At 46.7% G+C, this 253,309-nt stretch overlaps 10 protein-coding genes across 15 annotated transcripts in view; 5 read left to right on the top strand and 5 right to left on the bottom strand.

Moving 5' to 3' along the window:
• The window catches only part of XPA (XPA, DNA damage recognition and repair factor), a 6,915-nt gene extending 1,225 nt beyond the window's left edge, over positions 1 to 5,690 (bottom strand). Inside the window, exons 1-5 of the mRNA XM_063179711.1 lie at positions 5,501 to 5,690; positions 5,003 to 5,131; positions 2,832 to 2,937; positions 1,116 to 1,281; positions 364 to 481 (exon numbers count right to left, since the gene is read on the bottom strand). Of these exons, the coding sequence (XP_063035781.1) occupies positions 364 to 481; positions 1,116 to 1,281; positions 2,832 to 2,937; positions 5,003 to 5,131; positions 5,501 to 5,672 (691 nt within the window). The 5' untranslated portion in view covers positions 5,673 to 5,690. The remainder of the gene's footprint in view (positions 1 to 363; positions 482 to 1,115; positions 1,282 to 2,831; positions 2,938 to 5,002; positions 5,132 to 5,500) is intronic.
• A 55,269-nt stretch (positions 5,691 to 60,959) lies between these two features.
• On the top strand, positions 60,960 to 66,036 carry FOXE1 (forkhead box E1). Its single transcript, XM_063180629.1, has one exon. It carries the CDS (start codon positions 60,960 to 60,962, stop codon positions 61,842 to 61,844), a length of 885 nt encoding a protein of 294 aa, XP_063036699.1. The 3' UTR covers positions 61,845 to 66,036.
• A 7,123-nt stretch (positions 66,037 to 73,159) lies between these two features.
• HEMGN (hemogen) lies at positions 73,160 to 78,286 on the bottom strand. The gene is made up of 4 exons (XM_063179948.1): positions 78,013 to 78,286; positions 75,584 to 75,677; positions 74,885 to 75,171; positions 73,160 to 73,766 (listed from the first exon to the last, which is right to left on the bottom strand). Exons 1-4 carry the CDS (start codon positions 78,092 to 78,094, stop codon positions 73,657 to 73,659), a joined length of 573 nt encoding a protein of 190 aa, XP_063036018.1. The 5' UTR covers positions 78,095 to 78,286; the 3' UTR covers positions 73,160 to 73,656.
• Positions 78,287 to 84,774: 6,488 nt separating this feature from the next.
• On the bottom strand, positions 84,775 to 87,465 carry SPINK4 (serine peptidase inhibitor Kazal type 4). Of its 2 annotated transcripts, XM_063180169.1 has the most exons (5): positions 87,365 to 87,465; positions 86,363 to 86,397; positions 85,943 to 86,055; positions 85,141 to 85,228; positions 84,775 to 85,047 (listed from the first exon to the last, which is right to left on the bottom strand). In XM_063180169.1, the coding sequence occupies exons 1-4, from the start codon at positions 87,429 to 87,431 to the stop codon at positions 85,174 to 85,176; spliced, it is 270 nt and encodes an 89-aa protein (XP_063036239.1). In that variant the 5' UTR covers positions 87,432 to 87,465; the 3' UTR covers positions 84,775 to 85,047; positions 85,141 to 85,173. The 2 variants fall into 2 exon arrangements, with proteins under 2 accessions (XP_063036239.1, XP_063036238.1); XM_063180168.1 differs by lacking the exon at positions 84,775 to 85,047 and having other exon boundaries at positions 85,065 to 85,228.
• Positions 87,466 to 100,692: 13,227 nt separating this feature from the next.
• On the top strand, positions 100,693 to 127,885 carry B4GALT1 (beta-1,4-galactosyltransferase 1). Its single transcript, XM_063181542.1, has 6 exons — positions 100,693 to 100,963; positions 113,440 to 113,675; positions 120,659 to 120,846; positions 122,269 to 122,391; positions 123,882 to 123,986; positions 124,565 to 127,885. The coding sequence occupies exons 1-6, from the start codon at positions 100,693 to 100,695 to the stop codon at positions 124,698 to 124,700; spliced, it is 1,059 nt and encodes a 352-aa protein (XP_063037612.1). The 3' UTR covers positions 124,701 to 127,885.
• A 27,108-nt stretch (positions 127,886 to 154,993) lies between these two features.
• On the top strand, positions 154,994 to 162,750 carry SMU1 (SMU1 DNA replication regulator and spliceosomal factor). The gene is made up of 12 exons (XM_063180186.1): positions 154,994 to 155,131; positions 155,351 to 155,561; positions 155,669 to 155,821; positions 156,451 to 156,561; positions 156,926 to 157,054; positions 158,026 to 158,145; positions 158,537 to 158,653; positions 158,846 to 158,973; positions 159,698 to 159,824; positions 160,201 to 160,368; positions 160,634 to 160,786; positions 161,422 to 162,750. Exons 1-12 carry the CDS (start codon positions 155,106 to 155,108, stop codon positions 161,518 to 161,520), a joined length of 1,542 nt encoding a protein of 513 aa, XP_063036256.1. The 5' UTR covers positions 154,994 to 155,105; the 3' UTR covers positions 161,521 to 162,750.
• A 7,732-nt stretch (positions 162,751 to 170,482) lies between these two features.
• DNAJA1 (DnaJ heat shock protein family (Hsp40) member A1) lies at positions 170,483 to 178,014 on the bottom strand. The gene is made up of 8 exons (XM_063181315.1): positions 177,765 to 178,014; positions 177,496 to 177,673; positions 176,335 to 176,439; positions 176,009 to 176,236; positions 174,532 to 174,646; positions 172,534 to 172,649; positions 171,869 to 171,969; positions 170,483 to 171,081 (listed from the first exon to the last, which is right to left on the bottom strand). Exons 1-8 carry the CDS (start codon positions 177,894 to 177,896, stop codon positions 170,863 to 170,865), a joined length of 1,194 nt encoding a protein of 397 aa, XP_063037385.1. The 5' UTR covers positions 177,897 to 178,014; the 3' UTR covers positions 170,483 to 170,862.
• A 199-nt stretch (positions 178,015 to 178,213) lies between these two features.
• Positions 178,214 to 188,782, top strand: APTX (aprataxin). Of its 2 annotated transcripts, none has more exons than XM_063180291.1 (8): positions 178,214 to 178,520; positions 179,701 to 179,837; positions 180,566 to 180,612; positions 182,287 to 182,598; positions 183,992 to 184,051; positions 186,977 to 187,203; positions 188,004 to 188,107; positions 188,402 to 188,782. In XM_063180291.1, the coding sequence occupies exons 2-8, from the start codon at positions 179,708 to 179,710 to the stop codon at positions 188,554 to 188,556; spliced, it is 1,035 nt and encodes a 344-aa protein (XP_063036361.1). In that variant the 5' UTR covers positions 178,214 to 178,520; positions 179,701 to 179,707; the 3' UTR covers positions 188,557 to 188,782. The 2 variants fall into 2 exon arrangements, with proteins under 2 accessions (XP_063036361.1, XP_063036360.1); XM_063180290.1 differs by lacking the exon at positions 178,214 to 178,520 and adding an exon at positions 179,033 to 179,203.
• A 2,753-nt stretch (positions 188,783 to 191,535) lies between these two features.
• ELP1 (elongator acetyltransferase complex subunit 1) lies at positions 191,536 to 224,720 on the bottom strand. The gene is made up of 36 exons (XM_063180289.1): positions 224,584 to 224,720; positions 223,403 to 223,555; positions 221,577 to 221,658; positions 219,591 to 219,671; positions 218,818 to 218,903; positions 218,135 to 218,234; positions 217,122 to 217,212; positions 216,502 to 216,625; positions 215,810 to 215,900; positions 214,497 to 214,727; positions 214,049 to 214,219; positions 213,342 to 213,441; positions 212,613 to 212,795; positions 211,709 to 211,815; positions 211,116 to 211,219; positions 210,232 to 210,285; positions 210,029 to 210,134; positions 209,273 to 209,388; positions 208,479 to 208,552; positions 207,772 to 207,850; positions 207,428 to 207,507; positions 206,450 to 206,590; positions 205,267 to 205,352; positions 204,028 to 204,176; positions 203,065 to 203,188; positions 202,549 to 202,646; positions 201,113 to 201,314; positions 200,121 to 200,182; positions 199,516 to 199,578; positions 199,340 to 199,400; positions 198,648 to 198,761; positions 197,888 to 197,999; positions 196,671 to 196,798; positions 196,125 to 196,279; positions 195,049 to 195,127; positions 191,536 to 194,075 (listed from the first exon to the last, which is right to left on the bottom strand). The coding sequence occupies exons 3-36, from the start codon at positions 221,617 to 221,619 to the stop codon at positions 194,008 to 194,010; spliced, it is 3,663 nt and encodes a 1,220-aa protein (XP_063036359.1). The 5' UTR covers positions 221,620 to 221,658; positions 223,403 to 223,555; positions 224,584 to 224,720; the 3' UTR covers positions 191,536 to 194,007.
• A 2,906-nt stretch (positions 224,721 to 227,626) lies between these two features.
• TBC1D2 (TBC1 domain family member 2) lies at positions 227,627 to 249,247 on the top strand. 4 transcript variants are annotated; one of them, XM_063180429.1, is made up of 14 exons: positions 227,627 to 227,902; positions 229,655 to 230,142; positions 230,782 to 230,914; positions 231,805 to 231,946; positions 234,189 to 234,313; positions 234,900 to 235,084; positions 236,781 to 237,167; positions 237,996 to 238,106; positions 240,795 to 240,982; positions 242,216 to 242,686; positions 243,822 to 243,942; positions 245,896 to 246,081; positions 246,715 to 246,836; positions 247,504 to 249,247. In XM_063180429.1, the coding sequence occupies exons 2-14, from the start codon at positions 229,735 to 229,737 to the stop codon at positions 247,703 to 247,705; spliced, it is 2,781 nt and encodes a 926-aa protein (XP_063036499.1). In that variant the 5' UTR covers positions 227,627 to 227,902; positions 229,655 to 229,734; the 3' UTR covers positions 247,706 to 249,247. The 4 variants fall into 4 exon arrangements, with proteins under 4 accessions (XP_063036499.1, XP_063036500.1, XP_063036501.1 ...); XM_063180430.1 differs by having other exon boundaries at positions 229,733 to 230,142; XM_063180431.1 differs by having other exon boundaries at positions 227,639 to 227,708.
• Positions 249,248 to 253,309: the final 4,062 nt, after the last annotated feature.

The following is a 253,309-nucleotide window of genomic DNA, read 5'->3' on the forward strand; positions in this document are numbered from 1 at the left end:
GCTACAAAAATTAGTGTCTTCCACTAGGCAAAAGTATCAGAAGCAATCCATGGCACATTCCGGGTCATACCCAAACATTTGGAAAACATTATAATGAACCATTGTAATAGATTTCTGTCACATAACGTCCACAGGGCAACAGGGGAATAAAAGTTGGAAGGGACCTCAAGCCCTGCAGTCCAACACTGCCCAAAATAGTAATCTATGAGGTCACACCAGACTGCTCAGGCTCACCCCCAGTCCTGAAAACCTCCATTCTACCATACTGAGTATTTTCTCAATAATTTATTCAGATGCAGACACAGGTTTAAACAGAACTATACTTCCCTTCAGATACTGAAGTATGTAATTTTAATGCTTTACCTTTAACTTTCTTGTCAAACTTCTTCTGTTTCATCTTCTCTCTGCTATCACGGCGGAGCTCCTTTGCTTCTTGCAAGGCTTCTTCACTACCCCAGACTTCAAGTGAACGCTTGATTACCTACAGGATGGACATAAAAGCCTTTTTTGTTTCCTGAAACGATAAAAGTAAACTATTCTAACTTACAAATTTAATTTTTCCCTACACACACATAAACCAACCAATCCTGCTCTGCCTCCCACTTGTCTCTGCTTGTCTCACAAAAGACTGCACTCCTTCCACCAAAGAGGCGACACTGGTCTTTAGTATCAGCTGAATGTAACTTAGGAAAGCTTAAACCCAGCTCTAGTTTTGTCCATATTTTACTAAAGCAGTATGATGGCTATGAAGTACCAAACAAGAAATGCCAAGAGCCCTGGGAAATCCACTCGCCTTTCCTGCCGCCTCTGCAGGCAAAGCTGTGAACGCAGCTACAAAGGGCCACAGACAGCTGCAGCTGCCCCTGCACTTCAGAGTAAAACTGAAGGGCCGTGTGCTTTGTGACTTGTAATTGTGCAACCCACTACAGTTCTGCTCAATGAACATCTTTAAAATGCTCTCAAAACCAGACATTTCCACAACTTGGACTGCAACCATTTAACATTAACAAGCTATACATAACACACTTAGCTTTGACAAAACCATTCAGGTACTAAGTGACAACCAAAGCTGTATGAAGGTTAAAAAATGTCTGAAACACACTCAGTTTCTATACCTGCAGTTTTAAATAAAGTTTCATTTCACCCCATCGTGAATTATGAGGGTTTTTCTTCACAATGAATCTGAGTACTGGTTCCCTCTTGTCTAAGTCACAGTCTTTAAGCAGATACTCTTCTTTTGCTTCTGTCCTTGTTATAAGCTTATGTTTATCTTCAACATCTCTGCAAGATGTAAAATAATGATGAGAAAGCTACACCCTAAAACCACAGGTTATTAACATCTAAGTCCCCATCCTTCTAACATTCCTGAAATACAGGTAGCCCTAATACCCTCAGTTTTATATGCATGCAAATAGCTTTGGATTCCAACTGCTTAGCTAAACTCCAGACTAGATTTACTGAAATTAAGTGTTTAAAAATTCCCATTTCAGCAAACATACACTGAAAAGCCTGCTCTTCTAGAAAGGCTTTTCTTCTATTTTCTTACAATGAAACTTAAAATGAATAATTTCAGGTATTCATCTAACTCAGATGCAATCCAAGAGGACAGACGCATGAGCCTCACATGGTCAAGAAAGAAAGAATGTGTAATGTGAGACAGGTCAGATAACCTGAGAATATACACACTCCATATGGTTCTAGATCCCAGAAACTGATTAGCAACACAGAGCATTTTCTATAACGCAGGACAGTAGGCAGAGAAACCATTAAAAAAGGCTTTAAAGACAGTAGCCTTTACCAGATAATGAAAAACTCTGTAACCACAGCAGCTTTTATGAGTTAATGGAAAAAATTACATTTACGCAATCCTGACTGAAGTACAACTTGAATCGTTGGAGCCAAAAGATCTGCCAAACACTAAGTGCTAACAACGGTCATCAAGGAAGTACTGCTGTAAATGCAGCTGTACTAGAATTCAAAGTTCACAGTTACAGCTAATGCACCAAGGACACTCCAGCCATCAGCTACAAGAGCTCAGACCAAAGACTCCACAAGCTCCAAGCTCCTTTCCCTGCCTACTGTAACTGCTGAAACAGAACTTTGCCTCCAATATGACTGCGAATTGCCGACACCACGTGCACAACCCTAACCACTCCCTGCAGTAAATGGGAAGGCGCCCAGAAGAAGCTTTTTTTTTTTCATTCACCCAATTCATTCTCACACACATGGGCAGCTGGCTGCTGCAGTTGGTTTCATTGCCCTGGTTATCTTGATGGCTTTAGGAGCGTTTTCTGTGTTAAAAGATAAGAGCTTGCTCTCCTCTCAAGGTCAAACTCCTGCTTACCTCGCAGGCCAACCAGTAACCTCCCATGGGAGCTCTGCCCTTTGGCTGCTGTGCTTCCAGCACGCCCATGCTGACCAAAGTACCAACTGCACTTCAGTTAAAACACTGGGACCACACTCTCCTAATCCCTGCTCCACTTCAGAGTGGGTATCTATGTTGCATCAGGTTTTCAAATGGCTCCAGTCTGCAGCCAGACATAAATTTTCACACTGACAAACACACCAACTGCTCTCATGACATCCCATTACCATAATGTTGCATGAAAATCCACTGATGTCCCCTATCCTAAGGCAGGCTTATGAGACAATTTGTGAATTAATTCCATAATGGAACTTAAACAGGGTATCAAATTAAATTTACATTTTTTTAAAGTTACTGAAATATGTCTCTCTTGCTGACAGTCTCTTAAAACGACTGTAACTCACTGAATTATAGCCAGCAATCTTTATGTAAAATAGTGTTTTTCTCTCCTGATTATTTGTAATACCTGCAATTATCACATGTTGCCCAATCAAAGTGCTGCATAAGGTAGGAGTCCATGAATTCTTTGCCACAGTCTCCACAGATGAGATAGTCAAATTCTAGCACGGGTGCTAATGGAAAGAAATATTTTTTTAAAGGGACTACAATGATAAAAACAAGCATCTAGACTTGGTATTACAGGCAATTTTACTAGAATTCACATAAGCATATTACAAACTAGTTTCACTCTGTCCAAGTTTTTTAGAACAGTACAGTACACATTCAAACCCATTACCACACAATTTAATGTCTGATGGAATGTTTTCTCCCAAGTTAAGCATTAAGTACTTAACTTCAACATTTAAATGTATATTTAACTTAAGCCATTGTTAAAAAAATTCTCCACACTTCTCTCACAAAGTGCATCAAATCCTCTCCTGCCACTTCCTCTGTTCTGACCCTCCTAAAATATGCCCTGATTTACAGAGGACATGCGGGCAGAAACGGGAGGAAGCAGAGAAGGGATTCAGTTTGAAGAGGGTGGCTAGAGCAGGAAACTACAGGAGCCGCGCTGGCATCATAGTTCTCTCAGCTCTGCTCCAGTTTTTTTCCTAGCTCAGCCACACCTGCCTCTCCCTAAACGAGCTCAGTGGAAGCCTGGGGCAGTTGGCAAGGTTCTTGTCCGTTCCAGCTGGCAGAAACGGAGGTGGATGGCCAGAGAGCTGCTAGGAGTGGAATGGGGATGGAGCTCCACTACAATCCTCTCCCCAAGCCCTCTCAGCACTGCTCCAAGCCCAGACACATCTCAGCGCCAGCCACTGCTTCTGGCCGCATCCTCAACGGGTGGATCACCTCCAGCGTCATCACCATCTGCTTTTATGTTCCACAGGACACCAAGAAACACCGATTCGGGCAACAACAGCTATAAGGAACATTCCTTAAACAGTAACATCGGAATTCTATCAGAAAATTAACATTTTCTATACAGTTTTGAAATCTGAAAGCGAGGTAGCACAGTGAAATTTTAGGAACACCTGGAGCAGAAGATTAATGGTTAACATGCAGCACCATATATTTTAATTGCGTTTGCATTTATAGCAGATCCGATCCAGCAAAGACGACATTTTATGTAAATTCAGTCCTACTAGCGACAGCCGGATGCTCAGTACTTCACAGTCATTTCATACTCTTACATCACATTCCATCATTTAAGGCAGTGCTCCCGAACACGAAGACATTTTATTAAGACAATGACGTTATGAATTACACAGCAAAAAATACGCCCAGTGTAAAGGCATCCCAGATCCACTTAAATTTATTGTTAAACATTAGCCCATCTAAAGAAGCAGGGCTGCTAATTGTTTACACCGTTAATGAAATCTGGTGCTGATTTCTAACAAAGAGATACACTGCACCAACAGCTCCGCAGCTGATACAAGCAGAACAAAGCAAGACAAAGACAATCCCAGAGAAGAAAGTCGATCTATTTTGGGACCCTTACTTCTCCCATTTGCTTTTTTTGGGGGGGAGAATATCGCAAGGCAATGTGCTGAAATCCTCCACCGAACGATCAGTAACTTGGCGCCAGCACGTTTTATAACGATAAAAGCTGGCACTGCAGCAGCGCTCCGGTCTTGGCACAAACCACATAAATCCCAAAATTCCCAAAACCAACGAAGCCGCGAAAATTTACGCTTATGTCGGTCTTAAAACTTAAATTCCCCGAAAGAAATAATGGATGTAACATTTATGGGGGAGAAAAAAAAATTAAAATGTGCTATACCCAAGGGCACTGGTTGTGTCCCACTTCCGCGGCTTAAAATTCTTCATTTTTAATTACCCCGCATTTGCTATAGCCGATTTAATGCTGAAAAGAATCGGACGCGCCACTAATCGAGCACATCCAGAAAAACGTGTGAAGGAGGAAAAGGGATATCAGCAATTAAAATAAAAGAAAAAAAAAAAAAAAGGGGGAAAAAAGAAAGAAAAAGAGGGTAAGAAAGGAGAGTAAAAAAAGCCCGGGAAAAAAAAAAAGGCGCCCATCCATCCCGCCCCGCTGGCGCGGCCGGAGCCGGCTCACTGTCGCCCCCGCGCCTTCCTGCCCTCCCCCGCCAGCCCCGCGCACGCGGCGCCGCCTCCTCCCGCCGCCTCCCCGCCAAACCCCCGCCGCTCCCTACACGTTTTTTTCCTAATTACCGGGTGGGTGCACGATCTTCTCGACGGCGCCGCGCTCTTCCTTCTGCTCGCTTTCCTCCTCCTCCTCCAGGAAGAATCCCCCTCCCGTGTCCACGACCTTGGGGAGGGCCCGCGCCCGCGCGCCGCCGCCTGCAGGAGCACAAACGAGGCGGGCGCTGCGTTAAAGCGCCGCCGCCGGCAGGGGGCGCGCGCGGCCGCCCCCACCGCGCTGCGCGCGCGAGGCGGGGGGCCGCGCGGAGAGCGCGCGCGTGCAAGAGCCCCCCCCTCCCCCACACATGTGGGGGGAGGGGGGGCCCCTCGCGCGCCGCGGCGGATTCTCCCCCCCAACCCCCACCCCGCTCCAGCCACCCTACCGCACCCCCCCCCCCGCCGCCCCCACCGCCCCACGGCCGGCGGAGCCACCCTTTCCCCACATCTTTCCCCTCTCGAAACCTCCCCCCTAGAAAAGAGAAAAAAGGGCGCGGGGACTCGCCCGTTCCGCCGCCGCCGCCATCCGACCTGCGGCAGGGTAGGGCCGGGCCGCCAGCCGCGCCTGCCGCAGTGCCAGCGCCCGCTGCCGGTTCCGCTCGATCTTCGCCAACGCCGCCGCTGAGAGGTGCGGCCGCTCGCCCGCCGCGGTCGAAATCTTCTGCTCGTGGTCTTGCTCGTGGGCCGGGGCCGCGCCCGCCATGGCGGCGGCGGGAGCGACGGAGCCCCGTGGTCCCCCCCGCTCCGGCTGCCGCTCTCGCCCTTCCCCTCGCCGAGCCGCCGCCGCACTGCGCCTGCGCAGGGCGGGGGGCGGGGGTGGCCACAGAAGGGGCGAGGCCGCCCGCGCAGGCGCGCAGCTACCGCCCCGCCCCTCCTCGCGAGCCGCCAGGGCGGGGGCTCCGCCCCGCCGCCGCCGCGCGGGGCGCGCCGGGAGGGCGCGCGAGGGGGGAGGGGAAGGGGGGGCGCGCGCGGCCAGGCGGCGGGGCGGGGCCCGCGGCCCGCGTGGCGCGCGAGGGTGGGGGGCGGGGGGCGCGCGCGGGCCGGGGGGGGGGCCGGTGTCGGCCCGGGGGGGGCGGCTGTGCCGGGATCGGGACCGGCACCGGCACCGCGGGACCGGGGAGGGGACGGGCTGGGGGAGGGGAGCCGATGATGACCCTGCGCTTTCTGCACCGTCCCCCGCCTCGGGCCCGAGCGGCCCCGTGGAAAAAAAAGCCATAAATCCCGCCCCGCCCGGCAGGAATTCCTCAGCAGCGTCACCCAGCAATGCCCCTTTTGTCCGCCCGGCCCGGCCCCGCCACGGCCCTGCGCGAGGCTGGTTCTCGGCCGGAAACGGCCCCGGCCACGTTTTTTGCCCTGAAAACTCTGCAGGAGCACTCTCCCCACTCCCTGCTGCTCCTGTTCGCGGCCCGCCGTGTCCCAGCCTCGCTCGGCACGGGCAATAAGCGCTTTCTTAACAAAATCCCCGTCCTGCCCTTAATGGTTTCGCGTGTTCTGTGCAAGGGAGGACGAATGGAGGCTGCAGCCTCCCTTACTGACGAGGGACGCGCAAATGGCTTTGTCATGCAAATGTGGCTCTAAGCCACTTTCATATAAAGCTACTTAATGCCGAGCAGCCAGTGATCCTCGCCCGCCCGTCAGGCAGTGCCTGCCCTGTCCTTGAAGGAGCGGAAATGGAGGCACTGGCACAGATGCGTGCTCCCTGCCTCCATGCTGAAACGGGATGACCTCAGCACAGGGAGAAGCCTTCCTTCCCTCCCCCCCATACAGCGTCCCCGTCCCCCCCCAAAAAAAAGAAAAGAAAAGAAAAAAGCTCGCTCTCTTTCGTGAAACTAAACTAGTTTCCTGCCAACCCTCCCTTGCTGCTCCCAGAATACGTCCCTTGTGCCTCTCCGTTCAAATGCCCGCGGTAATTACCTGCATGGATTGTGTTTCTCCTGTGTCCTAAAACATTTTATTTCTTTTTAGCTTGTCGTCCTCGCTTGGCATTAACTTTCGACAACAGCCAGCAGAGTGTGCTATGAACGCTGAGAAAAGAACATCCTGCTTCTGGGAAATTTATATATATATCTCCATATATATATATACACATATATATATACATACGTACAGAAATGCAGATGAAGACATTTTAAGTGGTTCTAATACTTGCATGAGTGGTAGGTAGCTCCTCCCGTCAATTAAAATACTTCTCTTGTCGCAGATCACAGAACCTCTTCCTTAAAAATTAATAACCAAGTCATACTAAACCGTCTGCTTTCAGCGAGATTGCTTTCCAGTGTTTGTATAAAGTTGGAAAAGTGCCACAGTGGAGATGTCCAAATACGTTTCACAGGCAGAGAGAAGGATCTAGAACGCAAGGTACTTAATAGATGAAAATGCAAATCGTAACCCCAGCGTACAGGAAGCAGCTTATGCAATTATACAGTATGAGCATACGTTTCTCCAACCTCATTACTCCCTTTTTTGGACTGACTTACTGACAGTGGAGTTCCAAAGAGAGCAATAAACATAGTAGAAACAAGTGAAATAAAAAAAAAGATAGAAGAAAAGTGTTTACTAGATGTCTTGGAAATGGAAATGTTTGCTTGAAAAGCAAACACACGTATGTTTGGATTCCTTATGCTGTTCTGGTGTCTCTTCTTCCTTGTTTTGTAGGAGCAGACATTTAGGGAGGAGTGAACTGAGTTGTACTTGTGGGGTAGCAAATAGTTCCGTATCATTCGTAAACCAAAACTGCCTCAAACCAAAGCCAAGTTTGAGACCCTGTGTAAGGGTTTTAAGGGCAAAAGGACATTATTATTATGCAACCAAACTGGAATTAGGATTAAAAGGAAATCAGAATACACAAACAAAAGCAAATTCAGAGTCAAGGCGTTCAAATAAAATTGGCTGTGGGCCGCAACTATCTATGCAAGTGTTAATTATTGAGTAAAACTGTTTTAGAAATATATACTAGAGATGTTTGGCTTTTTCTTTTTCTCAGGGGCAGTCTGACTGCGCAATCAAAGCAGAGTATTCTCCCCAGCTCTGCTTCTGACCAGAATGAATCAAACACAATACTCCTAATTTTCATGGCCAAGAGAAGGTAATAAAACTAACAGTTTTGTATTAGCAAGGAGTTACAAACTATCTCATATGCATTGCTCTGGCCATGCAATAATATTTGTGCTTAGTATTAAATACATGTGCCTTAATGCGTGCACATGAGATGATAATTATAATGGTATCTGTGTTTTAAGCAGTTTTTCAGGTTCTGTATGCCAAGTAGTATCAAGCATTCCTTGTATTAGTAGGTAGGCTGTCATTAATTGTCAAGAACAGATGTGCATTGTTTCATAGCCAGAGAGACCATCATCAGTGAGGAGCTGAGCGCAAGGAGGCAGCTGAGCAGTGCTTCACAATTCATCACTCCCATGGAGGAAACAGTGAGTGGCAAGACAAGAATGTTTGCTGACTGTGCAAAACCTTTTTGAGTTAGCAGGGGGTGAGGGTCATCCGTAAAGAATTGTGGGTGATTAGGCAGTAAAAAGGTAGATTAAATACAGAGTAGATAAATGCAAGGTGATGTCATAACTACTCGTAACTTTACATAAAAGGTAGGAATACCTGAATTAGTGCTGCCACTCAATAGTGACACTGAAGTGTGTAGGCCCTGCATGAATGCCATCTTTATGTTTGGAAAAGCAAGGCACATTTCAAGGAAAGGGACAGAAAAAAACCAGGAACACATTTATGGCACTCCAGAAATCTGTGGTGAATTTGCACCATGCGTACTGTTCCCTATTGCGTTTCCTTAGAAAGCAAATGCTGGAACTAGAAAAGAATAACAAGGATGCTAGGCTGTCTGACTTTGTGTCCCTTGAAAGGGACAATTGAGATTTGGAGTTCTCACCAAAGAGGGAGGATGCATGAGGCCTGTCACATCCTGTGTAACTTGTGGATGCCAGCTGACTTTCTGAGTTCAACACCATCAGATTTGCAGTAGCAGGAGCTCGAGTCTAAACAGGCAGGAGGAGATGGTTCTTCATTCAGTGCCTTTCTGAATGGCGTGCTGAGTACAGGCTGTTTCTCTAGGGTGGAGGGAAGATAGGCCAAGTATTTGGAAGAGGACTGTGTTGAGAGTTAATGAATGAACACCCCCTCACACTCAGGAAATTCCCTGAGCTGAAAGCAGTTGGTAGCTGTGGGAGTGTTGCAGAGAAGATATCATATATTTGCCTTGCTTTTCCTCTTCCTTTGACGTTTGCTGAGGCCTTTGGTGGAAACAGGATGTTGGACTGAATGGGTTCTTCATCCGAGGCAGTACAGCTCTTCCTCTGTATTCATGGAGGATCACACTGAGCCACATGATAGCAATGAGCCTGTGCAATGGGGTCTTTCCAACCAAATTCACTATTCAGCTGGGACCAGGAGTTACTTACGGAGCAGCTGCTGACCATGTATTTCTATTTTGCCTCATGATAAACTTCTTTCTCTGTGTTCTCAAAATCTTAGTAGCGATATGCATACAGCTGCATTGCAGTTGCATACCTACAACCAAACCATCCTTTTTTCCTTATTCAGTAGCAAATAATCGTTCTGTGAGAAACAGACCTAAGTCTTACTTTTTCAATGAGTTTGTCTTTTGAAGGGGCAGCTGTGGACAAAAATCTCTTTACTCCTCTCCCCACCCCTCCCACCTATCTCTCTCCCCCTGTTTGATGGCTCATGTGGTGGCATCAATTTTAGCCACATTCGAATCCAGTAGCCAGCAGCTGACTGGCCAATATACACAGGGTGTTGGGCTGCTGCCTCTGAGCATGACTAAGGCATTGGATTTTGTCCAGCGATTTCAAATGATTTTTGAATGGGAGAGAGCAGTTCAATTGCATCCTTAGGAACGTAGGGCAAAAAATACCATGCCCTTTGTGATTTTGTTTCCATCCTGTTTTAGCTTGGTGCACCTATTTCTTATGTTACCTTTAATAAATAAATAGAGAAATATTGTTGGCAGCTTGGTGAAAAAGCAGCATGTGACCTGTGAAAAGCAAAGTGAACTTGTTAAAACCAGATAGTGTACCTGCTTGGATTTGTATGTTTTCTTTCTGAATTCACCTATGCCATAGCTCATAGATCAGGGATACACAGGGAATCATCCTGTCGGACAGAATGGGACATGCAGAGTAAATTAGGTTTGTCATCTCTCTGAGATTTTCTCCTTTGCTCACTACCTGTAGGAGAGGATTTTCATAGTGATGTGGCCTGTCTTCACGCTCCATTTATCGTACTCCAATTGATGTATGCAATCTTGGTTGAACAGATAGGTAATGGAGTAAACATATAACGTGTTGAATGCCTAAGCAACACATCTGAAACAAACAAGTAGGCAAGAATCAAAGTGCAATGTTTAGAGACAAAAATTGGCATTGTTGTCTGACAGGAGATCTTAATGCAAGTTTGTTATCATTTTCTCATTACAGGAGATGACAGAATTTGAAATTACAATGTAAATATATTTTATTTGCTAGCTTTTAGTACAAGTAGTACTAAAAGCTAGCAAATAGTACTAGTACAAGTACTAGCAAATAGCTAGCTAGTACAAGACTTTTCTGTTTTATTCCTGAATAGGACTTTAATATGTTATGTTGATGGCCACATGATGAAAAAATGCTGTTTACTGTTTCAGAGATTACAAAGCTGACTGGACACTTTTGCTATTGATTGGCAATCCAGAAAGAGAAATCCTCTTCCAGTATTTTACCAGAAAAAGCCATCATTCTCTTTGATGCACATAAAGAGTGGGAAACTGCAGCAAAAACAGCAGACAAGTTATGTAACTGTGGTATGGCAACCTTTGGTGATTTGCTAACTTCAATACAAAGGTCAAAAAATACTGAAGATAAACATGTAATTTTTTCTGAAACTAAGACACTAGGATATTTTTCTTACCCCACCAGTGGCTGGAAGAGGAAATTTTATAGAAATGGGTTTGAGGACTTCTCTGAGCTGTTCTAAAGTTGAGCTATTCAGGTTTTGGGGCCTTTTTCCCAAGTGTGCAAGGAATAGCCACAAATGATGTAAAAGGGATCTCTGTATTGACAGATTTATTCTCCCTCCTAGTGTTTCCATATGGACAGTTATTTAATACATGCAAGAATCTTTCCTGTAGCAACTTAGAAACATCAAGAAACTTTGGTAAGTGCTTTAGCACTTTTTTGTTCAATTAAGAGCATCTCACGCATTTCTGAGACAGAAAATAGGTACATCATCTACTATAATAGTCTCAAAGACATGAGCTTTAGTAGTATTGATGGTGAAAGGCTGAGTGTTCTGGAGAGAAGTTCAAAAATCAGGCCTTGCTGTATTTAAGTATTTAAGGACATGGGGAATGTAAGTATTTAAAATTCTTCAAGTTTCCACTTTATATTGTGCAGTATGTTATACTTTTTTTTTTTCTGAGCCATAATATAAAGAGATTTTTTTACTATTGTTCCAAGTCAGCCTGACTTGTTCCCGTGTGCAGAGGACCTGGAATGGGAGACCATAAAACAGCTGACTAATTCTGCTGTAGCAAAAAAAGTCATGTCCCAGTTACCAGTGTTTAAGCAGATGTGTCTCTTCTGGTCCTTGCACATCTCTGCAAAACCTGTGGTGTCGTTGTCCACAGGTTTGATCAGTTCTCTCTCTCCAGTTGGTTTTCCCAATGTTAGCTACTGTGCTGTCCATATGTGCCTTCAGGCCCAGTCCTGCTTTTCAGGACAGACACTACAGGAGCTGTGAGCATTTCAGCTCATTGAAGCATGAGAGGAGAAGGATAATGTGGAATTGATCTTAGTGACTGTGCATTCTAGGTTCAGACCAACCTATCTGTGAGAGAAATGTGGAGCCAACACATGGCTTAAGCCCTCTAGGAGTGCAGGCCTAGTGGGAGGTGCTTCTGAGGGACTGTGCCATCCACAGAATTTGAATCTTTAACGTAATCTGAATGTATCTTCTCAACATTATCAGAAAATAGTTTCTGATCAGGGTCTTGCTACCTAGGTTACTTCAGTAGGCTGATTTTGTTGTCTTAGTTTTGATTGCTTTTTCCCCCCCTCAGTGTGAAAACTTGGCTTTGCCTTGCCAGAAAGAACAGTGACCATAGCAATTTAACATGTGATGTTAACTGATTTCTCTCTTGGTACAGGGAAGAATGGATTCCAAAGGTTTTAGTACCTCTGATTCAATTGAAACTGTTTATGAGTGAAAGAATATATAAAGAATTCATGATGCCACTCACTCCTTTCTTACAGGTTTGGCATATACTACATTCCTGTGTTACTTCCACTTCATCCACATCCATGTTTCTGACTAAGTTGTGCAAATCAAACTTTTTTAAAATTTGTTCTGTTTGTAGCATAGGTACACTGAGCTTTGCCATTTACCATAACCCTCTTTTTTATTTTCTTTAAAGACCATGATATGCTTAGAGCATGGGAAGTAGTTTGTGACAAAAAATAAGAGAGGGGGAAAAAAAAGAGGTTCTTCTCTTCCTGACTATATCTGGAATCCAGTTAAGTGATTTTGGAATGTAGTTAATGATCTAGTGAGATGATCCTTCTGTTGCCAGAGACTGCACTTTTTTGATTTTTGCTCAGTGAGAGTTTTCTTTACATCAGTGGTCACAGTTCACAGTTTTCAGTTTTCAGCATCCTCTTTGAATTTGGAGGCAATGAAATTCTTCACTGCTGAGTGGAAGCATCCTCACCTGTCTGGGAAAGCATCATGTCTAGCACCCGACTATTCCCTGACTGAAGACTTGACACTCTCAGCTGCCAGCCACTGCAACTGATGTACCACCAGAACCGTCCCATGCCAGGAGGGATATGTTACTTTTTCATGAGTCTGCAGGTGCTCTAGGTCTCTCTGTGGTGTGCCAGCCTGGTTAAACTCAACCAGTGTGGATTTTCATCTGTCGAGGTTTGGATCTTCCTCAAGTCCCATTTTTTAACTTCTTTTTTTACTGGTTTTGGGGGTGCATTTTTTCTTCTGAATGTTGCATATTTTCCTAGTTTATGTTTGAAATATTTTTATTAGTTTCAACTTTTTTTTTTTTTGTTCCTTCACTTTTCTAAGAAAGCAAGAAAAGCAGAGTTGATGAAGTCTCAGCAGCATTTCATAGATTCATTAACTTTTACCTTCTACCAAGATCTGAAAGTGCCTGGACAAATCACCCCAAACGTCCATGGTCTCGGACTGTTTGTCTGTGCTAGCCGCCTCGTCTCTTCTCTGAGCAATGTAACTTCTCATGGTACTTTCAAAAGTATTGGGACGGGCAATGCCTTTATTTTCTGAGTGCATGCCTCCTGCTGTCCACAGAATTGGTCTTCTTGGAAGAAAATGGAACATTTTAGTGCTATGTAGCACAACCTCTGTTTCTTCTCTAATACACTAATAATTTGAATACTTTCTTTGTTTGTTTCATCATTCCATTAATTGACTTCATACTGTGAAACTTGCTTCCTTGCTCTTTCTTACTTTCTCCGAAGTGATTGCTCAAAACTGCACACTGCAGTAATCCCCTATTACAACATAAAATTGTCTTAACTGAGGCAGAATCCTGGTTGCAGATTTCCTCATATGGTACATCAGTTCTCTTGACTCATACGTTTATGTGGCAAATCCCAGAGGACTCACTCAGTAAATAGTATGCTGTCATGGTAGCAGGTAGCAAGAACTTTAGTTACTAACTTAATTGTGCAACATAATGATTAAACGAAGACCAGTACAATACCAATATTATACAGCAAATTCTTGAGATGTATTCCATGTCCAGGGAGTGTGCTTGGAAATTAAGTACAGATGAAGCATGCTTGCTGGCTACTTAGGATTCAAGGTACTCTTCCTAATCTGCTTCTGTAGAGACTATTTCCATCTGTCCCTTACCTTTGACAGTTTGTTATGCCATAGCTCTCATATAGTCTAACCAAAGCTAACTTGACTGGAGCTGCCATAATGTGCTCAAATATTCCCACCTAGTTCTTTCATTCTGACTGTGTTTAATGTTTAATGACCATCAGACATTAATTTCTGTATTAGAGTAAATTCCATATTTAGGCATCTTGAGACAAGTTATGATTAAATGGAAAGTCTACATGTTCCATGATTGCTTCAGAGAACTGCAACAGTTCTGTAAAGATCAATTAATCATGACTCACTTTTACAGTAGCCACATTGCTTCCTTCTCAAGAAATTGTCTTCATGCAGCTGTACATTAATTCCATCCTCTGTTATACTTTGTGCTAAATTCTCTGGAATGGAGACCAAACTTACTGCTCTATCATTTTTTGTATCTTTTCTGAGAGTTTCCTTGCCAATTTTGAAAATCGCAAATAAAGGAATGACTGTGCTCTAAGCTGCATGAAATGTTGAAATATTTTTATTAAAAAACATGCAACTTTTGGTGAATAAGCAAGATAAAACCTTGCAGTTGTGTCTCTTGGGTGGATATAGAACAAATTATGTACAGCACATTCATGTGCATATTTTAATAAACTTTCTGGGTACTGTATTGGCATGAGAGAGCAGATGCATTAACAGCTTACCATAAAAGGTTTAATTAACATCCATAATAATGACCACAAGAGGGTGCTCTTAATTACTGTTCCGTGAATGCTGTTGGACTTCAATTCTCAGAGCCAATGGGACGACTAATTTTAACACTTACAAAAAATCAAGTGAATTAGTCATAAGTGGAATCTACCTAAGTTATTTGAAACCAGCCATAATGCTTGGTCATATAATCCCCACCCAAATACACTTTCTTCTAAACTGAAGCTAAATCAGACAGGATCTTAAGCCTCCCTTTCATGTGTGTTTTTTGCATTAACACTGCTGTAAGAATAGCAAGAATTTTTGTTTACTTTCATTACAACTCTCACACCTACAAAGTACATAGCAAAACGTTTTGTGTTTGATACAAAAGTCAGTTTCCAAATGAAAACACATTTTCGTGATGTCCAGTTGTTTTCCAAAAAAGAGAAGTAATTTTTGTGTTTGGTACTGCAAGTACTTCCGCCGGGTTTGTGCACTGAACGACCTATTGAAAAAGGGCTTGATTTGGATTTACATCTTGTTAGTAATTTAATCATTAAAGGTGGACAATTAACTTGCTGCTCCGTCTTGAAAGACATCTCGTTTTCCACTCACAGAATATATCATTTTTTGTGAGCTTTATGCATCTGTTTCTGTGTGTGAGAAATGAGAGCGTATTCATCTCAGTTTTAAAATGCCACTTAAATTCCTGATAGAGAGTGGATGCGATGTTAGAGTGCCACTTCCGATGAAGTGGCGCTTCCCACTTGACGGCCAGTTAGTGGAGTACTCGTGTTAAACATCATTCAATACACAGGTAAGCACTGCGCTTCACATGCGGCCATCAGACTGCTGTATTTACGCACACATCACTAATCTTTTGTGGCAGTTTGTGCTGAAACCGTAACAACTTCCAAGCAGACCACCCACCTTGCAGTGCAGGAATGCATTTTGCACAATTGACAGACCTTTGAGTTGTTTCCTTTCTTTTTTTTTTCCTTCTTTCTTTTTTTTTTCTTTTTAAAACCTGTTCCTCTGAATCTGCCGTTCAAAGAACAATAGACTCAAATAATCGCAGCAACGTTGTGTTTTCTGTGTGTTCATGCTGCTGACAAAAGATCAAGACTAAAATAAGAGATTTTTGCCTCTGTAGAAGTTGAAACTGATGAGGCTTACTCCCGCTGTAAGTCACACTGTGCAGTTTTGAATGAGACAGCCAGCTTCTGGCTGGTTTTTTCCTCTATTTCTATAAAACTGAAAGGAGGCAGCCCTGAGAGAACAGCAACTGAGGAGAAAGCTGTTGCACTGCTGAATTAACCCAAATCATAGCTATGTCGCTCTGGAGTCAGACGTCCATGGCTTCTGCGTGCTTTAGAGCTGCCACCCAGCATGGCAATGCAGTGCAGGCTCTGTCCCATCCTTACCAGGGCCTCCAGCAGCATCGGGCTACCTGGGCTGGGACCTGTGCTGTGCTTATGGCTGTAGCTGGGCTAGGGATAGCCAGCACAGAGTCACTCTGCCACATTAGAGATGGCTCTGCTGGCCTGATGCTGCTCCAAAATGTCCATTCATTCATCCAGATCAGTACTTTATGTCTATTTTGGCTCTTGTTTGTTGAAGCATGTTTCTCAGACCTTCCTACTGACATTTAAAAAGGTTAGCAAACAGATAAGCAAAATGCATCCTTTCTGTGCGTGCTACAGGGCAAACAGTGTAATTTTTCTGTAAAAAACTTAGTAAGGTGTATCCTTCTGTAACTTTAGCAGCACAGAAGAACTCCAGAAGTCATGGGCTCATACTTTGGTGTTCTCCAGCTGCCAGTGATATCTATCTCTTCAGTGACCTCTGTGTTGGGAGTGTCTGACACCACCAGTGAAGACAGCTGCTGGCAAGATGGTACAAGACCATACAAAAGATTAAAGGCACAGTTCTAGTAAAAATCTCTGGATACCTTACAGAAGCAAGGAACCAATCAGTTAAGCAGAGCCTCAACTGGGTGTCTTCTTGCTGGTTTACAGGACCCTAAAGCACTTGAAATCCTTACATTAAAATGACAGAATCACAGAATGGGTCAGGTTGCAAGAGATCAACCTTGACTGGTCAAACATCCCTGCTCAGGCAGGGTCATCCTAGAACACCTGGCAAAGGATTGTATTCCCATAGTTCTTGAGTATCTCTGGTGAGGGAGACACCACAACCTTCTATTATCTTCTATAGAAAATGGCTTCATGGTGGAGTGTCATGCATATATTTTCTCTATGTTTTCTCTCTTCATACAGCAGCTCGGCTGATTAGCAGCATATAGTCCAGCTTATGAGAAGACATAGACAACCACCCGTGATGAGTTTAATGTAAGTTTAAAGGGTAGCCTTTCTTAAATTTTGGAGACCTCATTATATGGAGAATGTCTATAGAACCAGGATCACTGATCAAGACTCCCTTTCCCACGTAGAAATTTTGTGCAGGCCAAAAACCAGAATTTGGGCTGTTTTTTCAAAAACCAGTATTTGTGAGTGTCCAGTAGACTGTTGGAAGAGTAATGCTGTGTAATGCAGCAATAACCTCTGAAGGCACAGTCAATATGCATGCATCCTGAAAGGCAGCCACGATGTGTGCAAACCTATTTTTTCTTGTACAACCAGTGAATCCAAAGTGACCTAGAAGCTGCAAAACATTGCTTCATGACTCCTGTAGGTCGGCTGCTTTTGCTCAGACAGTCCTGTGTGTTCTTGGCGCATGTGTAAAATCCTCCTGTATGTGCTCAGTAAACCCAGGGTGTGTATGTGGTGCTCACTGTGGAACTGCTGCACAACACAAATCTGTTGAGACATTATCTGGTAGAAATACGGCAGCCATATAAAAAAGTGTTAGTGATTATTATGTTATTACTCCTAACTCAGAGTCTGACTGAGGATGAAAAAATCCTGTGTCAGATTTATGCTTGAGGCATTTTGTCTCCAGCCACAACTATGTTAAGAATCTTTCACAAGATAACATTTGACCACCATTGTGAGGCTGCAGTCTACACATTGCTAGATCAGTTTGAATTACTTCTGGGCCCTCCAGCTGCACAGGAAGAGCATGTGATTTGAGTTTCTTTATTGCAAAAGGATACAGCAAATATACCTTAGTGTGCCTGCTTGAGTAGTTAGATCTGGCCCCTCTCAGTATATTAATTGCTAAAGAATTGTGAATTTGTTTAATAAATACCTGAGATGTGCCAGAAACTGGGGAAATAAAAAAGTAGAAAAAGAGGGGCATGCTTTGAATTGCTTTCATGCTTACACTTTTCAGTTGGTAAAGAAGCACATGGATGGCATCTCCACATTCCTCAAAGCCCTGTCAGAGGTCTGCTCTGCTTCCTAAGGTTTACTGGTAGTGACAGAAGATGCTGTTCAGGACTTGTCAGTGTTGCAATAATTTACACTTCCTTTCCCTTCCACCAAGAAGAGCAAATTACAGACAGAAGGGGGAGAAAGAGAGATGGAAAAGTAATATCGTTGTTATTACTGAGAAGGTAGAGCAGATTTTTTGAAGGGATTCAGCTAAGCTGCAGATCTGAATCCCATGTGCATACCATGCCTCTTTTGTTAGCTCCGAGAAGTGAGAAGTGTCTCTCTAAAGTGATTCATTTTCTCACTTCTTGAAGCCATGCAAAAATCCAGACTTCTCATCAAAGCTGGTATTTTAAATGTCCATGAGATTGTTACATAGAGTCCATGGGAGACTGCTACAAATTATTTGGATTTGTGTCTTAGGAAGGGCTGAATCACAGGAGTTGTCTGTTTTTCTCCCTTAAGGGTAAACTGAGCCACTTTCCACTGTCCACCTGATTCCATGTAGGACAACAGGCAAATTGCCTGTTTTCTGGGCCAAGTTCCACAGGGCAGTGGAAATGGTGCTGTACAATCTGGTGTACCTGTTCCCCGCATAATGTGTCACTGAGCTTGGGGAGAACTGGTAGAGATGCTTTTGTTTAATTAGACACAAGAGGGATGGCTTCTGTTTTGTTCAAAACTTTAAAGTATTCCCCAGAGGCCACCACATGAAGGCTGCTGCATGCAGTATTCCAAGGATGATTTTTGATGGCTTCCTGCCCTTACCATGGACAAGGCAACAACTGCGACATTTGTGGGAATCACTGCTACACACAGTTCTTCAATGAGACAGTCAGAAAAGTGGCTAAAGGTGCTTCAGCATATGTGCCAGGTACAGCTGCTCCCTTGTGCAGATCCTGCAGGGCAGGCAGCAGCGCAGAGGTGCTCTGTGAGTCACGCAGGGGATGGCCGAGCTCTGAACCACCCATGAAGTCTGTGAGGTGCTGTCATGATCACACATGGAGGACGTTGTTCCCCTGTCATTAGCACTTATGTTTTTGATTAAGCGTGGATGATCAATTCTGTCTTGCAAGGCTGGTCATGCTGGATGGAATATGTTTCCCAAAATCTGACAGAGATTTGTGTCAGGAGACATCTTGACATCTTCTGGAAGTATTCAATACAAGCCTGAGTGCCCAGCAGGGCCCACTACAGGGCTTACACTAGGACAGGGGCTCAGGCCCTCATCTGCTCGAGTGCTTGCTACTTTCAAGCACAGAGATTCCCACCACCTTTCTGCAGCTTGTCCCAGGGCTGTACTGCTCTCAAGGAAAGTTTTCTCCTCACATCCAAATCCTTTTGCAACTTGTGCCCCTTCTGCAGGACCTTCTACGCTGTGACTGGTCACCCCGGCAAAGAGTCTGCATTTACCCTCCCTGTAATGCCCTACAGGCAGTGGGAGGCTGTAATTACGCCCCTCCTCAGATGTCTCCTTTCCATGCTAAGCAGAGTAAGTTTTGCAGAATGGACTGAGTTGAGAACATCTCTTCAACACAATCAAGAGTAAGGTAGCCTCCAGTCAGGAGCTGTCAGCAGGTAATGTGAAGGACAGGGCACATATTCCTTAGAAGGCACAAGGCAATGTGCTGATTGGAAGTTGCCATTGCCCGTTTTCAGTGATGGAGCAATTAATAATGCACAGGGATAAAGTGGGGCAACAAGAATAAAGAGGAAACAAATGAAACTAGCAGACTAGCTAGATACACAGTTCAGCTGAGTCCAATTCTCAGTGAATTGTTCACCGTGGCTGGCTGCCCCAGGAGAGGGTCTCATGTTCTTCCTTAGTGTTTTCTGGATCCTCCTTATCACTGCAATATTTGTTTTGGTGGATTTTGTCTTTTCCTGTTAATTTGTCCATCTCTTTCTGTGAATTTATCTTGTGGGTTTTAAATCCAGGCAAGACCACTGGGTCTGCTATAACTAGCAATAATCACACAGCTGGATTGTGTGTGGTAAGAAGAAATTAATCCTCTGGCTGAATGTGAAGCTGCCATCTGCTGGTTTCATTTGTTGCCTCTTTACTCTTGTACTGAGAGACACACAAGTACTTATTGCCTGTTGACCTTCTCCTTGCCTCTCAGTGCTGAGGGGATCTGCTTTCATGCTAGTCATCTCTTTTCTAGACCAGCATGTCTTGATATAGTTGGCTATTACTTACTTCTCATTATCCTCCCAATATATTTCTGTCCTTTTCCAGTTCTTCTATCTCCTTTCTGAGCCAGGGAGATAAAGGTTAAATATTACTCAGTTGGCATTGTGAGAGGCATGTGAAAGAGGAGATTTAAAAGTGTGTTTGGATAAGTTTAGCAAGGAGGAGAGAACTGGATCTTTGCTGATTGTTTATGTAATGTTTTTTCTGGTTGTCTGAGGGCTTCTCAGTGATGTAGACAAAAATGCTGACCTGGCAAAGACTTAACCAGCACCACTGTCAGCTTATCTTTTGTCCAGGCCTTGGTCCTTTAGGCATCTTCAGTGAAGGTCCCAGTGATGTTGTGACCATTTACATGTTGCCTGATTTTCTGCCTGCACTTGGAAACAGAGACAGTCCCTCCCCCTGCCCCCTGCCCCAAGGAGGACAATTGTATTATGAGAGCACTTTTGAAGAAAAACTGCACCTTTTATTTAATTTCCCTCTTTTCTTTCCTGCTTACAATGGTCAAGAGGTGCTGTTGCAGGTGGCATCTGAAAACTCAGTAATTTACTACAGGGAAGGGAGATTATTCAGGGCATTTCAGTGGTGGCCTCTAAAGGCAGGGGCACCTATGAGAGCTACTCTACAGTGGGACTAGGAAGACTGGAAAGTAGAAGAGGCCCTTTAGAGGTGATGTGACCCATGAAGTGAAGGCTGCTGCAGAAACATCTGGCAGGAGAAGAGAGTTCTTGCAGCAGCTTGCAATGGACCCTGGAGGCCCCACAGCAGTTAACAAACACTGGAGTCATTCCCCCTGCAAGCAGTTTCATGTGAGGGTCACAGCAGAATCCTCAAGCCCTGAAAGCAATTCAGGTCAAGGTAATACCACAGTTATTAAAGCAGCTGAATCTGTCAGTTTTACTGTAAGAAAATGGCTTCTCAGACATCCCTGAAAGAAATGGAGCTACTGTATTTTCTGATTTGCCTTCTGCAAAGGAAATCGCTGAGCAGGGACGCAGTGTTTGGTGAAAAGAGTGTTAAAATTCAGCTCAGGCTGAAAAGCACTCAGCTTTTAGATGGGTAAAGGCTGGCAGGATTTTCTATCTGCTTTCAGCATTTCTTAAATATTTGTAAATACACAGTTTTGGACTTGGCCTAGGACTCAGCCCCCATTTTTGCTGGCACTGCCCAGAATTCAGAAGCTTATTATGTGAGGCTTGTGGCACCCAAGGCAAGAGCTGCTCTTTGTGCCGACATGTCTGTCCCAAAGTAAGCCATGGGCACTCAGGGGGGCAGGGGGAGAACAGATGAAGCAGTAGTCTGTTATTTTCTACTAGGAATGTTATGCTAGTAAGATGTCCTGTGCTTTTTACAGAATTATACTCTCTTGCTGTAAGAATAATTTCTCCTTCAAAGTCATAAAATACTGCTGGCAAGGAAAAACTCTGCTTTAAGAACAACCCAGAAATCAGCACACAGCAAATTTTTATGTAAACCATTTTCTCAAACCATTTTCTATGGTGTCTTTGCCCGGGAGCTACCCCCACAATTCAAAGTACAGCCATTATGGTGACACTTTGGGTACACATACAACAATAGGGCAGCTCTGCAGTGAAATGAGATATGCATCACCTTTGATAAGAGAAGACTTGCAGGTATGCAGCTTTGGCCTTAAATCCTCAATACCTGTCCTTTCCCATCCCCCACTTTTGCTTCATGACCAAAAACTTCACCTAAATACAAGCTCTGTTCTTTCCTTTAACTCTCCCCCAGTCCTGCAGGGGATCCTCTACTTATAAGAGCTTCTTTCAGTGGCTGCATATCAAAGGAAATGTTTTAACAAACACAAAGGACAGACAAAGGTTTTGTGCCCCCTTGTTATTCCTTGCAGCAAATGCATGACTACTGGGGGGATCAAGTTGTTTTCTTGATCAAGGAGTCATTAGAGATTAACGTTCTCTCAAAGTCCTGGCAGGACAAAGCTCCTTCTCCTGGCAGCAATTGAAACACATGCCATGAGATGAAACACTGGGGTAGGTGGCACCCAGACTCTCAGGGCTGGAGGAAAGCTGGCTGGTGCAGGGAGACATTGTTGGTGCAACCTCTGCAACTGTCCGACTATCTATCTGAGCATTCTGGCAGTAGCTGTGCCACCTCTTTTCAGTCTGGGGAGATTGCTGAGGTGGAATCAGCCCCACTTGGCAGGGTATGGGCGTTTTACAGTGTGGCAGGACCTGGGTTCTGGCCTGACTATACCACCACCATTACTTCAGTGTGGTGTCCCTCTCTGTGCTTGCCACTGCTTTTGTTCAGACACTCCCAAACAATACCCAGCCCTGGGAGCACCTTTGGGAAACTCCTGGAACAATCCTCACCTATATCCCTTCAAAATCAGACCCATTTCAATCACACAGAAGGTCCCAATCACACAGGTGTTCCACCAGACTACCTGAATTCCTAGCCCTTGGGCACTGCCCTTCCTTCCAGTGACTGAACCCTTCCCCTAAGTAGCAACAGCTGTCAAAAAATGTGGTGTGTGTCTATACATATTCAGGTGAGAGGTTGTTAGGAGGGGTACCCCAAAGCCAGCATCACACAGCAGCTAGGACATGTTCCTGCCAGGCTGTGGGGAACCGACCTACACCAGTGTGTTGGTGACACTGGAACACCATGGCGTGCTGGGGTGCATCTTCCAGGGCTATCCTGGAGCTGGCTGAGAGTCTCTACCCCTGCTAGCCCCCAGTCTGCTTTCCATCACAGGGGCTTTAACCACCAAAGGGAAAGAAGTCTGGAGGCTTCATGCCCTTGCCCAGGTAAGGACAGCTGTGGTGCCTTCTGTAGATGTAAGACCTGCCATGCAGACCATCCAGCTCCCAGACAGCTTCAGCTCTTCTGCTGGGGAGCCCAGCTCTTGGGAATATGCAGGAAATCTAAGAGTAAGTTATTGATTGTGAAAACAGGCCAGTCTGCTGGTAGCCCCAAAACCCCTTTAGATTTAAGGAATGGCACTGTGCAGGACTGGTCTATGGTGGGCTGCTTGGGAAGGCACAGATCCTTGTTAGCTGTGTCCAGCAAAGAGAATGGAGCTGGAAACTAAATAGAAAGGGAATTTGGGTCAGCAAGGAAGAAAAAGGGCAAAGGAGGGTGTTTATTTCTTTGATATTCTGCTCTTTGCTCTTTCTGAGAAAAACGTTCACGAGAGTCCTTCTGCCGCACTGATGCAGCCAGGTCTTCATCACAGCATCCGTGAAGGAGGAGCAGACAATTCCCAACCTGTTTGATTGCTGCTGTGGGCACAGTTTGTACTTGCTTCATTTTTGCCTCTCTCATTGTTTCATGGTTCATTTGGCTGGACTCTTCATACGAAATAACATGTTAGACAGGCTCAGTACTGGGAGTATTGTGGGAAGGCAGGAGCTGTCTGTGGAAGGGATGGGCAAAGGGATTCTGCTTTCAGCATCCATACCAACTGTCGACAAAGCAATTGTGCATGTTTGCCTTGTCAAACCATTTACAGTATAATAATAATGTTTCACATCAAAGAAACACACCTATGAAACCAAATCTTTCTGGCCAGTGGCTCTGCCCACAAGCTTTCTGCACTGTGTCCTACCAGCTTATTCCAACACTTTGCTTCTTGTTAAACAAGGAAGAGTGAGATTAGCATGTGCCTGATGTTTTAGTTAGAAAAGTTTAGTTACAAATGAGTGGAAGAGATATTTCCCATTCATTTTTGGTCCCCTTTCTGCAGTGCACATGTAACAAACCAAAAGATGAGCAACTTCTTTTTGAAAAGAGCACAGGCAAGTGCCTCAGCTGCAACAGGGCACTGAAATGTGTTAGTGGGGTTGAGGGAAGGGAAAGGGTAAGGCCTGGGCAGAGGCTGGACCAAGAGATAAAGCAGAGATAAGGTCTCTGCAGCTTTCCTCTCCCAACACTGTTACTCCCTGGGCAGCCCAGTGGCTCCAAAGGTTCATAGCGGCCCCCTTGCAGTGAGGGGACTGTAGAGGGGCCAGGGGAGAATGGCACTGCCCCACACCACTGTGGTGCATCTCCATCCTGCCCTGCTACTGAACATCTGGGACGGGGGACACTGGGGTGGGAGGCAGCCTTGGGATCTGCATCCCTGTCTTGGCTGAGCCTGCTGCCAGAGAGGATCAGGACAGGCTCTTCTGGGTGTGATGGCAGACCACAGAAAGTAGGGACTGGAGCTAGCAAAAGAAAAGCAAAGGGCAAACAACTTAGGTTTTTTTTTTTCAGTGGAAAAAGTGGGCTGGGGTCTTTTAAACTTGTATCTCATGTCCAAAATTTCATTAAGTTCTGGCTCTAAAAGCCTCACAGCAGACAGGGGTAGTGGCTGAGTGAGAGGATGCTCAGACCCCTGCTGAGTTCACAGACATGCAAAATAGGCCCTCTTTCAGTTACTCCAAAGGCTATGAAGCTCAGAAATGCTTTGTCCCCAAATCAAACAACTGTAAAATCCACACCTGAGGGTCATAAAAAGAGTGGAAAAATTTAGATTAGAAGAGGATCATAATGAGGTCCCCAGTCCCACCCCCTGATCAAAGCATGACTGACTAAAGTGAGGTCAGGTTGCCTTGTCAACTCTAGAATATCTCCCCAGATAGAGGTCCCATCACCTCTTATCTGGGCCTTGTCTGCATCAATGATGCAAAGAATTTTTTGCTTATATCCAGTTAGAAGTTCCCCTGTTGCAGCTCATGCCTATTGTCTCCTCTCCTCATGCACTTCAGAGAAGAGGTGCCTCTTGCTTAAGTGGCTGACTCTTGCTCAATGGCTGACTAAAAATTGTAGCCCACTGTAGCCTTTTCCTCAGGTGGAAGATAGTTTCCTCCACTTCTCCCCATAATGTCCTGCACTCCCATCCCTGGGACATCTGCGTGTTCGAACTCCTCAGTTTATCAATATCTCCCATTTCTTGGGGAACCCAAAACTTTTCTTTGAAATTCCAGATGCGCTGAGCAGAGGGGCACAGCAGGGTTTGGGTATGCTTTGTGCTAGGCAGCCTCTAAGGCGTGTGCTGATGTCGTCTTTGGCTGCTGGGTCTGGGAGCTGTGCGGGAAGTGATGGCACATGTTCGCAGTGCATGCCTTCTGCTGCTGAAAGCTGTCTAGGGCACACAGGAGCACTGGAGCATGCTCCTATACGGTGGCAGGACACTGCCTCAGAGCTCTTGTTGTTTGCTCTATGAATTTTGAGAGTTCTCTATGAATGTCTAGCTGCACAAGGCTATGTTTCTTGCGCAATTCGTATATTCTGTCTTACACTCATACATGAACTAATACTGTTTTTTAGAAATCCTCTGTGCAAGTCCAATATGCCTGACATACTGCCATTCTCTCTGTGTTTAGAAACATTTCTTAAAGACTTTGTATTATTTGATGTGTACATTGTTTCACTCTATGTTTTTGCATTTGCTAACTGGCATTTATTTACAGAACAGAACAGAAGTACTTTTAACAAGCACATTTAGTGACTGGTTTCAGAAAGATGAGGCAGGGCTCGCCTTATAGACATTTTTAGACCTGTTTAGGAAAGGTTGTGGGGAACAAATAGCTGCACCTACATTTTTCTGTTTCCCACTGGTTTTATTGGTTTATTAAATTTGACTGACTCTTAATAGGCACAGGAGCACACTGGAGTCTGCTCCCAGCTTTCAGTCGGTCTTCCTCAGAGAAATACAGCTTGAGGCGGCTGGCATGAGGAGCAGCAGGAGCAGTGGTGTAGTCGGCCCTCTGTTTAAACAACAGGTGCTGTACCAGAGTCAGGGATTTTGTTTATGGCACAGGTTTTACACCAGCATAGGTGCCTCTTCAACTTATGTGCAGGAAAGATGGTTTTCTTGCTTCATTCCATTGTGACAGCCCGGTTGTTGGAGGAGGTTAAAACAGCGTTCAGATGAGAGACTTGCCTTCTTATACAGCTTTCAGTTCACCTGAAAAAAAAATATATGCAGCTTTATACATTTTTCTTTATATATACAATAGTTCACCTGTTGCCTGTTTATGCAGTGGTATCTGGCATGGAAGACACAAGGTTCCAGAAGATTCATCTGTCTCTGAGAAGCAAGATCTTCTTACCATGAGTAAAATAAAAAATAAACCCAAAAAGGATCAAATTCCTTACTTCTCTCCATCGACCATAAGATTTTTTTTTCTTTAATGCAGAAAAGAATTTCTTTTCTAACAGAAATAACAAAGAGATTTGACTCATCACTCTAAAACCAGAAAGTGCTCCTGTAAGCTGCTATCTGACTAAGTTCTGTATACTGCAAAGCAAGCTTGCATTTCCCCAAAGGTGATTGGAAGTGATCTTGCTGAGTTCTTTAGTATTGATGCATCTTTTCTTGCATCCAAGTTTTTTTCGGGATTGCACAAAGGAGGCAGAGTTTAAGAGCAGCTTTATTTTAACCTTTTGGAAATCAATTACTTCTTAGTTATTTTCAAGCTTTTGAGTAGTCAGAATAGGAGATCACCCATCAATTCTCACTAAATAGATTTTCAGGAATGGCTGAAATCCCAGGACCTTATCTACTGAACATTTGTAACAAGTTGATTCTTTTTCTTCCTTGTTCTTTGGCCACGCCTTATATCTCTGAATGCCAGGAATACATTAGATGCCCTGAAGACGGTCATGTCAAGCTGTGTTTGTGTGTTTGGGGTAGTTCGTTCTTGTATAAGCAGGCTTCACAAATAAAGAAAAGGCATCTAGGGTGAACTCCACAAAAATGCAGCTTCCCAGAAGAGTGAGCACTTACGTGTAATTGCTTGTAGTTAAATTAGATGGGTGTCTTCCCTTTGTAATGTAATACATGCACAGCCATATCTGATTGTGACATTATGCCCCATATTTCCTTCTGTGAAACAGTAGCAAATTGAAAGGCAAGGTATTATCTTGTAATAGTGAATTTTTAATAAATAATCACAGAATCATAGAATGGTTTAGGTTGGAAGGGACTTTAAAGATCATCTAGTTTTAATCCCCCTGTCATGGTCAAGAACACCTTCCACTAAACCAAGTTGCTCAGAGCTTCTTGCAACCTGGTCTTGAACACTTCTAGGGATGAGGCACCCGTAACTTCTGTGGGTAACCTGTTGCCTCACCACCATCATAGCAAAGGATTTCTCACTAAAAACTAATCTAAATCTCTCTCTCAGTTTGAAGCCATTATCCCTTGTCCTGTCACTAGATGTCCTTGTAAAAAGTCCCTCTCCAGCTCTCACATAGGCTCCTCAGGTACTGGAAGGCTGCAATGAGGTCACTGCAAAGTCTTTTCTTTTCTAGACTGAGTAAACTCTATTCTCTCAGTCATTCCCCATAGGAGAGGTGCTTCAGCTGATTATCTTGGTGTCCCTCCTCTGGACTCACTCCAGCAGTTCCATGTCCTCCCTGTGCTGGGAGCCCAGAGCTGGATGCAGGTTCCAGGTGGGCTCTCCCCAGAGCAGAGCAGAGGGGCAGAATCCCCTCCCTGCCCTGCTGCCCACGCTGCTCTGGATGCAGCCCAGGACACGTTTGGCTCTCTGGGCTGGGAGTGCCCATGGCTGGGTCATGTCCAGCCTCTCACCCACCAGCACCCCCAAGCCCTTCTCACAGGGCTGCTCTGCATCTGCTCATGCCCAGCCTGTCCCCTGGTACTGGGGGTTGTCCTGGCCCAGGTGCAGCACCGTGAACTTGGCCTTGTTGATCCTGATGGGATTCCTGTGGGCCCCTTCTTGAGCTTGTGCAGATCCCTGTGGACAGCATCCTGTCCTTTAGGAATGTCATCTGCACCACACAGCTTGGTGTCATCTGCAGACTTGATGAGGGCGCACTCGACCCCTTTGTCTGTGTCATTAATGAAGGTATTAAATAACACTGGTCCCAGTACAGACTCTTGAGGACACCACCTGTCACCCTGAATTCCATTGGGACTCTGAGGTCTTGGCCAATGTTCTCTGGATGTGATGGTCTAACCACTTTCTTAAGTGTCTAGCAGTCCACCCATTAAAACCATATCTCTCCAATTTAAAGATAAAGATGTTGTGGAGAACCATGTCAAAGATTTTATAGAAGTTCTGATAAATGTTATCTATTGCCCTCCCCTTGTCCACTGACAGAGTCAATGGAATCACTCTATCATGGAATGCCACCAGGTGTTCAAGACAGGACCTGAAGTTTAAATTCATTTTCCTCCAAATCTTTGGGTTCAAATATCATGTTTTCCCTACCACAAGTTGAAAGCTGAAATCCTTATGTACTCCTATGTCCATGGAACCATGGCTTTTAGAAAAGTATAGAGCACTATAAGACTCCAAGAAATCCATCAGAGCTCATGGCAGCACACCCTGCATGTGCTGGCTTCCACAACACTGGAGCACATCTTGGTTTATGGATGCCTAATTGGATCAAGCCCCACTGAGAGTTACTCAGCTCATGAGATGTGCACTAGCATCAGCAGGGGGACATGTGGGAAAGCATGCTTTTCAAGTGATCCTGACTGCAGTCAGGCTCCAGGTGTAACCATCAAGGTCATCCCTGTCCTTCCTGAGGTGCAGACATGCCACTGGGGAGAGAGTGGAAATGCACTGGTGATAACCCAGTGCAAAAGGTTCACAAGTGTCCAGCAGAAAGGGGCTGACCTGCAACCCTGATCTCTTGCTGCAAAATCACGAACTGTCCTTTGGTACTTCTTGCTCTGACTTTTGCATATTGGATTCTGCGCATCAAGGAAAATTTTACTGCTGTTTGGATGGACTTTCCAGATCAACATCAAAAATCTGTAAGAATTTTTCCCGAAGATTATGTTGGCTGCACAGCGAAGAAATATCTTTTGTCATGCCTTTTAGCCATACTTGTGTTATGGTAATAACCTGATGATAATTAGATGGACCTTGTGGGCTCTTCAGGACCTGAAGATAACTTCTCAATCCAAGAATGTGCCTCTGTCTCTGGTCTAGCAATATTATTGGCATGTTCTGAGAAAAAATTTCCCATGGGTTTTGAATTAAAATTTGCCTTTATATAGAGAGGAAGGTAATGCTTATCTCCCGACTTTAATAATTCCATAATCACACCAATCACACCAGTCTTTATGACTTTTTGCATCTCAGCCTAATTTCATTGTTGTGAAAATGCTCACATTTACATGCCTGAGGAGATAACTAGGCAGGCAAAACCCAAATTCCAGGTGTTTGGTTGCAACTCTTTACCTCCTGGAGTTAAAGCCCAACTGGCTGTTTTGCATTGTGGTTACAAAACTGAGAAAGGATTGAATTCCCTGGTGCTTGAGATCCTCAGTGTGTATGTACCCCAAACAGGCTTTCCAGAAGTGCTCAGCCTCAAAGCTCTGAAGCCATTGTAAGTAATGGTCTGCCATACACCGAAATAAAACATTACTCTGGCAGAAAAAAAACATGGAATAGTAAAACTTCTGGGCTCACAAACCAGACCAGCATACTGTCCTGAAGATGGTCAAGGGAAAATACCATTTCAGCTTGAATTTTGAAATTTACATAAAGAATGGGTGGGTTTAGGTACTCTAAGGTAATGTTGTGAGTTTTTTAAAATACATATCCAACTAAGGTATCTGTTATTTTATGCATTTTTAGCTTTATGGGAGGATTGGTTTATATGAACACCAGAAAGGTACTAACACTTTTTCCATCAGTGTTAATCCTGTTACACAGAAAGATGGGTTGGCTACCTGCTACGTTGGCCTTGCCAGGAGTGCAGAGCAAATTCTAAGTGCCTTTCTAAGTAATCCTCTCTGTGTTCATAATGTGATTGATATGTTCTGGACTGTTTTGTTTATGAGACACATATAGTATCAGAAATACAAAAGACTGTCAGAGGGAGTGGTAAAATTACCCTGGAATTACAGTCCTTCAAAATTCTAATAGTAAATGTGACTGCTCATTGCTTCGGAAATCGTTGGGCGTGATAAAGCTTTATGTGAACATTTTAAGTGCGCATAAAAGAATCTAAATGAGGGGGAAAGGGTGCAGCTCCCTAATTTTTTGGCTCAGAGTGTCCAGGACAGGATAGGGCATGTCCTGCTATTTTTCTGTACGAATAGATGTGGACTTGAAACTTAGGTCTTCAAAATTAAGGGGAGGGTGGGGCGAGAGGAGGAGGCATGCTTCCAGAGATAAACAGAAGACATATTTCCAGTGCAACAATTAAGCCTGTTGCATGTGATAAATTCAATGTAACCCCAAAAGTTATCAAAGTCCACGTGCAGACGCCGATCTGCGAGGCCAATAACTGAACGAGTCGTTACATCCCTCCTTGGCCAGGACAGCTGATGGTGTCCCTGTTAGAGGGAGCTTGCAGGGAGTCTTGGTGAAGCAGCCGCTGCTTCTCCCCATTTACCCTCCCACTTCTCCCTTTGCACGGCTCAGCGCTGTCTCCAGGTACTGCCAGCAGTGCCAAGCTATGCTGCAGTTGCCAAACACAGGCACAGGGATGAGCTTGGGGGCCAGAACGGAGAAACAAGTAAAAGCTTAATCCGGGTGTGATACACGGGATGTTGGTCCGTTCCTGGAAGGCAGGGATAAACCCTCTCTGCTTTGCAGCTGAGAGCTGCATTTGCAGCTGCGGCTCTCTCCAGGCAAAGGAGCTGTGTTTCTTATTCCTGAAGGGCTAAGTAGCGTTGAGTAGCAGGGATTCTTTTTTTCTTCCTACTGCCCAGCAGACTGCCGCCACAGCTTTTACATGCAGACGCTGCTTTTCATCAGCAGGGCAGTTATCACCGGGAGATGCAGCATGACAGCCACTCCACAGGAGCTCCACCTTAAATCGCCCCGAAAGCTGAAGCTGGGGCAGGATATGGCAGCTCCGTGCTAAGCTGGGTATTTTCCGCATGCAAATGGCATGCTTCTGGTTTCAGGGTGGAGTTCCAAAGGTGGCTTCTGATCAGTAAAGCCTCTGTACCCTGTTGTCACTGATCTACTAAATAAGTATTCAACAGAGAGGTCTTTTGGTTTAGCAGGGGTATGCCACTCAAGATGTGTCTGCTGATGACCCTCAGCTTTGCACCTCTCTCACCTCATTGCAGCTGGACCAGCAGAACTCAAATCTGTGACCCCAAAAGCAGAATTCAAAATTTTTGTACTCCTGAGAGGAGGGAGGAAAGCAAGTCAGGGAGGCTCATTGTGATGGCAGGTGCAATGTTCCTGCCTCATCCTTTTCACCGAAACGTTCTGCACTGTGATAGCATATACACTTGATTGATCTGCTAGCTAAAAAGGACTCAGTTTAAAATATGGGCCTGAACACTCTGGAAAGCCACCTCTTTCCGTCTCTCCTACACAAACCAGTAAGTAAATGAGCCAAATAAATCCAGGTCCTGCCATTCCAAGCAGTGGAAGAAGCAGAAATCAAAAGTTGATCCTGCACTAACATTACTTTTTTTTTCTCTTCTGAGAACAATTGTAGAAAAAAACTTCCCTTTTGCTATCTAATGGGTTTGAAATCTATTGTACCCATGCAGTGACTGAGCCAATTGTTTAATGTAATTAACCTGTGAACACTTTTACAAAAATCTTCTTCCTTTCTCAGCTGCAAAACTGGTAGGATACTGTGTCTAAGGTGACATAACTAAGAAAGTTCTCAAAGAAAAGTGCTTGTTTTTGTTGTTTAGTTTGCAATGGAGTAATTCTAGATACAATTACATGTGTTTGTCTTTTTTAAATAGGTGAAACCCACAGCCTTTATTTACTAGCAGAGATTCGAAGCTATTCAGGCAGATCACACAGTGCTCACAGCTAGTTAAGGAAATAAAGGTGATTGAAGTGAGAAGCTGATAGAAAAAGCCTAGCTGAACGACCCCCTTCAGGGGGAAGGTGATGATGGGTGTTTTCAGAAACTTCTGTAAAGGATCCTTTGAAATACTGATTGAGAGGATAAGTATTGCTTCCTGCTCAGTAAGCACCAGAATGAACACAATAATGATTTACAGAAAAGGCCAAATACAGAGGTATTGTCTTCTCTTTTATTCAGCTTTTATTGTGGTGTAAAAACAATTCCAGATATATTTCCTGGAAAGTAAAAATAAAAATTTTCATATATACAGTTTGTAAAAGGGGTTTATTGGTTCAGATCAGTTCAGAATATTGTTCACTAGTTATGTGAGCTATTCACAGTATTCATAGGATTTGTCAGTAAAATGTGGTTTTTTTTTTTTTTGTACAAAAACAGGTGAGGTTTTAGGGAAGCATGCAAAGAAACAATGTCTAAGCTTCTCACGTAATAATTCATCATAGCAAAGCAAACTTCGAAATGCATGGAGGTGTGGGGTCATCCTGAGAAAAGTTTTAGTTCTGAAATAGTGAATTGCAAGTGTTCTGGGAGTTTAAGCATGTTCCATTACCAGAGAGCTTTAGCAGTCGTGCGTTTTCCGCTGTGTGTGGGAGCTCCACACCTGTGGTAATCTGAAAGGAAGCATCATCTCCTCCCTGCTGTAGCAAACAGATGCACAGGCGATGTGGTGCCCGAGGGATTAGCGTCCTGCTATTCATTTGGGCCTTTTCTGAGTGACAGGTAGACTCTGTGCTTTGGCACTAGAGCTTTGGCAGACATACTCTAGGTATTACTCACCATACAGCATTGTTAGGATGTCAGATTAAAGCACACCCAACCTGCAGATAAAGCCATGTTTCTTTGTTGCCTGTAACTCCTTCCAGTAGCTCACTTTTTGTCCCAAGATAATAAAAGCATCAATGCTGCTTTTTTTCCTAATTAGTAAAACTGTGTTTACAGGGCACTGTCAGTCTCTTTTCTTCAGATACCTATTTTATTGTCTGATCAATAATACATGAACTTTCTAACTCTAGGAGTTTACAAAAGATGGATTTCCCTGTTAATTTTCACATATGAAAAACTCCTTTTGCTGGTGCCAGTATTAAATGATGAGTGGGTGTAGTTTATCACAATAATAGGGTGTTCAGATGGTGGACACAAAACCAATGTGCTGATCCCTAGGCTGGGCCTGCACCAAAGGATCAAACTGTCAAAAACAAAGTTTCTGTCTGCACATGATGATGTTTTAGGAACGGAAATCTTCTGGCAAAAGTTCTTTTGGAATTTTTGATCGCTACTTTAGAAGTTAAACAGATGAAATTATGGATTTCATAGGTGAACTGTAAAATGAGTGAAAAGCTGAATGGGCTGTCAGTTAAAGGACAGGGGTCTATCAGTAAGAGTAGCTGGGAGACAGCTACATATACAAGTTCTCAGGGTTTAATACCAGGCCAATATTTTTAACATCTTGAGGAGCAACATGGAAGAGGGGATGGAGGGCACTGGGGGTTGTTTCACACTGGGAGAGGAACACAGCCCTTCAGAGGGGCCTCAACAGGCTGCAGAAATGGGGTGCCAGGAAGCCCCTGGAGCACAGCCTGAGCAAAGGAGGTGTCCTGCCCATGGCTCTGAGAAGCCCAGCAGTGAATGAGGCCCTCAGTCCGGACAGAAGGGCTGCAGTCCTGGTGGAGAGCAAGGCATGTCAGCTGCGAACTTGGGCTGAGCAGGGCCTGGGTGGTCCAGGAAGCCAGTGGAGCCGTCCACGGCTTGATGGCTCTGATCAGCCAGCATCCCAAATTAGATTCAATCCAAGAGAGTTTTTGAGAAAACAGAGATGAAATCATCACACATCATCGTCCAGTTCTTGGGCATCGTCCAGAGAGATGGTGGGATCTCCATCACTGGAGATAATCTGATTTAGCTTTGTGGCCAGCCATGCTTGGAGCAGATTGTTAGAACAGGGACCTCCAAAGATGGCTTCCAATCTGAACTTTTCTGAGTTCCATTAATTGTGTTTCACAGGACTCTTTAGCTGGCCTAAAGTTGAAATGGAGACTTTCTTTTGACTGAATGCACTTTCTTGTGCCATGCCCAGGAGGCCTCTGCTGAGATGAGGTGGTGATTTACACACAAGAGCTCTCACAACAGGAGAGTGGCAACCAGGGCCCAGAACACACTTCTGTCCTGCCTCTTTCTGATACTTCATGAGACCAAAACACAGGAGAAATGATGATGAAAGAAAACAGAGTGCTGAGGCAAGACTGTCCCTCTGTAGCAACACCTGCATCCTGGAGAGTACACAAGACCTGCTTAAAAACCAGCTTAGCAAGAGGTGCCTCCAAAAGGGGGCTCCAGGAGTCTAATGAAAAACTTCATACCTGGTGTCCCTCATCCACTGCGCCATCCCCAGTGATCCTGAACAGATTTCCTGGGCATAGAGCTCTCTGTGCCTGTGAACACCTGTGTGAGAGTGGGTAAGGGAAAATCTGTGAATGCATAAGAATGAGAAAACTAGCTTGCTTAAAATTAAAGTGGCTTTCCTGGTCCGTAAAAGCTGAGACAGATAAGCTGGTTGCAGATGTGCTGAGGACACCCAGTCACAAGAAATCACTAAGCACCAATAAAGGTGACCTAGGGATTCCTGTCTGTGCATACAAACATTTTGATAACAGATATCAACATTGAGTCAATGATGTAAAATCAGATTTGTAGCACTTCTCTAACCTGACATGAAACAAACCTGAAACACACATGGAAAGTAGACCTGACCTTCCTTCCTACCAGGAACACATGGAAAATTCTTCTAGGTAGGTATGCAATATGTTGCAGAAAATGCTGTATCAGAGCAACTTCTGAAAGGAATGAATGGAAAGCCCACATGCCAATTTGACAGACACCGCTGCAGACTGAGTAATCCCGTTGGGCTGCTGATGTATATTTAGCTCTTCAATTAAATGCCAGTCCTGCACTTGGTACTCACATAAGTGAGCCCCAGGGTCACGTAAATAATCCTCAAGATTACTCAGAAATTATTTTTTAAGGCATGATTAACACATGACTGGGAGCTGCAGGCTGTGCACATAGAATCATGGAAACATTCAGGTGGGGAGGCACATCTGAAGGTCTTTATTCCCATTCCCTTTTCTAAGCTCAACTGCCTTCAAAACAAAGTCAGCTTGGTCAGCACCTTGACCAGCCAAATTTTGAACATGTCCAGCTGTGGACATCCCACCACCTCTTTTGGCCCTGTCCCAGGGCTGCACCACTGTTGTTTCACTCCTTATGTGCAAACAGAATTTCCTATGCTGCAGTGTGTCCCTTTTTGTCCTTTATGACAAAGGTGAAAACAAGACTTTTTAAAACAAGACATCCCTGTGAACTTCCGAGAGAAGGTTGGTAGCTGTCTGTAAGTCACTGGACATCTGCAGTTAAGGCTTCCCTTTGACATCCCTTCTCCATGCCAACAAAGCCTGATTCCTTCCATCCTTCCTCTCCACCAGGTGCACCAAACCTACCCACCATATCCGTGGCCTTGCACTGATCTCTCTTCAGTCTGCCAACAAATGATGTCTGCTCCCACCCCTGATGTGTACACAAGAATTGTGGCCACCCTGAGAACCAAAGGTTTTTCTGAAGATACTCTAATGCTTCTATGGCTGTATGCACTGGTCTGTTCATACAGACTAGAATTGGTGCCTGCAATGATGGCTCATGTCCTCTCTCATGTGAAAGAGGGAACAGCAGGGGCCCACACGGGAAGCAGGTGCTGTTTGCCATGCAAGGCATTAAGCAGCAGGAGTGTGGGCAGTCCAGGACCTTGTGGTGGACACTAGTGATGGACGTCTGGACTCTGGACAGGTTAGAGAATGATACTTGGAGGCAGGATTTCATCCTGGCACTTTGGCAGCACCCCCGTCCCCGTCAGCACTGAACAAATGTGTAAATAAAGCATGCTACTTCTCTGTTGCAGGTCCCATTCTCTCCTTTATTAGTTTGGCTTCATCTCTCTCCACCCCCATCCTTTATTTTCTTTTTACTGACAAAATGCTCTTGCATGGATTTCTTCAATAGGCATTGACCATGGAAGTCATGACGCTGTGGCTCCAAGTACTGATCAGCTGCACAGAAACCTGTCTGGCTTAGGCAAATGACTATTTGCTTGCAGTGTTGCCATTTGCTTTCCAATATAGGTACAAGATGCAGACGTTAACTGTTGAGCAATGCTGCAAAATCTGTAGGCCAGATCTTTCCCAAGGACTACTCCAGAAGTATACACGGGCTCTCTCTGTGATGCTCTGAAATATGTCAGTATAACTTAATATCTGAGGAATGAAATACACTGAATTGCTGAGAGAGAAACAATTGGATTTCAGTTTTTGAAATTTCACTGAAACTGTTAACACAGCATGCTCACTGCTCACAGGTTCACTAGTTGTGGTGTGGGTGGTTTTAGCCTATTGCACTGATTTCAGGTGCATGCAATATTTTAAATATTCTCATCACACTGCAGTCATGTCCTCCACCCAACACAATACAAAGTTATTTATTCCTGCTGAATGCAGCGTCTTTCAGCCTGGGGGATGGTGACCAGACTTCTGTGGAACACTGTGGGGTTGTGCTCCTTCCAGTGAAGCTCTGACAGGAGCAGTCCAGGCTGCAGCGGAAATGGCTTGCCCTTCATGGTCACCTTTGCAACTTCCAGCTTAGCCCCATGGCCTCTCAGAGACTGGCAGCTCAAGTTCAAGATCTAAAATGCCTGCTTCCCTAGGCAGGGCAGCCCACAGTCTGACCGTGGGTTAAAAAGTAGTTTTTTGCAGATGTCAGCTGTACTTCATGTGAGAGAACAAGCCTGAAGCAAGGTGTAAGCAAGTAAGGTCAAGTGCACATAAAAAATATACAAGCATTTCTGATATCTCTGTGTGGTGCTGAGGAGTATGCAGGTATTGCTGGTTAACCTGGAGTTTATAGGAATCATACAGAAATTAATGTCAGAAACCCAGAACTAGCCTGGCTGAACCCCGAGGAATGCTCCAGCATTTGTTCCTCGGCTGTACTTGTTTAGGCAAACCAGACAAAAAGTACCTGATTTAGTCTGAAGAGGGAAGCTGGAGTACAAGGTAAACATGTATGGGCAGCACTCCAGAGCAGCTTGACTTTCAAGTTTTCTGAGAGCAGTCATGCCCACAGAGCCAGTAATGAGAAGGAATTTGTTTGCTGAAAGATCTCTGAAGCTCTGTAACTCTTTTCCAGGTAGGGGCATTCAGACGATGAATGAAGCATTTTCTGTCTGGGACAGTAAATATTTAACAGGAAAGTTTAGAAAGATCCATGTTTCTGAGTTTAAAAGACCTTCTCAAAGGAAGTTTCTTTCCTGCAGTTACAAAATGAAAAAAACCACAAAAAAGATGATGGAGCCTAGGAAACAGAGCAGCCAGAAGAGCTTTGTCCCTCTGTAATGCATTGTAGTCCTGCATTACCTTCTCTGCAGCATGTGCAAGAAACTTGCAGCAACTGCCTCTGACATCCACAACATGCTGCAGAGCATGTCTGCCTCCCTATTCAATTTTATTCAGGCACTCCCCAAATCCTATTTTTCACATTAGATCTACTCACTGAATGCTCTGTGCCTTTCCTTCCTTGGACAATCAAGCAACATAAAATGTGGCCTGCACAAAAAAGTTATGAGAGAGGCAAGATTTTTACACGAAAATGTCTTTCTCAGGTTTTCCCACTGATTTGTCTGACAGCTTTTGGACATGAGACTGGCATCAGCAACTACCTGGAATTTTCTGGCATGCAGTCTTTAGCAGTCTGGTGTCTAGCCTGCTAGGATGCATCAGGACAGTTTGTTATAGTACCTTAGTGTGAAGAACCATGGCCTTTGGAGCCCTGATCCATGTGGCAGTGAGAGTTTCCAGTGATTTCAGCACAAACTAGTTACTCCCAAGCACTGAAACCAGCTAAATCCTTCTATTCACTAACTAGGGTATGCTTCATGGCTCATCCTGGAGAAGTAGCTGCAGATAAACAGTCTTATCAGTCCTTCTCTGGTTCAGGAAAGGCTGTGTCTTACATTATATCTAGTGTGTTACAGACAACAGCTGTGTGATTAGGGCCACAGCACATTTTGTAGTCAAGCACAGTGGGAAACAGAAGTCCCCGAGGTCTGCATGTTCCCCCACTCCAGCCAACTCAAGAGCCTTCACCTCTCCGGCAGGATGCACCCGGTGTCGCCAGGGAAATGCCTGCCTAGCCAGCTATGACAAGGAGGCTTGAATCCACACTTAACCACTCAACAGCTCACGCAAGTGGAGACTGGAGAGAGGATCTGCTGGAGACAGAGTGTTCTTAGGATGGTAATGCAGCCTGTTCTGCTCACACAGAGAGCAGTGTGTCTCTTCAGAGCTAAGCACCAGAAAGAGGAGTATGAGAAGGACAGAAATAAGAGACCAAAAAAATCTACAGGGAGTTTAAGTGGGCTTTTTCAGGGGATTACCACTTCTCTGCAGTACATTTCCATTGATATTGATGGTGGGATGTTGGCTGGGTGTCTGGGCTGCTTCTTCAGGGTGGTTCACTTTCTTGTTGAAAGTGGTCAGAAGCAATCCTTTTTGCATTTGAGTGACCCATGATGGAAGAGAAGGGTGCTGGGCTTGTTCAGCCTGGAGAGGAGAAGGTTAAGACGGTACTGCTGTCATCCAGTCCACTGTCCCACAGGGTTACATGGGAGAGAGAGACATGGACTATTGTTAAGGTCCATGGGGAAAAGACAAGAGACCATAGGCACTGGCTGCAACAGAGAAAATTCTTGTTGGACATATGGAAAAAAACCTCTTTTTATGAGAGTAGTGCAGGTCTGGGATAGGCACCAGAGAGGTGGCGAGATCTCTGTCCTTGGAGATTCCCCAGACAGACAGGATAAGGCCTGGGCAGCATGACCTAGCTTTTGTCAGCACTGCTTTGATCAGGTAGTTGGGATTAAGACCACCAGCTGTAAACTCTTCTGCAATTCTTCAAGGATCCCCACAGCGATCCTTCTGAAGCTGATCTTTCCATCCTACAAGCAACAACAATATGTGGCACAGGATCCTGTAAGAGGCTTGGGGAGATGTGGGGATGTAGAGAGAAGTGCCACACACTCCTCCTTTGCTGTCCTTCCTGTCATCCCCCTGATGGCTGATACAAAGGCCTCAGAAAGAAAAGTTAAACCTTTCACCACAGGTGCCTCATGTTAAAAATGTTAAAAAATTTTGTTATGCATGCTAGTGGTGTTTGATTTCTATATAGCAAGCCTGTCACATCACTGATCTTTGGAGGAACAGTCATGATGCAGCAGCGAAAACAGCCTCAGATCTCAGCTGCTGGTGATTTCTCCATGTTCTGTGCAGGTGAGAAGAGGCATGAAGAGCACAGAGAAACAAGGGCTTCTGCAGAGCAGGAAAGGCAGCAGTGAAGTTGCCGAGCACGGCTCAGCTGGAAGTTTCCATTGACTTGGAAATGATCCGCTGAGCTTGCAGCAGGATGCTGCATTACAGGCTGCATGTGGAATGAAAATCAGGAAACCTAGGCAGGTTTTCTCTGCTGCAGAGAGCACAGGTAGAAGCTGCTGTCAAAGCTAACTGGCTGAATATGAAACCTTGTGGTAGGCGTGTGATTCTCTTCCTCTACTATTTAATAAGGCCTTGAGCCCAGAGGCTGCTTCAGAGCAGAGATGGCCTTCTCCTGGGCTTATGTGGTGTGAGAGACACTAGCAGAGGGGCCTGGCTTTCCTTGCCTCTGCAAGAAGGAACTGGGTACAATCCTTTTTCCTGGAAGAGAAACCCAGATGGGAAAAAGATAAGGCTTTAGCCAGTGATGGCATTGCTGTACGCCTCTGGAAGGATGGAGGTGAACAGACAAGTGAGAGATCAGGCATGGCTGGGATAATCTAGGTAGGCTCTAGAGCCCTACAGACACGGTCTGGAGATAAAGAGGGCTGTCACCGGCAGCATATTTCTCAATTTTGTGTTTCATGCCTGTGAGTCACCAGCAAGCTGGAGGAACAGCTCAGGCAAGGATCCCCCCACGCAGAATTGTGTGTGAGCCATCCCAGTGAAACTGCAGAGCACAGCACCATTGGGGTATCATCTGGCAGTACCTAGTTGCAGCTAGCTCAGTCCACTGGGAATGGCTCTCCATGAGTGTGGAAGGCTGAGTTTGAGCTTCACTGGAAGACCTCTTTTTTTATTTTAATTAGTCTTTAAACATTTGTTTTACAACTGTAAATGGTTTTTAACAAATTCTGCACAAAACTTCTCAACTAGTTTTAACAAAAAAACCCACACCTTAAGTTTATCACTTTTTAACAAAGGATTTGCCATTTTTGAGAGGAACTTCCCTCTCAAAAAAGGGATGGATTGCTCCCCCTCTGCCTGAATGTTTCCTCGACCTCTCTAAATGTCTGTTCCACACCTTTTCCTTGGGAGAGAAGCCAGCAAAGTTGCAGGACGTTAAGTTGAAACATGTTCTAATCTCAGCCCCATGAGACAGAAACTGGAGGGAAGGAGTTTGAGGATCATTTTGTGGTTTCCTGGGGGCAGCAGACATAGGTGATACAACACTGGAGGAGAACAGGCATCTGAAGAACTTGCCAGGGAGGCTCACAACATGCTCTCTTGAAGCAGAGTCTGTCCTAGCCCAGTGCCTTGCTAGGGAGTCTGGAGCACTCAGCAGCTGGCATCTCTTGCTTGCAACAACACCGACAAAAATAAAATTTTAGGACTGTTGATGTTATCCTGGCTTCAGTCTCAGGGATATTAAACTCAAGTCTTTATGGTGCCATGTCCTACAAGAGACAAAGGAAGTGGACAACAGAGAGACAGGACACAATGAGTAACAAGTCCTCTCCTGAAGTGTAGTAAGTCCAAGCTCTCCTCACCTGTTTCCCCAGAGTCCTTGGGCTGGATGCTGTCTTATCCCAGGCTGCTGCTCTGGCTGGTCACTGCAGATTTGCTGCCAGTTTCTTTTTGTCGGCTCTCCCGGCACAGTGGCACACACACACAGAGTAATCCTTGCTGCTACAAAATGCGTATCAAACAGATGGTTTCGCTTTTTCAGATTTTTAAATTTAGGGAGTTTGCACCCACGGCATATTTAGGGGTGATGACCCACCTACAGTACATTAGCTGTCTTTCACTTTTGTCTGGTATCACAAACACAAGCTGCCTTCCGCTCCGCAGGATTTCTCCCCTCACAACCAAAACACATCAGAAATTATGATGACCAGCTAAATATACTGCATGTGTTTGAGGCCTGCCCACAAGCTCCTTTCTCTGCTCTCCAGCAAATGTCATCTGAGCTTTTGGGCCTCTCTCCTTCTAGAGCCCAGAGAGCCTTTGCCAACCATCCTTATGTAAATGGAAAATTTATGCACACACCCCCATGCATGTGCAGTCATCCCTTCTGCTTGCTGATATTCTCTCTGTCAGACATCTCAGTTTTTCCAGTCAAGGCCCCTGTTTCTAAATACAAATTTTTCTGGACAAATTTTGAGGACTCTTGTGCCTATCTATTAAATCCAGGGCTAACAAAGTGGAGCTTGGCACCAGTCTTGTGCCATTCTCCTAAGTGCCATATGCCCACTGATTTTAGGACCCCCCTCTCAAACAGAACTCCCGTTACTGTTCACCCTTAGGACAGCAGCACGGGGACTGTGTCCATGCACTGCAACCCAATCTCCTTTCAAATAAAACTGTCTTAGCATTAAAGAAACTGTAAGCTATATCTAGGTATCAGTACCACACTTTTCATCTCATCCCCTGACATTATTGTCAAAGTGGACTAACTCTGTTAAGAAGATTCTATTTTATATCTCTTCCTTCACAAGGCATGGCATTTTACTCACATAAACTGGGCCAAGCAACTGCTCTCTGAGCTTATCCCCCACAGCATACTCCTCAGAGGGGCATGGGTTCCCCATCCTTTGACAAGAAACTGCAGGAACCACAGACAGTGCAGTGAAGGTGGCCAGGAGATCACATATGAACACCTACAACAACCCCAATGACATATGGACCTTCCCAAAAGTGCTGAAACATCTTGACTGTGCAAGAGACCTTGGGCTGGAGGAAGCAACACTAAGTTTAATCTCTCTTCCACTTGGCTTCCATCTGAAATCTGTAGCAGCCACGCAGAAATCAGGGAAATATGACTAATACTAACTTACACCCATGAGTGATCCTGGTTTCTCATCAGTCCTGCCCAAATTTCAGCTAAAGGTGCAATGTAAGCAGGAGGAAGATAATTGCAGCAGCCAATTGGCTTTGCCAGTCCACTTAATCTCATTTTAGGTGCCTAATAAGTATCCCTTGAATATCTGTGATCTACTTGTCACATGGATTAAAAAGCAAGTAACAGATAAAAAAATAACTCTGTGGAAAGTTCTTTTTCTGACTATTCCTGACACAGATCCAGCTGACATTGTTCTTGGTGCATTGCTCTGAAGTAAAGTAGCCAAAGATCTAGGTAGGAGAAGATGCTGTTTCTGGTGAAGTTTGCAGCTGATGGAAGCACAAGTGGACTGGCACCTACGCAAACACACGGTGTTGTGCTACACTTCCCACACATGGAGGATGCACTACTGTCAGCAATTTTTGGAGAGTGGGGACTCACTGAAATGCATAAGAAGGACTCAAACCACTTCAGCCCACAGGCGAGCCATGGGAGTGGGTATTCCCCTCTGAGCAGCTCTAAATTGCCATGGGTGGGCTCTTCTTTACAGATAGAGCAGCCCACTTGTTACAGCAGTACAATGGTGGTGGGATTATGATCAGAAACTGCATCCCTCCACACTTGAAGGAACTGGCAATTAAAAAGTTTTTAGAGAACAATTTTTAGAATGGTCCACCAGAGAAATGGTGCACCCATCTCACCCTGCTTCTCCTGAACTCTCTTCTTCCTGTGAACACTGATTTTCAGCATGCAAATGTCTAGGGAGGGCAAGTTACTGACTGTGCATGGCAGCAAGTGAGCCAGACTACTTATTTCACTTCACCTGGACCAAAAGGAAACCGTCCTCTTCCTTTCAGAGGGTTGTGGGTTTTTTCACTAATTGAAAAAAGAAGAAAAAAAAAAAGAAAACAGCTCAGGGTCAGTTTCAAACTGAAAGCTTCTCTTGAAACAAGAAAGCAAAGGAATTCTTTGGAAAATGTCAAAATGTGTTGTTTCCACGTTCAGGAACTTTTACTCCTCTCTTTTCAATTAAAACCATTTGTCAGTTTGGATCAAATTCAAGAAATAATTTGGTTAGCCACCAAAGCATACCTTTACAGTCTGAAGTGTGCATCTAGAAACTCCAGCAGCGGCGTGGACCCTGCTTGTCTGGCATGATAGTGCTCCTGTGTGCAGTGAGGGGGCTGGTTTCGAGTATCACATTATGTGGAGCTAAATGGACCAGTTTCAGCTGTGGTACAGGATTACCAAACCCACCTGCTTCAACTAGAGCATACCTCTCAAAAAGAGGCAGTCTGAATCTTAAGGCTACATAATTAAATTACTGATGAACTAAGATCCATAGTCTGAGTGCTTGCTGACGGACTTCTGTTTCAAAAATGTAGGGAATCCCTAAATAAACAGTGCAGAGCTGTTATCATATTTGGAAATGTGTAACTTTGAAATTTAGGAGGAATTGTTTTGCTTGTGTGCAAAGGCTGTAACAAGTCACTTAAGCCTCAAGTGCCACACCCAAATCTGGGTACCACTTACCAACAAAGTGAAGGTCCCACCAACACTGGCATTTGTTTGACATGGTAATTTCCCTCCAAATATTCCAGGCTACAGATCCTTTAACCATCTCACAGGACAGGAGTGTGAGGACACCAGAAGCATGCCCCACGCCTGCCCAGTGGTTCCTGGACAGGGACTGCACAGGAGCCCAGCCAGGTCCCAGGGATGTCACTGACACTCATTTTTTTGATGGTTGGTGTCCAGGGCTTGTGCTCACCTCGGGCACATGAAATTAAAAACCCCTGTCTCCAGGATCCATTATGAAGTCTGTTGAGCTGTGAGCACGGATTCCAATAGCTGGGCATCCCCTATGTGCATCATTTCCCTTGTGCTCACAGACCTGGAAAGATGCTCTGTTCCACTGAAGACTGTTTAATACAAATACCAGACTCATTACTAGGATTTTCTCCATTCCCAGACCGAAAAAAAACCACAAAACCCCAACCTATTTTCCTTTGATGGCCGAATCACAGATAAGTGGAAAGGACACGACAATCAGTAGCTTTTTGAAATACAGCAGGGGGAAAGAACAACTCACTTTCCCTACTAAGGCCTTGTTTCACTTTTAATTTGGTATATTCAACTCCTGTATATATATATATATTGACAATACTGATGACACTTGTGATTAATTATTAATACAACCCTTAAGAGGCTGAGCTGTGAGATGAGACACACTATCCAGGGTACAAACACAGAACATAAATGTGGGGCAAGCACAAAGCACAAGGAGCTGGAAAGACAGGAGCAAGATAGCTTTGGTAAGTCTAAATAACTGTCTGCTCTTTTTCACAGGTACTTCAGAAAGGAAAGCTTTAAAGAGAAAAATCGGGAGAAATTTAAAGGAGAAAATTGAGAAACACAGTGATAACCTGCAAATAAAGCATTGAGAAAGGGAAATTATGTTTAACCAGTGGAATGGATGGAGATATTGAAAATGTTTGTTTCTTCCTATCAAATGCAACTCCTAACAGGAAACCTTATTTCAGGTAAATGCAGTCAGACATTTTAAGAATCAGTACAGGAAAACTACAGTCACAGTTGTGGGCATGTCTGTGGGAAGATCCTGCAAGGTTGGCTGGTTTGCTTTTAAGGGGTAGGACTTTAATTTTATACCTTGCAAAAATCACGAAGTTGATTGAAGCCAAAATTCACAGATGGGAGGGAAAGAGACAGCAGTCTGCTCTTGAGGGAGGATTATTCTGTCACACAGGACACAATAGAGATCTCTTCTTTACTACTTTAACAAGTTTTGCTTCATGCTGGCATTCCTGCTTCAGAAAGGCACTGTCATGGGAAACGGATTCTGCCTGGAGACCAGACATTGTTCAGGATATCCCTTCCACCTCCGCGTGCTATTCAGCATTAACACAGCCGTAAGCAAAGCCCTGAGACTATTGAAATTTCTTTCTTCATCTCCCCCTTTCTCCTTCACAAATGTGTGACAAGGATGCAATTGTTTGAAAGCCCAGTGATGGAGAAAACAGAGAGCGAAGCCTTCAGACGTGCCTCAGTGATTTAGAAGCCTTCCCCCAAGACTTGTGAAAAAGGTCACGGGAGGTCTTCCATAGGGTTCAGCTTCCCAGCAGGGCTCTGGATGCCAATGTAAAGGCACTTAAATTCCTTTAACAGCTGACCCCTTTGAGGATGTTCCCACCTAGGATTATCCTGGCTCTTGGGCTGAAGAATAGCCTGTAGCCAACTAATGGATCTCAGGCCCTTCCCTTTGAATATCCGCAGTTCGTGTTGGGTAATCGCCCATCCAGCCGGCAGGAAGTTGTTCCTTCATTTAAATGACAAAAGCTTTTGAATGATGAAGATAAGAGTTCTTCTGATGAATCATGGGCAGGGCTGGTTTGGGAAATATTGTTTCACGCTACCCAGAAGTTACTCAGCATCTTGCTGGTAATGTAGCCTGAGCACAGGGGATGGAGCTCAGGCGCTGATCTGTGCATACATTCCCCTGTCAAAGCCCAGCCCAGCCCCAAACCAGGCATTTTCCCCTGCAGCAGCTGGGGCACATGGTGCCTGAGGGGCTCTGGTGTGAGCAGACATGCGGACCCAGCTTCTGCTGGGCAATGGAGAACTCCAGGAACGTGTCTGCAGTGGAAATTTCATGGACACCAACCCGCTCCCCAGGGTACTCCTGCTCTGCCTCCCAAAGGGAGAAAACTCTCCTTCCCAAACCCCATGCACTGGGCCCCCCATGCCAACTCCTTCTTTGCCCATGGACAACCCTTTCCCACCTTGCCCCCCTTTTACAGAGCAATACTTGCTCCTCCAGGCTACATGTTGCCCTCTTAGTGGGAGGGCATAAGGAGGTGGTGTCAGACCCTTCCATTAAGGCTAAGCTATCGAAAGATCAGTCGGCCAGAAAGAGGGACCAAGGGTCAGCGTCACTGCTCAGAGGAGTATTTACATATTTCATGCACTGGCGGTTTCATTTACAGAACTCCAGAAGTGCTTTGAGCAAGCCAGGCACAATGGGTCTCTTCTGGCAGGGGCAGCTGTGGCTGCCAGGAGACCCCCCAGAGCCCGGTGCTATTCCGGCTGTGACTGAAGGTCCTGCCAGAAACAGGCAGGAGCTCCTCCAGGCCCAGAGCAGCACACAGGGCAGCCCATGGTGGGGTCCCAGCCACTCACAAGGCCAGAAGCCCTGGCAGCTCAAGTGTCCTCCTGTCCTTGTTCCTGCGGGTGTCGGGGGAGATGCCTGCGGGCTGCAGGGGCCAGGCACCCCAGTGAATTTGCTCTGAGCACTGGGGACACGTGCTCTTTCCCACCTCAGCCCCAGGATTTCACACAGTGGTAATGTGCTTTCCATCTGCCCAAGACCTGCCCTGTACCATAATACAGGGTATAGCTGCCTGGGAGAAGCTTTCTGTGCTTCCATCACTGGACCAAGACAATTATTTGAGCAGTAGACATATATCCCAAGTCCTTCCATAAACTTCTGCTCCAAACCTCCTACCCTGACTCAGAAGAAAACCAGAGAGAAATGTCTGCCTTTCTGTGGCCTCTTTCCCTAAGTGACCTCTCCTGAAAGCCCTCTAGGCTTCCAAAACAGATGAAGGGAAAAAAAAAAATCAAAGAAATGGAATATGATGAACACCAAAAAAACAGAGAAGAACCTCAGGCACCATTTAGGAAAGTACTGTGTCTTCCTCCGGCACTGTGCCATCTTAGGCTTAATGCCTAGAAGGCTGGGAAAGGTTCTGGGAGAAAAGTCCATGGTGCGGGAACATTTTAAGGGCCTGAGTGGTAATGAGTCAGTGGTGAGGTCTGGATGCAGATGTTTCCTACCTAGTACCTGCCCAATGTGCCCAATGTGTCTTTCCAGGGGAAAGACAAGGGAAGCCATTATCACTGGTTCACAGAAAGGAAACAGGAGCTGAACAGATGGAACATGTGCTCAGGATAATGCCAGGAACTGGCTGAGGGTTTTGGGTGAAAACCTGCAGGTTTCAGGCTCTTTGGGACATAAGATGCGGGAGATGGAAAACTGTTCATTGCAACCCCACAGCCATTGCTACTCTGCTGGTTTGCAGGGGAGAGAAGATAGGGTGAAAAGGGAAGGTGATGCCTTGCTTTTGATCCAGAACATTTTCTTAATAGTAAAGGAATGAGGGTAGAGCAAAAGAACAATGATCTGCCCTGGAAGACATGTCTGAGGCCTCTGGGGGCCATCCTGTTCTATTGCTTCAGCCTCTCTGTGGCTGTGCCCCCAGCCCTATCAGGCTTTGCTCTGCTCGTCACTATGAGTCAGCCTCTGCTTCTCTTTGGCAGTGCTCAGGGTGCCTGGGGCCACGGATGTAAGGGGGCAGCTCAGTGCTGCTGCTCCTGTCACCAGCAGGGCCACCTGTGCTGGTTGGTACTCCATAGTCACAGAGTCAGGTTGGAAGTCTCAGTGGGTCACATGGTCCAGCCTCACTGCTCAAGGGGCAGGGTCATCCCCGAGCACATGGGGCCCTGTGCAACAGCTTTTGTCTGTATTTCAAGGAAGGGAGATCCACACTTCTATCTACTCACGACAGAAATGGCACTTCCTGAGTCTGCTGTGGATTTTCTGTGGTGCCCTCAGAGCTTCCTTCCTTCTATCCCTTCCTACCTCCTTCTGCAGGTTTACCTGTCCCCAGGTCTTTGTAGTGCAAAAGGACTGCAGATGGGCTTACACAAATCATGGGCCAACAGTGCAGTTTTCTATCTCCAGGGTCTCTAAACTATTAGCTGGGCTTTTGCCTTGGTTTAGCTTCCCAGACAGGAGCTGGGCAGCTGAGAGATCTATGGCTACATCAAACAGGAGTACAAGGAAGCGCTGAACTTCAGGGTCCCAGCATATTTAATGCTGAACTAGTTCCTAAGTCTCTGCTTCATGCAGCAGGACTATTAAGCTATCTGCCGAGTTAGCCACAGGAAAAGCTAGGCGCTGCCAGGAATGTGCCCATAAGAGAAGAGCATCCCCAGTCATCACATAGGGGTCTGGCAGCCCCTCCAGATAAGGGGAGGGAAAAAACCCCAAAGCAGCAGCTGCCAGAAGAGATATTGCTGTGTAGCTGCATGAGGCCAAATGCCTTCACCTAGCACACACAGCTCCTGCCTGGACAAGGAGGTTGAGCAATAACCTGGCAGGAATTTGATCAGGAGTTAAGTCCCAGTTTCCAAATGCAGGTTGCATGGGGCCAGCATGTGGGTGCAAACCCTCTTTACGCTCCGTTTGCCCCGGTTCTGGCGCTGACCCTGCCATGAGCTCATTGGAAAACAGCTTTGTGCACAGCAGCTGCACGAGATATGAGACATCCACACCCAGCCCTGGCCCTGGAGACTCGTGCTGTGCTGAAACACCCCTCACTTGGCAGAGAGGTGAGGCAGCACCTCTGCTGTGCAAGCTGTGTGACACCTGGTACTAGAGGAAGGCTTGGGACCAGAAAAGCAACTGTGGTCTGTCTCTGAAGCAAGCAATGTGGGGAGAGGCTGAGCTCTATGAAGGAATCAATTGGGATGAGCATCATCTGTGGACTGAGTTTTATTTTGGATTTGCCAGATGGCTTTAGAACAGTAACATCATCTAGCATGGCTTTCCTGGCCGGTTACACCCTCTTTGCTCAAGGGTGTTGTAGGAAAGGGCACACAGCAGCACACACCTCCTGATGCCACACTGATAAGAGCACTGGTGGCTATAGAGCTGGGTCAGCATCTACACTGACAGCTGTGCCAAGCAGCTGGGTGTAAGAGGGAGAGTAAAGAACCCTCAAGGCCCAGAGTGTTGAAGAAAAACCCATTTCCCCATAACCACTGCCTAGCTTGCTCTGTAGGGGCAGAGGTGCCACAGAAAGTGGCAGAATGTACTGGGAGACGAGTCCAAGCCTGCCAACAGTGCCCTCACTTGAGGTCCTTTGCTCTTGGGGGAGCTGCTTGCTCCCCAGCCATGCAGCATGCGAGGCCACTGCTCCAGTCCGGGTTCTAACACCCGAAATCATTTCCCACGGCCCCCAGCCGCGGAGCCAAGGGGTCACGGCGCTGCCGAGCTGCCACTACCCACCCTGTTTTTCAGGCTGTACCAGACCGAGGGTTTCAGGTTGCACCGGGAGGACATTCCTCCGGCCCCACATTCCTTGCCGGGCTAATCCTCGGGAGAATGCGCCGGCATGCACAGCAGCCCCAAGCTGCACCAGCCCCGCCGAGCAGGCACAGCTGAGCTGCCCTGGCCCAGCCCCACCGGGCCCTGGGTGGGCTGACAGCTCCAGCAAGCCTTGAGATCCCATTTGCTGCTTCCAGAGATCCCGTGTGCTACTTCCAGAGACCCCTCTGCAGCTCAGACCTGCCCACAGCGAAGTCTAAAGAGCAGCAAGACACAAGCTGTTGCTGCCACAGCTGTGCTACAGGGACTCCAGCATTTCACTGCCTGCCAGGCATAAGCACCCAGGGGTCCAGCAGGTCTCAGCTGGTCTGCCCATAAAGATCAGCTGGTTTTCTCTCACCCTGGCTTGTAGATCAGGACCTCCCTCTACTGAAAGGCTGCCACACTTCTGCTAATGTTCTGGGCATTTCAGAAATATCTTCCTTTAAAACTTAGTCTTTACTTTCATCTAAGTGCACTTCTCCTGCAAGTGTCATATCTCTACTAACAAGTGGGAGAAGCTGTGTTATAGATTGATTCTTACAGCTGGGATGGGAAAGTGTCCTCTGTGGCTCCCTGATGCTTTAGCTTTTTGCTGTAACCACACCAACGTTTTTATTTTACAAGGTGAAATGTTTTAAATAATAATGGAATAATTACTTTCTCTAATCTGCGCTCTGGAGGTGTGCTCTCTTGAGCTACTGGTCTGCAATCTGGTGGATGTGTCTGCAAAGATACCAGGTGAAGAAAGCAAGCTAAAGTAGTTAAAAGCAAGCTAAAGTAATTAAAAGACTTGTGAAAGGACACAGGAGAAAAATATTCCTATATCTATTATACCTTCTAGAAACCGAAGCTTCCTTCCTGGGCCCAGATATTTTGGCTAGGCTTGTGCTTTCACCCCAACTACTCTAGTGTCCTTGCCAGAGAAATCTGTTTGAAAATTACCTTAAAACTTTGTCAAAATTCCAGTGTTTCTCTGTTTGGACTTGGCCAGGGTAATCCTGGCTAAAAAGTGCAGAAAATATTTCAAAGTCCAACTTTAAAAGGATGGCCATTGCTTTATTTATGTTTAATTAAAAATAATGATGAAATAATAGTAACTGTTTTCCAGACCCATGGTAATTAGCAATCCAACTTACAGGTCCCATGGGAAAGAGCCTCAGTTTCTGCAACTAGTGCGCTTGAATATTGACTTGCTGTAGACATTGCCAAGGTTTTGAGTTCAGCAATTTGTTGGGAGGGGGTTTCCAACTTTGACTTTGTAGCAGTTTAACTGTCGTTATCCAAACCACAGAGTTTTACTACAGCCTCCATTTCCCTTTGTATTACCTGAACTTCTCATCTTGCTTTGCAAATCCTATGCCAGAATGAGTCATTCCCGCAGGATTAGCTCCGATTTTTCAACTCCTCTCTCAGTGTTGCCCAGACTAGTTCTGAGGAGAAAAAACTGACATGCCCCATTCAGGATGTGTAAGAAGCGAATGAAAGAAATTACCTTCAGTGTTCAGCTATTTGCACTGAACCAGCAAGAGCCACCCCATTCCTCCAGCAGAGCTGAGCCCTCAGCATGGCACAGCATTGCTGACAGCACTGGGCTGGCAGCTCCAGCCAAGGGGATGCACCAATGCCCCCTCCTTTGGGTTATTCCCCCTCGCTGCTGTGGTCCATGCAGGGATGTTGGTTTGTTCCACTTCCCAGAGGCGGTGTCCCCTGAACGACCTGCGAGGGCCCCCAGGAAGGAATGGGGCACCATGCGCTGCCCATGAGGTGCACTGCCCTGGTTTTCTCTCCGGGCTCAGGGAGGCCGCACTGAGCCCGGCTGTGATCTCCTGCCTTTAGTGGGGAGGTACCTTGCGGAGGCCCCCTCTTTCTGCTGGCTGCAGAGGTCAGGGCTGCCCCTCTGTGTTCAGCACCTTGCCCACACCAGAGAGTCCTCTGCTCGCTTACTGTAAGCAGATCTTAGCCCATCCCTGCCCTCAGACCTTTTCTAGTGTTCACGTGTAAATAAACACTTCTTACAGGAAGAAACGGTATTTTAAAAAATTATTTTCACATTTAAATTTCCACCTCTCCCTTGTTCTCTGTTTTTTAAAGTACTAAAGACACTCTCTGTTGTGGATTGACCCCAGCCTGCAACCGAGTCCTCTGCAGCTGCTCACTCACTCCCCCCGGTGGGATAGGGGGGAGGACTGGAAGAGCCACACCAAGAAAACTGAGATAGAGACTGTTTAATAGGTAAAGCAAAAGCCACACACACAAGCAAAGCAAAGCAAGGAATTCATTCCCGTTTCCCACGGGCAGGCAGGTGTTGCCATCTCCAGGACAGCAGGGCCCCATGGCGCCTCACGGGGCCTTGGGCAGACAAACGCCATTGCTCCTAACCTCCCCCACCTCCTCCTTCTTCCCCCCAGCTTTTTACGCTAAGCATGACACCATACGCTGCGGGATATCCCTTGGGTCAGCTGGGATCAGATATCCAGGCTACATCCCCTCCCAACCCGGTGTGCACCCCCAGCCCCCGCTCCGGTCCGGTGGCTGACAAGCAGCAAAGGCTTGGGCTCTGTGTAGGCCCTGCTCAGCAGAAACAAAAACATTCCTGTGTTACCAACACTTATTTCAGCACAAATCCAAAACATAGCCCCATACTAGCCGCCATTGAGGAAATTAACTCGATCCCAACCAAAATCAGGCCACGCTCACAGAGGAAATATTGCATTGTCTCACAGCAGAGTGAAGGAAAGGGAATCTCAAAAGTCTCAAAATGCTCCCTCTCTGCTTCCCTTTCCAGGTCCGAAACATTAAGTGATCCTGGAAGTGATTGTTAAATCACTTGGAAGATCCGTTTTCTGATAATGGTCCAGCACGGTCGGCAAATCTGTGATTTGCACATGAATACCCAAACTGCCTAAGCAAAATTGTCAGAGCCAGCCGGAAGAAAGAAAACCTCTCAGGCACCTGGCATTCTGAGAAGTCCTTCGCTTGTGTTCTCAAAGCACTTTTCTGTATCATTGATAAGATTTGAGCTGATTTGACAGAAACCCCTGGAAATCGTGTTTTTACCACACGAACAGAGAGAACTGCAGAAATGACAAAGCTTCTTCTCCAACAAAAATTTCAAGTATGGTTATACCCGAAGTTAGATCAGCTTGTTCAGGCCAAGACTAAAATTTTTAAAAGTCCGGCAGACAGAGATCTCACCATCTCTTTGGGAAACCTGTCCCGTGGCACAGGCTTCACGACTGAAATACGGACTGGTCATAGAACAAGCAAGACCAGACTGTCCAAAGTCAGAAAGAGATTTCTGAAACTTTTTGCTGTCCCCGGAAATACATGCAGTGCCTTGCCTATTTTTATTAGCAGCACAAAACTTAAAAACACTTCTTCAGATTACCACGACCTACGCACTTTTGGTTAGAGGTATTGCCGCAGGCAAACTCTGGGCAGATGCTTATCTAATGTAAATCCCCACAGATCTGTTAACTTCACCAGGATGCCAGCTATTCACTGCCTTTTCAGTCTTGTTTAAAAAAAAAAAAAAAAAAAAAAAAAAAAAAAAAAAAAAAAAAGCTTGAATTTGAGAAATAATCCATTTTCTTGTCTGGGGAGAGACATTTTTGTTACAGGCTCAAGCAAAACTCCAGCAGATTTCGGAAGGTACTTGTAAATAGGGCATTACTTGGTAATTACCATGGTGATTGCTGAAGGGTCAGAGAGTGGCAATGAGAACAAAGGGGCCTAGGGGGAAAAAACAGGGGCTCTTTGTAGAAGTATTCAGATTTTGTCTGCCAGCGCCAATAAACTCGAACTATCCCCACTTTACACTTTGTTTTCTAAATAAAGACTATTTACATGCCTCAGGCATGGAATTACAGCCGGGTAGCACTGAGTCCTACCGATCCCCATCCCCAGCATCAGCCCCCGCGAGCTGAATGCGTCCGTGGCAGCAGCGGCGCTCACAGCTCGCCCCACTGCCAGGCGTGGTTTCACGTCCAGCGGTGCGCTCCGCACGGCGCGGGCACACGCACGCACACAATGCTGCAGTTCTCTGGCCTTTTTAAGTACAATTTTTCTTTCCTCGGTCAGTGCTTGACACACACACACACACACACACACACACACACACACACACACACACACACACACTCTCCAGCCTGGGCCCAAGGCCAGGAAAGAGCCCAGAGAGGCTCCTCAGCTTTAACTGGGAGCTATTTCCAAGCTGGGGGCTTTGCCTCCAGCCGCAGAGCCACGCCGTGGCTGTGCCTTTGTCTCTGCCTGCGCTCCCTGCTGCAGGCTCTGACCCGAAGTCTTTGCCGCCCAGCTCTGCCTCTGACCTGTTCTGTCGCTAAGGGCTTCCCCAGAAAGCCCCGAAGATGAGTCACAAACTTGGCACACAATGTCTCCAAAAGGGCTGGGTGCCTGAACCCACCTACTGAAACAGCTTATTTTTGTTATCAAGTAGAGTCACGCAAAGCGTGCTAAAAGCTGCCGTATCCAGGGAAGGGCAACAAGTGTTTTGTTTAATAATGCTCAGTAATACAGGTTATTCAGCGATTTATCTTAGTTTAAAGAAAAAAGTAAGGAACAAAAAAGCATCTTTCCGTTGTCTGTGTAGACCAGTCCTAGAAAGATGTGACATTACTTTTCATGTTTTTTTGCTTGCACTAAAGTGATGCTGAGAGCATTTGATTCCAGCCCAAGACCCAGAGAAGACAAAACTTAGGTGAGCTTTTTTCCATCTACCAGTACAAGACTCTCCACAAAACAAACCTCCCAACTAGTGTTCTGTCAAAGGCTCTTCAAATCCTTCCAGCTCCACCCCCAACCCTTTCTCTCCACATTCCTTTTCCACGGTACTTCTCCTTCCCCTCCTTCATGTGCTCCCAGTCTTAACCCACTGCTCCCATCTACCAGCGCCTTTCTGCCCTTTATCTTCCTCCTTGGCTGATGCACGGTCTGTGACCACGAGCGAGTGTTCTGCAAGAACCACAGCGCAGAGCATGTTTTGGGATGAGGAATTGGTTAGTAAATTACAGGGCATTGACTCTGCAATTTGTTACCGTTTAAGTACCCATATTTGGGTGAAACAACATAAAGAACACTGCCAACAAAGAGCACTGAGAAATTTCTCTCACCTGCACCGGGAAATTTACCTCTTAACTCTACAGTTTGGCCAAAATGACCTGTCCCCTCCCTATCCCATGCGTAAGTGTGAGTTAGAAAAAGCCATTTTCCAGGACAATATGGCTCTGTCTGCAACAAAGAAAAAAAAAAAAAAAAAGAAATAATACTTCTTTCCACATGGCTTATTGAAGTAAAGCAGGATATTTGCCATAGATTTTGTTCACAACATGGCAATTAATTAAATAATTATACTTAAATAATTAATTCCCAGCTTCCAAAGCAAGCAACTAATAATTTCCTGTAAACTGCTGTAATGATATCAAGCATCAGGTTTCACTAGTAGTTGTGAAGAGGACTGAATTACTACTCTGGCTAATAGTAATTGTCTTAAAAACATTTGTCATCAGGTAACACTTCCTGTGCACAAGCCTCAGGGTCTTTCTGACCCTGTGGGCCCTCAGCAGGAGCTTCTTTCTGTCAGATGCCAGTGGCACCTGTTGGGAGCCAGCAGAGCAGACTGGTCCCACCACAGTACCTGGGAAATACTGAGTAGGAGATGTTCACCCCGCCAGAGATTCAGCCTCTCAAAACTGTTGAATGACTGCCCAAATAGGGCATTTGATAGGCAAAATAGAGCTTATTTCCATGCCAGCAGTGTCTGACGGCTATTCAAAGATACCCATCCGGATGATTTTCATGAGGTGCTGAAATTCACAGACTTCAGGGGAGCAAGCGCCATGCAAACTTCCTAAAAAAAAAAAAAAAAAAAAACCCCCAAAAAACCCACCACCACCCAAAAAGCATAGCAAGTGATTTTCAGCTTATAGAAGAGCCTGACTCTGCTTTGCATGTTTCCAAAAAAAGCCAGCTCCTCCTTTTTGAAGCATCTGACAGATCTGCACTACTCCCAGTGATATCTTGGTGATGCAAAGGCAAGAATGGGCAGCTTATTCTCTTGGAAACCAACTCTAAATTCTCCTTCATCAGGAGAACAAATTAATGTGTCACGGCCCATCCAGCTCAGGCTGCATCCTCACCATTCCTTGCTGCCCACATCACATGTGGTGTTTTCTATCCCTTCATTTTGTGGCTCCATGTCTTGGCTGAACAAGGCTCTCGCTGCCAGTGTGCACAGCAAGTTTCCATGTTTAACCGTTCAGGAGTGCTGGCACAGACCTCAGTTTGCCTGGCAGGCTGTGCTCCTCAGGAAACCCAGTAGGGGAGCGCACCTCACTTGCTGCAAGAGTCACTCCTGGCCGGTGTCCAGCCCCATGCACAGCATTCCCCGGAGTCTGGGACCAGCACACAGGACACTGCTGCCCCAGGGCAGCACTCGCATCTCTCCTTTGCTGGGCTTCCCAGGCTTTCCATTCGTGCTTCTATTTGTGGTGAGGGGCCTTGCCTCTCAGGCTGGGGTCCTTAAGTCCCTCTAGGCTGGGGCCTTGCCTCTCCCTGTGTCAGCCACTCCCTCTAGTTCAGCACCACCATCACCCCAGAGCACCAATCCTGCACGTCTTCCATGCTCTATGGCCAATCCTGCCATCACGCTGCTCACACCGAATTCCCGAGTGGGGCAGCATCCTGAGGGAATGCTCAGAAGTGGCATTCTGCTCTGAGAGAGCCTGCCCTGCCCACCTGCACCTGCCCCTGTGGCAGCTCACCTGCTGCAGGTCCTGTTTCCCCGCAAGAGCCAGGGGAGCTGCTGGGCTGTCAGGCAAGCATGCTGGCTGCCCTGCCTCAATGGAACCATGCTGGAATGGAGACTCAGGCTGCCCATGGCTCTTGCCCCAATTTCTGGCCTGAGACACGGCCTATTTTAAAGCCACCACGACGTTTTGGTTTTGTCTACAGAAGAATGACCTCAACAGCTAACTTAAGTCTCCCACAGGACACTGGCAATATCCATGTGATTCTCTCAGCAAGAAATTCTTTCCCCCCTGCAGCCACAAGTTCCCATTTAAAACTCAACAAAGGGATGAGAAGCTGCAGTAATTTGGAAAAACAGCACTAAACAACCAGGCCACTGACGGAGAGTGAAACTAGACAAGGCAAGTGAAAAGCTGGTGAAAATATGCAGTATCCTTGTATGTTGGGGAAGATGAAACAGGAAAGCCTTATAAATATGATTTCTGGCAAAAGATTTTGAGAATATAGAAACTATAAGTGAGATTGAAATGAAAGCAAGATTTGAGATCCCTTAGTTACTGAACAACTGGAAAACAATGGTGTGGCTGGCTAGAAGTAATCCCCTTTTGATGGAACAAGACCCTCTGCTTGCAGACAGGTCCAAGGGTCCGAGCAGACCCTGCCAGCTTGGCAGAAGGGGTCCAACGAGTAATTTTTAGGGTTTAAAATGTAACACAGTATGGTAATGTAGTGATTCTTATAGGTGGTATGGAAATGCTGTAGGATTTGTATATTGTACTAGATTGGTTAGTGAGAATTAGAATATTCAACACAGAAGATGATTTATTGTATTGTAACGGGAACTTTGCTCTCTTAGCTCTTGTCTCTTCGCTGTTGCCTTTTACGCTCTTACCCCTTTTACTCTCTTCTGCTTTTACTCTCTTACCCTCTCATCCTCTCTACCCCTCTCTTCTCTCGGGCGTGCTCTGAGCTGTGGCTGGCAGCTCCCAGCAGGGCCAAGCACCCACACCCTCTGCAATAAACCCCAAGTTCCACGACCTGGCTGCAGAGATCTCTCGTCTCCGTCTGTCCCAACCGTCCTACCCCTGTCAATCCTACGCTTGTAGAATGTTGTTTTCCAGCCTCTCTTCTGCCACATGGTCATACTCCATGTCCAGCTGCACATCAGTTCTCCCTCAGAGGTTTCACCTTGGTACCCACACCACAATCTAGCCACAAAGTCTTTCCAAAATCCATGCAATCACCTCTTTGTCCTTGTCTCCCATGAACTCCAGTTAGGTGCAAAGTATCTTAAGCTCAGTCACTCTGGATACTTCTTTGTGAAATGTGCTCTGAAAGTGCATGAATGATGTCATGCCATCAGCTGTCTTATTCCAAAAGGTTCAGGTTTATAGCCCCCTCTCAGATCTTAACCACAAACTGCAGGTAGGGCGAAGCACCTTGTCACAAAGTGTCATCACTGGCTGTGATGCTCTCCACACTTCCAACTGCAAGGTGCTGGCACCAAACACACAGCCAATAAAAACCCCAAACGTGCCATTCCATGACAGATACAGCTGAGCTTGGGGTGGAGGCTGTGCCATGGGTATGTGCTCTCACTTCATTTGCATTCAGCCAATATGATCTGGGATTTTGATTTTACCACAGCCTTAACTTGGAGCACATTAAATACAGCCCTGTAGGTCCTGGGACACAGAGGCAAAACTTTTCCTCACCTCAGAGAGGAATTCTGATGTAGAAACAAAACTATCAATGTGCATGAAGGGGCTGTCCACACCATTTAGTGTCCACTTCCCTTGTTTGGCTGCATTGGAAAGAGCATAGGACTAAGGAAGAGCATGGTGTTCCTGTAGTCTCCCCCTGAGGGAGCTCAGAGGTGTGGTTTGTAACAGGGCAACTGTGTGGGGAGTGAACTGGATTTTTTTCCGTGGGTGGAAATTGCTCTTGGAGATGCAAGCAGGTGGGATTTTGGTTGGGGTAATCGTCTGGCAGCTACCAATACTAACAAACTCCACTCTTGAGAGGCCAAGGCACAGAGCCCTTGTGCAGGGAACAACTCTGCAGTGCTGTGGTCTCACAATCAATGACCTTAGTGTCAGCAGGATCTGAGCTGAAAACTTTAGACAGAAAAAATGATAACTCTAAACTTTGTCTAAGAGATAAAAAGAAAGTTCAAGTGATAGATTTTGTATGGGTAATATTATGTAGATATCATGCATTTTTTATTGTATTATGAACTTCATTATGGTGTTTTCTATGTTACTTACTCTTGTCCCTCCTGCAACATGATGGAATCAAAAGAAAAAGCAATGCTTCACAAACACAAACACCAACACCAACTGTTCTGCTCCAGCAACAGGCACCACTTGACTTACAGATGGAGGAAATTTGCAGTCTAAGACCCAAGAGGGTTAGTTGGAGTTTCATGTTCTCCATAGCTCCCTCCCCATGGGAACTGGTACTCAAAAGAGACACCAATGGTCAACACAAGACATACTCCTGCTCCCAGAGTAGAGGCTTGAAAGTGTTTTTAAACTTTAAAGTGTTTTATGATAATGTCAGACTGAGAGTAGCCTCCAGGGCACTATGTTATACAACTAACACTTCACTCCCAAATATTGGCACGACAGTTTAAGCTGTGTGATGTGGAAAGGAGAAGGGACAAGAGCCAGCACATGCTGTTTGGGTATCCATTTCAGTTTGCTTTGGGCTCTGCCAAGGAAAGTGCTTACTTGGGAAAGGATTTTCAACACCAGCAGGGAGGGCAAAAGCAGCTGTTCAGCACACCATCCGTCCTCAGCACACACCTCTTTCATTCCCCATCCTCTGCAAGTGCAAAGCGAAGCACGATCTGACTTTGCCCTCTGGAGGCATGGAATTGGCATGGCACAGAGAGACACAGTCCCAGAGGTGACTGAACTACAGCGCTGCCTTTTGGAACATCTGATACGAAAATCTATTCCCAGCTGCAGCTTCCCACAAGCCAGAAGGCAGAGCATTACTGATAAGGCAGCTTCATACCAAAGGAGATGGGTTTTGGTTTGTACAGGGTAATACTACCCTCGTCTGCTGTGCAATTCAAGAACTTGGGTGTTGGTATAGGATGGTTGGTTTTTTTTTCTCTTGACACAAACTCTGCAGCATGTGATTTGAAATTCTGCCCAGCGTCTGCATCCAGCTACTGTACACGCTACACGCACATGTGGGTCCACAGCAAGTGCCACTGCATGGTTTATTCTGCTAGCTCCATAGGACTTTTTGCTATCTCCCAGATTATTGGGAAGCTGCAGAGATAAGCAGGTGGTCAGTGACTCCTGGGCCCCTCATTTAGCTGGAAAGTAGGGCTGGGGTTTGTTTGCTGCATGGAAATGGATATTCTCTCTCACACACACACATACACACACAGAGACCACACACCAGATTTTTCTCCAAGCAGATAAACAGCTCAACAACTCTGTTGGACACCTCCAAGCAAGCTGCGTTTCACTAGGATAAACAGCTCTAACCTCCCCTTTCTCTCTTAAAAATAATTTGTGTAATGCCCAAGAGGGCTTTGGTAAAGCTTTTCCTACAAAGATAGGTTCAGCAGGGCACTCAGGTTCTGGAAGAACTGGCAGGAGACACCAAGACATGATCAGGATCAGGTGTATACAGCCGTGCACAGCACCTGCACACCTGTGCATATCCACCTCTCTGCACACACATCTGCCTATATCTGCTTCTTGCCTACATGCCCACATGTAAGCCTCGGGTCCAACCACAAACCTGCGTGTCCTGGCATTTTTTTGTCCACACACTCACCTGTCACAAACTTGACCCAAACTTGACACAAACTTGACCCAAACTTGACTAGTGGCACACCCAGAAGCTCTCACTCACATCCTCACCCCCACTCCAGTGCCCTTGCACACCCATGTACCCATGCACGTGCACCCTGCCATGCACACAGGTGCCTGCACACCTGCACACACTTTCCTTCTCACCTTTAGGATATCCTGCCATCTCCTTTATTTTCTGGCTTGCAAGGAACATCACACCAGCAGGTGAGGAGGCTGTGCTGTCCCCATGCCTGAGGGCATGTGTCACAGGGGTTCAAGTCCTGGGCAAGCATTCCTCACCAGCTGGCACACTCGGCTGGGCTTTGACCCTCAGCCCCAAGTATCTGAGCAAACATGAGGGAGCTGGCAGGTATGTCCCAGCACTAGCTTGTGGAGAGCATGGCATCCTTCCTGGTTGGATCTTGGTCCTGTGGCATAAGCCTCAGGGACAAGCAGGTCAGCTCAGGGGCACGGGAGCCTAGCCCTGGGCCAAATCGCTGCAGGGTGCCAGCTAGGAGGGCTCTAACCTGAGTGCATTATTCTACTTAGGACTCGGCAAGCAGACCGCGTAGCCTAAGCCCGCACTTACTATCTCTCCGCACGCAGATCTGTCACCGGTTGGTTTTTTTTTCCAGCCTAATTTGTTTCGACAGCTTGATTTCCGCAAAGAAGCGTTGGATTCCCTGGGCTAAGTTCCCCGGGGACGACTGTCCGGCGCGCACCGGCAGCATTCCCTCCCGGCAGCGGCGGCCGCTCATCGCTGCCACCTCTCCCCGCCCGCCGGCCCCGACGGCGGCGAGCCCTGCGGGGAGGCGCGTTAAATGCCGTGCCCGGACACCCGCACCGCGATCCCGGAGACATCCAGCTTCGCTCGGTGCTCCGGAGCTGTACGCTCCCGACGGCGGCGGCTCCGCGGCGCCGCGACGGTGCTGGGGACCGGGACCAGCGGCGAGGGGCGGGAGGGGGGTGCGGGCAGGGCGCTGCTCCGGCCCGCGGCGGCAGCGGCGGCACGCCCGGCCCTGCCCGCGCCTCCCGGGCGGCGGGGCGTAGCAGGGGGAGTGCCGGCCGCCCGGGCGCGGAGCCGCCGGACACCGCCGCATAAAAGCCGCGGTCGTGCCGCGCTGCGCTCCCTCGGCTCGGTCCGGGGCGGAGCCGCTCCGACGGCCACATGACAGCCGAGAGCCGGCTGCCGCCGGGCCCCCCGCCGCCGCCCCCGCCGCTGAAGGCGGACGCGGTGCCGCCGGGAGAGGAGGCGGCGGCGGCGGCGGCGGCGGCGGCGGCGCGGGGCGGGCGGCGGCGCCGCAAGCGTCCGGCGGAGCGGGGCAAGCCGCCCTACAGCTACATCGCCCTCATCGCCATGGCCATCGGGCAGGCGCCCGAGCGGCGACTGACGCTCGGCGGCATCTACCGCTTCATCACCGAGCGCTTCCCCTTCTACCGCGACAGCCCCCGCAAGTGGCAGAACAGCATCCGCCACAACCTCACCCTCAATGACTGCTTTGTCAAGGTGCCCCGGGAGCCCGGCCGCCCCGGCAAGGGCAACTACTGGACGCTGGACCCTCACGCCCGCGACATGTTCGAGAGCGGGTCCTTCCTCCGCCGCAGAAAGCGTTTCAAGCGCAGCGATCTCTCCACCTACCCGGCCTTCCTCGCCGAGCGCCCCGCCGCTCCGTGCCGCCTCCTCCCGCTGCCCGCCCCGCCGCCCCCCGCCGACCTGGCCCCGGCACCCGCCGCCGCCTCCTGCGCCTTCGCCGCCGCCTTCCCCGCGCAGGGCTGCGCCTCCGCCGCCCTGCCCCACGCCTACGGCCCGCTGCCCGCCGCTCCCGGGCCCTACGCGCCCGCGGGCCCCGGGCCGCTGTACGCGCCGTCGGGGCGCATCGTGCTGCCCGCCTCTCCGCCCGGCCCGGCCCCGCTCTACGGGCGCCGCTCCCCCGCGCCATACCCGGCGCTGCCCCCCGCCTACGGCGCCGCAGGGCAGCTGGGTGCCGCCGAGCCTGCACCGCGGCACGGCACCTACCCTGGAGGCCCCGACAGGTTCGTCCCGGCGCTCTGACCTGTCCCGGAGAGGGCCGACAGAGCGGACCGGAGCCCGAGAGACGGCGGAGTGCGGGGGTGACCCGGCACGGCTGCTCCCGGCGCTGCCCGGGAAGATGCTGAAGAACCTTGGGCTGCACCTACGTATTCTGCCATCTGCCCAGGCTTCCTGGCGAGGAGTGTCTCAGTCAGCCCTGGGGACTTGGGGTGCCCTGTCCAGCCCTGTCCGCTCTAGGCAGTAAAGTCCTAGGGACTGACAAGTGCTTGGATGGGGCAAGCAGTCTCTTCTTTTTCTACAGCCTTTCCTGGAGCAGGTGCTCAAAGCTTGCTGCCAGGCTCCCACCCTCCCGGCACACCCAACCGGGCCCCTTCTGGTCTACCCAGGAAGATTTCACGTTTAAAAGTCTCTCCGCTGTTCATGATTCTTTTAAAAGAGAATTAAATCTCTGTTGGTGAGGTGAAGGAGGGAGGCAGGAGGAATCATTCCCTGGCCTGGTGCAGGCAAAGCTGTAAAAGCAGAATGCACGGGCACTGATGGGGTGGCATGTCCCTGATGGGGTGGCATGTCCCTGATGGCTATTGCTTTAGCCCCAGGCTTTGCACCAGCGGTGTGGCCAAGTCTGGAGAAGGTTTGGATGCCAGGGCTGCAGAAAAACACATCAAGTGACATCCTTGGAGGTGCTGTGCTCTGTGCCTCAGGGGTGGGATTGGAACTACAAAAATTTTACCATGAGCATGCCCAGCTGCTGGAAGAGGGACACAGGGAGGCTGTGGGACCTCTGCCCTTGGAGACCTTTCCAGCCTGATTGGATGGAGCCTGACCTGCCTCTGAAGTCATAGCCAACATACTTGTTTTGAGTGGAGACCTGGTCCTGAGCTCTGCAGAGGTACTTACAGCCTAAATTATTTTGATGCCAAGATCAACCCAGCTCCGTCTGTAGCCTAGAGAAATTGGCATATATAGGAGAAAACTTCTGTTTCTGGAACACAAGAGGCAGGATACAGTGCCTTTTCATCTTCAGTTGCTCCACTTTCAAACTTTCCGGGGATGGAAAAGAGTCTGAAGAAAGATATGGAGAGGGAACAACTATTAGGAATGTCTGTGAGACAAAAGCTTGAAACTAGATCTGTGGGGAAACTCAGGCATACCCCTCCCAACAGATCCTACCACCTTGGAAAGGGACCTGGAGCAGGAGTGTGTACCCAGGGCTGTGCTTGGGGCTGTGGGTATAGAGGGAGCCGACACAGCCCTGCTCCCTGGTCTTCTTATACAGCTTCTTTTTCCCATGGAGTGGGGAACTTGTGTATCCAGGGCCAGGAGGAGGCTGGTGAGAAGATCCTGCAGTGTGGTGAGGCCTTGTATGGGGAGAGGAAACGAGAAAGTGCAGCCAGAACCTCAGCAGGAGTTTTGGAAGAATAGACCGGAGTCTTCCTTACCAGAGAAGGGTATAGAACTACATAGTATAACTCAGGTTGGAAAAGATATTGGGAAATTTCTGTTCCAATCTGCTACCCAAATCAGGGTCAGCTATGGCTCAGACAGTAGGCTCAGCCCTATGTTTTTGAGTCTCCATCACGTCCAAGGATGGAGATAGCACAGTCTCTTTGGGCAACCTCGCTGTCCTTGTGGGGGAGAAGTTTCTCCTTGTACCCTCCATTTAGTACTTCTCTAGTCCCATCTCCTGTTTACTGTCTCTTGTCCTTCTGCTGTGCTTTGCTGCCAAGAGGCTTTGATCCCATGAAGACACCTGTATCTTCTCCTCTGCATATTTCAGATGAGGTCCTCAGCAGGATGAAATCTGTGTAGAGGCAGCTTTCTTGCTTTCCGTGGGTGCTGCGGTCCACATATCCAGGTGGGACATGAGAGAAGAAATGGAGGGGAACAGGAAGGTGGTTGGGTGTCCTCACAGCACAGCTTGGTGTGGAGAAGAGTAAAGCCCTCTGCAGTAGGTGGGCAGGAGAAGCTGTACATCTGCCTTCCGCGGGGCTGTGAGGTAGGAGATGAGTTTTGGACTCAAGAGTTCAGACTGCCAGGGATGGCATGTGGTGAGGGTGAGAGTGACCTGAGAACACTGCCCTGTGTCCGTGTAGACCTGTCTGTGGCAGTGCAGGAAGCTGTTGCCCATACACAGACCTAGGGAGGCTGCTCCATGTGTGAAGCCAGTGCGGGGCAAGCACAGACAGCAGGTGTAAGCACCACTCAACTCTTTGCTGTGCTGAGCTCAGTCAGATTTTTGCCTTCCTGCCTTTCTGAAGAGGTACGTTGTATCTTCCTTGTTCTTCCTGGTCCTGGCACATCCAGAAGCTGCTGCCATCCTGGAGAGAGCTGTCCCAGCCAGGGGCAGGTCTCCTGAGCCGCTGTGCTAACACCTCTCCCAACTCTCTTTTCACCATCTAGAAGAGGATCTGTACACCTAGCTGTGCTAGCTCCTAGCGTTTTTGATAGCTGCTGGCTCTGCTTTCATTGCCTGCAAAGACTGGACTGTGTCACTTTGACAACAAGCCATGCCAACCTCTTGCTCATTTTAGGGTAGCTGGGAGAAGAGCTGTCCTGCCTTTTAATGCCTTTCTTTCCTTCCTGTAGAAGCAGTTATCAATGTGGACCAGATAATTTTCATAGAACCATAGCAGTGCTGGGTTGGAAGGGACTTATCAGGATCATCAAGCCCAGCCCCTGTACCTGTGCAGGACACCCCAAGAACCACACCACGTGCCTGAGAGTATTGTCCAAATGCTTCTTGATCTCTGTCAGGCTTGGTGCTTGCTCCCTGGAGAGCCTGTTCCAGTGCTCAGCCACCGTCTGGGGTGATATCCAACGTAAACCTCCCTCCGTGCCTCCATGAATCTTGTCATTGGTCACGAGAGTGAAGAGCTTTGACCTCCTCTGGCCCTTGTTCCTCTCATTTTGTTCTCTGCTTCAACCCTCATGCCACTTTAGAGTTCAGTCTAAAAAAAGGTCACCAATGATTATGATACAGGTTTTGATGAAGATGCTTCTGAACTCAGCATCTGTAGGCAGTTTTGGGGAGCAAAACTCAATGTCTGAAGAACAAGCCTGACAGATCTTGGTGACTTGGAAAACACAGACTGGGTAGGTTCAGTTGTGTGTTGTTTGCAGAGAAGGTCTAGATGCTTGTTCTTGTTGCTCTCCAGATCTTTTACACCTACAAACTAGGGAAACTGGGCATTATCTAGATGGTGATTTTTTTTGCAGCAGGTACAGCGATGAACTAGCTGCCTTAAGAACCTGAAACATGATCAAAAACTGCTTAAACTTTGGTCACAAACAGCTAGAAACCCTGGTCAGAACTGTGAAGAGCTACTGGGACCATTCAGGGGACTCTATATCTGTGTGGGGTCTGTGCTTTGAGCTTTTTTAGGCAAAGCCAGCCTTTGCTAGTGCTGGCAGTGCTCCAACCTCCCGCCTGGAGACTCCAGCAATCCCTTCCCACCAGCACTGCTGTGGTTTTGTGGCTATTCCAACCTCCCTGAGCTGTCGTGTAGGCTCAGCTGCCAAGGGCGTGGGTCTGTCCAGGCTGTGCCTTGTGGCACTGAGATGTGCTGCCCCTGTGCCCACATGTGACACGGGACTGCCTGGCCACTGACAGAGGAAGATATGCTTGTTGTGTCCTTGGGGAGCCATGGGCTTGGGTCTCTCTGTGAGGATATGGGGATATGCCAAGGGGATGTGTTAGACAGCTGGATCTCAGTGTATACTTGTGCCATGGGGATATGGTAAACATGTGGATCTCAGTGTGTTTTGGTCTGGGACGTTGCTTGCAATTCTCAGGCAGCACCGAGAAAAAAATTTGATTTCTGTAAAATTTTTGATTTATTGTAAATATCTAAGAGCCTTCCTATTAGCAAAGCTAGTCTAAGTTTCAAATTACTCTTTTGATTTCTGTCAGAAGAGTCCAATAAATCTGGATTGTAAACCTGTAGGAAACTCTTAAGTGTGAGCACTGATAGAAGAGAGAGGGGCCTTGAAAATGTTCATTCCTCAAAGGACAGAGCCTCTCAGTTCCTCTTCTGCCCAAGTTCTGGTGTAGTCAGGCCCTGAGTGGACTTTGAGAAAGAAGTGGACTGTACAGCCTAGCAGAACATTATATTCTGTATATGAGAGTTTTTGGGTTTGTTGTTTTTTTTTTTTTTTTTTGTATTTACTCTTCTACTTCACTTGAAATGGAAATAAATCTTTGCATTGTTTGCAATGAAGTGTCTCTGAGTTTACTCTTTCAAGCCTTCCCTGTTCTCCTGAGACTGGGAGACGTACAGAGACATGCGTGACATGTGCTGCTCATTGCTTTTTACCCTGTTTTACCTTGTTTTTTTTTGGTCTGCTGGGTTGCTGAAGACATCAGAGAAAGGAGGAGGGATGGCTCAGCAGGGCCAGGCCACAGGTGGTGTACCAAACCTCCACAACCCCTTGAGCCACCAGTCTGCTTTGAGGGTGTCCTGTTAGGCCATAAGCATGCCCAATATATCAATGCATGAAGCTCCATCCCAGCCCTGTGTCTCTGCTAGAAAACGGGTCAGGCAGGGAAGGCTGCTACCTGTGAGAGGAACAGGAGCTCAGAGATGGGCACGGGCATTGTGGCTGGCATTAATTACTCTCTGATGCTCCAGCATGGAGCTAGGCCAGCTAGAGGAGATGTTACTGCTGGAAACATTATGTTGCCTGTCCTGTGGCAGCAGCACCAGAAATGCTTGGTCTTGCCTCCTGCACCCCAGGCCAGTTAATTTTTTTTGGCTGCAGAGATGGAGCTCCCGCAGCCGCCAGCTGACACTATGCTCACCTTGTGCAACAGCAACATCTGTGGGAGCGATTCAATGGCTAATGGGAGTGTAACAGGCCTTCAGGGGCAACTCCACACTCCAGGATGATGAACTGGCTTGCACATGGGCAAGATGATGGCAGATGTTGCCCCTTCTCCTGCTGAGAGGGCGGTGACTGGCTTCCTAAGGGTGTTTGGGGATAGTGAATTCTGCAGTTGTTGCCCTGCCAACAGCCCAGGCTGCTTGGACGGCAATGACTGAGATAGGAACAGGTAGTTTAATCTGCCAAGTTACCAAAGAGCAGATAGGAAAGTGTTCTTCAATAGCTTTGGGATTCTCAACTATGATTTATCTGCCTTTGAAAGTGACAAGAAGTGGATCAAATCTGTGAGAAAGAGTAGGCAGGGGAGGCCCCTGCCATTTTGCCAGCAGGGAGTACCTTGGAGGGAGTCCAGAGCTCTGTGAGTTGTAACTGGAGAGCAGTCTGTGTAGGTGGAGTTGGTCTTTAGCTGTATCCATTACCTAGAGCTGCCATGTCAGTGACCAGAGAGGGCATCCCACTCATGTGGGACCTGGAAGTGAGCTAATGTGAGCATAGGAAGTCTGATGGGGGTCTGACTTTACAGAGTCTGGTGTACAAGAATACAGGGCCCCATGCTGGCACAAAGAACAACTTCACAACCTTGTTTTGGTGTAATCTTGAAGCCCTGATTTGTTGGAAGCCCTCTCTAGACAGCAGAGCTGGTTTCTTAACTCAGTCCAGTTGAAATGTATGTCTTCTCCTGTCCAAGGTCAAGAAGTCAAGGTAAGAGATGGTGGCATGTGCTACACCTGGAAGTTGGTGTTATTTTTGGGAGTTACTTTTGGATGTGGTGCAGTTATCCAACCCCTCTTTGCACGGGCAAACTGAGGGGCAGGGAAGCCCAGCTTGGGGCTGCCAGACTGAACTCTCACCTCTTCTGCACAGGGTGCAGCTGGCCAATGAAGTACTCTGGCCGCACTGCTTGAGCTAAGAGGAAAAGAGGCTGTATCCTAGCCTCCTCTGATGGCAGGAAGTCAGCAGGGCTGCTGTACGCTCTGGCTGAAAATGGCTGTGGGGAGGAGGCAGGGATATTGACTGTGGACAGTGTGCACAGGAGAGCTTACTGAGTGCACTGCTATCCCTTCTCCGATGCCAGGGAGCTAAGATTCATCAGCCATCGAAGAATTTGGAAAGCTGTTGTCTGGATGTGAGCTATGCAAAGAGATCCTAATTGATTAAGGAACAGATTTTCACCTTTTTTGTTCAGTGTCAATGCCAGAGCTCCTGGTCTGATCACTGAGACCCAGCTAGCTTGGTGCATGAACCACTCTGTGGCTGGCTCTTGCAAGGACACCATCTGCATCTCATGTTGACCTCTTCCACTTGGGAAAAGGTGCTCATGAATCCAGGTTGTCAACTTCTGGGCTTACCAAACGTTGTCTGAGGCCTCGTATCACTTCTGCAGCCATATGTTTGTACACATAGCCTGTCTTCAGGCTCACTGGAGTGCTGGCCCTAGAACTGGCCAATTAAATAGTGACTCCCAAGCCACTCTTCCTGTGTGCTCAGGTTTGTGGCTGCAAAAATAGAGGGGGAGCAAGACTTACAGAGTATCAGCATGGCGATGTCTGCAACGGGCAGACCACGATGTTCTCAGAGGTTTCCTTCCCTTCATCAGGAGGTGCATACTGATGGCGATGATTTCTTCCTTCTCCATCTTTGGGTACACTTGAGTTTATTGCTGTACGTGTATTCTTTTTCAGTAGTTCTCAAATTGTTTTGGTGGTTTGGGGTTTTTTTGGTTTGTTTTTTTTTTTTTGTACTTCTTGTTTTCTCAAAAATTGCCTTTACTTGAATAAAATGTGCTTGCATTTCTGCAGCAATGAGTAACTGACTACTGCAATAGACTTGGACCCTGATGTTGCCCTGGAGTTACAGACAGATCAGGCCACACAGAATAAATGCCTAAGTGAGAAGTGCCACTCTGTCATGGTGTGAGAGGCCATGCCTGGGTATTATTGTTGATGTTGGTGGATTTTTCATGGAGGAAGCAGGGGATGATTCAGAGTTTCAACCTTTATGCAGGAAACATTTGTTTAAAAAAATATTTTCCTTCTTGGGTAATTTCTTTTACATTTTGTTTCCATGGAGGTTTTCTCCACCATTCCCTTCTGGAGAAAAGGCAAAAGAAAAATTCTCTTGCAGTAACCAGGGAAAATGGTTTCATGCCTTCCCACTTAAGTGGATATAAGATATAGTACCTCTCTGCCACAACAGGAACTGAACTTGAATCCAGGAAGACCTCGGGGAGACCTCATAGCACTTTCCACTATCTAAAGGAGGCCTACAGGAAAACTGGAGAGGAACTTTTGACAAGAGCCATGTGCTGGGACAAAGGACAATGACTAAAGTGAAGAAAATACCTGATCTAAGTGGATTTAGATCAGGTATTTGGAAGAAATTCCTGTGAAGGTGGTGAGGCACAGGCACAGGCTGCCCAGAGAAGCTGTGGACGCTCCATCCCTGGGCGTGCCCCAAGCCGGGCGGGATGGGTCTGTGAGCAATCCGGGGGCCGAAGGGATGCCCTTTGAGGGCCTTGTGGACGCCGGCTCTGCGGTGCTGCCGCTAGGGGGCACTGCCGGCCGCGCCGGGCGCTCGGAGCGGGGCGGGCGCCGCTGGCAGCGCGGATCGCGGGCGGCGCCGGGCCGGGCCGGGCCAGCCCCAGAGGCACCCGCGAGAGCTGCCCCTGCGGCCGCCGTCCGAGCCTGAGCAAGCGGCCGTGCCCGCGGGCATGTGGTTCGTACTGCGCCCAAGCTCCATTTTAGCGCTTTCGTGAGCTCCCAGGGAGAGGTCCGTAGCGGAGAGAGTTGATAAAAGCATCATTATAAGGGCTGCAAAGCACAGATCACACTGTTTTCCACGCAAGCTATATCCTGGTTTCTTCATGTTTTTTGTGTCCTGTCAGTGAAAACCTCAGGCTGTCTGAGGGAGACAGTCACAGCTTATGCTCTGCACGCCAAGTCTCTCTGGATACACTGAATTTCAGGCTTGGACAAGTGGCCATTCCCCGTGCCTTATGTGAGCCCACAGCAGGAATACTGGATCCAGTGCAAGAAAGTCATTCTTCTACTGGAGCTCAGCTGAGGACATCAAGGAAGGGAGCAGGACACAGGAGATAGGCTGAAGGAATCAGGATTGTTCTCAGGGAGAGCAGGTGAGCATGGGGTCTAACTTGCAGTCTGAAAGAGGGTTACAGAGAAGATGGAACTGGGATCTTCTCTGAAGGGTACTAAGACAGAGTTAGTTACAGTTACATGATTTCCTGGCAGACCAGGAGAGTCAGGCCAGGTGGTGGAGCACTGATGAGCCTGGCTGGACACACAGCTCCGGTCTGTGGCGGCCCTGGCAGCATTATAAAAGTATTTATTTAAATAGTGAACACAGGATGGGAAGGAGCAGAGCTAACAAGCCCTGAGCAGGAAGTGGTGGCCAGAGAGGGAGTGGGTATTTGCTGTCTCCAGGATTTACTGTTTAAAGTCAATATTAGTGAATTAATTAGCAAATTTTTCTTATCATGTAAGACCAGGCACTTATGGGGTGGAATGGCTTTCACTGACTTGTGGTGGCTTCTGGCTCTAAGTTGCTTGCCAACTTCTTTCTGCTGAGGCTTAGCTACAACTTCACTTCTCCTAAGGACAGGAAGATCTTTCTGGTTCAAAACATCACCCATGAGCAACAGCCTGCCACAGATCACCCCCGACTTTCAGCAAATGTGGGGGGCTCCATATATGAAGAGTAATTTGAGCAGTGGAAAGCCAGGATGCACAGACTAAACTTCCCTTATCCCACAGACCTGGAAGCATATTTCCTGAAAGGATACTGAAAGGTAACCAGCATGTACAGAGGAGAGTCTGTATGATGTTAGGTTTCCTCTCCTTAGCCCTTGTGTCATGGCTGTCAGCACTCAGGATGGCCTCCCGTGCTCTGCAGGAGGGGGGGTCAGGACCTGCAGCCCTGAGAAAAGCTCACAGGAGCGTGCTCAGTGCAGCCCAGTTGACTTTAACCAATGTCCTGCTGAATCTAACTAGCGAGGAGAAACTACAGTGCTCGTGTCCACCATGTACCACAACACCCCTTCATCGGTGTGCCACAAGGAACAGGTCAGAGCAACCTGGAGGAGCCTCAGGCAGCCCTGCCAGTTTACAGCACAGCAAAGATCACTGTGTCAGGCACTTACCTGGCTCCCTGTGCTGGCCCCATAGTTCAGAGGCTATTTCCCTGCACCCATATCATTCTCTTTGCCAGTAAGGAGGCTGCAGTCAGTTAAAGGTCTCTGCCCTCCCCCCTTCATGATTTCCCCTTCATGTCAGACCCAGACCATAGCTGTCATCAGTTTTCACCCAGAGCATGAAAATTTACTTTACTGGACTCTCTGCCAAGGCCCTGGGTAAAGGCATCAGTCTTGGACTCAGGAAAGAGGGAAGAGAGGGAGAAGGTGACTTGTTGCACCTGCAAAACAGCAGCCTCCCTGTCCCAGATACAGCTGTCCTTGCCAGCCTGTCCCCAGCTCCATTCAGGCAGCAGAGCCTACCTCAGGGGTGCACATGGACCACCTCAAGTCCAGTCTCATGCCTGAACCCCGTCTGTATAAGCAAGAGCTCTGTTATCTGTCCTCTCAACAGAGAAAGAACCAATGCATTACCAGTGAAAGTGTTGATAAGGAGGGCTTTATCTTTCTCTTGTTCAGTTTGTGATAAGATTTTTCTTGTTTGCATAGGCACACCTTTTTTACTGTCTGCCAAAGAAGACAAAGTAAGAGCAGCTCTAAGAGAGAGTGTGCAGTACCTGGAATGACTCCAGGACTTCCTAGCCACCAAAGGCATCTCCAAAGGGATGAACAGAGGTGCTTGCTCTGGTTCCTGCGCATCTCTGCTCTCAGGGAGCTCTCCCAGCCCTCCCAGTGCAAGGGTAAGCACTGCTGCCCGCGTGTGTTTCAAGAGTGAATGTTGTCCCATGTTCATGGACACCTCACTCTGCCAGGTCTTCACCGCCTCCTACAGCTCCACTTCACAATGGAGAAGGTGGAATGTGGTTGTGCTGTGCCCTCCTTGATTGATGTAAGCTGTAATATGAGTCTGAAACCCCTTAGAAGTTTCTTCTCCTCAAAATCTAAAGGGCTTTGGAAGCCAGGAAAATCTAAATGTCTGCAGATGTGGAGTGGGCAGCATGGCTGATTCCTGCTCCCTGTCAGCACTGCAGAGGGTTAGAGAGCAGGGAAGGGCACTGGAGAGCAGGGAAGGGCCACAGGGTCTCTGCCATGGCACATGTGGGGCTGCAGCAGCTGGAAGGGTCTCCTGGCCTGCCTGGCAGCAGCCGCTGCCCAGCCTTTCGGCAGCACGGTGTGGGCACCACACTTGCAGGAGGGCCCCAGCACAAGTGTTGTGATGTTGCTCCTCCACAACATGACCTCCAGCCTCTGGCTCCACTTCAGGCCAGTGCCGCCTCAGCTGCCTTCCCCCAGTGCCTTGGTTTAAGAGCAAACCTCACAGACAGAAGTTCCTTCCATGCTGCAGGGTTTCCACAAAGCCCTCTTGTTGTACCTTAGATATTTGGGGTTGTGGGTGAGGTTTGAGTAGTTCATGGCAGAAGCTGAGAGATCTTGTTCAGCTGCCACTGGTATCAGTGGCTCAAGGGGAGAGCAAAACCTTGAGTTAGCGGATATGCCTATGGAGAACGAAACAGTGTCAGGATATCTGACAAGGGAAACCCATCCCTCCAGGAGCTGCCCTGGAGGGGGGAAAGGAGCTGGATTTGCTTTGGTATGGTGCTGCTGAATGCTTTCTGCTTCTGCACCCACCAGGTGCTTTAGAGCTTCCGGCAGTGTAACTGTGGGGGTCAGAACTTCAGCACAGGGAGGCTGTGGAAGAGCTGGCAAGCACTTGCTCCTCATGTGATGTCCCTGGCACCAAAGCAGGGATGGGACGTCAAGGGTGTCCATTGTGTCACTGGAGACTCTTACACAAGCTGTGACACAGAGCCTCGAGGGCTCTGGGACAGCAGCAGCAACGTGTCCAGAGCCATAAGAGAATCCCCCAAATCAGGGGTGCCTGCAGGGTCTGGCCAGCCTTGTGCTCTGGGAGACAGGCCCTTGGGAAGTCAGACAATGGCAATATGACCTCCCCTCCTCCTCAAGAGGAGAAGGATCCCTTGTGTCAGGATATTACAGGAATGTAAGAGAGCCTCTTCCCTTGCTGTGCACAGGAACAAGGATCGCAAGACCCAAAACAAGGGCAGATACCCAGGGCACCCCTTTACCTCCTGGCTTCAGGAAAAATCCTGCGTGAAACTGGGGAGTCAGGGAGACAATGACTGTGCAGGGTGTCTCCTGTCTTTGTCCCAGATGGCATTTTCCTGACAAAAGTGTATAATTCAGCCAAGTTCCAGCCCAATGCACTCAGCTGTTTTCAACCTCTTTTGTTTGTCTTACAAGGCAGAGTGAAGCTGCCCAGAAATTAAAACCAAAAAACATATCCAGCTTTAGGAAAGCAAGATGTTTATTGCAGATGAAAACAGGCTATGAGAAAAACTTTCAGACTAAAAATAATAGCACAAAAGGTGGTGGGGTTTGTGGGGTGCAGTAAAAAGCCCAAGCTGGGCTTCTCCAGCCAGCTAAAATCACAGTGAGTGTTAGCTTTGCAGTGCCACTCACATTTATGCAAATAAGAAATTACTTTCAGAAATACAGGTGGATGCTGGACTGTATGACTGAAGTGTAGTGTGGCAGAGCACTGTGAAGCCTTCCATGGGCCCAAGCAAAACAGCCTGTTTGCAGAGAGAGCAGGAGGCTCATAAGCCACAGGCAACTCCCTAGGGGCTGCCTCTCTAGCCTGGAAGAAGCATAGAAAGCAGAGTGACAAGGAGAGTATGGGCTTTATGGTTCCCAAGAAAGCAGCTGCTCAAAATCACTGTGCCATACTTATCAAGTTTGTGAGGTGAGAGTAAAAATAAAAAATATCCCCAAACAATCAGAAAGTTAATACAGAATATGCGGAATGTATTCGTTATCCTGGTGGTCATTTTCCAGAGGAGTATTGAACTCTTCTAGTATATCTGCTTCTGCTGGTTTCAGCACATCCTCTTCACCTGCAAGGCATGTAAGAGACAGATCATTTCGTACTGGGGGGCTCCCCTGTTACCCCCTGTCCCATGTTAAAGCCTCCCTGGCCAGTCTCCTGCAATTGCCCAGAGAAGGCATTAGGTGGATTGCCTGCTTTCCAAGGGCACTCCCTGTTGTGGAGGGGAGTTGGAGAAGGTAAGGCACTGGTGGGTTTAAAGCCAGAGGCAATAACCACAACCCTGATGGCTGCCCATTTCAAGACCTCAGGGCTGGAGGCTGGACACCCACCCCAGAGCCCAGGATGCAGAATAGCTGCTTTCCATGGCGTGATGGCACCACATGCCTTGCATCAACAGGCCTTTTCTTCCCCCCTGCAGAGACATTGCTGGAAATACCACAGTTGAGGGTCAGAGGATTGTCACCTCCTCTGAAGCAGAACGTTAGTTTTCCTGCTTTTGAAGCAAGCTGCATGCTTGACCCAATGACTGCTAAAGTGAATGTACTCTACTCTTCCCATGACAGATCTGGGAGCAAATCCTGCTGCAGTAGCTATAAATGCATTTTCTGAGCCCAGACACCAGCCTGCCATTCTGACCAGCTTAGTGCCCTCCATGCCTCAGTCCTGGCAGGTTTCAAAGATGTAGCTGCCTGCAGGCTCCCACTCTTTGTCCCAGTGCCCACTTTGCTCTCCCGCCATCCCAGTGTCGTCCCTGAAACTGGATAGACAGAGCATGTCTTGACTTTGGCTCCCCCAACCAGCTCTGACCACAAAAACCCTCATCTTCTCTCCACAGAGAAGAGATCTTCACAGAAATATATCCCTCTGTGCTAATATGGCTCTTGGCAGAGCCACAGAAGTGTTCTTAGGACAAGGAGTTAGAAAGAACCAGGTCCACAACCCCATCCCAATGACTGACTAGCTTGTCATCACTCCCCTGGACTCGAAGAGAGCTGTCTGTCCCTGCAGTCCCACCATCCCCCCACCCGTTCTCAGCTACCCCAGTTTTGTGGGGTAGGACCCATGCCCTGGGGATGCGGCAGGGTTGTTGTTGGTAAGGCGGGCGCCCTTGGCTGGCAGTCCTCAGGCGGCAGCGCTGCGCTGCCCCCAGGCCAGCACGGGGCCAGCAGCTCTGCGGCAACTCACCAGCAGGGTCCGAGCTCCTGTCTGCCAGCTCCCCTTCCACTGCCACCGCCGGCAGCCCACCGACCATGTTCTGGATGGGCAGCATGGGTGGCTGCTGTTGAAAGCCTGCTTCAGGCTGCGCTGGCTCCGAGGGCTCTGGCTCCGAGGGCACTGGCTCCCCCTTCTCCTCTGGGTCGGGCTGGGGCTCCACTGCTGGCTCTGACTCCAGGACAGCCTTGACCACTGTCTGACAGCCCCGTCCTCTTTTGGCTCTTCTGGCTCTCCTTTGCTGTTGGTTCTTATAGTCTCTGCCAGGGGATTTCACAGGGATGAATAGCACAAAGGACTTTCCCTTCTGCCTAAGGCAGTTTGTTGGGTCCCCTGTTGTGATTGTGACCCAGCTCATCCTGCAGAAGCTGCAATTCTTCAGCCCCCCTCCCGAGCCCTGCACAGCAGCCTTCTGCAGCTGCACCAGTGGGCAGGAGCTTGGGCAACAAATTCTTCCTCAGCCTCACATTATGATTGAGGTTTGCTTGCTATCCCTCACCCATCCCTCCCCCCAGTGCCTGTGCAGACCTTGAGCAGCTACTGGCTGCATGTCACCTTTCCTCATTGAGGACTGATGGCTCTGTCCTTGGGTGAAGATCGAGAGACTGGGCCATGTCTGGGCTCAGATTAAGTGCACCACAAAAGCACTATGACAGAAAAAGCAAGATTTACCTCATAACCCACTGAGCTGAATCTTTCTCCAGGGCTTCTGCTTTTCTTTTCCTGAGCAACTCCCGGTCTCTCAAGCGACGGGTTATGATGACATCTACGAGGATAAAGCGAGTGCCAACGTGACGTTCTGATCCCTCCCTGCCTGGCACTAGAGCACTGAGGCAAGAGGCCATGCCTTTTTTTTTGTCCCAAAGGCATCTTAATATGAAACTCCTTGAGCACTGTACTTCCAGCACAGCCTCAGTGGGGAGGATTTGATGACACCGCACCCATAACTCCCAGGCTTCTAGCCTGACAATTACTGTAGATTTCCAGGTACAATTCCTTGGGGTGACCCATGTCCAACCTATTCCCATACTGAAGAGACCTGGGGCGTGGTGCCTTTGATCAGGCATCAGTACAGACTGCAAGATAATTCTTCATGTTTTCTCCATTGTTACACTTTTTTCCAGACAGCTGGAACTGGCCACCACAGAAATTAAGATGTTTATCTAAAAACCTAGAAGAAAGCCTTGACCCACAGAACAGACAATCCTTCAAAACAGGAGCAGCTCTGTGGGGGCAAGGATGAGCCAGAGGGCACAACCTTACCCACACAGATGCTCCCGTGCATTGGGCTGAGACCTCGTGGGGAGATGGTGATGCAACCAGAGACCAAGACAGGGCTAGTATACCCTGCTGGGGTTGAGAAAACTGGTCCAAACACCACACAAACAGCCCCAAGCTGGTCTGCAGCTGTGAGGAAGACCATGGCAGGGCCTAAGAAAGACCAACTGATTTGAGAAAGCTCCAATGCTGGCTTTATTATTTGGGCAGGATATGCAGGTTGCATACAGCCAGTAGCAGAGAGGAGCACTCCCCAGATCCCAGATCACCACACCTTCCTTGGCCGAGGTAAGCAGTGTCCATTTCACTAGTTGCAAAGGGCTCCAAATGGCTTCCTGAGGCAAAGACCAGCCTAAAAAATGGTCTGAAATTCACTTCTCCATGTCTTTTTGTCCTAAAAGACAGCAATCCCTGATGATTTCTAGTGTAGACTCTAAGCTGTGGTAGTAAAAACTTGTCTCCAATCAAGCAGCATGCTACCCAATTCCAGGAGGCACAGGGAGCAACACTAGTGCCCTGAGGCCTTGAGAGAGAGGGAATTCTTCCCAAAGGTACACTGAAGAGATCACAAAAGAAATGATTATCATAGTTTCAACAAAACCCACACAAGTGGAAAAGCAAGACTATGACCTCCTCCTTCCAGATGTAATCGGATCCAGTTCCTTTAACAAAAAGCCTTGGCTCACACTAAAGTAGTGAAATCAGTGAAAAATTGTCATTTTGTCATTCTCTTGATCAGATGGTAAAATTGTCAAGGTGAGGAAGACTTCTGAGGCTGAGCTGGGAATACAGGTCTTTTATTAAATACCAAGTATTTATTAAATGCCAGTAAAACTGGCATTGCATTGTCCTGTCCTGTAGTCCAGGACAGGACAATGCAAAACTGACAGCAGGAGCCAGTCTCTGCCCAAAGTAGGTTTTTACACAAGACACATCTGATAATTAATAATAATCTTACAGAAATTTATCTTGGAGAGTATTTATGTTGGTCTATGCTTCAATGTCCTCACCAAAGCAGCGTCAGCTTTAAAATTACATCTGACTGCCCAGAACACTGTCCAGGGAAGCTGAGAATAACTCCAAGACAAGTGGGAGGTTGTTCCCTGATATGAGGCAGTAACAGAGACAGTAGGGCTCAGCCAGCAGGAGATGACTCTGCCATCCACTTAGAAGAAGGCAGTAAACTCCCTGGGAAGATGAGGTTACAAGTTGCAGTAGCAGGATCTGCACAGGGCCTCGGTTCAGCTACTGAAGTACATAATCCCTTGCACATCCCATCTGCAGCCAAGGTAATTTTATTTTCCTTTCAAAATGTCTTGTGAGCTGTAAAAGCAATTTCAGCTGCTTGCATTCCGTCTCCTTCCCAGTCCATTCTAAGAAAACATCCCTAATTCACTTCTAACTGGTCCAAGAAAGCACTCCCACAACAGCTCCAAAGCTGTCACCTTCCAGCACTAAGTAGGGGAGACCACAGTAAAACATATGCATCCTGATGAAAAAATATTTACTAGAGGGCACAAAGAAACAGAAATTAAATGAAAAGAGAAAAGAAAATCAAGCTATAAAAACAATGAGGCCGTACTGCCAGTCTGCAAAGAGACAATCTACTGATGCTCTCTGAAGGACTTTAGTTGAAAAGCCTTTATATGTGCTTTGGGATCTGGAACATAACATGTAAAAAGACACGCATTTGCAGTTAAATGTGCATCCTCTACCCCCAAGCATAGACTAATAATTATTAGTTCCTTTCTGAGAAACACTCGGTAACAAAAATCATGCTCTCCTCTCTCCAAAATCTCAAGTTAGGAATGTTGTCATCTTACCTGGCACAGCATACTCCTCACAGGCTGCAGAGGGTGGCAGGGAAGAGTCCGAAGAAGCGTGGTCTTTGCCTAAACTCTCCATCGTTCTTTGCAGTTTTAATTAGAAAGCAGCTTAGTTCCCTGGAAACAGCATCTGGAGATACTGATGCAGCATAATGAGAGCTTGAAAAAAATGCAGACTGCCCGCCCCAAACCTCTTATCTGGCTAGGCCACTAGGAGGGTAATAATATTCTCCTTATCAGAGTGGAAAGGTGTGTGAGTCTCTGTCCAGGATCTACTGTGTGGATTGCAAAATATGTTAGTGCTTTTATACTGCAAATTATTCCACGTCAGATAGGAAGTTTGCTGCTGCTGAACTGTGACTCAAAAGCTCTCCTTTGTAGTGGACATGGCAGGGCAGGATGTGGCACTGCCTCAGTGCTGCTTTCCAGAGTGAGATGCAGGGATCTGTTGTTAGTCCTTAAGGACCCCTTGAGAAATGGGATACATGCTGTCTGAAGGTGTTTGCATAGGATGCTTGCAGTGCTGGTAGGAAGGCACATCCTCCAGCTCCCCTCACAGCAGGACTGGCAGCTTCACAAGGTCAGGATGGCTGTGTTGCCATATTCTTTGGAAACCCCTAAGGATGGAGACTGTCACAGTCATGTTAACTGCCCAAGAGCTGCACCAGCTTCCTGGGATCCAGACAGAATAATAAATCCATGCCAGCCTGGCTGTGCATGTTGAGGGCTTCCTAATGATTGTTTGGTCCAGTCCCTGGTGGATCAGGACTATGAACAAAGCACTTCACTGATGAAGCAAGAATGGCAATGGGCAGTCCCAGTAAAACCAGTGGGAAAGTGGGAAGACCCAGCTGTTCCCTTGCCCCCACAGGATGATTTCCTTAAGTGGCTGTTCTTAGCTGCTGGTAGCCCCTTGCAGCCCCAGCCCCGCCTGGCCTGCAGGCTCCTGCGAGGTCATCTGCAGGGCCAGCATCCCTGCAAAGGGGAGGCTGCTGCCTGGTACAATGGCTTCAATGCTGAGAACCTGTTCCTTGCTCTGCGGGAATGGCCAGGCTCCTAGATCAGTGCATGTGAGATGAGGGGGTTATCTTTGCCTCTCCTGAAAACTGCCCTCATAGTTTCTTATGCCAGGATAGCACAGAAAAGCTCAAGCTTATATTGTGTGTAACAGCTCTGATGGAGCAGAGGTACCTCTTTAGCCAGTTTCTAGTGCACTCCGCTGCTATCAGCACTTTTTTCCATGAGACACTCAACCACTTACACACTGGTTAGGTGCTAGTGCCCCTAACCCTTTCCCTCCCTGCCCACCATGAATTCAGAAGTGGTTCAAAGGTTGGTAAAGGACTCGATAGCGTGTCTACCCCCAGGTCCTCTGCAACCCAGCTACCTTACAAGGCAGGGATGATCCTACCTCCTCAAGCAGCCTGAGGACTTGCCCTGAGTAAAGCAGCTCCTCAGGGATGAGCAGATCTGGCTGCCTCCAATCTTTGCCAGCCTTTTTTATTTTTAGTGTACATCCTGTACTCTCAACAGGATCTCTCTCTAGGTCCCTGGAAGCTCCAGAGCTTGAAACTTCATGCATATAGATTTCTTAAGATCTAAACTTGGAGATCCGTGGCCATCTCTGCTGCCATTCTTCTTATCCCCTGAGTTACCACTTTACTCTAGGGCTCGTGCCCTGTGTCCACTGCAGATTACACAGTACCTCCAGAGAGGTGGGGTAGGTCTAACAGCCCCAAAAGGAGCAACAGGGTGGTGGCAGCAGAGGAGATATGGGAAGGCTCTGATATGGGAGGGTGGGCCAGGAGCATGGATGGCATAAAGAGATGTGAGGCTACCAAGTCATTCACAGAATAGCTTCTTGTAGCTCAGTCACAAATGAAGACAAGGTGTGCCAAGCTGGTGAGGGTGTCCATGTTCCAGCACTGTCTGAAGATGCAAAGCACTAGAGACACCCTGGTCATGCAAACATCTGGGAACTGTACCCTGGCAGGATACTTCACTGTGCAAAGGCATTGCTTTTGGAGGGGCAAACATATCAGGCCTTGAGCACTGTTTCTGTTTTTGTGTCCCTCATTACAAAAAAGACATTATTACAGAACCACACAATGTGCTAAGCTGGAAAGGACACAGCAGGATCATTGAGTACAACTCTTGTTCCTGCTCAGAACACCACAAAATCACACCATGTGCCTGAGAGCATTGTCCAAATGCTTCTTGAACTCTGACACACTTGGTGCTCTGACCACTTTCTTGGGGTGCCCATTTCAGTGCCCAAACACACTCTGGGTGAAGAACCTTTTCCTGATATCCAGCCTAAACCTCCCCTGACTCAGCTTCAGGCAATTCCATCAGATCCTGGCCACAAGAGTGAAGAGGTCAGTGCCTGCTGCTCCTCTTCCCCTCACACGGAAGGTGTAACTGCAGTGAGGTCTCCCCTCAGTCTTCTCCAGGCTGAACAGACCAAGTGACCTCAGCCGCTCCTCATATGGCTTCACTTCAAGGCCTTTCACCATCTTTGTTGCCCTCCTTTGAAACTTTCTAAGAGCTCAGTGTCTTTCTTATACCCAAAACTGCACCAAGAACTGCCCCAGCACTGGAGGTGAGGCTGCCCCAGAGCAGAGCAGAGCAGAGCAGAGCAGGACAATCCCCTCCCTTGCCTGGCTGTGATGCTGTGCCTGATGCACCCCACCACAGGTGCACACCCCTTCTGGCTGCCAGGGCACTGCTGGCTCACGTTCAACTTGCCACTGACCCGGTCCTTTTCCGCAGAGCTGCTCTCTAGCCTCTCATTCCCCAGTCTATACACACATCCAGGGCTGCCCCATCCCAGGTGGAGAAACTGAAGTGCTTGGAGCATGTTCAAAGAAGAGCAAAGAAGCTGGCAAAGAGTCTAGAAAACAAGTCCTCTGAGGAGTGACTGAGGGAGTGAGGGTATTGAGCTTGAAGAAAAGGAACCTGAGGAGACACTTTATTGTTCTCTACAGCTTCCTGATAGGAGATTGTAGATTGCTGGAGTCCATCTCTTCTCCCACGTAACAAGCAATAGGATGAGAGGAAATTACCTCAAATTGCTCTGGGGTAGGTTTAGGTTGGATGTCAGGCTGCCCAGGGCAGTGGTGGAGTCACTGTTCCTGGAGGTATTTGAAAGATGTGTAGGTATGGTGCTCAGGGACATGGTTTCCTGCAGGACATGGCAGTTAATGGTCAAATTCCATGGTCTTAAATGATTCTATGACTCTATATTCTGGGCTGCCTGCAGGTGGTGTGAAGCATGGAAGGAAGGGTGGAAATCCCTGTGTGTTTCAGTGCTCCACAGGAGCTGGGCATGCTCAGGCTGTGGCTAACTCAGCTTCTCACACCAACCATCTACGTAGTCACCCCAAAGCCTGGTGAGGGCTGATAAGTGACTCTTGACTCAGCAAAACTTTGCCATAAGGCACTGCAGAGCCAGTCCTGGTGACTGTTCCTCCATTTTGTCTCTCCATTTTTTGAAGGGAGCATTTGTGAAAGAAAGAGTCACTGTGCCCCAAGGTTCTTTGGAGGTGTTTAATGGAATAGATGGACTTCAAAATCTTACAGAGCTGGCACTTGCATCTCTCAGGAGGGAAATCTCTAGAAGACACTTGTCCCTCAAGTGTAAATTGCTTTAAATGCCAAGGGAGCAATTTCCCTTGGCAAATTTTTTCTGGATCTCACGGAAAACTTTGGTAATGGTTAGCAATGAGGAAATTACAGGCTCCATCACCTACTTTCAAGTTGTTTGTGCTCTGAAGTAGAGGGGCTGAGCTGTGGCCAAAGCTGCACTCCCTTTGCTGCAGAGATATTTGTGCAAGTGGGTTGCATTTTGTGGCCAGTCTTGGCTACATGAACTGCTGCAGTAGACGCTTTACAGTGTGCCAAGTGCTTCTTCCCTCCCCTTTCTCTCCACATTTCAGTTCAGCTAGCCCTGGGACATTTTCGCTGATGTGTCCAGCCTCCTCAGTTCCTGAGGCTCTCCCTGCAAGACATCAGCTGAGTGTTCAGCAACCTGAGCATGTCCAGTGTCACAGACTCCTCAAATGCCATTGGAGCTGCTCAGTAGGGGAACATCACCAACCCTGGGTACATCTCACCATGCCACCACACAGCTTTCAGCACACAAATGTCCTGGGAAAGTTTTGTCCAAGGGACTCCTAGGGCTGGATCCTGCCATTGGCTGGACTTCTTTCACCGTAGACACCACACCAGGCTTTGGATCTATGTGTAGGTCAAAGGTCTTCGTGAGCCTCAAGGGTATCTGTTCCCCCTATCTGGCAAGGCTACTGCCAAGGACTGTCCAGAGACCTACATAGCCCTCCCTGCAGTCACGGATGCAGCCCTGATCAACATGGGCAGCTGGGGGAGCTGTGCTGCTGCCACTCTTACAGGGTGTCAGGGCACTTCTTCCAGTTTTGTCTCGCAGGACAATGACAGAGAAGCAGGCTTGTCCTTCACTCCCTGACTTGAGGAAACTTGCCTGTTTGCAACACTGCTCTGGGAGCACTGTGTGCTACTCATTGCTCTGTGTGACAAACTATGGTGCCTGTGAAAGAAGATAATCCCTTTCTTTCCCTGCCTTGACTGAAACATGAGAAGATGAGAAACAGATAGATAAATTGAATGGGAAAAGTGTATGCAAAAGTGCAAATTCATATGCACACTCTCTGGCACAGCTCAGGGCATTGCTGGCATCTTGCTGCCCACCAGCTGCCTCCTGAGTCTCACCTGGCCTTGGCAGGCAAAGATCTGTTGGGCTTTAGAGTCAGGCTCTCTGCACCAGGCTGGTTTTGCACAGGCCCTGAGGTCTGTGGCAGTGTTCAAGCACTGCCTTCACCTTTCCCTTGGTCTGCCACTTGCTTTTGAGCCATGTGAAATAAACAGCCAAATCCACAAGCCCCTGGGGAGGACGAGTACCTCTGAATTTGCTGTGTGTAGAGTCAACACTGACCCCATCCTGTGGCTGCCCATGTTCTGACCCTGCAGGTCTGGCCTATTAGTCTGTACTTTAGTTCTGCAATTTCTGAATAAACACTCCACTTTGTGCTGGAGGCATGTGGTTTCCCTCTTCAGAAGAGCTTCTGGATGGTCTATGTTGTTTTTTCCTAGCCTCTGCACATAAATAGTCGTGGCTCTCAGGGCATACACAGCACACACGCTCTTGGGCTGCAGCCACTCTGCGGGTGCAGATCAAGCCACGGCACGGAGCTGAGACCCTGGTGAACACTTACCCACCCCAGGGGAGAATGAGCCCCAGTTATGCTAAGCTGGGCATAACCTTCCCTCAGCCCTGGCAGAAAACTGGCATAGAGTTGCCCAAATAAATCCTACCTGTGGCTGAGTTGGCAGTTGCAGGAGCAGAAAACCTCAGGACAGAAGTGAGCGATAGATTTGTGCTGCTCACTGTGGATGTGTTTTGGCCCTACCAAAGCCTTTCCCTAGGGTGCAGAGGGGACAGACAGCAAGATCTGCAGAGAAGAATTGGCAACACAGAGAGGAGTACACAGCCAGACCACCTCTTCCATGTTATTTGGGGACTGGAAGGGGACAAACAGCCTTGCAGAGCCTTGGGACAAATGACCAGGTAATAGCACCAGCCATGGACACGTGTCCCCTTCTCTGCAGAAATAGAAAGGATTCAGGAAAGGAAAACAGGGAAAATCAAAGCTCTGGACAACCCTGAACAATTAGTGAGGCTAGAACTTTTCAGCCTGGGAGAGAACTTTCTAAGGAGAATAAAGATTTTGATGACAGCAGCTGCCTCTGGGACAGAAAATAGTGGATACCATCCATCTGACTGAGCACAGCTGGTTTATGCTCCTCAATACTATTTCCGGCTGCAGCATTAAATCTGTCAGCAATGGCTTTGTTGTGCGTTGTGGTGCTTTGGGTGTCCCACCTGGTGGCTCCAGCAAGGTGCAGAACTGGGTGAGAGGGTGAATTCCAGCTGACCAAGCACAATAGTCATAGCAGACACTGGCACATCTCCCAGATTCCAAGGATGGCCACTGATTTTGGGGAGCTCACTTTACCACAGGGTAGACCTCAGACTCCTATTAGATGCCTGCAAATGAGAACTGTATGGGATACTAGTATAGCAGCAAGTCAGAGCAACAAGACCTCCTGTGAGTGAGCACCGACCTGTCCTTGGAAGGTTTCAACTCACGCTGAAGCACTCTTCAAAGCTGGTCAAAAATCTCAGCTGGTAATTCTGTACAAACACAACATCTTGTGCGGGACTGAAATGACCTCAGGAGGCAAGCCCTGCATCAGCCCTCTGATCTCTGCCACTGTGAGCAAAGGGGGCCCTTGCCTGCCCAAGTTGTATGGCCTTGTTGCAGGTGTTGTGTGTGCCCATGTGCTAGAAGTGGGAGATGAAAGAGCAGAGGAGGCCCCAAGGCCTGCTGATTCACACTGACACTATTACCTTGGTGGGACTGAGCCCTGCCACAACCTCAAAGATGATAGCTCTGACACCAGGAGCTACCTGCAACTGAAAATTCTTCAGTTTGGGGTTTTTCTCAAGTGCTGGAGCAGATGTCTGGGATCCCTGGTGTTCACCATCTCTGCTCAGTCTCTTTCCATGCTTCCATGCATTATCTGAGCTGAATGCTCTATGAAAGGCCTTAGATAAAAAGCAGAATAACATCTAATATGAGAAGTGCAGATGTTACTATTTTCAATTTACATCAGCTCTGGAACCAGTGAAACAGTTTACTAGGGAGCCACGGAGTCATCTTCTCCCATGCCAGAGAAACTTTATTTTCCCTTCACTAAATTGACTCCTACAGAGAAAACACTGTGCTTGTTCAGCATCTTCTTCATCAGGACAGCTGCATTTCTTGCTTCTCCCCCATGGCCTTTCTTGCAGGAGTGTGGGTGAGATAATACTCTGTGCAGAGCATCCCAATTTGTTATGTGGATTTGAAATTATTGTTTAGACTGTGCACTTTTGGTAGCTCTTGGTGGGAACTGGCTTATGCTGTTTTCCTCCAGCCATGCATAAAAAAAGTGCTGTTGAAATAAGATTGTGCATGTGATTTTATTATTCACCATAGCTAGCTTAAGTGTGCAATTCACACAGAGCACACAGGATCAATTAATCACCTGTTTTTAGGCTCAGAAAAGTTATCAGAAAGCTCAGGTATCTTGACATTGCCCATCTTTCAAAATCTGGATGTCTTGCCTGGTTTTCCTAGAGTAATATATGAAAAAAGAGTAAGAGATCAAAATAAAACACCATTCCATGAGTCATACTTTGGCTGCATTCCATCAAATGGAATGGAGCTGACTATTACAAAATTGACCTACTCATTTTCCTGTCTAAAGAGCTGAGATGACTGCAACATCCTGGCTCATGAATGTGCCCTCCCAGGGCCTGTGGTACTGGTGCTGCATCTGCAGCTTGACCTGCTCACAGCAGGGCTGTCCCTAGCACGAGGTTGTCGTGGCCATGGCTCTATCTGAGCACCAACCACCATCCCCAAGAATGGAGACCCCCCATCACACCCCTGTAGTGCACCACCAATTGGACCTGGTGCCTGTGTCAAATTTTCACCCTCTTGGTGCTGCTGTTTGTGGCTGTTGTCTCCTGTTTTACTGCCTGCACCAAGACAACTGAGGCCCCATCCCATCTGCGACTGTAGGCTGCTGCTGGATCCCCCCAGCCATTCCCTTCCTCAGCCTGGCTGGGTACAGCTCCTCTGCTCTTCCTTGCAGCTTCGCTTGACGAGCTGGCCAACCCTCCCCTCCTGCGGCCCAGCACACGGTTTGTTATTTGCCACGCAAGTGCAGCCTGCCATGGCTTTTCCCAGGCTCTGGGGAGCCTGAATGGCTGTACTTCACAAGCACCTAGTTTCAGGCAGCCAAAATTAGACCCAGGAGGTCCCTGCCAAGGGCATGAGCTTACATTTTTTCCACGCAGAGCTGGCATTCATTGGCATAGGTATTACCATCGGTCCCACAGATGGGCAAGTACAGGAGGGGGCAGGCCTGCAGGTTACCCAGGTCTTCACACACTGGCTGGAAAGGAGAAAACACAGCACACATTTCAGTGCCAGCAGCACCCATTTCTTCCCCCCAGAACACTCAGGCAGGACCAAGTGCCACTGGCAAACTGGTTCCCTCTGTCAGAGTAGTGCGTGCCCACAGAGGAGCAGCGGCTGCTGAATCCCTCAGTGGGACCCTTGGCCTGGGCTTTGGTGTGGGTTTGGTGCTGGAACACCAGTTGCCATGAAGCTGGGGATGATCTCTGGGAACAGTCTTTCTCCCAGGCACACCAAGTATGCCCAGCTCAAGCCATGAACAAAGAAAACCAGAAGCCTCTTACCCTTCTCAGGCCAGCCCCTTCATTCAGCTCTGCCCCTGAAAGAGAGCAGAGACCCATGAGCGTGGCATTTACCCATGCCTGATGGCAGAAGCACAAGAGATTGACAGAGGATCACATCCCAACCAAAGGGATTGTGCAGAGCCCATTCAGGACTGAATCAGTTCTGTGGGTTTCATGAGAGGGAATCACTTTGCTGCTGCATGCCACTCCCACCCCCCCCTGACAGCAGCACAGTACACTGCCTCCATCCACAGCTGAGCTGGCTGGGACAAAGCTGTGAATGGCTGTTCCCACCCCCTAAACCCTCTCCCAACAGCCCTCTCTCCCAGTTTCTGGGTCAGAACCTCCAAGGAGCATCCAACACAGCTCAGGAAATGGGAAACCATGCAATGCAGCATGTGGCATGGGGTATCCTCAGAGGGATGAGGCTTGGTGATATTGCACAGTTGGACAACTGCCGCCTCTAGGGAGAGCAGTATTTGGTGGGTTCCTTTTTGGTGGGCAAACAGAGCAGTAGCAACAGTTCACAGCCCACCTGTGCAGTGTACAAATGTCCTGGGAGCATGAAGGCTCACACACAGGCAGCTCCAGCACCAGCTCTACCTGCACATAGGTAGCAAAGGCTTCCCAGTGCCTATAAACAGGTGCTTCCCTCGTAAATATGCTGAGCACATACTGTTCTTGCAGAGCCTTGCCAGTTTGCATGGAGGCAGGAACTGCAGCAGCTGTGGACTCTCCCAGGTCACTCCCAAGTCCAATACATTTGATGAACCAGCCTGTAACCCTTGACACAAACTGCTAAAAACGAAGGCACGGCATATTCGCTCCAATCCCTCTTCCTCACCATGCTGCCACTGTTTGTTTGCCCTAACCTCACCTCCTCTCCAAACCAGAATTTCTGGGTCTTTCTGCCCTATCATGCATTCCCCTCCGTCCCATTATCCATCTGTCATTCCCACCCCACGGCCCATGAGCCAGCCTCCAGCAGCAGAGCAGATTTACCTCCGGCAGCGACCAGAGTCACCATTGCTGCCGCCAGCAGCAGCAGCAGCAGCTCTCTCCCAGACATGGCCAGTTCAGGCAGGACCTGCTCACGCACCTCGCTCTGCTCGTGGCTGCCTTTATAGAGGAGGGCACAGCCTTATCTCAGGAACACTGGGAAAAGCACTGTTTTGTTCCTGCTGGGAGCAGCTGGACTGTACACCCTAAGGGATCACTTAGGCACTCTCACACATAAGATAAGCTGTCCCCTGAAGCTTCCTACTCATCAGCTTCAGGTGGCAGGATCGGAGGCTGCTTTACAATCCCTTTTTACTGTAGTCAGGTGCTGTGGTTTGACACTGGCCCAACGCCAGGCAGCCACAGAAATCACTCACTCACCCTTCCCTGCTGCAGCCAGAGGAGAGAAAAATTTCATGAAGGCTTCATGAGTTGAAATAAGGATGGCAGAAAACACTCCAAGGGCAAAAGAGGCTTGCCTTAGAGGTACAAAGTGAATTTATTACTAACAAAATCAAGAAGAAAAGAGAAGTAAAATAAGCCCTTAAAAAAACCTTTCTTTATCCACAACTCTTCCCTCCTTCCCACTGACAGTGAGGGAGACAGGGCACAGGGGTTTTGGTCAGTTCATCACCTGAGGTCTTCTGCTGCACAGGGAGAGGAGCCCATCCCCTGTGAGACTGTGGGGTCCCTTCCCATGGAAGATAGTTCTCTATGAACTTCTCCAGCATGGCTCCAGTCTCACAAGAAGCAGTCCCCCCAAAACTGCTGCAATGTGAGTCCCTCCCACAGACAGAGAGTGCTCCCAAAACTGCTGCAACGTTGGTCACTCTTCCACGGGGTGCAGCCCTCCAAGGACAGGCTGCTCCAGCCTGGGGCCAGGGCCCCTCTCTCCACGGGTCTCCCACAGGATCACAGCCCCCCCCAGGCATCACCTGCTCCAGCACGGGCACCTCCATGGGCTGTGTGTGGATCTCTGCATCCCTGTGAATCCCCATGGGCTGCAGGGACACAGCTGCCTCACCATGGGCTGCACCACGGCCTGCAGGGGAATCTCAGCTCCAGTGCCTGGAGCAGCTCCTGCCCCTCCTTCTCCACTGACCCTGGTGTCTGCATGCTGCTTCCCTCACAGGTTCTCACCTCCCTTCTTCTCTGGCTGGAATTAACACTGCATGCCCCACTTTGTTTTGATTTTCTTATTAAATCTGTAATCACAGAGGCATTACCAACCTCTCTAGTTGGTCCAGCCTTGGCCAATGTCCAGTGGCATGTCCATCCTCAGAGCCATCAGGGATTGGCTTTGCTGGACATGATGGAAGTTTCCAGGCCCTTCTCACAGAAGCCACCCCTGTGGTCCTCCACTATCAAAAACCAGGCCGTGCAAAACCAACACATCAGGGTTGGGCAATGCTGCTCTTCTCTGCTTATCCCAGCCAGCTACTTCTGATTGCACCTCATCTAAAGCATCCCTTCACCCTTGCAGCTGCTGTTCTTCGTACGGGACGGGTATCTGCCCTTGAGTTGTGAGACTAGACATAGAAAAGCCAGGAAATTCAGGCTGATTAGAGTGGTGGCACTGTGTCATTGTCTCATGAGACCCAGCCAGGTGGATACTCAGCTGCCTGATGCGCTGGTCAGGATCCCAAACACAATGAGAGGCCTGTCACTGTGCTGCAGCAAGCCCACACAGTCACTGGGTGGGATGGGATGGGATGGGATGGGATGGGATGGGATGGGATGGGATGGGATGGGATGGGATGGGATGGGATGGGATGGGATGGGATGGGATGGGACAGGCTGGGGGTGCAGAGGGTCTGGAGGGTACAAAATTCAGCTCCCTGGGGGCAGGAAGCTGCAGGTGCAGTCACTGCCTATGCTCAGGAGCCACATAATCAGAGGTGGTTTAATCTAACCTTACTCCACTCACCACCTTGGCTGGAGCCAACATTGCCAGAACAAAATTATCTTTATCATAAGATTCAGTGTGTTGGAAGGGGACAGTGGGCATGGATATCCAGATTAAATACACAGAGGTGGCATACAGAGCAGGGAGAGGACAGGGAGGATGGACACGATCCTCAGTGGCAAGTAACACTGTCTTTTCAACAAGAAACATGACCCTAGAATATTCCAGCTGCTTTGCCTGCAAGACTGGATGCTTTATGTCAGGGTGAGCATTCTTATCTTCTCTTTCTCAGAAGCTTTATTTTCTACATCTGTCCCCACTTTCCTTAGGTTAAACAAAAATCAGTTTGTGAAGGGTGAAGGATGGAAAAGAGGACAACTGGTCATAAAGTCAGTGCAAGACCAATGTTGACTAAAAACTCCTTCAGGTCAGATTTGCTGAAATGAGATCTGGGCCAGAAGGGACAGAGAGTGGCCTTCCCCATGGGAGCAGATGGGATGCATCATGTGTGCAAGGGGTGAGCAGGGGGCAGGTGCCCTACAGAAACCACCAGCAGGCTGGGAGAGATCCACGTGCATGGAGCACACACATTTGCACTTGCCGAGGATCTGACTACGACTGTGCTTGGGATGTTTTTTCCCCAGAGGAAGATACTGCCGGCCCTCTCTGTCTGAGTCAAAAGGGGACAGCTTGAGCATCCCTTGAGGCCAGAGAGCTATGGGCCCTGCCAGAAGCTGCTGGCATCCTTCTACTGGAGGTCTGTTCGTGCAACTCAGCAGGGCTGTGACCAGGACTTGGGAAGTGGCAACGTCACCAGCTCAGGGTTCCCACTGCACAGTCATTCCTCCACTCTGCCAAGGCAGCTGCACACATGTTTTATATTCCCTCTTCACAGAGTTTACACAGTTCAATTACCTTTGGCTTTCATTATTATTCCACTTTGGAAATCCCTCAACTAAAGTAAATATTTAACTGCATTAGCAGTTGTTCCCAAGGCACATGGGGTCCTGTTAGTCTTGTTTAGTCTAGTACAAGGGAGGCCAAGGGGGATCTGATAGCTGCCTACAACTGCTGGAAGGGAAGCTGATGTAGCCAATCTCTTTTTGGTGGTGCCAGATGACAGAATAAAAAGCAATTGCCACAAACTGCAGCCTAGAGATGATCAGGTCAGGAGTCAGGAAAGAAGCCTTACCCCAAAGGCTGTACAAGCCAAACCAGCAGAGACGTGGGACATGTCCATCTCAGCAGAGCAGGTACCTGACCAAGCCTCACTTGGTGCACGAGGTTTGTTGGGTGAGCCCTGAAAGACCCTGCCACCAGCAGGTTGGGTCCATGGGACAAGCAGCTGTTGGTCTCCAGCACACATGGATGTATGCCCTTAGATTCACATCTAGCCAACACTCAACAATGTGTACAACCCAGAGCCCCCTCCTGCAAACTGCTCACCCACCAACATACTTCATGGCTCCAGGTGAGGGCTATCTTGGGCCTTTAAAGTCTTCTCCAAAGTTTTTACTACCAAGAAAAACATCCAAATGCTGATTGTAATGCCTCTGGTGCCACCTCCACTGCCTCTGATTCCAAGCATGGCCTGGTTCTCTGGTCATGCCAGCAGCAGCACAGGAGCAGCAGGCTGGGGCTGTGCTGCTGGGACACGTTGTGTGCTCCAGATCTCTCCCCTTGGATAGAGGGTGACAGGAAATATCTACTTCCCCTCTGTGCTGGAGGCACCAAGGTCAGTTGGCTGATACAAGGCTTGATCTTCCTCCACCTCATTACTCAGTGGCATTCAAATTCTAGTGCCTTCACAAAGCAGATTAAAATGATATGCTAAGAGATGACAAAGGATAAATGACCTCTTGCAAACTGTCTTGTCCTTTCAAGCTTTTCTGCCAAGCACAAGCTTGCAACTCCTAATGAAAGTCCCTGCCTACTATGCCTTGAAGAAGAGGCGGGGAAATTCTTCCTCAGGTGGGGCAGGAGGTTTTCTGGTGGGTGCTTCCCTCACATTGGAATTGGCTGTGGAGCTCCAGCTGGCTCTGCATTTTCTCCCTGTATTTACACCAGCAAGGTGGTGATATGGAAGGCTTCAAGACATATGACGGGGAGATGTGAAGGCTCTGGGTTTGCCTGAGGAGCTGGAGACCTAGTGTCACCACCAGCAAGACGCAGAAACTCTGCTGGAGACAGCGGCAACAAGCAAGGAGACCTTTGATTCTGAAACCAATCTTAGGCCTGCTCCCTTGCAGCGCTGCCCCTGCCGCTGCACTTGTGCCCCACCAGTGGTGCCCACATCCATGCGCTCCTCCCGGATTGCTCATCACCCCATAAACCGTTATCGCACCTGTGCGCTCCGAGGGGGCTGCAGCTGTGTTTGCAGCCTCCCCGTGGGTGGGCTCAGGTGGCGGCCGGCCAGGCCGCATTGCGTCACAGCGCTCTTGCCCCACACCTGCCTGCGGCCTTATCGCCGCGTGGCCTTGGTGTCATCACCGCTCCACCCCGCACCTGCCGTTTCCTTGTTGTTATCTGTTGGCTTTCCTGGATTTCATGGTTGTTCTCGGCCTTCCCACGTTCTGCACCCATACTGATATTTTAACTCCTGCTCTGCTGCTCCTCCCAGGGCTCTGGCATACGGGCGGACAGCGGGGTCCCACAAGTACTGCAGTGCTCTGAGAGAAGAGGGCTGCCTTGCTTATGCAGCCCAAACCAGAGCCCACCATCCACCCTCCGGCTGCACATATGGGCCAAGGCAAAAAGAGGAGGGCAAGTGCCATGCTCATTTTCATCTTTAGCTCACTCCCTGCATCTAGATGGGCTTTTATAGAGAGAATAACAGTCTCTGTTCTGTTCTTCTGACCACTCTGAGGTCTCCAGACAAGTAGGAGAGAGAAGGAGCAATTTGCTCTCTTTTGTATGAAAAAAAATTAAAAAAAAAAAACCCAAACAAAAAACCCCAAAAAACTCCACCAAACAAACCAACCAACCAACCAAAACCCAAACAAACCAAATCAAAACCCAAACCCAAAATTAGCACCAGAGGTGCAAGTGACCACCAGAGGTTTGCCCTTGGATATACTGTGGATCCAAAACTCGACACCTGAAATCTCAGTCTGTAACTGAGGAAGGGACCAGCCATCATCACTTCCCAGCAATTTTGCCAGACTTCCAGGATGCAGAATACATCTTTGGCCACCTTCTTCCTTTTTATTACTGTGAATAAATACTGTGGTATGTCAGGCAGGTACGTCAGTAGTGTTCATTATTTTTTTTATGAAAGCAGCATTACCCTGTGACACTCTCAGCTGGGAAAACACAAGATTGAGTACACAGACCAATCCTTACTGCTGGCACTCTCACCAGATGCAGTGTGAACCATAAATCTGACATCAATCTGGAGAAGACTAGAGCTTCCTGCCAGGCAAGGCTGTTAGAGTGGACCCCAGAAGTGCAACAGCCTAAGGGAGTATCCATTGCACACTTTTTTTCCCCTGTTGCAGCTTACAGCTGTAGCTGTGCAGAAGTTGCTGCAACTTGCCCTGATCCATGGGCACCCCCTTCTCTTCTCCCTTGTGTTGACCACTGCCTGTTCAGATCTCTGTTCTGCAAGACATGCTCTGAATGCACCCACAGTCTGCAAATGTTCTGCAGCTCCTTGGCAGCTTAAGGATGGCCTTGACCTGCATTTTTCCACATGCTTGCACTTGAGGGCTGAGTGACCAAATTCCAAGTGCAGCAGATAAAACAGCAGAAAGCCACAGATTTCCTTCTTGGCCAGTAAATGCTTGGCCCGAGGCCCGGCAAGCCCCAGTGCTGGTGTCAGGGATGGGATGAGGCTGTGTGACTGGGCAGGCCAGGCAGGGCTCCCTTGCTGCTGCAGTGCTGCCCCTCCTGCTCTGAGCTGACACACATAACCTGGTTGCTGGCAGCAGCGGTAGGTGTGCTGTCCCCACCATACTGATGTTCAGTCCTGTTTATTTGTTTATCTGGGAACTCACACCCACTGTAATTTAAGGAAAAAAAAAAAAAAAAACAAACAAAAAAAAAACCCAAAAAAACAAAAAACCAAAAAACAACAAACCCAAAAAAAACCCCAAATTAAATTTCTCAGTCTCTTTTCCCCCAGAGTTTGTTTCTGAATGAATAAATCCATACTGGGCCCCAGATTTTTATACTTTCTAAGAACAGTGTTGCTAATTCCATTTTGTGTGGGACGGAATGCTGTCATCAGCCTGCATTTAGCACCATGCTGGAGAAAAAGGGGTAGTACATATGCCAGCTCCCCCCTTCAAAGTGACAGCTGCCTTGCTGAGTTTCTGTGGCCCCTTGACTTCTGTGAGAGAGACCTGGTCTTCCCAGCCTGCCAGTTGCTGAAGTCCCTGAAGATACCCCAGAGAGAATCGATGTAATAAGGGACCCAACAAGGATGCATTAGTGTAAGAGAATTGGCGAAGTCTTTCTTTTTCTCCTTGCCTTTTGAAGGGATCCTGTTCTGTGATGCTGCATTTGCATAGATCTTCAACAGCAGGGTCACCCAGCCATGCCTGGCCACCTTTTCACAATGCCTCTGGTTGACAGTCATATGTCTCCACTCTCTCCTACACATCTGCAGGCACAGCATCCTTCTGAAGAAAAAACAGGGAATAAAATCCTCTCTAGTGTTCTGCTTATCCAGTGAATGTGCAGGCACACAAACTGCTCAGCACTTCCCCATTAGTTAAGTTGCCAGAGAAGGAAGATGCAGGTTTGCACATCAACATTAAGAGCAAAAATGTGTCCTTGATGTTGCCTGCTACTTCTGACTTCAGAGCCCACCTACTGTGCAGGTGTAATTTTTTCCAAATGACCTATTCACTACTTGGATATAAATGAATTAACACCAGGAGCGAGCCACAACAAATACCACTGAGCAGAAGGGCACCAGTCACCCTTGGTGAAAGCCATCCTGTTTCTTGGAACACATTCCTGCAACATTTGCTTTCATTTCTCTCAAAAGCTGCAGACAGAACTTGGTAGTCTCTGAGATATCTCATTTGCATTGAGACAGCAATATCCTCTGTTAACTCATGGAAGCTCTGTTTTTTACTGCAACACTGTGATTATCTAGAAGTGTACTGGCAGATCAGAGCAGAACTAGAAATACTGAAAGTAGCTTACTCTTAAGTAGCCAGATGCCAATGCAAAGCTTTTCCTTTGGGAACTGTCAGGTAAAATCAGGTCAACGGTGAGAAAAAACCTACCTGAGCACAACTGCCATCCCAGATTCTCCTCCAGAAAATACACTGCCCAAGGGTCCAGCCAGCTCCTAGCACCTCTGGACAGATGTTATTCTTGCTGCTGTCTGTCCTGGGAGACAAAGCAGTGCATAGAAAATAAATGCACTGCTGATAGGCACAAGGGCTGAGTACCCTTGTAACAAGAGGATTTGTGTGATTTGTTTATTAAATTGTTGTGACAAATAATCAGGCTGTATGTTAGGCACTTCAGCAGGAACCACCCAAACCAACAGAAGATGAGCAAGGAACTGGGAAAGTGCAGCAGTAACTAAATGTGAGCTGGCTTTGGAGCCAGGTTTTGGCAAGGCCCATTAAGCTTTAGCCTTATTCTAGTGATTAGAAAAAGTTGTGTATGACAAAAAAACCCCTCAAAACAGATAAAGAAAACTTTCAAATTAAAAACTGTCAAAGACTGTAACTGAGAAACAGTGTTTTTCTTCACTTAGATGAATGCAGCTGCATGTACAGAACATACCTTTTTGCCTGGTCATGAGCTTCTCTGCACAGGAAGCTATTTTTTGTCCCTTGTTCTCAATCTACACAGAACCAAAGCTTTGCAGGCACCTCCTTTTGCTCTGGCAAGACTGACTCTATGCCTCGTGCAGAAGATTACCATCACTTTACTTCTGAGGCACGCACACAGAATAGGTCCTGAGACACAGGACACAGTTTAGCACCATGTATTTAAGACGCAGACCTTACAGGAGCAGATACAGCTGAGAGGAAAGAGGGAATAAGCCTGGTAGGGCTGGGTAAGGAGGTACAAGCTCATGTGTCTTTCCTGTCACAACTGTGGGACACCCTCAGTCCATGACAGGACAGCCAGCACCTTTCAGGAGGCAAAGAGATTAGGATTAAGAGCTGGTCTTTGTCCACATTCACTGTATCAGGGCTGTCTGGGATCTTTCCCACTGGGCAAAACCACCCCACAAAGACAGTTCAATGCTGGCAGCAAAACTGTGCAAAAGGACTTCCAGGTTTGTAAGATGATTCAAGTTTCTTTGTTCAAATGTCTTTATTTCAAGTAATGATCATTGCAAATTGTAGACAAAGCTCGTGGCCTGGTTTCTCCTGAAACTTTTTCCCATGGAGACAGTGCTGCTCCTGATTTGACTTCTCTGAGCTCCCAGCAAAAGGCAGCTGGATGTTGCAATTACATCTCCAGAGCTTTCTGCCTCTCTTAGCTTGTTCCTTTGCTGCTACCTGTCCCTCCAAATGAAGTCAGCCCTTCCCAATCCTCCCTCTAAGCCAGCGCCCAGGCAGAGGAGCTCCCCGGCTCGCACGGGAGCAAGCAGCGGGATCCCGGGAGCAGGAGCTGTGCTGTGACACTCAGGCTCATGTCCCCGCAGCAGGGTGACCTGCAGGCAGCCCGGAGCCATGCCCTGCCTCGGGGCTCTCTCTGCCCTGCCCTCCTGCCACGGCAGCGCTAGGAGAGAGCAGAGGAATGAGCCTGACGGGTGCCGGGCAGGGATGCTGCCCGCCTGTCACACAGCATCCACACATCACTGACCCGGAGCCAGTGGGACAGGGAAAGGCACCGGGGACAGCCCTGGGCTTCTGCAGGCCTCGGAGAGAGCGACAGAAGAAAAAACATAGAACTATTTGGGCTGAAAGGAACCTATAGAATATTACCTAGTCCAACCCCCTGGCATGAAGAGGAAGAACTTTCACTTGACCATGTTGCTCTAAGCGCCATACAAGCTGAGCACTTTCACAAATATGGCATCCACAACTTCTCTGAGCAGCCTGTTACAATGTCTCACCACCCTCACTGAACACTCTAAATCTACACTCAATTTGATAGTCTTGTCCCTTTTCCTGTTATTATAGGCTCTGATTAAAAAAAAAAAATCTGCCTCCATCTCTCCTGTAAAGCCCCCTTTAACTATCGAAAGGCTGGTCCCTGGACCCTTCTCTTCTCCAGGCTGAACAACCCCAACACTCTGAGCCTGTCTTCATAAGAGAGGTGCTCCAGCCCTCTGATCTTCTCCATGGCCTCCTCGGGACTACACTCTATGCAGATGCACATCTTGCTTCTGGGGACCCCAGAGCTGGACACAGCACTCCAGGTGAGCCTCACCAGAGCAGAGCGGAACCACCTCCCTCAACCTGTTGGCCACAATTCTTTTTATGCAGTTCAGGATGCAATTGGCTTTCTGGCCTGCAAGCACACTCTGTAATAAATAAAGACAGAACAAATTACCAATATCATTAATCTGGGTTACTGCAGTTTTATACTAAGGAAAGCTATACCTTATGGAAAGCTATCAGATCACTTTAATAGGTCCTGTAAATCCAAGAAACAAAGATGTCAACGAGGGCGTGTCCCCCCAGCCCACGCTGCTGGAGTGGGAGCATGTTTCTGTCCTGCTGGCATCCCTGGAAGCAGCATTTCTGTGGAAAGAGCTGGGCTGGATTCTCTGGGGAGCTGCACCGTGCCTGCGCTCCCTGCCAGTGCCTGGGAGCACGGTGCCAGCAGAGGACACCTTCAGCCCAGGGTACCCTGGCACAGACCCCACACACCCACAGCTCTGCTGCCACCCACCACTCTACAAAACCCCTCTCTATCTAGCCAGGCCCTAAATCCTGACAATATCTTCTGACCTCTCCTCTTGCCTCCTTCTTGGCCAAGCCGTGCTCATCCCAGGGGTTGTGCACTGCATATTTTTTGTTCTTGTGAGTGACCCTGGGCTGTGGGCTTTAGTCTAGCACCATCCAGGTCTGCTCACACATGTGGGGCCTGCTCTTGTCCCATAGATGCTCAGGGCTGCCACAACCATGCTGAAGAGCAGAGTCACAAGCCCCACTCCCACTCTTCCTGGAGGAGCTGACATGACGCATGCTGAGCTTGGAATAAGCAGACAGGAGGGTTGCTGGGGGCTGTGCCCTCCCTGGCCAGAAAGGGTCCTGTGAGGTTTGACTCAGAAGGGCTAGAACAGCTACTGCACCTCCACCGTCCCAGCCACCTGCAGCTCTGCAGAAGCACACATGCAGATGGGCCGTGTTTTGCTGTGGGGCACTGCATTTCATGTGGACACTTCCCTGCAGGGCTGGTGGTGACCACACACTGCTCTTCAGCTGAGGAGAGCTTGCCCAATGGAAATACCTGGTGCTACTGCTCTGGCGAAAGTACTGACCCCAGCACATGGGCTGTCTGACTGAGAACCTCCCATCTGATTAATATTCACATCCTTTCCCGGATTCTGCCATGCTGCTTGAGAACTTTGCTTTTCTTGCTGGAATATGGGGCATAAAACTTCCTTCTTCCTCCTCATACTTTGATGCCTAACTACAAATGCCTAACCACCTAACTACCACATTAGCATTGAACTTTCACTCAGTTGCACCCTGATGGCTTGTTCCAGCAGGTATTCTAGATGTTTACAATCTCTTCCAACTGCCAAGTTTGATTAGAATCTGACTTACAAGTCATTAGGCATGATGGATGGACAGATGTATTTATGTGTAACAAAGTATTATAGTCAAGCAGTAATTTTTGTAGGGAGAAAAAGACTGAGAATTAACTTTGCCAAAAAAGAACATCACAATATGATGAGGTTGGAGTGGACTGTGGTGTGACTGGAAAAGTGAGATCTCCAAGGACTCCTTACAGGTTGGGCTGGAGTGTAGACTGCAATGGTGAAAACTGGAGAGGGCTGGCATGCAGTGTGTGCAGCCAGACCTTGCACAAACACGTGCTCATTTTTACTTCTCCTGTAAGGCCGATATTTCTATTTCCTCACCATGGGCTCATTAGGACACCTTACTTCTATGTAAAAAATAGGTGTGCAGTTACCTGCTTGGATCTGTAAGTCTGTATTTACCATTCACACATCATTGCACACTTGAGTGGTGCAGACTGTGAATGATCCCTTCCAGCAACAGGGCCTTCTTTAATCACAAAGCCTTGCTCTACTTCCAGAGACGTGTTGAGACCAAGCAAGACAGTGGTCCCATGGAAAAAATGGCAATGTTTTCATGGGATTCATATAAAACATAGCAGGCATTTGTGGTGGGGAGCTACAGTGGACCCATGGAATATTGTGTTAGACATTTCCTAACTCTGATGTTTTTACTGAACACTGTGCTGTCACTTTTGCTGTTGCTGGACAAATTTGAAAGATGGCATATATGGTAGTGTCATGGGAGATCGAACTGACTGCGCCTTGAGTCACAGCTGAGGTCTGGTTCACAATGCACCACTTTCCCTACAAGTGCTCAGTTCAAAACTGAAAGAAGGGAAAGACAAATTTCACTAGAAAAAGTCCAGGTATTTCTGACACTAGAGAAACATGGAAACTCTGGACTGACCTGCTAGTCCTGCAAAATGGATTTTCTGCTGGCTCACATTGTGGGTTGCCTTTTACCAGTTGATCCATAAAAGATGTCTGTAGAGCCTGAAGGTTTTGAAAGATACGTTTACTCATTGAAGAAGGCAATTATTAGCTGATGCTTGTTTGAGTGTTGACTGAGAATATCAGTGCCATCAGTGATGGTGTCGTTATAGCACCATGGACCCTGGAATTGCCATCATGTTGCTCTCAACATCAGGTTTAAACAAAGCACAAGGGGATTACTGGACTAACTTGCAGAATGTCTCAGGAAGAACTGAGAAACTTCTAAGTGAACGGAAAAGAGGAAGCAGATGTCTTTGGTCATGCACTTTGGCAGCAGGATAGCTCATTCTCGTCACTCTGGCATCCCACCAGGCAGCACCAGAGGCTGCTGAAATCAGCAGATCCATGAGAGCTGAGGATAGCAGGAGCAGCGCAGGCGTGCAGGGGGCTCTGTGTGTGTGTGGGTGTGTGTGTGTGTGTGTGTGCACGTGTGTGGGTGTGTGGGTGTGTGGGTGTGAGTGTGTGTGTGTGGGTGTGTGTGTTGTTACAAAGTAGTTTTTACCCATGAGAAGAATGAGATTCACTTTCTCCCTGCAGTTACTCTGCTTTTGTGAGAGCAAATGAGTGGCAGCATTAAGGGCTACTACCAGGAGTTATTTATTGCACTTTAAAACCACTTGAGTGTTGCACGGTGTACGTGAAGCACTCTGAAGCCCAGATACATGCAAGTCTGCCAGACCACGAACAGGATTTTGCCTGGCCAGCTGTCAGTCTCACCCTGTGAGTTGCCAGTGTCCCACTGATTGCTTTCCATTCAGCTGCGAGTGAAATGCCTGCAGTGCCGTGGGGAACAGCAAGGTTAGTACTGTCTCCCTGTGTCCCCTGCTCCTGCAGTAAGACAATACTATAATACCTCGCCCATCATCTCTGCTGGCCGAGACAGGATAGGTTTCTTCCTGTAGAATCAAGGCAGTTTCTTTCCCGGGTCAAGGACTCGCTAGTTACAAGAAACACATGTAACCAACTTTGAGGGATGTTGGGAAGTGCCCAGACCTGCTTCAACAGGCACTACTACTGGCTTGATGATAGAAGTGAGGAAAGTCTTTCCTCAGAAAAGTGGATCAGTTTTGGGACAGGGCACCAGAGAGGTGTAGATTGCCATGCTGGGCAGCTTTCAAGACTCAGTGGGACAAAACTGTAGCTGACTTCACATGTTGCCGGCAATAGTCATGCTCCAAGCAGGATGTTTGACTGGAGACCTCCAGAAGACCCTGCCACTGGCACTGCTAGGATGTTGTGATATATTTAACAAAAAGCTAGTCATGATTTAAATGCAGGAAATGAGCTGAAACAAGCTCCACCGAGCTGACAGAAAAGCTACAGTTTTTGCAGATAAAAGCGAAGACAGCGTGTAGCCCTCCAAGGGGCACGAATACAAACACAGCCCTGGCTGCCCCGCAGCAGGTCGCTGCTGCCGCTTACACCCTCTGCCACAGGCGAGCGCTTCTGGGGGCTGCGACAGCGACGGGTCCAGCTCGCTACCAGCGGGCACCGTGCAGGAGGGCCAGCCAGGGCGGGCTGCGCTCACAGGGGCCGGCCGGAGCGGGCCCGGGGAGCGGGGCGGGAGGCCGGGGCGGGAGGGGATGCCCGAGCCGGGCGGCGCTGGGGGTCCCGCCGGCGCTCCCGGCCGAGGCGGGCGGGGCGCGGGGCTCGGGGCCGCCCTCGGCGGGCGGAGCCGCCGCCGCCCCCGCCCCGTCCCGGTCCCCGTCGGCGGTGCGGCGCGGGGCGGGCGGCGCTCCCCGCCAGCGCAGCGGCATGAAGGAGCCGTCGCTGCCCGGCACCTCGCTGCAGCGGGCCTGCCGCCTCCTCGTCGCCTTCTGTGCCCTCCACCTCTCGGCCACGCTGCTCTACTACCTGGCGGGCAGCGCCCTGGGGCCGCCGGGCAGCCCCGAGCCGCCGCCGCGCCGCCCGCCGCCCGCCAACCTCTCGCTGCCGCTCTCCCGCCCGTCGCCGCCCGCCGCCCGGGCCCGGTCCCCGCCCGCCGAGCCGCCGCCGGGCCCCTGCCCCGAGCCCTCCCCGCTGCTCGGTGAGTGCCGTCCCGGCGGGGTTGCGGGGGGACGGGCGGGGGCCGCCGCCCGCGGGTGCCCGACGCCGCCCGGGCCGCGGGGAGGAGGCGCGGGCGGCCGCCGCCGGCTCCCGGTGCGCCGTGGGTGCCTCGCCCGGGGAGCGGGCGCGCTGTGACAGCGGCGCCGCCGCTCCCGGGTGTGCCGGCGGCGGAGGGGGATTGTGGGAGAATCCCCGGGGAGCCGGTGCGCAGGGGAGCGCGGCGCGGATGCTGCCCGGGCACGGCGGCGGCGAGCGGAGCCCCTGGGCGCTCGGGAAGCGCTCCCACCCCGCCCGGCTAGGTTTCTTTCTGGTTGTCCTCGGGGTTGGGTAATTTCCTCTCGGAACTCTACCCAAAATGCTGCTCTTGCGCAATGCGAGCTCAGGAGGGCTTTTTGCGCTGTGCAGGCTTTTCGCAGCCTTTCTCTGTCCGCGGACCTGCTGAATGAGCGGCACGGGTTTAAAATGAGCTCCGAGGCAGGGTCATGAGCACAGTTGTTATGTATCCCAGCGGCGCTTTCCACTGGACATATTTGGTCCTGTGATGCAGTACCGTGATACGTGGCAGCCTGGCGTGTGTTTTATCTGCACTGGAGCTGTGCTCCCCATAGGCTTTTTCCATGACCGCTTGGGTGCTGGCATGCTGGCAGGATCTCGGCGGGTTTGCAGCCTGCTGGTGGTCTCATGTTTACTATGTGATGAGCTGGAGCTGTTTTGATCTGCTAGATTTGTCACAAGGCAGAGCTGGGGACAAGGGGAATTTCAGATTTTTTTAGTACCTTTAGAAGGCTCTCGCACCCAACTTGTTGCTTGTAACTGCTGCTCCTCGAACAGACACTCTTGTGCAGATGGCAGGGCTGTTACCATGGCCTGCTGCCATCCCAGGTTGACAGTAGCCTGGCCACACCTTGGGCCCTTGAGCCAAGTGTGCCATTTTCAGCATAGGTACCTCTGTTACCAGAGATCACATCGGGGGAAGAGACTTCAGAGGAGCTACCTGTGGTTTTCCGTTTACGGAACCGACAGAAAAAATCGTAGTTTCTCTTGGTGCTTGCTGGTCAGCTCTTTATGGATCAATGCATCTGAATTACAAACAACTGTTTTGTTATTTTAGGAAGGTGGTTTTGAGGTCACTAAAAGAAACTGTCCTGTGTTTTGTGTTCTTGTTTTTTATTCGTATCTTTCGCTTTTTTCCCCTACATCACTTATGCTGAAAGTGGCTGTGCAAGCCTGTCCTCAGAGAGTGGATGTGTCAACCCTTTATGAATATGGCTTTGCTTTGAATGGTCTCCTCTTAGTCTGATCCTGTCAGGAGTGAGTCATGTGCTTTGGAAATGCCTGGAGTTTAGAGAAATGCTCTTAGTGACCCCAAGATTCAAAGTGTTATTGGAGTTGGTTGCTGAAGGATCATTTAAGATGTTTTAAATCATCTTTGTAGCATCCTCAGTGCCGTTCACTGAATCTGCCAAAGGCCACATGAGGCTGCTCGCCAGTGGTTACAGATGGTCAAGAGAGAAACAGGGCCACGGAAGAAGTAGCTCTTTACAATAGAGCAGGCAAATGTTTTCTGGCTGTGTTACTTCAGTATTTGTGGGGTGGTGCAGTGACATGCAGCCTGGCACCGTCAAGGCGTCGAGATTTATAGCCAGCATGTAGGTGAGAAACTGTTTGTTGTTCTTTTTTTTTTTTTTTCTCTGTTTTTTTTTCAGGTTTTGGTAGCAAACAGCATTTGTTAAACAATTGTATCATGCCTCTCACGTTGGTCAGAGCTGATTCTCCCCTGAGCAGCATCTCATGTGTCTCTAAGGCCGCCGTGAAGAATACAGGGTGTGCACTTTGTGGACACTTCTGACATGTAATTTCCCCACCCAGAACTCAGAAATACTCCTTTTTGAGCTCAAAACTCACTTATCAATATGAACATAAAAAGCAGGAATCATCCTGTGATTCCTGTACTCCCATAAGCACGGGGAAAGGGTATGATGGCAACAGGTAGCTTCAAAAACTCCATTTCCTCAAGAAACCAACATTTATTGTAATATACATGATTCTGGGGTTTTAATTTCCTGCCTGCCCCTCCCCCGTCGTTGTTGGGAAGCATGTGATGACTCACACAGGATATGTGTGACTGAACTGCTCAGGCTTTTTGTATGGTAAAATAGCCAGGTACTCATTTCAGAGGCCCACAGTTTTCTTCCTAGCAGTCTTTAGAGAGTAGTTTACAATCCCTGCTGTCTGGCTCTGCAACAAATGCATTAGCTGAATGAGGTTTAATCTCTTAGCAGAAGCTGCCAAATTTTAAATGTGCTTTTATGGTTCACTTGCTGTTATTTATAATTGAAAAGAACAAATCAGGACTGGGGTAATACTATAATTCAGCTTCAAGCTGAAAGCCTTTAAAGACTATGCAATTCTCTAATACAAGGTAATATAAGCATTTTGGATTTATGCTTCAGTTTAGAGCTGCATGCTAATGAGTATCTTAAATGGGATATCAGGAAGCAGAATGTGCTTGCTGCAGTAAAATCTCAAGAATTCTGAGAAATTCTGGTTTCTCTAAGAAGCCCAAAAGCAACTAAATCCAGGTATTTCCTGCAGGTGTCCATTCCCCAAATTGTTACATTCCTTAGGAGATGCAGAACAGCATTGTGGTATTGGTTTTGGTTGAGGTTTTTTTAATAAAAATTTGCTCTCAAGAAGTAGTGTTGGCCTAAGCACTTTCAAACCAGCCAAATGTGTTTCTTCTACCATTTCCATGTGGTTTTTTGGTATTTTGGTATTGGGGTAGTTACATGCCTGCTGGTTTAAGGAGGGTATGCACAAGGGGTCAAATTCTTCAGCTGAAAGATCCATTTCCAAAAGAGCTCATTTTAATGCAGTAGAAGTCTGCAAAGCTGAATTTCATAGACAGGCTTACCTATATTTCAGGGAAGTAATTTTCAAGTCCTGCCCTGGTGTGCGCAAGTATTTATGGAGGTTATTTTGGAGAACAGCTGTCTCCTTAGCCAATTCTAACCCCCATTTAGACACCAGGGGTGGCTGGGATGGCAAACATAAAAGATATGCTCTCGCCCTTTTTGCCATGAGCTTGTTCTCGGAAAGTTCACCCAAGTGTGGTAAATATTGTAGTCATATGTCTGTCTTAATAGCTTTTCATGCCCAGATATAAAATCAGAAAATTGATAACTCTGTACACTAGTAATAAATGGATATTCACAAAACAAAAGTGTAGGTTAATGTATGAACCAGTGAATTGTCCAAAGGACAAACCACTAGAGATGTACTCATTTTCACTAAGGCTTAAAAATGGCTTTTTCCTGGGATACCTTGGATTGGATTGGATTGGATTGGATTGGATTGGATTGGATTGGATTGGATTGGATTGGATTGGATTGGATTGGATTGGATTGGATTGGATTGCATCTTTAAGGTCCCTTCCAGGACCTTAAAGATCATTTAATCCTGACCCCTGGTGTGGGCATGCACACCTTTACCTAGACCAGGTCATTCAGAGACCATCCAACTTGGCCTTGAACAAACACTTCCAGAAATGGGGCATTCAAAGCTTCCCCGGGCAACCCATTCCAGTACCTCACCACGCTCACAGTAAAGAATTTATTCCTAGCATCTAATCTAAACCTGCTGCACTTAAAAGCCATTGCCCCTTGTCCTGTCTTTCCCTGTCTTGTCAAAAGTCTCTCTCCAGCTTTGTTTTCTCCCTAGAGCCTTGTCCTCTCCAAGCTGAACAATCCCAACTCACTCAGCCTGTCTTCATAGGGAAAGTACTCCACTCCTCTGATCATCGGGACTCACTCCAGCAGTTCCATGTCCTCCCTGTGCTGGGAGCCCAGAGCTGGATGCAGGTTCCAGGTGGGCTCTCCCCAGAGCAGAGCAGAGGGGCAGAATCCCCTCCCTGCCCTGCTGCCCACGCTGCTCTGGATGCAGCCCAGGACACGTTTGGCTCTCTGGGCTGGGAGTGCCCATGGCTGGCTCATGTGCAGCCTCTCACCCACCAGCACCCCCAAGTCCTTCTGCTTGAGTATCTTGGGCTTACAAGGAAAATAACTCTTTCTCCAAGATGTCAAAGAGTTCTGGATATAAACTGGTGCTTCCCACTTCCATGTTAGTGAGGCATGTTTTAAAAAATACAAGGATCGAAAGAAAAAACTCCTTTGGATAGCTGTCATTCAGGGAGGAGAGGACCTATTACAGAGGCTGTTTCTTCAATGAACTGCTTCTGATGCCTGTGTAGTCAGTACAAGCAGGTGCTCTAAACTCTTGGTGCTGAAGATAAGTGATGAGGGGTTTCTGATGCTTTCAGCCTGTAAAATCAGCAGTGATGCTTATGGTCTGTATTACAAAAGTGTTTACAGGTTATGTGCTGCCTGAGATGGAATTAATAAATAATACAGTTTGAGGCCCTGTATATGTGGACATTTTGTAGGCAGAGGTAGAAGATGTGTTTCTGCTGGCAGAATCCTTGCAGGACAAAATTGAGGCAAGAGGGTGAAAACCTAAGAGATGCTAAACCCACCAATTTTTAGGGTGACTCCTAGTGCTGACAGTGCTGAAGGGATTTGGTAGGTGTGCCATGCCTGGGGCCTGGTCATCTGTCACATTGCCCACCTGCAGTCGTAGGCTCTCATCTTGCCATGGGGAGTTTCTGCCCCAGGAACTGGAGGCCTCTGAATCTGCGGGGTCACTTGCAATACCAGGCAGTGAAGATAACATTTGCTTTACATGTAGCATCTCCCTTTCCTCTCTCATCTGGACCTGCCTTTTTAAAACCTGTTTTATATAGCCGGTCTCTGCTCCTTCCTGCCTGCCTGGGTGCTGGAGGCATTGCATTGCTCACAGAAACAAGCTGGGGTTGTGTTGTGTCCCTCTACTGCCTTCTTTTGAAAAAGTAAAACAAAGACTCAGAGAAGAGCATGGAGAGGGCAGGGGGAGACAACACGTGGAAAAGTTTGCTCAAATTTAAGCTTTCTTGGCTTCAAAAGAGGGTTTGAGAAACTGTTAAACATCTCCCAAGAATATGCTTAAGATGTTTGGCAGGGAGCAGATGTGTGATCTTGGCAACACCACCGACAGCTCCACAGCTATCTGTGTGGCAGGGAGCACATCATACCTCTGAAGCACAGGCTTCCTTGGCAGGCAGGGAGCAGCTTCTGTGAGGAAAATATCACTAGCATCGTATTATCTGGTCGAAGTGGAGGTCAAGGAGTGTTAATTAGGTTCACAAAGTAGCTTGGAAAGGTACTGTGCTGTGCTGGAGAGCAGCTGTTTCAGGGACAAAGCACAACAGACAAAGGAGAAAAGGAAAGTTTTCTGTCTCATGCATGTAGTGTTTTATAACATGCTTGTTTCTCTGCCAGCATTGATCTGAAGCAATAGCTAGTTTCTTGGGAGATTGGGCCAAGTTTGTGTTTGGAAAGAGACAGATAACTTGCAGCTTCCAAAACTGCACTTGGACGCAGAATTCAGTTAAGCTCTTTCGCTTTCCTCCTCTGGTGTGGAGCATGCTAGTCTGACTTCATGCAGCAGATAGGGAGCATTGTCCCGGTCTGGAGGGCCCTCCCCACCCCGAAGGGCAGGGTGCTGGTGGTGCGCAGTCCTCAGCAGGGAGGTGCTCTAGGTCTGATGGCCTCACACACAAGCAGGAGGTGCTGGGCTCCACAGCTCACCTCCTTTGCTCACCAGTGGACACTGCTCCCCAGCCAGCCACTGCTGCGCTCCCTCCTGCACACCCTTCTCTGCAGGGCACAAGGGGGATTTGGGTTTGGGGACAAACCCAGCCAGTCCATAGCAGTACTGCAGTGAGGGACCAAAGATTTGGGGTGTTGGGGCGTGTGGATGGAGCAGTGTCAATGTCCAGCTTGCTCCCGTTTCTCTGGGTTGGAGAAGATCTTGTTGCCCAGCCTGTCCCCACTGGATCAGTGTTTTCTTTTGTGCAGCCCCTGCCTGCAAGGACAGGTGCCTGGTGAGCCAGGGGTGGATTGCATTTACAGTGCAGGTGCTGATTTCACTGAGGAGTGGCCATGACAGGGGCATGACCAGGCACAGCCCTTCCAGCAGGCTTCCAGCTGCTGCTGAACTGCCGGGAACTCGGGGCAGTCCCCAGGCCTTTGCACATGTTTGAAAGAGATTTGCTTTTGTCACCTGCTCCACCTGGGGTGTCTCTGGATTTACTTTGAGGGCAAAGAGACAATTTACCTGCAAACCTGTCCTGCTGAATCTGGAAGTGGCCCTATAAAGGCCTTTATGGGATGGGTTCCCACAAACCTCTGTGCACCAGGGCAGCGAAGGAAGCAGCAGCCATCTCTCCAGGCATGGAATGCCCTCCTGCTGTCCTCGCCTCCTGTGCTCCCTGATGCCAGCAGCAGCCCATGCTTTTGGGGTGCACAAGCACTGGCAGAGTTTCAGACAGACAGACAGACAGACAGACACACCTCCACCCCACCTGGCACCCGGTGCTCCCCCACCTATCTGGGGAGTGCACCCCAGCCCTGGGGCAGTGCTGGAATCCAGGTGCACATGCCACAGGCAGGATGGGATGGGGCAAGGGAGATTGCCTGAAGATTTGGGGCTGGCCCTGGCAGAGACGTGCCCGAGATGCTGCTCGAGCTGGGAGGGCTCCTGTCCACACATCCCATCCTGCTGCATAGTGGGGGGTTTGTGGCTGATGGCTGCTCAGCCTTTTTCTGATCCGTGTTTGTTTGTTTGTTTGTAGTTTGCTGTTAAGAGAGCCTGGAATTTAATTTTGTGGCGGGTGGGAAGAGCTAATGACATGCAGATTGCCTGGCTCAAAGGCAGACAGTTCAAAGCCGCCTCAGTGAGCGTGCACTGGATTTGAGCCACCAAGGAGGACTTTGCTTCTCTCCCAGAAGTACCCTCCATCAACAAGACTGTCTCCCTTTTTTTATATTTTGTTCTAAAGATGCCACATTCCAGTGTCAGTGCTGGGGATTGGGTTAACAATTTTTTTTCTCTGGCTGTAGTTCCTGAGTTAATCAGGCGGACCCAATGTTGCCAGCATATGTGATGCATCCTCATTTTTTTCAGCCTTTTTTCCTTTGGGGTCCATAGTTGCAGATGCCAGACCATGTGCAAGCCTGCCCAGGACAGGAGATGAGCCCAGGTAGCCGGCTTCCCTTGCCTTGGCATAGTTAACATCTGTGGGGGTATGCAACTTCACAAGTGTAGATCAGCCAAATGAAATGTATACCAGCCTTTGGGAGGGCAGGTTTTTGGGGTTTTTTGTGACTAGGATATTTCTAGGAAGACCCAAGGAGTTTTTTTTCTTTAAACTCTCCTAGGGGAGCAATGGCTGGAGGCAGCAAGAGGCAGGGACCACTTTGACCAGTGACATGGCTGCTTGGGAGACCCAGGTGGGCAAGGGACATGGGGGCTGCCCCGTCCCCCGTTGTGGGCCTGAGCCATGACTTGAGTCTGTCTGGTGCCATCTGAAAAGCTGCTGCCACAGCTCTGAAGTTTAGCTGATGGGAAATTATTTTAATTACCTTAAGAGGAAATGACTGCTTTGCCGAGCTGTGGGATGCAGCTGCCTGCCCGCCCTGGAGCTGCCGTGTGGGGCTGGGGTCCAGCCCTGCTTCACAGCCTGGAGTGGGGGGAACTTGCTCTCACATTGTCTGGGGTGAAGCTGATGTTGTTTTTCCCAGCCAAGGCTTGGTGTGGCTGATGGGCCCTTCCTTCCCTTTTCTGTCGGGGCCCTGAAAAGAGAGGGTTGTTTGTTTTTTTTCCTCTCTTTGAGCTCTGCTGCTCTTTTCCAGCTTTTCTTTTGCATGAGGATTGTCTGAGTGTGGCAGTGCAGGCGTGCTCATGGCTCAGTGGATGGATAGCAATGTCCAGCTCTCAGCCAGGGTGATGGAAATGTTCTTTTTGGTTCTGTTCGGGGAGAGCCTTTTTCCAACTGCTGCGATCTGTTTTTGCTTTCATTTTCACTAAACTAAATGTCAGAGGTTGATGCCTGGCTTAAAGTATACAGGTGGATTTTGCTTGTTTTCCCAGTGAAGCTCTCTGGAGGGTGATTCAGATGGCTGGATCACTCTTCAGGCCTGTCCAAGAGACTAGTTTACCTCCTTCCTATTTCCTTCTCCCACTGCCTTCCTGAAGAATAGGGTTCCCCAGTCTGTCCTGCCTGAGTCCCCCAGGGCTGCCCTTTGTGGCAGCAGCCCTGTTTTGTATCCCTGTTCCCACCTTCTTGGATGGAGTGTGCTGTCATCCCGTTTGCAGCCCCTGTAGGGATGCACGAGTACACTTCTGGCCCTGCGAGGCATTGCTTCCTGAGTTTTCCCAACACTTCTAGTATTGGGAAAGTGTTCCTTGGGGCCTCCCTATATCACTCCCTTTGGGCTAGGGAGGCTAGAGCAGTCTCTAGATTTATTAAAACATCAGGCTGAGTGGATTTTGGGCTGCTTGTGTGAGCATCCTCTCATTTTGTCTCAGCAGGATGAGCACCACGAGGGCAGTGTGGTGGCAGCCTCAGATGGCAGGAGGTTTAGGTGTTGTGGCAGGCATGGCCATTGGGAAGTCGGGATGGGGAAATCACTGGCACTGTGGGACAGGCTCTTAGGGCTCCAGCACTGAGCTGCTTCTGCTTTTTGCAAGCCTCACTGTGTGCTTGGTGTGAGAAGCTGCTTCCAGTTTGTGATGGCCCCTGGCTTTTCCTGTGCACCTTCCCTGTGAGCAGAAATGCTTCTGAGGGTCAGAGGTGAGGGGCAGGAGTGGATTGGCTTTTTCTTTTGGTGTATCTTTCTCTTACCCTGCCACTGCCAGCTAAAGCCTCCTTTTACAAACTCTGAAATGTTTTGATGTGATGCTGTGCTTTTGTGTTCTTTTGCAAGCTTCCTGCAGTTGCTTATTTATGTTTTTGAGATTTTCTTTTGCTAAAAATACACAGTGGAGGCTCATGAAGCTCTGTTGAAGCTTTGTGATGCTTCAGGAACCCAACAGGATTTGCCTGGAGATGCTGAGCTGCATGGGTGACCAGAGTTGCGAGTCCACACAGCACTGTCACGCCTGTCTGTTCTTAGAAGGGACTCCACATACAGTGACACCTGTGTCAGGCAGTCAGCTTGAACAGAATCAGAAAAGATTCAGATGGAGTGAATCGAGCTGGAAAGTTTACCTAGTAAACATAGATAGGGACACCATTTTGACAGGTGGGACAGCGCTTGCAGCAGACTTTGCATGTTTTCCTGGCATTGCAGATTACATCCTGAGTCAGCATCCCTGGGAAACAACAGCCCTAGGGCTGCCTGCTATCCAGGTAGTCAGATTTCAGTGAAAATGATTTAAAATTAGTAGTTGGAACTGTGATTCTATTAACCAGTTGGAAAGTCTGTGCATTTGTGGATTTGGCTTTAGCCTTGTCCTGCTTGGGAAGTGAAATGGAAGTGTCAGTTTGCAGTGGGTGGTATGTTGCTGCTGCTTTGAGTCAGCCACATGGCTTTACGAAGTGGAGTTTGTTTTAGTCATTCTGTATTTCAAAACAGCCTATTCAGCTTTTTTCCTGGTTTTGTATTTGGTGAATGTATTAACTTGAGTGATTTGTATCCAGCCTGTCTCAGAGGCGCCTGCCTTGCCACACATGGATGGCACTGGTGCCTGGGGACTTCTCACTGACCTAGGTGTTGGCTGCATCCCTTAGGGCAGGATTTGTGAGAAGGTGTGCTGCCCTCAAAACTGATTCATTAAGCGGGAGGCTGGAGCAGTAGAGATTGTTTCTCACCAATGCCTTTCAAGACTATGAAACTGTTAAATCTCTGCCTTCTGCAGCTGTTTTTTGCAATGAATATGCTTTCTGCTCCCATCTTTTCCTTGCCAATGTTCCAGTCTCTGTAAGGCAAGCAAGAGTGAGTGCTGGCAGGATGAGTGGTCTATGTTTCGCCTTGGGGGGCTGCTGGATGCCAGCCAGCAAAATGCTGTTTGCAGTTCCAAATGCTTGTGGCTGTCCTTGCCCAGCTGGAGCTCACAAGTCACCAGGGGGAGATTTCCTCTGTAAGTTCACCTAAATGGCAGACTTTCATTTCCTCCTGCCTGACTCTGAGTGGGTCCGAGACGTTGAAAGAACCTTTGTTTGTTAAACCAGAAAGCATTCTCCAGTCTGATGGGGCTCACAGTCGCTTCTTGGGAGCAGCAACTGGGAGAAGAGTCCGGTAACTGGGAACACAGAGCCCAGCTTGTCCCAACAGGAACAGGCTTGTTTGGTGGGACAGCAGCCACACCCAGTGCCTGGCAGTGGACTAGGCTGGCAGGGCCCTGTGAGGGGATGTGCTGCTTCTGCCCCTCTGCTTCCTGCAGCATCCCAGCGGGTCCTGCTCCTGGCAACCAGGGGCAAGAAGGATGAGAAAATAAAGTTCCTGGGCACAGATACCCAACAAAATCCCATTTGCTGGCTGTGACGAGTTAGGTGAACCATGCCCAGTGCAATGCCCTCTGCTGTTTTAAAATCACGAAAGTGTAGCATTAGCACTAGCATCCTAGCTCTGAGTGCTAGTCTCCTAATGGAGGTGACACTCATGGGCACAGGGAGAGCTGGGGAAGTGGGTTGGGGCCAGAGGCTCTTTTGGAAAACTGCTCCTCACCGTGGTGTGGAAGCAGCCCCCAAATTCAGCGGAAGCACGAAATGTACTGTCTCCCCCTCCTGCCACCTCTGGCCCCATTGATATGATGCCTGTCCCACAGGCACGAGAATGGCTGTGCCTGGCCCCTGATCCTGGCACCGCTGAGCCCCAGTCCCAGTCATTCCACTGCGTGTTCCTTCCTGCCCCAGTTCCTCCAATTTTTGCCTCTTCCTCCTGCTGCAGAGCACCTTCTGAGCTCTCCCTGCAAGCCACATTTAGGCTTCAGAGCAGAGAGGCTTCAGCCCTGGCCCTGCAGCTGCAGGGCAGCATCCACAGGGCCCAGCTTGTACCACAGGGCAGAGAGGGTGCAGAACTGGGCACAGGTGTCAGCTGGGAATTGCTGGGAGTGTGGGCAGACTGATCCCAGTGCCCCTGGAGTCTGAGCAATCACTGCCTTCTCCTCGTGTGAGAGGGAAACTTGCCTGTTCAACCAGTGCCAAATGCAGAGATCAGGAGATCCCTTTGCATCCTGCCAGTGCGTAGGTGCTATGCAGCAAAGCTTCCCTGCTGGCCCTGGAGGTGCACCGAGCACCTCTGCCAGCCTGGCCACTCTCCTCCTTGTCCTCTCCAGCGTGAGTGAGCGCCGGTTAGTGAAGCAGCACAACCAAGTTGCTTCTTCTAAATAACTAGGGAATGAGCCATGAGTCTGGAGAACAATTTCTGCTTTTCTTTAGTAGTCACATGTTTTGGAATGCACAAGGTTGATTGTGATGACCGGCGCCTTTTTGAGCTCCATAAGTCACTTGTGCTCCTTGCCAAGGGGCTCCCCCAGGGCACTGTGCCCCACCTTGGGCACCTGGGGGTCTCTGCAGCAAATGTGAGACAGTAGCACTGGCGAGGCAGGACACAAACACACCCAAATGGAGGAGCAGGGGAGGGCACAGCAGCCAAATCCTTAAGGGTTGATCCTCAGGCTGGTATTTATGGCTGATGATTTATGCCTTATGCAGGGGGCCCTCAGCAACCCCCCCACTGCAGAGCTTGTGCCAAGTGCAGTTTGTTGACAGGCTGGTGCTGGAAGCAGGACGTGGCAGCAGGAGAGGCCTTTCCTTGGGCTTCCTCGGTGAGTCATGCCATTGGTGCTGGAGCAGCTGGAAGCAAATAGAACGGCCAGCCTGGCTGTTCTGAAAGGGTTTCTCTGGTGCCACCTGGACTTCTCGCTTTTAACCTGGTTTTGACACATTGTTTCAATGGTTTCAAAAGTTGCCACTTTTGTAACCATCTACAGGAATTGCCAACATGTATGCAAATCTGGATATGGGGACTTTTTATCATTTCTATTACAGAACTTCTAATAAATAAGTGGCATTTCTACAGAACACCAAAAATATCTCTAAGAAAAAAAAAAAAAAAAAGCAGGAAGGGGATTTTATTCACTTTGCATGTGACTATCCATAGGTGATTTTGTCAGTAGGAGAGCAGAACTATTTTTGAAGCGCTTGCCTCTTGGGCTGCCTGAGGTAGGTGGGAGCCCAGGGGGCAGCACTTCAGGCTGGTTTTGGGGTGCATGTGCCAGGGGGAACACAGCTCTTGGTTGGCCACACAGACTGTAGGACACTCTCAGTGTCAGTGACTGGGTTCTGATACCAAGAGTACACATTGTGGGTTTGCTCTGACTTGGTGGTGTGAGGTTGCTTTGGATATGGATGGTTCAAGCTTCAATACCTCCAAGCACTGATGGGATTGTGTTTGGACCAAAAGCTCTGTTTCTTAGAAACTAAACCCAACCAAAACCCTAACGTGTGTAAAGGATGTATGCTCAGAGAAATAGATTGTGTGTGTTAATTTGGTTTGTGCTATGACTCTCTTCTAGTTGGTGCATTGCGTGTGGAGTTCTCCCAGCCTGTAAACCTGGAAGAAGTGGCAAGGATAAACCCACAGGTCAGAGCAGGAGGTCGCTTTGCTCCCAAGGACTGCGTAGCACTTCAGAAGGTAGCAATAATCATACCGTTCAGGAACCGAGAGGAGCACCTCAAGTACTGGCTCTATTACCTGCACCCAATTCTCCAGAGGCAGCAACTAGATTATGGAGTATATGTTATCAACCAGGTAAGATGCTGGGGACAAGCTTTCACACAGCTGTCACAACAGTGCCTGTGCCCCTTGAAATAGAGGAATGGCTGCTTTTCTTTGAAAAGCAGTAGGCTGGCAGGCAGGAATAAGGTTGCTTAAAAAAAGAAAAACAAAAGGAAGAAAAATTTTGCTTCAATGCCTTTGGTGGAAAACTCGAGATCCCTGCTTCTGTTTAGGTGCAAATCACTCCTAAGAGTTTCTGCTTAAAGAAACCACTTGGTGAGGAGGAAAGAATTCCTAATAACATAACCCAATTAATTATCTCTTTCCATATGTTCTTTTTTCCCAACTGCTGCAGGAATGGCATGCAGAGATTTTTAAGGTGACAAGTTGGTATTAATGCCTAGTTTGGTAGTAAATGTGTCATAAGTGTGTAGGATTTCACTTTATTGCACAAAGTCAGGATGGAGAAAACAAAGCTGTGGCAGTGGGGCAGGTAAGTGGCTGTCTTCAGGGGAATAGAAAAGAAACAAGCCATCATGGAGAAGTTCTTGGAGTTTTTGGTTTTGGGGCTTTTTCTTCTTGCTATCTGGTTACCTTCAATCTGCCTTTTAAAAAAAGAAAGGCATTAAAATGCACATTTCACTCACAACAAGCTGTCTTAATTTACAGCATAATGGTGTTTAGATAAGTGAGTGTTGTTCACCCTTGGAAAGGCTTAAAATGTGCAGGTGTCTGTACAGGCTGTAGGGTGAAGGGGCAGATGCAATTCTGAGAGCCTCAGCCGAGACCACCTTCTGGACAATTCCACTGCAGTTTCTCTCTTGGATATGTATTTTTATCCTGTTTTCTCAGCTCAGTAAGAACTGAGATGAAATAACATGCTTCTTTAAATGTTAACTCCTTAAATTTCTGCTTGGATCAACTGGTGTGTTTGGGCATATCAAACACCATGAATATTTAAAATGGTCACCCAGGCGATGAATTTCATAACAGACTTGAAAGTAGGGGGAGACTTATCCCAAGAGAGAAAACCGATACTCCATTACTACAATTTCTCTTGCTTTGCTCATTTCCAGGGTGCCAGAGATCAGGACAAAAGGGATTTCTGGGGAATTAGCAGTAGTTCTGCACCACAACAGCCAAGATGGTTCAGTGTCTGCATCTGACTGCTTGTGGCCTGGCAGCCACGCTGCTGAGGACACAAGGCATCTCCGCAGCACGCAGACAGGCGTGCTGTGCCCTAGAATTGAGCCCTGTAAGAAAACCCATGCTGTGGAAAGCAAGGAGAGCTGGTGCTACTGTGGTGCAGCAGCCCAGGGCCAGCGGCAGCCTCTGTGCTTCGGGCTGCGTTTCCTTGCCCGTGTGAGCTCTGGTGCCGCGGGGCTGGCTGAGCCACAGGGCTGCTGGCCAGGGGTGCAGGTGGTGCCGCCCTGCTCCGAGCACAGGAGCAGGAGGGTGCTGTGGCACCCAGCACGGCCCTGCGCTGGGGCTGCTGCTTTCCCAGGCAGGTGCAGTCGTGCCAGCTGTGAGAGCTGCCTGCACATGGTCCGGGGCATCGCTGGTGAGAGAGCAACCACCCCGTTGTGTGCAGCTGGCGTGGTGCTCCAGTGTGAGGAAAGCGGGGCTGGGGCCCCTAAGGGCAGGCAGTGTCTGAAGCCTGGTTGGAGTCCCTGCTGCTGTGTGATGGTGCATGCTGGCTTGCATTGCCCTGTGTTGCTGGCTGCTCCTCTTCTGTGGTCCTGTTCTCCAGCACTAGGGCTGTGTCCTTTACAGTTAACTCTCACAGAAGTTTCTGAAGCAAATGCTTTTTCTTGGGTGGGCATAGTTTGAATGAGAGTGAAATGCAGTACACAGGGTATATATGCCCTGGCCACATGCAGTAGATGTAGGTTAGCAAGTAAGACTACTTGATTTGTAAAATAAATCTTCTTCTGCATGCCTCTAATAAGCCGTGTCTAGAAGTGGAGTGGTCAGTGGTAGTAAAACCACTGGATGCATCTCCCAAGGGTGAGTGGAAACACTGAGTAGAGAGAGATACAGAAAATGTATTAATTCTTCCAGAAGTACAGTAGGAAAACAGTCTTATTTCTCTGCTGTCTTGACAATTGCTTTTCTCTTTTTCTTGTCTGTCCTTCCCTTTGCATCTGCCCTCCTTTTTTTTTTATTTTATTTTTCCTTCTAGTGGGGAAATATTACCTTTATTGTTAATCCTGTCTATATCAAAGCAATCACTGAAGCAAGGAGAATTACTGTGTGATCTGGTTCTTACACGCTGCCTACATGCTCTTCTGTGCTCCGCATCTCATAGAAAGAAAGAGGAGCGCTGAGCCCTGCTACTGCTGCACTGGTAATGTCAAACTTCTTCCTTTCAGCGCAATGCGTTTCTGTCACGAGTCCATTGTGTTTCCTCCGTGCTGTTCTTGCGTGCCTGAATGCCTCTGAGTAGGACTTGGCTGAAGTCAGGGGGATGATGTTTGTAAAATGTCCGGTATGTAACGGGAGCCAGTGGAAAATAACGTATTGTGTTTCACCTTGCACACTCCACCCCTAGAAAACCCAAACCCTGTGTGTTGGAGGATTTTTCAGGTAAATCTGAGAAGAGGACACATGGCTGGGCACGCTCTGCCCAGGGCCCATCAATGCCCCACAAGTGACAAATTTGCAGTGTCTCCCTCAGCCTTGCTTACTCCCACCCTTATCCGTGTGTCCTCCCACACCTGCGGCCAATGCCAGGCAGACGCTCAGCTCTAGAAGTTAATCTTCTCCCTGCAGTTCAGCCCATGCAAATGCCCATGCAGCCAGACTAAAGTTTGAGAAAGGGAAGACTTAGCCAATTCCCTGGAAACTGGGCAGTTGTTCAACCATTTTCCACTGGCCCCTGGTGCCATTTGTAGTGTCTTGGTAGCAGTTTTCCAGAGAGGTGTGTGTGTGTGTGTGTGTGTGTGTGTGTGTGTGTGAAGTGGTTGGGGCATCGCTCTTACCCGTGTTGCTTTGCAGGGGGTATCAGGTTTGTGGGCAAAGGAGGGAATTGTGCTCAGCTGCTGCTTACCCTTGCAGTGGCAGGGGAGGCAGGTTTCGACTGTGGCTGCTCTCTCCCACTGCCCAGTGTAATTGTGCTGAGGCCTCAAAACACCCTGTGACAGAGAAACACCAAAGTATCTCCTGATATCTCTCTGTGGCTCTGGAAATTTGTTTCTGCCTGGTCAAGTCCACTGGAGGAAGGACTTCCCCATGGATATGGCGGGCGTGGTTCAGGCTATCTCAGTGTATTAGCTAGCAAGCTCCCACTGGAGGTGATGGTTCTCCTCGTTGGCCAGAAACATACAACACACATCCTTACCATTACCTCCATGAGATCTGATGAGCTGAGGATTCAGGTGAGAGAGGTGCAGCCACATTTCATCTGTGCTGTCTGCAGGAGGAATCACATAGCTGCCTCCTGCGTAGATGTGGGAGGCAGAGCAAAGTCAGGACATGTGGCTTCTTGCTGGTTTGCAACTTCTTTAGTTTGAGTAACGATTCCAAAAACCCCAATTTTTTTTCTGTTTAGCACTGGAAAAAAAGGAACCCTGCCTCCTTTGGCAGGTCTGGGTGAACAAGCCAGATTCAGCTGAGGTAAGGGATGGGAAGTAAAAAAGCCTGGATGCAAGCAGGAGTCAGTGTTAGACCTTGCAGGACTAACTGCAGGAGGCAGCAATTTGTTCTGGGAGTGACAGAGAGAGTTAATTCAGGAGCCAGAAGCAGGTGCTGGGCACCAGCACTGAACTCAGATGTGGGTTAAATTTCAGGACAAGAGAACATTGGGACAAAATTGTCAGGAGAAGAAAATAGAAAAAATGTGCTTGGATTACATATTTTCTGTCTGAAAGCCTAGGAGAGCATGGAGGCTATGTCTAGAGCTTGACTGCATTGTCTAACTAGCAGTCCTCTGTGTGCTGCCTTGCTCTTCAGGATAAAGCTCCTCTGTCCAAGCAAGTCCACACTCATCCATTTCTTTGTGACAAGTAGCAGCATTCATGGGATGACAAGCCACTAGGCAGAGGTGAGGGATGGAGGTTTTTTCAGCAGTGCTTTATCTGCTTTCTGAAGGCTCACTGGCAGGTACTGTGCTCTGTGCTGACCTGGAAGGAAGTTTTCACAGCTGTGGTTTGTTGTTTGGTTGTTTTTCCAAAATGTCACAGATCAGTCAAAGATTGCAAGCGTGCATGTGAGTTTTGAGAGATATTTGAATCTCAGATACTGCAAGCACGCCAGTGCTTCCACATTGCCTTAGGTAAAGAAACAGAGCTACTGCAAAAAGCAAAACCTCTTGTCTATTTTTTATTCCAATATACTGTGTTAAATCCCCACATACCCTCTGGGACAGAAAAGTAACCTCCTGCCTCAAAGCAGTCACAGTTGGTAACAGCCTTGCAAAGTTTGCTGCATGAGCTACATGCTCACCGTAAAGTTTGTAAAAAATGCCTTGGAGAGAGTTCTTTGTTTTCTTGTATAGGCTGTGATTCCCTTCTTCCTAGTCTTTTGGATGCCAAACTGTGAAGCTGCATTTGGGGCCATTTGGGAGGAGAGTGGCAATGCCCACATGAAGTGTTTGCCCTGTGTCCTGTCCCTCTCCATGCACAGTGTGGGCTCCAGTGTGAGCTCTGTCAGGGTCCCATGGGTGGGGTGGCAGGAAGGGTCCTGCATGCTCTTGGTACAAAACTCTCTGTGCTTTGAGATTTTTTGGGGAGAGGTTTAAAAATACTGCTCCTTATAGCGCTGTTATCCCCATGTGTCATCCAGAGGAGTTAGAGGCTGCCTGAAGGCGCTGGTTAATTACAGCTAAGCCTCTGCTGGTAACAAAATTGGTGCCCTTTGCCTTGAATTTCATTAGGAAAAGAGCAGCCAAAGGGTATGAAATGAGGCCCCAGCAGTTGCTTTGAGGTGTGAGCACATTGCACTTGGCACCAGCACCAGGTCGAATCCCCCTCAGAACCTTGGAGCCAAGTCTGGGTTTGGTGTCGTGGGCCCTGAGGAGTGCTGGGCAGCTAGGGCTGGCAGCAGCCTTTGCTGGGGAAAGAAAATCCTCCAATCTCATGACCTCAGCTGCTTCCTCTCCCCAGCCTCTTTGTTCCACTTGCCTTCATTTTCTGTTCTTGAGTTTTCACTGCTCTTGCTTTATGCATGATGATGATCGTCCACCCACCACCTTATTGTTGTGAACCCTTTTGTTTTGGGTGAGGATGCTGAGAATTTGCTCAGATCCTCTTCCATGAAAGCTTACTCCTCCCTGTGAAGTCATTTATGCCCAAGGCAGGTGAGTAATGCTTTTGAAAACTGGTTTGACACTTGTATTTTAAAACCTTCATTTGGAATATACTTGGGGCTGTTTCAAGAACCTGCATTGGGTCTTCAGCAGCAAATCTGTTAATTAGTCTGGATTAAATGGTTACCAAAATGATTGCTTATTAACCAGATAAAGCTGTTAGAACAAGTGTGGTGTTCCAAGCTGCTGCTCCTTGGGCACAGTATTTTATCCATCCTTGGTTTGCATCCCATGTTGGGTGTGGGTAGTGCAGGGTAGGGGGACAGCTTGCACAGTGTGGGAGTCCTTTGTCTTAGCACTGCTCAGAGAGTGTGGAGGAGTAAAAGTGGAATGGATTTGGCAGTCTTGCTTTCAAGGCTGGCAAAATCCTTCAGTCTCTTTGAGGGATGCCCTATGAGTTTCTTTTGACCTGCTCTGTTGCCTTGTACAGGGTTTGAAGCTGCTGCAGAGTGGGGTCTTCAGCTGGAAATTCTTACTCTCAAACCACCAGTATTATTGGGATTTTGGTACAATATTTTAGCTAAAAAGCTAAAGTACTCAGCAATTTGTGAGCCTGTACTTGTGCTCAAATCCACATATGCTTTTGAAATGTTTTTGCCTGAAAAGGGTCAGACAGTTCTCCTCAGGTGCTTCATTACCTGGGGAGGAAAGTAGAGATTTTCCTGCCCTGTTTTTTGCCAGTCCCTTCATTAGCTGTGCTTGCCCTGGGATAAATATGCCCTGCTGTAGTGTCAACTCTTTTCATGATGGTTCTTCCCATCATGGCGAGAACCTTCCTGATTGCATTTTCCCCATCTGTCAAAGCCCCCAGGAGAGATGAGCAGGGGTGAAGAGCACCCAAGAAGGGGATGTGCCACCGCAGCAGTGGCAACATCCTCGTCTCCAGCTGCAGCCCTTTGGGCAAGCAGCTCGTGCTGGCCTGCCATGCAGTAACCAAGGCTGTGTCACAGCCATGTGCCAAACCTGCTGCCCAGGGCCCAGGGAGCAGCCTGCTCCTCTGCCTTCATGGCTGCTCAGGGCTTGGCAGAGGGTCAGAGGTGAGCAGCAAAGTGTCAGACCTTGGCTCCTGGTGCCATCTCGTGCTTTGCAAATCAGGTCTGGGGTGTTGCTCAGCAGTGGCTGTGCCACAGTCTCACAGCCATGTTGTGGCAGAGCTTAGGAGGAGAGTGCTGAAATTCTGGCCACAGCAGGGTTTTGGTCCATGGTCCTTGTCATGGCTGTAAGTTAAAGCACTGCCCATATTTTTCTCTCTGCAGCAAGAGTCCCTTCTTCCAGAGGAGCTCACCTCTTTTTGCTTTTCTCTTCTGCTCCAGGAAGCCCCACCTGCTTGCCCTGTGTAAGAAAATTCAATCCTTAAATGCCTGTGCATGGAGTGGAACATAGGGACTGCTTACCATTGGATCAAACCTGCCCTCTTGGGGGCTCCCGCCAAGAGATGGGAGCTGAGCTGGGTCCAGCCCTTCCTCAGCCATTTTTTCTGCTTCCATGGTTTGCAGCTGACCCAAGTGTCACTGTTCCACAGGCAACATTTGGGGTCTGCTGCAAACATGCCATGGGTGCTGCAAGAGCAGTGCTTGGGCTCGAGCTCAGTCTGTCATCAGGGCGTGTCAGCCCTCTGCAGCAACACTGGCATCTGGCAACGAGTAAGAAACTGCTGATGTCCACTGTCAAATTTAAGTCACTTAACTGTTTTTATTTGTTTTTAAATTAGGATGGAGAAGAAGAATTTAACCGCGCTAAACTGCTGAATATTGGATTTGCAGAGGCCTTGAAGGAGTATGACTATGATTGCTTTGTGTTTAGTGATGTAGACCTCATCCCAATGGATGACAGGAACACCTACAAATGCTACAGCCAGCCACGACACCTCTCCGTATCCATGGATAAATTTGGATTTCGGTGAGGCCTTTTGGAGCAGCATCTGTTTCCTAATAGCACTGCCAGCCTAGCAGGGCAGGCGCAGTGTTACACATCCCCACCCACCACTGAAAGCATGGGAAAGCATCTCTCCCAAAAGGCTGTCTTAACCTGCAGGGCCCTGCAGGGAGCGGGTGGCTGCAGGGGAGGAAGATGGAGAAATGCAGCTGAGCACTTTATTAAAATTCACAGCTTCTGGAAGGTGAAACAAAGGGTGAGGAAGAGCTAAGCAGCCTTCGTTTTGCAGATGCCCACATATCCCTTCTTGTGTTTCAGTCTAGGAGCTGGAAGACAGCTAGTGTTTCCACCCAGTCTGAAAAGTGAGACACTCACACACTGAGAATTATGTGCAGCTTTAAAAAGACTGCATCAGACACTATTTTAAGAGCAAGACAAAAATTTTTTGGCTGTTTGGTTTTATGCCACTGAGAGACCTGCCCTGGTACATGAGAGCAGCACAGAGTGAAACTTCTTGCAGCATATATTTGGGTTTAGCAAGCTGCTCTGGACAAAACGTGTCTTGCTTTTCCTTTAAGTTTTGGTTGCTTGTTTTTTTTCCACTGTCCCAAATCCTCAAGGAGGAGTTTAAAAGCTCATCTATAAAGTGAAGACTGGTCATGACCCTGCGGTGGCCAGTAGTGCAAGGGCTATGGCAGTGGTGGTGTTGGCAGGGTCTGTGAATGTCTCCACTCCAGACCCAAGCCCTGCTTCAAGCAGGACTGCCACTGGCACTGCAGCAGCTGCAGCTCTTTCTTGCATGGAGGTGAAGCTTAAAACAGAAATGCATGGCCCTGGGGATTTCTCTGCTTGTTAAAGCAAAGACAAGGCTGTACTACGTCCTGGTGATCCCTGTGTGGACCCTCTCCTTATGCTCTGGGTCTGAATTTTGTCTGTCCCCAGTCTCCTGGTGAATTGTCCCATTTCAGGTGTGAGCTGGTTGGCTTTCTGTGTGCAAGGTCACATTGCCAGCTCAGTTTTGGGCTGCAAGCTTCCTTTTGGGGCACTGAGGGGTGTGAAGGTGATCAGTAGAGCTGCACAAGGAGAAGGCTCTGTGGCATATCCAGTGTCTGTCTGAGCTCTTGCCACTCCTGTGGCATTCATGTCACCTTCGATGAGGTGATATGCATTTCAGCCTGTCCTTTGAGGACAGTGTACTGCTTGGTAAAAGGCTGCAGCTACTTCCAGTTGCAGAATACCTCTCAGGTGTATTTGGGACTGAGCCCACCAGTTCCTGTCCCTCAGCTGAATCCAGAGTCCCACAACACATGGCTGCTTCCTGTGGCAGGAAGGTGCCTTGCAGGGTGTGGGCTGGGTGAAGGGCAACGGCAAGCCCTTTTCAGGCAGGCAGGCTGCCCCTTGGCTAACACCTCTTCTCTGCTAATGTGCTCTTTTCTCTGCTTCCAGGTTGCCTTACAATCAGTATTTTGGAGGCGTGTCTGCCCTAAGCAAAGAGCAGTTCACAAAGATCAATGGGTTCCCAAACAATTACTGGGGCTGGGGTGGTGAAGATGATGACATTTATAACAGGTAAATAATTTTTCCTCCTTGGCACCCTGGGGTGTGTTCAGGGTGGGGATGAGCACAGCCCTGCTGGTCTCACCTGGGTGTGGGAGGACATGGGCTGTCTGCAGGCAGGAGGTGAAGGTGATGTGTGGGGCAACCTACTGGCTCAGTGAGAGCACGTTCCTGCTGGGTGCTGGCACCCCCTTTCTCAGCTCCCAGGGTGCAGCGGGGAGGGGCTCTAGTTGGCAAAGTCACACCCCTCCTCCTGCCATTGTTCATTCTCCCTGTGCCCTCACCAACAGCATCCACACCAGTGCACTGGCTGGGGCAGCGTGCTTCTGGTCGCCCAGTACTGGCTCAAAGAAGGGAATTCAGGACATGCAGCTGAAGGTGGATGAGACTTTGATCAACCTTGCCCAATGCAACCCAAGATTTGTTTGGGTCTGCAGCCTTGTAGCAGATCCTTTTGTTCCCAGGAGAGTTCCACTTGTCAGGCTGTCTGTATAATGCTGTGAGTTTGACTGGAAGGAGGCTGAGAAGGCTCAGAAGTGCAGGAGAGGATGAAGGTGTTCTCACAGGGCAGGCTGAGAAGACCAGAGCAAAGGATGAACGTGCTGCCTTTCAGCTTCACATATCCACAGCATTCACTGAGAGAAATCATCATGACAGCCTTGTATTTGGAGGCCTTCCTCATGTTTCTCAGTATCAAAACCACTCTGTGATCTTTTCTCTGAGGTTTCTGAACTCTTCTAGGCTTCAGAAAAGGTGTTTAAAAAAAAAAATTTGTACCTTCCTGAGGTTTTGCACTTCTGTTTAGAAAAAGAAGAAAGGGACAGCTTTCCAGTAGGGCATTCATATCAAGGTGGCAGTCCTTTCTTTTGGGGCACTCAGGTTTTAAGGAACAGAAGATGCTGCAAAGAAGTGAAATGAGAGAGGCAAACAAGAAATCAAGTATTTTTCATCACTGATATCTATGAAAAAACTCAGCAGGTGCTTTGTAGAGAGCATGCAAACAAAGACAGGCTGCCCTTCACCCAGCAGGTCCCAGCTGGTGCCACTGTGACTCTGACCATGTGTCTCCTTTATGCTGTGTCACCACCATTCACTTTGGTTTCCCCCAACACTGCAGCTTTCACAAGAAATGAGTGCTCCTCTGGCTCCCATCCATATGGGTTAAAAAACTAGATAGATGACTCCCACTCAAATTGGAGTCTACAGCCTGTACCAGGGTTAATGTGGGTGTTGGGTGTTGTTTGGAGGAGATGGAGGTGTAAGTGAGGGTGTGGTGAGCTATCTTGGTGTTGGCAGGGGGAGGTCTCTACTCTGTGTGGTAGATAGTGTCTGTGTGGAGAAGGTCTGGCTTTCCTTCCTTGTGTCAGCAAGCTTGGGAGTGCATTAGTAACATCCCCCTCAAAAGAAACCAAAAAACAGTAGGTAAAACCAGTGGTTGTTTGTGGAAGGTGTGGCAGAGCATCCCACATCCTTTGGGTGTTTCATGTACTCGCTTTCTGCAGGCTGGTGTTTAAAGGCATGGGGATATCCCGTCCGGATGCGGTCATTGGGAAGTGCAGAATGATCCGGCATTCCCGGGACAGGAAGAACGAACCCAACCCCGAGAGGTGTGTCTCACCCTTCCCCACAGCAGGTTTAGGGGTGCCTCCTGCCCTTGCTGCTCCAGCTGCTTGGCCTTCCCTTTGCCGGGCACAAAGGTCCAGTGTGGAAAGGCTGCAGCCATCTCCTTGCTGACTGAGCTCTCTGCTCCTGCTCTGTCAGCAGCCACCTTCCCCTTCCTAGTTTATTATCTGTTTATACACCTTTTCCCCAACATTGCACTGTGGCACAAAGGCCTCTCCTGTTTTTTTATTTCTTAAACGCAGAAAATTAGATTCTGAGCAATTGTTTCCAGCTTGTCTTTGGGATATAAACCTCTGCTCTAGTGCAGAGCTGGAAAAGGACCTGTGTGATTTAAAAGCTTGGCTGCTTCTTTCTAGCTAAAATTTGACCCCATAGGAATGCATTGGCCCATTGCTCAGGCTGGCCAAATGTGGGAGTTTATGGCACGGATACTCAGGTTTTTCTTGAAACACCTGCGATACTGCCTGAGAGGTATGCAAAGATCAGATTGTTTAAACATTTTTCCTTTCTTTCCTTGTTGTCTCCATCCCCTCCCCCACTTTTTTTTCTTCCCCTCCTGCAGGTTTGACCGAATTGCTCACACACGGGAGACAATGAATTCTGATGGCTTAAATACACTATCCTACAAGGTGTTAAGAACTGACAAGTACCCTCTGTACACAAAGATCACAGTGGATATTGGCTCCCCCAATAGCTAACATCGGAGACACAACAGAGACTTGCCTATATTGCCCAGGATATCTGGCCTCACTGATGCATTATATGTGCTGGTTTTAAAAGAGTTGCAGTGAACCAAAAAAAAAAAAAAAAAAAAGGCCTCTTTTGGCATGCCAAAGTGTCTCCAAATTGGTTGGACAAGTGCTTTTTAATTTTTTTTTAAATTTCAAACTTGACTTTACACAACTTTCTAGCTCTCTGTTGTTTTGTAAGTCCAGAAGCTGTACATACGAGTTGTAAATAGTTACTTTGCCATAGAATGTTGAATCTGATGTCGAATTAATTGCTGGACTCAAAATTTTCTGATTATGACTGTGATAAAGCAACAGTTACTGCCCATGATATTTGATATTTTGAATGAGGTGTGTGCAGGCATTCTTTTTAATTCATTCCTGGTTTTACTTTATGAAGGACTATAAAATGCTGCTAAAATTGTCCAAGTTTACGCTTTGCATTAGATTTTTTTTAAATGGAGACAGCAAAATACAACTTTTTTCTCAGAGTGACCAAAACAAACATCTCCTCTATGTGCAGAGCAGGTGTTGAACAATCAAGTCTGGATTCAGTGAATGTCATTATTTCTTTTAGTCTCAAAGGAGGCTTTGAGTGAGTTGACACAGTTTGCCAGAATTTGTGGGTAAGCTCCCTGCACAGGGTGGGAAGCTATACAGATGACCTCTCTAAAATCTGCTGGCTTCAGATAACCTTACTTCTGGATATGATAGAGATTATTTGCTTCAGCACAACACCACCTGGGATTTTTTTTGGGGGTGGAGGAGTTCAGAGTGGTGTTTGTGGTGTTGATTTGTCTTTTGGGGTTTTTTTTTCCATGAAATAAAGATTAATTTCATTGCACAAATAAATTATGGCCTTAACATTTGCTAACACTTGTTAGTAGTGGTGGGAAGTTACCACGCTATTTAAACATTGTCTGAAGCTTCCGAAAACCAAAATTTTCTCTTGCAAGGTTGTGCATAAAACTTGAAATCTTTTATTACTTTTGTTGTTGTAACATTTTAATGACTTTTAAAAGCAATTTGTGTATCATAAGCAGTATATTTAATACCAGATTAAAGTAGGGTGCAGCGTAATAGGATGTGATTCAAAGCCTCCTTTATCTTTAGACTAGTAGGCTTTTCATGTGCGTCATTATGTATAAGCCATGTATTTTGTTTGCTCTGTGTATTTGTCTATTAAATCTCCTGCGGTGCTGAGATATTCACAGCAGGGCCGACATCCAAATGATTTTTCTTTGTCTAAAGCCTGTCTGCAACGTGTGTCCTCCCTTCTGGTTGTCTCAGGCTTGAGGGGCGTGCACATTCTGCAGTACCATTTTCTCTCAGTGCACCAGGGCACCACCTGTACAGACCCTGCTTCTCCTTCCCTGCACCGTGTGTGAAAGCGCTGACACCCAGGGAGCTGGTTTAAGTGATTTAAAGCTCTTCCCAGAACTCAGAACTGAATTCCTTCTGGTGAGCACTTTGCCACCAGCTCTAACCACTGCAATTTGCACTTCCTTGGCCTGTGCTGAAGGTTGTTAAAATCAGGGACACTTCTTGTTGTATTGGGGATCAACTTCAGCACTGCCTTTTTTTTTCTTTTTCTTTTTTTTCCCCTTTGTTTGGTTTAGTTTGGTTTTTTGTCACATTTTTTGAGACCTGAAGGTTTTGCTGAGCCCTTGCACTGCAGGGGTGGGATCCTGCAGGGGCCAGGGAACAGTGCATTTCTTCTTAGGCCAGCAGTGGCTCACAGGATGCAGAGGGACTTTAATTGCTAGATGCCTTTTCAGTCTCACTTTGGAGAAGTGTTCACCTCCTTTGGTTCAATGCTCTTTCTGGCTAGACTTGCTGCTCCAGTCATGGTGGGAGCTATGGCAAGATGGCCTTGCATGGAGCAGGAGCAAAGTGCAAGGAAGGAGGCTTGTGGTTAAGAGCTTATCCCTTGTGCTTATCATTGAATATTTAAAAAAAAACCCAAACAATACAATAGTCCTTATGGCAGATCAGGCTCCAGGTCTTAAAGGTCTTAAAGATGCAAGAGAGTACAAGAAGATGTGTTTTACAGAAATCAGGAAAAAAGCCTCCCTGTAAAACATTGGCATGGGTGTAGTCTGTAGCAGTAATGGAGACACATGAGAGAATTGTTTTTAAAATTTTTTTTCAAAGCTGCCTTAGAAAGGAGGGCTCCACTTCTACAGGTAGCAGCAGATAACCAAAAATTTATCAAGGCTTCACTTGAAAATGCCATGTCTTTGCAGAGACCGCCTCAATTTTGTGCTGAGCCTTTTGTAAGTCAGAGCTGGAACCTTCAGCTGTAATGTCTATCTGCTGTCAGCTGGGTGGGGGAGATGCTGGCAGCATTCCTTGCAGTGAGATTCTTTGATGGTTAGAAAAAAGTTAGTGCAACAACACATTGTTTGGCTGTATGCTGAAATTATTCAATGTCATGGAGGTGGGATGAGCGCTTGTTTCTGGCTGTTGGGATCAAAGGTTTCTACAACATGTGCCTTGAAAGAGAGAAGAAATGGAAACTGGAAAATCAGGAAACCTGAAAACCCTTTTCAGCAGAGACATTCTAGTAGTGCAAGAAGCTGCTGCATAGTTTCTCTTCCACTGCTAAAGCCACAAGCCATGTAAAGAACTGAAGCCACTTTTTGTAGCTTATATTTCCCTTTGGTGCTGACCTGTGATTTCTAGATCTCATTGTCTCTGTGTAAACTCTGTATCAGTCAAACTCATTAAATGCTCGTGACTCGACCTGGCCATGAAATTTCTCTCCCGGGGATTTTCAGGGGCCACATCTACAAACACTCATGTTGCACCAAAGCCAATTCCGACTGTGTCCTGTCATGGGTGGTGTTTTTTCCTCTCCCCTACTGGTGAAAACATTCAGAGTGATACTGATTGTAACTAATGGTTGAAACCCAGAAAAACAGCTTCAAAGGAAACGCTAATGCTTGGATTCTTTGGGATGACTGACTGCTTGTTAGCATGAGGGAGGGTCCTGGTATGCTGCTTTCCCCCAGGACGCTACATGTATACTGGACTGCCTTTGGGTTTCCTGTAGATGGTTTTGCTTTTGCATTCTTATCATTTATATATCAAGGGATGTAATCCAATGTGCCTTCTTTACTGTTGATGTCAAATAAAAATATTTTCAGTTACAATGTTTGGCAGCATTGCTCTGGGTTACCCCTCTGTCTTGGTGGGTTTCTGGCTCATGGGGTAGACTAGGCTGTGCCTTAATCTCCTTGCATTAACTTTCTCCAACTTTTCCTCCCTCTGGCTACTCCCCGAATTAATTTCTCTGTGCTGCAAATTTTCTGCCCGTTAGAGACACAGACCTAAGAGTCCCCAGGTGACACCAGAAAACTGTAAGGTGGTTCCTAAATCTGGGTAGGGGGACAGAATGCAATCCATACTGAAACCAGGCAGAAGATGCAAACCCTCACTCAGGCTGTGACTGCTTGTGGGCAAACAGGCCACTGCTTGCTCCCTGAGTGCTTGTGGGTTTGGCTAGAGTGTGGAAATGGAAGAATAATTCCTGGGAAACTGAAGTAAACATTTGCCTGTGTTCCTTGGCAATTTCTCGCAAAAACACTTTCTGTGGAAGAGATGTTTCTGGCCAGACTGTGGCTAAGGCTAGGCATGAGTCCCCAGTGCTCTCCAGGGAAAGGCAGGCTTGTTTCCAGCTGAGGCCAAGTACCAGCCTCTGGGCCCAGGCTGGCACAGGGGGCAGGACAGCCCCAAGCTCCTGCAGTTGTTTGCAGGCGTGCTCTGAAGCCCATATTGACTGAGGGACGTGGAAGAGAGCAGTGCCTGCCTCTGCCTGCTTTGTCCCTTCACAAGTGCCTTTTAGGGCTTTGGGGACAATGCAGACCATCACTACAAGGAACTTGCCAGCAAACTGGGGTGCTGCAGCAGGCCTGGTCGTTCCTGTTTCATCTTCTGTTGACTCTCGAACCCTTAAGTGTTGCAAGGAATCACGGGTGTTACCTTTTTATGCTTCCAAGTTTGGCATCTACAGGCAGAAAAATTGTCTAAGAGCAACCTTCCACTTCCTCCTGCAGATGGGAGGAGTATTCTGTGGGGAGAATTCTTCTGCCCTCAGACTATTGAGCTATTCCTCCTGTCTACACCCTGAATGGGTGAGGCTCAGTGACTGGAAGAAACCATGTGTGGAAATTTTGTCCCTTGCTGAAAGCAGCAGCTGAGAAGTGTCACCAGGATTTCACCCTTCTCCCCACTAGTTACCAAGGCTTCTCTGGACCAGATCAGCTTGTGGCTGGTAAAGGATCCCATGACTCTTGCTGTAAGACCATATTTGCTCACAGAGCTTTCTCCAGAGCTTGCTTTCTGCTTTAGCAGAGCTTTCTCCACCTCATGCTCCACCTGCCTGCCAAGAGCCAGGATGAGGGATCAAAGGTTTCTTACATTTATCCCACATGTTTACCCTGCTACACTTTACTGTTCTCCAGCCCACAGGGGGAAAAAAGAGCCAAAAACCCACGACAAAAAAGAAGCTGTTGTTAAAAGGAAGGAAAGTTCTAAGCTGGAGTTTGCTAAACCTTTTCACCCTCTTGGAAGGAGTCTGAAGTAGGCGTGTTTGTCCTTTGTTCTTGCTTTGTCTTAGCACAGCCCTGCTGATTGCTGGATCTGTTCTTATTTGACTACATCCAATGTGCAGGATGTCTACATACTCAGGGACAATGCACTCATATGACACTTATATTTTCTGTCAACCCAAGGCAGCAACCCCACTCCTGGAGCCTGTTTGCCTTATCCATCCACTGCTCTAAATATAACTACCAGCAAGGAAGATGACTGCACAAAAATCTCTGTAGAGATCAGTGGAGACTTGACTTCCCAAGTCTGCACTAGACCTTGCAATGATGAGCTGAGTAGGGAAAATAAGGGGTTTGAGTTAAATCCAAAGGTTGGACCAGTAGACTTTTTCCTGATTACTTTCTTGCCTCTCACATGCATGAAAATTATTTCAAAGAATTCTTGTTCCATGATTTTTCCAAAGATGGAAATATATATTGCTCATAATAATTTTGTAATTACATTTTGTAATTACTACACAAGAATGGAGGTTCTACTGCTGTTTCATGTATCTTTCTCCTTGCCCTCCCTAAAGATGGGCATCATATTAGGTTTTTCATTCAGCCTTTTCCCACCTGCCATGATATTCCACCATGGCTGACAGCAGTTTTATTGACATGAAATGATAACTCATGTGGGTTAGTGTCATGTATTCTATTCTTTAAGCAGTCCTTAAGCCTCACGTTTGGTCTTCCCACCTACTTCCAAACCCAAGCTGGTGAATGCAGAGATCTGGGACCTGGCTTTGCCTCTGAAGATTGTACAAAAGTCCATTGATCATTGTGGTTTTTTCCATATTGCCCAGTACCACAGTGTTTCCTCCATCTGCCAGTGGCTGTGCATTTCCGCCAATTTCTAGAACACCTGCAGGATCCTGTTGTACTACCTTTAATGATCCTTTCTAGTCTGAGTTGTGGGTGGAACTTGGCCATGCTCAATACCACCTCTAAGTACACAAGCAAGCAATGTTTACTACATTCTTTTGCTATCATATTTCCCATTCTCACATGCTGCTTTGTTGTTGTTTTTGTTGGTGTTTGTTGTTTGTTTGTTTGTTTTCATTATTTTGCTAAAATAAATGCTCTTTTTAGTCAAGCAGAACTTCCAGTGAAATTCCCAATTTTCCTGCAGAAGGGAAGGCTTGGGCTATTAAGGATGAGCACTCTGAAAAAACCCTTCCCAAGGAGGTTGATGCAGTCCTGGGACAGCATACCGAGGGGACACCTTGGGAGGTTTCAAGGGTTGATCAGTGGTCCCTGGGCTGTAATAAACCAGCAGCTGCAATAAACCAAACTGCAGTAGACCAGCCCTCAGGAGCTCCAAGCCAGAGCCAGCAGAGCAGCAGGAGTGCCGTCCCTGTGTGAAGGGACACTGCACTAAGGTCATGGACAACGCCAACAAGCCTGGAGAAGCTGCAGAGCACTTCCAAGGAAAGAGCAGGGAGTTGCATGGCTGCCTGTGCTTTCCAAACCAGCTTTACACCATATTTTAGTAATCAGAACTTGGCAAGGTGTTTACTCTGTGACCATCTGCAGTGCTGCAGGAGAGAAAGGGAGGAGCTGTGAAACTTTCTAAGGTTGTGTCCAACTCATCCAGAGCTGGCAAACCTGTTAAGCCCATGTCTGGGAGCATGTGGAGGTGCTGCAGAGTGTTGGCACGCAAAAAGTCACATTAAGAGCTCACTGACCATGGGTTTTTTTACATCCTCCAACTTTCCCTTAAGAGGGAGAGAAACAACTTAGTCAAAAAATGCAAAACATTGGTAGATTCCTGTGTGAAAAAGAGTTTGAAAAGCCATCCCTCCAGCAACACCCCACCTAGCAAATGCCTCAGTTTTCTTTCCAAAATACAACTGGAACAGAAACAATTCTTTTTTTTAATGGGAAAAAAAATCATAGCCACTTATCTCTCTCCCGTGGGATTTAGTGACCCCTCTAAGGGAAATGTGTTGACAAGTCTTCACAGAGAAGATCACCACTGATGAAGGGGTCTGGGGCCTGAAGTCATAGCACTCCAGAGCAGAATGTGTTCCAGCAATGTGGGAGAAGATGTCTCTGCAGCATAACTGTTCTCCCCATTTCCAGAAATACTCTCAGATACATTCACCCAAGGAAGAGTGAGATGTGCCAGAGAAGAGACCAGGACTGGAAAAAATCTGTATTGAAGGGAAAAGAGATCATTCTTCTGTTTGTGATCCAAATTTCTTTGTCTTTCTGACAAAGCTGATGTGTTCTTACAGAGGAGGCAGTGGTATGGTCAGCCCTGGCACCGGAGTTTTCGTGAATTTAATGCATCCACTCATCAGTCATCAGTGCCTGGGGATGTGCTTGACACAAGGAAGTGCAAAGGCTATGTAGGACATCAGTGGCACAGGTGATGTGGGGCGTGTTGGTGAAACAAGTCCACAGGGGCAGCCTCAGAATGTCACAGAAGCCCAGAATGGCTGAGGTTGAAAGAGACCTTTAAAGACCATCTAGTTCTAACTTCCCTAGCATGGGCAGGGACACCTTCCCCTAGAGCAGATTGCTCAAAGCCCCGTCCAGCCTGACTCTGAGCACTTCCAGGACTGGGGCATCCATGTCTCTCCAGTTTTGAGAGATGTCATGTGAGACCGTGTCAAACTCTTTGCACAAGTTCAGGTAGATAACATCTGATGTTCTGCAGAATGGCCAAGTCTTGCTCATCTCAGGTGGAAAACACTGACTTTCTGCCTGTGTCTCTAAAACTTACTTTCTCACCCAGCTGCTAGAAATTTGCCTCACATTTGCCTGGGTGGTTTTCCAAACACAGGTTTAAGCAGGAGTCTTACAAAGAAGCACAAAGCTAAGGGGACAAGTTGGATGTCTCTTAAGCAATAGAAGCATGAAGACTACATCTTTCACTTTGACTGGACAAATCCCTGAGTGATGACAAAATATGAATTTAGATTTACACTAGCTTTGAGTGGAGGAATTGAGCAAGAGCCCTCAAGAGATCTTTCCCTGCTGTAATCATTCTAAACCACCATCATACCCTTAGAAAACACAATTACAGAGTCAGCAATTGACTGTGTTTTCATTACTTCTAACTTACACGAACATTGTGGTACTTCTCAGCAAGAATCCTGGAGAAACAAGGTCTCAGCACACCTTGTTGACATTGATTTCCCAGACAATATAGAAACAGGAATGGAAACTGGGATTTCTCAGATCTACTCAGCAGCCCTCCAAGTTGTGATCCCACTGCAATGAGAATTTCTGGTGGACAAGATGACATCTGATTGCAGTGGTGGTGAGGGCCTTTGACATGTAAAGGGCTGCTGAATATCAGTCAGTGTTGGCTACTGCAAGCAGCGAGGCTGTGATTGGCTGATGTGGCTCTCTGCCTGAGAGCCTGCTCTCTACAAAATAAGCTGCTTTGAAAATCAGCATGCCTTAACCACTGCCACTGGCCCACCTGTGAAGCATTTTGCTAGGGAGTGCTCTGTCCCACAGGTGCTAATTATAATACTGCCCAAAATAATGATTAGACACATTGACACATATGTATTAAACCCATTGAGAACTGTAGCATTAGATGGGCACAAAAAGCTAGGCTCAGATGCCCTCATGACACCATGCACCCACTATTGCCAGCTGAAAAGGCTTCTGCAGCCAGGCAGACGATGAGACTGTCCATCCTTGGAGATGTTCAAATGCCATCTGAACATGTCCTGGGTGATTGGCTCTCTGTGGCCTTGCTTCAGCTCAGGGCTTGGACCAGATGATTTCCAAAGCTCCTTTCCAACCTCAGCTGCACGTGGTCCCCAGGAGAGCAGGGATTTATGGAGCAAGGCTGTCCACAGCCCCGCAGCTGTGGCACAGAAGCCCCCAGAATCACACCACATTCAGCATCCTGGCACTTCCTCAAGTGTCTGAGTAGTTCTAGGCAGTTCCCAGCCCTTGTCCTCCACCCCCTTTCCTGCGCTCACTGGCAGGTGTTGCTTTCCCAGACCGCAGCAGGTGCCTGACCCTGTTGCTCAGATGTGTTTCTCATTGCTCAGCTGCTGCTTTTCTTTGGAACACTTAACACAGACTTTGCCCAGCTTTTGAGGCTGCACACCTAACACAGTGCCAGTGAGTTATTTATAGTCCTGCAGCCTCTGCTTCTGGCCTGTTCCAAAACTCTCAAGGCCCCTGCTGCTATCGTGCTTACTTCACACATTAATAACAAGAGACACCTGGCACCTCAGGCCAGTTCACACACCAGGCACTCATGAGGAGCTGGCAACATGTATAACAGGCCACAACAGGGTCTTGGTATGCTGAGCATCCACTGTTTTAGTGTAAAGGCTGGGACTGTTACCAGCAGCAGCAATGTCCTTCTTGTGGAGCCCCAGGTGACAGCAGCAGATGGCAAAAAACCAAATCAGAAATCTCAGACCAAAAGCTCATCTTGCAGCAACACAGCAAAGCTCACTGTTGGACCCTATGGGAAGGGGGAATACTTATTTTGAAACCAAGCCAGTTGCCTCTTACTCACAAGGATTTTCAAGCTGAGAGCATCTGTGTGGTCTGTCCAGGATGAAAGCCCCAAAGTGCAAGCAGTTTGTCCAAGGACACTGAATGCTGATGCAGAGTTAAAGGGACACTCACTACTGAGGTCTTATGATGGTTCCTGTGTTGTTACCTCGGGAAATGCGTGCTGCTTTTGAGTCTTGAATTTTGGTACCTGTTAGGAGCTGAAGGTGACTGTGGTGTCTTGTCTCTCCATTTTCTTCATCTCTGCTTCTCTTCTGGGAACCACTAAGAGATACTCACTGCTCTTTGTCTCTTTATCAGGATGCTTTACATCTCATCTTCCAAACGCATTTTGTAATGGCTTTGGTATATCCTGCCCTAGGTTATCAAATATTTGAGACCATCCCAGGGGTTGGAGTGGTCTGGAAAGCAGTTGGAACCTGTAGTCAGGTAATGCAGATGCCATCCATGACTGCCTGCCCTGTGGCTGCTCCTGCACCCAGGTACTCTCCATCCAGTCAATGTTTTCCTTGCAGAATAACAACAACCAGCATAGGATTTCCATGAAGACAGAAGACATAAGGGTAAGGGAACAGTTGGCGCCTTATACAAATGTTGGTTTGACACTCAGGATAAACAAAGAGGCTGAAGATTGCTACCACAGTCACCCACGAGGCACAGTACTGTCAAATAAACTTGTTTTCTTCTATTTTTCTTCCTTAAAGCAAAAAACAAACCAAAGCTAAAAAAAAAAAAAACAAAAAAAAAAAAAACCAAAAAAAACCCCCACCAACAACAAAAAAGAATAAAAAGCAAGCTGGCAAGCTGTACAGGATTACTGCTTCAATCCAATAAGGGGAATGGTGTTTCTGTTATATAATAGGATTTCCTCAAAGCATTTTTTTACTTAATATCACATGATGCTTTGGTAAGACCCATGCCTTATACAAAAGAAACAAGAGTTTAAAAATGGTCTGGCAACCTTTCAAAAAGTAGCTGTTACAAAACCTTTAAGAAGTTTGCAGATGGCAGAAACACGGTGGCATAGCAAATGATGTCTCTGTTCCCGGAAGCTCTGGATCTAACCAAGTCACTACAGTTTGGTGAAATAAGCTTTAGTAAATTACAGAAACATAACTGGAGGCAAATAACGTGAGATGTGAGACCTGCCTTGTAAAATAGTGTTGCAGAGATATTGAAGTGTATCTGTGGGTAACACCATGAGCTCTTTTACTGCAGTTAATAAGGATAATGCAACCCCCAGCTGTAAGAAAGTGGGTAACAGCATTAGAAACAGGCAGCTTTTGCTTCTGTGCACAGCCCTGGTAGGCAAAGTACTTGGCTGCTGTCTGTATTTCCAGAGGAAGAAGGACACATGCATATTCAAAGAACTGCAGAAATGAGCAAAGAGTGCTACAAAAATTAACCTTGTGCTGCACATCCAAGAGGGAAAGAATGTCTCTGAGCCCCATTCAGAGGTACAGAGCAGCAAAAGGGAGAAGGCTGTAATAGAACCCTCTTGCCTCAGGTCAATAAAGTCTCTGCTGTGCTCCTCCTTCACACTGGGTGTATCTCTGGGGAAGAGGCATTGACAACTCTAAAGGAAAGTTCTGTGTTTCTGCGCTGCAACAAGACTATAAGCCAGGGCTCAGGCTGCAGAGCTGGACACTGGCAGGAGTCAGGAAGAATGACTCCATGCCAACTGCATTTTATATTTTAGATCTTTACGAGTGTAAGATATAAAAGTGCTGAGCAAGTTTGGAAAAGCAGTGAGTTAAAACGATCAGTGTAAGAAGTATGCTCAAATGGCACAGGGTGGACAAACAAAACTGAGCATACCTCTGAGTCGAGATGGAACTGCTGATCTGAAGCCATTCCTTTGAGTGGATAATTACACCTTAAAGGGCTGAAATTATTAATTCCTAGTATTGTCTCAATACTCAGGGCATTTCCTTAGTTCCTGTGTGCACATATGAGCCCCATCACTCGGGTGTGTTGGGGACAGCCAGGTGAATGCCTTGCATCCAGCTACCCAAGCACTGTCTGTCCATCTTTACCTCTGCAGGTTGTCCAGCCACTGAGCCTATTTTTTCATATCACTTATTTTCCAAGCTACAGATGTGCACAGTCTCTTTGCCCCATCTGCCCCCAAGAATGGCAGGATATCGACCTCAGCTCTGACAAATCCCTGGCTGCCTGTCAGTGGGAGAACAGTCCCTCTACAAATGTCAGGTGCAAAAGCCCCAGCGTGGAGTCAGCAAATGTGGATGCAGACATCTGGCTTTAGCAAACATATTCTTCCCAAACTCCAAGCCAAGAGCAATGCAGCTTTTTCTTTATCCCTGGGAGGAGAGAACAAGACCATGGATCCCAGATGTTTTCCAGCAGAACACTTACACAAAGCCTTCAGCAGTCTGCCAGAGGAGTGCCACATGTCCAGATAAATGTTAAACAGAGCTGGACCCTGAGGGGATTGGTGGTGAGACAGGGAATCTTGGCAGCTGAGAGCAACACAGTCCAGGACAGGGAGAAAAGCAGACAAGCCCCAAAATCCCTGTGATAGTGCAGTACAGATACTTGGCTTTCCACAGAAATGCTTGAAACCTGCACGTGCTCTTACTGGAAGAGTCTGGTGACCAAAAAGCCAGAGGAAGCCCAGTGGATGGCTGCAAAGGAGAGGAGCTATGCTGGTGCATTTGCAGAGTGGAGTGGGAACAGATGCCCCTCTACTACCCTGACCCCTCTAGTTGTATTTCACCTTCCCTGCAACTACCTCAGAGCTGCCTCCCCAGCCCCACCAGCAGAGCTGATGCTAAGGCAGCACTGTGTCACCTGGGGCACAGGGAGGTGGGCTGAAGTTTCATCCTAAACAAGCCGGGAGACAGAGGAACTTGCACAGTTGTCAAATCAACCAACTTCTCCTTATCTCTGTTGTGATTATTTCCTCCCCCTGCTGCATTCCTTGAATAGCAATACTTGTTTTGGAAATTCCTCTCCCCAACAGTTTCAGGCTGGAAATCTTTGAGGATGCAGCAGCAGTCTGGTGTCAGAAGTTGTACTTACCCTGGATCTGTGTGACAGGCTGCCCTCCCAGCCTGACCCATGGGATCTCCTGGGGAAAGGAATGCCCCTGGCAGCTGCTGAGTATGTCATTTTTGGTTTTGTTGTCCCATCACTTACAGGCACTCTGATTCAGCACCTTGCTGCACAGCAAAGCAGCTCATTCCTTCCAAACCTGCTGCTCCAGCTACCAACCTCTGCCTTAGCTTCAGGACTATGCAAACCAAAGGAAAACTGCATCCTATGGCCAAAATTCTGCAGCTCAGCAGCAGGGATCTGGCAGTCATGCTGCCAAGCCCTTTGGCATGTTTTGCTCTCTCTGGTGGACACCATATGGTATTTCATGTTCTGCCCACTAAAGCATTCATATGTGTACTGGGTGAGAGGAGACATGCAATCACAGGTGAGTCTGTGAGCACAGGTGTTCCAGAGAACGGCCCGGTGGTTGGGTGGGGGCTCCTGGCCTGTGTTTGAGTATGCTGGTGGGAAGAGTTGTCTTTGGGCTGAAAACTGCATTCTGGAAAGTCAAAATTCAAGGCTGGTAAAGGGACAGTGGCATAGGTGTATGCTTTTCAACCCTGGATGCTGGTTGGTCCCCTCAAGAGACAGCTGCAAACCAAGCATACAGAGAACATCCTGATCCAAAGAGGACTCAGTAGGGAAAAGGGCTGCTGGCACTGAACTGAGCAGATGTGCTCTTAACCTGAGCCTGATGTCAGCAATAACTCACTTGACTAGAAAGCAGGTCAGTGCCACAGATCAGGGGCTTACCTGACATGTTTCTGGGGAGCAGAAGGCACAGAATGTGCTGATGCACAGGACAGTGCCATGATGCAGCACACACACAGAAGTCATCCCCACCTGTGAGACCCTGGACAGGCTGAAGGAGGGAAAGCTAGGACTGTTGCTATGCACACGCAGTGAGTGCACACCTGATGCCAACAAAGACCATGCAGATGTCTGCAAGTTAGACCACCTGGAGACACTGCTGTGGGGACCCCCAAAATCTACCTGCTACAAAGCTGTTACTGCTGCCAGTTGGCAGTGGATTTCTGTTTCAACCAGAAAGAGGCACTTCATCCACATGAAAGATCCTTAAAGCAAGAGAGCAAGTCCTTTGTCCTGCAGATTGACCCAAATGGGTGAGTAAAAAGAGATGGGAAACAGCCTGCAGAGCACCCAAAAAGCCAGATAGCATGGAGCTGGATCAGAAGCTGAAAACCTTTGACCATACCCACACTCCCTCTCTCCTGTCCAAACACAGCGCTGTGCTGTGGGTCCACATTGTGTATGGAGCAACATCTCTGTGTATCTTACCCTGGGCCTATTGTACCTGGCAAAACACCATCCTGAGGATCATATATGTCTCTGTTTATACATCCACTTCTGCAGGGTCCTTGTATATAAAAAGGCAGCAGAGACATCTTGCACTGGAGCACAGGACAGAGAATAAGACTGCTGGGGTACGGCGGTGCCACAGGTCCAGGCAAATCTGGGTAGTTTTGGAGGTCAAAACCCCATTATAGGAGTGTTAGTCCTGTGAGTCAATGTGTAGAAGAGAACCAATACAATCCTGCACACCAAAATCCTATGGCAGAGAAAGCCTGAGTTGCAACATTTGTTTTGGCAACCTCCAAGAAATAAATTAGCCTCACTAATGCTAATTCACTTCACTGCACACACAGATTAACAAACACATTGCGAGGCAGTTGATGAGTCCTGGGAGCTGTGGCTGTATTGAGAAGTGGAGCTTGCGCTGTTCTGGACCCAAGGGCAGGTTCTGTTACTGCTTTGGACAGACATTCTCCGTGGCAGATGGGGCAAGGAGACTGCTCACAGGTTACAGGAGTTCAAAATCCGGACACACCTTTGGACACAGGAGGTGTGAAATCAGGCAAGAGTCCATTAGGAGGAGGTGCCAACTTATTTACAGTGGAGAGGGACAGGGAACACACAGCCAAAAAGGGCAGCAGCGGGTTGGGGATGGACATGAGCCCTGAGGGATCGACATGGGACAGGTTTTTCCACATTGTGAGTAGTTAGAGCTGGTTCCTGCTAGCAATCCTGTGATGCACCCAAAGGAAGCAAATGACCTTTCTCAGAGGAGTTTCATGTTTCAAGCACAGCTTGCTCCCAGCACACTAGTGTTTACTCAGCGCTTACTGGTCTCAAAATAGAGCACTTAAAGAAACACTGGGGGGTTTTCCCACATCCTTGCAGTGCCATTTGTCACTGGTCTGTTGTACAGGGGGACACAGTGAGCTGGTAATTTGAATCTGTTCACACATTCATTAGAAGAATGCCCCATCAGAAGAAAAAATATTTTGCAGCTCATGTAAGATTGAACCTTATCTTGAATGCCAGAAAAGGTTGACAGTACTCAAATGACTATTTATGTCTTTTCCCAGTCCAGGAAGGGAGAATTATCTCTCTATTTCTAATTGGCTTGCTTTTGGCCATCCTGAGCAGAGCCACCGAATCTTTTCTTACACCCTGCAGAATGAGTGCTGAGGATACTCACCAGGGGGCATACCCTGGCCAGGGGCCCAACATGGATGGGTGAATGACGGATGAAGTCTTGCCTTTCCAGACAGACTTTCTCTTGACATTCGCATTAAAAGCAGATGATCAGAGGCCAGGGCTTATGGTGAACTGCCTGAGAGTTTTATGCCCTCTGACTCCCATGGATGCAGAAGGCAGAGTTTTGCACTGCTGGTGGTAATGATAATTTGCAGGTCCCTGCTCAGTGCATGTCCTGAGTTGCAATGGGCTACAAAGAGCTCTGAGCTCAAAGTGGTTCTTGCTATTCCTTCACACTGGTGACTCCTGCTCTCAAATTGCAGCTGCAAAGACAAACACAGTTATCTCTGTGTTTGAGATAAGAGGGATAAGAGAGAACCATGCTTCAGCTCTCCTGCCATCCAAGAAGTTCGAGCCAGTGCATATCTGGACACAGCATTTCGCACACTTGCACAGCCCAGGCCAGCACATGGCAAGAGCACAAGCAGATATGCTTGGAAGAAGCTGAAAGGAGCTTCATGCTAAAGAGAGCACTCACCCTTCTGGTGGGCACAAGCAACCCCCACTCTTCAAAAGGGATCCCCATATTTAGCTGTGAGAAAAACTGATTTGGTCCTCTCTTTGGTATATTTCCTGCCCTCAAGGTAGCTCAAACCTTATACACACTACCCTTGTCTGCTCCACTGTTGTGTTTTCATGTGCCACGCCTGGAACAAATCTTTCCAGTCACAGCAGCAGGGAGATGCTGACTCAGGCCTTCAGGCTGCTATGGAAACCATAGTCATCATGCCTGAAATGCCATCACACTCCCTTCTGCAAACCAACCCCTTAAAACCCAGTGTAAAAGTCAGCTGTGGGCCAAACCCCTGCCTGGAAGGCACATCTCCAACACACTGGCAGCAGCTGAAACTGCAGGGAGAGACTCACTGTGTAACTGCTGCCCGTGGGAGACGGTGAGAAAGCCCTGTCCTTGCACCATCTCTCCCACCAGCCCTGGGTGGAGAGGCACAGCAGGAGGGCAAACAAGGCTGGTCTCAACTTCAGGAAGTGCCTTTTCTGTTTCAGCTCCAGCCCCACTACAGACTACAGTGCTGGGATTCCTTGCTGCTTCCCCATGCATTCTGAGTCACAGACGCCTCCCTGCCCCAGGACTCCTTCCCAATGGGCAGACAGTGCTTGTGGCCTCACTTCTCACTGCTGTCCCTGTGTGCCCAAGGAAGAGGATGTGTGTGGCAAAGGCATGTGTTTACCATCCTTTGGGCAAAGACTTGGCACAGAGAAACTGCTGTTTGGGTGCAAGAAAAAGTTGCTTCCCTGCAGAAGAGATGCAGACAAGTACCAGAGGGCTGGTAGGGTCTCTGGTCTTGGACATACCACAAACATAAATTGAAAAGACTCAGAAAAACTGGACCTGACATTGGTGTTAGCCTGCTTTGAGTAGAGGATGTTTTAAGAGCATTTCAGTTCTCCCTTCTGGTTTATTCTTCTGACTGCCTGCTAGTATGAGCTGGCTGGTTGTCTAAGTTTCTGGACGATATGTTCCATGGAAGATTCCCTAAATTCAGAACTGTAACTTGCACAAGACCCAGCACCCTTCCTCCCTCTGCCATGACTGAAGCCAAGGAAAAAGACTTAGGGGTGCTGGTGGGTGAGAGGCTGCACATGAGCCAGCCATGGGCACTCCCAGCCCAGAGAGCCAAACGTGTCCTGGGCTGCATCCAGAGCAGCGTGGGCAGCAGGGCAGGGAGGGGATTCTGCCCCTCTGCTCTGCTCTGGGGAGAGCCTACCTGGAACCTGCATCCAGCTCTGGGCTCCCAGCATAGGGAGGACACGGAGCTGTTGAACTGACTCCAGAGCAGACCACCAAGATGATCAGAGGGATGGAGAATTTCTGCTATGAGGACAGTCCAAGCAAGTTAGGGTGTTCTGCCTGAAGAGGAGAAGGCTCTGAGGTGACCTTGTAGCTGCCTTCCAGTACCTAAAGGGGCTACAAGAGAGCTGGGGAGAGCTGCTCTTTTTACAAGAGCACATAGCGATAAGACAAGGGGAAATGGCTTTAAACTGAAAGAAGGCAGATTCAGGCTAGATATCAGGAATAATTTATTTACTGTGAGGGTGGTGAGGCATTGGAACAGGTTGCTCAGAGAGGCTCTGGGTGCCCCAGCTCTGGAAGTGTTCAGTGCCAGACTGCATGCAGCTCTGACCAGTGAGGTCTAGAGGAAGATGTTCCTGCCTTGGTGGGGCCGGGATGGGGAGAGCCACGGCAGGACTTATCTTTCAGTTTGCTTCCAACCCAAACCATTCTATGATACTGTGATGTCCCAGCATAAATCGCTCATGCTACTTTAACACTACGAAGATGCAGGGTTAACAGTCCTACACAGTGACTGTTCTCTGGTGGATGCTGAAGGTACCAGCCACAGCAAACTTATCAGGAGAGAGGATCTCATGATTTAGCCTGGTGCCTTCCCCAGAGAGACAAACGAGGGACAACAGCTGATGTCAGATGACATAACGTTTCACCGTTTGGGGATGCGACCAAGAAAGAGAATTAGTTCACAGCGGCTGCGAAAGTCCAGCCTGCAGGTAGATCATTAACACCTAATTGATTTAGTCTTAACTGCCTCTGGCCAGGGGCCTGTGAATCATCTGCAAATGTGAGGGTGCAGGGAGAGAGAAAAGGAAATATAAACATCACTCCAAGTGTTGAGGCTGTGAAAAAGTAACCTGGGTACTTCCCAAATACAGTTAAGCTCAGGTGCAGCCTTTCGGGAGGACTGAACGCATCCCGCACCTGCCGCCGCTTCCCGTTGGCTCCTGGAGGCGCTGCGTCCCGCCTGGAAGCACGGGCGAGGCGCAGGGGCCGCTCGGGGTGAAGCCCCCCATACGCGGTTTTCTGCTTCGCTTCCAGAATGACGGTCGGAAGAGAGCAGTCTGGCCCCTCACTTTGGGGTTGTCTCCTGTTGGTGTGACCAAGCTGGGCCATCCCCGGGCAGCACTCTCCACGCCTGTATCCCACCACAGGTCCAGCTCAGGCACCAGACCCACGCGGGGACAGAGACCCAGCACAGCCCCTCCTGACCTGCTTAGCTACCACGAGTATTTCTTCCTGCCACATGTCCTTAGTTCCAGTCATGCCCCTGGGCAAACCGCTCTACCTCCGCTCACCAGAGTTCCATTCCCCTCGGGAAGCTGACTCCTCCTCCGCTCTACTACTTCTTAGGTCTCTCAGTCCTAGGAATCCTGACCCGGGATGCCTAAGCCGTTGGATGTGTTGACTGTAGTTAATTACCGTGCTGATTATGCATTCCTGGTTGGCTAATATCCCTCAAACCAAACACCCATCTGTCCTCACATTTAAACATAGAAATGTTTTTCAGACCTGGTGTTAATAATCAGCGTTACTGATTTGCATTTGAGAGAACAAGAGGAAGACTGAAGAGGAGAAAAGGGAAGATGGTTCTTGTATAAGCAAATCTTCCTGTCATGCCTGGGTAGCTCTTGAGTCCCCTTCTATCTGTGAGCAGAGGGGAGACAGATGTTGCTGATGCTCTGCTGTATGAGCAGTTGGTCCAAAATTTGTGCCTGGACCTGATTAAACTGAAATATTATAGCTTCTCCAAAGTATTCCATCTATGGTAATGTGAACACACTAGACAAAAGAGTCCAAAGAAGAAAAACCTTCATCATTCTGGCATTTTTGAGCTAAGAATAATTACCAACAGAAAAAAAAACTTCAGACCAGGGCTCTTATTACAATACCAAGGAACCCTGTCTTCCATCCCCTCACTGGGCTCTCTTGTGAGAATAAACACAAAAACCGGAACAAAGGGATAAATTTAATTACTACGTTTGGAATTTTTTTGTTAGAAAAATAAAGCAGTAAGGAGTCCTTTTGTTAGCAAAGAGACTGCTACTTCTTTTGTGAGCACTGCTACTTCCATGTGGTCGTTGGTTGCACATGAGTAAGTGATTATCCTGTTTCAGTAACATCCAGGAAATTCTGAAAAAACCCAAGACATAATGCCATTGCAATGTCTTAACAAATCAAATTTCTAACCCCTGCCATCAGAGTTACAGTATTTCTGGGACTACAACAGAAAATCAGGGCAGAGCTATAACGATCCCCCTTCAGGGGAAATAAGCAACTTCTGCTAGTGTTTAACACCATGGCTGCTGCTGCACCAACAGCTTAGGACAGAGACTGTTCCAGCCATTTCAGTTTCATGCAATATGAGATGGTATGATAGCAAGAAACCCACTCAGCAGGAAACACAGTGGTATCAGAAAGAGCAACACTGGAAATATATTGTGGCCAAGGACCCCAGTCCTTCAGAGAAAATGCCACCTAGCAGCAGCCAGACATGAGAATAATCTGAGGGACAGTAGACAGTGCCAAAAACTGCCATTTTGACTGAGAACAGGCTGTGTTGCAAGACACCCTAACCTTTACCTCACCAGCATACTGGAAGTGATGGCCCTGGGAGGAAGCAAAAAGGACAATGTAGCTGGTACCCTGCATGCTGGCACAGCTCACATGGCTGCCCCATGCAGGCAAGGAGTTATTAGGCCATGCCAGCAGACTGTGTACTTACTGTTCATTCCAGTGCCTAATGTACAGCAAGACATTTTGCCTGCTGTCTTCTGCCAGCATGCCTACAAGCTTCAGTCTCCCTGTTTAAACACTGGTTTCCACTGGTCTGACTACCTGTAACCTCAGCAGCTTTGCAGAGGGCTGCAGAAGAATCTTGAACTTGGCCAGCATCATTATCCATTTCTCCTCACTGTAATGAATCCTCTTGAAAAGCTTTCTGGAGTCCCAGCTACACAGGAGTCTCCAACACCCCTCTACTGGGCTGGCTGTGGTCCTCCTTGTACAGCTCAGTAAGCAGTTTGCATTATACAAAATGAGAATTACTTTTGGACCATGTTCAAGCTCTTTTCAGAGTTACCTCCAAGTTCTATCCACCCGTCACTTCTCAGTCTGAACCAATCCTCAGGATTATTCCTCCCTCACCCCTGTGTATCAGATGCACTGACACTTCTGCTGCCTGAGCTGTGTAAAACTCTGGTGGTCCAGTCCTCCCATTTAGAGATACCCCTCTGGACCAAGGCTGTCTTTCACCATGTCAGCCTCTCCCTCATAATGATTATTTCCAGCACTGTAAAAAACAGAAAAAGAATATGTAAGTATATATCTGCATATATATGTGGTAAGAGAGAGACATATAACATTTCTGTTTTCTGCAGACATGTGCTGTTGCTCTTCTGAGTTTTATGTTCCCTGGCACAGAAATACTTCCACTAAAAGTAATAAATGTAAAAATACTCAATGAACAAAATGAGTACAAAACAGGAGCCAAAGTTTTATTGATGTTCATACCTGTAGATGCCAGTAATCACTTGGGACGTTTACTGGACCCTCTGCCAAAACCATGGCCTGTCTGTGCTGGAGTGGTGCTGTGACTTGGCCAACAAGCATAAAAAGCCCCAGGTGATCAATTGACTGGTACTGGGTGGCAACTTGCCATTTTGGTAAAGCTCTTCTGGGGTGGGAATTTAAAAAAAGGCTCTGTACAACCTTCTCACCCCAACACTAGTCTAGCGATGACTAATTGGTTCTCAGTAAGTTCCTGTTTAGAGGAAAACAAATAAAACCTAAGTACACCTGCCATTACAGCAGAATCCTGCGAAATTTAGGTTGGAAGGGAATCTCTGGAGGTGCCCAGTTCCAAAGCTGCACTCAGAGCAAGGACAGCTTCAAGAGGCTTGCACAGCCAAGCTGGGAAGTCTCAAAGGTCTCCAGTAGGTCTCCTTTCCTTGTAGTGCAAACATCAGACTCACAGCCAGCACCCATTGCATGGTGTGCCTCCTCAGACACGCTCAGCATAGGCAGGCTTTGTGGGTGTGCTTATTGCCATTGCTGCAAGCACAGGAATCCACCACCACAGCTGCCACAACTTGGATAGGCAAAGATGTAGTGCACCAGGGAGGGAGAAGGTCTCCATCCCTGGGGAATGGTTCCTGGACAAGGCGGCACAAAGCCACAGCTATCCTGACATCATTCTGGGAAGAGACCTGTCATATGCCAGAGCAGGAGACCCTCAGAAGGCCCAGCTGGTTTTTGTGCTGCTAGGTCTCATGCGACCTTACATGTCACCCTGGGCTCAGCTGCAGCCCCTGGCCATTCTGGGCAGGTGAGAGCAGGAGGAGCTGTGTGCACACAGAGGTGCACCAGAGGCTGCCCCGGGCGTTCACCTCTACTGCCCCAGGGATATTCCCAGCCCCGCTCACCTCCGAACCGAGCGGCTTCAGGTTAGTTATCCCTGGTTTGAACGGAGGCGTGTGAACTGGAGAACTCCATAGGCTCCACCACCATGAGAACTGCTGGGGGTCTGAAATCAGTCAGGTGAGACAAATTGGCCAGAAAAGCAGTGGTGAAGGTGCTATACGAAGCTACTCAATGAAGCGTAAAACGCGGTCTGTGGCAGACAATTGAGATTAAATGACTAGGTACTGCCTTCGGCTTCTCAAGTTGCACAGATAAAAGAAAATCCTACCTTGGTGCAAATGCCTGCAAAGTTTGTCTTTGTTCTCAGATGAGTGCAAACTGACCCACCCTGGCAGCTGTGTGTTCCCACCTTGGCTTAGAAGGGATTCTGCAGGCAACTGGGTTTTGGGGTTTTTTTTCTGCAGTCAAATAGCTGGCTTTCCACCCTTTTCCAGGACGAGCTCGGCATCCATCACTCGGCATCCATCACTTGGCGTTCTGACTATGAAAACAGTAAGAGGAGAGTGCCAGCAGATATTCCAAGACTCTCAAACTTTTGACTTTTTGACTTCAGCCCCTTGTGAGGTGTGTGTGTGTGCTTTCCAATGACAGGGACAGAATACTCAAGGATCTCATCCCGCCACCCTGCCACATGATGATATTACAGGTATTGATTAAAAACCAAATAAAGCACTTGTAATTGAAGGGTTATGCTAGCCAAGCAATTGTGCCTTGTCCACTCTGGTTTGTTATGGCCAGGCTACACACAAAGCAACAAGAAGGACACCAGATTCCATTCCACCAGATTCTTGGCTGCCTCCACAGCCAAGCAGCAATACAGGCTGCTGGACTGTCTCTCTCCCGGCGCCAGTCCCTCCTGTCAGCCCACCCCTCTCTTGCCACCTGGGAAAAAAAAACTTGGTAAATTTCTTCCCTTGCCAGGCTTCTACACAAATGGGTGAGAGGCACAGTGGTTGTTGTGGACTCCCCCAATCTGGGAGAAAGTATCCTTCTCCAGCTGGACACTGTCCATCCTAAGGGACAGCAGCTAGTTTCCTGCACTGAACCCCACAAGAAATACCAGAGGTGGAGACATGGCCAAATGAAGCTGCTTGGACATTTTGAGGCACCGAGACTGCTTTTGTTTGGAGTACCAGGGAGGAACAGCCTGAAGGGAGAGCTCTTTCAAGAATAAGAAATTCCAGCTACCTGGATGCTTTCTTGCCATGGTGCACAGGGCAGTGGTGGCCAGTGTGTGTGCTATCAAAGCCCAGCCCTCCAAGTCTGCAAACTGGGTGCAGATTTGGCCTCACCGTGCTGTCAGACAGTTTGGTTTTCTCCAAAGCCAAGTCCCATCACGGCAAAAAGCATTTCACACTGGTGACAGAGCAGTGAGGCCACTGCTCCTGGAGAGCAGACTGAGTGTCTTACTGGTGCTGATGATCTCAAGGCAAGGACTGGGGCTGGGGCTAGCCCTGAAGAACAGCTGTTGCTTGCCAAGCCACAAACATGATTTCCCGTCCCTTCCTTACATTTACTGCTCTTTTTTTTTGCCTCTTGCCTCATTTTTATAAGCATTCAAGGGCCTTGCCCAAGATTACAGCTTGGAAGTGTAACACAGCCTGCAAGTTAAATATACTCAATCCTATCAAACGTTACTAGGGAGTGTCATTACTCATACAGTTACATAGAAACTAGTCTTCTCACAGTTCTCCCTTGTCTACAGTCCATAAAAATGAAAGATAAATGTTTTGAATCAGTTTTTGCCTGTGAATAACAGCTTTTCAGCCTAATTTTTAATTTCACTTCTAACCTTAGAGCAGCTTTTACATGACTCACCCAATAAAATCACTCAAATGAGTTGGAAAATCCAGCTTCTAACATAAATCTGTAGCATGGTCTCCCCTTCCAAGACAATACTGCAAAGTACACCATGCCACATTTTGTTTTCATGAGGCCTCCTGTGCTCTGCATACACCCAGATCAATGCCTGCCTGTCCTTGCATCACAAGCTGGTTTAGCACTTCAAAACTACACAGATTAGAAACATAGCAGCCACTGGTGTGAAAACTGCTGAGTGCCTGTGGCTCTATTGGTTTAATGCATCCAATGCCCCTGCACTGGTACACAGCTGCATGCATGGATTTTGAGGCATTTTCTGTAAGTTGCATGTGGAAACACTACCTGAAAGCTGTCCTCACTGCAACCCCAGTGACTGCCTACCATCTGTGAGCTGCGCTGGGCCTCCCCGTGCCCCTCACCACACAGAGCAGGAAACCAACCCGCAGAGAGCAGTGCCCACCCAGCCTCAGGTCAGCTAGCTCCCCCTCGCAGCCTGGGGAAGGTGGCAGTGCCTCCAAGATGCCCAAAGCAGGAATCAGCTGGGCAGATGCACTCAGATGAAGCCAGTAGGCACTCCGAGCATGGGCCCTTTACATGCTGCTGCAGACCCCCATGCAGGCAAATGTGAAGAGCACGAGGCAGGCTGGAGACTCCTTCTCTGTTCCCAGCTGTTTACCCATACCACAGCTCAGCCCCTGCCACTGTGGCCGGATTCAGTCTTCCTCCCTGCAGCTGTGCGGGGGGTTTGGTATGAAACAGGATATGAAAACTCCCAGCCTGAGGGCTGCAGGTGGGCACTAAATGTAGGTCTAGGAAATCTCTGACCACACTTGGGCCATCCTTTCACCTCTCAAAAGGAGAAGTAAGAATGATCCAGCTTTAAATACACTCTCTCCCAGTCACATTTTGCAGCAAGGCCACTTTCTAGGGAAACAGTAGTTCCTACTGCTCTCTCTGGATCCCTGGCCAAAAGAGACAGAAACTCTGCGCAGTTATCGGGACCCGTGACAACCCACTGCACAGGCACCTGGTGGATTACAACCCATCACAAGGAGAGATAAGAAAAAGCCCATAACTAATATCAACTGGTTGCTGTGTTTCAGGAGGAAGGCCTGTCACCTGATGGGATCTCAGCAGCTCAGGAATGGGCCAGAAGCAGACTCATCAGTTTCTGCACAGGAGAGGTGATCCTCGCTCACCACTTTGTGCTGCTGAAGGCTTATCTCTCTATTGCATCCTTCAGTTTGGGCCTACAAGGAAAATACTTACAAACTGGAAAGAATCCAGCAGCGACCACTGGGGTGGTTATGAGGCTGCAGCACAGGGTGCATGAAAAGACACTGAGGGAACTGGGCTTCTCCAGAAGGGAGAAGGGACAGCTGGGGAGTTCTCAGAGGGGTCATCCACTTCCTGAATGGCAGTCATGGAAAAAGCAGAGACAGACTCTTCCAGAAGCAGACAAGGACAGGACATGGGAAAACATAACATGCTGCAGGATGGGACATTCCATCTGGGCATGGAACAGTTCCTCCACCGAGGGTGGCACAAATCAGAGACCAGGTCTCTGTTTTTGGAGGTATGCCGAATTCAACATGGTTAAACACAACTTGATCTAGCTTTGGACTGGGGAGTTGAACTGCAGACCTCCAGAGATGCCTTCCTACCAAAACCTCCTGAAAACTTCCTATTAGATAGAATACAGCTGCCTTCCTTTGGAGCTTTGGGATCCCCCCTGCCCTGGAACACCCCTAGTGCCTAGGATGTATCTGAGATACTATGTGCCTCTCCCTCACCATCCCAGGGCTGCTTTTCTCCGGCTAACATGGAAGTGAGGATTTTCAGCGTAGTTTCTTCACAGCCTGGGAAAGGCTGGAAGCTGTGTCCCAGCAGGCTGTCCTGGAAGAAAGGTCTCAAAACCCAGAGCTGAGCTGGAGCAGGAGCCACTGTACCGCATAGTGCTGTGCACTTCGAGCTGGCCCAGGAAATAACACAATGCTGCAACTCAGAGCCCTCTAACATGCCTTTGCACATCTTCTCTGTTACCTCTTTGAGAAGCATTTGTGTCTGTGCATCTAGTTTTACTGATGCAGAACAGTGACGAAGCAGCCAGGGGAATTGAGACAAGGGTGGAAAATGACTGCAGGCATGTATTAAAGTATTCAGCTTATCCAGCTGAAAGAGATTTTTGCCAAACGATTTTATAAGGAATGAGGCATTTTACAGGAAAAGCAGGGCCTCTCCTCTCATTTCCTTTCCCCTCTCCTCTATGAACTTCAAAGGAAGGAGGGGTCAAAACAGAGGCCAGGCAACTGGAACTGAATTCCTGAGCCCTAAAGCCTAATTAGTCCAAGATACATTTCACTGGGTATCTTTCAGAGACTGGCCTAAATTACCAATCTTCCCTGCTGTGCTGCTGAGGGTCAGATGAAGCCAGAGTGTGGTCCACAGTTTGCAGGGCTCCAGCATCACCAGAGCTCTTGGGGGGAGGGGGAAATGTTTCAGTTCAAGCCCCACAGACACGAGACCCTCCCAGCCCCCTCCAGGCTTTCTGTGGCCACGAGAAAAATCCTCTCTTCAGGACAGAGAATGTCTCCACGGCTAAACCCCCCCTGTCTCCAAGGTCCCTGCCTCCCTGGTGCTTGCCCCAGAGCCGCTGGTGACTGCAGCTGACTAACAGCCCCAGAGCTAGGCGGCTGCTGCCCCTCCTTGTGTCAGCTGAGGCTATCAAAGAGCCTTCAGCCATTTGGAATTACCATTCCAGTAATTACAGGCTGATATTAAACCTCCCTCCCGCCTCACCTCATCCAGGCAAGGCAAGCCCAGCTCCTGCCAGCAGACCATGTGCTCCATGCCCTTCCCTGCCTTGCAGATGTTTTGCTGGTCCTCCTCCAGCTTCTCCACATCCTACCCAGAAGAAGGGATGACAATGTCCTTTTATCTGTGTCTCCTCACTTCTCACTTGGCCCAGCACGTGGTCTGCCTCACCAGCAACGACAAGTAAAACTTGGTTTTGCACACAGGTTTAACAACTCTCTGGAACCACAAATCAATCTCAGTTCACAGGTCTCTCCCTGAGACACACTGGTCCTGGGGTGGGGTTTTTCTTAAGGGATCCACAAAAAGTATTCTCAAGAACTGAGAAACAGAAACCACAGGCTGCTTCCCTGCACAGCTTCTCTCAAGAGGCTGGCCTCAGAGGTGTGTGTCTTATTTTGAGACTACAGTAAATGCACTTTGACAGAAGGAATAATTTCTGGCCTTGTGACCTGAAAGCTGAGAAAAGCCAAACTTCACTGTAGATCACCAGAGTAATTCAGAGAGCAGGGAAAGGACATCATTGTCACTGTAAGCTTATGTAGCCTCCTGGTGCCATACCACAGCTCTGGGGCATAGAAAACAAGCCTTGCAGCTTGTGGGGCAGCAGACAGCTGCGCATGAAGTCAGACATCTGACTGGTGGGGAATGTGATGTCCTCATGGATGTGGGGTGGGCTGTGATTCTGCATCCCATCCGCTTCACGGATCCTGCTTCACACTGTGTAGACTGGTGGCCTGGCTGGAAAAGGCACACCTCACTCCTGGTGCTCAAGCTGCTCTCCCAGAGAAGTAAAACAGCAGGATGCACCAAGGAGCGGAAAGCTGGAAACTGACTACTTTTGAATCAGGAGGTATTAAAAAAAATTTTATTAAATTTTCTGCCAGAAAGAAAGGTAAACATATTGTATTAAAAATGTTGATTCCAAGATGCTTGCTCACCTTCCATTTAAAGAATGGGCCTGGGACCAACGAGGACTGGGGTCAGCTCCAGTGTACTAGAGATAACTGTGTTGCCTAACTACATCAGGACTGTATATATCCCTTTGCATCCACTTCCAGTGGAGCCAAAACATATAATAGAAACCTCTTCTTCCCTTATGTAATGCTCTGCCAGAGCTGGCATCCTGTGAGTGTTGGCTGGAAGGATCTCCGGAGGGTTTCAGACACTGGACTGCTGCCAGCACCAGATGATGGCTGTAGCTGTGTCTAGCCTCAAAGTCCAAGTCTGATTCCTGTGTGCTTGCATAGCACTTGGACCACGGGGACCCTTTTCTCAGATGGAGAGCACAAGAAGGTTTACCTGGGGTGCCCACCTCCCTCTGCATCTATCAGGGAAGGAGGGCCAGAAGGGCTAGGTAAACCAGCATGCAGTCCAGTCTGTTCGCAGGCTCCTGAGCTGAATTCACCCCTCAGAAAAATGTCATCCTGAGGACTGGGACAGCTCAGGGCCAGGAAAAACCAACCAAAACCTGTTGGTTTTTCTTGCTAGAAGCTGTTAACACTGGGGGGAGAGCAGCAAGAGAGCACCAGCTGAATTTACTGAGGAATTGAGCCAGATTCCTATGTGCCGCCAGCACAAAAATAGCTGCCATCTTTAGGTTTTATGGCTTTTCTTTGTTAGAGTCTGGATCAGACTTGTTTTCAAAACAACCTTCAAACAACATGAATATACCTGTCATTGAAAACCAATAAACCTGGAACAATTAAACGACACTTCCCTGAAGTAATCCCTGCACCTCCGTAAAAGCAGTTAAAAAAATTAGTCGGGATCACAGAGAGGAAACAACAGAATGAAGAATGTTAGCCATGTATTTCGCTCACTGTTTTTTCAACTTCATGCTATTGGATTACTTTCTTGAGTACTCTGGGGACAGAGACAGCAAAGAACAGCTTTCCTTGGCAGAGGGAGGAAGTTTCTCACACACCGCTGTATTTTCCATGGCTCATCTAGCAAAATGCACACGCCTGAAAAAACAGCAAGGAGAAGTCCATCCAAGAAGGGGCCAGTACTGTGGATTCCACACCACCATGTACTGGCAGCCTAGCTCTGGTATCAGGCTGGGTGGTATCACTGGATCACGGGGTGCAGGTGGGAAGTGCTGCGCCCAGAAAGCCATGAGCCGCACGATCCTGGTGCTGCCCAGGGAACAAAGAGCCTCTCTTCCTGACAAAGAAGCTTGTGTGCAGCCAGGAGAGTCACAGGGAGCTTTACTCATCTTGTAGCACTAACCAGGGCTACCTCAGTCAGAGTCCATGCAGGACAGATGAACTGCCAGGGCCACTTTCAGTGTGTTCCAAGGTGAGTTGTCTTCTCATCCAGGCACCACTGAAGGGCTCTGCCCAGTAGACTATAATTTTTCCAATTCTTGGTCCATAATTAGAGCAGCCAAGACGTGTGCTATTAATTTCCCTACTCATATTGCTTTGTGCACTGTCATTCTTTTATACATAACCACACTCCTGAGATGCAGAGCTCCCAATGGCTTTTTAAGGCTTGCAAACTGCAAGTAACACCCTGGATTTGCACCTGCAAACTTGCACGTGCCAAGAAACATGCGGCCAAGGAACTGCTGTGTGTCTTTGCCAGAATGCCTGACCTGCAGCCTGCCATGCCTGTGCCACCACAGGGAATCTTCTGAGATCCCTATGAATGACAGTGGTGGAATCACAGAATCAATTCAGTTGGGAAACAACTCTGAGATCTTTGAGTCCAACCTATGACCAAACATCACCTTGTCAACAAGACCACAGCAATAAGAGCCATGTCCAGTCTTTTCTTAACTACCTCCAAGGACAGTGACTCCATCACCTCCCTGGGAAGCCCATTCCAATGCCTAATCCTTCCTGTAAAGAATTTCTTCCTGATGTCTGACCTGAAGGTCCCCTGGTGTAGCTTGAGGCACCATGTCCTCTTGTTCCGTCACTGGCTGCCTGGGAGAAGAGGCCAATCCCCACCAGGCTGTACCCTCCTTCCAGGGACACGCAGAGTGACAAGGTCACTCCTGAGCCTCCTTTTCTCCAGGCTCAACAGTCCCAGCTCTCTCAGCTGCTCCTCCTAGGGCCTGTGCTCCACACCCTTCAGCAGCTCCAGGCCTTTCTGGCACTTCCCCTCCGTGGGAGGCCCAGAACTGGCACAGCACTCACCATGTGGCCTCACCAGGGGCACACTCAGCCCAGGTCCTGCCGGTCACACTACTGCGGATAAACGCCAGGATACCGCGGGCCGGCTGGAGCTGTGCTGCGGCTCTGCGGGAAGCAGGAACCCCTGTGGGAAGCAGGACCCCTGCGGGAAGCAGGAACCCCTGTGGGAAGCAGGACCCCTGCGGGAAGCAGGAACCTCTGCGGGAAGCAGGAACCCCTGTGGGAAGCAGGAACCTCTGTGGGAAACAGGAATCCGTGCGGGAAGCAGGAACCCCTGCGGGAAGCAGGAACCCCTGCGGGAAGCAGGAACCCCTGCGGGAAGCAGGAACCTCTGCGGGAAGCAGGAATCCGTGCGGGAAGCAGGAACCCCTGCGGGAAGCAGGAATCCGTGCGGGAAGCAGGAACCCCTGCGGGAAGCAGGAACCCCTGCGGGAAGCAGGAACCTCTGCGGGAAGCAGGAACCTCTGCGGGAAGCAGGAATCCGTGCGGGAAGCAGGAACCCCTGCGGGAAGCAGGAACCTCTGCGGGAAGCAGGAACCCCTGCGGGAAGCAGGAATCCGTGCGGGAAGCAGGAACCCCTGCGGGAAGCAGGAACCTCTGCGGGAAGCAGGAACCTCTGCGGGAAGCAGGAACCCCTGCGGGAAGCAGGACCCCCTGCGGGAAGCAGGAATCCGTGCGGGAAGCAGGAACCCCTGCGGGAAGCAGGAACCTCTGCGGGAAGCAGGAACCCCTGCGGGAAGCAGGAACCCCTGCGGGAAGCAGGACCCCTGCGGGAAGCAGGAACCCCTGCGGGAAGCAGGAACCCCTGCGGGAAGCAGGAACCCCTGCGGGAAGCAGGAACCTCTGCGGGAAGCAGGAACCTCTGTGGGAAGCAGGAACCCCTGCGGGAAGCAGGAACCTCTGCGGGAAGCAGGAATCCGTGCGGGAAGCAGGAACCTCTGCGGGAAGCAGGAATCCGTGCGGGAAGCAGGAACCCCTGCGGGAAGCAGGAACCTCTGCGGGAAGCAGGAATCCGTGCGGGAAGCAGGAACCCCTGCGGGAAGCAGGAACCCCTGCGGGAAGCAGGAATCCGTGCGGGAAGCAGGACCCCTGCGGGAAGCAGGAACCCCTGCGGGAAGCAGGAACCTCTGTGGGAAGCAGGAACCCCTGCGGGAAGCAGGAACCCCTGCGGGAAGCAGGAACCCCTGCGGGAAGCAGGAACCCCTGCGGGAAGCAGGAATCCGTGCGGGAAGCAGGAACCCCTGCGGGAAGCAGGAACCCCTGCGGGAAGCAGGAACCTCTGTGGGAAGCAGGAACCCCTGCGGGAAGCAGGAACCCCTGCGGGAAGCAGGAACCCCTGCGGGAAGCACGGCACACCCGCGCGCGGCGCGCCGCCCGCCCGGCCGGCCCTGCGCTGCCCCCGCTCCGCCGCCGGGGGGCGCGCCAGCCTCGCCGTCGCTGCCGAGAGGGGCCGTCCCGGCCGGGTGACGTCACGGCGCCAGGGGCGGGGCGGAGGCGGGCGCGCGCATTATTTATTCAGGGACACGGGACGGGAAGAGGAAGTGGCGTGCGGAGCGGCGGGCGGAAGGCCTAGCGGCGACACCGACACCACCACTGCGGCTACTGCTACTACTGCTACCGCTAGCGGCGGCTCCGGCACCAGCGGCGCTTCAAGATGTCCATCGAGATCGAGTCCTCCGAGTAAGTATGCCGGTGGCGAAGGACCGTGCGGCCCCTGCGGCCGGGGGAGCGGGGAGGGAGCGGTTTGGCGGCCCCGGGCCTGAGTCAGGCCCCAGCGGCGCAGGGGAAGGGAGGCGAGACGCGGCGGCCCGGGGTCGTGAGGGGGCCGAGGGTTGCGGCCCGGGAGCCCGGCCCGTGTGTCCGGTGCCCCGCTGACCGTGCTCTGTGCCTCGGCCGCAGCGTGATCCGGCTCATCATGCAGTACCTGAAGGAAAACAGCCTCCACCGGGCGCTCGCCACCTTGCAGGAGGAGACCACCGTGTCCCTCAACACCGTGGACAGCATCGAGAGCTTCGTGGCGGACATCAACAGCGGGCACTGGGACACGGTGCTGCAGGCCATACAGTCTCTGAAGCTGCCCGACAAGACCCTCATTGATCTCTATGAGCAGGTGAGCAAACGCGGGGTTCCTGCGGGCTGTTGTGGTCCTTGTGGAAACCTCCATGGGGTGCTTTCCGCTAACCCTTTGCTGATGCAGACGCTTGTCTCTGGGTGCAGGTCGTGCTGGAGTTGATCGAGCTCCGAGAGCTCGGTGCTGCCCGGTCTCTGCTGAGGCAAACGGATCCCATGATCATGCTGAAACAAACTCAGCCAGAGCGCTACATCCACCTGGAAAACCTTCTGGCCAGATCTTACTTTGATCCTCGTGAGGTACGTTGGTTAATCCTTTCTCTACAGACCTCTCCTGCAGGAGCCTCAGCATCACTGCATGCTGCCGATGGCTCACGGCTTTGGTTTTTTTTGCTTGTTTTGGGGAGTGAGACTGTGCAGTTTCACCATTTGATGGTTTTACACCTTCTGTGAAGTTTTTGGGAAGTAGTGCATGATACTTTATCAGGAGGGAGTAAACCTGTGCTGCTGTTGGGAGTTTGGGGTTTTGGCCGTGTGTCCTGCCTGTCCAGGATGGTATCTGCAGCTTGCCTTTTCAGTGTTAATGGAGGCAGCAGAAGAAAATGCAGTTTGTGTGTAATAACAGTAAAAACAAGGCACGTTTTCTGACTGCTAACGTCAGTCTGAACGTCTTTGTGAGAGCATGTTGGGTTAATGGCTAACTTAGTTAAGGGCCTGATTTTGGAGATCTCTTCCAACCCTGATAATTCTTTGCATTTAAGGTGGGCATTGAAGAGAAGGGGGGGAGTAGCTCTTCTTTTGGACTCCTAACAGAAAACTTATATGGAAGAGGTTTTAATTTCAGAAGAACAGAGGGTTGTTTTTTTTTTTTTTTTTTAGAAAAAAAAATTACTTGGCACAATAACCTCATGAAAATAACTTTTCTGCAGGCATACCCCGATGGGAGTAGCAAGGAGAAGCGGAGAGCTGCTATTGCACAAGCTCTGGCTGGAGAGGTCAGCGTGGTGCCTCCATCTCGTCTGATGGCACTCCTGGGGCAGGTGAGTCTTGAAAGATGTTTTAATGGCTATGTCTTTAGGTTGTTGCTGTATAAAACTAGTTATGATGTAATTGAGTCTCCAGCTGTTTAAAAGTAAAGTTTAAACGTGGCATAGTTTAAAAAAGTTTTCCCGTGTAGGAAGGATTTAGTAGTTGTGGAAGAAGTCATGACTCTAGTGGTAGATTTCTTCCAGGAGAGTAAGTATGCAGCACAGCGTGCACTTTGAGAATAACATTCTGTTGACACACGTTTTCCGGTGTGTTTTCAGCCCTTTCTGATTGTCAGAATGCTCGGTGCAGGCGGTGTTTCTGTGTGGTCGATCTGTGTTAATGGGTGGCTAATGGTGCGGCTTTCATCTCCTAAAGGCGCTGAAATGGCAGCAGCACCAGGGCCTGCTTCCTCCCGGTATGACAATTGACTTGTTCCGAGGCAAAGCAGCTGTGAAAGACGTAGAAGAGGAGAAGTTCCCCACGCAGCTGAGCCGGCACATTAAGGTAATGTTTGCTTTGTTTCTGCTGATCTTTCCTTTGCATGTTTAACGTGCAGAGATAAGAGGAGATCTTCTGAGTGCTTATTTTTCCCTGTTGTAAGTCGTTCCCCTCCACTCCCCACCTGTGTGTTTTCCTCCCTTTTCCCTGCATTATCTTATCAGTAGACTTTTCTTCCTGGGAGTCTGAGATTAGACAGATTAAAATCTGTCTTTTAACAAGATTGGGTGCTTATGGTGTTTGTGATTAAGATAATGGCATCTTTGACTTCACAGTTCAGAACCAATAATTTTGCAGGAATTGGCATCGTTCCCTTCTTCATTTGTTCGAGGAAGTACCTGTGTCTTAAACTGTTTTTCAGAAGCCATGAGCTTCAACTTAGGAAATCAGTTCAGTAACAACTTGCTAAAAATGCTTTATTAGAATTTTTGTTTGTCATTGCCGATCTTGTGTTTTTGTTTGGGCTAGTGAAGCTTTTTTCTTCTGTTGTCATGGCCACTCGAATTTAAAAATTTAGAAATAAAAAAAATTGGACGTTGAAAAAAAGCATTCTCTGTAAAAATTACACTGGAGAAACATTACTCCAAATGAACTTCAGAAATTTATTAAGTTCTGAAGTCTCACAGAGTTAAATTTCAGGGATTTAAAAGGTGTTTGTTAGCAGAGAATTCGCTGCAAAAACAAAAATACAAAGATACCAACTCAGCTCCTGATGTAACCATGCAGGTTCTGTTGTAACATTGGATGTTACCAGACCAAAAGGAGTTTTTTTTTTTTTTGTTTTACCATTTTTTAAAAATGCAACTCTCTGTGTATTGACAGATTTTTTTTTTTTTTGTACTTCAGCATTAAATTTATTATACATACCTCTAGAAAGTAGTGTATTTTTACCATCAGAATGACACTGTGGTTTTATTTTAATGAGTTTATTATTTTAAATTGCTTCTTAAAATTTGTTTATGTTCTTTTTTAAACAGTTTGGGCAGAAGTCACACGTAGAGTGTGCTCGGTTTTCTCCAGATGGACAGTACCTGGTTACTGGCTCGGTTGATGGCTTCATTGAAGTATGGAACTTCACTACTGGAAAGATTAGGAAGGTAAGTTACTCCTTATTTCACCCAGAGTGACTTTGGCGTGCCAGAGCACCTGGATCTGTTCTTTGAAATTGTTTTAATTTCTTAGGGCCTGTGACCCTGAGAAGATTCTGTTTAGGTGATGCAAATATCAGGCTGGAGTAGTTATGTGGGTGTAGTTCTCTGGTTTGTCATAGATTTGTCTGTGTGATAACTTCTTTACCTTCCTGCACTGTTTCTGTTGCCATTAAAATGGTGACAGTGGTAGTAGCCTGTATTACAAGGCTATGAAGTCTGATTTAGAGTAAGTTATAAAATATAACTGAAGTTAAAACTGTAAATGCTTTTGCACTTTGCCTTAAAATAGACTTAATTGATTTCACTAGTGACCCATGAATCTTCTGCTTTTGTTTAGGATCTGAAGTACCAGGCACAAGATAACTTCATGATGATGGATGATGCAGTGCTGTGCATGTGCTTCAGCAGAGATACAGAAATGCTAGCAACTGGAGCCCAGGATGGAAAGATCAAGGTACAAATCTTTTTGTACACTGTGTTTGGAGAGGTGGTGACCAAAAAGATCAGTTTGCAATACCAATAATGTTCTCATTTTGCATGAACTCAAAGGAAATGTAACATGTATTTAACATATGTGTTTGCTCTGATGTTGAAGCTCATGTGTTCTCATAACAAAGTAATCACTTATTTGCTGTTTCCTTTTCAGGTGTGGAAAATCCAGAGTGGTCAGTGCCTGAGAAGATTTGAACGAGCTCACAGTAAAGGTGTTACATGCCTCAGTTTCTCTAAGGACAGCAGTCAAATTCTTAGTGCTTCTTTCGATCAGACAATCAGGTAAATAAACTGAGAATGTGGGAGAACAGAAAACAGGTTTTTCTAATTAAGCAGTATGATTATGAGATAGTATAATCCAGGCCTGTAGGGGTCTCTAGTCCACTGTGCTTCTCAAAGCACAGCTGGCTTTCAGTTAGGATAGCCTGTTCAGGGCCTTGTCCAGCTGTGTTTTCAAAATCTCCAGGGTTCAAGATCCCACTGCCTCTCTTGGGAAAATCCTGTTTGGGTGTAGGGAAGGATATTTTGGTTAGGTTTGATTATGCTTGTTTGGTTGGAGGTTTTGGTGGGGTGGGATTTTTTTAATAGTTCCTGCATTTTGTACTTCAGCTGTACACTTTTTGAGGGGTCTGACTCGACTTATTTTGAAGACATGTTGAGTAGTGATGTTAACCCAATAGTTAGTTTTTTAGTTGTTAAGATACTAAAATTATTTAGGTGAATATACCTTCCTTTCTTCTTTCCCTTCTCTTTTTATTTTTTTCCTTTTTCTTGTTCTTTTTTTTCGAAGGATCATTGCAGGATAGGTTAGAAGTGAGCATAAATACACCCAGAAAAATACTCAAACACTGCTCTAATCTCAATATGAAAGGATTCTCAAACCCCTTTTCCTACAGTTCTTAGCATCTGGAAAATGTTGATTACTGTTTATGTAGTGCAAAATTCTGATCCTATTTGGTTACTGAGTGGAATTTGCTTACTCATTTTCACCTCTTTTGTCTTACAGGATTCATGGTTTAAAATCTGGGAAAACCCTTAAGGAATTCCGTGGTCATTCTTCCTTTGTCAATGAAGCTACTTTTACCCAGGATGGCCACTATATTATCAGTGCCTCCTCTGATGGCACAGTGAAGGTAAGATGGCATTTACCCTCTGTAAAGAACACATTCAGACTCCTGCTGTCTTATCCCTGCTTTGTTACAATTGTTGCAGTCACTGGGGAAGGACTCGGGGGTTATCTGCAGTAATGAGTGTGCTTGTGACTTCGCTGTAGATTTGTGTGAGAACAGATGAGACTTGTTATCACAGTCTCTTGCAGAGCATGTCTGTGCTGCATTTATGAAACGGAGACATAAGTGTAGTGCTCCCTGCCTGTTCTGCTTTGTTCTAGACTCTAAACTGACTGTCCTATGATGTAGGGATTCCCTTATCTGCAATAATTGCATATCAGCTCTTTCTTTTTCATTTTTTGAAGCTAATTTGTTTTGGTGTTTTTTTTTTTTACACTAGGTTTGGAATGTGAAGACAACAGAGTGCTCCAACACCTTCAAGTCCCTTGGTAGCACTGCAGGGACAGACATTACTGTGAACAGTGTCATTCTGCTGCCTAAAAACCCAGAACACTTTGTTGTTTGCAACAGATCGAATACAGTCGTCATCATGAATATGCAGGGACAGGTATGTGGTCTTACTGGTAGCCCTCCAGGTCACTCTGTCATTTCAAGAATGCAGAAGACCTAGTTAATAACCTAGCAGGGTTAAAACTGATTTCTCTGGTTTGCTTGCATGGCAAACTATTCTGAACTCAAGTTTATAGAACACAGAAAGCTCTTGAGGCTATGGAGAGATCTGTGTTCTGAACAGGCCTAGTACTTCTTCAATGTTTTTTGCCCTAAACATGGTATTGATATGCTGCTGATTAATCCTTCTGTTTTCTTTACAGATTGTAAGAAGTTTTAGCTCTGGTAAGAGAGAAGGTGGTGACTTTGTCTGCTGTGCACTTTCACCTCGTGGTGAATGGATCTACTGTGTTGGTGAAGATTTTGTGCTGTACTGCTTCAGCACAGTGACGGGCAAGCTGGAGAGAACTCTGACTGTAAGTTTTCAGCTCTGAGCTTTTCCAGAGTTTTAAACATGGGGATGATGTGAATGTTCATTATGAAGTCCAGTCTCAAACCAAGCAGTCTTTCATCTCTAGCAAACATGATTGCTAACAAATGAATTTCAGGAATTTGGCTGTAGAATATGTCTGGGGTTTTTAGAACCATATAATTGTAGAAATTAGGGAAGTATTTGCCCATCAAGCAAAGACTCAATTGGTTCAGACTTCCTTGAATGAGGGCATATTTTGACCTGGGCTCTAGTTGGTGGAGAATCTGAAAAAGCCATCAGATTTAAAGGTTTAAATTTGGGGTTTAAATTTGCTTTAGATTGAACTTAAAGAGGAATACCAGCATGAATGTCTAAATTTAACAGGGAACACTTTGATGTTGTGGATTTCAGTGGATGTAAACCTTCACTGAACCTTCCCTTGCCCAACAAAAAGTAACTGCCATGTCAGAAATTGTTGTGACTGGAGTTGAATGTTGGTGTGTGTCCCTGCTTTTGCTCTGTGCACAAAGCACCTTAACCTTCAGTCCAGCTTTCCTTCACTTGTTTTTTGAAGAGAATATTTGTCTTGAATCTGCTGAAGGAAGACTCTCTTAATGTCTCTTTCTGTTTACTCTCTAGGTCCATGAAAAAGATGTCATTGGCATTGCTCATCACCCCCACCAGAACCTGATTGCCACTTACAGTGAAGATGGCCTCCTCAAGCTCTGGAAGCCATAGATTGATTTTGCAGCAAGCTCTGAAGCATGCCTGTTAGTTGCAGGTTACTAGTGTTCGTGCTTTAACAAGTTCTAAATATGCAGTGTGATACTTGCTCAATTTTCAGTTCAGGTTTCCAGAGAATTACATTTTTACCTCCCTAGAGTGGATTGATGCATAAATATAGCATCAGTTAATTTCATATACTTTTATTTTTACTAGAGTAGTTGAAGCAACTTCAGTGAGAATGCTTTCTCTGCCTCCTGAAGTCTGTACTCTTCCTACAATGTTTGTTCAAGTTCATTGAGTCAGCAGCTGTACACGCTTGTGAGTGATTGCTGACTTCTTAGAATACAGCAAAATGCCTTTTTTTTTTTTTTTTTTTTTGAGTAAAATGTGGAATGGAAAGCTGTCTCTTCCCCACTGCTGAAACAGGAATAGTTTCCTGGAATGCAGATGAGGGTACAGTATCATCAGCTTGATGATGGGGTTATTTCTATGCCATTGGGCTTTGCTGTGTTCAATTTACACTATCATTTTTCTAATTATATTGGAAAATAGTGTCACACAGCTGCCTCAGGATGAAACTATCCTTCCCCATCTGCCAGCACTTCCTACTATAAACTAAACCTGCCTAATGTGGCAGTGAGATACATTTGATTTTGTTTGGGGATTTTTGTTTTGTTTTGTTTGTTATTTTGTTTTACGTCACTTCCAGACTAAAAGGAGTTATTACCGGGGCCCTCTTTTGTAAGTGCAAGGTGTTTTCAGACCAGCTATGTCTGAAACAGGCTCCAGGGGATCAATATTTTAAAACATGCAAAAGTTGCATGTTTACATAGGTTGCGTTCCTAGTGCTGTGATAATGTTTTAAATAAGTCTTTTAAAGATTTTTTTTTTTTAATTTCATATGCCTGTGGACCTAGCTGAGGTTATGCTTAGGGGTCCTACAAGATTTTAAAAAGATAAAAAAATTGCAGGCTCTTCAATTTGAAGCACATGATTTTTTTGTTGAGAGATTCTGACTAATGTACACTGTTCTGAATGTACACCAGAGTCTTCTAAAATGTGACTGTCTTTTTTAGGATGCTGAAAAATGACGTTTTTCCTGTAATGATGAATCAAATGCATGTGGATTTGAATTTGCTATATTGTGTTCTGTCCTCATCTCTTGTAGAATGCTTTCCTATTGTAGTAATCTTTCAGACAATAATAACTTGTCTTCAACTTAATAAATGAGTTCCACTTTAAGTGTTTTGTCTGTGTCTTTAGTGGGGTGGGGAAATGTAGAGAAAGCTCAGCTGGAATTCTCACACAGCCCCTTTGCTACAAGTGTGATGTTCAGTTCTGTTGAGCTATGCTGTCTGAATTCCCAGGTTGTTTTATACTTCCGTAGATATGCTAACAGAGGAGGGGTTTAGATACTAAAAAGTGATTATTTTTCCTGCCTGAAAAAACAGAAGTATGTGTCAGTGATATCTGACAAGCTCCATGGGCTTCTGTTAAGGGGGAAGATCTTGACAAAATGTTTTCAATATACTTTCCTTACAGAAGAGATGCTCCCGTTCCTTCAGCATCTTTGTGACCCTTGAGTGGTCTCTCTCCAGTACAACTCTGTCCCTTTTTTATGGGAAGACCCAAAACCAGATGTAGCATTCCAGGTCTGTCCTCACTTTTGCTGAGTAGCTGGGAAGGGTTGCCTTCCTCCACTGCTGTCAGCCAGGACACCATTTGCCTTCTTTCCAAGAAAGAGCTTGGTGTCCACCAGGACCCTCATCTTCCTTCTTGGCTGTTTTCCAGCCAAGTGCCCCCAACGTGTGCAGTTCCATTGGGGCACTCTTCCCCAGGTGCAGCATTTTGCACTTCCCCTTGAATTTCATGATATTGCCAGCTCATCCCTCTGCATGGCAACTCTTATTTTATCAGCTACTTCTCCCTCTTCTTGCTGAGGCAGTACTAACCCTGGGACACTGCCCCTCCCCGTGGGCTTTGTTGCACTCATCACCACCCTCTGGGCCTGGTGTTCAGCCAGTTTTCAACCCACTTCACTTTTCACCCATCACATACCTCAGCACCTTCTCTGCATGGATTACTGTGGAAAACAGTGCCTTACGGAAGTTCAGGGACACCATGCCCACTTCACTCCTGTCTTGTACCGGGTCAGTCACTCCACTGCAAAATGTATCAGGTTGGTTAAGTGTGAATTCCCTTTGGTGAATCCCTCCTGACAAAACCTCCCTTCAGATGGTTTTCCTGCTCTTGATGTGCCTGCAAATGGTTTCTGTCCAGCTGCACCATTACCTTCCAAGGGATTGAGGTGAGGTTGACAGACTGTTTTCTGAGGATCTCCCTGTCTTGTCCTCCTCAAAGACAGATGTGACATTTACTTTCCACCAGTTTTTTGAGCACTTTTCCCAGTCACTATGCTCAATCAAAGACTGTCACGAGGGGCCTTGCAATGACATCTGCCAGCTCCCAGAGCATGTGTGGGTGTGTCCTGCCAGGGCCCATGATTCTGTGTATCTTCAGTTTTCTCTGACGTCATCTTCCCTACATCAAGGGAACATCCTCCTTGCTCCACACTTTCTTCTTGATCTCTGGAATTCTGAGAGCTTATGTTGTCACTAAATAAGACAGGCAAAGAAGGTACTCAGCACCTCAACATTTTCCATGTCATGTGTGACCAGATGCTCCATCTAATTCTGTAATGGCCCCATTTTTCCCCTGCCCTTTCCCACTTTTGTACTTCAGAGGCCCTTGTTATCCATTTAAGCTTTAGCTTCCATAACTTAATCTCTGGATGCCACATCTGTGTAGCACATCACATCTGTGTTCCCCTCAATATACCCAGTCTTGGTTATACCCTCCAGATAATTCCTTCTTATGTTCTAGTTTAGCCAGGTGTCTTGGTTTCGAAAGACAGTTGTCAGCTAAGGAAGGCAGGAGCCTCCCCTGAAATGGAAAATGTAAACCCTGCCCCTCTGAATTGCTATGAATTTTAAATTAAGGGGCTCTCAGGCAAAAACTATGGGAGCAGGAATAACGGTTCTTTATTAGGGAAGAAAATAAACAATGCAGTAAACTAAAACAACACTGACAGAGTCAGAACACAACCTGACATCCTGTGGGTCAGGGTGTTGGTAGCAGTCCAATGGAAATTGTGGCTGCAGTCCTCCTGGAGCATCAGGTGTGATTCTGTTGGAACAGGGATCCTGTAGAAAGGGTGTAGTCTTCCTCTGAAGATTCAGTGGAAGAAGCAGCTGTTCCTCTGGCTAATGCAGTGGAGACGCCATGCTTGTGTTCCAGAATCTCGCGATTATATCTGGGTAGGAATGCTTGGCTCCTCCCTCCGGGCAGAGCATCTCACAGTGGGATGTAGTTCTTATCAGTCATGCAGTGACATTCAACAGCCTATTATCAGCAGATGGCTCCCCAGAGGGAGGAGTGGTTGTGGAAGAGATAAGGAAAACTGCCCACTTTACAGAAGACAGCTGCCATGCAGATGGCAAATAAAATACAGTTAGCTTGGCAATCCAGGACACCAGGAGTTCTCAGGAATTCCCACAGACGTGGCCATTTTTGCCTGGCTTGCTGTTCACTGGGATGGACTGCTCTCAAGCCTGGGGGAGGTGAGCCTTGAATATTAACTAACCTTCTTAGGCTCTTCATTCCAGAGCCTTATCCTTTGGAGTGCTTCTAAGCAGATGTTGAAGAGACTAGTCTACTTTTCTAAAGTCTAGAGTTGAGAACTGTCTTTTCGTCCTAGTTCTTCCTCTCAGTCTCCTGAACTTCACCATCTCATGGTCACTGCAGCTGAGGCTGCCTTTGACCTTGACAGTCCCAACAGTCCCAACAAGCTCTTTGGTTTTGAGTACAAGATCCAGCAGAGCACCTCTCCTAGTTGCTTCCACTATCAATTGGGTCAGGAAATTCTCATTGATGCACTCCATGATCCTCCTGGACTGATTATCACAGAATTGTTCGAGTTGGAAGGAGCTGCTGGAGATCTAATATGATCCCCTCCCAAGGCAGGGTCACTTAGAGCAGATGGCTTTTGAATATCTCCAGAGAGGGGGAGTCCATGTCCTGTTCCAGTGTTCTGCCACCCTCAAAAGAAGTTCTTCCTCATGTTGAGGTTACCTCAGCCACTCCTCATATGACTTCCCCTCAAAAGGCCTTTCACCATCTTAGTTTCCTTCCTTTGGATGCTCTGTATTGGCCTAATGCCCTTCTTACACTGTGGCACCCAGAACTGCACACAGGACTGGATATGGGGCCACCCCAGTGCAGAGCAGGGCAAGCCTCTCCCTTGCCCAGCTGGTGATGCTGTGCCTGATGCATCCCAGGATAGGACTGATCCTCCTGGCTGCCAGGGCACACTCTCAGTTTGTTAATTTGTCCCTGGGTAGAGCTTGATAAATTCCTGTTCCTCTCTCATGTAAATAGAAACTCCAGTACCTTGCTTCTCTGACATGTCTCTGTTGTTTCTAAAAAGGACATACCCATCCATGACAATATTCCAGTCATGTGAGCTATCCCACTATGTCTCAGCACTGCAGTGAGATCATGGTCCTGTGAACACACACACACACACACACACACACACATATATATGTATATATAGTTCTTGTTCATTCCTCATGCTGCATCATTTTGTATACTGACACTTCACGGATAATCAAGGAATGGGGTCTCCTAGAAGGGATGTGAGAGGATTCACCGCAGCCATAAGCGCCTATGATGTGTTTTATGCTTTGATCCTCAACTCCAGGGGCAGCCAAGGTACATCTGACTCTGCAGTGGTTGCTATAACCTGCTTCCCAGGAGGAAGCAATTGCACAAATGTTGCCATTTGCACCCCGCCTCCCAAGTCCTTCAGTTTAAAGCCCATCTCCCCATACTGGCCAGAGTGCTGCCAATGATTCTCTTGCCCATTTTAGCCAGGGGTAATCCACTTCCCCCATAACAGGCTGAAAATCATTAAAACACCACCCACTGTTATAGAAGCCAAAACCACCTTCATGCTTTTGGCCACAAACCCAGACACTGATTTGCACAATGTGTCTGTCTCTGGCTGTCCTGCTTTCTCTAACAGGGAGGACAGAGAAGGAGATGACTTGGGCATGGGGATGACTTGTGGTATTTTCCACCTGTCTTGCCAGGGCCTTATAGTCTTCCTTGATCTCACCTATTTTTTGGCATTGTTGTAGTGCGTTTCGTTAATTTGTTCAGTTTCTCCCCTATTGTTCTGTAATGGTTCTGCCCTCCCAGTTTTTCCCGCCTTAGCCCTGTCAGTTGTTCTGTTCCCATGGCAACTCCCGCCACTTGTTATGTCAATCCCCTCTGTTATGTAATTTCCCCCTCCCCTCATTCCCTTTTATGTAGACTTGTTTCTCCTCCCTGGGCCTAGTCAATCACTCCCTACCCCTCCTGCTCTTCCAGAATCTTCTGCTCTCAGGGAGACTTGATTGGCTGTGGCTCTGGGGCCCCTCCCTTATATTGTATCTATTGGTCTTCCTTTAATGCCTATTATCTTAAGATCACTCCCTTGCACTCCCCTATTGGTTCTTATGTAATCCCCTCCCATGTTTTCCTCCCCATATAAAACCTCATTGCCCCCCCCCCCCCCCCCCCCCCCCCACCAGTTCGGGGTCACTCCCTGGCTCCTGGCTGATACCGGTTAGCTTCAATAAATCTGATGGTCCCCAGTGAGTGTCCAAGCTCTTTTCTCTTGTCGACACAGCAGCGAATCCGTCCTCCACGAGTGCAGCCCGAGGCCACAGACGCCGAGGGGTGCTCGTCCAGTTGCAGTGGGCTGTTGGCCACCTCGCTGCAGGCATGTGGCATCACCTGTACCCATACGAAAAAGTGATGGGGCTAGTGGTGTATGACAGGTCAGGGTACCCTCTTGGCAACACCATGGATCCCAGCTCCTGGAGGGCAGGATAACCCTTGTGACTGTCTGTTAGGCTGGCAAATGGACAACTCAGTGCCCACTACAACCACATGATTTTATTTTTACAGTAATCACAATGCACTGCTGGTGAGGTTCTCTTTGTTGGCCTTGCTCATGGACATCTAAAGCCTTTAAAGCATCAGATTAGTATTTTTTGTCTGCAAGTTGAAGGCTGGAGATGGAATTGAAGGCCTGCTTTTGTGGGTCCCCAGGGTGCAGGGTGCCTCAGGCTCAGTGGTATCCACAGTGGCTCTGAATCCTCCAACCTATCTCTGCTTCAGCCCCTCTATATACTGCACAGCCAACTGACTGTCTCTTGTCATTCAGCCACCTGCTGCAGCTGGTCATCCACCTGTGCACACTTTGTACAGGTACCAGCCTTTTCTTCAGAAGTATCCATGGAAACCACCCGTACTGACACCTGCCTCACCAGTTCTGTCTGCAGGGAAGCATCAGACTTCTCAGGGGCTGTCTCAGTAGACACACTGGCTTTGGCTCAAGAATGCCCACCATTATGGCAGAGACCTAAAGCACTTAGCACTTACCTGAGATGTGGATCTACTTTTAGTTTTATTATTAATTATAATTACTTTGTTTTCCTGACAGCAGTTAACAGGGTAGTTGAAGTCCCATTCTTTGGGCACTGTAATTGTTCTCATTTACTCCCTAAGAAAACAGTTAAGCCTGGCATTTGTTTATGTGCTGTTTTCAAAAAGAGTGGCTTAAATCAAACCTCTTTTCTTAGTGTGCTTTCCTATGCTCTGAGCAGAAATCAGTCACAAACATGTCTTCCCAGGTGAAGCTGCTAATGATAAAACATGGGGCAAGTTGCTTGACCTTGCATCATACTGCAAATTCAAAACAGATTTGGGATGATTGAGTTTACACCCCTGGGCTGAACCAACCTTTTCCACTCTTGCTGGCTAGCAGATATTCAAAGCTATGGGAAGGAGAGGACCTGTAGCCTAAGGACTCTGAAAGCAAAGCAAAAGGGAGAGAGAGTAGGCTCTTTCCCAGCCAGCCTGTGCAATAGTGGAACTTTGTTTTATGGGGAAAATATGAAGTCCTAAATACTTTTCACTGGTGCACAGTGAAAAGAATAATTGTAATAAACGAAAATATAAGCTTGATCACATGAATTAGGTGGTGTTGAAACACTGGAAGTAATTGCAAACTCAGATTACAATAGGTCAGGTTACTATACTGGCAGTTACAGAAACAGCTATTTTGTGCTACTGTATCCTTAGTTTGGGGCACAGATTTTGTATCTGTAACCAATTCATTTCAAAACAATACTAATCTGGTGCTTTTCCTGCTGCCCCCCCTCCCGGCAGAGCATCCTTCCCTGGACTGCTCTGCTAAAGCCTTTAGAGACAGCTCCTGGTCAGCCACCCTCCTCCTGGAACCCGGCCCATCTGCCGTGTGGCCACCAACCACCAAGCACAATTGTCATGTCATGGTCTCCAGAGTAAGTCAAGAATGTCACCTCAACTGCATGCCAATGCAGCTACGGGTGAGTGTGGCGAAAGGAAACGCAGTGCTCCTGAGAAAGTAAGTTTATGGAATGAGTGTTTTTGAAATGTAATACACAGTCATCTGAAGCAAAATCATGTCCCACTGTCAAGACAAAGGCTATGAATGGGTGTTGTTTGTCCTTACTGTTTTGATCAAGTGGTTAAGGAAAAAAAAAAAACCCAAAACCAAGAGTGCTTACTGAGCTGAAAAAAGTAGCTTATTTTACTGCTGTTTAAGTCTCAAGCCAGCTGTGCAAGATTCAGCCCTAGCCAGAAGATTACTTTCTGTTTCTCCGCTTGACTCAAACCATCCTACTGATAGAGCACAGGCACCTGCAGGTCACATTTTTCATCTCACTGATGAGCTCACTCAAGTAGAATTTGGAAAAACACTTGGCCTACAGAATTTTATTTCTGTTGAGAAAGAAAACAGAAAAGTAGGTGAAACATGCAGGTGAAAGACCACAGTTCTGTAGGTACCTGTAAAGGACCGCATTTGAGGTACAAAATCCACGGTATACTAGCTGTCTTTATACAATGAAACTTGGAAGGCTTAGATAAGCTAGAGATGTTCTAAGAGCTTCCAGATATTCAGGTTACAATACATGTACTACCACGCAGCAGCTACTCAGATGAGTTCTCCTCGTGACACTTTTGCTTCAAAGCAGAGAAGCACAAGCTCTGTCCCAAGCCAGATGGTTGAGTAAGACTAAACTACCACACTAGAGGTTAAATCTGGACATGTCCTCTCAGCATATTTTCTGAAAGAAGGTTTTAAAGATTTTTCTGTGAATAGCTGTCTAAAAAGAAGGGGGTGGTGTTTTTGAACCAACATCTGGTCTAAGAAAAGAGGCAATGAACAATTTTGTAATTATATCGGAAACACTTCATCTACAATAATTAGAACATTCATACAGAAATTTAAGAGTCAGCTTGAAATAATGCACACAATACATTCATTGCAGAATATCCTAGATGCAGTGGTTGGTTGCATTCACTAGCCTTCTTTCCTCTGCAGGATCACATATACCCACTAAGAGGACTGGTGCTGCTCTCCACAACACACCAAGGGTATCTGATTTCAGTAATCAGGAAATCGAGCTTCACCTAGCAGCACTCTGACGTTCCGAGCCACCTGCATGCTGACAGCACCTAGAGGATTTTACTAATGCACAGTAGCCAAGGCAGCTCCAAGCAAGCCCTGGCTCCACAGGCAGTGTGGCACAGGACAGCAGCCAAATGGGAGTCACTGATGAAACAAAGGAAGCTCCATACCTAGCTCTGGGGTCAGGACCAGTGCTGGCAAAGGAAAGGACTATCCGACCTCATGTGGAATAGCGTGGAAAGCTTGGGGATCTCATGACATTAATGGGCCTGCAAAGATTGATCACATCTGTGTAAGGCTCATCTACCATGTGCGTGCATTACAGCCAGGCCCTGTTTAACAAACACTACTACAAGCCCAAACATTATTACCCTAATTGTACAAAACTTTACTACATCTTACCATGGATTATAAGTACTTGTGCATACTTTATTCACAGAGTATAAGATCTAGAATTTCTAAAAAGCACACCACAGAATCTTAGTTTAAGCCTGGGCAATTGCACACATACAGGAATTACAAGGTTTGGAATAAAAGACAAGCAGGTAAGGGAGTTTTCTGGAGCAAGAGGCAGGGGTGAAGTGCAGTCAACTTCATTTCAGCTTGTATCCTGGAGCTTTATACAAATCGCAAAGTCAGTTTAATTACTTAGTTTATTTCTTTTTGCTTTTAGAAATGACTATGGCTGGATAGAACAACAAATAGCAGGTGAGGGTAAACTGCTTGTAGTCCTTCACTCATCCACTACTGCATACAAAACAAGCATCACAAGTTATTCACCGGCCCATTTATGATGTCTGGCACTGAACACCACCTCTAGGCTGATGCTCATCATCTTCATACACTTCTCCATTATAGTGGTGTTTTCGCTTTTGAGACGGATCGAAGTCCACTAATTCCACCTGTTCCATTTCCTCGGTTTCTTCTATCTCCTGCCTTGTAGGTAGCAGTTTTTCGAGTAAGGACAGCTTATCTGAGGAGAGGAAGCCACTCTCTGGGAAGATCACCTGAAATCAAGAGCTAAGGTTACTCAAGTCTATCTGAACTGTTTTTTCATTAGGTCAAAGAGACCTACAGGTTAAATATCTGTCAAAGTCAGGTCTGTCGTCCTAGGTTACTTAAATTCAGAGCTTAATATCAGCATCATTAAGCTGGTTTTTAATGCCTGCATGAAGTCAGCTTCTAGCTCTGGCAACTCAATCAACACCTTTATTCTTCTGCCTCAGGCTGCCCTCTAGAATCAACCACAAAAGCAAAGCAGAAATGTAATACAGTAGCACATATTACTACATATTTATAATAGCATATACAACTACATATTCAAATATATATATATAAACAAAACATCAACATTAGAGATATGGTTAAATATATTCTAAGCTGTAGCAGACAGGCCTTACGGCTACAGCTCCCAGTATTAGCTTCTCCCCAGAGAAGAAAATCAGCATTTTCCAACCTACTCTTCTGCTCCAGTGCAGAAGTTGAAGTTACTCATGCATCCTTCCTACACGGCAATAGAAACTAAACAACATGTCAAGCAAATAGAAATTCACAAGGTTGCTGAAGAAACTCCTCTGGTACCTAATGTACTTTGAGGGCACAGTGTTCCGGAAGTTTTCTCTGTTCTTAACTATAATTCTGATGGGTTCCATGTTCCCATCACTGTAAAGAACAAATACCAAAACAGGATATCTGATTATTGGTATCTCTTCTTGACTGAGGTAGTGCTTACTGGTTGAATTTTGGATGGATGTTCGGTCCTGAAATGCTGTGGAAGTGAGTTGATTCACTTACCCTGAATTCTATGATCAGACGTCCTTTTTCATACGGTCTGCGATAGATTGGCATACCTTCATTCAACACACACTTAATAGCCCCATGCTCAACAACCTGGCCTAAAAAAAATAAACAAAAAATTACCAAAAAAGGAAGGGAGCCATGCAAGCAACAGAAGCAGCTTTAGTTATAATTCCCTTCAATATTTATGTAGCTTTCTATATTGTGGTTAGGCAGCAACATGTAGTAGTATAACAGGAACTTACTGCCTGGTAACATATCAGCAGGAAAGCAGATTGATGTCTCCATTACATTCCTGTAAACCTTGTTATGCTTCCCAAAGGAAGCATACTTACAAATTTATTAAGTGCTCCATCGCTTCCAAGGCTGAAAAAGTGGTTTTCAGAGACCCACGGCCTTCAATTCTCATGAGATATCCTCAGGATGCAAGTATGTCCATGAGGTAGGGTCTGTTACTATGTCACGCAAAGAGAAAGTTACTGCTGACTGCTATGCAAAAATCCTTTTTTATTTTAAGATTTGTAGTGCAAAGACTAGGGCAAAGAATTTGACACCAGCACACATCCCATTTACATCAAGATGGGGTGCTTCTGTTCCATTAGATTTCCAGCTTACATTCACTGTATGCAAGAATTTCCAACAGAAAGCAAACCAACTCTTACCAGGATGGGAGGTAATAATAATAGTTCTGTTATCCAGAGTTGTGATGGGCTTTTGAAAGCCACATAGTGCTTCAACCAGTTGAATATCCATAGACAGAAGTAGATCTTCATCTCGTCTAAGGCAGAACCAATCAACAACAGTCACAGTGAGAGAGAAATAGTACAAGGATCATGCCCAACTTCAGTATTTAAAATCTAGAAATTACAATAAGCTGTAATTATAACAGAAACCCAGGCAACTAAACAAAGCATACCAAATATTAATGTAGCTCCTCAATTACTAGAATGATGCTCACTCTGAGAGCCATTACGATTATGTCAAGCTATCTAAAGTGTTACAAGTGTTTATTGAGAAGAAATAATACAGTAAGGCCCACTGGCATCCAGTTTCACTTCACTGCTCATTCCCAATTAAAAAAAAAATTCTCAGCCTCATAAATACTGAAACTGGGACAATTAATTCCTTTCTTTGTGTAGATAAATACAGTCTTAATTGCACTAGTTTGCACTACGGTGATCTGTGACACCTTCAAAATTTATTACCAGGGTAAGTCTGAACAGGTGATGGCCACTTTGGGTAATGATACAAGTACCTTTGACACAAGTACCAAGAAGTATCTGGAATAGATAGTGTTAATTACTTTAACTGTGTTCTGACTTCAGTATGACACTACTAGTTCAAAGTTCTAAGGCTACAAAATCCTTCATCTTATTCAAAGAATATAGAGCACTCACCCTGTTTTTAAAACATCTCTGACAGGAGACTTGAACGAAAAGCTAATTTTAGACTCTGGCAGGAGAGGAGGAACATCCCACTTGTGCGAGAGCATGACCTCAGCATAACCCCACAAGACCAGTAATATCAAGTGTTATTGAAGGACACTAGAACTGAAAGCATTGGGCAGAAGGATAATGTAGACAAAAATAATGTAGCAGCATTTTGACTTCAGGTCCCAGGAGACCATGAGAACAGTTTGGCATATCTGAATCAGTGTCTGGTTTCACTGGAAGTTAAGAAAAATCAGCTGAGTAAGCTCATCCAAAGCAGAAGTGATTCTTAACCTGTGAGCTCAGTGTTCCTTGGCACAGAATTCTGGCACCAGCAGCTTCAAGAGCTCAGCACCATACATGATAGTGAGGTACACCAGCTGCAGGTTTCCCAAGAACCTTTGGCTCACTGTTCCTATTTACAAGCACAAGGTCAGTGATAAGTGCTTTCTCTAAACCCACCACTTCCTCTGTAACTGCTTTGAGCAGCAGCAGTGAGAAAACAAATGCAACACAGTTCTGCAAGCTCATCAACGGTGCTTTTCACCAAAATATACTGAACAGACTAATTCCACGAACAGTAAAACTACAGAGGGAGGTATGCAACACCCAGCAGTATTGCCTGGGAGCATGAAATAGTTGAGATGTGGTCAGTGCTGCTTGAGTCACTTTTGCTTTCACAACAAAAGCCAGACAGGACCAATTATGCTGCCCATAGCACTTGGGCAGGAAATGAAGTGTGGCAAACCATGTTTGATCACAAGGGTGCACGCTATACTGAGTAAATTTGTCCTAAATAAGATCCACAAACACATATGCACACACTCCAAGTTTTCTGTGTCTTGAGGCCATGTGGACAACAGTGGACTACATTAAATGACAATTTTCTGAGCTAAATAATTGAAAGCAAGGAAACAGTCACAAATATTCAAAACTACTATAAATCTCAGTATTCCAATGAGTTCTTAAAATTAAAGATTTTAAATGTAACTGCTTTTGTTTGCCTTCTATTCCCTTCTGCTGCCAAAGCTCACAGGAGATTACCTCATGCTATCAGAACACAAGTGGCCAGACTAGCTGCACCAGAACTCACCTAGACAAACTCATGGCTGAGTGACAGTCATGTGATCCTATCTCCTGACACTCCAGTACCTACAAGATGAGTGGTAACCCAGGAAGCACGTGGAAAAAATCACAGGAGATAACATAAGAGAATTCAAGTGTCTTTACCTTGTAAATACAGAGTGGTCTTTCTGATCCAAGACAATAATAATATCCCCGGGCTCCAGACCTGGCTCTTGGTCCCCTTCACCATGGAATGTTATTTTCTGACCATCCTTCATTCCTATTGCACAAAACAAAAACATTTTTCTTATTTTTAAGATAAAAGCACCAACAACAAACACTTTTAGAGGCATGAGCTGGTATCAAGATATCTTTAAGCAAGAACATCAGGATTTTCCCTTGAAGGATTCGTTTTTATTTTTCTTTTAATCCACTCACTTGTTCAACAGATCTTAGCACTGCTAACCTGAATTCAGTCTCAAGACCATCAGGTTTAACTGTACTGCCAAAAGAGCCACCAACATAACGTCCTGAAGGAAAATATCATCAAGACAGTTTTCGTAATACACACAAATACAAAGAAGAAATCAGAAACACTGTGTACAAACTCTATTCAAGAGCAATTGACTAGTCAGGTTCTTCAATTTCATAAATATGTGGCACATCTCCTTATGAAGCATCATCTCAGTGCCTGCCAAGTAAAAGAAGCATTCCCCATGGACTGAAAATCTCCTGTAAGAAACTTGTTTCACCCACACAAAAAGTCTATTGAACAAACATACTAGCTCTCTAATGCTATATGAGTCTCTCTTCCCTTCCTTCTAGAAAAACATCCTCATATGTTCAAAGTATCAGTAATATATATCACTTCTAGTCCTCATATTTACTACTACTGTAGGATTTGGCCTACAAATTCAGGCATTGCATAAGCTCTGCTTACACTTCACACATGTAACAGCTGCAGGTCACAATCACGAGCGAGTCTCTAAAAGTCATGTACTTGTGAGCCTGCTCTGTCCTACAAGCTGCACTACTCCACAGGCTTCTCCCACCAGCCTCTGGGCAGCCCCCTCAGCAGAAATGCATTTGTCACTCAATACCATTACCTTCACCCATCACACTGAGGGTCTGTGTATTGAGCTGCATTTTGTCAGGAAAGGAAGCAGTACCTGCGCTGGGCAGCACTGTCAGGGGTGTGTAGCCAACAGAGTTCTAAGCACGAGAGGCTTAGCACTGTCTCTGCACCCTATCACTATAGCAGACCTGGTTCCCCTTCACACTGAAACACAGCGGAAGTGATCGGAGTCTGCAGGGTTTTGCTGCAGGCAGTGAAAATTGATAGACTACCTGATCACAAACTGGCCTTAGAGGGACCTGAAAAATAATTCACTGCTTACAATAATGCAAGTTTCAGAATTCACTCTTAGTTATGTGCCAGGCTTAAGAAGTGAACACAGAGATAGTTGACCTTCCCTAGAAAACAACTCTACTTTTTGTAAGACAACAATAAGCAATTTTGCTATGTATTCAGCACTGTTACTTACCAAATTAACACCAGGTATTTGCTAAGGCTTCTGTTTTAGTGCTGCAAAGTCAGTCAGCACATTCAAGTTCAATACTTCACCTCACTAACACACCTCACCTTTGTCAATGTGAACTTCCAGGATCTTCTTCTCCCGAACAATTTTTCTGCCATTGCAGCTCTTACACCGGTCCTTGGGGCTGATACGCTCCCCATGCCCCTGGCACTCCATACACACAGACTGGATCTGCTGCACCATTCCCGGCCCAATCTGGTGAATTCTGATCTGCATGCCTGTTCCCCTGCAATTTGGGCAGCATTCTACTGCACCTTTCTTACCACCACGACCTGAGAACAAAAATTGGAGATAGGTAGTTATATGCTACCAGAAAAAAAACCCAAAAGCTTTAGAAACATATTCTCTTTAGTTTCAGTTTCAACATTACCTTCACACTTGTCACAGATGACATTTTTCTGCAGTGCAAGTTTTCTCATTGCACCATTGTACATATCTTCCAAACTTACTGACAACTGGTGGACCACATTTTTACCTGTAAAAGAACAAATATTTATTCAAGCTTAGAAGCTTGGTCTTCACATCTCCCTGTCAAGCCATGATAAGCCAAGTCTCTGGGCTTTAGCATCTTGTTTCAATAGAGCTTTGTCTTGTTGTGCTCATATTAGTCAAAAGCCCCTTCTCAGCTGCTGTCATATTAGGGAACAGTTGTTATGACTGACTCTGGCAAAGTCAGAGGAGAGTTTCTGGAAAAGTACAAACAGTGAAAGCAACAGAACATACAGAACCTCAAATATGTAAGTTTTATAATGCAGGACCCTGGTTTCAACAAAGTCACCAAACAGATCTCCTACAAACAAGTGAGAGACTCTGTTTGGAATCTCCACTTCGGCACCTTCCTCCTCTCACCACGTGACCTTCTGGAACCAGAAATGACCAACTATATTTTTACCCTCAGGAACTCCTTAGCCCTTCAGCTGCTGTAGGCTTAGTTATCTAAAGGATGCTGAGCTCTGGGTTGTTATAGACTCTTAACACTGGGATACAACACAATTTTTCTTCCCTTTCTCACCTGATCTGCACTAAGAGGTGATGGGGTCAGCACTGCTCTTAACAAGTTTAAAGTTCTTCCCAGCGTGGTTAAACTGGAGCTTAACTTCTGGGTAGCATTTTACTGCACCTTCAACATAATACCGATGCACAGTGCAGAACACAGAAAAGTTTCACAGACTGAACTGGATCTTGATTTCAAGGTAGTTGCTTTTACATGCTACACTTACACTAGCTTAGTTAATAAATCATTTTAAGATACTTTACCTTTCCATTTCCTATTTTGTCTACCAGCAGCTGGGCTTACACTCAGCTAAAGGTACTCCGAACGCACCTGGTTGGCGATTAACAGAGGACAATGCACGGGAGACCAAACTACCACTGCACCAACCAAACGCCCTCCCTTGGGGTTTCAGGCGTTAAGGCAAAACAGTTTTCTCCAATTTTCAGATTAACTCTGTAACTTCAATTAAACTCTGTTTAAATTCCCACATCTATGACATTCTCTTCAAAGAATCTGATATCCCCGCCGACATATTACCTCGCCTCTCCCTCTGCATCCTTCCCCCGCCGCCGAAGAACATATCGAATATGTCCATGGGTGACCCGAAGCCGCCGCCAGAGCCGCCCTCCTTGATAGCTTGCTCGCCTCCTTTGTCATACAGCTCCCTCTTCTTCGAGTCCGACAGCACTTCGTAAGCTTGCGAGATCTGCTTGAACTGCGGAAAGGACAGTCACCGGCACTCAGGCACCTGCGGCACCCCCGGCGGGACTCCCGCCCGCCCCCCCCTCCCGGCCCGTCCCGCCGACCTTCTCGCCCTCATTGGGGTTCTTGTCCGGGTGGTACTTGAGCGCGAGCTTGCGGTAGGCCTTCTTCAGCTCCTCGGCGGACGCGTTGGGCTTAACGCCCAGCACATCGTAGTAGGTGGTCTCCTTCACCATGGTGGCGGCGGCAGGAGGCCCCCGGGGCGGCGGACGCAGATCCCTCTCGGCGCTGCTCTGATCCCGACTCTTCTGGAAACTTCGGGCCGGTCCCGCAGCCCCGCCGCTTAACAGCCGGCCCCGCCCCGGAAGTCCTGCCCCACCGCGCGCCGGGCCCGGGCGAGTGGCCCACCAATGGCTGATGGGGAGGGGAAGAGGCTTGGCCAATCAGCGCGCGCCTCCGCCGCCCGCATTGAGCGCTGACCCCGCCCCGCGCGGGCTGTGGCATCCCTGCCCAGCGTCTGCCTCGCCCTGCGCCTGCGCGCCGGGCCGCTCCCGCCCTCGGAGGCACGGAGCTGCACCGGATACGGGGCGCCGCCGCCTTCCCGGCACTGCTTCGCTCCTTTCCCCCCCTCACCCGACGCGGGCCTGGCTCCGCGCCGCACAGGCCGGTAACCGGCGGCCCGGGCCGCTTCACTCAGCTGCGCCTTTGCCAGGACCCACTGCCCACCCCCGGCTCCGCGGGCCCAGTGCGCCTGCGCTGGGCCACGCGGCGTGGCGGGAGCCTTTACCTGGTCACGTGGGTGACACGCTGCAGTATCTGATTGGCTGCGGGGCGGCGGCGGCGCGAACGTCACCCGCGCGGTAAGGGGGAGGGCTCCGTCCCGGCGTTGCCATGGGAACGGGGCCCACGGGGATGGGTGTGGTGTGGGATGGGTGTGGGGATGGTGGGTGTGCCGTGGGATGGGTGTGCCGTGGGGATGGGTGTGCCGTGGGATGGGTGTGGGGATGGTGGGTGTGAGGTGGGGATGGGTGTGGTGTGGGATGGGTGTGCCGTGGGATGGGTGTGGGGATGGTGGGTGTGAGGTGGGGATGGGTGTGCCGTGGGGATGGGTGTGCCGTGGGATGGGTGTGGGGATGGTGGGTGTGAGGTGGGGATGGGTGTGCCGTGGGGATGGGTGTGCCGTGGGATGGGTGTGGGGATGGTGGGTGTGAGGTGGGGATGGGTGTGCCATGGGGATGGGTGTGGGGATGGTGGGTGCGCCGTGGGGATGGGTGTGGTGTGGGGATGGGTGTGGGGATGGTGGGTGTGCCGTGGGATGGGTGTGCCGTGGGATGATGGGTGTGCCGTGGGATGATGGGTGTGCCGTGGGATGATGGGTGTGCCGTGGGATGGGTGTGCCGTGGGATGGGTGTGCCGTGGGATGGGTGTGCCGTGGGATGGGTGTGTGACAGTACCGGTGTTACACCGGGACGGAGCCTGGCTTTCCGCAGGCATGAGCTCTTCACCGCAGAGCTGGGAGGAACAGGGCTGAGCGCCGGGCAGGGTGAGGGATCTTTGCTGTTCAGGGTCAAATTGATGTAAACTTGAAGATTTCATAGCATGGTCCGTGTGCTGAGTATTGCTGGATGGAAGCTGTCCCGATTTCTCTCATCTCTTGTCTTCTGCTGCTCTCTCTTGTTTTGGTGGTTAATTTCTCAGATGAACTCTGATCCAGTGGGAAACAAATTGAGCATTTTTGTGGCTAGGCTCTTCTGTCAGACGGAGGAGTCCCATTAAATCCAATTGATTTTTACTGTATATGGTTCACGGATGTGAGAATGTACAGTAGTGTAGGAAGGAAAACAGGATTGCCCTTTCACCAGCAACCTGCTCATAGATTATGCAAGTGCTGGTGACATGCTTTGCTTTGAATTTCAGAAACTTGAACCAAGTTAGCAGAATTGGTTCAGCTAATGGATGGGCTGGCACCAGAATTCATGGACCCTGTTCCACAGGAAGGTGGCCCTCGGGAAGTAACACACTGTTTATTTTGCTCTATAGCTCAGTGATGCGTGTGTGCTGGCTTGTGGGCAAAGAGAAATGCGCTCAGCGAGTGAAACTGCCACACTTGGAGGCTGTGGTGGTTGGGCGTGGCCCAGAGACCGGGATAACGGATAAGAAGTGTTCACGGCAGCAAGGTAAGGTGATTTCGCTCAAATCCTGCTTTCCATGTGCAGAGCAGCTGAGCTTGCCTCGTTCCTCTGTGTGGTCTGCTGTGTTGCCTGGTTCTTGAACTCATCAATCCTTTTTAATAAGCACTTACAGAGATCTCTGGGGCCTAAAAATCAGAGACACCCAGTGACAGGACATCCACCTCTGTAAACTAAAGCTCTGAATCTTAATGTGAGTTCCCAGGCCAAAAGTTGTGTTTCACTGCCTGCATCCCCCTATTCGTGAGCAGCACTTCTTCTCCATAGTATTCCACCAACTGATTTTTAGCATGACTTGTTATTATATACATAAAATAATGTGATGTTGGAGAATATATGAAAATGCCTATCACCTATACAATGCTGCACATCTTCCTTGCTTTATCTTCTGTGCCTCTGGACACAGTCTTGCTCTATGCCTTTTTTTTTTTGTCCCAGAGGGCTGGTAAGAATGTCAAGAATACATATAAGACATCAACTGAATCCAGCTTTGTTCTGAAGTAATTCTACCCTTGGCTCAGTGTGTGGGTTGGCTCTGTTTTACCTGTGGTCCTGGAAAGAAGAGATGAGGCAGAAGTATTCTTGGCACACATTCACAAAGATCAGCTCCAGAAAGAAACAGCTCTTCAAAAATAGGAGTGTTTCCTGCACTGGGTGGTTCAGCAGAGTTCTTTATATTTGCATGGTTTTGTGACACTTTGTTCTTTCTTTTCCAGTTCAGTTAAAAGCAGACTGTAACAAGGGGTATGTCACAGTTAAACAGGTATGTTTTTATGTATGGATCTGCACTGTTTCTGGCACTTACTGGGACAGTTGTGCTTGGCTCCACAAATGCTCCAGATGATGATAATGATCACTGGGTCTGAGGGACCTGAAGCTTTCTTATCACCAAGGGAGGTTAGAGCAAGTGACCCTCAGAAGTGAACGTTCTGCTTTGTGCATCTCAATGAAAGGCTGCACTATTCCTTCCAGATACATTCCAGTCTAAGACAGCCAGACTTGCGGCATCAGGGAATGCTGTTGTGAATCCTCAGTCACTTCTGTTGGGTGCTGCATTTGAGAGACTTTGGACTTCTTCTACTGAACTTGTTTATCTTTCTCCTGAGCCTTAAACTTCATAAGCTGAGGCAACCCTTTGTTTAAGATTGAACTTCTTGTGTTAATGGGACTCCCCAGTTGTAGAGTATTTTATGGGTGAGCTCATAGAGCTGGAGATGTGGTTACTTATGGGAAGAGATGGGATGAGAGACAGCACTGCTGGAATGCCCCTGTTACCAGATGGATGGTGGCAGGCCTACTCCCTCATGTGCACCAGACCCAGTATCTCTGAGATACTATGAAGGGAAAGGTCTGTGGTGCTGGTGTTAGTTTGTGTGTGTGTGTGCCCACAGCATCAGCCTGTGCAGACAGTACCACAACATGTTGTACCTGCTGAGGGGTCACGCCTTCTCTCAAAATGTCTGCACAGCCCACTATGCACAGGCACCTGGGGGTATCTGGTGAATCTGGCGGAGATATCTAGGACAGTTTCTCTCAGAAATCAACCCTAGTCATGATTTGAATATTGTGTTACTGGAATCTCAAAACTGAGGATACTTTCTGGTGGTAGGTGCTAGCATGTTTTTGCTGCCTGTTGAGGAGTTACTCCCCAGGTGTGTGGCACAAGGTTCTAGTGATCAGTTGTTTGATAATTTATTCACTCATGGGAAGCATCCTTGACCCGAGTGAAACTGCAGAGCTCTAGACTAAAGAGATCCTGGCTGGAATCAGGTGTGTGCTTCATTGCAGTGAATACCAAGTGAGAGGTGTAGTACCATCTTGTAAAGCATGCAGGTATGGCAGTGACAAAGCTAACAAAAAGTTTCTCTGACTGAGTTCATCAGTCACAGGAGAGAGCTGATTTCCTAAAGCCCATTTTGTGCATAGATATTAACCAAAAGCATTTTGCTGAAGACTCCTAATTTTTGTAGGGTCACCCACATGATGATGCAAAATTCAGCTATCAAGCAATCACTGTGGGTTGCCTACATCACAACACCATTGCACTAAAATAATTTGCTAAAGCTGCTGTTACTCCTCAGAAATAATTGCTGCTGTTACTAGTTGTTTAATAGGTTGCTAATTTGTGTGGGAAGTGCAGCACAAGTGGTGCTGAAACAGTGTAACTGCTGCTGACCAGGCTCCCTCTGACACAGGCCCTAAGGCTGTGTGCTGACAGCCGTGACTGCAAGACTGGGACAGAAGCAGATGTCCCCAGATGTCCCCAGTGCTGCACTGCCTGGTCTGCTGAAGCGCGTTGATGTGGGCAGGGTGGGTGGTGAATACAAAATGCATTTTCTTTCCAGGATAATGGTATTCTAGGAGAACTGAACAGAAGTTGGCAATTCCACTCACAACATAATTTTCTACTATTTTTTCCTTTTTCTGTCTACCAAAGATAGGGGTCAACCCAACTAGTGTTGATCTTGTGAATATTGGCAAGGGTGAAGTGGTGAAAATGAAGCCAGGCCAAGTTCTGCATATTGTAAATAACCTTTACCCCTACACGGTGCAATTTGCTGAAGAGTCTGGGAAAGCTGTTCCAGAAACAGACAAGATGCCACATGAAGGCTCCTGTGAGAATGATGATATAGAGCTTGTGCCCAGAAAAACAATGAAGTTGGAAGTGGTGGATACACAAGGCAGTTCTACAAATCCAAAGCTTAGCAATACCAGTGTAACTACACATGAAGGAACTTCGAGCAAAAAGGTGAGTGTGTTGGTATTAGTACTTGTGCTGTTTCTCCTGGGGTTGTCTCTTCCATGAGGAGACATGGTCTTTTGCTTTTGTGGATTCTGCTGGTGAGAGGCATCTCGGGTGAGCACAGATCCTCAAAGTATACAGAGCATGAGAGGTGTTATGTGCTCCTGACATCACCCACGCCCTGGGAAAGTTACTTGGGACCCATGCTAACCTGATCTGAGAGTTAGGTATGTGTGAGGATGAGCAAATGAGGATTTAATCTCTGGTTTCAGCTGCAGTTTCTGCTAGAAGAACAGTCCACGTGAGCTCTATTTAGCTGCAGTCACCCAAGGACACTGTCCTGGCTCTTGAGTGGTTATCTAAAAGCAAGTGCACAGAGAACAGAACAACCTGAGAATTTTCTTTTTAAAATTTGTATGTTTATAATTTATAATTCTCCTCCTGCTTTGTTCATTCCGTATGGCAGAACCATGTTTACATTAGTGAATGTTAACAGCCAGAATCTTTGAAAGGGAGTTTTTAGCCCTGTGACATGGACAAAATAAAAGACCTTAATGCATTTGGAACTAGTGCAGTGCTGAAGGAGAAGGCACAGAAATGCAACCCCTTAAGACAAAATGTTATTCTCAGATTGCTGTGAGTTAACCACTTATTTAATTTGTGGACTTGGGCTGGTTACGTTAGGGCCAGATTTGTGGTAGAATGAGCAGGGAGATGACAACTCACACTATAGCCCTGCCAGCACTATAATAATGTTTGAATATCTTTCTTTGTAAGAATATGATGAATATTATTACTGCTCCGAATAGTTAAAACATCTGTTTTGAAAAAGGTGCACTCAAGACACACCTTCTATTAGGTGTTCAGTAGCAAAGTTAAGAAATAGTTTGTGTTGATCAAAGGCTTGATCTCCCCATGCCTTTATTGTTTTCTTTGCAAGCCACTGAACAACATAAAAAAAATCAATACATCTAAGGATAAGGCCACACACTGCAACTACTTTTTTTCTGTGCAGAGCAGTATGGGATAGGACAGTTAATGGACATCTTTGTTCTTTCTTTGGTTCTTATGATTCCTGAAGCAGAGGGCCTTGTGCCATGACACATGCAGGCAAATTATTAAATTTAAACACATTTATAGTTCCCTGCTGTTGAATTTCCAATGTTTGGAAGATTGAACTTTCCACCTTCACAGTATCTTGTTAAAAGTTTTCAAAAGTAGCTTTTTGGGGGCAGTTGGAACAGGTGTGTTGGCATTTTATAGAAGGGAAATAATTGAACTCTCATTCAGCTGTTATTGTACTGCTGTGTACAAATGAATATTCTTTACTGAATCCTTTGAAGTATATAATTGAACGCTTAATTGTCTTACAATTTATTTTTCCCATTCTGTGCTATAGGAACATTTAGGACACTGGAGTCAGGGTCTAAAGAGCTCCATGCAAGATCCAAAAATGCAGGTGAGAGCTGTATACTTGTACTTTACAGTAGATCCTGTCTCATAAAGCTAAATGAGCTTTCTTTCTTCCTTCTGCAATTTGCTTTAACAGTCTGGTTAATCAGTGGAGTCCTGCACGAGGGCTGAATTGTACTTGCATCTCTCTCTGTAGTAACGTTAACTTGGAAGTCCCTACTGTACTGATTTCGCAGATTCTCATTGTGTTAATTTCTTTGAGCTCTCTGCACTGTGAGATTTGGCCAACAGATTTCAAAAACATTGATGGGAGAGCAGGAGAGCTGTGCAGTTGCTTTGTTTCCTCAGGGAAACCCACTAAGTGTTATCATTTGAAGCTGAGCAAGCCACAGGGGTTCCCATTCTCCAGCAGTCAGCGCTGTGTTGTTTCCTTGTTTTCAGCAAGTTCTTAACTTTCACGCCTTTATGTCAGCTGACACGATCTGACCTCTGGCCTCACTGGGCCCCTTCAGGTGATGATCACTGTTAGGCTGAAGATAATTTAGAGTCATAGTGTATGTTGAGTTGGAAGGGACCCATCAGGATCATTGAATCCAACTCTTAGCCTTCACAGGACATTCCCAGAAATCATATAATGTACCTGAAAGCTCTTCTTGAGCTCTGACGGACCTGGTGTCATGACAGGTTCCCTGAGGAGCCTGTTCCAGAGCCCAACCATCCTCTGGGTGAAGAACCTTTCCCTGATATCCAGCCCAAACCTTCCCTGACTCAGCTTCAGGCCATTTTGTCAAGTCCTGTCACTGTTCATGAGAGTGAAGAGGTCAGTGCCTGCTGCTTCTTGTCCCCTCACAAGGAAGTTGTAACTGCAATGAGTTCTCCCCTCAGTTTTCTCCCCTCCGGGCTGAACAGAGAAAGTGACCTCAGCCCCTCCTCATATGTCTTCCTTTCAAGGCCCTTCACCATCTTCTGAGCCCCGCTTTGGACATTTTCCAAGGGCTTCATGTCCTCTATTGTGTCACTCAGAACTGCCCCCAGCACTGGAGGTGAGGCTGCCCCAGAGCAGAGCAGAGCAGAGCAGGTCAATCCCCTCCCTTGCCTGGCTGTGATGCTGTGCCTGATGCACCCCAGCACACGGGTGGCTCTCCTGGCTGCCAGGGCACTGCTGGCTCATGTTCAACTTGACATGAACCAGGACCCCCAGCTCCCATTCCATGGAGCTGTGCTCCAGTCTCTTGCTCCCCAGTCTCTCTCTATGTCCAGAGTTGCCCTGTCCAAGGTGCAGAATCCAGCACATTACCTTGTTAAACTTCTGCCCAGCCCTCAATTTGTCCAGGTCTCTCTGAAAGGCTTTACTGCCTTCAAGGGAGTTGACAGTTCCTCCCAGCTTAGTGTCATTGGCAAACTTGCTTTCTGTTCTTTCCAGTCCTGTGTCCAGGTCATTTGTGAAGCTGTTGAAGAGCACAGGGCTGAGATGGAGCCCTGTGGAACCCCACCAGTGACAGGTCACCAGTCTGATGTCACCCATTCACTGTAACCTTTTGTGCCAGACCTGTGAGCCAGTTCCTTGCTTAGCTGATAACTATACAAAAGGCTCCTGTTTCTGGATTGATTTTTCTTCTAATACAAGTGTGCAGTGTTGAACTGCATAGATTTACAGGAGAACTGGATAGCCATTGTCCTAGAGTTGCCAGCACTTTCAAATGAGTCTATATATAGGGGATGATAAAGCCCCTATAGAGTACATTCTTCTTCCATACTTTTTAAACATGAAACCTTATTTTTACCCCTGAAGGAGAGTTCTGTATACTTACCAAAACCAGGCTTTCTTGACCCAAAATGTAAGCAGGTTTTAAAACTCTTCTTTTAATGTTAGACACAAGTACCTGTTTATGAGTGAAGGTTAGCTTTATTAGTTGTAGTTTCAATCTGAATACACAAACAATAGAACTCCTATCTTTTATTTTTAATCAAATATTAAATAGCCATATTTCTTTTTTCTTGAACTTGAAAAGACTTGAATGTGATCCTGTTCCTGTTGGCAGCAGGAGCAGACAGTAGTATGTGTGTATAAAATATCTTGCTGCTGAAAGAGTCAGTCCTATGATTTGTGTGCCAATAGAACTCTAATCTTCTTTCCTGTAGAGTAAGACTGATCTGTATATAAACATCCAAGACTTAATTAACAAAGGTGACAAAGACATCATCCATCTCTCATCAGCTGGTGCCCTGCTAAGAGACCAGAGACACAATACACAGTTTCTGCGTCACAGCCTGATGGCTTTTTATTGCTGGGGTCCCCACTGTTGTCCACAAACTTCCCAACCATTTCTCTTCCTCAGCTGCACTGAATTGTTGCAGAACGTAAAACAAAATGAAAACAGGAAGAAGGACATGATAGACAGGATTCTGTTCTCCTTCTTGTGAGTGATCTTACAAAGCAGCACACTGGGTAGGATGAACTGAAATAGCCCAGACTTGAATATTTTTGTCTTTGTAATGCTGGTGGAGGTCTGTTGCACACTGCTGTTAGCACATCTGAGATTTGTGCTTCACTCTGGAAATTTGCAACCTAGTACATTCCAACATATTCTGTATTGAGCACTGTGGTTTTGTTTGTGACTGCAGAGCTTGAGCATAGCCTGATGGAAGTAGAGTTCCCTAGGTCTCACTGATATCTCAATCCAGGTGATTTTCTAAAGTTCATATACCGCTGTAGTTATGGTTAACTTACTGGAAAGTAAGATTAGAAAGCTTTTGCCCCTTTTATAATAAAGTATATGAAAAAGGATGCTGGAACACCTTTCCATAGCTGCCTGGTATATGTTATGGAAGAGGGTACTTATCCTGGAGCAGCTTAATTCCAGCAAAAGTTTTCACTGGATAGCATGTCTCCACTAAATATAGTGCTTATAGGAATAATATGTTTAACTTTCAATTGTAAAGTAATCTTGTTATTTCATTTTTTTGCAAGGTTTACAAAGATGAAAAGATTGTAGTCATCAAGGATAAATATCCCAAAGCACGTTACCACTGGCTTATCTTACCATGGGACCCTATTTCAAGCCTGAAGTCAGTCACCAGGGACCACCTTGCACTTCTGGAACATATGCATGCTGTTGGGCAAAAAATGGTTGAACAGTGCCCTGCCCGAGAGAGCCTGGAGTTCCAACTGGGTTACCATGCTATCCCCAGTATGAGGTAAGACCTAGAGGAGTCATGTGGCAGACATGCTGTTGTTCCAGTTACACAGATCTGGGGCTAAATTCATGAGGAGATTTGGCATTGCTAAAGAACAGGCAGTCCTCCTCAACACTAGAGACAGCTTGGTGTGCAGTCCTTTGCCCCACGCTGCTGTGTAGATCCTGAGGCACGGGGGAAATGCCTGTTGGGCTTCTCTAGCAGAAGTTGGTGCCTGGGGCTGTGGGATGCCTGTGGTCCAGCCCCAGTGACAGAAGCACTACTGCCATTGGTAGGGCATCCCGCTCCCAGGGCACCAGCATGAGATTAGAGACTGACTCCTAGACCTGTTAAGGCTAGGAGCAAGGATTTGAGTCTTGTGTCTAAGTCCAGACCTTAGAGTGTCCAAGTGTCTGTTGATACTGCAGTCAGTTGTTCTCCAGTTCTTGAATGAAGCTTTTGAACACTGATCAAGTCCCATTCAATTACTCTACAAATAATAAAACTTTGGTTTATTATTAAATCTTTAATAAACCTGTGGTTTGCTAACACTACTGTCTCTGCCTTTTTGGAAACTAGCAGGAATATAAACTGCAGTGAGGACCAATGGAATATGCAGACTAGTGACCCTGACTCTTTATAAGTGACATGCTTGGCAAGAGACAGTGCTTCCAGAACAGACTGTGTTTCTTCTGTCACAGGGTCAGGACTGACCCACAAGGCTGGCACCCTGTTGAATCATGTTTGCAGCTGATGCAACTGCAAAACAGCTTTGAGCATTAACCATCTTCTCTCATATCTACGTTATATTTTTTTTTCAGTCAGCTACATTTGCATGTAATCAGCCAGGATTTTGATTCTCCAGCCCTGAAAACCAAAAAGCACTGGAATTCTTTTACTACAGACTACTTCTTAAACTCTCAAGGTAATGATTAGAGAAAGTATTTCATAACATAATTGCACATTCTGGCTTCGGGCTTTTCTTCCAAACAAATGTGCAAGTCATACATATTATTGCAGTAAGTGAAAGATTTTATTTAATTTAAGATATTGGGGAGTATCACTGGGTAAAATTCAACAAATTTTGTGGCTGGTTTAAATTGGAATGCAGCAATGACATATTGTGCATGCAAAACAATGCACAGAGATTTGCAGTGTCATGTGTTTCATGACGTTATGTGGTCTCAATACCTATGGTCTTTTTTATTTTTTTCCCCAGATGTGATAGAGATGGTAAGAAACAAGGGAAAAGTAATGGTGAAAGACCATACCTCTGAACTTCTCAAACTCCCCCTCAGATGCCATCGCTGTAAACAACAGCTGTCCACAATCCCGCAGTTAAAGGAACATCTTCGGAAACATTGGCCAAAATGATTTTGCAAAAAATAATCTTTCAATCTGTCTTCAGATTTCAAGCCAACAGAAAGACGACAAAATGTTAATGGAAATATATGTTTATTAACTAGAGTGACATGTTGTAATGTGGGGAAAAGTGGCCTGGAAACAGCATCATACTAATTTAGTAATAGCTTCAACAAAACCTCAAGCCCTCTTCTTCCTTCCTACTGAAAATGTAAATAAAGTGACTTCTGAAATGGAAGCTTTTTGGTTGCAGCTTTATTGTCGTTCAGTTGCACTAATCTGTAAGTGAACTGAAGTCTGGGAGAAGTGCTTTGTTTGGATGAAAGGATTTATTTTAATTCAGAAGCTGAACTGAGCCCAGATCTAGGTTTCTACTGAGAAAGGAAAGAAACAATGATCTAGAGGTCTTTCTCTTGACGTTTTCTGCTTACCACTGAAGTTCCTCCTATGTGTTAATGTTGCAAGCACTGGTGTGGCTGACAGAATGTACTGTCAGTGGAGAGGCAGGAGCAGCAGCTGATCACCCCCGCTTCGCTGATAGGCCTGACTTCAGGTTCAGTGCTGCTGAACTGCCCCTCAGCTAGGGTACAGCCACTGCTCAGGCTCTAAGTGGACCAAAAATCTCATTTGGGTACAAGGATGTATTTAAACATTTTTTATGTAATACATTTGTAATACACAATGACCAGCTTTACTGCTCCTAGAGTAATAAAACTATCAAGGTTTGCAGTTGCTTGTCTGCATATGTTGAGGTTGATACAGAAATTCTGTGGTTTAATCCTGTACTGTTTTTGCAATCAGGATTTTAGTGAGCCTCTAATAATTTGATTGTTGTCAAGATGTGAACTTCCAGAAGCAGCAGGACAGTACTAGTAAAAATCTCTTGAGTCCAGATCAGGTTTGTACAGTTCAGCTTCATCTTAAGCCCAACTTTGAGTTAAGTAAGATACTCTCTGGGTGAAATGGCTTTCAGTAAAAGAGTGCACAGAGCTTTTGTTACACAAGCAAAATGCTGCTCCTAACAGTAACACATTCTCTAGGGAGAGGGTGTCCTCTTCTTCCATTCCCCCATGCAGCAGCATGTTGCTGTACCCACTCAAATGGGGCAAATAATAAGCAGATGTTGCTGGAAAATAATAAAGATGTTTCTGTCATAAAGTTATTCCCAAAAATGTGCTCTTTCAACCTGGTATGCAAGAAGCCAAACCGCACAGAGGATCACATTTATTTCATGCTTGTGCAGAGATGGGTGCTGGCTGGTGAATCCACAGAGCTAGCACACCCAGTTCTAGCCAAGCAGTGTAGCTAAGATATTTTCAAAATATCTAAGTCTGGACTTACCTGATGTCTAAATACCTGCCAACTCAATAGCTATTGGACAATCTTTTGCCTGCTTCAATATAAGGGTATAATGCGTTTTGAATTTATTATGCATGTTCAGTAGGTAGGATTCTTCATTTGGAGGTGGGTAGTCTAAGCCTTAGAGATATGGCTTTCACATTAAAATGAGCTAAGTTCATCTAAAGGATGCTTTTTAGCTCCTTTAGTTAATTTCAGTAAAACATGGAACCTTGCCAAATGCACGGTTTCTGTTTGTGTTCTCTTGTTTCAAAACTATTCTGCAAGACCTGCCATTTCCCCCTTTTCTGGGTCTTTAAAGTATTTATTGTTCTCCTATGACTCACTGTGCAAAATCTTAAACCATTCATCTTTCACCAGAATGGGGTACAGTAAGCTTAACAGGTGGCCATGGCCTAATTTAAAACACCAGCCACAGTTCAGCTATTGCTGACATCAGTATTAATATGTCTTAAATTACAGAATAAAGCTTAAGACAGTAAGGAACAAGGACAAAAGCACAGCCAGTCTATGAATCCATTCTTGTCACAAACTAGGGCTTCAGCTGCTCCAGAGGTAAAGTGCTAATGCTTTGCAACGGGAAGTAATTTGTACCAAGGCCAGTTGCGAATGCTAGAGAGCTGTGGTCTTCCTCATAGCAGACCCAGGCCAGAAAGGGAAGCCATGCTTCTCCACAGTGAAATGTGCTGCTTTTGGCCCATGGCCCATCACATCTGAGTGGGAGTCATGGTTTTAGAACTTCTTGGAGCAGGTCAGAGTGAAGCATAACCCCCTGCAATCTATCTGTCTGAGAACAGCATGTAGCTTAGTCACAGTTGCCACACACTCAAATGGGGAGCACGATTCAGGGGGACAAGCCTATCTATGATGTCGTAAATCAGCAGCATCACCAGGAGAACCACTGCCACTGGGCTGACCTCAGGGTGAGGGATGGCAGCATGTCCAGCACTGTGTGAGGTCACCAGTGTATGGAAAAGGTCCGCAGGAATGGCAGCAGTGGGCACAAGCTCTCTGAAGCCAAGAAGGGGAAGCCACCTATAGGGGTAGCCTCAAGGCCACAAAGTGTCACAAGTGACTTTGTGTGTGGCTTTGCAGGTACTCACAGCCTTCCTCCAATCTTTCCTCTACAGCTGCTAAGTCCATACAGGAGACTGCGAGCAACCAAGATAACATCTCTGTTGGAAGAGAGCTGCAGAATAGCAGTATAAACTTAACACTCATCAGCCAGTGATGATAAAGCATCTCCCATCCACACCTGGCTGTAATTAGATCTCTTATGGAACTGTATTATTTTCTGTGATGTTGTTACAGAAATGAGGCCTAAAGCCAAGAAAGATGTGGTAAAGGACTTTCCATGAGATGTGCCATGAGATATGTGAAGGGATTAACATGGGCTGATGGTAGGCTGATGGGGTGACGGGTTATCCGGTGGAGGGGCAGATGACCCCTGCCCCTGCAGCCATCCCAGTGGAAAAGTGAACGGTACAACAGTTCTATTCCACCCTTATGAAAATGCCACTGGCTTTGTTCTCTCTTTGTAACTCTTAATACTAATTTACAAAGAAAGTTCTCTCCCCCTCTTCTCCGTTTACAATTGCAGTTAATAGAATATGAGACTATAGTCATCTCTGCTTCTCTCAAAAAGAATAAATTTATTCTTTGAAAGCCTCCAAGGCAGAGGATGAGAACATAACCACCTTGCAGAAAAGTCAAAGGGCTTACTCATCTCTCGCCCACAGCAGTTGCCTCTTTGGAAAGATCTGTGATTCTGACTTCATTAGAGTATACCTGGGAACACTTGTACAAAGCACTCCACACTTGTATTTAGCAGGTATGTTTATCACTGGCAAGAACTATAATCTATTGCTCCAATGAACCACATTGTGCATCTGTTCATGAAACTTCCTACTGAACTTGATGGATTTATGTTCCTTCTGTGTTTAATGAAGCTAATCAGCAGACAGGTGGAAAATATCTAACAAGAGAAACAGGCTTCCATACAGCCGTATTTGCTCAGAGGTTGAGACATTTTTAAAGTGAACTCCATATTTCTGCATTAATGGTTTACTTCAATTCCTGGTAACTGCGTTTGTAGGAGCCCCCACAGAATTCCTAAGAGTAAATTCAATGTGTCTGTAATGACAGTAACTAAAACTGAGTATATTTCAAGATTACAGGCATCACTAAGGAAGTAAAAGAACATGGCAGCAGAAATCAAGGGAAAGCTGACTCCTAGCTGCTGCTGAGAAGATATTAAGGTCCAGCAACTGCAGAAGTAGTAAGAAGGATATTCCCCCTTGAGGCTCACCCACACCAGGTGCTGCTCCCAGCTCTACTGCTCCTTATTCCAAGTTCACTCAGGAGGGAAAGGTGTAGGGGAAGACAGTAAGAATTTGAAGAATGATGTATAAGACTGGTCTTCACTTGGATGGCAGATTTTTGCCTTGGTGGGAGAACAAGAAAGCATGCCTAACACAAAAGGGTCCTTGGCTTTCACCATCACCATGATGAAAAAACCAAAGAAATCGTACCCACTCTTAGGCACAAGCATGAATCCTCAGTAAGCCAGTGGCAATTTTATCTTTTCTTGTGTTCTCTTTCTAAACAATAGGTTCAGTTGTGCAAGACCTCAGCATTTCTTAGCATCAGATTCAGGAATGTCAGGAATTACTAGTGTCAGTGTCACATTTCAGCTGCAGGGCCAGAGTGCTTTGCACAGAAGCACAGACTCTCCAGATGTGGTAGATGGCTTATGACTTCACCAGGGACTATGCTCTGCTACCATTTTGAAGACCCGGTCCTGTGAAACAGTCTTGTCCTGTAAATACTTTCATGTGTTTTGCCATCTCAAAAGGCATTACTCTTGGAGAATCTCTTTCCAGTGTAGTCACACTATTTGACAACAGGCTTAAGTCACCCCCACACAACCCAGAACAGGCCAGGCAACTCAGAAAAACTGGAGATGTGCTCCAATGCTTCACACTGAAAAAAGACTTCACACTTTTACCACTCTCCTCCATCCAGCAAGCTCAAGCCAGCACAACACAGACAGTGCAAGACTAAATGGCCAGTCCAATCTGATGGAGTTCTTGCCACACAAGAAGTTACCTGCAGCACTGCACATGCTCACGGCTGTGCAGTCAGAACACAGCTGTGCCATTAAACGACTCCAACAGACAGCAAGCACCTTGTCTGTAAGGTGTTTTTCTGCAGAACCCAATGGAAATGGCCTGAACACTACAAATGCCAGGCCAAAATTAACCAAGAAGGGGATGCTGCCACTGAGAGGGCTTCCAGTTTCATCTCCTTCCTCTGCTCCCAGAACTACTGCTGTTATTTCTTGCATCAGATGACAGTATTCTGAGGTAAAACCTAATTCTCAGTACAAGATCAGTTTCCAGATGACACAGTTCTGCAATAATGCTGTGCACTATTGCACTATTATCAGGATACAGCGGCTGATCGGTCAGTGCCATAAAGCACCATTACTTTATCTTCTTTGATGTCAGATAATTAGGGTAGTATTACCCAGCAGAGTGAAACACCAACACCACTGTCCTGTTTTTATTCGTGTTTTCCTCTGTCCAAGACACCCTGGTGTGATCAGGCCCAGTTTCAATACAATGGCTGTTGGCACTGCAGCATTCACTCTGATATAACAAAGCAATAATGAAAATCTGGTATCAGCAACACCCAGCTTCAGCAGAAAAGACACAAAATTTGTTTGGCAACTGCAGGAATTTGCTATTGGTACAGTCTTGCAGGTGAGTTCTCTAAAGCAGGCTGAAGTGCTTAAAATGTGGCCTGTTATCATAGCAGATATCAACTCTGGGAGGTAGGGATGGCAGTGAAGATAACCCATCCAACACTGGTGGGATTGCTTCATCCAGAAGGGGGAACAGTGGTAGGAGCTGTCAGAGCTGCATATCCTTTTGCTCCCCAGCCTCACAAGCCACCTCTGCACCAGGTGGAGGGACCCTTCACTTCCACAGCCCTAGGAACAGTGTATCAGAAATACCAGAACAGCAACGCCTTCTGCAAAGATATAATGAAATTATATGAAAAGTTAGAGTTCGGAGTCCACAGAGATTCCTTGGCTTCTGGTTACTGGAGAAGATGCAGCTTCCATTGCACATTTTTATTGAATTTTGGTGGAGTCAGTACTTCTGGATCTGAAAGACAAATGGAGCAAGTGTCAGAACAGGGAGTAACAGCATACAGTTTCTTCAAGAGCTGTCAACTACTTTTGTCCACTTTTCTTAAATCAAAGGATGCTGAGAAATCTCTTGACATCTATAATTTCCCTGTAGTGACTGATAACCAGCCTGTACAGAACAGCGTCCTCAGAAGACCTGCTTTCACCAGGAAACGTCTGGGCACACCAAGTCCCCTCTTAACAGTTAAGTGTCACTGTTCAGAACGAGGAGGCACAGGCACAAAGCCACAACCATTAGTGGCACAAAGCAGAACCCAATTCATTCACCTGTCATTGGCCCATCATGCGTCACAGTGAGCTCCTTCTGGAGTGAGTAAGAGCTTTTTCTGAAGCCAACCCTGGCAAGTGGCAATAGACAGGTTGCATCTATAGATTCATCAGAGGATCTCCCCAGGCAATTTCAGGACTAGCAGGGAAAGAAGATGTAGGACTAGGGGAGAGATGGAAGACTGAGGAATTGGGACCACCCTTTGCCAGGTCTCTCAGCCCTAATTTTGTATTCACTGCAAGGACTTCGAGAAAGCAAAGTGACATGACAGACTGTAGCCTGGTCTGGTCAAGGGCCTGGCCTGACTGCCAAAGGCAGAGAGAAAAATTCAGCAGGTAAGTTACAAGAAGAATTATCTAACACGCTCTTTAAGAAATCAGATTTTCAATTCCCTCACAACACACACAGTAACCCAAGAACAGTTGAGATATTTTAGCACAGGAGACAGTTTTAGAACATGAATTCAGAGCAAAATAAACTTTATTAAGAAAGCTGCTCACTTGCCACAAGGCAGGATGGCACACCTATAAAGAAAAGCGAGGAACCACCACAGCTGAGTAACTGGTACAGTTGTTGGCAGGTAGCAGTGTTTGGAGAGCCACCAAGCCCACTAACCTCCCTGACATTTCACACCCAAACTTAATTCAGAGACTCAACTAACCTTGTACAACAGGAGGCATCATCCTCTTTTGCTGATAAGCAGCCATAATGCTGTTTGCAGTTGAATTGGGTCCCAGGACCTGTAAGAAGAAATAGCCATTTTCCAACCTGAACAATGCAAGGCACAAGCAGGGACACCCTCAAAGGAAACTCTGCTATGATTGTCCAAAACCAGGAGACCTCACAGTACAAAGTGAACAGGATCAAAGTGTGATCGGTGTGATCAAAGCCCAGCAATGTCTCAGAAAAGTTAATACAGAGGCAGAAAGAGAGAATTGCTTTCACACAGCTTTTCATGACACAGAACTCTTATCCAGCACCTACTTCTTCACAGCACCATAAATGTCATGATTCAGCAGGACCGACTTCATTACAGCACCACCAATATTTAAAGTTCATCTGGGAGTCTCTGTTCCCTGTCATACAGAACAATTTTAGTCTGTCTTTAAGAGTCCTGCTAATCAGCAGTTGGGGGGAAGATATTGGGGAACATTTTGTGTTCACCATAAATGCTCAGAAACACTTATTAGAAATAAAAACTTTTACTCTGGAAGGGAACTAACTAAAGCCCTTGTGATTTCCTTATTCTGCATTAAGCTGAAGCTTAGAAGCCTGACATAACCCTTCTTTATGTAACTTACTTCTTATGATATATGGTTCAGACTTAATTGACCAATCCAGTAGTTTTTCACTTCACAAGACCTACTCTACTCCAGTACACTTCTACCATTAGGCCTAAAAAAGAGAGAGTGTTCCCATATTTTACAAATTGCTTAAGATGGAGCTTACAAAAACAAGTCACCACTAGGACAAGGCAACACAATCCTCAGAAGACCTCATCACATCCAATGTGGCACTCAGTGCAGGGGTGACAGTAGACTATACATGTTGTACCCATCTAGAGTGTACTGAATCAGCAGGTCCTGCCCAGAATATCTACTGAACCTCTAACAGAAAGAAACCCCAGATTTTGAAAGCCATGGAAGGATTCCAGGGTCTGTGCTGGAGAATGCAAAATACTGTTAAACACTTGATACTGTCTAGTGAGAATGAAAGGTGCTGTAGGTGAGCACAGACCAGGCTGACAGAGCTCTGTTGCAGGTCTGGAGTCCAGATTTCTGGGACCGAGGTCTCCATCAACTGCAAAACCTCTTCCAGGACTTGCTGCAGTGCCCCAGCTTGCTCATCATAACCAAAGAGCACAAGCTGCTTCAGAAGGATGTGTATCTCTCCTGCAGGAGGGAACAGAAGCAATAAAATAGCAATCAACACAGGTATACTAAATAAACAGCTGCATTTCTTTGCTATCAGCATACAGGAAGGAGAGCAGTAACTCAGAACTGGTTCTGTTCCTACTGAGCCCCTACAGCGTCCGAGAACAAAAACAAGACAAATCTGAAATGGTACACAGAAGGCTTCTTTTCTCTGCTCCCAACTTCAAACGCAGAGAGTTCAGATTATTCTGAGCACAGAGGCAGATTAAATAAACCAATGTTCAATGCAGAGAGCTGTATGGACCAGGCAGCTTTTCTCTACAGCATACACAGTAAGAACAAGCACAGTACCTTAGCTGTCCTCATCCTCACAAGCTGCAGCATGGATTAAGATCACCAATTATCCTACCTTTCACAGCCTCAACAGCACGAACACTCTCTCCCAGGACTTCCAGAAGGGCAATATCTTCAAAAGGACTCCCCTCCTTCAGGCTGTATCTCTTACGCTCTGCCTTGCGTCGGTTCTTTGAGGATCGCCTGGAAAGAGCACGTTCAGTTACAGTGTGCATGAAGCTTGTCACTCAAGTCCTTGCCTTCTCCAGTGACAGAGGACTGTGTGTAACCTTACGTGCTCTGACAATATTTTCAGCTCTATTTAACCAATATACTTACTGGTCTGAAACACAAGATAGGAATCAAGCTGTTTCTCTACTCCAAAAAGGACTGCTCCATGTTCCAGCAAGGTTAAAGCATGTGAACAACACAAAGCAGGAGCTGGTCTAAGCACAAAGCAGTAGTCACTATCAGGCAAAGTTGAGGTCCACTTAAAACACTGGTGGCCAGGGTCTGTGCTTGGCTGTGATCATTTTAATTTCTGCCATCTCCAGAGCCTGCTCAGCTCCTAACCATAATCACAGGAAAGCAACTTCTTTCACAGACTAGACCTACTTGCATAATGTTCCTAAGTGATCCGCACACTTATGCTGAATACTAAGGCAGCATTCTCCTTCTTTTTTACATCTGGTCCACAAGAAAAAAAAAAGTGTCTAAAATGTGCACACTTTCCCCACAACTATATTCTTTCACAATTCAGCCAGGGGATTCAGAAGTGGTCCCAGAGACTACACCAGCCTGACCAGCCTGTAACACACCCCATCCCACACTGCAGCTCATACTACTGAGAGCATTCACAAACAATGCACACAACCACTGTGGGAAGACATTGGTATGAGATTTAGTAGCAAATCCCACACACCAAGTGTGAAACCTGGGCCAAAGAACACAAGGCATGCGCACAAGCTGCTAATGTTTGCGAGGCTCTGCCTGTATTCTCTGGCTAACTTTCTACAGCCAGCCATTCTGGCCATATGCCCAACATCCATGGGAGCCAGAACCCACCCAGAGTCCGTGCTCTCAGCTCTTCTGCTCTTCCTGTTGCACTAGTACCTTTTGGCTTTTTCTGCTCTTTCCCTTCCAATGAGAGCTAAAATAACCATCAAATGCCTGTAATTAAAGCAGCTACAAGGCATGCACAGCTGCAGGAGGAGCAAGCCAAGCTTGAGCAAGCTAACCTCCTGAATGCTGATGCCAGAACAGTCACTACCTGACTTGAAGGCAGATACCTACGCTGATATTCTTGAATTGCTGTGTGTATATTTGCTGTTCATGTCACTGGCTGTCATAACACTGCTGGTTTCAGAAAAAAGCTCCAATTCCGGGCAATTTGGCACTTCATAATCTGCAAAACATAACAACGGTCACAGTATGGAAAAAGGTCAGAATTATTTCAAGCTTTCTGATTGATCTGTGTAGCTTGCTGGAAGAGTCATTCTACCTGCTGGTGTTCTGAAGCTTTATGGCTCCCAAATTCACTGAGCCAGCACACAAGAGGAAACAGTAATTGTGAGAACAACACTGCTCCTCCACCCTGGTGGGGATCGTGATATTGAACAGCACAATAAAAGGGATGATAATCTCAGTGCAGCAGAACTGGACTAGGACACAGCATTCTGCTTTCAGAGAATTCCCTGAGCCTGTGTCAGTGGGCAGGTGAATATGCCTATAGGTACTTGGCACAGAGGACATGCTCAGCACTGTCTCACCCAGTCAAGGTGGTACTGTGGAGACAATGCTGTGTCATTTTGAAGAGCTTTCAGGTGCATTTTCTTTGCGTGAAAGCTGTGACCCAAGGAAGAGCTGAAAATACAAGAGTAACCACACTCCAAATACGGAGTGAGGAGGGGTTGAGAAGGGTGCTGTTTTACTCCTGTAGGTCCCATTGGAGCTAAAGGAGAGCATAGCTCCATCACAGCAAACAGAAACCACACATAAAAACATGATCACAGTTACTTATGTAGGAAAAAGTCATACACAATTCAATACCAACCCTGCAGGTTCTCACAGGCCTTCTCCTTCAGCTCTCGCACCACTTGCAGGCGACTCTTATGGCGAAGAAATGCTGTTTTCTGGGAATCTAGGAAGATCAGCTGACTTTTCTGAGCTGATCATTAAGAAAATCAAAACATAAACATTTGTGCAAGAGAAACAGAAAAGCATTTTTTACACAAGCACAGTCCTTCAACAACCTCAGAAAAAAAATCCCTCAACTCATAAAGCATGAAAAAGAAGGACAAGCAATAGTAATAAAACATTCTTCCTGAATGGAAGGGAGAATAAAGCTATCAAATAATTTTTTTATTTCCAAAACCTACTCATCAAAGCTTACAGTACAGATAGCCATTTTCCTGGTCCATAGCTCTGCTGCCACATATGCTTTGGAACAAGGACTTTTCTGCTTGTTCATGGATATGCAGACACGGACCTCTTTGCAGCTTTTGACTGTGTAGTCTGGAAAAGCTCCAAAGGAGCCTGACTAAGCTAAAAAGGTCCCATGACACTGCAGGGCTTCAAGATGAACTGAGGACAGCCAAACGCAGATAACTGAGCAGCATCAATTAGGTGGAAACAAAGTATCCTTCCATACACCTTCCAGTACTGAAATGCTGCGACTTCCCGCAGACCCAGCAAAGATCTTCTTTAGCCTCTACAGCACAGAGAAATATTCTAGCACAGACTCACCTTCCAAAATAGCAGGTTTCAAGTTGGTTTCCAATATATCCAGCCTACCATACTTGTGAATCTGGATCAGGGAAAGAGAAGGTATCATTCAAGGATCTAACCCACACCACATCCCTCTGTTTTTGCACTCTAAAGATTTATTTCCACTTCTGTTATTATAGTTTGAAATGTCTTACCAGTCTCAAAGCCTCTTCCCAAAGAGCCCCTTCTAAGAGCAGGAGAACAGCCTCTTCATAGTCCTAGAAGGAAAGAGCAACCACGGGTTGCTGCTGCTGCTAGCAAGACATGTTCAGGTAGAAGCTATTCAGATGGCTATTTCTACACAGCAGTATCCCAGTCAAGAGAGGAAAACACTACTATGCCAGCTAATTCAAGGTGTTGATGACATAAAAGCCCAAACAAGCAAACAAAACCCACAAACCAACTCAGCAAATCTATGTTACTTCTCCCACACTAAGGGGAAATCCCTCTGGAACTCTGTCTTCCTTATTCCAGTCCTCATGCTTCAGCTCCCTGAGACAAAACAGAGCTGAAACATTTTTCGTATCAAAGCATGGGAGGCTTTACAAGTGGAAAAACTCAGAGACACAGCATTTATCCCCAGCCTGCTCATGGCATCACCCAGGCCTGCTCTGCCCTCCCCAAGGGGGCCCTTGGCAGAATGTTTTGCTGTCAGCATGCATGGAGTCACATGTGGTGCAGAACAGAGGAAACACAGATGGTGTATCTGACTGACAATACTGGGCATTACTGGTCACAGGCAGGAGGGTGATGACATTACCTGAGTGTACTGCTCCAGGAGTATGGCTGCCTCTGCATACTTTCTCTGTTCAACTAGTTTTCCTACAAGAAAAAGTGGAGTTTCAGCTTCTCAGAAAAACCTAGATTTTTGTGCCAGAAAACTACAAAGTAGAGGAAAAATCCCACTCACTGAGAGACTTTCTATCTGCTCACACATGTACTCAATTGCTAAATTACAGCTGTAATTTAAAAAGGGCACCATAAAAAAGTATTAAAGGCATGAAGGATTTAAATCACATTGACCAAAAAAGCAAATACTGGGGTATCTGACTCTGGAAGAGTAGACTTCCAGAAGCCATACTCCCTCTGTGTTAAGTGGCCCTTCATAAACTCTGCCTCTGAGAAATGATGCTCCATTCTCTTGCTGAAATATAGGTCCACCAGGTCCACAACACACTTCATGTCTGACCTGTGCTAGTGAGTACAAATTCTGCGACCAGCTATCTTCCTCTCCTTAGGACAGCACACAGCTTTATGTATCAGCTGGTCCTAGCTGCTAGCTGGCTTCAAGGAGAAAACAAGATGCAGCTCCAAATTATCCAACAGCCTTGAAGGTTGATGAATAGGCACAGCACTTGCACCAGTTAATGTCTAGAGGCCTCAGTTACATCAGACACTTCAGTGCACGTCCATTCCTTGGGGTTAACTAATGAGGCAATTTGGAAGAGCAGTCTGGCAACCAGCTGCAAGGGAACAATGCAAGAAGCAGTCAGCACCGGGCAGCCAAGGACGCAGTTTGCTTGGCAGCTTCTGTGTTGCCTACCAATTCAGCTTCAGCATCTTTTGGTTCTTTTGAGAGACAAAGGTCATGTGCAAATGCACAAACCTTGGGGAAACATGGGATCTTTGTTCTCATTTAAGAAAACCGCTGCTGAATAATGAAGCTTTCATTGAATTTTAGGAAAAATTGAAGTGAACCATAAATAACAGCAGCCACTCTGCTCTGCACATTTACATCTCTTCAAGGCCTACCTGCCATGCTCTGTGCCAGGCTGGACAGCTTATCCTTTGTGTAACCAAGCTGTGATGCCATGCACAGGGCTTGTTGCCAGCTGCCACTGCTCTGAAAAGCATCAAGTGCTTTTGCAAAGATGCCAGCACGAGCAAATATCAATGCAGCCTGTTCATACAGCTGCTTCTGAATCAAGTACTCCCCATATGCATCACTGATATCCTGAAAGACAGGGACCAAAAAAAAGAAAAAAAAAAAAGAAAAAAAAGAAAAAAAGGAAAAAGAAAAAATAAAAAAAAAACAAAAAAAAAAAAAGGAAAAAAAAAGAAAAAAAAGAAAGGTCAGTAGCAGTCCTCCATTGGTAAAAATGGAGGCTCATCAACAAAAGCCTCTTACCCAGCTTCTCCAAGGAATTTCTAGGCATGAAGTTTCTACCTCATTTCAAACTATCAAACCAAGGGCTGATGATCAGCACATGAAGATACTTCACAGAGCTACAGTAATGTGACACAGGGGTGGTACCTGATTCTCCAAACCAAATGCTGGGTAAATTAGATACTACAGGAAACCAGACCCTTCCTCCTCACCCACATGAGCAGTTTTTGTTAGAATATCTCTCTGAATCAACCTACTTTAGGAAACAAACACTGGCACAAGGGAACACACAAGCTCTGTAACTCTACAGGCACAGGCTACTCAAAGCTCACTATCTCCACGAAGAAGGGGTAAGTGGATTTCACTGGAAGGATACAGGGGGAATAATAAATTACTTCCAAGGAGTCACTCAGAAACAGATCTCCCTCATGAATAAAGACTCCTTTTTGCTTTCACTGTACTGCAAATAGACCAATTTTCTCTTTTTCCTCTCTCACTCAACTCCTCCTTGTACAAAGGCTTGTGTGTTTGAGTATTTACAGTATCTACATTAGCTTATATTAAATGTATTTAACATTTTATCTCAACCTTGGACAAGCTGAAGTTCTTCAGTAATACTGAAACCAGTAAGGGACACTATGTACTAGGAAACAGCACATCCAAAAGTGTCCAAGTTCTTCAGCACTTTTCAGAATAGTTTAAGGATAACAAATTGTCCCCACACAATCTGCAAGCCACACAGAGGTCAAAACAGGGAGAACTCTTCCTGAGGTTATGAGTTATTCAGCACACTACAAGATAGTGCAGCAGAAGAAACAGGACTTCCAGGTGCTCTCTGAGTCACAGGATCAAAGGAATAACAACCATTGATGACCAGTCACACAGGGTTAGTGCTGAGAGTCATTCCAGCTGTTATCTCAGAAGAGGGTCTCAGACAGCACTGGAAGAGCAACGACCTACAGAGCTTGAACACATGCAGCTGCAGTTTCTTTCCTGCCCTCATGCAAGGTGCTGAGGAGATCCAAACACATTCATAAGGGAATATAAACCTTTGACACTGCACTGTCATGAGCTTACACACCTTGTACTCCTGAGTGCTAGAGGGGTACAGCTTCAAAGCCTCCGAATACAGATTCTGATCCTTCACCAAGTTCAGAAATTCAGAGAAGTGTTCAGGACCTGCAGAAATAATTTACTTTTTGTAAAAATTAAGGAGAAAGTACATGGCTCCCAGACAGTCTGGGTTCACAACATGAAGAATCAACTAGAGGTGCCTGGGTGGAAGACCCCCCATTCTACTACTGTAAAATCAAAGCGTTCACTTCCTTGAGGTTTTGCATCAAGAGATATTAACCAGGCACAATTCACTTGAACAGGAATAACACAAGACTTCACGTGCTTCATGACCACAGAAGAGTAAACACTTCTTTCTTCCCACGCAAACCTACAGTACAAAAAGCAAGTAGCAGAAGTTCACCACCCATTACCAGATGGGAAGATGATCTTGTAAAATCCTTCTCTTTCTTCAGTTATTTCCACTGAAAGGCTCTCCCAAACGGACATGTTACACTGCAGAAATCCTCCTTAGGACACCTACCACATTTGCTGAGGTGGCCAAGAGCTTTTGTGTATCTCTTCAAGTGTCTGTCTATTGTATATCGCTGATAATTGGTTTCCATCTTCCGGAGGGCATTTAAGAAGGGCAAGTATTCTTTTGGGTCCTGTAAAGAAAAATAAAAATGGCAATTGAATTAATCTGCTAAAATCCTTATTTGCCCCCATCTTCACAAACAGACAGTCCCATATTTGAAAAAAATATGGTAACACACTAAAAAAGGCTTTTTCCCCCCCAAATGTAAGCCATCTTAATCGATTTGTGCACATACTCTTGCCAGAAATTACTAACTCGAATTACCAGGCTCCCACATGGACTTCAACACTATCTAAAGGCTGGCAACATTTAAAATTCAAGCCTATGTGTCATATCAAGTGTTGTTTTCTATTATCTATGATTATGTATACATTTGCAGAACATAAGGTTGATCAACTTCCCCACACCAAAGGTTATAAAACCTGTTAACACGAATAGGGTGTCCTAACTGATGAGCAGCAGAATTTGCTATAACATTAGAAAACTCTGAAGATGCAGATGGGCATTTCAGTTCAGAGATTTCACATTAAACCCACATGCTATTATCATAGGAACCACTAAAGAAGCAAGAAAAAAAAGTGCAGAACTGAGAATGAAAGGCGGGCAGTTGCAAAACTTCAGATACCAATCCCTCCCTTTCCCAGAGCTACTTTGCTCTGCTGCTCTAGAACAGCACTGTTTCACCTTGAACACAAATAAATTTCCAAAGCTGTGCTCAAGAACCAAAGGATGCAGAGACATGACACTTGCCCAGCATCATCCCAAACACACACAGGGCTTCTGAGCAACTGTAATCCTGCCTGGGTAGAGAGCCATTACTACGAAAACATGCAAGCTGATCTGCAGACTACAGAGAACCTTTGAGAAAGTAGAAAAATAAGTTCCTTAGCTGGAACTATGAACCAAAACCTTTTGAGACTTTTCTGCCACCATGACGACTAAATCAAAATCATACGTCCCCAAGGAATAATCATACAATTCATTGACATCCACAAGGAAAAGCAGGTACTTTAGTGCTTCTTCTGCACTCACAGCTTGGACATCTGGCGTAATGCTTTCTGCAACAAGATAAAACAGCATATGACCTGTTACACCACCAGCAGTGGAGCCCTGCTGTGAGGAAAGGATGCGTCATCAAGCACAACCTTGACATCAGAGAGACCCCATCGGACTAACAGCTTGCTCTGCCTTGCAGAGGGGTTACTTTGCCTTTACTGGGCAACTTCAAGGACCGTCCCCAGCATAGCAGTGAGTGTGCAACTGTGATGAACTTGAAGGATCAGCACAGAATAAAAGCAAAGTTTGCTAGTTTGGGATACCAGAATCCAGAGTAGGAACCTCCTATTCCATTCTGGGAGAACTAGAGCTCCAACTGGAAAGTGAAAACAGGTCCAACTCTGGGGTAACTGCCAAAAGACTGAGTCAAAAGGGTGAGCTGGGGGTATGTAGAGCAGCCTATCTTAGCTGATATGCTGCTGTACCTAAACACATACTGGATTCAAGTCCATTTCTGGTTTTTGGCTTGCTCCATAAACAGCAACCCTAAAATAATTTTTTTGGTGAACCAGGCTAATGATCAAAGTGTTGAGGAACACATCCAGTGCAGTATTTCAGGATTCAGCTGTGCTGGGAAATCTGGCAGGTTGAGCACTGGGTGGTGAGAGCTGCAGTTTGAACTGCCAACCCCTTGCCTAGCAAAGGGGATAGAGACCTGTGAGACACAGTAGGAGCTGAGGACTGTCAGATTTTTGCAGCGATATACTGCGAGGGTATAAAAGTACTCACAGGCCCAGGGGTTTCTTTGCTTGGGTCCTCTCCTCAGGGGCAATAGCTGGAGCTGCTATTTTGTTACTTAGTTACTGCACTGAGACTAATTATATTGAGGACCAGAATGCCTGAGACTCTGATACGGGAAACTGAGGTGGAGCCAGTAAGGAATCCTGGTCTGACTGTGAGGGTAGGGGATGTAGCTGTGGGGGGTGGTCCCAGCTCAGGTGGTGCAAATGTGACTACCAGTCTGCCAGGATCCTGGATGGCCAGATGAGGAAGTTTCCCCCTTAACAGTTTTGGCTGGACAGAGAAGTTTCCTTAACATAAAGCTTCTGCAAATGACCCATTTTCAAAACTTTTGAGCTTCTGATACAAAACCTCGAAGATCGTGAACCTTCTGGAGAGCAATTTCCAGTTCTGGAGGACTTTTTTTCACATGTGCTGTCAGTATTGACAGGCAGTATCTGAAGAAAAGAGAAGAAGTGAATGAGAAAATGAGAAGGCAGAAACACAGCTTATTCCTTTTTTAAGCAGTTTGTACAAGTTCTAGTTTATGTCTTAGTAAAAAAAAAATAAAATAAACTGCTCAGGCACTGTGATCCTCCTAGAGGAAGGCAGCAAACACAGGAAAAGAAGAGAATAGACCAGAAAGGTTCTTCTATCAGCATGTCTTCCCAAACACGTCACAAAGCTGGAGGTGTGTTTTGAGTAGAATGAGCTTCCTTTACCATGCCAGCTAGCATGATGAAGGAACTCTCTCTGAAAGTTCAGATAGCTGGACATGGTTTTCCAAATGAAATCTGGCACAAAAATAGCATTTTTTAAAAAAATGACAGCTTTCTAGGGTGTTATTTGTACTTCCATACATCTCACATTTACTACTTCAAAATAGCTTTCCCAGCCAAGCAAATGCTTTGTTTTCTGAAATAGTTTGCAGGAAAGTGTCTAAATTCTCAGGGCTCAGTAGCTACTCACCACCAGTTGCTCCCCTCTCCACTGTTTAATATTAGACTGTCAATACTTTAGCACCATTTCACCAGGCATTGTTACTATCCTATTTTCCCAGCTTTTATCTTTGTCTGGTGTTGATTCATCCAGGAAGGATGGTTACCAAAAAGGTAATCAATCAGAAAAATGGAGCTGATAATTTACAAAGTAATTCAGTGTCAAATGGAACAGCTGATATCTTTCCAAAGGGCCAGCTGCTTCAAACAGTCAGCAACTCACCAAGATGAAACTCTCGCTCATATGTCCATTCCCACACAGACTGATCCTAAATTGAGTGTATCTCCAAAATCTTTATAAGCATCCTGCATTTATTATTTTAATTCTATTATTTTATTTAATAGTAAAATGTTGGTATGCTGTCTCTGGAATTATTAGATGTTTCCAGGATAGCATGCTCAGCAGAAGCAAGGCATGGTATAGTTAATTTTGTGGAGCACAAGCTCACCTCAGAGAACCTAGGGCCAAAGAACTGATGTCAAGGACAGCTTTGCTTCCTGTCAATGACTTACTGGAAATCTCTCTAATGGTTCCTTTACAGTAAGAAAGTGCTCACTTTTGAGGGTCAATGTGCTCCATGGCAACTCTCATCACATCACAGATGAGGTTTACTTTTTTCTGATCAGGATGCTGGAGTGGCTGGCTGTTACTGCTGCCGCTCAGAGATGGGTACATACTCTTAGTGAAATCTTCATCTCTGCATAAAAACAGGTAATGTGAATAAGAGCACCACCCGCCACATAGCCCAGAACAAAGACAGTAAGGTTAAGGAACTCAAATGCATGCAGAACATAACTACTCATTAACTGCCATGCTAACAGGAAGTTCTCCAAAAATCTCTGACAATCCAAACTGATTGTCAGCCAAGAAAGGCATAAAAAATCCCCTAAAACTGGTCAAACATTTACTTCAGAAGCACCAAAAAATCAGAAGACAAGATTTACAAGATACAGCTGTCTTCCACTAAATTCGCTATGGATATTTCCACTGAACAATTCAGAAGAGTAAGCCATTTGCTATTATTTCTGGTCAGGTCAAGACTGAAAATGAAACCAAAGTGATAGCACCAGTTCCTACACAATTATTGACTTTAGCAAGCTTGAGAAGTTGTGAAACTACCATCACTGTAAAGCCTCATCACTGAGCCTTTAAAAAAGAAGTCAGGGGACTTGGTTTGAAGATTCAAGCAAGTATCTTGGCCTCAGACTAAATATGCACTGCTACCTTACTCCTCTTTATGAGGGAAAAGAACTTTCTCTGTTCTCATTTACTACTCTACAGCAAACCAGCAGAGAAGTCAAAGCACTAGGATAATGTACTAATTACTTGCTACAAAAATCTAATGGCTGCCTGCAAATGGGAATTTCCAACAAGACATGCTATCCCTGAAACTACTGAGCCTACTCAAGACTTTATGACTCAAGATGCCAGATTTCTGATTCCTTGCACCCACACTGAAGAGTTGCCAACATTTTGACAAAATAAAGTACCACCACTGATTACATGCATGTTCCATTTGCAGACTTATACTTACTTCAGTTCTGTGAAAAACAAGTTGATATAGTTCACAGAATCTATTTGCCTGATAAAGGTTTCTGTGTTTTCCAGAAATGCCTGAAATGAACAAGAGTATTACCACTGATATTCTGAACAGTAAGAACATGTACATCAAGTATAAGAATAAATTCAGAGACCTTGTCTGGAAGTACAGGATGAAGGAAATGCTAAATTTGATCTGTGCGTGCAATGATGCTGCAGTGCAGAACAGCCAGCCATCACTGCTGAAAGCAGTACCACCTACACTTTTGAGCACACTGCTCAGTGGATTCCAGGATAGATTAGTGTAGCAAACAACACAACAGAGCTGGGCAGACTTGCCTTGGGATTGTGGTCGTAGAGAAGATTGAGGTTGATTCGGAGCTTCCTCATACACTGAAAAGCTTCCCTGAACATAAGCCTGGAGGAATGAGTCAAGTAGGAGAGTTTACTTAGTGGATAAGATGCAAACAAAGGCAACTGATTAGAGCTAAGAACAGAAGCAGTGGGATGAGAACAGCCTACACTGTAAGCTGTGTAGACAGCATTCCAGAAAAATGTGTAAGGTCAATAGAGCTCACTGCTGACCCTGGCAGTGGGACACACCAGCTTGCAAGGTTGATGAAGCAATACAGAACTTCGATTATTTTTATTTCCATTAAAACAATGTTACATTTTGTATCAATTTCCCTTTCAGAAAATTTCAGTGTAAATGAACTCAGTAAAAAATGGAAAACAGCCAGCTTAATCTTAAAGTGATTGAGACGTCTGGAGAATGGAGCAATGAAGATTTCTCCCACCCACACAATTTCAGCACATATAGATGAAGATTTCTCCCACCCACACAATTTTTAGCCCTTCAGTGGTGAAGCGAGAAGTACCTGGCACAGCTGAAAGCTAGACTCCTGGGTGGTCACCCTAGAAACAGTTTTGCTCCCTCTCATAAGGTCAATTCCTCTGAGTTTAGCCTCCCTCTCTTTTCCAGGTCAGTCAGCGTCTAACAGCTCAGACTGGAGGAGGGAATACAAGAATACACCAGCACCATTTACCTGTCTAGCCACTTCTGAATCTGGGCAAGAACCAGAGCACGGTGGTGAATAGTCTCCAGATTTCCTCTTGGCATCTATAACACAAGATCCACACAAATACTTACTTTAGTTACTCTGCCTACATTGTGGGGAAAGTAAGGACTAGCCAGTTTCTTTGGCCTGTCTGCTACTTGCAAGTGCATGGGCCTGGTTGCTCACTTCAGAGGGCAAGCAATTTCAACAACTGTGGAAAAATACCTGAACACTCTCTCAGTCCAGAAACATTCCTTCCTCAGAAGGTTGGACTCTATCCAACCAGGCATGACCCAGAGCAACCTGATCAAATTTTCATGTTAGTCCTGCTCTGTGGAAGATGTTGAGCTCCACACCTTCAAAAGTGCCTCTCAAATTACATCCTTCTCCATTCTGTGAATCTCTAGCAGTTCTGAAGAGCAAGCTCAGCAAAAAACTAAGTGCCAAGGCTAATGGAGGGCTGTTAGTAAATACTAGGAAGTGAGTCTTGGATTCATGATGAGAGGGCACAATATGTAGCACTACACTACCTCAGCCATTAGGAACTTGAATAGTCCTTCCCAGTTCTGCACATACCTACCTGCCTCTACTGAATCTAACTTCCAAAGGCATGCTCAAAATCCCTCTGCAGCCGGAGATTTGTGAGGTGCTCTGCTGTAGCACTGCAGGGCACCAGCTTTGTAGCACTGCACATACTGTTTGCAGGCTGGCAAGGTGCTCACACTGACAGACCCCTGCACATCCTGATAGCACATGTCAGCAGACACGGGCAGAGCACTGACCTGCAGCACCACCTTTGTGTCCTGGGGAACGACGGTGACGATACGTGAGCCCCGCTCCACCTTGCGCACAGTCTCACTGCTGGGGGCAGCAGCGCTGCTCAGGCTGGCCTGGAGGGCTGGAGACAACATTCATCAGCATACATGGCACACGCAGCACAGTGCCCCATTTAGGACCTCCTGTTGTAGGAGCCAGGCAAGTACAAGCCACCAGGACAACAGCAATCTTCAACAACTCCTGACAGGATGAGACCTTGTGGAGTGCTGATCACAGCTGAACAAGACAAGCAGAGTTGCATCTTCTGCACAACAGGATGACAAAGCTCAACAGACCAGATAAGAGTAGCACTGAAGGGTGTAAAAGGACCAATAAGTTGTTGTCCTGCCTTTACCAAAGTCATCATGCTTCTCAAAGCCAGACACCACCAGAAACTATTTCTACAGTGATTCCCCTCCCTACCACACACCCTCAAATAGCACACAGACTTCTCCTCTTGAACATGGAGGGAAGGAAGACAATGCAGGGCTAGGCTGTTAGAAACAGTGTAAGAGTCAACTACAGCACAAATTTTCTTCCCTGTGAAAAACACCTGATATATAGTCAGTTCCTGAGCTCCTTGCTCTCTGGTAGATTTCTGAAAGCAGCTCTCTTACTCTCATCTCTTTAACATTTCCTTTGAGGAATCCAAATACAACAGGTTTGGATGTGAAAAATGGGGACATCTTGTGTTTCCAAGACAAATGCTAAATGATATTTACCCTTCACTGACAAGTTCTTCAAGCAGAAGCACTGACAGGTGTGTGAGTTGGTTGTCACCAACAAAAACTCATTGTATGTTGCAAATGATGTGATGTTAGAAGCAACCTGTAAAAAAATGAAGTTTATCACAGTTTAGACCAGGATATGGAAGCTGCCTTTGGCAGAGAAAAAGGGCAGGAAATGAGGGGCAAAAGCTTTGTACCTCAATATCATTAACAAAAAACCGGCATCGATCCGTGAGGCCCAAGATCACCTCCTGTAATTAAAATAATGACAACTATGAGCCATCACAACCTCCAGTCTTTCACAACACTGACAAGCCTGAACATTGACTGAAGTACCTTACACTGAAGTACCTTACAATTAGGTAACGAGTACTTCATGTGAATTACTTAGAGAAGCCAAACAGCAAGTCATCCAACCTCTTTTCCAGGAGGACTTTAACTTGAACATCTTTAAACACTGCTGGCTGAAAATCCAGCCTGGCCTACCCTGTAACTGCACAGTTGCAAAATGGAAACAGAAGCCATGCTAGAAATCTAGACTCTTCTATTCAGCAGCACTTGGTCTAGGGTACCAGAGGAACAGCTCCACAACAGAGCTGAGCAAAGCAGCTTCCTACAGCTGGATGCACACTGAATGAAAGAAACCCCAGAAATATCAGCAAAACAGCTAGTCATTCTTTATGCTGTTGTAACTATCAAGAAAGCATCTCCAAGAGGAAAAAACAGTAGCAGGACATCTGCAGTAACTCACTGCAGCCATATTTGCTAATATGTTAAGTTCAAATAAAACTGAACATTCCTTTCAAAAAGAGTGTGGCAGTAACTGCTAGAAATTTCCAATCTGAATTTTCTCACTTTTTGATGAAATTATTTGTTGTATTCATAGAACAGGGTGATCAGGTGTTAACTGCAATCCACCAGAAATGCTCTAGAAGGCAAGGGAAGATAAGCTTTCAGCTCTGCAAAGGCCTTATGAAGAACATGAACAAGTATCACTGGGCCCTGGGCAGAAGACCATGGTGTACTTTTGGCACACAGAACAACTGAGTAGGGAATTTAATCTGTTTGCAGCCTTACTTACTTCACCACCGATCCTTGTGATGGAAGTCTGCACACAACGGTAGGGGAACTGAACAGCAGAGCTGCCGCTACTCCGCCAAGGCTCAAGGACTGGAGTAGAAGCCTCTAAGGAGCAAAGAAGATATAATTGTTTTCCAGCCCAACAAAAACTCAGACATTAAAACCACACGATATGTATCTTAAGAAAACCAGAACTGGGAATAAGCTACACTATCTGAAAGAGGCAGGGAATGCTGGCACAGAAATCCATGACACAGTGGACAAGAAGTTGGTAACTTCCAGGGGCTCAGTGGTGCCTTTATTCCACTGTCAAATGAGAGAGAAGATCTATGAATGTGGCAGTCAGTAAGCACTGAACTTTGTACGTGCATATTCGTGTTAACATATGTGTGTGTATAAAGTTACCTTTAATTGAATTGTGATACAAATCACTAATTTCAGCCCATTTCTGGAAGGAGAGGAAATATAAAAGCAGCACCAACTATACAGGAAGAGTCACTCAAGTCCCCGAAAGTCAAATCATCTCATTAAACCTTTTAAGAAATATGTAACAACTACCCCTAAGACCAGGTACTTTAACAGGGCCCAGCTTACCCCACAGGTATTTTAGGATCCGCCTATCAGTCAGCTGCAGAGCTACAGTTCTGGTCACTGGGCTGCAGTACAGGCTGATCACTTCTCCATCTACAGGCACTGACAACCTGATGCAAGACAGAGGATGTACAGAATGTCAGTCACAGCAGACACACTTAAGAGCAGATACTTCGTTCCTGCCTTTCTTGTAGCCAGCTGAAAAGACACACATCTCCAGCATGGACATACTTTGATCGTGTAAGGATCTTTTGCAGTCTTCTCACACCTATGTCAGCTGACAGTGGCACCACAGAGCACCAGCAACTCCTGCCAACAGGCATCTGCCTAACTGTGCTGGTCACTGTCTGCAGTGCAGCACTCTGCAAACACACCCCTCTTTTTCTGTTCTACAGTTCATGTGCAAATCATTCTGCCTCTGCTGGGTGAGTGCTGCAAAAAGCAGCCCTCCCATATTTCTGCACCCCAGGTGGCTTTCTTTTGTGTCTGCTTTTAGCTCAACTGGCCCCACAAAGACCAGCAGGTGAGGAGGAGAAAAGAAGGAGGACAGCAATTTTGATGGCTACTGGTCCCCTCCTGGACCTTGATAATGGTGGGAAAAGGAATGGAGGAATTTAGTGCCATGTGCCGTCCCCTCTCCCCCAAGGGCCTTGAATTCCAAGGAACAGAGTTATCCTGTACTGATACAGGCGGTCTGGCATGCACCCTTGCCAGGCTGGGTGTAGGCATCAGGACTACAGGCAAGTGCTGACCAGCAAGGAGCCTCATGAGCCGTTTGGTTCTCCTGTCAGAAGAGCACCAAATCCCTTAACCCAGGGCCTCCAGGGTAATATGAGACTTAATTCCTTCTAGGCACTGTCCAGAAAGCATTCTCAGACTTCAGCCACAACTGACAGATCTCTAGTACCGTAAATTCAGGCACTCTTCTTCAGCTCCAGCCACAGGAGGCACTGCAGTCAGATGGTGAAGGACAGACTGAGCAGCATGCTGACCTTCACCAACAACCAGGAAGCTGTCATCTGGCAGCCAGGTGAGAAATCGGAGCCCCAGAGGATTCATCACTTCATTGCTGCTGCTGCTCACATCAACTCTGTCACGAAATAGGAGAGGTTGAGACACAAATAGAACCTGATTTCGATAGGCCACCTCACTAAAGAGGCAGAGGACTTCCTAAGCACAGCCTGACTGTTTAAATACACAGCATGGCTGGGAGGGCTCCAGTGCAGAAACACTAATACCTAAAGCATGAATCCTCTAGGAACAAAGAGGGAACACGGTGGGAATTTTAACCTCATCACTGTCTCTGCCATGCAAGCAGGTCTGTTGCTCTGTGTGATGTGATCATGGGCCTGGGCACTGCACCATCACTCCTTTGTGCACCAGGCACAGGAAGGCACAGGAAGAGATATCTTTCTGTGGTCATTAACAGTCACCGGTTCTGCTAGATTGAGACCTCAGTAAAGGATGCTCAAAGTCCTTTAGTTAGTCCTAGTTGCAGGCACAGTGTCCACAAAATGATACCATGTTATCTGATAGCCTCTCAAAAATCTTGAGAAAAGTGGTAAGAGCTGTGACCTCTAAAGCATCCAGTCAGGTACAACCCTCTTATCCCCTCTACAGCTGTAGTAGTTATCACCTGTAGGTTTTATCCAGGTATGGTGTTTCTACAGTTGCTTTAAAGCCATTTCCTCCCACAGCTCCAAACTTGACAGAAGGGTCATTCCCTGTACTCTGTCCTAGCAAACACAAAGCAGAACAAAGCAGAGTTTAGACATCCACCCAACAGAGCCCCTTCCATCTTCAATCTTCGCAAAAAGTAGATGCTTCGTGCAAGTATTAAAAACATCAGAAAATGCCATCCCTGTTTTGGGATAACATTTCAGCCAAAATGTTAACTCTCATTAACACTCACTTTGAGAAAGACAGTCACATTCCAACATTGCAGTACAAAACAGCTGTTTCCTCACAGCACACTGTGTATAGAACTGCTTTGGGAAGTGCTGGGTGCCCCAGACAGGTTCCCAGACACTTCCCAGTGATCATGCCATCAGAGCAGCTTATGCAAGACACCACGTGCTGCACTCAAGCTGAAGCTAGGCAGGGGAATATTACCAGCACAATGACATAGTCAAGTGCCAAACGCTGTCTTCTCACAAAGTCAATGCACCACCAAAATGCTTCTATGTTACTCAAACTACTGGAAATGAGAAGAGAGCTTGAACTCACACTTAAACCAAATATGTCTTGTGTAAAGATTTAAGTGACCATCAGCTAACCAGTCTCCTAAGGTACTGTTCTCAGGAACACAGGGTTTCTTTTAACAAGGCTGTAACATGCTCTCACCATATCTGTACAAAGAGATCCTGTTATCAGCATCCAGGATAGCCATGTCCCCACTATGTTTGGGATCTGTGTGAAAGGCAACCTGATTAACTGCCTGTTGGAGCTGGAGCTCATAGGTACACATGGGTGGAGGCACCACAGCATGCTGGAACGCTGTGACAAGCACTTTATCTGTGGAAGAAAAGAGAAGAAAATCCAAGATGAACCCCAAATGTTCAAATGTTAGTGAAGTTCTTCCTGGATTCTTTATAGGAAGCAGAAATGATGTTACAGGAAAATGGTTGGTGTGCTCTTAGTGGTTATCTTCACTGAGCTAACCCTGAAGCAGGTATCAGTTACGTGGATCCCTCCCTAAAAGCGCTGTAGCAACAACTAAAAGAAGAACTGAATACAAAAGGCTACCTCATCTTTTCTCACTCTAGAGCTGGAAAGCTGTCCCACTGCTTACCTCCATCTATGACAGCCACATTTGCCATATGTTGACTATTCTCCCCCAGCCCATGGTCTGTGGTCCAGTGCCAGTCGTAGAAGAGGTAATGCCAGCCCTGGCAGAGTATATGTAGTCTATACAGGTTCTCTCGGTCCCATAGCAGTGACACCAACTGATTTTCCTCCAAGCTACCAAAGTGTAGACTTTGCTTTAGGTACCAGTGATAGTTCCCTGTGGTCCACAGCTGAACTGCAGAAAAACAAATAGTTACCACAGACTAGTATTTGAGACCCAGCTCAAACCATCCCTCCCAACCACCACTGCCCCTCTATGGGTGGGTTAAGTGCAATTAAAATAGCAGTTCTAGTCTTCAGTCCATGACCTATGTCATACAACACACAGCACAAGAAAACAACACACTGTGCAAAAGTCAATCCTAAAATTTACTGAGCTACCCTTTGAGACAGTACCCCTGGTTTAATGGAGGACTCAGACCTTTACTATTCCATTTGTACCATTTCCAGTTACAGCAGCCTGGAAGATGCTTCAAACTCAGGCTGAACTACCAGTTCTTCCTCACCAGCTGAGATGGTTTTGGCTGGGGTGGTTAATTTTCTTCACAGTGGGACTCTGTGAAGAGTATGGGACTCTGTTTTGGATTTGTGCTGAACACAGCATAAATAATAAGTGATGTTTTAGTTATTGCTGAGTAGGGCTTACAGAGAGCCAAGGTTTTTTCTGCTTTTTGTACTGCCAAACTGCCAAGCTGGCAAGGAACCTGGGGATGCATAGGAGGTCAGGAGGGCACACAGCCAGGACAAGTGACCCCAGCTGATTAAAGGGATATTTCCGACCACATGACATCATGTTCATACATAAAGTGAGAGGAAGAATGAGGAAGAGTGGGATATTTGAACTGATGGCATTTTTCTTCTGTAATAGAAGTAACCATTACACTTGATGGGGCCCTGCTGTCCAGGACATGGCTGAACACCTGCCTGCTCAGGGGAAGTGGTGAACTAATTCCTTGCTTTGCTTTTTATGGCACACATGGCTTTTTCTTTTTCATAGTAAACTGTCACTATCTCAACCCATGGGTTTTCCAGCTTTTACCCACCTGATTTTCTCCATTATATTGCTGGTGGGCAAGTGGGCAAGTGACTCTGTGGGGTCACTTGGCTGCTGTCTGTGGTTAAACCATGACACCAGCACAGTGGTCTCAAAGCCACTTGCAAGCCTCCACAGTGTCTCCTACCCTGCAGGTAAGTACCCACTACTAAGAACATTTGCAGGCAAGTGTTAAGAGCCAGAGCCCCATGGAGTGCTCTCACCATAAGTGTTTGGATTGGAGTTTTCCACCTTCAGGTCTTCCAGCCATAGAGCCAGGATTGTAGAATCTGCATTCCAAAGCATTTCGTTAACCTGCAGAAATAAACATGGCTGCTGCTGATATTCTTGCTCACAGAAAGTTTACAAGACCAGGAGGGGCTCCAACAACAAAAGGTACATGGGCTAATACACAAACAGAGCCCATGCGCATCACAAAGCTCCTGACAAGGCATCCTGAGAAGACCACAGATGAGGAGGCCACAAAAATGACAGCAGCCTTCTCTTTGCTTTCCTTGACATTGAGTTAAGCACCTGCCAAAAGACCTCTCAGCATCCAAGCACAGAAGCTGAAGTAACACTCTAGCAATAGCTTCTCACTTATTTGGGATAATGTGAGTACTCTTGCAATGACTGACATGCTGAAAAGTACTTTTGATTCACTTGCCTAGTGCAAAGTATATACAGCACAGGACTACCCCAGGGCTACAATCATCCTTTCATCCTTTACTACATGTCTTTGTACTATGGGCTTGCATCTTCTCCACAGGCTTCTTCATTGTTCTCTTTTCAGGTCACTTCTCCCATTAGGATAAGCACAAAGTATTAAGTTAAAAAACTTTTCCTATAATCTGTAAGAGATCTAGTCCTCTTCTCCATTACACTCTCATCAAAGAAGCCCAGACAAGGAACTTACCTTGACCTGCCCTTTCTGGAAAGGGAGGGTGAACTCTCCATGAAGAAGTCCATTCTTTTCCAAAAAAACCACATCATGTCTGTTGGGTTTTTCTTGTGTAGATGCTATCAGGTTTCCTGAGGGCCTTAAAAAAGAGCCAAATGAAAACTCATTGCTTACACAATCCCTAACTGTCATTCTAAACCCCCATGATCTCACATTTTTTCCAGTGACATGAAGAAAAGGCAGCAGAGGACGTGTTTTCCTCAGCACTGTTCCAACAGTCATAGATCCAGTACAGACCAGAGCTTATGATAGCCACCAAATGATATGTGACCAAATAAATGTCAGCACTAGGAAAAGAACCTGTAATAGTTCTTTTTATACAGCTGAGCCCAAACCCACTTGACTCTGACTTTATGCAGAGACTCTACCCCTTCTTCCCACTTGTGATGAAAGTATTAGGATTTTCAGGGTTTAAAGGGCTACTCTTCTTTATGCTGAATCAGAAGGCAACTTTCTTCAAGTTTTGGGAAAAATCAACCAAATGCTGAAGAAATTAAAATAATGCTGATCAAAGACTGTGACCAGGGAATAACAAGCACCACTGCTGTCGGCATGCAGACTGCAGTACTACTCACTTCCAGGACAGTGCTTGTTCTAATCCTGAGATAGGCTCACTTGTTGACTGCAGCACAAGCTCTCTGCTCCATACCCGGACCTTCCGAGCACCTACAGGTTGAGAGAGCAATGAGACAAAAGTCTAAGAAAACTGGGAAGAGACTTTCCTGAGGGTACAAGAGCAAATTTTGATGCACATTCATAAAAGGAGATTTCTCTTGTACACCTTAAGGGCTAAGAATTTATTCTGTGTCAGGCAGTTCTCCCATAGTAAGCAAGTGACTAAAGGAACTGTGTTAGGAATTTCAGTCTGATGTAGTTCAGTCATAATAATTTTTCGCTCCAGCTCTCACCATAGAAATGTTAAAATCGAGCTACAAATTTACAATCCTCCCTAATCTGAAGTAAACTGAGGTAAAAATCCAAACAAGTAGAAGAGCAGTGCAGTTTGATGCAGTTCAATATGTTAACCAATACATTTAAACTGCTCAGAAAGTAGTATTTATAATGGAAAATACATTGTTTTCCATGATACAGTCTTAGAAGTAATGTACAGTTTTCCATGAACACACAGTCTTAGAGGTAATGCATATCCTCATCACAACTTTGAGTTCAGGGCAGAACCAAGGGAAAAGTATCACCAGTATCTTTAAGAAAGTGTGCAAGGCTAAACTCTAATATGAGGGACAGTGGGTATATGAACCCAAACATATTCATCCATTTGGCATTGAGAGCCCATCAGGTATTGCTTAAAGCTTGAGCAGGTAAAAGAGATAGTTCAGATAGTATCTGCAAAGTAGTACTCCTTCCTGGCATCTCACAGAACTGAAAACCAAACCACACAGAAAATATTCAAAATATCATATCTATAAAATGGCTCTGAGAACATCAGAGCAGAGAAAAGGATGATTAAATAGCTCAACTCACCCTCACTTTAAATCATCAACAGACACAAACAGACCTTGCCTTACCTAGATTCTGCTTAAGAAGCCCTTTACACAAGCTGGTATTTCAAAGAAGTGGGGTGTCATACCTGTCTCTGGACAGACAGCACTCACTGCAACAAACTGCCCATCTCCTCTCCACGTCACCCGAGGCCTGCCATCATCCCAGGCTGATGCTGGTAGCACTTCCTGAAGTCACACAAAAGAAAGTGGCATCAAAGCTTGGGAAGGCACCTGCTGTCTCTGTCTAAACAGACTGCTCTTTCAAGAGCCCTATGATGAAATCCATCCATTAAAAAGTGTCAAGACTAGTAAGTTAAAAACTCAGTATTCAAAATGTTGTTTTAGGAAACACTAGAATTAAAACTATTTAATTCAATCTGTTCCTCCTCCAAGTGCATATGACTGTCTCTTCACATAACCACACATTATCCTTCCCATTCACTGGGGTCTCTAATTATAGACAACAGTGCATAAGCTGGACACACCGTGAATTGAGATTTGCTTAAGATTGATGCTGGAATGGCTGCAAATCTTACTTTGAGCTCTGTTTGAAAAGTAAATACTCTCTGATGCTTGCTAGAGTTCAAAGAAAGATAAAAATGTATGATTTCAGACAACACAGGAACAAACAGAAGCAGCATATGAAGAGAACTACGAGAACTACCAGAAAGGTGGTAGCAAATCAGCATCACAGGAATAACAGAAACTCTCTTTATGCATGTTTTCCCTAAGAGAGCATTGGCTTGACACAAAAAAAGCAGTATAATACCGTCTGCTTGCGATGTGCTGCCTGTTTCCCTTCTGATCCATGGAACTGTGTCTCCTTTTTACCCCATCCAAGAGCAACAAACTTTCCTGGAGAAGAAATAATCGTTGTAGTGGAAGATTTACAGATAACTCCTTAACTACTCTGCATTATGAACACAACTAGAGCCTCAAGCAACCCACACCATTGTGGATGCCACAGTCAGGTCAGAGAGAGAAAGCCAGATAAACCTTCCCAGGAATTGTTCTGGAGAGTTCTGAGAAGGCTGAGAGAAACAATTAAAACAATCTTGCAGCTGGTGTTTTGAGCAGTTGTTTTCCCATTATATGTTTATCAAAGGGCATCTTCTTAATTAGCCAGTGGTGACAGGGTGTTGATTACATGACCAATGAGGTCCACCTGGACAGGAATGGCACATAAAAAGAATTGATTTCTAATAAAACTCATATTAGCCTGCTGAAGAGAGTTAGAGTTTATGTGTTGCCTCACTCCCGTTACAGACTCAATGATGACACACCTTTCTTCCCAAATTTTATTCTAAAAACCTGCTGGGAAGTTATGTAGCCTAGAAAGTATATTGGTACATGGACCTTACTTGAATTTATGCTGACAAGTAACAATATTGACTTTACCCTTCAGTTGTCAAGCAGCATTACAAAATAAATAAAATGTCTCCTGGGGCCTCAAAGTGCTCAGCTCCATTTCCTTACTTTCCATGTGCTTACAACATATCAACCACATCAGCTAGGGCAACTTAATTTCAGTGCGCTTCTTACCTTCTCCAAACTCATCTTGGTGGATTTGCTTCTCAGAAATTGGTTCAAAATCCCTTGTCATCATGATGAGAGTCTGCTGACCTGCAAGCCAGATATAAAATACAGTATTAGTAATGATATCTGCAGCAAATAAAAACTCAAGTGCTCTCCTGTGTGCTCCTATTGTTCTGCCATGGACCTGAATACAGAAAACATGGTACTAGAGAGAATATATCCTCCAAAGCATGAAACCGTAAACTGGAACAGAACACTTCCAAGTTTTTCTCCTCAAAAACATGCTTCCTGGCCTAACCTTAATAAGTTTTTCCACCTTCCAAACAAATACCTCGTTCTTTTTCTCTGGAGATATGAAGGACAAGAAGGCTACTGGGAATAGTCACGAAAGACTTATGAAGAGAAAATCATACCATCCTGATAAGCTCCTACAATGAGATGACCAGCTTGTGGATATGGGGAGAACAGTGGATTTCATTTATCTTGACTCTAGTAAGGCTTTTGATGCTGTGTGCCAACTCATCACAGACAAACCCATGAAGTATGGGATAGATAAAAGGACAGAGAGGACCTGCCAAGCTCAAAAGCTTGCTAGCACTGTCATTAAGTGCAGCTCAAGGTCAGCCACCAGTGTGCCCCTGGACACTAGGCACAATGATTAACATTGTCCTTAATGATCCAAAGAATGGGACCCTTTCCAAGTTTGTAGATGACACAGAACTGGGAAAAGCAGCAGGTAAAGCAGAAGGTTATGCTGCTGTCCACAGGGACCCTGTCAGGTAGGCAAGATGGGCTGCCCAGAACTTCATAAAGCTCAACAAGAAAAAAATGTCCTGCATATGGAAAAGAATAATCTTAGGAACTAAAGAGAGAGTGGGAATCAAGTGGCTGGAGAGCAGCTTGGCAAAAACCAGTACACTGTGTTTCCTGAGGCACCAAGCTGAACTAGCTAGCATTACATCCTGCTGCACAGGTGGACAACAGCATCTGGCTGCATTAGGAGTGCTCCCAGCAGGCTGTGGGAGGTGATTTTGCTCCTCCATTCAGTGCTGGTGAGAAATATGGAATGCTGACTCCATTTTTGGGCTTCCTAAATGGAAGGACATACTGGAGTGAGTCTTGCAAAAGATCAAAATTATGATTAAGGGCTTGAAAGATGTCACATGAGTGGAGGCTGAGACAAGCCAGACTGCCCTGGAGAGAAGGCTTCAGGTACAATCTTTCCAGGTAAGAATCTCAACAGGATGTGTAAATATATTATGTGGGAGGTGGCGTACAGTAAAGAAGACACAGCCATGTTGTTTGTGGTGCTGAGCGACAGCACAAGAAGCAATGGGCACAAACTAAAATACAGAAAATTCCCTTAAAACCTAAGAAAAGGGGGTTTTTCTTACTCTGAGGGTGGTAACAGATAGAAACAGGATGCCCAGAGGGTTATGGGGTCTTAAACCTAACCGGGCAAAATCCCCAAACAACTTGCTCTAGGTAACACACATTGAGCAAGGTGGTTGGAATAGGCAATCACCAAAGTTTCCTTTCAGCCTCAAGCACTCTATGATTCTCTTTTGTCTGAAGCTAATTTGATTTTCTAGATGAGTCACACCTGTAGTTAATTAGGGCCTGTGACACATATACTTCATACCAAAGGCCAAGAAACAGTTTTTGTTATGAAGAAACCAAATGGTGATATAAAGAAGTCATTATGCTTTTGAGGCAAGATCAAATGTACTTCCTGGGAAGATTTTAAGGACTAAAATCTCTTCCACAAAGCAGCTTTTTGGCCTAACCAATTTCTCCTTAGATCTCCGAAACACCTTATGAACCATGAAATGAAATCTAATATATAGGATCTGGTAGAGTTTTTTCCACTTTAAGTCCTAGTCCCAGTCTTGTAACTTTTTCGTCTCTCTCACAATCTCGGTTATGTTTTGTGCTTTGGCCACAGAGAGTTTTACTCCTACAGGCAGAAAGCTTACAGGCTGTTGTTGATACCTGTTGCAAGCAAAACGAGCTCTTGGTCAGGACTCCAGCTCATCACACTCAGACCGCTGTCCACACTTCCAACACATTCCACCTACAAGACCAAAATAAGATCACAGGAACATGAGGGCACCACTATCCCAGCACAAAAGCAAACAGTCACCAAGGGAAAAGAAAATTGCCTTCTACTTAAAAAAAAAATCTAAAGTCTAACTTCACACTTTGTGTTGAGCAAAACAAAAGACACATTTCTGACTAAAAAGAGTTCCAGAATGTTTATGAATGAGAACCCAGGTAATGTAGAGTCTACACATTCTACCATGCACCATTTTGGAAAAAACTTTATTCTGCAATTCTCAGTCTTGTGTCAGCACATATAGCGTCAATGCTAATATGACCTGATAGGGCCTGTGATTACATTGGCAAATATTCTTCAGTAACAAAACACAGATATAATGATTCTTGCCTAGAAAATTCCAACACAGGGGTAAACTCTGACCAGCCTGTGAATGCTGAACTTGACAACTGTATATACCTGCACCAATGTCAAAGTTTATGGAAAGCTGGAATAGTTTTACTGGGCCATCATGAGCAAGTAATAGCAGTAGGCAGAGAACGTTTGTTAGGCATGGTTACTCTGATTTGCAAAACGCATGGAACAGAATAACAAATATATTACTCGTGATAAAAAGCAACACGATGCCATTGAAGAAATTAGGTTTTGGGGGTCACAATCTTTCCACGTAAGAAAAGTGAGACTGGGCACCTGTCAGCAGAGTAACTATCGCTTACATAGAGAGGGTTTCAGAATAAGCAGAAGAGTCTTCCAGACCTCCTTCTTGGTGCCGAGACTGCACCAAAAGAAGACTGGAAAGTAAAGCAAAAAACCAGAAAAGTAAGCCAAAACCCCACAAAATAAAGAATCTGATGTTAAACCTGATGCAACTATCAATGCAATAAAAAAAAAAAACCAAAACAAAACCCAAATAAGCAAACAAAAAAACCCAAAACCCCAAAACAAACAAACCAATCAACCAAAACAAAAAACAAACAAACAAAAACGAAAACAAACAAAAATGAAAACAAACAAAAAAACAAACCAAAAAACCCCCCCAAAAGCTCTGGTAATTTCTATTCCCTAATGATATACTGTAAATTGCAATACAGGACACATTTTTCAGATACAGCTGACTGAACACTTAAGTGGTATCTGCAAATCAAGTGCAAACATGAACCAAAACAGACGAGCTACAAATAACCACAATTTTACAGCTAACTCAGACAGACCACTATCATCTCATGTCCACTTAAACCTGCACTGTTGGACTGGTATTGTGGGAGCTGATTCAGATTTCAGAGGGTGCTGCTGTGGTGTCTTGCTGAAGATGATACAAGACACTGAGGAAGGAGGAGAAAGCAAGTATCTCAGTTTCTGCCATTTCCTAAATCATGCCAACATGTATCTACTGATAACAAAATGGTAGCTACACAGTGGATTATGAATGGATTACTTTACTCTTCACCTAGTCTTAGCGATATCCTGCTTCTGTAAGACTCTCCAGCAGATCCTTTGCTGCTAGGAGCCCACTGAGCAAACTCAGAGGATGCAGGCTGTGGACAGGCAAACCATCATTTCAATTCAAGTTCTTTTACAGAGTATGTATTCTGTCTTTAGTCATTCCCAAGGCTACCACAAAAATCAGTTTGTCTGCCCAGAGAATGGAAACTAGCCACAGCTCAGTATGCAATGAGTGTACAACTGGCCACTGAAGAAATTTTAAATGTTACTCTTTCCTCCAAATTTCCTCACTACAGTTGAGTCTTTCCTGCCACGTTACCTGCTCTGTGCTCAGATTGCACAGTAGGATGTCTCCAGCTGCTGTAGCAACACACACACTCTCCTGCTCTGGAAGATCTTCAACACCCACGATGCAGCCACTTCCGTCCTCAGGCAAGAACCCATCCACAGTCAGGGAAATTTCTCTTGACACCTTGATACAGAAAGGTCAATGGCTTACTAATTATACATCACTTCCCTGGGATTTTTGCAGAAATGACAGTGTAAAAGACATAGGTATATTCCATCCTACTGCAGTGACACAAAGCACTACACAGTAGAAGTGTGAACGGCACCAGAAAAAAGCCAACTCGCAAGAACTTATCTCCACTTAAGGCAAAAGTGATAGAAGAAAATGAGAAAACCCAGATATGGGAACAAACAATACACAACTTCCAATTTGCCCTGCTAAACATCTTTCAATACCCTTTTCACGTTTCACCACAGTATCAACATTAAGAAGTGCACGGGTAGCTGCTTAAAGTGTCCCACTGCTCATAAGGGGCCATGCAGACTACTAGACACAGCATAAAAAATAATTTCTAAGAAAAATCATTTGGATGGTTAAGGTACAGCAATCTTTGAAAATTAAATCCCTGGAAAGCTCCAAAGTTTTTTTGTCACTTAATTTCAGAATTGAATGTACTGAAGGAATTAGATGCCTCAGAGCTGCACACTGAGAAGAAAGCAACACAGCTCTAATAGGAATTCATGACTCAATAGCATTCTATTATTTTAGCGGTATGTCGGCGTGTTTTCCTCCCTAGTGCAAAGTTTACAAAGTTTCCTCTTGTACTCTTCACCACCTCTTTGCCGGCGCTTGGTTCTGTCTGGATGCAACTATTAGTCACGTCGTGCTTAAGACTAAACCACGGGAATGACACGCGTCTAACACAGCCACGCTCTTAAAAAAGCAGATAAGAGTATTTTAGAGGCACAGAAAGCCTCTTCAGCCACGGAGATCACAGTGCAGCGGCTTCCACGGCACCGTGAGACAGCAGCAAGCGGCGGCGGGGAGCAGCGGGAGGGTTCAGGACCGCGCAGACACCGCCAGGAAGGGGGAGCCGCATTAGGAGACAGGCGAGCTCCCGGCGAGCTGCCGCTGGCGGAGGCTTTGCAACCACAGCCGACCCCAACACGCCGGCAAGCACCAGAACCCTGCCCCGCTGCCGCGGCCCTCACCGAGTCCCCGCCGGCGCGCAGTTCCACCAGCCCGTACTGGGAGCCCACGAGAACCGCGCCGGGCTCGGCGCCGAGGCAGAAGCATCGCGGGGTGCCCGTGGCGGCGGCGGAGCGGCACCCGCCGGCCCTCAGCAGCCGCAGGTTCCTCATGGTGGAGGGAGGGAGCGAGCGATGAGGCCGGGCAGCGAGGGACGCCGGGCAGCGAGGGACGGCAGGCACCGGGACCGCCTCACGGAGCCGCCATGTCGCGCAGCGCGGGCGGGCGGGCGCAGGCGCCGTGCGCGCTGTCGCGCTCGCCGGGCGGATCGCGGCCTCTCCTTCCCTCGCGGGCCGTGCCGGAGCGCCGGGCCCGGAGCTGCGAGCCGCCCCGCTTGAGGCGGCAAATGCAGCGCTGCGAGGCCTCCGGAGCCCAGCTCCGTGTGAGCCTGCCCAAATAACAGAATCACCGAGTCTGGGGGAGAGCTTTAAGGTCACCCAGTCCAACCATCCACCCGACACTGCCACTGTAACTCTTAAACCACATCTCCAGATCCAGATGCTTAAACAAAAGGGATGGGGGACTCCACTGCCTCCCAGGGAAACCTATTCCAATGTCTGACCACTCTGACAGTGATAATCTTTTTTACTAATATCTAATCTGAATGTCCGTGTCTCAGATTGAGGCCATTTCCTCCTGTCCTCTCACTGCGGGCCCAGCAGGAGAGACAGACTCCCAGCTCGCTGCACCCTGCCTTCAGGGAGTTTTAGAGAGCAATGGCGTCAGCCCTGAGCCTCATCTTCAGGACACTAAACAGTTCCAGCTCCCTCAGCTAGTTCTCATAAGACATATTTTCTGGTCCTTTCATGAGCCTTGTTCCCTTTTCCAAACATGTCCAGCACATCAATGTCCTTTTTAAAGTGAGCAGCCAAGAACTGGATGCAGCACTTGATGTGCCGCCTTGCCAGTGACAATGTATAAGATGACAGTGTGTAAGTATGAGCAGGATGATTCTTTTGGAGCCATTTGGGCACTAGCCAGCTGAAGCACCCCAGCTGAGGCTTCCCAGGCACTTACAGGCCAGCCTTCACATAGGTTAGTGCTGTCCTAATGCCACTGCTTCTGTCACGTTCTGCCACCTCCCTCCAGGTGTGGCTGAGGGGGAGAAGGTAGTTCAGCCTTCAGGGGAAAGAAGGACTTTGTGCAATCAGTTATACCCTTCACACTTCCCTCTTTTCCTAGTGGAGCTAGACTCAGACAGTCAGTACTGATGATGTTTTAAAAAGACAGGGAGCTATTGGAGAAGGTCCAGTGGAGACAAACATAATTTGGGGCCTGGAGCTTCTCTCTTATGACAGACTGTGGGACCTGGGCCTATTCAGTCCAGAAAAGACTGAGAGGGGATCTCATCAATACATCCAAATATTTCAAAGGCAGGTGACAAGAAGATGATGCCAGATTCTTTTCAGTGGTGCCCAATGACAGGATGAGAAGCAATGGCTGTAAACTAAAACACAAGGACTTTCACCTCAGCATGAGGAAGAATTTCTTTATGTTGAAGTTTGCAGAGCACAGGAATAGGCTACCCAGGGAGGTTGTGGAGTTTCTGTCTCCAGAGATATTAAAATCCTACCTCAATGCATTCTACTCTAGGTGATCCTGCCTTGGCAGGGAGGGTTGGACTAGATGGTCTCCAGAGATCCTTTCCAACCCTAACAATTCTGTGATTCTGTGTGATCCTATAATCCACTCTACTGGCCAAATACCAAGAAAAGACAAATTTGAGACAAATTGTTTTTGTCTATGGCAATCTGTAAATTTTGCATGCTGTAATCAACTTTATGTGCTCCACCATTTGGCAGTTTAGGCCAGTGGAAAGATGGGCCACATCTGGACAGGTCTGCTTTTTGCTGTTCTGGGTACTAAACTTAGCTAAAGTCAGTGATAAAACTCAGCAACACTTTCTAAACTCAGAGAAGGCTTTTCTGAGACCAGTGGAAAAGGCACAGCTATCACTGCACACCAGGAAAATTAAAGCCTTCCAGACTCCTTCTTTTTGGGATAAAGGCATAAGAAGTTCTTTCCCAGGCCAGTACAGCACCTGCCAATGCCAGCGGTGCCAGGCTGCACTGGTAGGAGGAAAGGCAGTTGTCAGAGAGCATGTGAACCTGCCTGTGCTGCATGTCTTGTCCCCTGTGCCCCCAGGACATACACTGCTTCATTAGGGTGGTCTGACACCCCTGTTCCTTGCAGTATCTTTTCCAGAGGCTTTTTCCTTTGGTGCAGCTTGATCCTATCAGCCTCCAGTGTCCCAACTCACCAATTTACCACTGTTTTTACCCAGTGAAATGTGCTTCACTGAGCTGAGTTGCCCTAGCTGACTGCACAGCCGTGCCTCTCGCAGGCTCTACATCCACCACCCGGTGGAGTTGCAGCTCTGGAGAGAAGTGTCCCATGGCAGATGGCACTTGCTGGTTCCGTCTAGCCCACGAGCTGTCCCTCTCTGCTTGCTTGCCTTCCGTGTGTCTCATCACCCTGGTGAATCACTTTCTTCCCGAAACCCGTCTGAAACGCCCTATATTGTTGTTGTTGTTGTTGATATTTTTCCCGCGGCTGCAGCTGACGTCCCCCGCCCCGCTGCTCTCCCGCTCCGCCGCCGCGTCCCCGCCGCTGTCCCGGGGCCCCGCCCCGCCGGCACCGCCGCCGACCGGCCCGGCAGGAAGCGCGGGGCGGCGGCCACCGCAGGTATTCCCGGCGGGGCTGTTCCCGGCGGGGCTGTTCCCGGCGGGGCTGTTCCCGGCGGGGCTGTTCCCGGCGGGGCTGTTCCCGGCGGGGCTGTTCCCGGCGGGGCTGTTCCCGGCGGGGCTGCCGCACCGCCATTCCCCCCCCCCCCCCGCAAAATCCCCTCTCGGCGAGCGGCTCGGATGCCCCCCCGCCGCAGCCGGGCGCTGGTACGAGCGGCGCCAGGCTCAGGCCAGCCCCGTGCCAGGCTCCGGCCGCCGGCGCTGGTGCCCCGCGCGGCGCAGCTGGGCTGGGAGGCGCCTCTGCGGCGCTGCGGGAGGCGCGGGGAGGGGCCGTGGGGGCTGCCTTGCGCTGGTCGCAGCTCCGGAAAGGTTTTTGTAGGGTCCACCCTGATCCGTTTTCATTGGTGAGTCAGTGTCGGGACAGCTTTCGGCTAAATATATCTTAACTGGACCGAAGAAAACCTGAGACAAACGCTGCTTTTCTGTCGCTGTTGGATTTGTTGGAGGCTGTGGGTACCTGCTTGGTTGTGCTTGCAGCGATAGCTCTGTGCCAGAAGACGGTGACTTCCAGGAGCTCCTCATTACTTCCCTTAAGGAGGTGAGGTCTTATCTAGAGATCTTTGAATGCAGCTCTGACATGATTCCTTTTAACTTGTTTCTTGAACCTAATGCTTACTAAATAACCTAAATTAAATTACATAAAGTGCTTGCTTGGTCCTGTTCATGGTGTGGACCCATGGACCATCGTGCTGGCAAGAAGTAGAAGCGTGATGGAATCTGCAGGGCATAGAGAAGATACTTACACTGGTGCTGACATAAAAGCCTCAGCGTCTATTTGGGAAAGTTGAAAGTGTTCATTCCTACTGATGATATTTCGTTTATGACAAGCAAAACTAGCTTGGAAATGAAGTTTTTTTGTGTGTTTCAGAGGTGTAGTTGAGGCAACATCTTCTGAAGGAGTGGTTGTTGTTGGTGTTTGTGAACACAGGTTGTGTTCACAACCCTGATCCACAGGGTATGGGAGTGAACTAAAAGAATTTAAGTAGCTTTTCACAAAGAGTGAACATTATTGATAGGTGTCTGTAAAGCTAATGTGGGAACAGGAGGGGGCAGCAATAAACATGTTGGGGCTTAGCCAGTGCTAGGATGCATAAACCTTCTTTCAGTCATGAGGACAAGTTGTTCCTAAGAGCAGAGGAAAAAGATCAGCTTGGGAAACATCTCAGTGTGCTCCATTGTATTATCTCACTGACATGTTGCCATACAGCTGGATGTTGGGTTGAATAGTTTTGTGTCTGCAGTTGGATTCACACTAACTTAACACTGCAGCAATTTATTTGCTGGCATATTTGCTTCAGCTCTTAACACTGCAGCAATTTATTTGCTGGCATATTTGCTTCAGCTATGTTAGTGTCTGGAACTGAAGTTTCAAAAAATGCAAGAAATTATTTATAGATACTTTGCCAGAGTGTTGTTAGCTTTGTTTATACAGGAGCTGTGGGTATCTGCCACTCTGAGCAAAAAATCACATCTGTCATGTGGTTAAGCACTTGAAAAAGTGCTTGGAGACATGGCAAAATTGCCATCCTTGCATAAGGAAAAATTTACCTGAATGGGGGCCTGTGTAGCTAGCTACAGCTTTTATGTCTGAGAGATAAGTTGAACTTGAGATTTACAAAGATCTCCTCCAGCCTGAATTTTATCTTTTTCTTTTACACTTCTGGGACCCAGGTGGTTACTTTGGTCACTAAGGCAACCAAGTCTCTTTTGCAATGCCACAGAATTACTTTCTCTGGTGCATAATTCATCACATGAATCCGTTCTACTGGATGAAGAACTAACACGTAACATGCAGGCATTTTAACAACTATAGTCAGCTGACACGAATTATTCATAAAGATGCTGCATAATGCTGTATTTTTCTCCAGATGCCATGGTTTAAATATTAGTTGAACATTCAGTGAAAATACCAGGACACACTTACCTGCAATTCCTTGACCTGACTATGTGCCTACCTGCAGATCTTGTTATCTTGCCATGTTTTCTTCAGCTGTTCCTTAATATTAAGTACTGAATGCCCTGGTTATTGCTATGGATTTGGTATGCCCTTAGGCTGTACTTATTTTTCTCACAAGAGATTAAAGTACTCTTTCTTGACTGCTAGTCCAGCTTAATTTAGGAACGAAAAAGGGAGAAAACAGTTATTAGAGGTCATTGGAGCAGAGGAGGGCAGGCAGCAATGACCAAAAGTAGAGTTGGAGACCTTGGCTGGGTAGTTTGAAAGCTAGGAAGTGTTTTTTTGTCGTGTGGCAGGCCTGAACTTATTCCTTCCTTTTTTTGTTGTCTGCAGGTTCTGTAACAGTGATGATATAATTGGGATTGGCTTATTTACCTAGAGAGTATCCTGTTTCAATCTATTTCCTTAAAGGGATGAAGAAAGGACCAGAAAGCGGAACATGTATGCTTGCTGCTCCAGGCAGTTTAGTGGAGTCAGATCCAGACACTAACAGCAGCAATGGAACCTCAGCAAGAGAGAAAGACAGTCTTCCTTCTCCCAGAGAACTGGAAAATGTACCGGTGAAAACCAGCACAGAAACATCCAGAAAAAAACTCTGTGGTTATTTAAACAAGTTGGGCATCAAGGGGCCAATCAAGACCTGGAAGTCTCGCTGGTTCTTTTACGATGAAAACAAATGTCGCTTACTGTACTACAGAACTGCCCAGGACATTAATCCTTTGGGGTCTATTGATCTCTCCAGTGCCAGCTTTGACTGCAAAATGGAGAATGGGGAAGGAGTTTTTGAGATCAGAACACCAAGCAGAGCTTTTACTTTGAAGGTAATGAAAAGTTCTCAGTCAGTATAGACATATTTGTAGCTCAGGTATCTTTTAGCTTGAGTTTAATTTGAGTCCTTGTAGCTTAGATTGCTACCACTTGGACCTCAATTACTTGCGTTGTTTTGGCAAGTCTGGGACGCCTTACCTGTGACATGGCTGTTGTTTAATAGTAGGAATAAAAGCGGAACTGTGTGCCAAATTAAACTAATTGAGGAGTCCTGCAGTCCATATGTCATTTACAGAACAGAGACTCTTCTGTCTAAAATAGTTGTTCCAGGAGGATTCTTTGCTAGACTTTTATTTCTGTGTAAGTAATTGTTAAAAAGCTGTGGGGAAGCTTCCTGTCTAAAACAGTTGAGAAATTTCTGCTTAGTCTTTGACCATAATAAACCAAACCACATTTAAAATTAGGTCAGTGGTCCACTGAGATTCTACCCCTTAAGGCCATACTAAAAATTACCTCTGTCCTCCCAAATCAGTGTTAGGACCAGAGGATACAGATACAGCAGATACAGCTACGGATAGGCTTGATACAGCTGACCTTTTTTCCTGCTGACTTGTGCAGGAAAGTGGTGGTCATCTCCTCAGGCTGTGTCTTGTGTTGATGAGATGATTACCCTCCCTTTCCTGTTTTGTTAGGCAATCAGCAAACAAGCAATGATGTACTGGCTGCAGCAGCTGCAAATGAGACGTTGGGAATTTTGCAACACTCAGAGCAGATTTCCTGTGGGCAGCTCCCAGCTTGTGAATGAACCTCTGGCTGGAAGAACAAGTAGGTGTTGCACATGTTAGCCTTTCTTTTGCTTTCAGCCCCCTGGTGATGAATGGTGTTCCTCATCTGGAAATGGTAGAAGTTTTGGTCAGGCTTTTAAATGCAGGTGCCAGCTATCAGTACTTGGCCAATGTTTGACACTTCTGCCTTATTATGTATAAAAGTGAGAAAGCTGCCTCCTAATCCACAGCATATGTTTGGGGATTTTCAGGTGTCTTGTGATCATCTTGATTTTCCTCACACGTGTGAAATGTACATATTTAATGTATCACTCCTGTAAGGCCTCTGAAATTTCAAGCAAGGAAGGTTTTTTCCAGCAGTGGGCTGAAGATGCCCATTCCTAGAAATGGTAGTAGACAGGTCAGTGGATCAGGGGAGGGCATAATCAGGGTATCCACCTGTTCAGTAATGACTAGATGCACATTTTGTTTGAAACAAATAATCCCCTCCCTAGTTAGTGTCTGCTCTGAAAGGTTCTGGCATCTTGCTACAGCAGGCAAAAATTTGGTAACAAACTGTTCTTGCAGAGTGTTATCTGCACATTAAAACTATCAAATGTGGTTTGGCATGTGGGAAGAGAACAGCAAAATTCTCCTTCCTTATACCTTTGGCCCATTAAAGTTTGATAGTTTAATGTTAGTCATGCTCATATATATGGTTGAAATCACTTGATTGTCCTTGAGTAGATCATTCTGTTTGTACATGGAAACTTATGTAATTTAACCCAAAATTAAGGAAGCCTACCCCACTGTCCTTGACCACTTGAACATGTAATGTGTATCTGATGTATAAGCTGTTGTGGCTGTCAGGTTACATGAAGGACCCAAAGTCCAATGGAATTCTGTCTTGCTTATTTGCTTTTTTGTCCTGTTTTGTTTTTACATTTGTAGATGTAGTTGACAATGAAGACTTTCTGCCTCTTGTGAAAACACCAACAGAAGCAGTGGGTTTAAAGGCAGCATCTTTGCCTGCACCCCAAACATCTACTGCTTTGCAGAACATCTCCCTTAAGCACCCTTGGACAGAGATACAGTAAGTGCATGAAGAGAACTGCAGTGCAGTTGACATGCTGGCCGGCCACTGTGTGCCTTCTTTGCCTGTCATGTATTGTGTGAAATGGGACTCTTGACTAGGTGGGAGAACTGTGAAGCACCTTTTCAGAGGCTAGTCCAGGCCAAAGTAAACTTCCTGCAGGTGGGTCTTTCACATCCCCCTGTTCTGATGCATTTCACATAATCTAGTTCTCTTAGCAAAGATCCTGGTAGCAGACCTAGGACTTGACTAAGTTTTCTTCAATGTAGTCAGTGCTTTTCATGCCTAGTATGACACACCTGCACAGCGATCTTGGAAGAGCGCATGATCAGCTTCAGCTGTACTCAGTAGGTACATAGAAGCTCATTAGCTCTTTCCAGAAGTTTCAAAGGACCTTGAATGTAGTGTATTCTCCAAAGCAGGAACTCCAGGGAAAAGGCGCTTGAGCCTGTAATGTGGCCTGACTGCACAACTTGCTCTTGCTTGCTGAGTTTCAAGGGTCTTAGTATTCCTACTGCCTGCTTCTGTTGCAATGGATAGCCCCATCAGGTTAAAAGTTCCTAGTCTGGGGCAGTTACAGTTTCACAAAGGCAACTTCATCAGTATCTCTTTAAGTGTTTCCTAGTCACTAATTTTCACATAATAAAAAATGAGTCAGTGGCCGTAGGTGTAGTAGGCAGCCAGGCACCTGCCAAATATTGTTGGTGTGGAAGTTGCCTGTAGTTTTTTTACCACCACTGCTGCAGCTACAATCTGATGCTTATATGAAGAAAGATCCTCCATGAGACCAGTGTTTCATGTTAGCAGCTTCATCTACAGTCAGGAAAACAGCAGACACTGAGTCTTTTATAGATCTCAAGAGACTTGTTTTAGCTGAAGGACAGCACAGGACGAGAAGGAAAAAACCTGTATGCATACTTTCTGGTATAGGTTTTACACAAACTACTTGTACATTTGTAGTTCCTCAAGGTCAGCTGTTCTATTTTTCAGGCTATGCATTCTTTCCTACTCGCATTGATTAAAAATAACACAAACATATCCTTGGCCCCTGCTCCCGTGTGGTACTTTTACTCAAGCATGTGCTTAGGTAACAATTGTCTCTTTCCAGCTTCAAGTTGTATTGCTCCCCTTGTTCAGTAAACATTTCTCCAGGCTCTATCACTATCAGGCTGGGTCTTCATGAGCATAGCACACCTGGATCCCTGAGCTGCTATAGACTCATGGAGAAAATAGTGCAGCATTAGATAGGGAAAAGTAGGAAAATTGCATTGGATGAGTAGTAACTGCAGACTACAGGGACTGAAGGTCTGCTAGTCTTACACACCAGTATGTTCTCCAAGGTCAGCAATGTCTGTTCTTCTGCTCTGGAGCCTTACAGTAGCAAGGCAAAAGGATAATATTATCTAAATGGCAGCTTCATTTAGAGTTAGGAAAGCAGCAAAGACTGAGTCTTTTATAGATCTCAAAACAAGGGACTTGTTTTCTGTTTTAGCTGAAGGACAGCGCATGAGGAGAAGAAAAAGACTTGTATGCATGTTTTCTGGTACAGGTTGTACACAAACTACTTGTACCTTTGTAGTTCCCCATGATTCTATCAAGTCATGTCTTAGTGCTTCTGGCAATATCTGATAGCAGCAGTTGTAACAAACTGTTCCTGGGTGTGACTGCAGTTTTTTGTTCCTGAAACTCTTTCCTACATTTTAGTTTATGACTTTGTAAATAACCTTTGGCAAGGTTATTTATTAAATGTTCAGAGCACAGGACCTGTGGCTACTCCAAATGTGATAATTTGTCCCAGTTCTGGCTGTGTTGTAGGTAACTGATCTTCTCTTGGCAGCCTTTCTTGGTACCTGGGGATTTCTGCAGTGAACTAAGGATAGGGATGGATGAAGGAAGTGAAGGGGAGAGGGAAGGATGTGGTTGGTTTACTGTTGCCTTTGATCCTCTCTTTGGTCTGATGTATAGGGCTCAAGTGCATGGGGAAAGATTATCTGATTTGATGTTGCTGTGCTGTACTGATTCTGTGGCATTTTCCTGGTTTACACTGGTTACAACCTTGCTCTCCTCAAATCCACCAATTCTATAAAGAGTTAATTTTCTCAGCACATAAAGGAGATAAGTTTTGGGAGGAGAGGCGAGAAGTAAGAGAAGATAAGGAATTGAATAATTTGAATATGCACTGGCTGGCTTCAGTGATCATGACTTCTGTTCACTAGGCTGTCTTGATCTCTTCTTGTTTCAGAAACACTGTCTACAATATTTGTGGCTCCAAGCAGCTCTGGGGGAGCAATGGGAATGTCTTTAGCTTTGATGAATTCCAAGAGCATCCTGAGAATGTGGATGAGGAGCAAGAGGCAGAAGGCGCAGGTGATTGTTACTGAGCTGTGTCAGCTGACTGGGATGCCTTCTAGCAGGAATGCAAGTGAGATGGTAACAAGTTTTCAAGGGATATGAAACCTCGGTTACATTGTCTCAAGTCTCTTCCTGTGTTGTTGCCACAAGACTGACTCTTTTGGCTCTGCTTCAGGTTCCATCTATCTCCTACCTCTGGAATTTCTGCAGAAGCCAAAAAAAACCCCAAAAAACCCCACCAAATCAACCCCAAACAAATAAAATCCACCAGATTTATTTCTTCGAGGTAGAAGTATAATTGCTGCACAGCCACAAGCTAAGCGTGGCAGCTCTACTGGATGCATACCTTTCCATGGTGGTAACTTCCATTTCCTGTGGGCCAGATTCATTTGCAGGGTGCAAGGTGGGTTAACAGGTACCATAAACCATCACAACTTTGTTTATTGTGGGCATATCAGTGTCTAATCCCTACAGGTTTGGATCCAATCCTGTGGGTCAATTTTCCATGTCCTGTACTGTTGAGTCCCCACAGCAAGACTTCTACTATGGGAGTCCATAGTAGAGGAGCAATTCTGTCTAAATTAAATGTATCTCCCCTCAGTTAAAGAAGGGACCCTGGAAGATGGGAGGATGGGGCCCAGGCTGAACTGGATTAGGAAGGCCAGGTGGATGAACAGTGGCTTCCCAGGCTCTGAAGAATTGTTGAGGGAGAAGAACTCAGTGGATAAAGTGGGTGTCCTTCAGCAACAGATTCTGACGCTCACAGAGGAAGTCAAGTCACAGAAGGTGAGTGTGGTAAAGAGGCTATTTCTAAGGGTCAGGGCCCTGAGGCTGGGCTCAGGGACTCCCTTACACATTGGTGTGATAGAAGCACTGAGAAGTGCTCATCAGGCAGTAACTGGAGACCAGTTGAAGCTCCTGGTGTTACCACCTTGTGTGTGCCTAAGTGTGCCCAGCGCAAAAGAAGACCTTCAGTTCTTTCTAGGAAGTGCAGTAGGTGTAAGAGCGAGGTAAAACAAATTCAAGTGTACTCCGCTGTTATCTTTCTTCTGCATCTCTGTTGCTTGATAAGTTCAGTCCTGAATGGGTACTGTGACACTGGTGAGAACTGCCAGGTGGAGTCATGATGTTAACCCCAGATCATTCTTTTGAACAGTGACCCACCTTTAAAGTGTGATTTAACTATAAGAAATCAGGCCATGGGTCACTGTAAGGGCTGTCTCTCATGAATGAAACTGTTCTTCAAAGCATGGAGCAATGCCAGGTTCTCTGCTAATGATGCTGGTAGCTCTTCCAGCCAAAGAGGCAGGAGAGCCAAGTTCCATGTTGGGCAGTCAGTTGCATCCTTGATTTGCTTTCTTAAGTGTCTGAGATGGCAGAGCCTGAATCAGCAACGTGTTGTGGGGCAAGGTTTCCTGCCTTCATGCAGGATAGAGTGAGGGAGGACTCTGTCAGAAGGAAGGTTAAAATGGATACTGCAGTTTCATTCTGGTAGCACAGGTAGTTGCAGACTGCATTATTTCCCTCCCATTTTACCACACTGCTGACCAGATCTCCATGTTCTCTGTTGGGGCTCCCAAGAATGACTGTAGGAAAGCCAGAATTCAGACAGCCAATCCACATCAAGTTATCTGTGAACTGCTGCAGAGACCTTTCAGGCTGTCCTGGTTCAGGGCAAATTTGGGAGAGAACTCCCAAAGGGCTCCTCTAGGAAAGCAGATTCAATCAGCCCCTCCCACCCCAACTGGTCCAGGAGAAAATACCTCCTTGGAGAAAAGTGGAAAAAACCTGTTTATTGAACAATAAAACCAAAACAATATTAAAAAATAAAACCCCTTACTGCTCCAAAAGAGATGACAAACTGAGAAAGTCCTTCCCTGGGTTGCAGCTCAGCTCACTCAGTCTCTGGTCAGTCCCTCGGGCGCTGGAAATGTCGCAGGCCAGGCCTGGCCCGGTGGGCCCCAGGTGCAGCTGCTGATGCTCTGCTGGGTGTCCAGTCCAGAGCAGGTTTAAACAGCTCCAAAGAAAAGGGAAGAAACCCCACAGTCCAGGGAACTTCTTTGCCTCAGCTAGCTAAAACTAACTAAAACAAAGGAGAGCTCTGTCCCGCTGTCTGTCCATCCGCAGACAACAACAGTCCAGTGGAGGGGCGAGTGCAGTGTCTGAAAACAAAATCTACACTTCTTCTCTCCCCATTTCACTCTCTGGAACAAGTCTTAAAGGTAATAAAAAATTATTATTCAGCATAAACAGAGCAGATGATTGGGGATAAAAGCATCATATAGTCAACCTAGGACACAGGCCCAGCTCTGGGAGCAGAACATCTCACAGTGGTGTCACTGTGGATTCAAGATTTCTGCTTTTTTTTTTTTCCTTCTGAAAGGAGGCAATTTCAAGATATTTCACTGTTGGGTCTGTGCTGTCCATAATGCCATTGCCCTGGACAGCACAGTGATGTAATGGTTTTGCATTCCCTTTCCAGGAACTAGTCAAACTTCTCCACAAAGCTCTGGAGGCAGCCCAGCAGGAGAAGCGAGTATCTAACATGTATCTCACTGCAACAGAAGACAAGGACAGGCTGGAGCTGGTGCGCCACAAAGTGAGACAAATTGCAGATCTGACCAGTCGACTGGAAGCTCTTGAACAAGAAAAGAAGGAACTGGAGCAGATACTGACTTTGAGAGACAGCCATATCCAGGAGCTCAAGGAACACGTGCAGCTTCTGATGGAGAAAAACCATGCCAAACAAGAAGTCATCATGACCTTGACAGAACAGATGGCCCGAGAGCTCTCTGACCCCCTGCAAGAAGCCAACACTATCACTGTAGAGACATTGTATAAGCAGCAGGAGGAGATTGAGCATCTGAAGGTGAGTGAGATGGCACAGGTCTTTTGGGTCCATTTTTATGCCGTCAGGTTCAGTGGGGGATGTTCATTGCCGTAAGCACAGAATATACTTCTGCTGGTTGCTCCATCCCTCTCCAAATGAGAGGAAGGCTGGAAGAGGCTCACCTGGTGCCAATACGGTCCTAAAAAGCATCTGGGTCAGTTTCAGATTCAGCCTAGAGCCTGTTTTGTTTAACTTTCTGTTATCATTCAGTGTCTGTCACTTTATTTTCTTTCTTTTGTTTCACAGCTGCAGCCTGACTTGCTGCCTTCACTTAATTTGTTGTTCTATGTTTCTGTCTTGCAGTTTCCCAGTACATCTTGGTTCTTTCAGATGCAGGCTGTTGTATGTGCACAGCTGTAATTATAGGTTAGTGTGAGGTTGAGAATTGCCAAAAGAGCCACTTTCTGTGGAGAGTGTTCATTTTTCCTGCCAGGCATGGGTCTGAGATTTGTTTCATATTAAAAAAAAAAAAAAAAGATACCAACCAAAATTAAACCAATCAATCAAACAAAACACATATATTCTTAATCTGAAGTGAATCCCTGGCTTTATATGGTCTGCAGCTCTCCAGTGTTTTTAAGTATGTATATACATTTAGCATTTTCAGGTGTCTTGTTGATGCAAGACAGTATTGTGCCTTGATTTCCTTTGTAGGTAATATTTGTACTAGGGACTCCTGTCTACTCCTCAGAACACAGAATTTTTGAGATATTTTATTGTCATTAACTTAATCTGATGTCCCTGAAATGTGAAGGATTTTAAGTCCCTCAAGATCTCTCCTTGTGTCACTGTTTTGCTTCATGACAGGATGATATTGATGCATACAAAACCCAGAACCAGTTTCTCAATTCTGAGATCCACCAGGTTACTCGACTCTGGACAAGTGTTGCTGAAAATGAAAAAGCTCTCCTGATGAAGGTAAGGCCAAGTGACCTTTTTCCTTGATGTGAGCTGTTACTAATTTATTTTCAAAGTTTCTCTTCCATCGCACCAGAATAGATTTTGATCCACAAGGAATAAGCTTTCTTGTGTTATTTTTTTAGTGTGACCTCTTTACTGCTTTGTATTGTTCCCAAATTAGACATGATAATTTTAATTCTTCAACAGAAGTAAAATACCTGTGAAGATTAGTCTTAAAGGTGCTGAAGCTTAACCCAAATTTCTGCATTTCAGCTATACAAATAAAAAAGCAACCCTGTGTAGGCAATCAGAAAAAATTCCTGAGAGCTGACAGATCGAGTCCTGACTCCATCTAGTCTTGGTTTCTTTGCTGGACTTGACATTACGAGGTGGCAGCATGGTGAAGTCCTGCAGTTAAACCAGAGTTCTTATGTTTTCCTAAGTTGTATTTTTATTTCTAGCTTTATAAGTGTGAAAAATCTGGTTACTCTCAGACTTGTCTAATCCTATTTTCTGGTTCTGAATGACTCTCAAGGCTGGGGCTGTGTGCCAGCATTTGTTTTGTGGGTTTGCCTAGGATTTACTTCCCTGGGTTTTAAGGTATTGTTGTGAATGAGTGTCTTAGATTGCTTAAAGAATCACTGGTAAAGGTTAGGCATAGCAGGTTCAATATTGAAGTGAAAGCATGGCAAAGCTCATTGCCAAGATTCACTCTACTACTTACTAGATGGTTAAAGCACAGAAAGATAAAATAGTACTAACCTAAAAATCAGTTAAAAATCTATGTGGAAGCTGGGGATGGAAACGGGTAAGGATGGGAAAGCTTTAGCATAAAAGGAATAAGGGTGGCCCTCCCACTGAGCCACAAGGTTCCGTGTGGGCTCCTGTGCAAAACTTAGCTCTGGACTTGAACAATAGTTTGGGCCTAAAGATTTTAACGCACTTAAAGTTAACCACACTTAAACAATGGCTGAATTTAAACAATTTACAAAAGATTGTATGGAATTTACTGCAATCACAACAGTAGCTCATTTATAGGCCTAACTTACTAACCTAAAATACTTGAGAATCTAAGATTCTAGGTACATTTTCTGAAACGTATTCACACAGACCTAGAGTACGTACAAGGCACCTGTGAAAATTCTCCCTCGAGCTCAGTGAAGTGCTCATGCCAAATGTCTGCATCTTCTCAGCAGGCCAAAGGGACAAGTGGGGGCATGGGCCCAGGCTTTGTCATCATTGTTTGGCACTGGTGCTCCACAGCAAACCTGAGAATTCTCTGGCTCTGAGAGGCCCCACTCAGAGACTCAGAGGGAGGTTGGTGATCACAGCACACTGTGGTCCAGAAGAGCTCAGAGGGTCTCACTTGAGACCACTGTTTATACGTTCATAAGAGAATTGCCTTTGGTCATAGTAATTTACTATCCTGGCTGCAATTGGTAACTTTTGAAAATTTGATGACAAAAATGTTCCTCCACTTGAGTTTGCAAGAAAGATAAGTTTCCAGTGGTGTTTGTTAAAAACCAAAGCTCATTAGCACCAATTCCTGGGAGCAGACAATATTTCTGAGAAGCACAAGAGCTTAGCCCAGGTGCTGTTCATCAAGACTGAGGCCTAACAAGCATTTCTGAGATCATAATATGGCCTTAGGGCCACGTGATGGGAGAGTGTGCCATTACAGGTATGTTCTCACAGTCATGACTTCTGGGACAGGGCAAAAACCTGCTTCTGGAGTTATTGCCATTCTTAGGTCTGTTTGCTTTCTAGTTCTTTGAAACCCTGCCTTCCTCCTAACTTGCTGCCCTTTCATCCTGACACTGCCATAACCTTCAAAAAGGAAGTTATCACATGAGCCTAGGATGCTCTGTGAGGTAAAATACTGACTAAAGTGGTAGTATGAAAGAAACCATGCTGCTTTCTGTCCCCTCTATATGCAACGTAATTCTCTCTGTTTTGTTCTTGTTTTCAACTTTTGCATCCCACTGAACAGGAGTCTTCACTGAGCTTCCTGTGAGACACTGGGTGAGTCTTGTCACCTATGTGGCCTCAGTTCCCCACTTGCAGAGTGCATTAATAATCCTTAGTTATTTTTTTGCTTTCTGTGAGCAGGACTAAGGTGGTGACAGGTACTGTCCTGCTGTTTGATCTCAGTTGGGTTTCCTGTGCATGAGAAATGATGTGTACCAGTGCCATGGGACTGGGGATGCTGAGGGGCATGTGGTCACCTAGTCTGTGATGCTACCGTGTATCTTGAAAATGCTGTACTTACAGCTCAGTCTCTGGAGTGATATGTTTTATCAGGACACAGCTCAATGTGGTGTAGAGAACTTGTCTGAGGATGAGGGGAAAAGACAGCAGAGAACTCAGATGCAGAGCTGGCTCTTTGACTGTGTCCTCAGTTGAGCTGGTGGGGTGTGGCCATCTACTGACGCAATGCAGTAGTTAAAGTAGGTGATGATGTAGTAGGTCTCCCACTCAAGCAATTTCTGTTGCATGCTAGCTACTGCAGCTTGTGCTTGTTCATAGACCGTGGTGATTCATTCACGGCTGCAATTCCACTGATTGTGGAAAACTACTAAATGTGTTTCCTGGGGCTTTGCTCTGCAGAAGTCTTTACTTTATGTGCAGACCAGCCCAGCAGAGAGCAGTGGCAACACAGGAAGGACTACCACTGAGCGAGCTCTTTCCTTGTTGTTTCTCCAACAGTGTGCCTGCCTGCAAGCAAGAAACTGCCAGATGGAGAGCAAATACTTGACAGTCTTGAGAAAGCTGCAGGAGGCTGTGCCTGGCCTGCCCAGCTCGCACGCTGAATTGGTGAAGAACCTCATCCAGGAAGCTCTCCAGTGGGATGTGAAGGAAGAAGCAGAAGAAGGTTTTAACTTGAACCCTGTAAGGTAGGAGTTGAGAGCATGGGGATATTCACAGCTTTGTAGAAGCCTGTCTGCAAAGGGAAGTGTGCAGGCAAGATACATCTAACAACATCCTGTAGCAGGGCCTACATTTGTGTCTATGCCTTCCTGCACAGTGGGGGCCCCTGTTCTGTAGCAGTTCCCGTTTTATCTATTTGGTCAGTCTCACAGGTTCTCCATGTAGCTTTGAAGATTATGCCACCCTTGAGCTGAGAATGACACAAGAACAGATGAGAAACCCAATTGCAAAAGGAGAAAAAGAAGCTTTATTACAAAGGATTTTTCAGTTTATATAGACCGATACAATATATTCTACTTGATTGGCTAGTTACACATCATTCTTGAGAAGAATAGGAAAGCAAAGTGGAAAAAACACCACCTGCAGATTGTTTATACTAACAAGTTACCACATTCCTACAATTCCTTAAAATTCTCACAAACCACTGTGAGAAACAATTGCTGTTTCTCTCTCCCTGACCGGGCTGGTATCCACAAGAGGAGACCCCCCTATGTCTCTTTATCAAGAATATGATGATACCTTATAAGTTTCCCACCTTGTGGACAGATGGTGCACAAACCTTGACAAGCTGTACTATCTGTAGTCTTGGCGTGCTCTGATCAGTAAGAGATTTTCATTTTGTACAAGGAGACACCAGAAGGAACTGTGGATCTCTGTACTTTGATCTCATGCCCCAAAGCCTTTCCAGTCTTCTCCTACAGAACTGTCTCTGCACTGGGACAGGGTAGGGAGAAGGTATACAGGGTGAGCTCAGTATTTCTTTAGGGGCTGATGAGGGGTCTGATGAGGTTGGTCTGCAGCTCAGAGCAAAGTTACACTTGAGTTGGTGTGTGTATGCCAGTGCTGCAGGTTCTCATTTGTCTTTAAGGCTCTGAGGTAGGCAGTCACATGCAGAGAAGTGAAGAAGTACTGTTACAAATGAGTGTTGGAGATCACTTTAAAAAAATCCCTAGCAAGGGTATCAGAAAAACCCAATAATAAATGACAGCACAACCAAGTGAAGTTGAGGCCTAAGGAGCATTTCTGAGATCTCAGTGCAGCCTGGAAAGGCAGGGGGGTAGGGTATGCCCGCCCACAAGTACTTGTGCTCCGGTATGGGTGACGTGAGCCTGGCAGCAGGCTGTATCTGGAATGTAAGTGTCCTTGACACAGGTACCAGCACTGTCATTTGAACTAAACACTGCCTTGTGTCCCTCCAGTGAGTATGATGAGTATGGGTTTATGACTGTACCTGACTATGAAATTGAGGACTGGAAACTCCTGGCCAAAATTCAAGCCCTTGAGATAAAGTCCAACAAACTGCGGAGCCAGGAAATAGTGGAGAAGCCCCTCCGTGACAGATGGAACAGCATTGGCGAGCTGAACCCCTGTGCAGAGCTGAAGAGTCTGATCCGAAGCGGCATCCCAGTGGAGCACCGGCAGCGGGTGTGGCGGTGGATGGTCAGCCGGCACTGCAGCCCAGCGCCTGGCCACTACCAGCGGCTGCTGGAGCAGAGCAGGAGCACCGAGCACCCGGCCTGCCGCCAGATTGAGCTTGACCTGCCCCGCACACTGACCAACAACAAGCATTTCTCCTCTCCCACCTCCCAGCTCATCCCCAGGCTCCGGAGGGTGTTATTAGCATTCTCCTGGCACAATCCTGCCATTGGATACTGCCAGGGACTGAACAGGTATGCTGCTTCTTCATGAGATGGCACTGAAAAGGTGTGGACACATACTCTAGGCTGTGATTCCAGCAGCCTCAGGCTCTTGCCTCTCTACAGTTCTGTCCTAGCTGTAGGTATTTAATTGCAGAATTCTGCATTTGGTGACTTATTTTTCATCCAGTGTTGTAACTGGGATCCAGAAAGCAGCAGGATGCACTTCCATGGCATCTCTATAGTTACAGAATGGGAAAGAACAGCTATAGGAGGAGGAGTGAAGTAGTCCCAGAATAACACCACAAGGCTGGGGCTGAATTTTTAAGTAATAATGTAAGGTAGTAAAGCAGAACACCACCCTGGTGATTCCCTTTTTTGCTGAGAACATTTGGAGGAAATGTTGGGAAGTGTTAACATACAAGGGAGTTGCAGCAAATGACGCAAAGAGAGACTGAGGAAACCATGGTTGTTCTGTCTGGAAAAGAGAAGATTCAGAGAATATAAAAGTTTCTTTCACTTCCCAAAGAAGGCTACAGGAAAGATGAACCTAAATTTCCTAGAATTGTGCTGCCAGTAGAAAAGGCAGTAGGTGTTAGCTGTAAGAAGGGAATTTCTAGTTGGACCTTTTTACATGAGGGAGATGTGCATAAGCTATTTATTCCTAATGATGTTTGGATGATCCTCAGAAAGATTATAGCAGCTTTCCTCCAGAGAGCCCTTAATAAAAGACATCATCTTTCTAGTCTGTCTAAAAGGCAGTAAGTCACAGCTGAAGGAAGTCAGGGCTGTAAAGAATGTGTGGAGAGATTAAGCATATCACATAATATGAAGTACCTCTGTGTGACCTCTTTCTTGTATTGAAATAGCCTAAATCAGCACACTACTAATTTCAGCAGATCTACAGAACATTCCATTAGCTGGGAAACCTCTCTTTGTCAAATCAGTTCCATATGTTCTGACAGAGCCACATGGGAAAGAAGATCACATGCTTGTGGTTCCTTCAGAAACAAATCACTTGCCTCTGTCTGGCTTTCTTGCCACATTTGATATTTTGGATACTGATGGAACTGGAGACATGCAAAAAGACCTCTTGTATTCTTCAATTCCTGTGTTGATAACTCCTCCTGCAGTACTGAATACTCTCCCCATGTCTTGTCCATCACAGATTGGCAGCTGTTGCTCTTTTGGTCCTAGAAGATGAGGAAAGTGCTTTCTGGTGTCTAGTTTATATTGTGGAGAACCTAATGCCGGCAGATTACTACAGTGAAACACTAATAACATCACAGGTGAGCTGAGCACCCTCACATCTGCTTGGACTCTCATACAGTGATGTGAAGTAAAGATTTAAAAGTGAGTAGTCAACCTGCTGTGTGTTTGATTTCTCACAGGATAGTGATAGCACCTTACAATCCCTTCCATTGCAGAGACATTGGAGACTTGAGAGTACAAAATTGTTACATTCACACAGAGCAGCAAAATTAGTCACCAGCTCTAGGAAATGAGGTAATAAAATGAAATCACATAAGGCAGAAGGAAAGTGCCCCATTAATTGCACAGTTACTTATTTTAAAGAAGTTTTAATAGAGTAGAAGCAGCAAATTCTGGTATGTATAGACTGAATATGAGGAAGGGACCACTTTGCAGCCCTCCAGTGTTTGAAGCTGCACTCTTTGGTGTTCCATGTACATGTGGATGAAAATGCTGAGATTTTTATATTCACATTATTTGCCTCAGTTCATGATCAAGCATAGGGTTAGTTCTCACTGTGGGGCTCTCTGCACATCAGAAAAGATTCTGGCCTTTTGATATCAGCTGTTGTGCTGCAAATAGCTTATCCACCTGATTCAAAGTCACTGGATTTCAAAGTTTTCAGTGTGTCTTGTGTCAGATATACTTGGTCTTCCCAGGCAGACTGAGATAAGCTAACTCTCATATAATTCAATGGAATTGTAACTGTGTGCCCATACCACCCACACCCATCAGTGCCTGGTCTGGTAAACCTTACTTGGTGTCTCTATTACGTGTGGTCTTTCAGAGAAAAAAAGGTTTGTTTTTATCTGTGGGCCCACAATAGAGGAGGCTTCAAGAGTCAGTAGTTGAGAGTGACTGATACCAGTGAATTTGTTGACTAACATTTACTGGGACAGTGGTGTGGTGATGGAGAGGCCAACTCACAGACTGGGGAAAAAGTTATATCACTTTGAAGACAGCAAAATGTCTCTCCAGAGGAGGCTGTGTTAGCTGTGGGATTTAATAGACAGCACTCAATACTGAACAAGTAGAGACTGACAGGGAAAATATGACAGACTGAAGAGGCTTGCCTACATTTGGTGAGAAAACACTGTCAGCTGAAAGTCTTCTTTAGAAAGAATTTTTGACCTCATGGTTGGTATCTGAAAGTCTAGCCAAGACCCATGTAAAGAGGAACATCTAAGGTGATGCTTTGTGGGTTGGCTTGATAAAGTGAGTTGGCTGGAAAACTTAAAATTGCAACTTTTGAAGACAAAGCTTATTACCTGTATAGTTTGTACCCCTGTGCCACAGCTAAGTGGGCTGATACAGCTGGTGCATTTGATATGATATGGCAGAGGGAAGCCCTGAACATGAGGGCTCTTTAGCACTTACCCTCCAGAAAGCATGGCTCTGCTGACATGAAACCTTTACAAACCCCATCAAGGATCTCACTGACTGCATTTCTCTGTTCTGGCTCATGCAACCAGAAGCAAAGCACAGACAGTACTCAGACCACAAAGAGAAGCTTAAGTGAGAAAATCAGGTTTCTCTTGCAAAGTCAGAGGTATTCAAGGTATTCAGTCTGTTGGGCCATGTAGAGTCATTCAGACCTGAGCAGGTTTTAATGCCTGTCATTCAATTGGATGCTCATGGTATCACAGAAAATCCCAGTAAGACCCATGCTGGAAGATTGTGTCAGATTTTCCTTGTTGACTTTGAGATTGGCAAGGAATATGACTTTGCTTGAGAAGAACGTGTATTTCTCTGCCTATATCTTGGCCTTGTTTCAGCTCCGTGCCTTGCTCTGGATGCCACATACAAGTACACCGCTCAGTGAGTTTGAAACAAAGGATGCTTTGCTCCTCCTAGGGTGTGGTTCACTATAAGGCAGCACCAGTGATGACCCTGACATGCAAGGGCCATTGTCCTGTTGCACCACTCCTCTCCTCTAACAGCAAGGCTGCTCTTGAATAAGACTTCATTGTTTTCTTTTTTGTCAATTTTAGGTAGATCAGAGAGTCTTCAAAGACTTCCTGTCCGAGAAGCTGCCTCGCCTCATGGCTCATTTTGAACAGTATCGCATTGATGTCTCACTCATCACCTTCAACTGGTTTCTGGTGGCCTTTGTGGACAGCCTGGTCAGCGACATCCTCCTGCGAGTGTGGGATGCCTTCTTGTATGAAGGAACTAAGGTGCAGCTCTCAGTTAGGCCTTCATTCCTCTGTACCACCTCTGTGGCATAGTGACAGGGTGATGGGCATACACATATGTCACAGATATGTGAGGTTGAACTGCTTTGGCCTATCCTGCCTGTTTGGTGGCATGCCTTGATGTCTCCAAGCCCCTGTTTTCTATGTACTTGCTGCTAGTAGGGAGACCTAGTCTCTGATTCTGTGCACTTGGTACTTTTTAGTGGATAGTTGTACTGCAAAACATCTCTCTGATAGGCCATGGTGTCTCCTACTCTGTGACACAACTAAAGTATTACAGATAAAGGGAGCATAAGATAGATGGTGTCTGAAAATGTGAGTCCTGCACTGTCCCTGTGCATAGGGAGAACTACAGAACCCTTGTGAAACCCCTGTGGGGTACTTTTGTAGAGCCTGGTATTCTCTGGGGTTGCAATTTAGCTAACAGATGGTTGTTCTCTTGAGATTAGCTCTGTACTCCTTTAGCCTGCCCTAGAACATACTATTGAGAGCAGGAGTAACCCTGGATCTAGTCTGTACTGCAGTGCTATGTGCCAAACACCATCTTTCTACAGGATGGCCTGGACCTTAAGTTACTTAAAACTTTATCTACTCAAATACCTTTTAACCCTCCAGGTCATTTTCCGCTATGCTCTTGCGATTTTTAAATACAATGAGGAGGAAATCCTAAGAATTCATGACAGTGTGGAGATCTACCAGTACCTACACTTCTTCACGAGGATGATCACGGACGGCAGGTAGGACTGAGTTGTAGACAAGCTTCCATTCTGTATTTGTACTTCCTTGCCTGTTGGGTCAGTTTAACAGGAGTTGTAACTAGTTTATTAAGAGAGACATAAATGCATTGATAGGTCTATGGCATATGGATCTTTTTGACTTTCCTTCATTGTATTATTTAAAATATTTTTGGCTCAAGCAAAGGCATGCTACAGCAGAGCAAGCCACAAAGTCTGCGTCAGTCTTCTTGTAGCAGCTGGTACTTGTGCTAGTGATTGCTGGATTTCTCTCAGCTGTAGTTGGGGTATTTGGGAACACAGCACAACCCATGGCCTTGAATGGCAACATGTCTCTGAGATGAAGATTTCTGTGATCAGAAAAGCTCTACATCAGGAATATCCCTCCCTGACAGGCCATCAGAATTGGCATCTGATCCATTGTCTCCTAAATGATGGCTGCACACTGATATCTTAAAAGGTGGGATGGTATACGTGGATGTGAAGTTCTGCTTGAGTTGGTGTTTGTGTGGGAAAGAATTCCTTTAAGACTCAGCTGTTTGGTGACTTAGCTCAGAGAGCTGAAGTCTGTGGCCCTACTCTTTAATATCCTGGAATGCTCCTGGTGTATCTGCTACCATGTGTTACCAGCCAGTAAATAAGTTGACCACAGCTGTCCTTTCTATCGTAGGAAACTGATGAACATTGCCTTCAATGACTTAAACCCCTTCCCCATGAAACTGCTGAGGAACCGTCGGTCAATGCACAGAGAAGAGCTGGAGGCAGAGCTGTGTGAACTTCAACAGATCAAGGCAGCCTATGTGAAAGAGAGAGCAGAGCAGGTACCTCAGGACCTGGAGGAGGTTGTTAGTGAAGAGGAGGAAGAGAGCTAACGAAAAGAGTTTATCATCACTTCCCTCCCATACTGAAGAAGGTCATCAGTAGCAACTGTCAGTAAGAAATGGACCGGAGGGGGAAGTGTGGTCACAGGAGATCATCTGCCCCAATAAGCAAGGCTGTAGTTATGGGACCATATGAAGTCAGATTTATAATGGATTGGATGGTGTCTGAGGAGTTTAATCCTCTTCTTTATTCCTCCCCATTTAGCCCATCCTGTCCTGTGCAGTTCAGGATTACAGCTGAGGGTGCAGAAGAAATATCAGTTGTGGTGTCATGACAGGAACTGACATGATGCAAAAGATCTAGCAGGGTTTTTATACATTTTCTGATGGAGGCTTGAATGAGATCTTTACCTACAAGTAAAATCTCCAGAGATAATGAACCAAGAACACTCCGTTGTTACCTAAACACAATGCCAGATCCTGCTGCCCCACTTTCCTGCTGAGTGGTGTATCACTCCAGGTGTGCCTGCAGTGCTGGCACTGACAGCATGCAGCAGACCCTGCTACAAGGAGGCTCTGCTCTATGTTTTAGACTGACCTTGAATCCAAGTGGCTTATGCCTTCTTTAAATATCTGGTGGTTGATAACCCAACCCTTCAAGTTGTCAGTGCTTGTAGAGGAAGGAATGGGAGAAATTCATAGCCTACAGTATTCTCAGCCCCACGGGCTGTAGCCAAGATGACAGACTCTAGGGGAAGCGTTACCTATTCACCTGAGACACATGGTCCGCCTCACTGGACAAGTCAGCCAGTTTCAATGCATTATAGAAGACTGAGATGGGAGAGAGCTGTGGAGGCACCAGCCACACAGCAGAGAAGTAATCAAAGTGGAAGTGAAGTTTTGAGACGAGTGGATAGATCCCCCTGAAGGTCACCGAGAGCTGCACATATTAAAAGCGTGGGATGAGAAGAAAATGTTACTGGAAGCCTACTACAGTATCTCAAAAAAAATGAGTTCATTCTAGAAGTATGCCTTGTATATAGAGAAGTCTAAAAGGCAAGTTTTTCTCCACAGAAGATATTGCTAATCTAATTTATTTATACTCTTACGTTCACGAGTGCACACAGAATTTTGCTGTTGTTACAGATATTATCTTCTCAATCGAGACCATGAAAATTAAAAGCTTACTCACAATTTTGTTTCCTAGAGCTTTCTGCAACAGCTTAAAAATCTTTCCTCCTGACTTGGCCTTATGTTTAATAATAAAGACATTTGAAACATGTATTATTAGACTAAACCACAGCCTGACATATGTCTACAGTATATAATAAACATTGGTCCATGTGATACATAAACTCTTCTGATGTAGACATAAGGATCAAAGTATTGATCCTGATGGGGAATTCTGAAAATAATTTTTAAATTAAATCAGAAGGGAAGGACATGTGAGGGTTGTTATAAGTTTCTTTTATTTTGTGTCTTCCTCAGCACTTGTTTTGGTCCACATGTATTGGCTGAGGACCATCTTCTCTGGTCATATTGCTAACCAATCACTTGTGGTCATTCTTTATTAAACTGTGATGAATGCTGGAATACCTGCAAGGCCTATAAAGACCTGCACCTTGGAGCCAAGGTCACGTGTCCTCATGGGCTCTCATCTACTTTCCTTCTGCTTCATAAACTTCAGTGGTACTGAAAAGCGCTGAACTTAGGTCACAAAATTGCAATTGGGCCAGACACAAATCCCGCAGGCCCCTGCAAGACCTGTGGTGACTATCAGTCAGTGCCATGGGTGTTTTGAACCTCTTGGTTACCTCTGCATGAAGTGCTCAAGAATTATTTGTGCTGCCACTGACAGCTGTTGTGGCTGGGAAACAGTTTGACCTGGTTATGCAGCCCAGCAGCTCCTTCTGCCTCTGCTGGTGCCTGTGGTAAAAGAGGAGTCTTTCTACTCAGAACCAGTCTTTGCTGAGCTTTACTGTATGCATAACATTACTTGTGAAATTAAGCTTTCTATCTCTGCATTAACCTCAACCTTAAGATACCAGCTCCAACCCTAAAAAGGACAGTTTTGATTTCCACACCCACCCTCCTCCCTATGATGTGCCATTAACTTGTAAATTCACTTTGTTGCAGGATCTTGTGGCCACCAAAAGTTCATAGGGTTTGAGAGGATAAATTGGTGGAGTGGTGCCAAACACATAAAGCCAGTGCTGGCTCAATAAGTCTCTGAGCTGCCAACAAGAAGATGCTGTGAAGCTTCCCTTTTTTACCTCTTCTTTTTGGCCTGGCTGGCGTTGGGCTGGCAGGATCTGCACCTTCATATGCTGTGGCTAAGCTCTATTCTGGCATGCTGCCAGAGTGGTAAGAGGCACTACTGGGGAGGTTGTGTTTTGTTAATGTTTAGTCTAAGCTTGAGCTTCTCGTCCAGGGTGAAGGTGAGAGCTAAGGGGCGAGGCATTTTCCGTGGGTGGATGTCTACACCACCCTGTAGCAGGAGCTATACCACAGTGCTGAGTTTCTTTTCCAGTTTGCAGGCTGGGCAACCTCCTGCCAGATGCAAGGCCTTGGGCTTGCTCTCTTCCCATTTAAGAGCTCACTTTTGGTCTGAGAAAATGCTGAGGTTTCCCCAGCCATCTCCCAGTGCTAAGAGCTCCTTTACAAAACATTAGCTCTAGTTTGTCTAGGGACATGCTAGGGACATGTCTAGGGAGTGCAAGAAGACAAACACTTTCCAATGACAGAGCCACAGTGCTGGAGCTGATATAATATAATGCCAGGCGAGATAATTTAACCCCTTTCCTAAGTTCAGTGAGAAGCTGGGGCCTGCCCAGAGATGCTAAATCATGAGATTATCTGTGTGCTTTCTGTTCAGGAGCTCTCCAGAGGGGAAAACAGTGCACTGGGTTAGTCAGTGGAAGAGAAGGTATTGTAACCATGACACGTTTGGGGTGAAAGGTACTGTACTCTGCTGCAGCTAGATGTTTGCTTTGGTCACATGGTCCGCTACCTTTGAGATGAAGTCCTTATTTCTCCTTGTTATTAAATGACAGCTTCCTGCAAAGTGCAAAGTCTGCCTTTGAGACTCCAGCTATTGGATCAGTATCTGCTCTGGTTTTGAGCTTATTTTTTATGACAAAGAACCTCTGGCACATTCTGGTGTCAAGCTGTTCGAAGCTTGAAGACTTGGAGCAATATCCAGGGTAAGCAGAATTAAATTTCAAGCCCCCTTGTAATACCAAAATTGTCCAGATAAAAACTTGCTAACACAGGTTTGAGTATTAGAAAGCAGCATTCTTTATTGCAGTGTGCTGGTCACTCACAGAATCCTTCCTCAAACTGAGTGCCCTGAACATTGGTAAATGCTCAAAACGGAGAGTTTTTAATCATACACACTGATGGCATACTCGTTGGCTATCCCTGATTACATGATGTCTGTGTATTACTTTTTTTTACATACTTGCACACTTCATTGGAAGTCCCTATATGGCTCTTTGGGGTTTGTCTTTAATGTTCAGTGTCCTTTTTAGATGCCTGTCCCTCAACTCTCATTTTAAGTAAGTGCAATATCATTGCTTTGCATAACTTCTGCTTTGTCAGCCTTGCAAAGCTAAGCTGGCATACTGTTTGTGTTTTGCATGAGTTTTTTTGTCTACTCCTCCAAGACTATATTGTTCCTTTATTTGATAAGAGTAAAATGTTTTTCTGTTCTGGGAAAAAAAATAGTACTCAGCCCAACATCACAATTCCATGCTGAAAATAATACCTACATATTTTTCTTTTGCAGAGTCATTTTGTTGGTAGAAAAGTATTGTCTATGGGCAGCATTTTGCAGGGATGAAAAGTTCCAAAACAAAATTAAAACCAATTGACAGTTTTTTCTGCATCTTCCAATAACATTTTTCAACATCATAAAAGCTATTGCACTTGATGGGAAATGCCAATGCCACAAACTCTGAAAAGGCTTCCAGTTTTGGCACTACCATTGCAATGGTGCTTCAAATCAGTCCCAAGGCTGGTAGGTGTTGTGCCCTCCATGCCACCTGCCCACATACCTGTGGCACAGTTAGTTTTAGTGAGCTGCATGGGGCTGGAAATAATTACAGTAGGAAAAATAGGAACCAGTGAAGTTTTTGTTAAAGATGAACCTAATTGGTCATAACTAATTAGCAGCTTCTTCCATGTGTCTCCATCCAGAGCCATGCCAGGCCCCTTGTCCTCTGCAGGCAGGGGTAAAGCAGAGTTCAGTGTTTGCTGCAGTGTCTCCCCTTCAGTGCAGATGTACTGGGCTGTGTGCTGGTGTGACTTAGCCTTGAATTAAATATACCTGAGGATATCATATCTGCAAACTGGTCATGCCTTTCCTTGAGTTGCAAGGCATATCACTGTGCAGAAAGCTAGTTCCCTTCTGTCTCTTCTCATCCACCTGTGTAAATGCTCCATGCCAGTCAGGACTTTGCTCCCAGGGAGGTGTGCCCAGCTGGATGAACTGCTTCATCATTGCTGCACAGACACCATGAATGTGGCCATGCTGTGTAGCTCCTGCAATGCAAACCAGCCACAACAGGTGCCAGCTCTGCTCTTCCAGTGGCTTGCCACAGGTTGAGATAGTGCACATGGCTAACAGGAGTGTTGTTCTGTTGCACTGCTGTCAGGCTCCCCTTCATAACCAACTCTGCTGGAGTGGTAGCTTTCCACTTCTCACTATTTTGCATGGGTCAGAAAGAGATGGGTGGGATACCAGCCTGCCTCTTGGCCTGATTTCTGGTACCTAATGGTATGGGATGGCAGAGAGTTACAGAACATGCTGCTCCAACTTCTGCTGCTGGATCTCAACAGAAAGCACAAACATGTTGGCTGCTGGAGGCCCTTTGCACAAGTGCATCCTCTTGCTGCTGGATGACCTGTTGAGACATCTCAGGGAACACATCAGAGATTCACCCCAATCACCAAGGACACCCCAGGCCAGCCACCAAGTTTAAGACTGCAAAGGGGACTGGGGAGCAAAACCATTCGCTTTGTCAGCACCTAAAACAGCTCTCAGGAATGGCACTTGCACATGAGTAGCACAGCCAGATGCCTGTAGTGGACAGAGCTGTAGGTGAAAGAAATCTTTCTCCCCAAGGACCCTAAACAAAGATGTCTTTGTCTCTCTGTCCGTCCTGCATGCAATCTTCTACAGCTTACTCAGGGTTGGAGCACAACATGTGTTAAAGGAAGCACTGGAAATCATCTGTGCATCAGTACATGACCTGTCTTGTACTTCTCCATGGGGAACATGTGTGCACACACTGCGAGGATCCTGAGGGCTACCAGAAGTCATCTCAATTCCTGTAGGCACGGCAGGCCCAGGACAGCTGCTGCACTAGCAGCCACAATTTGTGTCCACAGGAATTCCTTCCTGTGCTCTATCCATGGATATTGCTTCTCCACAGTTGTCTGGTGGTGGATCTGCTGAAGCACCTCAATCTCCTGGGATGTCCTGGGCTGGCACCTGGTAGCAAAGGATGAAGATCACTCTTGGTGATTGCTGGTTGGTTCCGAAATTCTGCTCAACACCCTTGAAACATTCAGTGGATCTGGTCCTTTCACAGGCATTATTTTTCTTCTCCAGAAGGACTTGAGGTGTGCTGACAGATGTGCTAATGATGATAT

Source organism: Melospiza melodia, chromosome Z, assembly GCF_035770615.1.
Source record: "Melospiza melodia melodia isolate bMelMel2 chromosome Z, bMelMel2.pri, whole genome shotgun sequence".
NCBI lineage: Eukaryota > Metazoa > Chordata > Aves > Passeriformes > Passerellidae > Melospiza > Melospiza melodia.

Excerpts from the sequence above, each read along its gene's own strand:
- FOXE1 (XM_063180629.1), top strand. The coding sequence starts at position 60,960 with ATGACAGCCGAGAGCCGGCTGCCGCCGGGCCCCCCGCCGCCGCCCCCG.
- HEMGN (XM_063179948.1), bottom strand. The coding sequence starts at position 78,094 with ATGGAGAGTTTAGGCAAAGACCACGCTTCTTCGGACTCTTCCCTGCCA. Across the intron at positions 75,678-78,012 it reads TGAGGAGTATGCTGTGCCAG|ATGTCATCATAACCCGTCGC; the intron begins GTAAGATGACAA and ends TTATCCTCGTAG. Across the intron at positions 75,172-75,583 it reads TCAGCTCAGTGGGTTATGAG|AGACTATAAGAACCAACAGC; the intron begins GTAAATCTTGCT and ends ATCCCCTGGCAG.
- SPINK4 (XM_063180169.1), bottom strand. The coding sequence starts at position 87,431 with ATGTCTGGGAGAGAGCTGCTGCTGCTGCTGCTGGCGGCAGCAATGGTG. Across the intron at positions 86,056-86,362 it reads AAGGGGCTGGCCTGAGAAGG|CCAGTGTGTGAAGACCTGGG; the intron begins GTAAGAGGCTTC and ends TCTCCTTTCCAG. Across the intron at positions 85,229-85,942 it reads CAGCTCTGCGTGGAAAAAAT|GAAAACCAGGCAAGACATCC; the intron begins GTAAGCTCATGC and ends ATATTACTCTAG.
- B4GALT1 (XM_063181542.1), top strand. The coding sequence starts at position 100,693 with ATGAAGGAGCCGTCGCTGCCCGGCACCTCGCTGCAGCGGGCCTGCCGC. Across the intron at positions 100,964-113,439 it reads CGAGCCCTCCCCGCTGCTCG|TTGGTGCATTGCGTGTGGAG; the intron begins GTGAGTGCCGTC and ends ACTCTCTTCTAG. Across the intron at positions 120,847-122,268 it reads ATGGATAAATTTGGATTTCG|GTTGCCTTACAATCAGTATT; the intron begins GTGAGGCCTTTT and ends CTCTGCTTCCAG.
- SMU1 (XM_063180186.1), top strand. The coding sequence starts at position 155,106 with ATGTCCATCGAGATCGAGTCCTCCGA. Across the intron at positions 158,146-158,536 it reads CTACTGGAAAGATTAGGAAG|GATCTGAAGTACCAGGCACA; the intron begins GTAAGTTACTCC and ends GCTTTTGTTTAG. Across the intron at positions 160,369-160,633 it reads TCATGAATATGCAGGGACAG|ATTGTAAGAAGTTTTAGCTC; the intron begins GTATGTGGTCTT and ends TTTTCTTTACAG.
- DNAJA1 (XM_063181315.1), bottom strand. The coding sequence starts at position 177,896 with ATGGTGAAGGAGACCACCTACTACGATGTGCTGGGCGTTAAGCCCAAC. Across the intron at positions 176,440-177,495 it reads GATGCAGAGGGAGAGGCGAG|GTAAAAATGTGGTCCACCAG; the intron begins GTAATATGTCGG and ends GTTCTTTTACAG. Across the intron at positions 174,647-176,008 it reads GGAAGTTCACATTGACAAAG|GAATGAAGGATGGTCAGAAA; the intron begins GTGAGGTGTGTT and ends TTTGTGCAATAG.
- APTX (XM_063180291.1), top strand. The coding sequence starts at position 179,708 with ATGCGTGTGTGCTGGCTTGTGGGCAAAGAGAAATGCGCTCAGCGAGTG. Across the intron at positions 180,613-182,286 it reads GGTATGTCACAGTTAAACAG|ATAGGGGTCAACCCAACTAG; the intron begins GTATGTTTTTAT and ends TGTCTACCAAAG. Across the intron at positions 182,599-183,991 it reads AAGGAACTTCGAGCAAAAAG|GAACATTTAGGACACTGGAG; the intron begins GTGAGTGTGTTG and ends TCTGTGCTATAG.
- ELP1 (XM_063180289.1), bottom strand. The coding sequence starts at position 221,619 with ATGAGCTGGAGTCCTGACCAAGAGCTCGTTTTGCTTGCAACAG. Across the intron at positions 211,816-212,612 it reads GAAGAGTGCCTGAATTTACG|GTTGTCAGTGCCTGTAGATG; the intron begins GTACTAGAGATC and ends GTCTTGCATCAG. Across the intron at positions 207,508-207,771 it reads TCTACGACCACAATCCCAAG|GCATTTCTGGAAAACACAGA; the intron begins GCAAGTCTGCCC and ends TGTTCATTTCAG.
- TBC1D2 (XM_063180429.1), top strand. The coding sequence starts at position 229,735 with ATGAAGAAAGGACCAGAAAGCGGAACATGTATGCTTGCTGCTCCAGGC. Across the intron at positions 240,983-242,215 it reads TTTAACTTGAACCCTGTAAG|TGAGTATGATGAGTATGGGT; the intron begins GTAGGAGTTGAG and ends GTGTCCCTCCAG. Across the intron at positions 246,082-246,714 it reads TCTTGTATGAAGGAACTAAG|GTCATTTTCCGCTATGCTCT; the intron begins GTGCAGCTCTCA and ends TTAACCCTCCAG.